The sequence below is a fragment of the Mixophyes fleayi genome, chromosome 2, assembly GCF_038048845.1.
Source record: "Mixophyes fleayi isolate aMixFle1 chromosome 2, aMixFle1.hap1, whole genome shotgun sequence".
In the NCBI taxonomy this organism is placed as follows: Eukaryota; Metazoa; Chordata; class Amphibia; order Anura; family Limnodynastidae; genus Mixophyes; species Mixophyes fleayi.
In genome coordinates, this window is record NC_134403.1 from 28,575,297 (window position 1) to 28,863,654 (window position 288,358).

At 41.0% G+C, this 288,358-nt stretch overlaps 1 protein-coding gene across 2 annotated transcripts; it reads right to left on the bottom strand.

The window, feature by feature from the left end:
* Positions 1–52,117: 52,117 nt before the first annotated feature.
* Positions 52,118–217,898, bottom strand: SLC36A4 (solute carrier family 36 member 4). Of its 2 annotated transcripts, XM_075198725.1 has the most exons (11): positions 217,770–217,898; positions 194,460–194,571; positions 180,084–180,174; positions 177,038–177,126; positions 175,712–175,807; positions 170,857–170,941; positions 168,784–168,993; positions 165,888–165,986; positions 153,015–153,184; positions 149,314–149,483; positions 52,118–55,854 (listed from the first exon to the last, which is right to left on the bottom strand). In XM_075198725.1, exons 1-11 carry the CDS (start codon positions 217,810–217,812, stop codon positions 55,553–55,555), a joined length of 1,467 nt encoding a protein of 488 aa, XP_075054826.1. In that variant the 5' UTR covers positions 217,813–217,898; the 3' UTR covers positions 52,118–55,552. The 2 variants fall into 2 exon arrangements, with proteins under 2 accessions (XP_075054826.1, XP_075054827.1); XM_075198726.1 differs by lacking the exons at positions 180,084–180,174; positions 217,770–217,898 and having other exon boundaries at positions 194,460–194,546.
* Between the last annotated feature and the right edge of the window lie 70,460 nt (positions 217,899–288,358).

The following is a 288,358-nucleotide window of genomic DNA, read 5'->3' on the forward strand; positions in this document are numbered from 1 at the left end:
GAGGCCACAATATAATTAAAAAATTGGGCATCAACTGTCACCGTTGTTTAATATCTGATACACCTAAATATGGACTGCACAGTGGAGTGGCCCCGGTAGTAAATTTGGTGCCGGGGCCACAATACCTCCTCCAACTTCCAAGTGTAGTGTTTATAAAGACAGACAGCGTCGAAGTGTTATTAGTTGACTTTCTTAACCCTAAAATTGTCCCTGTTGCAAATATTCGTGCAATGGACAGTTACTTTTTTATTGAAAGACTCAAGCTTTCAAGTGTAGTGTTTATAAAATATAAACAACAATACAGTAGTTTTAGAGCACGTCAATACCTCTTGTTTTAAATTATGACACAGCATTTTACTTTTGGTTTAATTTCTTGTATTTTTTTAAATTTGGTTTTACTTTTTGAACATGGCAAACGACTGTTGATTGGTCATATAATGCAAAAAAAAAGTTCCAAGATGGAATTGTCCTTGGGCCCTCACACCCACCCTTATGTTGTTGAAATAGGACATGCACACTTTAACAAACCAATCATTTCAGCGACAGGGCCTACCAAACAACTTTGGCTGAAATGATTGGTTTGTTTGGGCCCCCACACCAAAAAAGCTATTCATCTCTCCCTGTACAGACTAAACAGGCTCTACTGAGGCAAGATGTCGTCCTCATCCTCAACCTCTGATTCCTCTCCCCCTACAGTGTGTACTTCCTCCTCATCACACATTATCAATTCGTCCCCGCTGGACTCCACAACCACAGGTCCCTCTGTACTGTCTGGAGGGCAGTGCTGTACTTCATTGAGGAATTGATTATTCATTTTTATAAACATCATTTTTTCAACGTTCTGAGGAAGCAACCTCCTTCGCCGCTCACTGACCAGGTTCCCCGCTGCACTAAAAACTCTTTCCGAGTACACACTGGAGGGGGGACAACTCAGGTAAAATAGAGCCAGTTTGTACAGGGGCTTCCAAACTGCCTTTTTTTCCTGCCAGTAACAATATGGACTGTCTGACATGTCTACTTGGATGGTGTCAGCAAAGTAATCATCCACAATTTTTTCTATTGTGACAGCATCCAATGCAGCGAGAGTAGACATGTCTGCAATGGTTGGCAGGTCCTTCAGTCCGGACCAGATGTTATCAGCATCCCCGCCAGTGCCTCTTTTGGGAAAACTGAGCTTTTTCCTCGCAGCCATAGATGTGGAAGAAAATGAGGGTGGAGCTGTTGGGATGTCACGGTCCTCTTCAGAGGACAATCTCCTGACCAGCAGGTCTTTGCACCGCTGTAGACTTGTGTCCGCCGGAAACAGAGACACAACATACGCTTTAAACCGAGGATCGAGCACGGTGGCCAGAATGTATTCCTCTGACTTTAAAAGAGTGACCACCCTCGGATCCTGGCAAAGCGTACGAAGGGCTACATCCACAAGAGCTACATGCTTGGTGTAATCGCAATGGCTTACCAGCTCCTCCCTCACTTTCTCCAGCTGCTTCTGCAACAGCCTGATCAGGGGAATGACCTGACTCAAGCTGGCAGTGTCGGAACTGACTTCTCGTGTGGCAAGTTCAAATGGCTGCAGAACCTTGCACAACACGGAAATCAGTCTCCACTGCGCTTGACTGAGGCGCATCCCCACTCCTTTGCCTATGTCGTAGGTGGCTGTGTAGGCCTGAATGGCCTTTTGCTGCTCCTCCATCCTCTGCAGCATATAGAGGGTGGAGTTCCAGCGCATCACAACCTCTTGTTTGAGGTGATGGCAGGGCAGGTTCATGCTTTTTTGATGTGCCTCTAGTCTGCGGTAGGCACTGGCTGAATGCCGAAAGTGTCCAGCAATTTTGCGCGCCACCGCAAGCATCTCCTGCACACCCCTGTCACTCTTGAGGTAATGCTGCACCACCAAATTAATGGTGTGGGCAAAACATGGGATGTGCTGGAAATTGCCCATATTTAATGCCCGCACAATGTTACTGGCATTGTCTGACACCACAAATCCCCATGAGAGTCTAAGTGGGGTAAGCCACTGGGAGATAATTTCCCTCATTTTCTCTAATATGTTGTCAGCGTTGTGCCTCTTATTAAAGCCTGCAATACACAATGTTGCCTGCCTTTGCATGAGCAGCCATTTTGTAGATGCTGCTACTGATGCAGCTGTTGCTGTTGCTGCGGAAGGGGATGCATCTACCCAGTGGGCTGTCACAGTCATATAGTCCTTCGTTTGCCCAGAACCACTTGTCCACATGTCCGTGGTTAAGTGGACAGTGGGTACAACCGCATTTTTAAGAGCACTGAGGACACTTGATCGTACTTCTCTGTACATTTTTGGTATCGCCTGCCTAGTGAAGTGGAATCTCGACGGGATTTGGTACCGGGGACACAATACCTCCATCAACCCTCTAAATCCCACTCCACTGATGGCGGACACCGGGCGCACGTCTAACACCAACATTGCAGTTACAGCCGCAGTTAGGGTGACTACTATCGTATTTTGTGGTCATGGCAAACGACTGTTGGACGGTCAATTGTTTTGTGAAAGACTTAGCGGTCTTACGACTTCCCCTCTGGGAAGATGACCGACTAACAGCAGCAACAGCAGCAGTGGCAGTAGTAGGCGTACCGCTGCAGGATTCCTCGGATGAATCCCGTATTGAGGAGGACTCAGTCTGGCTGCTGACTTGGGCTGCAGGACTGAATCTGATGGAGATTGTGGAGGAAGTTGACGAGGAGGGTGTTGCTGGTGTGTATCCAACTGGACCACGGGATTTAGGTGTCCCTGTACCGATGAGGGTCCTAGCCCCAGTTCCTGAACTAACCACTGAACTATGAAGGTTATTCAGGTGACGTATAAGGGAGGATGTTCCTAGGTGGGCAAGATCCTTACCCCTGCTTATTTGAGCTTTACATAAGCTACATATGGCCATACATTGGTTGTCTGGATTTGGATAAAAATAACTCCAGACCGAAGAGGTGCATTTTTTGGTCTTCTGACCAGGCATGACGATGGGCTTTTTCATCCCATGGACATCAGCTGTTTCCCCCCCTGGTGCCTCATTTACAATAACCACATCACCATCCTCATCATCAAGTTCCTCCACAGCGCCAGCTACATCATCAATAGCCTCCTCCCGAGCCACCTCTTCCCGTACAGTGATGGGAAGGTCAGGCTTGACAACCACCAACATCCTTGGACTCGCCTTGTGGATTTGTGATAATTTCTCTTTAGAAGGCAGAGTTGTTTGCTGTTTTGTTGCTGACAGCATAACTCTCTTCAATTTTTTGTAGGGGGGGGGGAGGAGGAGGAGGGCTAAGATCCGTGGGTGAAGCTGAACCACTAGTCATGAACACGGGCCAGGGCCTAAGCCGTTCCTTGCCACTCCGTGTCGTAAATGGCATATTGGCAACTTTACGTTTCTCCTCAGATGATTTTAAGTTTCTCTTTTTGCTACTTTTTCTTAACTTGGGCTTTTTGGATTTTACATGCCCGGTACTACGAGATTGGGCATCGGGCTTGGAAGACGACGTTGATGGCATTTCATCGTCTATGTCATGACTAGTGGCAGCAGCTTCAAAATTAGGAGGAAGTGGGTCTTGATCTTTCCCTACTTTATCCTCCAAATTTTTGGTCTCCATTATATGTAGCACAAGATACTGCAGAATGTGTGAACTTGGTAATATTGCAGTACCAATGGACTTATACTGCTGGATTGGTTTTCGCAAATTTGGTTATAATTATTATATATTTTTTTTTTTTTTTAAATTTTTTATTTTTTTTTACTTTTTTTTTATTTTTTAAAAACTTGGGAATAATGGGGAAATAACTATGCCCTTAGAAGCACAGAGCACAGGACACAGCACCACTGGACTGAACAGGACACGGCACAGGACCCAGCAGCACTACGGAACTCAGCAGGACAGAGCACAGGACACAGCACCACTGGACTGATACTGCAGAATGTGTGAACTTTGTAATATTGCAGTACCAATGGACTTATACTGCTGGATTGGTTTTCGCAAATTTGGTTATAATTATTATATATTTTTTTTTTTTTTTAAATTTTTTATTTTTTTTTACTTTTTTTTTATTTTTTAAAAACTTGGGAATAATGGGGAAATAACTATGCCCTTAGAAGCACAGAGCACAGGACACAGCACCACTGGACTGAACAGGACACGGCACAGGACCCAGCAGCACTACGGACCTCAGCAGGACAGAGCACAGGACACAGCACCACTGGACTGATACTGCAGAATGTGTGAACTTTGTAATATTGCAGTACCAATGGACTTATACTGCTGGATTGGTTTTGCAAATTTGGTTATAATTATTAAATATTTATTTTTTTTTTTAAATTTTTTTTTTTTTTTTACTTTTTTTTTATTTTTTAAAAACTTGGGAATAATGGGGAAATAACTATGCCCTTAGAAGCACAGAGCACAGGACACAGCACCACTGGACTGAACAGGACACGGCACAGGACCCAGCAGCACTACGGAACTCAGCAGGACAGAGCACAGGACACAGCACCACTGGACTGATACTGCAGAATGTGTAAACTTTGTAATATTGCAGTACCACTGGACTTTTACTGCTGAATGTGTGAACTTGGTAATATTGCAGTACCAATGGGCTTATACTGCAGGATTGGTTGTGCAAATTTTGTGGTAATTAAAAAAAATTAAAGTAGTTTTTGGTATTTTTTAAAAAAACTTTTTTTTATTTTTTTAAACACAGGGGAATATTGCGGAAATAACTATGCCCTTAGAAGCACAGAGCACAGGACACAGCACCACTGGACTGAACAGGACACAGCACAGGACCCAGCAGCACCACTGACCTCAGAAGGACAGAGCACAGCACACAGCACCACTGGACTGATACTGCAGAACACAGCACAGCACAGCACAGCACAGCACAGCACAGCACAGAACTAAACAGCACAGAACTAAACAGCACAGAGGACCACCTAACACACCCTCCCTCTACCCTGATCAATGCCCGAGTGAAGATGGCGGCGACTAGCGGGGAATTTATAGGATCCGAGTATCGCGAGATCTGACAACGGGATTATGAGTCAGAGCCTCAGTTTCACATTTGAATTTGGCGCCAATACCCGGATCTGTCTCGGATCCGACTCGGATCCGCAACGTTCGGGTGGGCTCGGATTTCATAAATCCGAGTGCGCTCATCCCTAATATATATATATATATGTGTGTGTGTATGTGTATATATGTATACATATACACATACACTCACCAATATATGCACACACACACATCTATACATACATACAATATATACACATATATACATTATTAAAGTAATTCTATTGTTTTCAAATAAGCAGTGCATAGGTGATTGTATTGTGTTTCCAACGCACAAAGTAATTTATTTTAGCAGATGCAAAGTTTTAACAGTTCAATACATGATTATAATATAATACAGTACAGTACAGCCAATATCAAAAGATACATACATACCGCTGCACTTGCATGCGCTCCCACGGGTAACGGTGGACAGTAGTTCACCCTTGAATACTGTGGTCAGAGAAGACTGAAGCTAGTGGGAGCGCAGATATGATATATATACATTCAGTGTTACAGAGTGAACAATGCAGATGATGTGGCTTGCTTCTATAAGTCCAGACTTCAGGTGGGTCCAGGGTAAACAGGTCATAGGCTAGTTCAAACTAAAGAATCCAAAGGTGGGGGTCATCTCACCAGGGGATGTGCTCCTTTCTTCCCACCAAGACTCCAGTTACAACTAGACTATTAGCATTTTATAGTCAGCATCATATTAAAGGTTTATTCCCTAACATTAATAACTAGAGTATGCAATGTGCGATCTCTTCGCCGAATGCACCGGACAGCTGCTGATGAATAGGGGATTAGAATGATATCAGACATGACACATTTCCTATAACCTGAACCTTAAATAACACTGAGGTCTACATATGATCATAATATATAAACTAAAAATAAACTAAATCACTGTAGAATGGATTCAATATGAATATGAAATAACTAAATGTTGTAATGCGAGTGTGTACGTGCGTATTTTACCGTGCGATCGCAGTATGCGACGTGTAGCTGAGTGCAATCGACCAATAAAACAATATTAACCAATATACTTTCGTTCATCCAATTATACGACTTCGACAACATATACACATACATACATACATCCATATATAAATACACATATACCTTTTTTATTATTATTATTTATAATTTAATTTATATTTTTTTATAATTTAAATTTTGTATTTTGTATTTTATATATCTGGGTACAGGGGGTGGGGGGAAAGCCAGGGCCGATGTTATGGTGCCCCCCCTGGGTCGATAGCTGAGTTATGTTGGTGACCTACTGTATAGTGGACTGCTGACAGTCTGGGAAGATCTTCGATGACAGTGACTGAACGTGGAAGGGGGGGTGCTGTGTCTGATGAACAGACTGGGGAGGGGGGGCGTGCAAGGGAATCTGCCCCTGCCTGCTTACCTAAAACGTCTGGAAGGAGAGGGGGAAACAGGTTGGTGTCCATACGCTGCCATCTCTCTGTCTAACTGGCTTATTTGTTTTGATCACATCACTAACTGCCCTATCCCCTGTGGGAAATATGAGGGGGGTGGTGAGGGGAGTGCAGGACTTTACTTGCTGTTTGGAGGGGTGAATTCTTCTGGGAAGGGACACGATGAAGGGCAGGAGGAATAATGTGACATGAAAGAGCTAAAAACAGAGCCATAGATAGTGTGAGGTAAAAAGAGAGGAAAAACCAAGAGATGAGTAAAGGATATAAAAAAAGACAACAAACACTAAACGAATCGACAGAAAAAACAATTAATAAAACTGCTAATAAACACTATATAGACTCTATATAGACCCAGCATCTCAGTCACCACATGATTAGTGAGGTAAAGAGGGAAAACAGACAGTGGAGGAGGAATATATAGACTCATCTGAGCCCCTCCCCCTGCAGGGTGTCACCAAACGTAACCCTTTAAGGTAAGTGCCTGACTCGTGACACACAGATGTGTTTACATGTGTTCAGCTTAAGGCCCCACTAGTTATTATGCAGCTCACAGTATTTTGATTAGTGGCTAGTACTGGCCATTCATCAACCAGAGTGACATAGAGCCAGTCCTTGCCATCTGACTGGTGAATGGTTAGTGCTATCCACCAATCATTGTCCGGGGCCGTCTTGTGAGCATTGTCTTTTCACTGCGCCAATTCAGAGTATGAGACCCACAGCACGTACATGAAAACTCTATTGGAGTATGCATTGTAAGATTGTCTGCATTATCTTTATGTATAGTCAACTTTATAGAGAACTGTCATTGGGCTATGCAGTGTCTTCTCTTGCTGCAATTTGTGGATCAATGTGTGCACCATCTGAGCTATGCCTCCATGAAGCAGCAGTATAGAGGAAAGGGCATCATTCTATGAATAAATTCAGCATTGGAAAATAAAATTACAAGTCTTTAGACTACAAGCCTTGGACACCTCGGTTCTGCACAAGATCTGCGTCTCTCATCTGCACTCATCACATGCTCCCATTCCTTACAGGACTTTTTCCGGGATGCACCGTGGTGGAATTCCCTCCCTCGCACAATAAGATTTTCCTCTGGTCTTCAAACCTTCAAGCGCTCTCTGAAAACCCACCTCTTCAGGAAAGCTTATAATATTCCTCTACCACCCTCTTAACCTCACTAGGTTACACAGCCAACAAAAGACAACAACCCTCTGACCAACATTGCTATGTGACTGGATCATACAGCCCACTAAGTACTTTTTCACTTTTGCAATCTGGCTGGACCAATATGCAATATGCAGCACTTACCCTCATAAACCAAACTCCCATTGTCCCATAGATTGTAAGCTTACGGGCAAGGCCTTCTGACCTCTCTGTCTGTATGTATTACCCAATATTATTTTATTACTGTGCTTCTAATTGTAAAGCGCTACAGAATTTGTTAAATAAATGATGAAGATGATTATAATAACAAGTGGTAATATTATATTATACAGAAAGGCTTTATAATAAAATCATTTGGGACCGTTCAGCAGAACATTGTGTTTGTTTCCTCTATATCTTCCGGAGGATATTGTAACAGCGTGTTACAATCGACAGGTTGATCTTTGTGCCAGTCACTGTTGTGGTTTTAGCCTAATAACTCGTTGCCCACGGGGCCACTTAAATTTCTTGTTATTGTTATTTTCAGAAAAGCCTGGAATCTCTGTGGCACTCAGTACCCTGTTACATGTGTCTGCCAGCTTCCAGCACAACGCAGCATGTTTTGTGTATCTGGCACTGTATAATGATAGTTTCACAGCTAAGGCTACAACTCTTGTTTCACAAAACTTAATAAACATCATAAATAATGTAAGAGATGCTGGGTACTGAGAGACAAGGATACATCCTGATGGGCAATTCTGCCTTACTGCAAGTTTAGCATCTGAGAGTGATTCTGTTTAACTCTACATTCCTGCTCCAAAACATAGAGTGGATTTTAATTTAATGTCAACATTTTGATGTACAGTCTCCTGGACAAAACCATGTTACAATGCAAGGGGTGCAAATTAGTTTTCTGTTTTGCACATAAGTTAAATGCTGACTGTTTTTCATGTAGCACACAAATACTTGATAGCTTATTTGTACACTGACATTTAAAGTTGATGTTTGTGTGCTACATGAAAAAAACAGTCAGTATTTAACTTATGTGCAAAACAGAAAACTAATTTGCACCCCTTGCATTGTAACATGGTTTTGTCCAGGAGACTGAAATAAGAAGTTTCTCAAGTTAAGATCCTTAATGAATCAGGCCCCAGATTCTGCGCGAATTGAAGAGAACAGTTCTCTTTATAATTCTATGAGATTAGGAATTGAATCCCCTCAATTTATTGGGTAACGATTGTTGTAACTTAAACTATATATACAGTATATTGGGTTTTAACATGTTATTCATGAGATTATTTTTTTGGCTTTCAATAAAATCCATAATAGCAAGGATGAACTATTATTAGGAGTGTTTATAAATGAGCAGGAATCAGATGTTATAGTATTAACCAGTGCTCCCTGTAGTTTATAGGTATTACAGGAGAAAAGTTCTAAAGTGTCTTCAGCGTACAGCAATTGTAATCACTGTCTGAATCATTATTGTAGATGGTCTTAAATGCAACTGTTTCTATTATGCAGTTACTTATAATACATTTTTGTGAAATAAAGGGTACAAATATATGTCTGTAGTTTCTAACAATTTATGAGGTTTTTATTTTTTTCACAAACTGCATTTTTTTTAGAAAAATAAATAAATAAAGTAATCGGAGACAAAACAGAAAAGAAAACTTTTTTTTTGTTACCTGATGTTTACATCTCAATTCCAGACTGAAAAGGTTTACAGTCATGGCCAAAAGTTTTCAGAATGACACAAGTTTTGGTTTTCACAAATGTTTGTTGCTTTACTGTTTTTAGACCTTTTTGTCAGATCTTGCTATGGTATACTGAAAATACTGTAAAATTACAAGCATTTCATAAGTGTCAAAGGCTTGTATTGAGAATAACATTAAGTTTATGCAAAGAGTCAATATTTGCAGAAGACCTCTGCAATTCGCCCTGGCATGCTGTCAATCAACTTCTGGGCCACATACTGACTGATGGTCGCCCATTCTTGTCTAATCAATGCTTGGAGTTTGTCAGAATTTGTGGGTTTTTGTTTGTTCTCTTGCCTCTTGTGGATTGACCACAAGTTCTCAATGGGATTGAGGTCTGGGGAGCTTCCTGGCCGTGGACCCAAAATTTTGATGTTTTGATCCCCGAGCCACTTAGATATCACTTTTGCCTTATGGCAAGGGGCTCCATCATGCTGGAAAATGCGTTGTTCGTCACCAAACTGTTCTTGGATGGTTGGGAGAAGTTGCTCTTGGAGGATGTTTTGGTACCATTCTTTATTCATGGCTGTGTTCTTAGGAAAAAATTGTGAGTGAGTCCACTCACCTTGGCTGAGAAGCAACCCCACACATGAATGGTCTCAGGATGCTTTACTGTTGGCATGACATTAGACTGATGGAAGCGCTCACCATTCCTTCTACGGACAAGCGTTTTTCAAGATGCCCCAAACAATCTGAAAGGGGATTCATCAGATGACTGATGATTCAGTCATCTGATGACTTCACCCCAGACCTCAGCATTGTAATCCCTGTACATTTTGCAGAATATCAGTCTGTCTCTGATGTTTTTCCTGGTGGCGTCCTTGCTCGTCATCTTGACACCAGGCTATCCTCCAAATGTCTTCTCCTCACTGTGCGTGCAGATGCACTCACACCTGCCTGCTGCCATTCCTGAGCAATCTCTGCATGCTGGTGCCCCGATCCCACAGCTGAATCAACTTTAGGAGACGGTCCTGGCGTTTGCTGCACGCTCTTGGGCACCCTGAAGTCTTCTTCACAACTATTGAACCTCTCTCCTTGAAGTTCTTGATAATCCGATAAATGGTTCATTTAAGTGCAATTTTACTAGCAGCAATGTCCTTACCTGTGAAGCCCTTGTTTTGCAAAGCAATGATAACTGCATGTGTTTTCTTGCAAATAACCATGGTTAACAGAGGAAGAACAATGATTCCAAGCACCACCCTCCTTCTAAAGTTTCCAGTCTGCTATTCTAACTCAATCAGCATAACAGAGTGATTTCCAGCCTTGTCCTCGTCAACACTCTCAACTGTGTTAAGGACAGAATCACTGACCTGAAATCAGCTGGTCCTTTTGTGGCAGGGCTGAAATGCAGCAGAAAAGTTGCTTTTGGGATAAAGTTCATTGTCATAGCAAAGAGGGACTTTAAAATGAATTGCAATTCATCTGATCACTCTTCATGACATTCTGGAGTATATACAAATTGCCATCATCAAAACTGAGGCAGCAGATTTTGTGAAAAATAATATTTCTGTCATTTCTCAAAACTTTTGGCCATGACTGTGTACTGCAATATAATTATAGGAAAAGACCAACATGTAGCAGCCTAACATTGTAAGTATTATTTTAAAACTAGGAGGAAGATTTTCAGGTTGAAGACCCTCTGGAAATAAAGGACCTAAAAGCTTTTGCTTCACGCCCAGTTCTCCGCTACGAGACTCTAAAGTGTTGTATCACCAGGGACATGAGAGGGATAGGCAAAATCTACCCCACCTACAGCCTGCACCTAGAGAGAGGATGGGAATAGGGCAAGTAAAAAAATAATTGTGTTTTTCTTATAATTGCACTAACATCTAGCTTCTATTACTCCTTTATCAACCCAACTAAACCTAGTTAGATTAATTCCGTTTCCCAATTCCACTGGCTGAAAACTGATGTTTAAGGATAACTTAATGGACAGGGAATATTTTTCTATATTTAGAAGAGAACTATTCTCCCCTAAGGAAGCCTCATCTCCTATATTTATAACTAAACCACAATAAATAAATAAAAATATCCATTATCTATCGCCCTCTTTATAATGCCATTCTCCCGGTAATGCCAGTTTTGGCCTTGTTTTAAGATGTGGTAAAATGGTTGAGCACTGTACCTGTGTACTTAGTGATAGCTCATTTAAATCACTGCAATTGGCTTTAAACAGGTTCTCCTTCTGGCTGCCAGGAGGTCAAAAAAATTTTAACATCCAATTACCACATATTCGTTAATCCCAAAGATCTGTCACGAGGAGGAGAAAACGTCATTGGTAAAGTCAGATAACCGATTACATGTATCACTTTTCTGTGATTCGATGTTTTTAATACATTGCTCAGGATACATCTAGAAATGTGATTTTCCACGGAATTGTGAGTGATTATTTGAAAATGCATCCTATTATAAGTAGAGATGCTCAGGCTCAGTTCCTCAGGAACCGAACACACCCAAACTTAGGGGATCCAAGTACGGAGCCGAGTCGGCTCGGTACTGTCGCGTGCCCTCGGAATTGAAAACGAGGCAAATCATCATCGTGACGTCGTTGAATCTCGGATCTGGATTCCTTTTAAGGATCCAACATCACTGAGGGTGGGAAGGAGGGCGGCCCCCCTTTTATATTTTCTGCCACTGCTGTGTGCCAATGTGTCCTAGATGTGCTAGGAACTGCCGTGTGTTTGTGTCATTGCTCTGTCGCTTACCATCCAGCCAGGTCGCTGCAGTATTTGTCCGAAAGTGTATGAAAATAATATTGTGACCTGTGAGGTGGTCTGAATTGACTGCAAATGACTTGAAATTAGTGTTATTGAGGTTAATAATAAAGTAGGATCAAAAAAGAGCACAATTATGTAATTTTAGCATATTTTAGGATTTTTTCTAAAAAATCCAAAAACCGAAACCAAAACACACGAGGGCGGTTTTGAGAAAAACCAAAACCAAAACACGAAGCTAATCCAGATCCAAAACCAAAACCAGTTCATGGGGGTCAGTGAGCATCTCTAATTATAAGTATAGGGCGAGTTTTAGTTTCCGACACCTCTGACAGAGAGAGAGACAGAGAAATATGGTGTACTTTGTTTTGTTCCTCCTATCACTTCTCCAGCAATACACATATGATGTCTTCATTTATAAGGTATTTGACTTTCTAATGTGATTCCAGGTCAAATATAATGGGAACAAGTTCCACAGTGTTTGGAAATGGAGCGAGTCCAGGTTGAAATCATTGTGTGCAGGAGCTGAAATCACTCCTGCAAAGAGATAGTATCAGTATCTTATATAAGTTTTAAACCTCTGAAAAATTTTGGTAAACTTTGCTGCCAATATTAAAAGCGGAATTATATATAATATCTGTTATTACGTCCGTCAATAACACACAAAAGCATAATAAATAGTTTAAATGACATGCCACCTAACCTCTACTTTAATATCTAATGCCATATCTATATTAATTATTAAGGTAATTTTATCGTTTTCAAATAAGCATTGCCCAAGCGATTGTATTGTGTTTCCAAAGCACAAAGTAATTTATTTTAGCAGACGTAAAATTTAGCAATTCAATACATAATGATAATACAGCACAGCCAATACCAAAAAGATACATACATACCGTGCCCGCATGCGCTCGCTAAGCTACGCTCCCACTGGTACCAGCGGGCAGTACTTCACTCCAGAATACTGTGGTCAGAAAATACTGAGGCCTGTGCCAGTTAGAGCTGTATTATATACACTCAGTGTTACAGTGAAAACAATGCAGATGGTGTGGCTTGCTTCTATTGGTCCAGATATCAGGAAGGTCCAGAGTGCTGCAGGTCATAGGCCAGTTCAAACCAAAATATCCAAAGGTGGGGGTCATCTCTCCAGGGGTTGTGCTCTCACTTTCCCGCCAAGAATCCAGTTACAACTAGTCTATTAGCATTTTATAGTCATTATTTCTTTAAACATTTATTCCCTAACATCGCTAACTAGAGAATGCAATGTGCAATCTATTCGGCGAAGCAACCGGACAACTGCTGATGAATAGGGGATTAAAATGATACCAGACACGTTTCCTGTAACCTGAACCTTAAATAACACTAAAGTGTACATATAATCATAATATATAAACTAATTAATAAACTAAATACTATCTGCTTACAAATCACTGTTGATTGGAATCAATATAAATATGAAATATATAAATAACTAAATGTTTTAGTGCGAGTGTGTGCGCGCATATTTTACCGCGAGATCGCGCCATGCCACGTGTAGCGTGGCATACTGAGTGTAATCGCACAATAAAACAATATTAACCAATATACTTTCGTTCATCCAATTATATGACTTCGACATAATGTAAATAATATATAGCTTTATATTAATTTTTATATAAGTTCTGGGACATTTCTGCATTCCCCAGAAGGTGTCGCCATTTAGATATTTGCTGGGCAAGCCTTGCAATATTCACCTCTTCCTACCTGTTTAGTGTTGACATCATATCAAATGTAACTATATATTGTGATTCGATTGAGTATGTACAGTATTGCCAATTCGTATAAATATTGTAGAAGTACCTACTGTCAACTTTTGAGAATGACACAAATTTTGGTTTTCATAAAGTTTGTTGCTTCAGTGTTTTTAGACCTTTTTGTCAATTTTAGGGTTTTAGATTCAACTGGAAAAAATCTAGCAATGTCCCTGTACATGGTACCCTCATCTCACTCTTTGCAGTTGAAGCTACGCTTTAAATATCTGTGAATCTGGGTCTCTTCACTGCCATCAGAATTAATTTTGCTTAATATTGATCCCATTACAAAATATTTTACATTTAAATCTCAATCTTGGGGCAAGTTGTCTCTTACCATATCAGGAAAAATTAACCTATTTAAAATGATTATACATTTTAATTACCTCTATGCCATGCAACAGTCTATTGTACCCCTTCCCAATAAGTTATTTCGCGTCATTAATAAATATGTTTCCTCCTTTATATGAAGGCTAAAAGGTATAGACTTAACTTAATACCCTTTGTCACTCCAAGTCGTCCGGTGGTTTGGCCCTTCCTAACCTCAAGCTCTACTACCTAGCTGCACAGTTGTCCCATCTGATTGGATGAAAGTTCCAAGAGACACTGCCTTGGTGGGGTTCCTAGCTGAGTGACGGTACACTTAATTCTTTTGCCCAGTTAAGACAAGAATGTGACCTGTTCATCTCTGCTTTTTTTTCTTATTCACAATTGCGACACACTCTTAATTCCAATTTCCTGTTTCTCCCCCATTAATCTCAATCTCCTGTATTAAACGATTAACATCTACTGTAAGAAGAAGGAAAATAATTTCCACCCGAATTTTATTCTGAATTTCAAGCCCTAACTGCAGTGTCACTGCAAATTAATACAGGACATTATTTTAGCTGCCACCAGTTGAAGCATGAAGAAGGTTAATGATGAAAAATGGAAAAATGAATATTAAAAGTTAAAATAATGAAACAAGTAAACATGTGGGGTGACTAGATGGACTTTTAGTGGGAGAAAAGAGTGTAAACAAGGGGGGAAGTGGTGAAATATGACTAATGTTTAAGTCACAAGGTCCTGAAATTTTGGGTTAGGTCAATCTCAAGGTCAAGTTCAATCATCTGCAGTAACTGATGCTTAGTTATAGGAATAACAGTTCTGGTGCTCCTGGACAGCAACTGCTGAGGTGCTGCTGATGGTAGGTAGACCATCGCTTGGTGAATTCCTTACATTGAGTAGTGCTGCAGAGACGTCAGTGCCATCACATGAACATTTTATCAAGCAAGTATTTGGCTGAGCGCACTGTCCTTTCAGCCAGGCCGTTTGACTGTGGGTACAAACCTGATGGGCTTTGTCTTTAACAAAATTGCTATTTTAAAAAATGACTGCAAAGTGCCGCTTAGTTAATATACCCCCTGGTGTTGTATGTACAAGAGAGATTTGAGTCTTATAAGTAGTTTTGTGCAAGTAGCAGCATGAATGCATCAGTTATTATGGGAAGTGCACGGATTTGCCGGTCAAGATAAGGGGTGCAACATTGTGTAGCTTCTGCTATAAGGAGTAGAGTAAATTGTGGGGATTAATTGTTGGAGGTGAGCTAGGTGCTTGAATATAACTAGTTACGTACCCACACTGTGAGTTTCCTGTGAGTTTCCTACCCCCAGCCCCCCACCCCGTTCACCCGCTAAGTCACATTTATAGCAGTTTGGTTGTTACGTGCATCCTCCCGTGCATCTATGTGGATGCACTCCATTCACTTGTCTCTACACAATCAACAACATGACTCTTTTGTACTCTTTGATGGCTGCAAAACACCTATTTGATGGGTGTTCCATCTGTTATCCTTCCCTGTTACAGGTTAAAGTGTTGTTATCAATTTTAACCTGTAACATATCTCTCATATCTCTGATGTTTATCTGTCTAATGACCTCGTCTGAACCCTGGACTTTGATTGATCTCTGTTTGCCATGAACTTTGGCCTCTTCTGACATTTCCTCTGTTGATTATCTGATTCCAGACCCAGGATTGTTTGACCTGGTGTTGTATTTTGACCTTGTGCCTCCATTTGTCAATATCTTTATCCTTAGCTGTGAGGATGGGGGCTGCTATTGATGAAGGAAGAGTGTAGCCTGATAATTATTATTATATCTCCTTACGTGACACTCATACAAAAATGGGAATTCCTTCTGCAGGTCAAAATTGTGCTTACTACCTTCTGACATATTCAGTTGTGCCTGGAAAAATCTTTTTCTTATTTTTTACTCTACCCAAGCAGTTTTTTTTCAAAACAGATAAAGTCAAGTAAATATTTTCATTAATTTCTGAACATTAAATAACAAAGAAATGGAAGGAAAGTAAAAGAACAAAAAAAAAGAAAAACACTTTCATGATTTTCCATTAGCTGCTATTACAAAATTAATTCAACTCCCTAAATATAAACAAAATTAGCTTTTTCTGCAACTTTTAACAAATACAGCAATGGCAAATATGTGTCAGTTTTTGGAGGAGTGGGGGTTCATTTAAAGTTGGGCACAATTGCGCACTGAACGTGCACAGGAAAAGACAGACACAAAAAATGTGAACTTCCATGTATATGTTGGGCTGGATGCAACCAGACGTACATCAGGGGTACAGTGTGTATATTCATGCCCCACAGTAACGTAGAGATGTGGCTTATCACCGCTGGTAGGAAATGCACAAATTAAATTGTATATACTTGTAACATCCCCTTTGCTCTGTTATGGTGTGTGTATGAATCTTTGTGTGGGCAGCACGGTGGCTCAGTGGTTAGCACTTCTGCCTCACAGCACTGGAGTCATGAGTTCGATTCCTGACCATGGCCTTTATCTGTGTGGAGTTTGTATGTTCTCCCTGTGCTTGCATGGGTTTCCTCTGGGTGCTCCGGTTTCCTCCCACACTCCAAAAACATACTAGTAGGTTAATTGGCTGTTATCAAAATTGACCTTAGTCTCTGTCTGTATGTGTGTGTATGTTAGGGAATTTAGACTGTAAGCTCCAATGGGGCACAGACTGATACAAGTGAGTTCTCTGTACAGCGCTGCGGAATTAGTGGCACTATATAAATAACTGATGATGATGATGATGTGTCCTGTCTGCGAATGGACTCTTGTATTCAGTGTCGCGCAGTGCCTTCACCATAGTCTACGTATTGTAGGTTCTTTGTGGGGTAGCACCCTGAAGTTGGCAACACCAGAGAGAGACCAACGAATCCCCACTCCCCATACTCCGGACCACAGACAAACACAAAGGAAATATTACAACACCAGGCTGGTATTTACAAGCCACACTAGCACGTTTATTAATGAGACATGAGCTCATAAAGGGGTTTTGTAAATGTTATATCAAAAATAGATTTCTTCGGTTTGAACAAAACGGTCACATGTAACTTATGAACAATACAGACTGGTATTTAATCTACAATATACACAGGCCTCTGTAGTTTACTGTAGCTAAGAGGTACAGCTTTACCTTCTAACATGGCCTTACATTGTCTAACAGAGATAACTATCACAAGGAATACACACTCAGTTCTATCAGAGTTGCTTTATCTTTGCAAACACATAGCATAGGAATACATTTGGAAGTCAGGCAGGTATGTTGAGTTATGCAATTTCTGCCATGAGGTAGTGTAAACTAGAGATGCTCAGGCTCGGTTTTCTGAAAACCGAGCCCACCCGAACTTAGGGGATCAGAGTAGGCTCGCAAGCCGGCACGGTACTTTTGCGTGTCCTAAGATCTGAATCGAGGCAAAACATCATTGTTGTGTTGTCGGATTTCGCAGGTTTTGGATTCCATAAGTACCTCCCTCCCCAGGAGATCCAGCGACATTGCTCACACAGAAACAGGAGGGGTAGCAGTGTTCTTGTCACTCTCCAGTCTCCAGTGACATTGATCAGTGCCATTGCTCATACAGAAACAGGAGCGGTAGCAGTGTTCTTGTCACTCTCCAGTCTCCAGTGCCATTGCTCACACAGAAACAGGAGGGGTAGCAGTGTTCTTGTCACTTGACAAAGATTGACTGGAAATGATTGGAAATTAATGTTATTGAGGTTAATAATAACGTAGGGATAAAAAAGAGCCAAATTATGTGATTTTGCCCAAAAAAATTGAAATAGGGCTTTTAGAAAAAAAACCCAAAAAGGATCCAAAACCAAAAAAACAAAACCAAAACACAGAGTTAATCCAGATCCAAAACCAAAGCCAAAACACGGGGGTCAGTGAACATCTCTAGTTTAAACATGGCTTTCTCCTGCAGTTTTCCTCTCTCTGACAGACTGCAGTGGACTCTCCCGGGATGTGTGACCCTCTGAGTTCCCTTCAGAATTCCAACTGCCGTCTGTATCTGCTGCTTCACAAGTCCCTCCTTCCTATTGCATGCTGGGAGATGTAGTTCTCTTGTGCGGCCCGCTTGGGTCGCCGGCACCACATACACAATATACTAATGTAAGTGTCATATACACATGAGAAAATATTGTGTTAACAGTTATTAATAAATACAAATATAAATGTAATGAAACACAAACACTTACACATTTGTTGTTTTTCCCTTGACCTGCAGTAGGTCAAATGTCAATTAAATAATGCGAGTAGACAGGCGCGACTTCATATACTATAGTGTTCTCAGCTGTTGGGGTCAACTTGCAGTCAGCCAATCTGGAGTGACCAAATAGTGCCACTTATATTCTTCACCATCGTCATTGTGTATCATTGCACCAACCCTCCAGTACCTGCAAGATATACGGGTCCAAAAAAGCGTAACTGCCGATGCATCCAAATCTAATAGTGATGCACTTACGTAAACACGCCCTTACTGTACTCATCCTCCACTTATCAGTTTGGTTCTGCCTCTACGGGAGTAAAGGGGGACGCAAGTCAACAGTACTCAAAAGTCTGCAAATGGATGCATGAGAGCACATTTTTGGCAGTCATGCTCAGTACGTAATGAGCATCTTACACAAACAACACTAAATGTGCCCCTTGGGGAATATATTGGGTTATAAAAATGTATATGTGAAATGTGTTTTGTATGTCTGTGTTGTTTGTTTTTCTATTTTGTTCAAGTTTTTTAACATTATTAAATTACTTTTATGTTCTTCTGTAAGACTTTTTTTATTTTTTTGTATAACACGTGTTAACATGCAATACCATAACTGTATTACTATAGGCACATAAGCTGTACAGGCACTAGGATTAATGATCCTGCAAGATATTCAGATCAGCTTGCACCCAACGCGTTTCGTTCCGCGGCAGTAAAGTGTGACTCACCACTGACTAAGCACTCATCTAAATGAGACATTATAGATTCAAAATAGCTGTCCTTTAAAGGGGTTATTCAGTCACAAAACTTTAATTTACTGGTGCGTACATGCCCTTTTCAATTTTTACTAAATATTTTGCTATATCACTGTATCTCCTTTGCATTTCTGACAAGTGTTTATATAAACCAGCACGGTTGTCTACTTTAGTTGCAAAAATATATAAAACAAGTTAACCTGTGCATGATACTCATGCATTCTAGTCAAATCAAGATACTTAAGGTCTTAAAAAGGTTCTTGTCATGCATTTGGGCCTAGCCCAGGCCTCCTCAGGGGAAGATCGTTACTTCCCGACGCAACCGCCCTTTTTAATGTGTGTTCATGAGGTAAAATTACCTCACGAAAATGAGTTTGACCCCTCAACTCGTAAATGTAGCCTTTACTACCCCTCCCACGGGGGGAAGGGGGGATGATGGAAGTTAACTGACTTGACTATTCTAATTTTTTTGTCAAATAATGTCAGTATACCAAATTTCAGGTCAATTGGATGAGCCCTTTCTGAGAACATAGTTTTTTACACACACACACACACACACACACACTAACGCACGCCTCTACACATGTGTGTTCATGAGGTAAAATTACCTCACGAAAATGAGTTTGAGCCCTACCAAATTTCAGCCCTTTTTGAATTTTTTTTCCCACACACACTAAGAATTTAGTAGGTCAGTGTATAACTCTGCCCAGCAGGTGGCGCTGCAACTTGTTGTTTTTTTTTCACACACAGACGCCACTAAGCATTTATATATTAGATGGGCACTTTCCACCCAAGCTTAGCCCACGTGGACAACCACTGCAAATACTTTACCAAAGCTCTTGAAAATCATTGAAGGAATCAATACAGTCACTGATAGCAAATTTCTTTCCATGGGGCAGTGCTGTTTGGAAATATAAGATAAATAGATAGATAGATAGATAGATAGATAGATAGATAGATAGATAGATAGATATTAGAGCGCCATTAGCATATCCAGAAAAGATTTTCTCTCCCATGAAGGAAGAAAAGAAATTTTATTAAACAAACACCTTTTCCTTGTTCATAGAATTCAAAAACAGAGATGGCGCTGCCGATCAACAATCTTATACTCAAAAAGAATATACACACACACAAAGTGTAATAAATGTGGACTAAAATTAAACTCTGTGCAAGGTATTGAAAGTACAAAAACAGCAAAACTTCAAATCTACAATGTCCAAAATGTACAACTGTCCCAAAGTTCGTGTAGTGCAATTTCTAATTGATCAAGAAGTCCAACAAAATGTCTGACTTCAATTTTTCTTAAATCTTCCCACGTGATATAGAAATAAAAAATAAAATGAAAAAAAAAAACCAACAACATAGTGTAATACTGTAAATACTGTATATAATAATAATTCACATAGATATGCTCCCAAAATAATCTTCTTCTCTTAGGTGATTAATGATAGTAATCAATACCACCATTTGAGCAACTCAAAGCCCTTATTGTAATTGCACTCAGAGAATATTGATTGTAACATCGCGTTGTGTCTCCAAAATGTGCCAAATACGTGCTATATCCATTTAAGATCAGCTCACTCAATGTATAGGAAAAAAGAAAAGCCACTAATAGTGCATTATCGTTTGCACATTTATTAAAAAGATAAAAACAATTATAAAAATAGCAATGATCCCCAGATGGAGATTAATCCACACGTATAGAAGGTGGACTCTTACCCCAATCACATTAGATATATGCATATAGAAATGTACTCCCCACAAGTCCACATTTACACTTTTTGTGTGTATACCCTTTTTGAGTATAAGATTGTTGATTGGCAGCGCCATCTCTGTTTTTGAATTCTATGAACATTGTTTGAGTTTCGGCTTCACGAATCAGAAGCCAGAAAACAGAAGGCAGCTCCTGATTGTCAGAGCTAATATACTAATATTTTTACGTTTTTTAAATACTTTATCCTATTTTTTACTTATTTTTTCCTAGCGTTTACATCTCTATTCCAGATTGAAAAAGTTTAAGAAAATATTTTCTAGAGATATATCAGAGGCATCACTTCTGAAATATTCCCAATACCTGCCTTCAAAACTAGTATGAGGAATGAAGAATTTGATGGCGCTTGGGAAGGAAATTGTACAGTTTTCAGAGGTGACCTAGTCTGAACCCTGGACTTTGATGTCTGTCACCCAGACAGATGGCTCCTTCTGACCTTGCCTTTGCCTTCCAAATTGGCCTTGTTGACTGATCTGATTCCTGACCCAGGATTGTTTGACTTGGCCTTCCTCCTCCCTTTGTCAGTACCGTTAGGCTGGGTACACACTATAGAAAACTTTTCCCGATGTAATATTGTTAATGATTTTACCAACGACTGAAAGTCCCAATCAGCAGCCGATTCATGTGTACACACTATTGACGTGTTACAAGATTTACCGTCAGATCTGTGCTCTTCATCTGTCATAACCTTCGGCTGAAAAGATCGTGTCTCTCCACACTCCATTGAGATCTGTGGACACTGCCGGTCCTGAGTACACAAAATTGCAGTATTCGAATGACATTGTTCCATCGTTGAAAAAATTTTTTAATCCAGTTTAAATAGCAAATCAAACAATATTATGTGCTTTGGAACAATAATTGTTTATTGTTTGAGCAAACGGTCATTCATTGTGTGATTGGTTATTTTTTCCTAGCGTTTACATCTCTATTCCAGATTGAAAAAGTTTAAGAAAATATGTGAAAAACCTGTAGTGTATACCCAGCCTTACCTTGACTAGTAAGCCCCATCAATGCTGTTCAGAAGACAAATCAATTAAATATTTTCAATTAAATCATTTAAGGGCATTATACAGGGAGTAATGGGAGGGAGGAGGAATCTATAAAAATACGCTTTCATGATTCTTACATTAGCTGCTTTCCCAACATATTGTAGGAATGTATTGGGTTCTTTCATCCCCCCAATGGCAAAGTAGAAACATCAATGATCCATCATCATCATCATCATCATCATCATTTATTTATATAGCGCCACTAATTCCGCAGCGCTGTACAGAGAACTCACTCACATCAGTCCCTGCCACATTGGAGCTTACAGTCTAAATTCCCTAATATAAACACACTCACACAGACAGACAAAGAGGGAGATAGAAAGACTGACAGAGACTAGGGTAAATTTTTGATAGCAGCCAATTAACCTAGCAGTATGTTTTTGGAGTGTGGGAGGAAACCAGAGCACCCGGAGGAAACCCACGCAAACACAGGGAGAACATACAAACTCCACACAGATAAGGCCATGCATGGTCGGGAATCGAACTCAGGACCCCAGTGCTGTGAGGCAGAAGTGCTAACCACTAGGCCACTGTGCTGCTCAAAATTATAAGAATCGTGTAAGTCGAAAATACAGCTGAGATGCATTTTTCAATTTTTCACCAATGACACACCATAAATCAGCCTTTAGCAATTTTTATTAGCATTTTAAGTACATCTCAATTTTGTCATGTTTTATTTTAACAAAGATTTGCACTGAAAAAAGACAATGTGCAATACAATACAAAATGCACCTAACATATTTTATTAAATGTAAGTTAATACAGTTAATACAGTGTTAATACTGTGTTGTGTTTTGGAATAAAAGTTCGGCACAAAAAAAGAGCAGAGCTATGCTTAGTAGGAAGGGATGAAGGTCACAGGTGGGACCATGGTACAATAAGAACGAAAGTTAAAGTATTGCTCATGACAAATAATTTGAGCTTTTGAGACACTTGTCCTTCCGGGAGTCAGCCGTAGCGTAGAGCAAGCTGTAGATGCTTTTCAAGGAACATTTATAAAAACTGTCTGTGACATTTTTATAAATGTTGGCATTTTTGCTGATTCATTTTCTTTTCGATTGTTTATGGACAGTATCTCTGCGTACCCGTCTCTACAAATGTTTCCAATGTGAGATTTCATCCTGATAATCCATTCTGTTGCTTTGCACCACCATCCGGATCTCAGATGTTTTAAGGAATGTTACTGAGCTACCAACCCTTCTTTTATCCTTTACTGATTATGACCGCTGTCACCTGTTCTGCCTTGCTTTGATCACATTCTATAACTATATTATCTGCACTTTACACACTACATAAATTACTGTTTCTTATGATAAAATTATGGGGGTAAATTCACTAAACTGCCGGTTTGAAAAAGTGAAGATGTTGTCTATAGCAACCAATCAGATTCCAGCTGTCATTTATTTAGTACATTCTACAACATGACAGCTAGAATCTGGTTGCTATAGGCAACATCTCCAGTTTTTTAAACCCGCAGTTTAGTAAATATACCTCATGATATTCAAATAAAGTACATGATATTATTATTAATGTCTGTTCTGCTGCACATGTTTCAATTTATTGAATGGAAGCTTTAAAATAAACGTAAATCCAAAAATAATACCTATCTGTCAACTTAGGTCATCTCAGTAGTAAATCATTATTTGCATCTGACCAACAGTTAAGTGCCAACTCGGAATTATTTTCAAATGTTGGTAACTATTCTATATTTTCCCACCTTTTGCTAGGACTATTTGCATTTCAATTTTTTCTTCAAGGTTTATGTCAGGTAATTATTAAAAATGTAACAAACTTTGCTCCCATGAAATATAGCTCACTCATAGCTTCTGTAGCCTGTAAATTCTAGTTTACAATTTAAGTCTCTGGGGTTCCGTTAGCACATTTGTTTGCCAGTATTGCTGCATTAAGGATCTGTAATGCACTGATGTAACGCAGACAGAATAAAAGATGTTCAGTGCAGAGACACAAGTTTCAGCCTGTAGGTATTCACAAAGCAGTATTTGGTGTTAGAAGTGGGATTGTTCGCACAATATTACAGGACAGCATGGCCGCACATGGTAAATACATTACTTCACTGGACTTAGACACAGGAAACATTACTGAGAACAAGATAAGATGAAAGGTATTTGCAGGTCCTGATACAGACACATTCAATAAGAAAAAAAAAATCAGTATCCTTGCTTTTATGCATACGGTATAAAGGTCATGCTATATATAGGTCATGGTGTGCTCACAGATAGCCATCTACAGCAAAGCAGGCACATTAAAAGATAAACTTTAAACTCTCTGATACAGCGCAAATTGTTTTATACAAGATAGCAAATGTCAGAAGAGACAATAGATGAGTGGCTAAATCAGCTATAACTGATTGAGCAGAATGGCATTTTCTGCAGTTACATAGGCAAGATGATTAGCATAGAGAACTAAAGACAGGGGGTTATAGAGGGGGAAAAAAACTCCTAAAAAGAGAGATCTCAACCTACAGAAGGCATTAAAAATTATCACAACCCTCAGCACGGGGCTGGATTCCCTAGGGAGATGGGGTCCGCAAAGAAATATGCGGCTTATCCCCCAAGAGGTACACAGCTATGGGTGTGGGGTAATAAAACATATTTTAACGGGGTTGGTGCACTACAGATCCCAGCAAACTCAGGCTGCAATTAGTTTGGGCATGATGGTGCTTGTAGTACTACAAGCATTCGCATACCCATGGCTGCCATGGCATGCTGGTACTTGGGGAACCACAAGTACCAGCATACCCTGGCACCCAGGGCCCGCTGCTACCTGTTGTGCCTCAACAGAAAATTTAAATAAACCACACACCTCATTTTACCATAAATTTTATTTAAACAAAAATGACACCCCACCCCCCCAGTAATATTTACCACGTTCTTTCTTAATCTGTAATGGATCCAATCTTTAAAAAAAATACCTAATAAATGTAATCTCAATACTCCGTTGTTGTCCTTAAAAAAAGCACAGTAAAATTATTTAAGGCGTGGAAATTAAAAATCTTAATTTCTTCCAGCTTTTAAAACCCAAATAATCTTCCGGAACATGCTTGTTAAAATTAAAAACCCTGCACAGATGACGTATACCAGCTCCTTCAGTCAGGAGCTGCCGCAGCATAGCGAGAATATGACACTGAGGTCTATTTTTAACATAGAACTTTCCCACGACCCAGTTCTGACAGAGTGGGAGATTGCGGACCCATGTCCCTAGCGACTCCAGCCCCATGCTGATCAGCTTAGCGCTGGATGTCATTATGGCAGGCGGACCCCACGTGTGGGTTCCCCTGCTGTAGTGCCGCCAACCCCTGCTGGCAAAGCCTAGTACTGGTTCTAGTAAAATCAACCCCATGCTTTTTATCCCCTGCGATTTTGCTAATAACAGCACTAGGCTGGCAGCACTAGACCTAGGGGTAAATGTATGAATCTCCGGATTCTTCATCTCCGGCGTGTTCAGCCTCTTCAGCGCTTAAATTTAAAGCGGCGCTGCATTGTAAAGGGAAGTTTCCCTTTACAATGCAGCGCCGCTTTAAATTTAAGCGCTGAAGAGGCTGAACACGCCGGAGATGAAGAATCCGGAGATTCATACATTTACCCCCTAATCTGTTTTTTTTTTTGGGGGGGGTGGGGCATTTCTTACTCTTTTCTTTGTTTAACCCTTTGTGCGCCTGTATTTTTGCATGGCTGCCAGCACACATCTTCATGTGTTTAGGGAGGGGGAGATTTATGCATTAATAGTTTTTTTATTTGCTTTTTATAACTTTTGTCCCGGCGGGTCTGTTAGCATTGTTTGTATGTCGGCATTGTGAATGTTGACATTATTGGTGTTGACAATCGCAATGACTACATTTTAAATACGGTCAACATTTACCCTGTCACTGTCTTGGTGTCGACAGATTCAGAGTTGAAAAATCGTACCCAACCCATACTATAAACTAACAGAGCCATGGCTAGGGCAATTTGTTCAGCCACCGCCAAAAGTGTCTACTATCACCCCACGGAAATGGGGGGGGTGCCATTTATATGAATATTCTAAGGTTTTGATGGTTTTTCTCAGGTACATAAACTTAGCATTTGCCAGCTCCAGACAATGTACAGTTCTTATCCAGCAACTGGAATTACCTTTTTGTTTCGCTGTGATGAGAAATTAATGGCATGAAGGAACAGATCACTTAATTAGAACAGATCAAAACACCTTTTGAAGATTTGACAATCTGCAGCAAGAAAATAGAATGTACTAATTCTTAAAATAATTCTTTTTTATTCAAAGATACAAGAGATATATGATCAAATTACACAATGTACACATTATTGTTCATTTAAAAGGGGAATTAATTTTACTTTCCTCCAATGAAAATAATCTTTTTACAGGTGATTGGATTAGAGAGTAGAACATTAATCCTAAATTGTATATAAAAGTGCAACTAACATTCACAAAAATATATATATTTGCCCTTGCTGGCTCATAGGTATGGCATAATTGATCCGAAGGCCACCCACATGCACATGCAGGTATAATATGATGTGGTGTAACAGTTCTCACAAAATTGGGTGCCAGACCAATTTATTATCACATAATAAACTGTTTATTTGCACTTCTTCTGCACTCCAGCACATTCTTAATTGGTTGCAACAATAAATGAAATATATACAACTCCATTTCTCCTCCTAATCTTAACGGTTACAGTAAGAAATTCAGATGCATTGGTAACAGTTGTCACATAACATACAAGGTTCCACACTTATGTCCAACACACGCATGCAGTTCTGCAACCTTCTCTGTGTAGCTTTCTGCCACAACTCACGCCTCCTCTGCGGGGTATTATCTATCACTCACTTGGCTCTGGTGCACCCTCAGCCACAACGTACACCTCCGCTGTGAGGTATTATCACTCTCTTGCCTCTGGTGCACCCCCAACCATAACTCAAACCTCCTCTGTGGGGGTATTTTCTATCACTCACTTGGCTCTGGTGCACTCCCAGCCACAACTCACGCCTCCTCTGTGGGGTATTATCTATCACTCACTTGGCTCTGGTGCACCCTCAGCCACAACGTACACCTCCGCTGTGGGGTATTATCACTCTCTTGGCTCTGGTGCACCCCCTACCATAACTCAAACCTCCTCTGTGGGGGTATTATCTATCACTCACTTGGCTCTGGTGCACTCCCAGCCACAACTCACGCCTCCTCTGTGGGGTATTATCTATCACTCACTTGGCTCTGGTGCACCCTCAGCCACAACTCACGCCTCCTCTGCGGGGTATTATCTATCACTCACTTGGCTCTGGTGCACCCTCAGCCACAACTTACACCTCCGCTGTGGGGTATTATCACTCTCTTGGCTCTGGTGCACCCCCAACCATAACTGAAACCTCCTCTGTGGGGTATTATCTATCACTCACTTAGTTTTGGTGCACCCTCAGCCACAACTCACACCTCCTCTGTGGGGTATTATCTATCACTCACTTAGCTCTGGTGCACCCTCAGCCACAACTCACGCCTCCTCTGTGGGGTATTATCTATCACTCACTTAGCTCTGGTGCACCCTCAGCCACAACTCACACCTCCTCTGTGGGGTATAATCACTCACCTGGCTCTGGTGCACCCTCAGGTACAACTCATGCCTCCTCTGCAGGGTATTATCACTCTCTTGGCTCTGGTGCACCCTCAGTCACAACTCACACCTCCTCTGTGGGGGTATAATCACTCACTTGGCTCTGGTGCACCCTCAGCCACAACTCACGCCTCCTCTGCTGGAGTATTATTACTGACTTGGCTCTGGTGCACTCTCAGCCACTGGGCTCTGACACTTCCTCCAGTGAAGCTCTCAGCCCTGTCAATATACACAATGCTGCCTCTCAGCTCCCACCAGCACACTCCACTCCATAGGGTCTCTCTCTATTTTATATGCGTTTATTGATTTGAACTCTCCCCCTGGGTTACTTTATTATGGACTCTCCCCCAAAAGTGGTTCTGGAGCTCCACACTGTTAATACAAGAATGGAGTGTACAAACAATACTTAAATGCTCAAATATCTCTCAGGGCATCAGGGCTAATCTGACCCTGTAAAGCCCACTCTAACAGCTTGTAAATATTTGATAAAACACTGTTCAGTCACTGATCTCTGAGGTACCTTGTCACGGCCTCTCACATAGATTGATGTGGCTCCTCTATCCATCGGGTGTCTAATGATATAAATTTGGGATCACTGCTTCCATTGTTGTACTCCTTGGGGGGAATACAATTCAAATCGATGTGTGGCCGAACAGGAGCAAAATCAAACAAAGCTTAAGTCAGGGTCACTAGTAAAGGTGCAATACGATGAGACAAACAGTCGGATACCAGGAGACAAATCAGGACCAGATAACAGGAGTTCTGAGAGCGACCAGAAGCAACAAATTGAACTGGTGCCAGTCTGTTGGAAAAGGCAGTCTTTTAAAGACCAGACACAGGTGATCAGGATCCAGATCAAATGATGAGGGCTTAACTACTTGAAGACAGGATCTGAAACAGTCAAGGAATAATCCAAAGAGGTGATTTACTGCAGAAAGAGGCAGATTGTAGCACCGAATCATGGCTTCATCTGTTCAACTGTAGATCAACATTAGGCTCCTAGTGGCTCTGTTTGTTTAAGCCTGATATAGATATTCAGTCCATATATAAAGAAAAAGCATTTCCTGGCAACGTTACATTATAATAATTAGTTCCTGGTACAGAAAGCTATGTTGTTTACATGGGTAGGCTGGGCTGGGGGGCAGGGAGGCATCTGTCACCCGGGCCAGTCCCATAGTGGACTACCTTGGGCCAGGTCACTGGGTCACCTGCATTTTTTTTCATTGAAAATAGGCTGCTGAGTAGAGTCTTGCCCCCCGGGCTAAAATTTGCCAGCCCTCCGCTGGTTGTTTACATTTTGTTGTATAAAGTTGATTGTCCATTAGAATTTGTGTCAGTTGATACTCAAACAAAGTTTATACAGCACCCAGCAGGGTACATCATTTAAAACTAGCTTAGAAATCTCTACCAATGTAACTATTTACATTTTGACAAGCTCCCTCCAGCTCCTATTTACTTAAAAGACACAGCATGGACACCATTTGATAAAAAAAAGATTTGCTGAATATCCTGCAGGCAAGTTTTAAACTTTGAAGAAAACTATAGCAATCAGTAATCGACGGATAATTAGTCCTAGTGCAAAATGTGCTATTCATGCATTTTATTTGTATATAATGATAGCTATAACGTCTAAAAGAATTAATTGAGTTCAACAGTAATATAACTTGAGAGTAAGTTAAGAAAAGTCCAGTTTTTAATGTCAGGAGTAGTAGCTTTGTGGAATAAACAAGCTATTAATTTTGTTCTTTATATATTAACTCAGCACTTTTAAAGGAAATGAGTTGTTTGAATTAGTCCTGGCAAGAGCAAAACTTTTGTATGTGGTTAATTCACAGTTGCCTACCTTTCAGACCTCCCCACTGGGAAATGCAGAGAGTAGTTCCGTTAAATAAGGGGCAAGTTGGATGATAAGGTCCCATTCACCAAAAAGCAATGATGGTCATCAGGTCACTGTGCCATGGGGAGCAGAACACGATGACGCAAAACGCGTCACCAAGCTGGGTTCCACCAACCGCTTCTCTGCCTGGCCCAGCTTCAAGAAAATTGGTCGACTCTATTTTGTGAGTCTCCCGAACGTTCCAGGAGAGTCAACAAGTATAAGATAATTTAATTTTGTTCTGCAAATCCCATGGCTCCCGGCTGTCCAGAACGACTTGTAGATTTTTTGAATGAATGTTCCGTCCAAATCACAATGGCAGTGTGTCACTATAATACGCTATGCTGACTAACCCATATTATTCAAGACCGTGGAAAATTGTATGTTACATTAATGATTCCATTCACCATGAAGCACAAAGGAAACTACTGAACTAATTTCATTAAGTTATAAGGAATTTGATGGTTTTTGGTCTAAATCCTTACAAATGATTGAGGCATCCTGCACGAAGAACATTTTGTCAGCTTTATAGCTGTGTTAATGCAACTGGCAGTGAATTGATAAGCAGGTCAGAGTGTGGAAGGTCAAGATCTACAAAAACAAAATTGATGCCACTGTGAAAGGCACAACTTGCTTTCCAAATGATTAATGAGGAGAGAGAGGAATTATGTTACTTATGAAAATAAATCACATTAGAACTGTGATATTTAAATGTACAATATTTCACAACTGCTGTATATACTGCATTGAAAATAACTGTCCACTTACAGTAATGACTCCACATTATAGTTTCATTGAAAGTAATGGCTTGCATTAATATTACTATAACTTATTTATAGGGCTTCTGCAGCTCTGTTCACAGTAAGCAATACATACAGGACAGTATAGTTGTTAAGGTTCCCAGTATGAATACCACTAAGAGAATGTGTGAGATGATAACAGATTATTTATTACAAACACAGACCACACAGGTATAAACTCATTACAGATTATAGAGAAATGATTATATACAGCGCCTCATAGATTGCAGCAAGAGAGTATCTTTCAGAAAACCGTACAGAGGTTTTAAATAGATATAACAAAAAAATGGGGAGAAAGATACTTTCTGCGCTATCCGTTCTCACTCTTAACATAAAAAAGAAACCAGTTTCTCCTTGTTCAGGTAATGTTAATTGCCATATAGACCGTAGAAGCTTCACAACTTCAGGATATTCAATCCCCACAATCAAAAATAGACTTACAATTAGTATAAGCCTGTGTTCCCGTAGCAGGTACTTGTAACGAGGGAACCTGATCTTGTCCACCAGCTTTTCACATATGGTAACAATCAGAGTACTTCAGAAGTCTCCCACATGGCTCGGATACCACATTTAAAAGAAAGATAAAAACATCTAGTGTACTACGTTTAAACATTTAATACAAAACATCCAAATACAACAGGGGATATGGTTGCCCGTACCGAATAATTGAAAGAAAATCGCATGGATAGTTAATGATGTTCCGGAGCTCCTAACCACACCTTGAGAAAGACTGATTACAGTTGAAACGCGTTGGTGAAGTGGACAGCAGACGGATTGGGAACCCTTTCTCGTGATTTTACATCATTGTCAGAAAACGCTGTGGTTAGGAGCTCCGGAACATCATTAACTATCCATGCGATTTTCTTTCAATTATCCGGTACGGGCAACCATATCCCCTGTTGTATTTGGATGTTTTGTATTAAATGTTTAAACGTAGTACACTAGATGTCTTTATCTTTCTTTTAAATGTGGTATCCGAGCCATGTGGGAGACTTCTGAAGTACTCTGATTGTTACCATATGTGAAAAGCTGGCGGACAAGATCAGGTTCCCTCGTTACAAGTACCTGCTACGGGAACACGGGCTTATACTAATTGTAAGTCTATTTTTGATTGTGGGGATTGAATATCCTGAAGTTGTGAAGTTTCTTGGTTCTATATGGCAATTAACATTACCTGAACAAGGAGAAACTGGTTTCTTTTTTATGTTAGAGTGAGAACGGATAGCGCAGAAAGTATCTTTCTCCCCATTTTTTTGTTATAAACTCATTACAGTCAATGCAAAAAGTCCATAGGTACAATGGATGAACTGTAGGAACAGGACAGCAGGAATACCAGGTTTGCTTGAAAGTAGGAGAGGCTGAATACCAGTTACAGTGGATAAACCGCAGGCACAGGACAGCAGGATTACCAGGTTTGCTCGAAAGTAGGAGAGGTGGATATCAGGTAGAGTGGATGAACCAGGTTTAGTTCAGAATCTAGAAATGCAGGTTCCCAGGTGCAATGGGTGAAGTGAATACACAGGACAGCAGTATTACCAGGTTTAGTTAGGAAGCTGGAGATGCTGGATACCAGATACAAAGGATAAACTGCATATACTGATAACAGGATATACCAGGTTTAACTCAGAAGCTGGAGATGCAGGTTCCCAGATACAATGGGTGAAGTGCAGGCATAAGATACCAGAATTACCAGGTTTAGCCAGGAACACACGATAATCCACCAAAAAATCAGGCAGGAGGGTCAAGCAAGGCAGGGTCAGAAGGTGGAGGATCCACAACAATACTAGGGAGTAGAAAGGAGCAAAGGCAAACAAAGCTGGGGTCTGGGTCACAAGAAAAGGTGCAAAACAATGGATTGAATAAGTCAGATAACAGGAGCCAATCAGGACCAGACTACAGGAGTATCAGAGAGAGACCAGCAGCCAAGACCATTGAACTGGCACAGTTTGCTAAAACAGGCAGTCACAGGTACTTAAACAAAAGAGTGAGATTAACTCCTGCTGGTGAGTAGAAAATGTCTGAGTATAAGAGCTGCACCTATGGTAGCAAAGAGGTACTGGAGGCCTAATTCAAAATAAGTCCTAACAATATTAAATACACAACTTTAACATTTACACAAACATGTGAAGAAGAGCGTACAATCTAAAGGAAAAAGTGATAAAAATTAGATGAAAAGGCCACCCCAGGACAGGCGTGGATAAGAGAAGTGGGAAAGTAATTGGAAAGTCACTCACCAATACCATTGTGGTACTCCACCTGGGTCTTCTCAGGTAGCTTGCAGCAAGTAGCAGGTGATATATTCACTCCCCCAGGAGTCTACCCAAGGGAATACCTGACTTGCCAAAGAATACACATATGTAAATGGATAGAAAGTCAGTATGGTTTGTTTATTATATGGGAATAGGTTAAGATAAGGGGTGTCTGAAAATTGGGACAGGTTTATGAGTCGAGCTGCAGGATTCATAGTAAATTGGAATTTGGCATGTATTTTCAGTATTTTAGATGAAAAAATGGAACTGTTTACATAATTGGAAAGGTGATACTTAAGGGCTTGGAGGTTGGACAATGAAATGTGGTATTGACACTTTGAACAGTTCACCTTCTAAACATTCTACTGAGACTACCGAGCATGGAGAGGAGGCGTGTCCCTTGATGTGCACGGGTACAAAACCCAAATTGTTTAATGGGTGCGTATTACGTGTGCTCAGGAAATAACCTCCAATAATACACATGAGCATGTATTGTTCAAACCAATACATTGCAGTAATCTAGAGGTGGAAATTTATCTTAAAGGCCCATTGAGAGCTAAGACACAACTGTTGTTAAAAGTCCATTGAATTCTATAAATGCTCAGGACCAGCTATGAAGAGATAGCGTTTAAATTGCTAATACAACTACATCGTTGAACTTTGTTATTCATTGATAGAACCGTGGAAAAAATTTAGCCTAAATGGTATCTTTATTTTCGGCATTAATAATTTACTGTAAATGTAGTATTTATCTGTATGTGCATTGATCAATCTTTATATGACCATAGAAGTGTGTCCATTTCTTATTTTGGCTCTAAATTGAAGCATAATTGAAGAGACTACCAAAGCAGTGTTAAATAATTACCATCCAAACTCATTCCATAGAGGAGTCCATTAGGGACTAATGACTTCTCTCATGCATGAGTTCAATTGGTACCTGGTAAGTCAGTGGTGTCAATAATTTCTAGTGAAGTTATAGGCTGCGTATTGGCTCAGACCACAGAATCCACTGCAATCCAGGCCGAAGGTAACATCATAAGTCATGTGACTACTGGCAATTCACGCTACCGAGTGCAATATTCTGATCATGTAACATCAAAGTCATTCAACGCTACATGTATAGCCTGGCGCTCACAATCTTGGATGATGAAAATATGTTTTTTCTTACAAACTGTTTCCACTGACAAAGTAAAATTAATTCATTGTTAAAAGAAAATACAAAGTAACTACTTATTCTGTATCTTGTGTAAAGCACAACATTCTATATCCCAAAAGGCTACAAGCACTTGTTCACATCCATTGTTTCCCAAAACATACCAAGCAGTTATGTATAGTTTTATGTACAGCAAATCAAAGTTTCTTTACTATGTCAGCTAATATTAGTAGTCCTTCCATTCAATATGTAAATCCTATTTAAAATACAACATATTAAAATCGTGAACATATAATTGTCACAGAAAAAAAGCCACAGATGTCTTCAGAGCTATATGTATACTTCACAATGGTCCCATTTTTTGCCAGCTCTGATTGGACTCCAAAAGGGGTGTGGCCTAACAAGATGTGCTCAGTTGGGAGTAGAGGGGGTGTGGTTTGAGGTGGGTGGGGCTTATTTGTCCCGATCTTGGCTCTTAGAAGGTTGGGAGATTTGTCTGTGTGAAACCCATTGTCTGTTTCTATTTTAGGATACAAATATGTCACTTATCCGTGTTTGCTTCAACAGTTTTATTATACCATGTAGAATACATGTTCTCCAGAATATATATTACAGTTAATTGGTTTAATTGTTTTTTTTTACTCTAGTATAAAATAGAAATGTACAGTTATTTAGGGCCATTTCTCCCAGGAGGCCAGACGAGAACATTATCCCAGGCAACATAATCCAATGGACATCAAAGAGGAGGAGGTACTCACCTGGCCTCCTGGCCCTCAGCCTGACTCTCCCCATCTCTACCAACACTCCGGTCGCTGGTGTTTCTGGCTGCAGAAGGAGAGCATGGTGATACGACTCTCCTTAAATTCAGCGAAAGACACTTTTGGCGAAGATCAAGTGCAGCTCTGTATTAGGAGGGTTTGGCAGGTCCTTTGATAATAAATAGGCTAACTTGGTCCTCTGGCAGCTTAGAAAGCCTAGTATCTATGAGTCCCTGTTGTTGGTGTGAGCCAGGGGTGTCCCATAATCATTGGGGGATGGGAAACCCCACTGAGAGAGTAGGAATCAGAGCACATTTTTTCCAACTTTTCTTTTTCTGTACTTCTTCTCCTTTGGCCTTTTGGCCGGGCAGGAGAAATCTTTACAATATCCCGGCCATTAGGCTGAGCCAGACTCACCGGGTACTTATTCATTTACTCACTTTGTTGTTTGTCACCTGCACTTATTTTTTTTGTCTTTTTTCCCACGGATTGTCAGAGTGCGGACCCCTCATGGGCTCCTCCACCGCGATCTAGGGAAGTGTGGCCCTGAGGTTTCCACCACCCCTGAACTCTCGCTGATGTCTCCTCTTCCGGAAGGGGCAGAAGATTCGATGCTCTGGGGAAAGCTTTGACAGACCCCAGAGTGAAAGGGACCATCTTTACACTTGCGGTGAAGGGGGGGTGGGTTCAAAGAGCCTTGCCCCCTTCAGGACCTTTAAGTCTTGGGAGTCGGGGCTAAAGGGGTCCTTGCTCTTTTGAGGAGGGTCTGAAGCTCCGCACCTTTTTGTGTTTCGTTGCACTTTCTTTGGCGCACTTTGGTGACCGATCCCAGGATTTCAAACAAAGAAGGACAGAGAGATTGGGATGGGGTCAGGAAGCATTCTCCTCGTCCAGCTTCTACTCCACTCCACTCACCATTGTCAATCACCGTGTGAGTTGCCGCAAGCAGAGTAACGTTGGTTGGGTGCTGTACAAATGCTGATCCCGCTCTAACCCATAATAAACAACGATCAGTCTAGTGCAAGTCAGAGAGTAAAAGCAATGTCTGGTTGCTATCGGTTACAGCACATATTCATGTTGTTAGTAAATATCCCTTAGTGACTCTTGACACTTATTTTTCCATTGTTCAATCATCATAACTAAGAAAAGGAATTTAAGTAAAATATTTTGCCATGAGCCAGTAGCTTTTTGTTATTGTTAGTATGCCTATGAATATTTTATAACTACTATTTGCAATTAGCAATACAGAAGTTATAAGACTTATTTACATGGTGTAAGAACATACCCAATGTAATTTACAATATCCGTTCTAGGACCCCGGGAGACTAAAAATGGATTCTACCATAGCAACCAATTGTTTATCTGTCTGGTGGAAATTAGACTAATAAAAGATAATATCTATTAAACTAATTAAGTAATGATTAAAACGGCTAAGGCAAGTATCTCAGTGGGAATAGTGGATATAAAAACTGACTGCAGTATTAGAACAATAATATTTATTGCCGTCATAAGAATACACACAATTATAATAAAATATTTTTTGTAAAAACAGATGAAGGATTGAAGGTTACTTACCAGAAGTGTATTTCCTCATCACACATTTATTTATATATTGATTTACAGATCCTGTAAGAAATTATCTGGTGGGACAGGGTTACTGTAACAGAGTTTGACCAACATCTGCAGAAAAGAAACTAATGACTGTATTTTATGAGATGTGTTTCAGGAAACAACAGGTGAATTTCATATAAGTTGCATAATATAGCACGGTGGCTTAGTGGTTAGCACTTCTGCCTCACAGCACTGGGGTCATGAGTTCAATTCCCGACCATGGCATTTTCTGTGTGGAGTTTGTATGTTCTCCCTGTGTTTGCGTGGGTTTCCTCCAGGTGCTCCGGTTTCCTCCCACACTCCAAAAACATACTGCTAGGTTAATTGGCTGCTATCAAAATCAACCCTAGTATCTCTCTGTCTGTGTGTATGTATGTTAGGAAATTTAGACTGTAAGCTCCAATGGGGCAGGGACTGATGTGAATGAGTTCTCTGTACAGCGCTGCGGAATCATTGGCGCTATATAAATAAATGATGATGATGATGATAATGATGATGGAGGGTGATTCAAGTTTATAGGCCATTTTGTTCTGTTACTATAACACAAAAAAATGTTTGCATAACAGTTTGTGAATACAAAGTTTATGTTCAAAGCTGGGAGTTTTAAAACTGTTATCTCACACAGAGTTTGCACAGCAAAGGGTGCGTCTCTGTGAGAGAGGATGAAATCATACGCTGCAGAATTGGGCTGAAAACCAGCGTGATGAAAATAACTTCAAAGCGCATTGAAGGGAACTGATACTTGTATGCCGGTGATTATCCAGCAGACGCGTGTCTGCAGTGTGTTGCAATGTAATGGAGCGACTTGTATTCATGCATTTGCAAATAGAGGTGTACTGTGGAAGATCTGGAATATAGTGTAGAAAATAAAACCAATATGTGGGCTATTGTCAGAGAAAAACAAGCATTATACAGACGAGCTGTGTATACAACGCAGCGTGAAGGGAAAGTCGTATCACATTTTCTGCTCTCTAATGCATTAAAATGGAGGAAATTGCTGTACCAGCTTATGGGACACACTTTCTGTCTCTGAATATAAAGACTTTGCATTAAACAACACAGAGAAGTATTGGTGGAATGAAACAGACACACAGCTAAGCAAATATAATTTGAATTCGAAGTATGTAGATATTCCACCTACAAGCAATGAGAATCATTGATATCAATAAGATTTGAGTAATACATAAAGGTCAGCAGAATCATCATCACCATTTATTTATATAGCGCCACCAATTACGTAGCACTGTACAGAGAACTCATTCACATCAGTCCCTGCCCCATTGGAGCTTACAGTCTAAATTCTCTAACACAGGAGAATATTGTCAGAAGCGGATTAACTTAACAGTATGTTTTTGGAGTGTGGGAGAAAAACGGAGGAACCCCACGCAAACACGGGAAGAAGATACAAACTCCACACAGATAAGGCCATGGTCGGGAATTGAACTCATGACCCCAGCACTGTGAGGCAGAGGTGATAACCACTGAGCCACCGTGCAGCCCATGAATACTAATGTGCACTGAAACATTTTACTGCAGTGTTAAAGAGGACATTCTGTCTACAATAATGGAGTGACCTTGAACCCAGTGGTGGAACTACCATTGGTGCAGCAGCTGCAGTGCACCAGGGTCCATGAAGATAATGGGACCCTCTACATGGCAGTTGCAGAAGGTCGTAGGCCCCAGTTGCCTCCTTCCTGCACGGGGACCACATCTCACTAGTTTCGCGTCTGCTTGAACCATCTGTTGTGCGAGACCTCACAGGGTCACCCTACACCCCCTTTCACTATCCACCTCCTTCGCAATACTGGCTTATCGTAGAGAGCCAGGAGCCACAAGACAGCTTTCCACATAATAGGGAATACAAACTTATGATGACATGGCACAATACACCGTCATTATACCCTTTCAGAAACCGGGCGTAGCCCTTGTCCTGGAATGGATGTGGGGGGGGGGGGGGCAGGGGGGTTGTATGGAGAACCATTTTTGGTTCTGCCCCTTTCAAAGGTTTTTGGAAAGTGTTGAGTTAATTACTATCTAGAATAACACTGACTTGGATCATCTAGGATCAATTTGTCTTTATATTAGGGAAAACTATTCCCAAACTGCCCAATCCATTACAGAAATTAGTCAACTACATCCTTACGACAGCACGGTTGATGATTGTGCTGCCATAAGACATAACATCAAACAACTGGAGGAATACTAGACTAAGCTCTGAGCTCCTGAATGCTGTGCCCAAATGTTTTCAAATCTGTACACCCTGGGATGTGGTCTTCCTAAATTGGGTGAACGTTTCAGTGTTGAGAATTATATATGCTCGAGGCAATCCTCTCATTCCTGATGATGTGGACCAACTTCAACAAGTCACATTTTATTTGTATACCATCGCCCCATTGTTGCTTCATAATCACCTTGTGGGTAACTTGTAAACCTTTGTCTTTTTTTTCATCCTCACTTTTTCTGTTTTACTTGTATAAGTATAAATAAGTGATAGTCATCTCTGGTACAAAATGCTGTAGATGGGAAATGTTTATATTATGTAAAACATTGAAAAAAAAATGTCACAAAGAAAACAGAAGAGATACAGATGTAATTACCTGTTTAAAGTGCCTATTTGATGTTACTAGTTTCTAGTGAATTGATAAGCTGCATTTTCCTGTATGTTGGTTCAGACAATTAAAAGGCCTTCAGCACTGTATGTAGTAGTCCTTTGCACTCTCAGCAAGGAATAAGGCATGTCAAGTCAGAAATTCAGTGGACTTTAGCTGGTAATGTATCTACGTAGTGATGTATATTCCTCCTATCATCACCAGCAGTAGCTATTTATATAGCGCAACTAATTCCGCATCGCTGTACAGAGAACTCATTCACATCAGTTCCTGCCCCATTGGGGCTTACAGTCTAAATTCCCTAACATACACACACAGACAGACAGAGAGAGACTAAGGTCAATTTGACAGCAGCCAATTAACCTACTGGTATGTTTTTGGAGTGTGGGAGGAAACTGGAGCTCCCGTGGAAACCCACGCAAACAGATGGAGGACAAACAAACACCACACCGATAAGGCCATGGTGTGAGGCAGAAGTGACTTATTCTGTGGCTTGTCCACTATTCTAGGACAAGACTTAACGATGAAGCTGACTTTAACCTAATGGCACCATTGAGCACCAATAATATTTTCCACAGTGGTAGAGTTAGTGCAGCACAATCCGGTGTATCTCCCCCACACATCGGTATGTGGTGGATCATGCTGCTGGACTATAAGAAATTGCTATGTGTGTTTGATCATTTGACATGTCTATGCATACTGGTATGTATCTATAAATAACATGATATGCTCTGATTTGTGAAAAGAAATCTTTAAATATTTAATGCTTAGACCCAATGATACTACAAGAGTTATGTTATCATTTTGAAAAGTTTCATCGAGCATTAAACTTTCATTTGACTCTACAAGATGAAGTGTTTTCCTCTTCCTCATTAACGAACAATAGTTACGTGTTGCCTGAAGATATTCCTTGTTTAGTTTTGATGGGTATGTAGCAAGCTAACTAAATAGGTTCCTATCTATGCATCTATACATTACCCAAGGCTGTCTTTTAACATGGATACACTTATGTGAAATGTTGAAGACAGTATAAAGCGCCAGTAATTCAGTCAGAATAAGAAATGCATGTATAGGTTGTGCAAAAGACAACTGAAGGACAAGCATATAATGTATAGATGTTACATAGAATATTTCAGTAACCAAACGATGGCTCCATCAAGTGATCTATTTAGGACATAAGTAGCTCTTGTTCATATATAATCATTTTAGAGGAAAATTATAGATAAGTAAGGTATTTTGCTTTGATGGGCAGAAAGTTGTCTTTGAACATTCGTATACTTGTAATGGCAAAGACAATGGCATCGTGGTCAGGCAATGCTCTGAATTCAAGGTTATATGTAAAATATCTTACATGCCTGGAGGTCCAGTTAGTAATACTGATAGCATCAAACAAATCACATTTTATTTCTTAACTACTGTTTATTAATAACTAAAGCACAAATATAAATATATGCTTACTGCTTTTTATGTGCATCTTTATCACCTATTGCATTCATTCTTCAGAACTGGGAACAAGCTGATAAGCTAAAGTGGGTGAATTTAGACAAATCTGTAGCCTGGGCTGCTTTTCAGTTGGGCATCAAACCTCTGTTCTCGATCCGAGATCAGCGAAATTGTGTTGTAAATTTGCACAACTGGAGTGTTGTGGCAAAAGTTTTGCAAAGTTGTAAAAGTTCCTGTGAAGCAATCTTCGATTCCGCTATAGCTTTGTCATCTAGTGGCATACTGTTAGGAGCCGCGGCGGCCACGGGCACCGCCGCGACTCATCTCTAGCCCGCCTGGCGTCCCGGCCGTCTCCTTGATGACCGGGTCGTCAGTTCCTGCAGCTGGTCCGACCGTTGGCAAAGCAACGGCTGGACACTGTGTATTTTTAACAGCGCGCCCCGGCAAATAGTACTGCCGGGCGCATGCGCTGATCCTTTCCCATCCTGTGGGCTGATTAATGAGCAACTGTTTTAATTAAAACTGGCCTGTGTGTATTTCAGGGCTGAGCCTGATTGGTTGGTCGGAGTATTTAAGGCAGGGAGGGCTTAGCCTCCGTGCTGACCATAGCACTTCTGACCCAGTTGGCGACCTGCTCCTGTCTGTCTGTTGGACCCTGTCTTGTGGATACTCTGCCTGTTGGATTTCCTGTTGTGACCTTCTGCCTGTACTTTGGACTCTGCCTGTTTGTTCGTGGCCCTGACCCTTTGGCCTGTACCTTGGACTCCGCTACCTTGCCTGTGACCCTGACCCTTGGCGTGTTTACGGACTACTCTGCTTGCTTGTGATCCTTGACCTCGGCTACCGTCTGACCATCCGCTGCCCCCTATTCAGCCTCCTGGCCTGCCGCTACGCGCTTGCATTACCAAGTCACACTACGCCTGGAGTTAAGTCCTATAATATAAAGCTCTAAGGGAAAGACGGCTGCTATAGGTGAAGACCTCCGCCATCTTATTCTGTGAGTTTGTGATCAGAACGTCAGCATAACACATACCATCAGATACTGCATTTGTCATTTCACATTTTGCTGAAATCATCCACTTAAATGTTCCAAGTGGTGGAACAAATTAATAAATTAAAGTAATTAATACTAAGAAATTAAAGTTGGTTAATAATTAGCCAGCGATGGGCCTATGTCTTGTATACATACTGATCAGGAAAGCACAGTAGGTTATTTCTAGAGATGCTCAGGCTCGGTTCCTCGAGAACCGAACACACCCGAACTTAGGGGATCCGAGTATGGAGCTGAGCCGGCTCGGTACTATCGCGCGCCCTCGGAATCGAAAACGAGGCAAAACGTCATTTTTACGTAGTCGGATCTCAGATCTCGCGAGTTTTGAATTCCTTTTTAAGATCCAACATAGCGAGCGGTGCGAGGGAGGGCAGACCCCCATTTATCTTTTCTGCCACTGCTGTGTGCCAATGTGTCCTAGATGTGCTAGGAACTGCCGTGTGTTTGAGTCATTGCTCTGGCGCTTACCATCCAGCCAGGTCACTGCAGTCTTTGTCCGAAAGTGTCTGTAAATAATATTGTGATCTGTGAGGTGGTCAAAATTGACTGCAAATGACTTGAAATTAGTGTTATTGAGGTTAATAATAATGTAGGGACAAAAAAGAGCAAAATTATGTGATTTTAGCATATTTTAGGATTTTTTCCTAAAAAATCCAAAACCAAAACACGAAGCTAATCCAGATCCAAAACCAAAACCAGTTTACGGGGGTCAGTGAGCATCTCTAGTTATTTCCATTTACAGTATAGGGGTAATTGGTATCCAGTCTACAGCAATGTTCTTTCCTGAAAGCAGATTTTAGCTCATGAGAAAAGTAGCAGCATTTGAGAAAAAAATAAAATAAAATAATAATCACCATCGTAGCCCAAAGTTCTCGAAAAGATTAGGTGATTTAGCAGAAAGTACCTTGTTCTCTAGACATTTGGGAGTTATAGGAAACATCAATGCAGCCGGAGAGTCTACAGACAATCCGAGAAGAACTATAGCCTCTAAATGTGCATAAGAAATTAATTATAAGCAGGTTTCCAGTGATAAACCTCCCTGTACTCCCATTAGATATTAACCATACGGACATCTATATGAAAGCAATGTAAATCACAGAGTGAAATGTTCTCTTATCTGTCCATACGTTAATGTGAGCGCACTGTGCATTAGCAGGACACTGGCTTAGTGTAGTCAGATAAAAGTATTGGTAATTTGCATGATTATGGGGATCTGCGCGGAGAGTGTCTGTCATCAAATTCTACCTAAATACATGAACCTGTTAATTACACTTTCTATATTACAGCATTAATGTTTCCTTAGAAGCAATCTCTTTGTATCAATGTTTTACTAAGCAGAATAGGCAGCTGAACGCAACATTATGTCCCTCAATTTCAGTATCCTGTTATCTTGCTTTTATATAATTGTTAAGTGATATAATTATTTATGTCAGTAATGAGTAGAATACAGAGATCATCCATTAAAACAGGACATGTTATGCTGGGCACGCGTCGGCCGGACCACCGGACCGGAGTCCAGTCTGGCTTCACTCACAGACAGGCGCGGGCTGGCACAGTTCAGCCCGTGGGGCGCACAGGCGGCCGCATCACATGACACGTGATGCGGCCGCGTCATTGATGACGTGGCAGCGCCTGTGCGCTGACGCCGCCGCATCGCTTGTTTTGTGATGCGGCCGCAGGTAATATTAAAGAAAAACATGCGTCCACGGGGGGGTGGAGTGGCGGCCCGAACAGGGGTCAGACTGAGCGGCCCGGGGGGCCGATGCCCCCCTGCCCCCAGCCCAGCACGCCCCTGCTCACAGATGGCCGAAATGTTGATGAGGCAGTAGCTTGGTGCATGGGAGGGGGAGACGGATCTCTTCCGGCTTCATTGGGGCTGTTAGTGTATTGGGAAGATGCAGAAACAGCCAGACTGATAATGCTCATCTACCAACTGCATTTACCAATATGTCTGATAATGAAATCAATTTTGATTGGACTATTTTCAGGCATCACTCGTTTTAAGTCTACACATGCTGCCAAATTGAACTACACACACTGAGATATTAGGTCATGCATGCTGCAATATTGGGCTACGCTATCAGGCCACATTGGGCTACGCATACTGCTCTAACACCCGCTTACTAGGTATTATTGAGCGGTTAGTGCCTCCAACTGAATCTATATCACTTACGCTGGGTACACACTACAAAAAAATTTTCTTGAAGTGATATATTTAACAATTTTACCAACAACTGAAAGTCCCGATCAGCAGCCGATTCCTGTGTACACACTATACATGTGTTACATGATTTACAGTCAGATCTGTGCTCTTCATCTGTCATAACCATCGGCTGAAAAGATGGTGACTCTGTACACTGCTTAGAGATCTATGGACACTGCCGGTCCTGAGTGTATACACACTGCAGAATTGGAACAACATTGTTCCATTGTTGAACAAGATTTTTAGTCCGTTTATAAAATCAAATGAAACAATACGATGAGCTTTGATACGATAAAGCATGACCGTGGGAGCGTACACACTAATGTAATATTGGACCTAATAGCTGTTTATCGTGTTACTGACTGTCACACTGTCATATACTGAGCCCACAAGCGGGTCCCGGCACACTTATCTGCTTCACGCAGGCAGCTCCCCCGGCATCGAATGCTGCGATCCAGTGATGGCGCCCGCCATCTTGCTTACAATAAGTAAGTCTCTGGACACTCTGTGGGTAAACACTTCTCTGGACCAGGACACAGTATGATAGATTTAAAAGTCTTAATACTAAAAGGTCTTTTTAAAAATGACAGGGAGACAAAAATATGGGATTTCAAACTGATAAGAACATTCCAGTCATTAACTCAAGGACTCAATATAACACCTGGATTTATGACCCACTACATGGACAAACATCACGCCCCACAGCAGAGTAACTCCAGATCTCTGAACTCCTAGGACTTTTAATCTTTCATCCGTAACGTACACCTTCGTCTTATTACTTTAGCTTATCTTAATGATATATCCCCCTCCCTGTACAAATTTCCTGATGTAACAGCTTTTAAATGTTGTTCCTTTTCCTCAGTCATTCATTTGTAAACTTGCCTAAACAGTCTCTGTGCTCTGAAAGCTAGCAAATGTAATAATTTTTTTGGGTTAGCCAATAAAGGTATCACTCCTATAACACGTTCGTCTTTTTTGACCTAAAAGTAGTGGTGACATATTTTGCGAAGAGATTCACAGTAGAACAGGCTGTTTTGCAGAAGTGCAGAATTCCAGCTATAGAATCTCTGAGTTCCAAATAACGCCAAGCCTACTCTTTATTTATTCATTTGTAGTTTAGATCTGGGATGGAAGTTTCAATTCATTCTGCTGTGTGGTGGAGGCTGCCTTTGTTGTGGACTGAATCATTATCCATGAGAACCTATCCTCAGATACCACGAAGGCGGTGACATCAACGAATTCTAGTGATGTGTTCTCAAGAATATTGGTTCAGCCCATAGAACAGCCACCACCACTGTTTACAGTGGGCAGATGCACTCGACAGATATCTTACTAATGTATCTATTGACTTAATCTGTCTTATTCATAGAGTCAATTTTTACTTTTCTTCTAGATTTTTTAGTATTTCTTTGCAGTGTATTTCATGTGTATTTCCTAATATGAACAAAGTAGTTGGCTCAGAATTTCAAACATAACTAAAGTCATAACAATTTGTTGCATGGTAATAATGCTGCAGGAAAGCCCTGGCTTAATCCTAAACCTACTAAAGCTCTAGTTACTGACACAAAGAAAGGCACAAAGTGACCACAGTAAAAGACCAAATTACCATGGAGCTCCAAATAAAGACAAATACAGGTCAAAGCAAATTTCTGGGACTTTTTAAACAAGTAAATTTGACAATGGGAAAATGATTAACAAAAAACTATATTTCTTTGCAAATTTAATCTGTTTTCACCAATTAATGGATGTAAAATAATACGTTACCAAAATAAACCACTAAAAAAGCAAAACAAAAACAATATAACAAAATGGGCAAAATGAGGAATTAAAAAACAATTCATATCAAAACCTAAACAGTGTAAAACTATGGGTCTGGTTAGCGAGTTTGACATCAGGCTCTGAGCTCAAGTCATGAAACATAAAATATTAGAGATCCCCTGAGAGCACTCACAATAGTTGCATTCTTTTATTTTTAAACCCCCCTCTGTGCTTCCCTAGGACATAATGGAGAAAACCTAGTGTTAGAACGTGAGCTTACCAGGAGAGGGTTAATGGTTCAGATATTTTTTTTGCCTGTAGGCTTGAGATATAAATTTAAGAATAACAATAAACAAAACTAAGAAACAGACTTGTAAGAGGGGGAAATTCAGAACAATAGAACATAACATTCTGAATAACTGGGATACAATGTAGCTAAACAATCTGGTTTTTTTTTTTTTTCCTTTTCTTATACAAAACAATTACCGTAGCTCCGAGAGATAAGAAATTCAGAAGCAGCAGCCGGAGAATGATGTTTTAGACGTTCCTACAATAATGAGTTGTGTTTACAGCTTATTAGCAGACTACAAACAGGTCATTGTCAGACTTTCTGAAAATACAAGGACAAATCGGTCATTACAACAGGTTTAAAGACATAATATTTCATACCTCATCCTGTGGAAGATTTGTGAGCAGCATTAATCTCATTGCTATTACTTGTTATTGCTACATACATTTAGGACTATTTTGGTGTGATTTTAGGAAGGGGATTATGCTGTTACGAAAGTTTTAATTTGTGATTTGTGCCGGTGTTTTAGTGTTATGTCCTATAATAATACCACGTTTGTTCCCTTCAAAATTGTATTGATTGCTGGTACAGATTAACATCGCTACTCCAGGGCAACCTTGCTAAAAAGACACACTAGGCAGAGCCGGATTTACACCTCATGGGGACCCTAGGCAAGATATCGGTTTGGGTTCCCCCCCTTCACACACACAGTGGCCCCTCACACACACACACACATAATACACGCACGCAGTGGCCCCTCACACACACATAATACACGCACGCAGTGGCCCCTCACACACACACACATAATACATGCACGCAGTGGCCCCTCACACACACACACACACACATAATACATGCACGCAGTGGCCCCTCACACACACACATAATACACGCACGCAGTGGCCCCTCACACACACACACATAATACACGCACGCAGTAGCCCCTCACACACACACACACACACATAATACACGCACGCAGTGGCCCCTCACACACACACATAATACACGCATGCAGTGGCTCCTCACACACACACACACAATACACGCACGCAGTGGCCCCTCACACACACACATACATAATACACGCATGCAGTGGCTCATCACACACACACACATAATACACGCACGCAGTGGCCCCTCACACACACACAATACACGCATGCAGTGGCCCCTCACACACACACACAATACACGCATGCAGTGGCCCCTCACACACACACAATACACGCACGCAGTGGCTCCTCACACGCACACAATACACGCACGCAGTGGCCCCTCACACACACACAATACACGGAAGCAGTGGCCCCTCACACACACACAATACACGCATGCAGTGGCCCCTCACGCACGCAGTGGCTCCTCACACACACACAATACACGGACGCAGTGGCCCCTCACACACACACAATACACGGAAGCAGTGGCCACACACGCACACACACACACACACACTATACTACCCCACCCCTTCCCCAACTTACCTTTTTCCATCTAGGAGCTGTGGAGTCTTCATCCCCTTCACACATGGGACGGCACCTGTCATGTGGTGCACGTCCCATGTGACACACAGCAGGCCACACACAGGAGGGAGGGAGACCAGCCACCACACTAGCCCCGTGTGGCCCCTCCCCGGATTTGCGGCACCTGACCCCCCCCTCCCCTGACTCGCGGCACCCAATCCCCCCCCTGACTCACGGCACTCCCCGTGAGTCGGGGGAGGGGCCGAATTATTTATTTATTTTTTCAAATTGCTCCTGTCCACCCCAGCTGTGCCCCCCGAGAGCCGCTAGTCCCCGATTCCATGGTTTCATTTTTTTATATCCCTTACGTTTATTTGATTTGGGATATTTATTTTTTGTATATTTCATGTATTGTCGAGATTAATTATAAATTTACTCATTTTATACCTATGATTTCTGCCATATGAAAGTTCACCTTAATATCTTATATACCAATTGGCATATTAATATCCAGCGCTGTCAGTTCTCTTTTCTTTTATTGGTTTTTAGTTGTTAATTTATGTAATATATTATTTTTTTTGTCATGCGTTCTGATGGAACTTTATCTTGCACATATACATGTATGTATCCTGTGCTCTGTCTGTCTGCATACGCCAAGTAATATATAGTCAGAGCGTACTTATACCCAGATTCAAATGGAAACCTTTCTTGAGATCCGGTGTGACTTGAAAAGTGAATCAGGACCATTGCTTTTAAACAGATTTTTTATTTTCTGAGCAATAAACAAGGAAAAAAACAGAAACCACAAACAGAAATTAAAAAATAAAAAGTATGGCCTTTTTATCAACACTTCTATGGTTGACCCTTATTTTTTTTTAGCAATTATAGAACAATACTGAAGTGAATCTAACAGTAACTAATTATTACTATTTGATCAGCATGGACCTTAGGCTTGCCTCCCACATGGCAATGTTAACCGAGTCCCCTTTAAAAATTTGTTAATGCATTAAGTATTCGGATTTGGACGTGGCTTCAATGATCTTGGTCCAACAACCAAATAAATACTGTTTCTGGCACCATAAATAACCTGGGTAGCTGTTAATGAGGGCCGGGAAAAAGCGAGGGTAGGACGCAGTCCCCGTTTTTACTCGGATGTTAATAAATTGCCATAACACGGCACTGTTTATAAAGATCAATTAGCGGGAAGGAATTAAGAGACATATATCTTCCCAATACTAGCGAGGGCACCAGATTCGGCTCCACTATACAGAGGTCGACAGGTTTCTCTGTTCTGATAGGGCAGCAAGGTGGCTTAGTGGTTAGCACTTCTGCCTCACAGCACTGGGGTCATGAGTTCAATTCCCGACCATGGCCTTATCTGTGTGGAGTTTGTATGTTCTCCCCGTGTTTGCGTGGGTTTCCTCCGGGGGCTACGGTTTCCTCCCACACTCCCAAAACATACTGGTGGGTTAATTGACTGCTAACAAATTAACCCTAGTTTCTCTCTCTGTCTGTCTGAGTGTGTGTGTTCGGAAATTTAGACTGTTAGCTCCTATGGGGCAGGGACTGATGTGAGAGAGTTCTCTGTTCAGCGCTGCGGAATTAGTGGCGCTATATAAATAAATGGTGGTGGTGATGGTGTTGCTGCGTGACACCACTGGGGCCCTGGGTTCTACTCTGACCAGGATGCTGGTGGTGTCTGCATAGGATCCATATGGCTGATCCAATTTCCTACCAAAGACATACTGGTTGATTAATTGGCTTCCTATTAATTTGGCTCTGGTGTGTGCTTGTGTATCTGGGGTGGTAAGATCAGTAAGCTCACTGTATTTTCAAGCATCTAGAATGAAATTTAGTTATAACTAGAATAACTATTCAAAGCTGTTCTTGGCAGTTCACCGGTAAAAACTTTATAGATCAAATCAGGATTCTGATGTGTCAGAAAAGACAGCTCTCTGCCAGATATAAAGCAACGTTGCTGACATTAGTTACTATAATGACTTGGAAGAGTTTCTTTCTTCCACTACCTTTTTTAAGCGCATTTTAATACCTAACAAGAGACATAGAATTAGAAGTAAAACAGAAAAAGGAGCAAATTTGCACCTTGGTAGAACCATGTTACACTGCAGGGGGGAAGGGGGGATTACACTGTACAGATGAGTTAGGAAGGGGTGTGTCCTAGCGAAACTTTAAATTGCAGTGTAAAAATAAAGCCTGCAGGTTATTTGTGCGCTATATGCAAAAGTAGCCAGGATGTTCACCGCATGCACAAAAAAATTAATGCAATTGCCCCCCTTGCAACGAAACATGGTTTGTCCAGGAGCAAATTTGCACTCCCCACCCTCCTCCCTTTGCTCCTAATTTTATTGAGGCCTTATTGCACTTTCCTAGCCTGCTTGTATGTCAACGTTTACTATAAAAACAGATGCCGCCAACTTGCAGCCTGACATCATTCATTTGGGATAACATTCTACAGTGCAATGGACAATATTTTAGAACATACTTGCCAACTTTTCCTCGTTGGCTTCAGGGAGATCACAGGGGAGGTGGGCATGCGGGGGTGGGGATTGACGAATCGCATCATTTTGGCCCCGCCCCCTAAACGATTGTCACAATTTTGCCCATTTACAGCAGAGGGTGGGACTAAGATGACGCAATATTTGCCCATTAAGACCCCCCCCCAACTTATCTATTGCGGGGGCGAGAACCGGGAGGTTGCCCTGCTCTCCCGGGAGTCCGGGAGGTCTCCCAGACATTCCGGGAGAGTAGGCAACTATGCGTTAAAGAAAAGCAGCTAATGAATCTCTACAGATTGAAGTGTCTTTTACATTTCTGTCTCCATTACTGAAGTCATGTTGTCTTACCTGTCAGTCTTTGATTAAATCTTGGTCTCCATGAAAATGGCCACTTTCATAGGCATCAATACATGGACATAGGACACAATATCTGAACTGTGTCATCATGCCACAGATGGCGAAGCCAACCACGTCTTGTACTGGCTCAGCATCAGGGAGAATGCCAGACTCTTCAGGGAGTGAGGAAGATCCCCCCTAGTTCAGGGAGTCTCCCTGACATTCAGGGAGAGTTGGCAAGTATGATTTAGAATAAGCTGGTGCAAAACACAATGAGGAATGAGCCAAACGACACCTCTTATATTCTTGACGGATATTTTTGGCAGATAGCAACAAAAATATAGAATATGTTAATGCTTTCTGACTTTGATGATAGTATACTTTTTGCTTTTTAAATACCCTTTTTTAATATATAACTTAAAAAATAGGGACACAGATGTCCAGGATCAAAACTGGAAAAGTTAAACTGCCCCTGAAACTTAAGGACAGCATGCCCCTATGGGCAAACAAGATGTGCACTAAATCTTTGTCCTCACTGATACAAGCGTTGTATGCTTCATCTGTATGCGAGTCCCTTTATCTGTTTGTGAATTTCTGATCATGGAAGTAGGTCAATCTGACTATAAAAGCATAGAATCTAGCCTATATTCTGCAGGAACCCATTTATTATTTGTAAATTCTCTGTAACTTTATTAAATGGGATTTAACATATGCAGGTACAGCAACGACCTTGTAAGATTCCATTATAACGTTCTTACAGATTTGCAATGCTCAGGTTTAGATTCTCTGGAGGTGTCACAAAACAGAATGACTGGTTTATTTCAAAAGGTCTTTTGTATGTAGATACATTTCGGGAGCCCTTGAAGCAAGACCACTGTAAAAATGTATAACTAATATCAAATAATTTACTGTACCAATGTCAGATACTTCGTTTCACTGACTCATTTGAAATACTTTAAGACTTATTTGGAACAAAGTTTAAAAAAAAAACCCCAGTAGGCTGTAACCTATAGCAACCAGATTCTAGGTTTGATGCTAGATAGATTAAAAGCTTTCTGATTGGCTGGTATGGATTAGGCTATATTTGTTATTTACACCATGCATTTTTATTTGTTAAAGAAATATTATGTAAGCCATAGAGAACACTGTTATAATATAGGGACAGAACGATATTCTACTGTATTTGGAAACCTGACATTTTTTTGAGCTAGGGAGGAAATATCCTGTGCTGAAATGTAAAGTCAGACCCAACAGAAATATTTGTTGAAAGGAATGAGACAGGATTATGGATTATGGTTCAAAAGGACAGTATTTCCAAGAGACTGACATTTATGAGGTACTATACTGAATGCTCAGAAGCAATGGTGGCCCCTGTATTATACCCCCCAGCTGTCCTAATCCTTGCGGACTATCCGGCTTCTGAGGGACTGTGCCGCTGTTTGACATTTGTCCCAACGGCTGGGAATGTTGGGAGTTAAGTCCCGCCCAGCGCTGTTCTACTGTCAAGTCAGCGGGTGTAGTTTTGTGTTCAGCTTGTACTGCGTCGTGAAACAGGGATTTTTTTTATTTTGTAATACAACAGGGACAAAATGCTTTAATACATAACAAAATTATTATTATTATCCATTGTTGAGGGGTGTGTGTGAATCCTAGTGTTATCAGCACGGGGATTGGGTCCACATTTTTTTGGGCGAACCCAATCTCCTTAGGCAATCCAGCCCCATGATGACTAGCCTGAGGCTGGTTTGGAATTATGGCAGGGGACCCCATCCTGTGGGTTTATAGTACCATCAAGCACAGGCGACCAAAGTTTAGTGGTGGTTGTAGTAAAATCAGAGGGATCCCACGTTTTTTGTCCCTTCGATTTTGTAGCACCCTAGGCTGGCAGCACTAGGACTGGTTATGCTGTTTGAGGGGGAATTGGGGGAGCACACTGTTTTGGTATTTTATAGTGATTTATGACAATATTTTGACTTTCTACATTACACCCTTGTGTACATTTTACATGTTGACATTTTAGCTGTGTAGACATTATGACTGTAGACATCTTGGTGTAGACATATTGACAGTAGACATTTTAACTGTCGACTTTTCATACCCAACCCAGATGTATTACCTCAAAATAATAACAATTTTATTATGTTAATTATTTACTATTAACTTCAGAATTCTAAAGCCAAGTGCGCTCTGAAAATTGAATAGGCAGTTGCTGGTGTCAGATTTTAGAAAGCTTATCAAAGAGGAGGAAAGGCTTATGGATAGTACATAAAATGTATACATTTGGGAAAAAGAGTGAGAGTGAAGCAATTCAGTATACAAGTGATCTGAAATTTAATTTATAACCCAAGAAAATCGAACAAACATTCATAATACAACGCAAGAAATGTAGAAAATAACTTACAATAAACAGTGTAAAATGTTTCAACATGCTCAAATTGGACATTTATTTTACCTCTATGATTTGTTTATTGCTGGGGTAATTTACTAATGTACAGCCCTGAGATTAATAGCTAAGAGTAGCGATCAATGGAAAGTTTGTAATGTCCATTTAACAGAACACAGTATTGTAAAATAAAGTAGCAAAATAACACCTGGATAAAGATCAAATGGGTGTCTTTGGGCAATCTCTCTCTAGCAACAGTTTGGTAAAAATGCATATTGTGTTAAAAAAAAAAAATACGCACTATCACTTATGACCTCCAAACGGTAAACTCAGGATGCAGAACACACATACAACCATATATTTATTGTAAAATATAGTAGGTTGACTACACTGACAGGAGTCACATACTGTATTTGTGTGTAACAAATCTAATTTTTTGCATAATAAACATGTAAAGTGGTATTTGGCAAAAGGTGAATGTGCAACGGCACTCATCAAAGTCCTACAATGCAAAGAGAGGTAAATCTGGGACGTGTAGGGAGGTCTCTTGCATATTTGTGTGTCTTGGTGCAAATTTGGTCCAGTAGCAGCATAAGTATTAGCTTGTTACAGCCTTTATGGTCGCCACGTTGCAAACAATCAAACATATGCAAGCAGAGAACAGGTGCTTGGGGAATGTCTCCTATTGGCCTACTTACACCACCACAATGAACATCTTCAATGTGGAATAAAGCTGGCTTCATGTTTTTCATTTTTAAATGAACAATTGCATCTTTGGACAATCGCATTAACATATGATACAGCCTACATGTCAGTGTCCTATTTTCGGCAATGTGATCACTTTTAAATGAGATATTTGTATGTGAAGCAATTACTTTTTTTTTCTTCCACATAACAGTTTTGATCTGGCGGAACAGGAAGATATTTTCAGTGCATATAGGAGCTTTAGAGTTAATCTGCCGTCAAATCATCTGGGGTTCCATGTAACTCTACTCTAAACACTCGTCAGTCTGGATGGGTGTTCAACGCCCCTCCCCCCCTGTCAACTCCCCATTCACATCTATTACAATGGTCAAAGTAACCAATGAGGCAGCAACACCCACTTACTTTGCTGTGGTTAACGTACACAGAAGTGTGGTATTGTTGCAGAATTATGAAACCAGCAAAATCAGGTAAATAGGACATTTTTATTTAACTCATTGATTTATTCTTTAAGCGGTTTATCGGAATATTAAATTATTATTTTAAATTTATAAGTCCTGTATGGCTGCCTGCTGAAAATAGTAGTCACTGATCATCTATAAAAATACAACAACGTTACCAAATCTTGCTGTATTTGGGGTGGAATTGCCAGATGCATGTCAAATGCAGGGCCACAAAGAGGAATTTTGGGACCCGGTTCAGCAAATTCTTGTGGCCCCCTTTCATAGCCGCAGAAGGGGGCGTGGTCACACCAGGTTGGGGGCTCCTCCCACTACACAGGGAGGTTAAGCCTAGGACTTTCTATCTGCTCACTCCCTCTGTCTGTACCCCTGGTCACATGAGCTATTCCAGTCACAGGGAACCCAAGGAGAAATAACACATTGTAAACAGCGCTTCCTGCTAGGAAAACATGTCAAGAACATACTTGCTGATGGCTATGATTTGTGCTGGCAGGAAGGGGCCTGCCGACAAAGGAGTCGAAATAGGGAAGGGGGGGGGGGGTTCCAATTGGGAATTTTTCAATTAACTTTTTCAGTGCAGATGGGCAAACCTGGACACACAGATGTGCAGAAGATTAAGTGGGCGGGGTTAGAGCAACCCGTAGCCAATCAGAGCATAAAAATATTAACAGCAGCACAAAGTATTCCAGCTCTCAAGTATAAGCGACTCCGAGGGGATCGGATAGCAAAAATATAGCTAGATGGAAACACTTTTTACAGTATAGTACTTTAATAAAATAATATGTACACTTTTATAAACTAGAAGTTAAATTATAACTTCAGTCACTAATTCTTTAAAGATTGTCTTCGCTGCGATTATGTTTGACAAGCCAATTAGTTCAATAATAGGAACACTTTTTTTCTTTTTATTAAATATATCTCAACTTTGCAATTTACTTCAGTAGAAAAAGTTAAATAAAAAAGTTCTTCAAGAGAAATACAGAGACAACATTAGAGTAAATGAAAGAACATCTTGAAAGATGAAATAATGTTGGTTTTCTACAATATTGAGTTATTGACCTATGCATGTTCCCACGGTAGAATCAATGGAGCAAGCTTGACGCTGTACATGGTGTATAATTTGCATTGTTTCAGAAACACAGAATGTACCTTGAAACATTGAAAAGGCAGAAAGATTCCATTCAAAGTACAGTGTTCTAATAATTACCTGCCATTTTTCAGCATCCTTCTGAAAGCACACGCTATATTTCTCCAACTAGATTATTGTACAGTGTGTTGAGCTATATCAAGCTTGGGTAACCCTTATCTCTCCAGAGAACGCTCGATGAGACTTAGTTCAATGACAGATAGGGGCACCAGAGGGTGCTCACTCCATTCCTATATAATCTATAGAACAGTCTAGTGGGGCTCTTTTTAGATTAGAGGAGGCCTTGAGGAGTGATGTGAAGGCCTGGAGAGGAAGGTACAAGCATTTCTGGGACCCCCTCACCTCAAGGCTGCTTAGCGGCAACACTCCCTGCTCCTAAAGTAATTCCGCCACTGGATCCAACTCTGATTTCAACTCTAAACCTGAGGCTTGGAGGGTATCCTGGGACATGCAGTTCCACAACAGCTAGAGAGCCAATGTTTGCCTAATTCTGGACTATAAAAGAGAGGCTGAGCAGGGATGCCGGGAATAGAGACACACTTGTAGCCTACCTCTGATGCACACTATAAAATAGAGGCTGGGTGGGCATGCTGGGAACTGTAGTTCCATTAACCTACACCTCTGATTTAGTCTAGGCTGGGAAGGAATTATGGGACTTAAAGTTGCATGCTAGGCTGGGGCTGACCAGGCCCTCTGGGATTTGTAATTCCACAAGAACTGGAGAGTCACATGTTGCATATCTCTGATCTATAGAATCTATAAAACAATAATCTAAAAAAAAAAAAGGAAAAAAATAAGTATTTTAATAAGTAGCCTGCACCTCCTGAACTAGAATGACCTAGATTTTGTAGTTCCCCAACAGCTGGGGAGTCGAAGTTTATATAAGCCTGCTATTAGGTATGTCTTTAATATAATATAGCATAAATAATAACAATAATTATAATAATGTAAAAAAATACATGATCTATAATATTGCTATTAATAAATATAGGTCCGTTGAATCATTGTCATAGCTTGCCTTCGTTCCTGTTTAAAGGCACAGGAAAATGAATGTTCCGTTACGTAGTAATCCTCAGTGGACTCCCGGGTAAGTTCTGTTAAGGTCTATAACAGGATTCTCTGTGACATTGGTCAGCAGCAAATGAGTTGGATAAATTATTTCTTCGACTGTTACGTATGTTCCCATCACAAATCCCACAAACCCAATCACTGCTATGGAAATATCCTTCACAATGGTGAATGGGCTGATGTTTTCTTTGTAGAAGGTGATAATTTCTACTAATGGGGGGATAATTAGTGCTAACGAACTGCTGCAAACTGCACCCACAAATGAGATCACCAGGTCCAGACGAGGAATAGACACAGCCATGGCACCTGGAAAGACACAAAGGAGCAGTGTTAATTGCATGTAGACAAAACATAAGTCTTGCTTATTAACAGTGAGCAAAGAGCCATAATGATTAAAGACAGAAATTTTGGAGACAAATGCAAAACGTGTGATCAGTCGTTGCGGATGCATTATGTATTTTCTTGATATTAGCGCAACCACCGAAATTTAGGGTATAAGTGAAATTAAGTTACGGGGCTGTAATGATGTAGATGTTCACAACAACAATTCGTTATCACAATGCATTTATACGCATTTTACAATTACCGCTTAATCAAGTGGCACAGAAATAATCTGAATTTTAAGATCTTTATCCAAAACACTGTTCAACGATACCATGGTTCATGTTTGATCATTGGATATGAAAACAGATGTATCGCTATTTTGTGGGCAGACTGAACGATTGTAAGTGATCTCACATGCTCACTATATGAAGTCTAGCAGGTTTAGATTGTTCTGTGTGGGTACAAATAGTTTAATAAAAAGACTTGTGAAAAGATCTTTTCATTATAAATCATACAACTATTGTACACGTTTAACCTTGAGGGCTCCTGCAGACCCTACTGCAGATAATGCGCTTCTTATACTCTACTGCATGAAAAGTGCGTTATGAATAGGATGAATGTGGTTAGGGGCTTGTTCCCACTATCGTGATGCCCCCTCCCCCCCCCCCCCCCCACTCTCCTTATTGGTACTTCCCTTCTCACCCTCTGTACTTTTTGACAGTGAGCATCTTATGCCAGGGGCATTCAGTGGGGCTTCAGTTGCCCAACATAAGGCACCTGGCAGACATTATGGCTCAGCAATAAACACATTGCTACTCTTTCCTCCTAGGTTCTCAGATACCGGTTACCCTAAATGTTTTATGGCTAATGGGCCCAGCATAATCTCTTTCCTTCTTCTCAAAAGAGAATATTCCAGACAAAGCTGTAAGGATCCTCATCCTTTTAGGAACCCTGGAGGACCCCCTAGTGATCATGGTGTCCCTTTATGCTCCTAACAGCAATTACATCCCTCTCATAACAAAGTACTTAATGAGGTTAATAAATGCTCAGTCAGCATTTTCTAGTAGTCCTGGAAGATATCAACTTTACAGCGAATCACAAGGACAGATCCGCCAACCACCCTAAGCGACAGCTGCCAGCCACTTCTAAGATAGCAAACTCCTTTAAATAGTTCCTCACTGAGTAGGACCTGTCAATCAAGAACTCACTACTCATACAAATTAACATGTTGAACTCATGGCCAGTTATGAGATCTCCTGGCTAGGCAAGATAGTTACAGTCAAAAAGACGGTACCCCCAAAAATTATATATTTCGGACTATCCCACTTCCACCAAATTCATTTGGAAGGAGAAGCCATGTAGAAAAGCTAGATCCAAGCTATATCTACCCCAATGCCTACTTGGATGCCTACCATACAGCAGCAATTCTAGAGCAAATTAGACACTGGTTTTCAACGAAGGAAAACATGGCTTGCAAAGCTTCCTTTCCACACGTGGTGTTGGTATATTTGGGTTCCTCCTGAACACCAACTGCAATTACTGAACATGTACCCCTCACCCAGTTACGTTTTGAAACTACGGGATTCTACAGATAAATTATAATCCCTGGAACACTCCTTCCAAGAATCTTTCTTTTAATTTTTTTTCACATATATTCCTACATTTTACCAGTTCCCAAAGTTGAAAGTTGATATTTTATAACATTCGAGACCACTTTCAAGGGTCTGAACTTATCAGCTTCCAATCTCTTCAATTTAAATTCTCTCTACCACAGCAGGTCTTCTATAAGTATCTTCAGATTCAAAACCTCATTATCTCATTCCAGGACAAGCTGGAGAAAGACCCACCTCCCTCTCGGAAAGACAACATATCTAGGTGGTACAACTATTTGCTGTCCATTAGGCAGCTCTCCAAATTGAAGTCAGCGCTTCAGTTGGAGGTGGACCTTGGGATCTATAAGGAAAGGAAGAATGTTCAGGCCTCTTTAGTTCAATATTTAGGGTCTGTACATGTTTAACACATGTAGCAATGTGGTTAAAACCAGTTCATAGATTATGCCTGGTTCCGGCTGCACTGCACAGAAGGACCCCCTCCACCGCACCGATGTGTTGGAGGCTGTGTAACCAGGCAGGCACCCTCAAATAATGGACATGCCCTAAACTGGATGCCCTTTGGAAAGAGTTCCAGATTGTAACTCAGGTTCCTAAACCTATTATTCCTGGGAAGGTCTTCCTCAACCTGTTCTCTTATTGTCCACAGTCACGATCATTACTTCCTAGGACATTTTCTGGGAGCAACCAAAGCGCAAGAATGAAGAATCCAAAATGTTGCCCCGCTGGCTAGATTATTATCTAAAATGAATAAAAACTTTGAAATGGAGCTAACTTTTTCCAGAAGTGGAAAACCTCCCCTGGTGTCCCCAAAGAGAACACAAATAATAGATAGTCTTCCAGGGGCCTCGGTAGCAACTATGCAAATTAAATAAATTTAGCATGGTCCACTTGCAAAGGAGTATTAATGCTGTGGACCCCTTGGAAGAGTACCTGCATAGCAGGTAGACAAAAATGACAAACGCACCAGACAGGTGCCCCAGCATTGTATTTGCAGTGACTTCAGACCCTCCACACAGGACATCCCTAATTTCCAACTCTAATTTTTGTTGGGTCACCATGCAAGACAACTGCAGCATTAGAGGGTGTTAGCAAACGATAAGCCGCACATAACTACAGTAATCGTCTCATACGACTCATACGACTTTAAAATATTAGTTTTGGGTAGAAATACCCTTTAATAATACCAATTATCTACAGCTTCAACATCTTTTAATGGTTACCTTTTCAGAACACCATACACTAGGCTTAGAAAAAGCAGATACATCATTCTGAGATACATCATTCTGAGATACATCATTCTGTGCCACCTCTTTACAACATAAGTATTCATAACATTATCTCTCTCCTCTAACAGCCGTAGTAGAAGCAAACAGCTGTACGTTATACTGTATAGGCTAAGAGCAGAGATAACAAGTGCCAGTCTGCGTGCATTTCAGTAGCATGGAGGAACACGTGCAGAGGGTGCGAAGACAGATAACCATGGAAACATTCATTTATATGGAAAATATACACAGCAGAAACCACTTACATTTCTAGCAAAGCTCCTCTCAGATCATTTTAATTACGAGTGTTACTTCTGCTTTAACCCTCAAAAATGCTATTCACATAGCAGAAACGTTCTTGTATAAAGGTGCCAAGAGCGTAATAGTTATACTATTGACATTGAAGAACTGAAGATCCACCTGCAGCAGTTTGCAAGTGGCTCTAATAGCTTTATAGTAATCTTCCAACCCCACTGTGTAAAATAAATACGGCAGCATGGAGAAGTATTCAATTCCCTAAAAAGTCAACAAATTTGTCTATTACAAGTGACACTTGACAGATTGTTCCAGGCAGTAATTTTTATTGCAAATCAGCAAGCTCTTAAAATACATGTTCAAACTCATAATTCATAAGTATTCAACCCCTGTGCTGTGGAAGCACCAAGCTTACACAGATGAAAGATGCCCCAACAAGCGCCTTTCAATTAGTCTTGTTGTTTAGAGATGCGTTGTTTACCGCTTAATAAATTCAATGGACACTAGGGAACCCCAGAGGCTTACTTTAAATTGAAACAGAATTCAATAACTTTTTTTACACACTACATTACATGTAGAAATGTTAACAAAGTATAATGAATAAATAACTATATTATAAATCACTATACTAAAGGAACTATACTGTCAAATCCTGTGCCCCTCATCACTACACACTGGCACAGCTTTTGTACTCCACACTACCCTATGCTGTAACAGTCCGTGTCCCTGCCTTTATCACACTGTCACAGCCTGTTACCCTCTAACACAGCGATCCATGATTGAGGTATATATATGCACACACACATACCTATACATACACACGGATCAGCCACAACATTAAAACCACTGACAACTGAACTGAATAACATTAATTATCTTGTTACAATGGCACCTGTCAAGGGATGGGATAGATAGATTGGTCAGAAAAGTGAACAGTCAGTTCATGAAGATGTGCTGAAAGCAGGAAAAATGGGCAAGAGTAAGGATCTGAGAGACTTTGATAAGGGTCAAATTGTGATGGCTAAGCGACTGGGTCAGAACATGGCAGGTCTTGTGTGTATTCAGTAATTAGTACCTAGCAAAAATGGTCGAAGTAACGACAACCGAGGAACCGGTGACAGGGTCATGGGTGCTCAAGGCTCATTGATGCGTGTGGGGGGCGCAGGCTTGTCTGTCTGGTTCAATCTCACAGAAGAAATACTGTAGCAAATTTGCTGAAAAAGTTAATGCTGGCTATGATAGAAAGGTGTCAGAACACATAGTGCATCGTAGTTTGCTGTGTCTGCGACTGTGTAGCCACAGACTGGTTAGAGTGCCCATATTGACCACTGTCCACCGCCTACAATGAGCACATTAGCACCACAACTGGACCATTGAGCAATGGAAGGAGGTGACCTGGTCTGATAAATCACATTTGCTTTTACATCATGTGGACGGCTGGGTGTATATGTGTTGATGCCATCTCTTCCCCAGGTAAACAAGATGCACTGTGAGAAGAAAGCAAGACAGCGGAGGCAGTGTGATGCTCTGGTCAGTGTTCTGCTGGGAAACCTTGGGTCCTGGCATTCATGTGGATGTTACTTTGACATGTACCACCTACCAAAGCATTGTTGCAGACCAAGTACACTCCTTCATGGCAACTGTATTCCCTGAGGACAGTGGCCTCTTTCAGCAGGATAATGTGCCCTGCCACACTGCAAAAAATGTTCAGAAATGGTTTGCGGAACATTATAAAAAAAGAGGCGTTGACTTGGCCTCCAAAATTTCCCAGATCTCAATCCGATCGAGCATCTGTGGGATGTGCTGGAAAGTCAGAGCTATGGAGACCCCATCTCGCAACGCACGTGTTTTAAAGGATCTGCTATTAATGTCTTAGTGCCAGATTCCACAGGACACCTTCAGAGGTCTTGTGGAGTCCATGCCTCGATGGGGCAGCTGTTTTGGCAGCACAAGGGTGACCTACACAATATTAGGCAGGTGGTTTTAATGTTGTGGCTGATCGGTGTACATTATAATAAAATCCATCTGCAACCCGATCAATTGTTGTCATTATTATTTGTTTGTTGTTGCTAGCTGGGAATCAAAAAGACGATTGTTATGTGTGCTATGCCCACATAGATATGCCTAGATGAACAAACTGTACTGTAGGTCATTTTTAATACAAACAAGACACTGAACTATTACGTACAGCTGGGATGGCACATCAGCCTTCACCAGCCTTCACTGTTTGTAGAGAATGCCATTGAGTAGCTCAATGTAAATCCATTTATCACTCGGCTGGGATAATACTATAACAGACTGCAGACATATGGGCTCTGCACAGTATATAAAATGTTTTGATAGTGTACAGTCTACTGCCAAGATTTCACATGGAAAGGAAACCTGATTTATTGCAGCAATCGTGTAGCGATTATTCTCAATGTGACTGCTCAGTTTAATAGACTGCTCTCTGTCATTAATGATCTCACTACATCAAAACACCTACATTAATTGTATACAGCAATGCAAAACATCTTATTATCAATTCAGAACCTACATTTTAAAAGAATGCTATTGTTTCCCATTAAGACTGATAAACATTCAAGACCATGACAATATAAGAAAAATGCCCCTCCTCAAACTTTTTGCGTGAGCAATATTCTATCTTATACAGTTGATCAGCTACAGTGTAAGTCTCCAGCAGCTGCTGACCCACACCCTCCATCTGCTGCCCTGCCACGCACCACCCAGCTGCTGCACTGCCACATGCCACCCAGCTGCTGCACTGCCACCCAGCTGCTGCCTTGCCACGCACCGTCCAGCTGCTGCCCTGCCACATACCACCCAGCTGTTGTTCTACCATGCACCCTCCATCTGCTGCCCTGCCACATAGCATCCAGCTGCTGCTCTACCACATACCACCCAGCTGCTGCCCTAACACATACCCTCCAGCTGCTGCCCTAACACATACCCTCCATCTGCTGCCCTAACACATACCCTCCATCTGCTGCCCTGCCACGCACCCTCCAGCTGCTGCCCTGCCATGCACCCTCCAGCTGCTGCCCTGCCACGCATCCTTCAGCTGCTGCCCTGCCACCCAGCTGCTGCCCTGCCACATGCTACCCATCTGCTGCCCTGCCACATGCTACCAAGCTGCTGCCCTGCCACATGCTACCCAGCTGCTGCCCTGCCACATGCTACCCAGCTGCTGCCCTGCCACCCAGCTGCAGCCCTGCCACACACCCTCCAGCTGCTGCCCTGTCACATACCACCCAGCTGCTGCCCTGCCACATACCTCCCAGCTGTTGTTCTACCATGCACCCTCCATCTGCTGCCCTGCCACATAGCATCCAGCTGCTGCCCTGCGACATAGCATCCAGCTGCTGTCCTAGAAGAAACCATCCAGCTGCTGTCCTACAAGAAACCATCCAGCTGCTGCCCTAAAACATACCATCCAGTTGCTGCCCTAACACATACCATCCAGCTGCTGTCCTAACATATACCATCCAGCTGCTGTCCTACAAGAAACCATCCAGATGCTGTCCTACAAGAAACCATCCAGCTGTTGCCCTACCACATACCATCCAGCTGCTGCTCTACCACATACCATCCAGCTCCTGCTCTACCGCATACTCTCCAGCTACCGTCCTTCCACAGTAATAACATATACAGGTTTTCTCAGGGCCTCTAGAAAACAATTTTAAAGGCTCCAAGGACATCTTGTTTTGATTTCAGAATGTTGCAGTAACTGTAGCTAAAGTATTCCGTCATAAATGCAGCATAAAGATGACTAAGTTTTACTGGCATTGTAATGAAGTTGAATGTTATCGGCTCCAACGTGTTTTGCGCACTGGGCTTTCTCAAGCAAACATTTAACTTGAACTTCTCTTAAAATAGTTGCAGGAATATTTCCCATAATGAATAGATATTTCTAGGCCATTTCAGGTTACTGGTCTCTGGTGGAACGGTAGATTTTAAGGGTTACATTGGAAATGAAGAAGTCAATATTTTCAAACATATTCTATTATGATAATTATGTATTTCTTTTATGTCTACATATAAACATTACCATTCTTCAGTACCAACCTTAAGCGCTAATTGCAAAATGGAAATGCCAAAGCTATTGCCATTTTCTTTTTTCTTTTACATGTACAACTTGTGGAATAAGAGACGTGGTAATTATGTTAGAAAAATAACCTATTTTCTGAATTGTCCATATACTATCCCATCAGTATGCGCATTAGGCTGTAATGCAGACAGCAGAGAAAGGTAATTTCAGGACACAGATTCGGTACAATGGACATAGCTTTAAAACCTTCGATAGAGTGGTGTAAAATCAGGTAAAACATAAAAACACGCTAACATAGCACATAACTAAATTGGCTTATATGAGGTATTTCTCATTTCCACGTGTTATTCATCATCCATTATATGATATTGAAACAAAACCAGAGAAAAAACAAGCCAGATTGTTTTTGATGTTCGATTACTGTTGTACCGCATACATAATTTACACAGGAAATCATGCTAGATTAAAAACCATACCCAAAAAGTGAACAAAACTGAGGCAATGAGATAGAACTCCTATACAGAAACTGAAACTTAACAGAAATCGATGGGAAGGGCTAGCTGTTACTCCCAAGTGCACATTTGGTGGTCATTTAAATACTGACTGCCATATTACTATCTACTTAAAAACCACTGGATTACATAGGACTGAGAACACTTTACAGATGAAAAAAAAGAACTTTTGATTGTGAGAACTGAAGTATCAAATGAAACCAGTGATTCTGGAATCTCAGTCTGTTACCATCATAAAAAGGTACTGCTGTTACATTCTATAATCCTTTCTTGTCTCACAAAAAAGGAGTCAGGAAAGGCTTAAGATTTGCGTCACTGAAGTGGGCCAAAGAACATGGCGAGTGTCAACTTCATGCTATTATTAAGACAGGAAAGAAACTTTGCCCAGAATGCAGAATTAAACTGTCACACTGTAAAGAACAAGCAGACATAGAAAGGCCAACAGAAGAAGTTGAATCAGTTTAACTGAACCCGCAGAAACAGATGAGGTGAATGAAAGTATTAAAGAGCTTGGTTGTACACCAGTTAAATTGCATTGGGTAAAGAGAGGACCACGGGAGGCATATGTTAAAAGAGAGAAAGAGCAAGTAAATACAGCCATTCAAGACAAGCTTACTCAAATATTGTCTCTTCCTAGCACATCACTAGAATCACCCCAGAAAGTAGACAAATGTTCAGGTTGTGATGATTTACAGAGCCTGATGTATGAACCAAAGCATAGTTGCCTACTCTCCCGGAATGTCCAGGAGACTCCCGAATTTACAAAGATAATGAACATTCTCAGATGCGCCCTGGAAAGAAAGAGTTTGTTTCTGTAAAAGTTCCTGGAGGAAAAAGAATTCACCAACAGAAAAGGCTACTCCTAGTAAACGTGAAAGAGCTTTATCTTGCCTTCAAAGACTGTTTTCCAGACATTCGAGTTAGATTGTCTAAGTTTTTTTTCCTTACAACCTCGGTGGTGTGTTAGTGTTGCTGCCATAGGTATGTGTTGTGTGTGTTTGTGAAACTCATGAAAACTTAAAATTATTGGTTGCTACTCTACCACTAAAGATGGACTACAAAGACCTAACTGAAATCCTTGTTTCTTCTTCAGTCCCAAAACCTTGTATGCTTCATCGATGTGACAATGCCCAGGTGTGGAAGCAGAAAATAGTTGAAAAACTTTTTCATGATAGTTTAATGGATGAGGACGGCACAATTGTCTATAAGCATTGAGTCTACATTGATCAAAGTCATTTTGTTACAATCACTAGTACCGTGGAACAGTTCTGTAAAGTTATTTGAAGTGCTGTTGATGATGCAACAACCTATCTGTACACAGATGGGTCCCAGGCTGACACTCCCAGGTTGAATACCTGCGCCAGTTGAAGGAAACCATTCGACTAGAAATAGAATCTATTGTGTTACTAGATTTTGCAAAAAATTATTCAATTGTGTGTCAGGATGCAATTCAAGGATTCCACTGGGACACTTCACAAGCAACACTCCACCCATTTGTTGTATATTTTAGGCAAGATTATTGTGATACTTTAAACCGTTAGTCTGTGCGTTATAAGTGATACCTGCGACCATGTAGCCATAACTGTGCATGCCTTCAGTTTTGGTAAGAGTTTCATTAAGTGTTTCATAACTACTGTAATGGAGTATTTTTACTACTTCAGCGATGGTGTTAGTGCACAAATCAAGAACTGCAAAAACGTATGCTTCGTTAAGGATGACTTCAACATTCTTGCAGACTGGAATTTGTTTGCCACATCTCATGGTAAAAGTCCGTGTGACGGTATTGGAAGGACAGTTAAAACGTCTAGCCATCCGCACCAGTTTGCAAGCAGTGGAAACCCATCACATCCTGACACATTAGGACCTGTATAACTGGTCAAATGAAAATGTACATAGCATAGGTCAAATGAAAATGTACATAGCATAAAAAGGTTTTCTACATGTCTCAAAATGAAATACAAGACTCCAAAACCAAGCTGCATAGCAGTCTAGAAACAGCAAAGACTGTGGCAGGAATAGATTTCGGCATTGTAGTTATGATGAGCTACACAAATTCCACTTGTCATCAGACGACGTGAAGACAGTAGGAAGCCAAAGTTCGTGTCACTATGACCACAGTCACTAAAAATGTAGATAAAAGTGATCTGCAACATACATAGCAGCAGTGTTAATAACATTGGGTATATTATTCAGTCTAATGAGGAGGAACAAAATGTGCTGGTACACTTCAAGAAACAAAACCAATCAGCAAAATGTATTGTCCTGGCCTTAAGGCGATAGATAAGTGTTTTGTTCCATTTATTCAGGTCCTCTGTGTAAACGGAAGTGCCTACTGCCCATGGAAGTACTGGAAGGCAGTATACACTGTCTGCTGACACTTTAAATAAAATTACAGACCGCTACACAGGTTACAAACAAGGGGAAAATAATGTGATTGTTGACAACTTCAGTTATGTTTAGGTTTTTAAATTTCATAGCTTCTTGTGTAAATTATGTATTCAGTACAACAGTAATCGAAGTCAACTTCATTATTTTTTTTCTCCACTATAAAACAGAATACCATGCTGATTGTTTTTTTTATAGTAATGTATACCTTTTTTTTAAGCCCCTAAAAAAATGGGATATCTAATGTTCATTTAACCTAGGTTTTTTTAATTCTGTTCCAAAAGCTTGCATTTTTGCTGTAACTCGAAACGTCAGATAAAGTCATTTTGTTTGGATTTTTGGATTCGGGACAAAAGTTACCTTAGGGGGTCTAAGTTTAGTGGCGATTCCTTAACAAACACCCGTGATACTTCAAATAAACTGGAATAATTAAGCCACGATTAGTAGTTTAATACATTGAAAAATCATTATTTCGGAAACTAATGGTCAGACAGTCGAGATATTTGGCAGAAAAAGTTTTTGGGACATCCTCACCTAACTAAAAGAAAAGAAAATTGTTAAAATCTGAGATGGGTGGTGGAAACACCTGGTTGAACGGACATGGAATGACCCCCCAATAACTCTGCACTCGCCTCACCCCACAATCTGCAACCTAAACACTATTCCCTCCCAACTACCCCAATTTCTCTCTACTACTAAATTCCAACCTATAGCTCAGCTTTTTAACTTGTATGTGCCCACTGGTACATTCACATCACCAAACCCAAAGAAAACATCTCTTGATCCAACCTCTCTCTCCTACTACTACCCTAATTATCTCGTCCCATGTGCCTCCTATGTGACCGGCTTCTATACAACCTCATATATCGCATTCTCTCCTCTCACTGCCTTTTTGACTCAATGCAATGCAGCTTCTGCCTCCAAAATTCCACTGACACTGTCCTGACAAAAGTAATAAACCAGCTACTTACAGAAAAGTCTAAGGGTCATCTAACCATACTCATCCTCCTTGACCTTCCTGCCACTTTAGACCCTGTTAATCTCCCCCTTCTTCTGCACACACTTCACTCCATTGGCCTTCACATATCCTCCAATCCACTCCCAGTATATGTTGGGGTTCTACAAGGAACGGTTGTTGGCCTCTTCTGTTATCTGAACTAATTTGGCCTTAAGTATCACCACATTGCTGATGACACCCAAATCTATTTCTCTACTATCTTGTGTGACCAACTGTCTTTCTGCTATTTCTACATGGATGTCTCAATGTCACCAAAAGCTTCACAAAACAGAGCCGATCATCTTCCATCCTGCCACAGCCACCACCTTCCCTAAAATCTTCCTGATCATCAATAACACCACAAATCCTTAGTCTCTCAAGCCTTGCTGTCTTGACTGAGCTCAGACTTCTTTAATACGGAAATCCAATTTCTCACAATCATTTTGCCTTCATCTTTAAAAGTATTGTTGTAATATACCTTTTTCTTACCCAAGATACAACCAAAACTCATCCATTCTAATAACTCGACAACTACAACCTTCTCCAATCTGGTATTCTCTCACCCAACTATAGATTCAACTTCAATCTATACTAAACACTGTGGCAAGACTGATCGTCCTTTCTTGCCACTCCACATTATTAAAGTAATTCTATCGTTTTCAAATAAGCATTGCATAGGCGATTGTATTGTGTTTCCAAAGCACAAAGTGATTTATTTTAGCAGATGTAAAAAGTTAACAGTTCAATACAATATTATAATATAATACATTACAGTACAGCCAATACCAAAAAATACATACATACCGCTGCGCTACCACGGGCACCAGTGAACAGTAGTTCACCCTTGAACACTGTGGTCAGAGTAGACTGAAGACTGGGAGCGCAGCTATGATCATATATACATTCAGTGTTACAGAGAGAACAATGCAGATGACGTGGTTTGCTTCTATAGGTCCAGACTTCGGGTGGGTCCAGGGTAAACAGACCATAGGCTAGTTCAAATAACCCCCTCAAAGGCTGAGGTCAACATTCCAGATGAATCTCCCGCCCAGAAACCAGTTACAACTAGTCACAGTTACAATTAGCATTTTACACTCTGATATCAATCTGACAAGATATTGCCTAAAATCAATAACTAGAGTATGCAATATGCGATCTCTTCGGCGATGGAACCGAACAGCTGCTGATGAATAGGGGATTAGAATGATATCAGACATGACAGATTTCCTATAACCTGAACCTTAAATAACACTGAAGTGTACATATAATCATAATATATAAACTAATAATAAACTAAATACTACCTGCTCATAAATTACTGTGTAACGGAACCAACATGAATATGAATTATATAAATAACTAAATGTTGTAATGCGAGTGTGTACGTGCGTATTTTACCTTGCGATCGCCGAATGCCACGTGTAGTGTGGCATACTGAGTGCAATCGACCAATAAAACAATATTAACCAATATACTTTCATTCATCCAATTATACGACTTCGACAACATCAACTGAGCCAATCTGCAAGTGCCTACAAAGCTTCACTATGTCCTCCAGAAACCAATAAAAACAGCTCACGCTCACCAACAAAGCTTTCAACCCCATCCTTTCATCTCAAACTTAATCTCAAAACACTCTCCCTTACACACTCTTCGATCTGCCTCTGGCATAAGCTTTGTCTCCTCCCTGATAACCACCTACTCACTCCCACCCAAATAACTTCTCCCATGCCTCTACCACCCTATGAAATTTTCTACCATGCCTGATTAGACTCTCCACGCAGCTTTCAAATCTTTAAACAATCTCTGAAAAATCCCACTGGTACAACCAGGCTGCTGTCACAATCTCTCTCTCTCTGAGCTGCACTTGTTTCTTTTGACTCAGCACTGCTCCATTATTTTCTAGATTATAAGGTCTCTCATGAGCAGGACCTCCCCCGCTTTTTGTTTTCATGTCTATTTATTTTGTCTACCTGGTATTCCCCTGATTTATGTATGTCCTGTTTATCCCACTAGCCCACGCTGCAGAGTACTGTGGCACATAACAAATTAACAGAAACAATAGTAATCCTGTTTAAAACAGAATGTTGTATTACGACCAGAGCTTTAATATAGTTAGGTTGCATTATATTATCTTTAGTATTAGAATTGCAAGACAGCTTAGACCTTTGGCATTTAACTTTAATTTGATCTTAATATGATAAGCAGAATCCCCTATGACTAAACATCCATCTTCTCTTAGAAGGCAATGGTGCTCCTATTAATTTGCTATCATACTCCCATAGCTAACTCCAAGTTCAAGGGGCTGAGAACTGTCCTGAAAGTGACAACCATACACTGCATAAACAGTGTGCTGAATAAAGGCTAATCAGCCCGTGGATGAGAAATGCACGGCTGATTTTCATGTGTGATTTTGGCTTCTGAGTTACAGAATCACCAATTACTGAATTCTACTAAACACCTGTAGATTGTTCTGTCCATTGTATACTGCAATTACTTTTGCCATAGTTTTCTTAACATGACTTTACTAGAGGCTGTTGTGAGAGATTCTTGCAATAGTGTTGAATTGGGCTGCAAAGACCTTACTGACAGAACTTAACACATCTTTAATGTATTAATGTCATTGGAACAATATAAGAACTAAAGGCAAGATTTCCCTGTGTAGTGAAATGAATGTGGAATATTTACAAATGGTAAAGACAAAATGAGACCGATTCATTAAGGAAAGTAAAGCAAAAAAAAAATGAGTAACTTTGCGCTTTGGCAAAACCAAGTTGCATTGGAGGGGGAGGTAAATTTAAAATGTGATGGCAGATTTATAGTTGGGTAGGGCATGTCCTAGATCAACTTTAAATTTCAGTGTACAAATAAGCGATCAAGTATATATATATATATATATATATATATATATATATATATATATATATATATATATATATATGTATTATAATATTTAGGAGATACAACATGTAACATTGCTAAGTTTTATTTTAATTATAATGTCCCTTCACCATTACACTTCATCCGCCATGATCATACTGCCCTTCATGCTCATATATATATATATTTTTTAGAAGGACAAATTCTTCTGCTATCATGTTGGGTATGTTTATAGACCTTGTTGTTTAACCAAAGACTTGCTACTTAAATGGATCCTACTGAACAGTCAAATACATCTGTTGTGTCTGCATTGCACTTCTGGATACACTATTCCTCTGATGAAACGCATCAGGGCCTTGTTAAGTTATCTTTTACATAGCCACTGTCATCGATAACCATCTTTTCAACTGAGTGAGTGTGATTTGACATTTTAGACTATATTTCAAGCAGATGCTGCAGATTCCATCATACAATCTACAGCGTTAGTGATGTGACTTATGTATGCTGATTTCACCATTTCAGCTCTCTCTATTATATAAGTTGCTCTGCCAGAGACACCACTTTAGTGGAACTAACATCAATTGGAGTCCCTGCTAACATACATATATATATATATATATATATATACACACACACACACACACACACATTTTGTCTAGTCTATTGTATTGTATTGTATTGTATCATGTATTAGGATGGTGCTAGCAGAGGTACATGTAAGTTTGTTATTTGTTAATTAGTAGACAGCCCTGATTATATAAATGTATCATCTGTGTTGATAGAGCCAGTGACCTCTCAGTGCTGTACTTTTTCCTCTCTTCTACAATTATAAACCTGCATGAAAAGAGTCCCACTTACAGCACATGTGCCAATCAACCTTCCTCCTCATTTACTCTGTTGCTCCCACTCGGCAGAGAGCAGAGTGGAGGACTTGGAGAAATGCCACGTGCCAATCCACTCACACTGGGAAAAATACTTTTCCGGCACAGGCGGGCTGACGGGCCGCCACCAATGCTGCACTTAATGGGCTTACAGTTTCCTGCTGGCTCTGCCTACAGTTCATGTTTTAAATCACAGTGGTCCTTATGGCATGTTGCGGTTGGCATGACGTCCAGTAACACTATATACGGTTTTTCTCAAGGTCTCTATTAGTGCAACGCAAAGAAACCTTTCCTTGTGTCCCCCATTTTCTCAAAGGCTCTAAGCACCTCTGGTTTTGATTTCAGAAAGTCTCACAGTGCTCTAACAGTTCATATGATCATTCAAAATATTTGTAGGTTGTTTTTTTTTGTTGCCAAAGTTAAGATAGATGAGTCATTTTCAAAAACATTCCATAGTGTATGTCCCTTCACCATTACACTGTGCCCCCCTTCACGCTGACACTGTCCCTTCACCATTACACTGTGCCCCCTTCACGCTGACACTGTCCCTTCACCATTACACTTCATCCACCATGATCATACTGCCCTTCATGCTCACACTACCCCTTTATGCTCACATTGCGCCCACCTTCTTTTTTTTGCCCCTTCAAATCTGTTTCCTATAACTATTTCCCTCCGTTCCTTTACATACCATACTTGGCCTTCTTTCTTCTCTCTTCTGGCTCCTCTCTACGCAACTCCTCACTGAATATGTCGGGCATGATGACATCACTTTTAGTGAAAAGGAAACAGGGAGGAAGCAGGAGGAAGCGTCGCCTGATTGGTATTTTTTAAAAAAAAAATTGCCATGGCGCTCGTGACAACACGGCGGCACACTTTGGGATCCGCTTGTGTATGGTAATCAAAAAATTATTCTGTCATTTACATAGTTTATAGATGACAAAGTAGACAGTTTTACTGTCATTATGATTAATTTAAATATTGTAGCTCCCAACGTACAATACTGTGCAAACGTTTTAGGCAGGTGTGGAAAAAATGCTGGAAAGTAAGAATGCTTTCAAAAATAGAAATGTTAATAGTTCATTTTTATCAATTAACAAAATGCAACATGAAGGAACAGAAAAGAAATCTAGATTAAATAAATATTTGGTGTGACCACCCTTTGTCTTTAAAACAGTATAAATTCTTCTACCGCTCTCCAACCCTTCAGTTCAGAACTGGAAAAAAACTGTGGGACCCAGGTATACCCATTTACTGTTCGGAGAAGCCTGGTTAGAAGGGGTATCATGGAAGAAAAGCCAACTATCAACGTGGAAACAAGGCCAAGCGACTCAACTATGCACAAAAACATTGGAACCGGGGTGCAGAAAAATGGGAGCAGGTGCTCTGGACTGAAAAGTCAAAATTTAAAATATTTGGCTGTAAAAGAAGGCAGTTTGTTTGCCGAAGGGCTGCAGAGCGGTACAATAATGAGTGTCTGCAGGCAACAGTGAAGCATTGTGATGGTTCCTTGCAAGTTTGGGGACGCATTTCAGCAAATTGAATTGGGGATTTGGCCAGGACTAATGGTGTCCTCAATGCAGAGAAATACAGGCAGGTACTTATCCATCATGCAATACCATCAGGGAGACGTCCGATTGGCTCCAAATTATTATTGGCTCCAAATTATTCTGCAGCAGGTCAAAGAGCCCGAACATACAGCCATTGTCCTTAAGAACTATCTTTATCGTAAAGAACAACAAGGAGTCCTGGAAGTAATGATATGGCCCCCACAGAACCCTGAGCTCAACACCATCGAGTCTGTCTGGGATTACATGAAGAGACAGAAGGACTTGAGCAAGCCTATATCCACCAAAGATCTGTGGTTAGTTCTCCAAGACGTTTGGAACAACCTCCCTGCCGACTTCCTTCAAAAACTGTGTGCAAGTGTACCTAGAAAAATTGATGCTGTTTGCCGTTTGGAATGCAAAGGATGGTCACACCAAACATTGATTTGATGTAGAGTTCGCTCTGTTCATTCACTGCATTTTGTTAATTGATAATAGTAAACTATTAACACTTCTATTTCTGAAAGCATTCTTACTTTGCAGCATTTTTTCCACACCTGCCTAAAACCTTTGCACGGTATTGTATTGTCCACCCTCGTTTGTAGACTCAGCAATGGTTGCAACTCAGGCAAACATTAGAATTGATCTTCTCTTAAATTAGTAACAGCAATATTTACCATAATGAATAGATATTTCTCTAGGCCATTTCAGGGTACTGGTCCCTGATGGAACAGACATTCACTAGCAGAGTTCAATAATAACATACTCTGTAAATAAAGAAATAATTTCCAATAAAAACTCCTTTCATCTCTACACATAAACCTTCGTAATCTTCAGTACCAGCCGTAAGTGCTAATCGCAAATGCCAAAGCTATTGCCCTTTTGTTTACATGTACAACTAGTGGAACAAGAAGCAGTGGTAATTACTTTAGGAAAATAACCTATTATTTTTCCGATTTGTCCATATACTATCCCATTAGATGCTGTAATTCAGTCAGAAGATAAAGGTGATTTAAGGACACAGTACAATGGGTACAATGGACAAAGCATGAAAGCCTAGACTGGCACTGGTGTTAAATTCTAATGAAGTTAAATGTGTTAGATGGGCATTTCTGATTACACAGTGGATATCACTCGAATACATAGCATATAAATTAAGTTGTTTGTGTGAGATGCGTCTCATTTCTACGTGTTGTACATTCCACTATACTACAATTTCAAACATTATGAGGTTATTTTATAAATGGGCAAAGCCTGTCTCTAGAATACATAATCAGATAATAGAACTTTGGAAAATCATACTAGAAGAGTTTCTTACTACAGTTGCAACTTGGTGCAGGTCATTCCTATACAGTATAGGTCAATAACGAACTGCAAGTGTGCAAATCTACAGCCGAAAGTTCTTTCGTGAATTCACGCACCTACTTTTGTTCTAGTTTCACATGGAACGATATGGACTAGCGAAGATAGCAGCACCATCAAATAGGAAAACTTTGGCAAACTCTACTGAGTACCATTTAAATATAAGAGTGCAAATGGAAGATACCGCATCTAACGAGGTTATTCAGAAATTCGACAAAAATACCTCGTTCCTACGCTATTTTATGTTTGTTCATTGAAGATGTGTGAGGTTCGCTCAGTAAGAAATAATAGAATAACGTAATAGCTGCACAAATGTCTTTGCTGCCCAACACACAATGCCATTCTGACAATATCTAACAATAGCGTCTAATAAAGCATATTAAGAAAACTAGGAAAAGTAGGGCAGAAGCAATTACGGTATACAATGTACAGAAGAATCTACTAGGATGCAGCAATTGGTCAACCCCAAATAATTCCGTAACACAAAAGCTACTGTCACATAAAATAGGCCACGCGTTTAGCCTTTATACAGCAAAATGTTTATGCAATGTATGTCTGTGGCTTTCAGGGTCATTCTAAACCCGTAGAATGGGCATACGATAGAAGACAAAGAGGCTGGGAAATTGAGGTAGAGTACAGTACTGAAGTTACTTTATCTCTAAGAGTCCCTTATTAATATGCTAAGAGGAAAAGATGTTTAGTTGCGGGACAATTCTGCTTCAGTCAATTCAAGGTATAAGTTAAATGCTGTATATATAAGCGCTCTCTTACAATTCTAATATTACAGGTGACACAATGAAACACAATTCAACTACAATACAGCTGTGGCATTTAATCAATGTCTTGTTTTAAACAGGATGTAACTTCATCAATGTGTGATAGCAACAAAATAATGCAGAATGAGAGTCAAATGGAGTTTACAAATGATGTTATATTAACTTCATATTCTGTATAAAAAGTAACATCCCTTATCACCAGCTTAGCTATTTAAACTCAATGTTACATGTAATTTAACAATTTGAGCATGGTTACAAATAACTCCAAAATCTCAACCTAATTTCGGACGTTTATCTATGCAGCTAACATTATAGAAAACAGCCACTAATCTTAAGTACACAAGGTACACAACATAAGTATTATAAAATTAAGTTAACAATAATAAATGGTAAAATGAACCAAAGGTACAGCTATTACATAAAACAGATGGTATATTAAACAAAACAATTGATAAAATGCAATAACCATAAATATATTCCAGTAAGTATAAAAATAACAAAGACATATGAGGCCCATAAAAGATTGATACCAAGTAAGCAGCACTAGTAACGTCCATGCAGTTGGACTACGAACTATTACTTGGTTCCTGGCAACCTGGATGGTAAACAGAGTGGTTAAAGGTGAATGCAGATGGGTGTGATGAAGAGTACATAAATAATCTATTATTTATGTTTCATTGTATAATATATGAACAGATTCAGCCACGATGGAATTAGATAAGTGACTGTACACATAAAAATCCTTCCCCCACTGGGAAACATGATACTTGATAAACAGGTTTTTTGGAGTATTTGGTTAGTAATTAGCATGAATGCTGTGAGTGGTTCCTGTGAAAGGTAGTCTCCGCCCACAAGAGGGGGTTTTTACTTTACACAGAGGAAGAATGGTCTCTTCATGCTTGGTGCCCAGACTGAGGGGACATGCAGCCATTGTTCCTAGGTGAACATGCATGGAAGTGAGTGACCGCATGGCATACAAAGGCCCTGACTAGTGTGAATGATGGAGTTTGAATGGAATGGGTGAGGGCTGAGTGTGAGACTGGAATTGTGGTGTGTTGTTGAATGGAGGATCTATACTTTGTGTAAAATATTGTTACGCTGTTTATTGTTCTGTAATATAATACAACACACTTTAAATGAAGTTATATCTTGCTGTGGTTTTTCTTGAAGCCTGTGGATTTAAGGGAATATAAGAATGATGTTTCTCAGGTTAATTTAGAAATACCTTTGTGAGGAGTTGGTTGACGGTAATAGTATATATATATATATATATATATATCTATAATATAAATGTCTAGTGGTGTGTGTTAGTCTGTCTGTGTGTGTGTGTGTGTGTGGAAAAAATAAAACCAAGCTGCAGCGCCACCTGCTGGGCGGAGTTATACACTGACCTACTAAATTCTTAGTGTGTGTGGAAAAAAAAATTCAGAAAGGGCTGAAATTTGGTATACTAAGATGTTTTTAATTTGTTAATTTAATTTGTTAATTGTTAAAAGTGTTTATAAAGATTTTAAAAAAATATATATATATTTCTTGAAGGATAAGTGACAGGTGGGAGTGGTTGGTAGTTGCCGGGGGTGACAGTGGGGAGTGGTTGGTGGTTGCCGGGGGTGACAGAGTGAGAGGAGTGTGATACTCAGGACCGCTGAGAGAGATCCCTGTGTCTGGATAGACATCTGGATAGATGTGGCGATGAAAATGAAGGATGAGGTGATGGAGAAGAATGATGAGGTGGTGACATGTGGACAAAACCACGTTAAAAAAGGGCGCTTACGTCGGGAAGTAACGCTCTTCCCCTGAGGAGGCCTGGGCTATGGCCCAAATGCATGACAAGACCCTTTTTAACACCTTAAGTAGCTTGATTTGACTAGAATGCATGAGTATTATGCACGGGTTGACTTGTGTATATATATATATATATATATATATATATATATATATATATATATATATATATGTATTAAATGGTCACACATACATTTGCTAGAATGTTAAGGAGATTAAAACCCATAAAAGGAGGAAATCCTTTAATAGGGTGTCATCAAATTAAAAACATAATAAAAATAAAGTTTTCTTTTTCTATGTTACAATAAGTAAGGACAGGGGAAGGCAGCAAAGGAAGACGTTATAATAATCAAAAGAATAAGCTAAATAAGTATAATAAAAGTACAATATAAGTAGAGCACCACAAGAGATCAAGAAAAGGGTTGAAAATGGAAACATTTATTTTGGTTGGGCTTCTGAAACTTAGTAACAATTTCACTTTTTATTTATATTTTGTGACTTCTTTCCACACAACCACGTGCTGTAAATACATATTGTTATGTACAATCAGTCTCACCACCATATGCTAGAAAGTCTGTTAGTATTTTGTGCTCCAACCTAGAATCTAAATATCACTAACCTGGTCTGCTCCAGCCTGTCTAGGCTTATATATCTTATGTATCTTTTTTCTTGGAAATGAGACATGAAAGTTATCCAGGCTACAGCAAATCATGGGAGTTTAATATATAAACTCTGATACAAGACCGGATTAGTGTCAGGATAAAGCAATAGTCATTAAATTCAAATTAACTCAAGCTTCATATGGTGGCAGAAACAGCATCATTAGAAGAAATGTTTTAGCTGGAGATACCAGGATAAAAAGCCTCTTTAATGACATAAGCTTGGTGTAGGCCAGATTTAAATATAGATGGGTCCACAAGATATTGCTACATGTTATTTCACAAGGTTGCAGCAGAAACAATGTAATTCAAGATATCCTGATTAAATTACTTATGTTACAGAGTGATATTATTTGGAATAACGATAGAGTTGCCTAACTAGATTCTACATATGACAAAATGGGCTTTTTGGGGTCTCGCATTGTTAGCAACTAGTCGCCAAAGACTTATTCAACTGGCGTAGTCTGGGCACAATCCACTCACCGACTGTGAGGGTCAGCAACGCACCAATGTGGCATCACCAGTTGTAGGAGGGTAATCAGTACCAGCACCAGGCTCCATCACTGGCACCTGGAACCGCTTGCGATTATTTGGCAATGTTTACATGTTGCGGCACCGCTTTACTGGTTTATCTGGCTGAATCCTTCCTGACCGCTTAGTCTACTGTGAATCAGGACTGCTGGGTAGCTTAAAGGGAACCAAAGCAGAACAGCCGGTTGATATATTAAAATGTGCACTTTCATCTGTTGGTCACAGAACACAGGAGGGACCAGGTCTCACAGGAACAATGCAGAATCTTAGTAGTATTGAACTGTATTGCTTATATCTAGAACTTACAAGAGCTGTTCCTTTACACACTCCAGTGGAAGCTAGTGATCTTACACATTTACATGGGCTACTCCCTTTCTTTTATACAATTTGTTGTACACATAGGGTTGGAAAATGGGGCAGCCCAAGTAACCAATCCATATTTTATTGGCCGGAGATGTTTTAATTTGCAGCCAAAGTCAAGGTGACTCAACCCCCCTCTCGGCTCTGGCACCACCAAGTCTGGGCTGAGGAATCTTATCTCTAGATCTCTCACTCAGACTGACTTCCATCGCTTTATCCCCAGAGTCTAGCACCCCCCGTCTGAACTGAATACTGCTCAGGGAGGTTAAGCCAGAAGTAGGGGAAGCAGTGAGGGGGTTTTCCTGCTCATTTGAACGACTGAGTAACTGTATTGCAAACAGTATTTACAGTGTTTCTCCAAGTGGCTGCCAACCTGCACCCAGCCAGTAACACACCATCCTTTTAGGGAAACTTGTGTAGCTCAGTCCTAAAGGTGTAACTACTTCAGCATAACAGCAACTCCCTTCTCTTTATTTCCAATTAGATCAACTGAGCTGCTTTTTACAGCGTTCTGAATTATCCTCGAGTCTTTCCCTTTGTGAACACCCGGACTGCAAAAAATATGTTTCCTTCCGCTTTATTCAAAGCCAACCCATGGAATCTGTGGCTAACAATCCTGCCCTGAATAAACCTGTATCAGCCGATGAATGAGATTTTTTGCTTTTGTCAACACATTAACACACATGTGACACATAAGGTTTTAATCTGCCGAGGTTTGAAATATCAAAATAATTCCCACATACCATCAAGAAATCACAAAAAACACGACTCATAACTGTGTCACACTCAATTAAACTCTTTATATATTATTCTTATGTATACAACAAATCAGAACCAATTCTACAATTCTTTGTGTTACTTATTCTCTTAATATCATTAAAATGATCTATCCCTATGCCTTTCTATTACTAAAATGAAGCTTAATACGCTCTTAGCCAACAATTAACTGTGGGCCTTGGGCCAAGAGGTATTGGATAAATGTCTGTTTAATAAAGGGGCAATAACTACAGCACAGTCCGTACCTAGAACCCAGCTGTCATTTATAACCTTGAGTTCCATTGAAGTGGTGATGAAACACTTCTTATGTGAACTAGATGGTTAAATTTTGGGGTAACTTTCTTTTTTTAGCTGTAAACCTGGAAGTGTTTTTGCCAATTTTGCTTGTTTCCCTGTAAAATGCACTTTAAAAAAATAAGTTATTTATTCCACTATGCAACCAGAAAAGTCCTATACCCTCCCTCCTTAAAATATTCCCAAGTAAAGAAGTTAAAAATGTGTTTGAGCTTTCTGTCCCCCACAATTTTGCCAGTAACAGGCCGACAGTACTATGGTTGGCTTGACTTTCATTTTGTTTTTTTATTTTCTCTTGTTTATTTGTAACACAAAGCGAGTTTTGTGTTGATGATCATTCTCAGCATGAATCTTGCACCAGAGGGAAAGCAGACGCAGAAGATATGGCATGTATGTGCCTAGGCCTCCTACTCCACAAAAGTAGTAAGAGTGTGACACCCCCTTAATGTACACAGGCTACTCAAGCCCACCCTTTCTCTTGGACTTTTAGCTTCAGGAAAGTTAACGTCCTCTGTGGATAGTGTTAACCTGTTATATGCCTGCATTTGAAGCTTGCCAAAGAGGAGATCACTGACAATCTGTTGCATGCTGGAGGAGGGAGACAGCGCCAGAGCCTGACTTGGATGCCCAATGTTCACTGACCTTTGACCTGGGATTGGTGAGAGATGCGGTTACTAGCTGAAGGGACTATAGCTACAACTGGATCAGAATGGAAAGTGTGCAGGGTAAAATGTCAGAGACTGAGGGCCAAAGCATCTATAGCAGGTGGTATGCATGAAAGCCTCTCAGGACTTCGATAAGGAAAATGACTGAGTCTATTACTGTATCTCCCTCTGCTACATCTAACTACACAATAGATCCCTCATTAACCACAGGAGAAGTGTGTGCATCTTTCATGTAAGCAGCACACTGTCCATGGTGCTGAAAGGCTGGAAAGGAAGACGACATTGTGAGAGTTATCTCCGGGCAGAAACGTCCCACCCAGATAACCTTCATAAATTGCAGCAAAACGTAATTTTTGGATTACTGTGATGTGTTGATAAAAAAAATAAATGATGGTTTTCACCGAAATCCGGTGGCCCTCCGTAAACAGACGCCTATGAAAGATAATGCAAGCCAAACTGTTGCTTTATGTAGGCAACTCTATTACATTGTCAGACGTGCCGACTGTGACAGAGTACTAAGGTGTGTTTTCTTCTTGTGTATGTTAAGTGTATAAAAGGAAGGCTATGCAGCGGAAGATAAAAGTAAATACAATGTGACCCATCCCTCCTTCCAAAAACACAGAAATGTTGTTGACTTTGCCTTTCCTATATACAGTTCCTCGTTAGATAAACTTTAGTTTTCTATATGGTTTAAGCAGTTCCCAACAACACCTGTAGGTTTACCTTGGCAGGGGTTAATGTGAGCCCACTACAGCGGCTGAGCGCCAATGGCCCACCTATCAATTGCAGCCTCGGGTTCGATTAATGTTATCAGAACTGTTACTTTTGCTTCCTAGCCATGAGATTGCTGTACACAATTTTGCTGTAACTTTGGGATATCACTAATCAGTTACAGAAACTCTGGAGTAGACTATTTTTACATATTTTCTCCATCATATAGTTTAATGCTTTTAAAAAATAAGATAAAAAGATAGTTTTAGTTCGTGCAAAGGGGACATTTTGGGCAAGAGAAAGCTTTACATAACCATCTTAAGTTCCATCATGGTAGAATAATCTTTACACATGTATCTGTGAATATCACAAGACACATTTGAATACGGGATTACCATGTATTATAGGGATAACAGTCCTTTGTGGGTTACCTTGAAAATGTAAACTAATTATGCCTACAGGATTTGGAATATAAAGACGCAGCAGCTGTATTATACTCACATCCTTGTGCATTATATCTCTGCAGCAATCTGCTACAGGATTTATATATACGTTTAGTTAAAAACATTTAAGAGAGTCGCATCACATCACTGAACTAAAAAGCATCTTGCAGTTCTAAAGCGCTGCTGTTTACCGATAGATTAACATATGTTACTCTGAAGTAGAAGGAAAGTGCTTGCGACAGCAAAAACATCAAGTTGTCAGCTGTTAAATAAAGGACTTTCAGATACTGTTCAGGTATGTCAGCAATGCTATGAAGGAACAGCTTACTCCTTACACCCATGACATCAGGAAAATTTTTACAAGTTAGAGTGGGAGTACAATATTAATTGGTGAATTGTTTTTCCGCAACGGTGAAAACTGCATGATTGACACATAAATCCAACGTTTATCTGCTTTACCTCAGCAGTAAGCAAAATGATTGTGTGTGTTGGTAAGCAAAATGGACAATTTATATTGATTTTTATGTTTACAGAACTTATGTAGTTTAACATGCTTTGCACAGAAATTGTGCCGTCTGTTCTATCCATCATTTTGAACCATTTCAGCAGATGCGAGATGCAGAAATTATAATATTTGTTAAGTGATGTAGTTGTGGAATGGATCATAGATTTCACATAAATTTCCATCCTACTGCTGTTGTGTGGGGTCCCCTGGAATTTACTCTTACCAGGGATTCTTATCTAGGATCCCTGTATTTATTACGGATGAAGAGCCTGGATCTAGGTGAACAATAAAGAGGGTAATTAAGGGTAGTGTTGGGGTGTTTTTATTTCAAATAAAATATTTTTTACACTTATGTCTGTTTTAGTTACATTTTCCCATGGAATACTACAGGTCCCAGCAGGCTGTGGGGGCCAGGGCATGCTGGAACTTGTGATTCCCCAAGTGCCGGCATGTCCTGACAGCCATGGGTATGCTGTGCTTGTAGTACTAAAAGCGCCAGTATGCCCAAACACTTACTGGCAACCTGGACTTGTAGTGTACCAGGGACATAATGGATTTACACATTTAATAAATGAATATTACCACCCACCCATTGGGAAGAGCCCTAGTTTTATCAGCATTGAGCTGGTAAAAACTAGGGGCGGCTTTTTTTTTTTTTTAGCGGCCCCAATCTCTCTAGGGAATCCAGTCCGACCAAGGGAAAATTTGGCAATATGGCAGCAGGGCCCACGCTGCGGGTACCAACATAGGCTGGCAGCACTAGGGATGACACCTTTTTTTTTACATTTATTTATTGGGACCTTACGTACGTTGACATCTTAAACGTGTAGACATTATGAACATGTAGACATTTTGTTGGTCAACATTATAAAAGTGTAGATGTTCTCTCTATCGACATTAAGAATGTTGACATTTCATACCCAACCCACTGTTAGTACTACTGTTCTTGTTTTGTGTGGCTCTTGACCTTACTTCTCATTAGGAGTACCCATCCTACATCTGAGTACTACTGTTCTTGTGACCTTACCTCCACTATGAGTACCCATCCTACATCTGAGTACTACTGTTCTTGTGACCTTACCTACACTATGAGTATCCATCCTACATCTGAGTACTACTGTTCTTGTGACATTACCTCCACTATGAGTACCGATTCTACATCTGAGTACTACTGTTCTTGTGACCTTACCTACACTATTAGTACCCATCCTACATCTGAGTACTACTGTTCTTGTGACATTACCTCCACTATGAGTACATATCGTACATCTGAGCACTACTGATCTTGCGACCTTACCTCCACTATGAGTATCCATCCTACATCTGAGTACTACTGTTCTTGTGACATTACCTCCACTATGAGTACCGATTCTACATCTGAGTACTACTGTTCTTGTGACCTTACCTACACTATTAGTACCCATCCTACATCTGAGTACTACTGTTCTTGTGACATTACCTCCACTATGAGTACATATCGTACATCTGAGCACTACTGATCTTGCGACCTTACCTCCACTATGAGTACCCATCCTACATCTGAGTACTACTGATCTTGTGACATTACCTCCATTAGGAATACCCATCCTACAACTGAGTACCACTGTTCATGTGACCTTACCTCCCATTAGGAGTACCCATCCTATACTACTGTTTATGAGAACCAATTCCAGCTATATATACATACATACATACATACGGACATTTTGTCTTTTTTAACAGACCAGGAATAGCCCAAACATCAGACTCCATTTAATCATATACTTACTGAACAGCAGCTCTCAATCTGTAACGCCCGAGTCAATCATTAAATGATTATGCATTAATAACAAATTATACAAACTTAAAAAATAGAAAATAGCTCATTTTTAAAAGATTTAGCAACCAATAAAACGCCAGTAAGCCTTAGTTTTCTTCCTAAATGTTGAAATGGCAGGGAAGGTATAGACTTTGCATAATCCATTAACTGTTAAGCCATAGGGATCAAAGTGGGCATGGACAGGTGAATGATGCTGCAAATTATATCTTCATTTAGCTTCTGCATGAAGTGGGCGGGGCTTGACAAACTGCACCACTATATTATGTCCCCGCCTACTCTGCAGGCCAGTGAGCAGCCTTCAGCGAGAACTGCCTGCTCCCCTACGTGGTCTCCCAATAACCAGACCTCTCCCGGGCATTGCGGGAGAGTAGGCAACTAAGGGTTTCAGGATATATATGTAACTGCTGCATATTTTTCCATCTTCTTGGAAGATACAGTTTAAAACACAAAATGCCATTTCAGCTCCCAGTTTCACCTTTTACCTAGATGCCTCCATATATTCTTTAAGACAGGACGCAAACTTAAAGAAAACTTCAACAAATAAAAACGACTGGGGTAAATGTACTAAATAGTCTAAAAAAGGCAAAGTGGAGGTGTTGCCCATATCAACCAATCAGAATCTAGCTATCATTTCTCTAGTACATTCTAAAGAAATGGTAGCTAATATCTGATTGGTTGCCAACATCTCCACTTTTACTTTTTAGAAGTTTTGATACATTTACCCCTCTGTTCTGCTGAGCAGAACAAAGAACCATTTGGAAAGAGGTGGGGAGGGGGGAAGGGGGGGGGGGGGGTACTCATCTCAAATGACCAAAATGATTAATTATACAGAAAGAATATCTTCCGTTCCGTCAAGATAAAGTGACATATTTCTTCCTATACAGTGACTTGTATAACTATTAAAATTTTCTATAAAACTATTTGCAAAGCCAACAGCAAACACGATTTTCAATAGGAAAAATAATGTGATCCCGTTTGCCTGGAACGATGCTGCTTATAATGACAAATTTATCAGTCAGAACTTCCAATTCCATGTGTTCGGTTTCAATTAATATCACAGTTTAGCGAGAACGCTTCCTCGTTCCTTTAAGGCACAACAAATTTTAATAGGAACTGCTATTATTAAGCCACAGAGGAATATCCAACTTGGGCACTTCTACAAAACAGCTATAAAAAGAGGATACACAGACCCAGCAGGGACTATAATGCCCGATAATATATTAAGTTGGTATAAAGAAACGTAGGCAGATAATGTGATTTATTGGCGTACATGACAAAGCCATCTGCAGAGATACAGCGAAAGAACAGAGCTTTCTGACCCCAGGCATTTACCAGCCAATTGAATCTGGTTACCTGAGGCATAATCACTTTTTGAAGATCTATGAATGCTAGCTGCAATAACAGTGCAATTGAAGTCAATAGGCACAGGACTGATCAAAGCCTGATCGCACACGGAACAGAGGCATCATTAATTCAAGAGGATTATTTATGCCACAATGCAGTCCGAGAATTGCCTGTGGTTTGAAATAAAAGATTCCTAATTCCACTAAAGACGGGAAACAAAGGCAGAAAGACGTTTACAATGCAGAACACTTTTTAGCTGATGGCCAGGAAGATTTTGTGATGGACAAATTAAATTCATAACAAAGAAACCTAACTAATCTCACAACTACTGGAGACATATTAATAAAGAGACACATAAAAGCGTAGAGTGGCAGAAAAACTGCACTACTAAGAGTCAGGCTGTATATTACATAGAATCAATGTTTCTATAACAGGAGTGGGACAATTCTCTTACTTGGAGTTTAAGGTGTACATTAGTACATAAAATGCAACCAAACAAACTGTATTCTTGTGAAGATTACAAAACTAGTAAGGGTCAAAACAAACAAACAAACAAAAAACACAGGTCATTTAAGCATACTTGCAAACAACTCTCGAAATTCGGGTCAGTCTCACGGACTCCCAGGAGAGCTGGCAAGTACCCTGCATCCTGCTGCCGTCACAAAATGACGTGATTTGCGGTGAATCGTGTCATTTCCGTCGCGGGGGGCGGGGCACGGCCAAACACATCATTATGGCCCACTCTCCCACCACGCCTCCTCCCGGAAAGAACTTGCCCAAAGTAGGCAAATATGCATTTAAGTGCAACCTGTACCAATTCTTATTGCATTAATCCAGAGTAAGAGAAAACAAAACCCCTGAGCTGATCTTGCTCTTCTAAAAATTCATAGTTTTTTTGGCTCCTTTAAAAAAGAGTTTTATTGAAACACTGCCACGTCTTACCAGGATGTGATCACTATACCCCATACATTAGATATAATATCAGTGCTTCCTCACTAGTTGGTTCTGCTACTTGAGAGAGGTATTGTCTTTTTAAGATGGATAAAAAGTGTCTTCCTTCACCAGAACCACAAGTTTTATTACACCAAAAACAAATGTAGGTGACCGGTATAATATAAAATAAAGGATGACCGTTATTTTGTTGTTACTCTTGAATTATCACAGCAATGATGGCATAATATGACTATATACAAGGTCAGGTTTTAGTGAGTCAAATTGAATTATACAACCAACTTTGCAAAATGTGAGTCGTAGTACATAACTTTACATGCAACAAATATGATACCACAAACGTTGTCTATTAGTCATTTTAGGAGCCTTCATACAGTATTTACTCGAACATGGTATTTCTCAACATCGATATTTAAGTTTACTGGCCCCAGTGCTGGAGCAGCGCAGAGGTGACACCCCAGTGCTAAGCACCAGAGCAGTGTGGAAGTGACACCCCAGTGCTACGCACCAGAGTAGGGTGGAAGTGACACCCCAGTGCTACGCACCAGAGCAGGGTGGAAGAGACACCCCAGTGCTAGGCACCAGAGCAGGGCGGAAGTGACTCCCCAGTGCTAGGCACCAGAGCAGGGCGGAAGTGACACCCCAGTGCTAGGCACCAGAGCAGGGCGGAAGTGACACCCCAGTGCTAGGCACCAGAGCAGGGCGGAAGAGACACCCCAGTGCTAGGCACCAGAGCAGGGCGGAAGAGACACCCCAGTGCTAGGCACCAGAGCAGGGCGGAAGAGACACCCCAGTGCTAGGCACCAGAGCAGGGCGGAAGAGACACCCCAGTGCTAGGCACCAGAGCAGGGCGGAAGAGACACCCCAGTGCTAGGCACCAGAGCAGGGTGGAAGAGACACCCCAGTGCTAGGCACCAGAGCAGGGTGGAAGAGACACCCCAGTGCTAGGCACCAGAGCAGGGCGGAAGAGACACCCCAGTGCTAGGCACCAGAGCAGGGCGGAAGTGACTCCCCAGTGCTAGGCACCAGAGCAGGGCGGAAGTGACACCCCAGTGCTAGGCACCAGAGCAGGGCGGAGGTGACACCCCAGTGCTAGGCACCAGAGCAGGGCGGAAGTGACACCCCAGTGCTAGGCACCAGAGCAGGGCGGAAGTGACACCCCAGTGCTAGGCACCAGAGCAGGGCGGAAGTGACACCCCAGTGCTAGGCACCAGAGCAGGGCGGAAGTGACACCCCAGTGCTAGGCACCAGAGCAGGGCGGAAGAGACACCCCAGTGCTAGGCACCAGAGCAGGGCGGAAGAGACACCCCAGTGCTAGGCACCAGAGCAGGGTGGAAGAGACACCCCAGTGCTAGGCACCAGAGCAGGGTGGAAGAGACACCCCAGTGCTAGGCACCAGAGCAGGGTGGAAGAGACACCCCAGTGCTAGGCACCAGAGCAGGGCGGAAGTGACACCCCAGTGCTAGGCACCAGAGCAGGGCGGAAGTGACACCCCAGTGCTAAGCACCAGAGCAGGGCAGAAGAGACACCCCAGTGCTAGGCACCAGAGCAGGGCGGAAGTGACACCCCAGTGCTAGGCACCAGAGCAGGGCGGAAGTGACTCCCCAGTGCTAGGCACCAGAGCAGGGCGGAAGTGACACCCCAGTGCTAGGCACCAGAGCAGGGCGGAAGTGACACCCCAGTGCTAGGCACCAGAGCATTGTGGAGCTAGATCTGAAAACCTCAGTGTTTTCCACCAGAGGAGTGAAGCGAGTATGCTGTGCTATAAAATACAACATTACAGTATCAGAGTAGATGTGGGATTTGAACCTTTGCACCATGCTCTGATTGTCCCCTAAACTATAATTTGAAAAGTATGCCAGCATATAGACGCTTCTGTTAAAAGCTCAGGCTGAAAGATTCTATTTCCATGTCCAGAGCGGTAAACGTTGCTCAGAATGCATTCAATTTATCTAGTATTGGATAATATAATACTGTAAGATAAAGCATTTGTATAACAAAATTGCAGTTTTGCAATTACTTTCCAAAACCATTCACCATCAAAGCTTATTGTTATCAATGTAGCTACCTAAAGATGAAGCTGTCTAATGCACTGAGAGCAACTGTAATTTTAGTATAAAGATAAATGTTTACACATATACAGTATATTGATCACACTCTTACAAGAAAGACGTATTTGCCACTGACCAAACCTGATGCTCATAGTTCAATATAAACACCTTGTCTGCTGGGTGCTACATTTCACTGTCTGTAATAGGATACCGTCAGTCAGTGAGGGACAAGCCAGCGACCCATCCTGGTGGTGATGGACGGTTGTATATAGAGAGTAGTGACAGGGGCTGAGGGCACCAAGTGTCAGTGTGAGCTACACATGGTAATCTGATTATATCATTATAACCCTTTATTTCTAAAGCTCCAACACAGCGCTATACACGGAGATGATCATGACACAACTGCATAACAGTGACAGGAAACAAAGTAAGGATGGCCTTGTGCAAATGAGCTTACAATCTAGGAGGTGTGGAGAACAACTGACACATAAGGTAGTTTATTAACAATTGTAGCTGGTGGTGGGGAACGTGTATGTGGCTATCGTAAGGCAGAAGCATTCTCAGTCACCAATATTAAAGCCACCATCGGCCACTGGCATTTTCAACTACTGTGGTGTGGTACAGTTGGAATTAGGAGAGACCGTTGTGCAAACGTCAAGACCGTAAATGCTGGCTGCCATAACTGTCCATTAAGTGAGGGCAGAGCACCTGGCTATATTTCAGAAGATGGGAGGGAAGGGCAATTCTATGGGAAATTGGGGTGTGGCAACTAGACAGGCAAAAGAAAAGACAAAAGTGCAACAACAAACGTGAGGGAAAGCAGGTAAGCAATGAAGCAAAGTCAGGCAAAAAAAAGATATAGGACAGGATAGGAGACGTGGAGGGCACAGGCAATAAAGCAAATGGTGGTTACACAGTAAATATGAGGCAAGGGGAGACAGACATGAAGTACAGGGACAGGAAAGAGACAGAGAAAGAGGACAGTCAGCAGCAACAATAGACATGGGAGGCACCCAACAGTAAGCAATGAGGCAAGGTGTCACACACCGCTCACCCACGGCTGCCACCCGGTAACCTAAGCATCATTCATTCCTCATTCTCTGCTTCTTCCCCGGCTGTCAGTACGGCAATCGACTCTGCACATGCGCAGGTGATCATCTCACCTGTCCTGCTCATACATTGGTTACCTCTCATTTATAAGGCTCCTCCCAGCTCCTCTCAGCGCTGGTTCTTCTCGTCAGACTCCTGGCCTGGAAGCAGCTCATGCACTCTGCTGCATTCACCTATTACCTGCTCCACTCATTAGTAGTAACTCCTGCAGATCATCACTGTCATCTCCACAAGTGTGCTGCTGCAATCACCTATAACCTGCTCCACTCGTTAGTGGCATCTACTGCAGATCATCACTACCATCTCTCCAAGTGTACTACTGCAATCACCTATTACCTGCTCCACTCATTAGTAGTAACTCCTGCAGATCATCACCACTGTCATCTCCACAAGTGTGCTGCTGCAATCACCTATTACCTGCTCCACTCGTTAGTGGCAACTACTGCAGATCATCACTACCATCTCTCCAAGTGTGCTGCTGCAAATCATCTATTATCTCTCTGTGGACTATCGCTGAGCATCAGTCAGTGCTCCTACTCATCTGTGGCTATCTAGTGCCTACATTCTTCTCCGTACTCGACCACTGCTCACTGGGAACTCCCCTAGAGGGCCGTGACCTGCAGGGTGGAAGCTGCAAATCCCAAATTCCCTTACGGGAACCTCTGGTGAAAACCTTCCACTTTGTAAGATTTCGCGCCTCCAGGTGAAGTACCAACAATCCCAGGCAGAACAGAACGACCCCACTCATCCTAGTGAATCCTGACACAAGGGGAGTAGACAAAGCATATGGGCCAGAAAAAGTAAGGAGCAGAAGATATGGAGACAGACAATGGGCATAGGAACAGGCCAGAGATACCAGACAGAGACCGATCACCGGACAGTACCCATACACGGGATAATTTTCTATTAAGGTCAGAATAGATACAGGAGAGACAAGGGGCAAACATGGGACAGGCAGTATTAGAAACCAGGGGATAAATGTATCAAGCTGAGAGTTTTCCGGCGGGTTTGAAAAACCAATCAGATTCTAGCTATCATTTATGTAACACATTCTGCAAAATGATAGCTAGAATCTGATTGGTTGCTATAGGCAACATCTCCACTTTTCAAACCCACTGGAATACTCTCAGCGTGATACATTTACCCCCCAGGGCTCAATTTGAAACCACATTCTTACCCATGATTTATACTGCAGGGCAGAGACGTGCAGGAATTAGTATCAATGACCCTGGTACCTAAACAGTTTGCTCAGACTGCATTCCATATGAAATACTGTGCGAGCAAATTCCGACAAAACGCTTCTCTGAACAAACCCTTATACGAGTTGTGGGTTTTGGAAAAACTGTGCTAACTGAACAGCCATGGCCGTGTTGTGATCGAGCCAAGGCAACCCTTGTGTTGCTGCTGATTTTCTTATCCTTGGCTACTGAAATGCAACTGTAACCTAGTCTGTCATAGGCTACTGGTGTTTTGAGTATCTGGCATTTTGTGAACACTGAAAATGAAGGTTAATAGCAGTTCTAGCTTACAGCCAGTAGGTCTCCTACCTATCGGTGAAATATAGAATTTTCGGTAGGGGAGTGACCACCACCATTGCGCCAGTCAGCAGAAGTAGGCAGATGTGCAGAAAGTAAAATAGAAACAGTAACGACTGATATCATGCCATTAATACATCTGAGAATGTTTATCAAACACGCCCTAATGTCTGAAAAGGTTTAATACATCCCCTCCCTGATTATTGCATGTGGTTTAATTTAGTTACTTTTACAGTAAATTATGTTATTTTCATACGGTCCCTTACTGTTCTATTATTCATCTCTATACAGTGTGTAACATTGACAGTGCTGGAGGAAGTGTGCACATCAAACATCCAGAGTGTCTGTATGTGACACCAATTGTTAATGTCAATGGCGCCCTACGTTGGAAACAATTAAAACAAACACTGATGAAGATAAAAAAACAAGAACTCCAAATTAAAACAGAATGTAAGCTCTTCTAGTGAATCTAATCAAAGCTTCAAAACACTTACAGAAGGATTCCTTATTCTGGAGTGCTTTCATTTAGAATGTCACGGTTCATTCACGGATTCCTCCTCAAAGTTATCACAAAATGCAGGAACCTATTACAGTTATTCATTGTTGCTGCCATAGAAGACCTTCAATTTCTTTCCCGGGACAGATTTTAGGAAATGTAGCTGATGTTGGATGGTGCTCCAGCCATCTGCTTGTAGAAGATTATCAATGAACAAGCAGGAGGCAGGCTGGATTATAACTGCGGAGATTTAAATGTTTTTCCTAGTTATTTTCATACGGCTGGGTGGCATATTTCCTCTCTGTACTATCTGGCAGGGGCTGGATGGTGCCTGCCAGTCGTTTGTGTACACAGCAGTTAAGTATGCGTCTGCAATGTGCTTCGTGTCACTCAAAGGATGGATGTGAAAGGTTTCAAGATTATCAGTGGAAGCACAGTCATAAATGCCAAATTCAATTATTCATGATACCATGTAACACGTAAAGACATGAACATGATGATATTTAATATTGTTTGGTTTGCACTGCACTAAGTGTTCAATAAAGTGAAATCTAAATTGTATTTTAATAGTTCCAAATCTGCTTGCATTGCCATGCAAACTTTTCTTTTTACATACAATGAAACAGTCATGCCATACATGAATTCATACAAAAACATACTAAATTCCATTTTTAATTCTAGATTCTGTCCCAATCCTGTCGACTCCAATTTAAAAAACATTGCCAGAATACGCCCTTTTCTTACTTAACATGCTAAACTCTTATCCATTCTCCATCCATCTCCCAGTCTCCACTATTGCAACCTCCTGCTATTCCTGACACCCATATAGCCAAACTTCAATCCATCCTAAGTGCTGCTGCAAGACTGATCTTCCTCTCTCACGGCTCCATATCTGCTGCACCAATTTGCAAATCCCTACACTGGCTCCCTGTGTCCTCCAGCATCAAATTTAAATTACTCACCCCTACCTACAAAGCCCTCAACACCACCCCTGCATACATCTCAAATCTCATATCAAAATACTCTCCCTCCCGCCCTCTTCGATCTACCTCTGACCTGCGCCTTGTCTCGTCTCTGGTAACCACCTCTCACTCCTGCCTACAAGACTTCTCCTGTGCTGCTCCCCATTTATTGAATTCCCTACCACGCTCAATCAGACTTTCCCACAGTTATCAAATCTTTAGACGCTCTTTGAAAATACATCTCTTTTTTTTTTTTTTTTTTTTTAGAGGTGACCTTATCTCCGATAACACTATTCACACTAATGCACCCTCACATCTGTCCCAATTTCCACTCTGAACCCCATTTGCTCCTCTTGTTTCGGTTGTGCCCTCATCCACTTAGAATGTAAGCTCTCTAATGAGCAGGGTCCTTCATACCCTTGTTTTTGAGTCTGCATTTGTTTTGTCTACTTTGTATGTTCCTGTTTTATGTATGTACTGTTTTCCCAGCTGTACGGCGCTGCGGAGCACTGTGGCAGCTTACAAATCTACGATAGTAATAATTCTTAAACAAGTACCCAAGTCTCACAAAACAGGACCCGCCTGAGCCTGCATGACATGTGTGAGACAAGGGGTTAATCACTACATAACCACTTGGTCTATCCAATAATAATTGAATCCCTTTTTATTGCATGTTTACTATTAATCCTAAAACTGCCACCAACAGGTTGTTGTTTCACAGACCACACTGTGAGGAAGTCCTAGGTTACTCTCTACAGAATACTATTACAATGTACATCCCAGTACAATGAAACTTTTAAATCGGCCAGAGTTAGCATTAACCCAAGTAATTCCCTGTTTACAGTTATGTAGCAATGACAATAGTCAAGCTGTCTGGCCATGAGTCCAGTAAGAACACAAAGACAGAACTTATTAAATGAAGTTGGATATGAGAAAATACAATGTTTAATGTACAAAATAGGATAACAAGATGGCATATAGTAATTTTATGCAAAAAGCTACAAAATAAAAAGGAGAAAGTACAGAAATCAAAACTTTCAATTTCTTCTCTTGTTTTATGAGGACGAGGAAGTATTTAAAAATTATTAAATCATAGACGGTAACATTTTAAGCATGTTGATTTAGGCCCAGCCCTCTTATCCTGGGAGGTAACTGGAAGTGGGCTGTGTGCATGCTCATGGGGTTTTATCTTTTAGGACAGGTTTACTAGGGAATTCGTAAAACTGGAATCTCTTTTTACCAGATCATAGAAACATGATAATGTATTAAATCAAACGAGCATAAACATTACACATTAATTATTTGGGACAGCCTTCGTTTCTCCGCTCTATAAGCTAGCAGATACGTTTGATGTATATGTGATATGTATAAACATGTCTAGTGACCCTCTCATGTACAAATTTATACAGTTTATTTTGAGGCGTATCAGATATGCAGGCTAAATATTTCCAACCAGGAAGTATCCTCTGCACATTCTAGTGTGCGGATCACGAACTGTACCCAACCATCACATCTGAGCGGGGAATTAAAGTCTGCTGTGCTCCATACCCAGCCTGTTGACACATCCTTGCTCAGTGACAAGACTGACACCTTCACAACCAGATGAAGTAGGGCATATGAAGTCGAAAAGCATTAAATTAACCACTTTGGCACTTGCCTGCAGTCATTTATAGTAATCCTTTTTTCATATTTTAATCCTGTATGGAGTCATAAATGCTAAACAAAGCTCATCCCCACTAGGCCCAACTGTGCTTCTATGACCAACAATTTGTCGCTCACTTGACATGCTAAATAGAGGGGCAAAGCTCCCAGTAATGCAATGCAAACCACTTGCAACTTGTATACTATATGTGACTGCTTGGGAGGAGGATATGGTCTACATAATGGATGTCAGAGTGGATATTTTAGATTTATCGGGTAAGCTAAGGGTGTGATAAATTGGTAGAATACTTCCCTACATAAGAAAATAAATGCTCCAGATTCCATCATGACCTTTCTAAGAAAGAAATGAGAAGTTTCTAGTTCTCCAGTAAATTAAAGGTGTTTTCCAGTTAAAATAATTATTGCTTATCTTATTTATGAGCCCACCAAATTAATAAGTGATTTTACCTAAACACCTGAGTGGTGTGCAAACATTAAGCGCAAGGCAAGCATCGCACAGAGGAAGGGGACGCAAGGAAAGCATCGCACAGAGGAAGGAGACGCAAGGAAAGCATCGCACAGAGGAAGGGGGCCGCAAGGAAAGCATCGCACAGAGGAAGGGGGCCGCAAGGAAAGCATCGCACAGAGGAAGGGGCCGCAAGGAAAGCATCGCACAGAGGAAGGGGGCCGCAAGGAAAGCATCGCACAGAGGAAGGAGGCGCAAGGAAAGCATCGCACAGAGGAAGGAGACGCAAGGAAAGCATCGCACAGAGGAAGGAGACGCAAGAAAAGCATCGCACAGAGGAAGGAGACGCAAGGAAAGCATCGCACAGAGGAAGGAGACGCAAGGAAAGCATCGCACAGAGGAAGGGGACGCAAGGAAAGCATCGCACAGAGGAAGGAGACGCAAGGAAAGCATCGCACAGAGGAAGGAGACGCAAGGAAAGCATCGCACAGAGGAAGGAGACGCAAGGAAAGCATCGCACAGAGGAAGGGGACGCAAGGAAAGCATCGCACAGAGGAAGGGGACACAAGGAAAGCATCGCACAGAGGAAGGAGACGCAAGGAAAGCATCGCACAGAGGAAGGAGACGCAAGGAAAGCATCGCACAGAGGAAGGGGATGCAAGGAAAGCATCGCACAGAGGAAGGAGACGCAAGGAAAGCATCGCACAGAGGAAGGAGACGCAAGGAAAGCATCGCACAGAGGAAGGAGACGCAAGGAAAGCATCGCACAGAGGAAGGGGACGCAAGGAAAGCATCGCACAGAGGAAGGGGACGCAAGGAAAGCATCGCACAGAAGAAGGGGACGCAAGGAAAGCATTGCACAGAGGAAGGGGACGCAAGGAAAGCATCGCACAGTGGAAGGGGATATGCCAACTGGAATATTATTCCTAATACCTCTCTACTACGTAAACTGCTCTCGGACTTGGCAGTCTTCTTTCCTAGGGATTGCCAGGTCCCTGTAATTACATCTAGAATCTTTAACTGAAGATTACTTTATAAAGGAGAATGTCAGTGATCTGGCACACATTGATACAGACACCATATTATCACAGTGTACATCTTGTGTCTGTCGTCTTTAGATAGATTTATGCCTCTGATGCTGGAGTTCGAACCATTATATGGATGACACAATAAATGTGCACAGTTTACCAATATCCTCGTATCACTGCACTTACACCTTGTAAGAGTTTCCATTGTTACGTATTACGGAGTAGAATATTTGTTTTTTAAGGAGGAAATTTCATTTGACTTTCAGAGTAGTAACCCTGAGAAAATTAATTAGGATTTTATTAATCACTCATTTAAGACTTTGGCAGCACAGATGTACCCATCGGAGTTGCTAGAACAAGATATTAATGGAGAATTAGACCTTACAAGCAGACTGAAAATATTTTGCCTTCTGTGTAGTACAACATTGTTATGCCCCGGGGATTCTCTCACTCAGATTCTACTTGCATATACTGCTTTTATACAGCTAAAATAGAACTGCCATACCTACTTCTGTCTGTAAATAGGATGTCTTCTAGAAAGCTACTTATAATTGACACAAAGCAAGTATTGGTTTCTAAAACACTGTAGACCATGAATGTTCCATATTAAATTCCCAGTACTGTGGAATGAATAAAGTGATTCCGTTGCACTTACTCAGACTCCCTGTCAGATTGCTGCTCTCTATGGGCACCTGTACATGTTCAATGCCTGGATTTTACATGGTAGCTGGTTTGGACATGCAAATTTTTACTTTTCGGGAAGTGCTAAAAATCCATTTTAAAGCTGTCTATTCTACCAGTGAAGAGTTGAGTTATCTGTTGTTCCAGCATCTGGAACACTCCAACAACCATGGCACTTGCCGAACGCCAGGGCCAATGGATCACTGGACACCTATATAGTGCCATCAACACCTCTTCTGGTTTCCTACATCCAACCAGATATCTCCGCTGACCACCTGTAATGTCCCAATAGCGGATGGTACCTGTGGGGTAAATGAGCAAAGATGCTTCACCTCCCACGTACACGGGTCATCTGGATGCTCAAGGGACATCCTGGGCTGTGTGACTTTCTATTGGATTTATAATTCTAGGCACTTAGGGTGCTCTAAATTTCATATCCAGAAAATCCTGATCAAGTCCCAAACAGTCTCATAAAAGATCAGCCCGAAGACTGAACCGTGGCAAGAAGGAAGGCAGGCCACAATAGGATTATATAACAATGAATGGTCAATAGTAGCCGGGTTCCGTAAACAATCAGGCAATAAGGCAAAGGGTTCAGGCAGAGGTGTAGTTGAGGACAATCCAAGGTTGGGACACGAGTAGTAGATAATTGGATCCAGAATGTGGCAACAGGAACAGGAACTAGATAACGAACGAGCTCAATCTGTCAAGGAGGCAGGAACAGGTCAGGCCAGGCTTTTTAACAGGAGGAGCTAGAACATCAGGAGATCAGTGAAACAGAGCTAGAACACAGAGTAAAGGAAAGGAGCTGCCCACCAGCCAAGATAGCTCAGCCAGCAGAGCAGCAGAAGCAGAAGTCCTGGGTTCAAACCCTGACAATCCCATAGCTGTAGAACTTATGAATTTGAATAAAATAATGATCAATATAAAAAAAAAAAAGAATTATACAAAAGTACAATAAATATTTAATTTACAAAGACTGAATTCTCCAAGGACCTGGCACTGGCTTCCATCTTATCCGGCAAATCAAACTATTAAGATGGTCTCCACAAATCAGTTTTCCAGCAACTGAGGCTTCAAATGTTCAGTCTGAAGTTAAAGGTGATGCTTTTGTCATTTTAATTTACCAGGATTGTCAATAGCAAATAGAGGTCTGCAGACAGTGATGGATTATAATGGAGGTTTTTAGGATGGTAGCGCAGGGCCTAGGCCTATAAGGGCCCCAAGACGCTCATCAATGAAACAATGATGGGTATCAAGGGGTAATGTAAGCTTTGGTTGAGCAGATGCCGCAGATTCCAAAGAACTGGGTTGAGATAGAACAAACGTGTCTCGGTTTCAGCTAAACCATAAGGAACGTAGAATGAGTAAACCAAAAGCTGCATTTTAAACTGGAAAATGTTCATTTAGGCTTCAGTGTATTGCATTTACTACACTTCAATCACATGTGCAAGAAGGATTATCTGCACAAGAGGGGTTAAATCACACTACCTGAACAGTAGCTCTTGTTACTTATCACCCAGGCTCCCAAGCTGTAAATTTCTACCCCAAGCCAGAAATCCTAATTAGAGTCTGCAGTTCAATAAGAACAGGTATTAAATTGCTTCCAAAAAATGAAAAACACATCTTCATGTTACGGTTAAGTTTGTGTAGATTAAAAAGGACCTGTCACACTTTGCTACAAAGTGCCTTATAAAATAGGTATCTCAGCTATCTGCTCGTTTGCCAGGACAGAGAGTAAATTAGTCCTGCATGCTCTCTATGCGCTATGCTCTATCCTGGGACGATTCCCTCGGAGGGATGCGTGATAGAGAGGAAGCTGGTCTGGGAGCGGGGTCTCTATACAGGCGGCCTGACTCATCTTATCTGTAAAGAGAAGCACTATGCTCACTTCAGGGCCAGCTATCTCTATAATGAACCTGGTTAATTAAGTGCCATCTCCTCCTGGGTGAAAAGTGTCACAGAATAACCCCCAAAGCCCATACTCTGCAATGGAGAGTAGGAATGTATTGTGGGATATTAGTTACTTTATGTTTTATATATGACCCATAAAATACGTATGTATACATCCTGTATAAAGCAGATTATTACTATTTACCCAATAGTTGACCTACTGATAAAACATATATGGATTATTGAGGGAACACGTTTGGCTACATACTCACTTAGATAGTAAGAAACTTTTCAACAAAGCATCTTTGAGACATATAAATAATTTTGTTTTAATCAGCAAGAAACAGACTATAACACATTGTTTTATAGTTATGATGTAAAACACCCTTTAAAATGTTCAACACTTATTTTTAGCAATGCTTTTCATTTTTGCTATATTGCATCTTTGGACACTTTGTCCTATTATTACTGCCGGCTGTTTCTTCATTTATTTTTATTGTTTACCACCCAAAGATATTTCTTACTCACTCCAAGTGTGCAGACTAATTTATTTTATGCCATCTGCACACTATGTATTGATTGTGGTTGCTGGCAAGTTCCATCTTTACTAGGAAGAGTCACCTGTTTCTTAATATCTTTTTTTCCTTCATTCGTTTCTCATTTGTACTTTTCACATTTTGTGTTTCTTTTCCCGATCACTGGGTCTCTTTTTCATCTACATATAGCTACATTGTTTGTGGCATATTTGAATTAAGTTATTGCTGCCACTGTTCTACATTACCATATTCTTACTTACAACTAGATGGATCATCGTCATCAGCTATAACGACACTAACTCGCTCATATCAGTCCCTGCCACATTAGAGCTTACAGTCTAAAATTCCCTAACATACATATACACACACACACACACACACACACACACACGTTGTATTTAGGCCAAGAGGGGCGCAAGCAGCAAAAAATTATCTGTTTATTGCTTCTGATAAGTGGTCTGTGTACCAGACATCCTTTTAATCAGTTCTAGAACAATTTATCCCAAACAGACTAAACACAACCTTGTAACCAAAATGCATTTTCTACAGCTAGAGGCTAAACATGACATACAGGGTCAACCCCCTGCCTGACACATTTGTCAGCTAATGTCACAAAGTGGGAGGAGCCAAACTACATCATCAAGTCATGTGCTGGACCCTGTCACAGTGTTCTATCCAGAGCCAGATTAAGACCACATGGTGTCCTAGGCAAGGTTCTGGTTTGAGCCCCCTTCAACACCCCATTCCCTCTGTTTATCAAAAAAAAAATCCCAAAAATCCTAAAAAACATGACATTAAATTGAGTTAGGGTAATCTGGGCCCCGCAAGGCCTATTGGGCCATAAACAGCAGCCTAGGTTTGGTTCTATCGGCCTCACATCCAGCAGAGTTATCCAGCCGGCTGGCATGTCTGTGTGACAATGTTAGACATACTAGTAGGTTAATTGGCTGCTATCAAAATTGACCCTAGTCTCACTCTCTCTGTCTGTCTGTGTGTGTATATTAGGGAATTTAGACTATAAGCTCCAATGGGGCAGGGACTGATGTGAATGAGTTCTCTGTACAGCGCTGCGGAATTAGTGGCGCTATATAAATAAATGGTGATGATGGAAAGTTAAGACTTCCAACATTTAAAAAAGCTGAATTGGGACAAAATAAACCCATCCCAGATCCCCACCCGTATCTGATAAACCCTGCCTACACTACAAGGTCACTCCCACTTTCTGTTAGACCCAATCCCTTCAGGGGTCGGACAATCAAGACAGTGCCTCCAAAAATCTAGACCATCGGAAGGTCTGCAAATATATGTTCTCTTGCTGCAATCTTCATAATGATAATTCAATGACTGCACTTCTGATATTCTGCACGTCAAAAAACATTAACATCTACTCTGACTTCCAAATGCTTAAAAGACAACCTTTAATGATGTTCACCTTGCAACTAGGTCGGCGCTAATAGGACTACTTAGCTCGCGATGCATATTCAATTCATCTGTCAGCTGTCAGACGGGGGAAAAGCATGATGAGTTCTCATGGCACATTCGTCTGATGGGAATTGGACAAAAAAAAAAATACAGGCAACATTGCTTTTAGCTCCATGACACTATAAACTTTTGGAAATTATTATACTAAAACACAATTCCACAGACTTATGTGTATCTATTTGGGGTGAAACAGGGATTTATTTTCGTACCATACAGGAATAAAATTATTTTATCAAGTTGTTACACAGGGAAATATTGGCAAAAATATAAATTAAAATGTGTCAAGATTCAGCTTAGATTGAATAGTTCAAGAAGGCAGGAGAAACGTGACCCAGTTCTCTCTTGCACGAACCACAGACTGCACTTAGCTGCGTGGTACATGTGATGTCACTGAACTAGGCAAATTACCGCATTAAACCGCAGTCCACCAAAATACTCAACGGGGTACGCGGTCTGGGCAATTTTATGAAGCTCCGAGAAGCTCAGCTATCTCTGAAAGTTTCCTCCAAGCAGTTCGGCTACAGACCACAATCTTCATATAGACCACTTCTTCTCTTCAACGGAACACTCCTATATTCCCTTAGCACGCGTATACACAAACATTAGCTCTGCCCGCTCTATTTTGTATGTAAATGCAGTGCTCCTGAATGGGCTTGGTGAGCCGTGTGTGCCAAGTGCCACTCGTTTCAATGAAATGTGCCAACATCTGTATATTTGTTTTCCATTCTTACGTGAGAACACACGGCTTACTGCGTGAAGATGGTGGCATCCTGCCAGCAAAAAAAATGTAGCTCCCTTTTAAGGGAAGAGCTGGATGGCTGGGGAGCTCCTTGCAGGATGATTAGTGGCTCTAATACATCTCCTACTGACAAGACAATATGTATAAATGAGCTTCAAGGTATGGAGAATGTGCATGTAGAACTTTGTACCTCATAACAAGATGTACCCCTAACCTCTATGTCAGAGCTCCCTGAAAACACACATCTTCGATAACTTCTAATTTAATGCCAAAAATGCAAAATCATGTACTTGGGTCTCAAAAACCCAAAGGGTAAATATAGTATTAATGGCACTATAATGGTACTACTGAGGAGGAAAGGGATCTAGGAGTCACTATTTCAGGTGACCTAAAGGCAGGTAAGCAATGTAATAAAGCAATGAGGAAGGCAAGTCAGATGGTTGGTTGTATAGGGAGAGGAATCCGTAGCAGAAAGAAGTAATAATACCACTGTATAGGTCATTGGTACGGCCTCATCTAGAATACTGTGTTCAGTTCTGGAGACCATATCTCCAGAAGGATATAAATACATTACAGACTGTACAAAGAAGGGCAACTAAAATGGTGCATGGCCTACAGCACAAGACTTACCCGGAAAAACTCAAAGATCTTAATATGTATAGTTTGGAGCAGAGAAGGGAAAGGGGGGACATGTTAGAAACTTTCAAATATATCAAGGGTTATAACAAGGTACAGGAGGGAAGAGAAGTATTAGTACACGAGGACATGCACTGACACTGGAGGGAAGTAGGTTCAGAGGAAATGTTAGGAAAACTACTTCACAGGAAAGGTAGTGGATAAGTGGAATAAACATGCATGAGATAGACATGAGGCTATCCTTTCAAAGAACTAAGGATCAAATAGGTTTTGAGGTTACCATAGAGTGTAAGCTTGCGAGCTGGGCCTTTTCACCTCTCTGCCTGTATTTATTACCCAGTATCGTTTAATTACTATATTTGTTCCCAATTGTAAAGCGCTACAGAATTTTCTGGCGTTATATAAATAAATGTTAATGATGAAAATATGGGCAGACTAGATGGCTCAAGAGGTTTTTATCTGCCATCAAATTCTAGGTTTCTATCATGAACCACCTTTTCAACATCTGAGGATCCACTGCAATACCAGCTACAGATAACAGGTGGCAGAGCACCATAATCACTACAAACTGCACATTCTTTTTCACTTACTGCAATCATCAATTTGTTAAAGGGCAAGTCAATTAAGACTGAGACCTCGCCTGCAGCGTTTATAAAGCCCTCACAAGTACCAGTCTTTGCATAAGGAGAGTTGTAATTCCATTTATCTGCTAGTGCATAAAGAGTCATGTTGTGTTTGCTGATTTACCAACTTTGGCTTTGTCCCTCACAACCCGTCCTCTCAAGACTAAGCGGCTGGGGCAATCATACTGTCTATGATAGGTATTCCAGCCAAGTGTTTTCTCCAACCTGCTGCCCTCCAAATTAACATTTTTGAGCAACTGGATCATATAGCCCCACTAGGCACTTGTTCCCATTGCAATCAGACATGACCAATATGCAATCTGTGGCATATAAGCTCATGTATCAAACTCCAATTTTCCTACAGGACGTTTTTATATCCTGCGAGCAGGACATTTTTATATTTTTTGTCTATTAAAACCCACTCAATTTATTACTATGTTTGTTACCAACAAACCTAATATGGGAAAGATAAAATACCAATGTAGTTAAAGCATTAAAGTGCACAAACGTGAATTAAAAACTATCCCGATGTCGGCTTTTAATTAAGACGTAGGCTGCAATGAGCAGTATTTATGGCAAAAACAGAAAAATGTAATTCTTTCAAAATTAAATAGTTGGATCCAGCATCTCATTTTTAAAAAGCAAAGGTAAATATATCAATACATATCTATGATTTAGGCAAATAAAGGCTAATACTTGGCCCCTGTGATACACCCATTAGTATACAATATAAAAAGTTTTTAGGCTTTAATGCTAAAACGTACACCTTTATAAACACCGCACTAAATAAAAACTTCATACTACTATAAATAAGTCAATTGAGACTACCATCATTTCTTAAACTGGACACGTGGTCTACACGCAGTGGTGGCAGCCGCTTTGTGGGATTTACCAATAATGCTAAGAGGCGATCAGTCCACATGTAAACAGTGACAAGTCTCTAGTTCCTAATGACTCCATAGGCTGAGTATTGATTTAGCGCAACAAAGCTACGGACACACATACATGTTACCCGTACTGTTCCTAAGTCAATACTCCTGAATGAACAAAATCGCCAGACCCCCCCCCCCCCCAAAAAAAAATAATCCCTAAGTTAAAGAAAATAAATGTGTGTGAGGTCGACTGACCTGGCAACAGCATTGTGAAATGGGCATTGGGCCCCACAACCCTCTTAACACTGGACAGCCCCAATTTGGCTCTTCATATGTCTGGCTGCATTGGCTACAAACCCATTAATTCTGTGATAGAGCCGCACGACCAAACTACATCGTCTGTGACCCACACAACTCTAACATACTTACAGGACACTTGGGATCTAAATCCTAATGTACTTTATTACCATGAAAAAACAGCTTTTTAAGCTTTAAAACAGACCCCTAAATATATAAAAGTGTCCTCACTTGTTCCTGACACAGTTTTTCCCTTTAACACGCACCTCTTTATGTGATAAAAGTATTGATTGACCCAAAAGTATTACAACTTTACTTTCTGTCCTCCCAATGTAGGTTACACTGAGTACAATATTCCATTATTCTAAACGGATAACACCTGAATATAGGTCGCTCTAATAATTAGTAGCACATTTAAGATTAGCACATATAATCTTCAATACTAGATAGAAGTAAATTAAACTCCAAGCATAATCAGCCACCGCATCTCACCACTTTAATTATTTCCGGCTCTAAAAATCCTAATTCAATTTTATTTTTTGTCTTTCACGGCCACGTGTGCGCACTTCCAAATCTACGCGTTACTTTGCAACTTTATTCTCATTAAAATTCCATTTTCCATTGTGTTCAGACAAAACTGAAAAAGGAGAAATATTTCAAACACCATTTTCTTATTCTTCTTCGTATGATCAAAAACACAGAATACGGCGCTTCCTGAAACCGTAACCAAGGATTAGCTCCCTCTTACACTTACTTAATCGTTAACTCTTTCACTGTCCTTTGGTATGGTTTGTAACACACCGACTACAGAGCAGATCTGTCTGTCCTTATGTACTCAAAATTATTATCTCATCTGAATACTCACTGTCCACATATCACTTCTTATACTCATTAAGTCCCTTATTTAACTTAGATTAAAGATCCAAGATGATTTTAACTGGTTGATTAAGAAATGTCCCAAGAGGGATGCCGTACAGTATATCTAAAGAAGGTGTAATCAGAGAAAACATGTTGGCACAATCAGGGGCAGGTTGGGCTGGGGGGCATGCGCCCCCCAGGCCGGTCCCATAGTGCACTACCTTAGGCTGGGCCACCTGCATTTTTTTCCCATTAAAATAGGCTGCTAAATCGAGTCTTGCCCCCCAGGCTAAAATTTGCCAGCCCTCCCCTGAGCACAATTAGTGGCAAAAGGTTCCTATAAATGTTTTTACTGCAGTTGGTGCTCACAAGTAAAGGGCGCAGCATTTACTGAACACGGAACTTTCAGCTTACAAAGAGATCCTGGTTTTCTGTTCGTGGAAAAGAATCCCTAAATATACATATATATCAATGTATTATAAAAGGTGTACATACACTGTATCTCTTTCTATGTAAGAATTCACACTGACCAGCAAACATAAAGCATTTGTCATGGATAAAAGTGAATACTTATAACAACTATAGAAACGTAGTATTGAATATACATATACACTTACCTCTCCACCACCCCTACCTAGCCCTGCAGTGGGTCATACCCAGATCTTATCATTACATGCCCACAGCACCCGGTCTGAAAGAAGGCAGAGGAGAGAGCTGTCTAAGTATAGTCACTGAATGACAGGGGTTGGCTGCTAAAACAATCAGACAAGTTACAGCTGCTGAATTATTCATACGATTTAAACTGAAGAGAAAAGTTCAGCTTGAACTAAAAATACTCTGCGTGGCTAGGAACAGACCGTGCACAATAAAAGTTTGGAATAAGTTTATTATAACAGACTAAAAAACTAATTTTTTCTTTAGAACCATGTAAGAATATAAAAAAAAAATCTTCCATGATAAAGGCCTCAGTTTTCTAATAAATTATGGATTGGTGTTACCATTATGCATTAATAGTAAAATATTGTTTCAACAACATAAAATAACGAGGACGCCAAATACCACAAAAAAATACACATACATGTTCAGATCTAACCATTGGATGGCCAAATATGTGGCTATGTTGGCAACACACAAGGCATCAAATGTGCTGCACATCTGGTGGTTAGCTGGTCTGAATTATTGTAAAGGACATACATGTTCTTTCCAATAATTGATTTATAGTGCCATACATGTGTTGATGCGTCGTTGGGTTTTTCAACTCGTTTCTTTGTTACCAATCCATTTGCATTGGATTTTGATTGGATATGATAGATCATCTTCTGGTTGCCCAAAGACTGTGCTGTTCGTCTAATTAGCCGATATCATATTTTCTTGAATGGCTTGTTAATGTAGATCGTCAAACATCATCCTCAGGGATGTCACGCCTCACCCTTACATTCCTGATGCATTACTTCAAAAGCTTTAATGGGGTTCCCAACTTCATATTTTGAACTAATGGAATTCTCTTGATCATTGCAGAATATATAAATAATGGATATGGATAATACTTATGTAATAACTGTGATCCAGAGAGGATCCCTCTATTCGGCTCCCAAGTCCAGCCGTTGATAGAGTTCCCATGGTTACAGCTTCCACAAGGTCTCCTGCCACCTATGAATGATTATAATGTGCTATATAATATATCACAATATAACAGAGCATTTTACAATGTGCTATCATAACTCAAACACATCATTAATAGGTGGCAGGAGACGTCTGGAACCCTGGAACCACTGGAACGCCATGAAATTATGTAAGTATAATATCTTACAGCCAAAACTTAAACAGTGGTTATAAAGTAGTGTCAATACCCTTTATTAATATATTCTACAAGGAACATGAGTGAATTAAAAAAAAGAATGGAAAATATTAAGTTGTGGAACTCCTTTAAAGTTTAACTGTACATTCTATTATTGCACATAGTCCATGTTCATATATTTAATTACGAATTAAAAATAATAGTACTCTTGATTTCAGGACTGCTTCATTCTTAATCATTGTGGCCAAGCTCCCCCCAACAGGTCCTATTTCAAGACTAGGCTACAAGAACACCCAACAGACCATGTTAACGTTCACGTTACAAGACCACCCAGCAGATGTTGTCACAGAAAACCATGAACAAGATTGGGTGGCACTGAAGAGGTATATAGATCTATGCTGAGGTTCATTGTATATATCACCTTAATAACAACAGACGTATCACACACGAAGTAGGTATCTTGCTGGAAAGTCTCTACAATGGATGTGATTGGCAATTACGCGTAATAGTTCCAGACTCCGTTACAATAATCTGTAGAGCACAATTCAAAACCAATAAAAAAGACAGCAGTTCCCAGGTAATAGGAAGGTAGTCAGAGATACAGAAATTCCCATGTACCAGCTTCTTCAGCCTGTCTCCATTACATTTAGGAGATATGATAAAACCAGATAATCCCTGCTGGCTCTGTCCCCATCCCATTCACTTAACTCACTTGAACATTGTAGGTCACATTGCATTAATAATCATTCCCTGCGTCTTCCCCCACTCCCACTTCCCCAGAAGCCAGCACTCATTCTTACTATGGTCTGGTCCATAACTTTCCAGTTTAAATTCCATTTTGTGTTATCTTTTCTGCAGCTATTAGCTTTATTAAAAAATGAGTCAAACACTAGCAGCTCCATCTATGCTGTAGGCAGGTGGTAATGATGTCGTCACGGGGACTGACAGATACTGCAATCAATGATTGCCTGTAATTCTGTACCACAATCATTGTACATGGCCTATGGTATCACTGCACAATACCCTTCCTCCACTATGCCTGTAACCCAATTTTAAAATATACAAATGTCAAAATACTAAAATCAAACAATTGGGATTCACAGGTGCTCTTGCACAAATATAGTTTCTAATAAAACAAAGATACAAATTTGTTGAGAAATAGTAGCTATATTATAGATGTTATTTAAAGATGGAATTGTCCTTTAAGGGTCTAAATTTATCCTGGACCAATCGTCAACAGGTTACCTCATCCAATAAAGTCTTACTGGTCAAAGAGGTGTAATAATAATAAGACCAAGACTAGGTACACACTGAAGAATTTTCTGACCGACGTGTTATCTCATATGATTGTACCTACGACTGAAGGTCCAATCAGAATGGCGATTCATTCGTACACACTGACACGATTTACCTTCAGGTCTGTGCTCTTTATCTGGTCCTCTAGACTTCAGAGAATGACAGCACAATATTCGTTCATTCATTATTGTCACATTGTCACCCAGATTAAAACCGCCTTGTTATAGCTTCCATGTGTCCTAACGAATTTCATTAGCTTCTATGACTCTGAAACGAAACATTCTATCTCAGAACGAACAAATTAATTATTCTTTCTACAGCACTCGCTACATTTATTCCCCAGGACATTCACTGCCGGCATCGGCTGAAAAGAGCCTGACTCTGTAAACTCTATGGAGATTGTGAGCATGAGTGAATACACACTACATGATCGGTCGGATAATATTACACAGTACGACCAACCAAATGAGCCGGCAATCGACACTTTGGGACGACTTTCGACCATCGTGTCATTATACACACTACCCCGACTTCCGACCAGTCGTATGTCGGCTGATTTGCTCGATGATTGGCCAAAAAAGCTCCAGTGTGTACCTAGACTGAGACTGTTATACATTTGAATGTTTCTTTGTTTCTCATTACTCCGCACAATGTTAGGTAGAAATTACCAATATAACATGGGTCAAGAGGGTCAAAAGTATGAAATAAAAAATTGACATTAACATACAATAGAAATTAAGTTTTATGTGAATAGTGAGTAAATAGCTCGAGGATCTCCCATATTCATTATAGTTTGCAGTGGAATCCTAATAAAATCTGAGGTCACATTCTGCTACATTGAACATATCTGAATTCTATACAGAGCACGTATAACCGCAAAACAAAAAAAGACACAATTTAATCCTAAAATCCAAAAGCTAATTAACTTTAAACTGTCAGTGCTAAAAGGTTGCATTCCCTTGTCAACAGATTTTGAATTAAAAACAAGATGGGTTTAGCTTGTTGAAGGTTAAATTGAGCAAAATGGACTTATTCTGTAGGTTAAGAAATGCAATTATTTGTATTATTTCTTTGAAACTATATTAGGTACTTTGATGTATGCACTTTTTTTTTCCTTTTTTCCATCAATAATTTTTTATTGAAGTCTTTCAAAAGGCATATAAGGGAGTACAGAAAGCAAAAATGGAGTCAAAACAAGGGGGTACGCAGGGAATCCTCATGCATGTGGGAGCGGTAGTTACTCCCTACTTGCCAACTTTCCCGGAATGTCCGGCAGACTCACAAAATTCGGGTACGTCTCTCGGAGTCCTGGGAGAGCAGGCAAGTATCCCGCAACTCACTCATCAAAATGACACAGTTTTCGGTGAATCGTGTAATTTTGGCCCCGCCAAAATTGGTGGGGCCAAAATGACGCAATTCACCGTGCCCCGCCCCCTCCCACCCTCCAACCACACTCCCTGCCCGGGATCTCCCGGAATTCACTTTCCAAAGGTTGACAAGTGTGAGTTGCTCACATGAAACACAGATGTATTAAATGGGAACAGAAACATACAATGAAACACAACAAGGTTAACCAGTACAACAGGGGAAATAAGTTCTAAATACCAATAGGGGGGTCTGGCATGTAGCGCGTCAATCAGGTTGCGGCAATTCAGTATGTACTTGTAAAAAAAATGTACTCATAGCATTGTTTTAATGGCGTTGTGAAGACATATGTAATAACATTCCTACTGCAGATATACCCAAACCTGTTGTAACAGTGGATGCTGCAAGACAATAGCTTCTGAAACACTGACATTGTCCTCTCATTTATTTTTTCAACTGACTTTTTTTCCCTGTGTTTATCTCAAACTCTTCTCTCTTCATGACGCTGGTCAGTGACATCACTGACCGCCGAAGTATCAATTAGGAGCCCTCTATATAAAAGGGAGGCTCTAGCACAATTAGGGTGTCAGAGTATTAGGTCCCACCTAGCTCCAGTATAATAAAAGATTACCGTACAAAGTTATCACAAATTTGAAACTTTTAATTATTACAATTTACAATATTCGAGGAATCAAAGAAAACTCGGACGTGCACCAGCACATTGAAAGCATGAGACATCGCTAAATACAAAAGAAATAATTTATGTTTCTTCTGGGGCACTCTGATATCATATATAATAAAATTTCAAATCTTTATTAATATATTCATTAAAACTTTATACACTCTTAGTCACCAAGATAGCTAAATATTTAAAAACCAATTTATGTGAATAAAGTGCAATTAAAGTGAATTAAAAAAGCAGTATCAACCTGCTAAGCCTCGCTGTTGTGATTCATTTTTGTATTAATAAAGTCATACAAATCAAAAGTCTTGGTCTCCTATCTTTATTGTATATTCAGGCTATTATTCCTTCAAACTATTCACAGTCACTCCTATTATTTCTATTCAATCTCATTTATAATTGTTGTTCTTATTCATTCACTTGCCTTCAAAAAGCGAATTAGCAAAACGCGTGTCAGCTTTGCTAAAGTGATTACTCCTAACTAATTGATATATAACCAATTCACCTTTCAACCTTCTCTTTTACCATAATATAGATAAGTGTTCTCCCCAGAAAATGTTGCCAGCCCGTTTATACTTGACACCCAACAGTCAGGTGGAGCACCCGGGAAATAGGTGCTGGGGAGAACACTGGATAAGCTAATGGATAAGTTATATAATATGATATAATGTATGTATGTGACCAGTGCATGAATGAGAGGGAGTAGGAGGTTATTTAAATATAAAACTATTTTAATGAAAACTAAGGTCCCATACAACTTTCATGTTGGTTCTGTTTTGAAGCTACAACAATTAGAAGCAAAGTTATAATTCATGTTAGTTGACCTTGCAAGCATAAATTTTACATTTTTTGTCATGTTTGCAACCCTGTTGCATGAACATTGTGTATCACTGAGGGCTAAAATTTTACATATGAAAGTTACTTTGTCGTCTACCATAATACCAAATTTAACGAAAATCTGAGATCGTCGGGTTGGAAGCTGTGATGATTTGGCATGGAATGACCCCTGTAGTAAATGCGGCGGTGTTGACCACTAGACCGCAACCAAATCTTAGTAAATCTAGACTTAAGATTTTGATTTTGTATGAATTTATTAATAATACAAAAATGAATCACAACAGTGAGGCTTAGCAGGTTAACACTGCTATTTTAATTCAATTTAATTGCACTTTATTCACATAAATTGTTTTTAAATATTTCGCTATATTGGTGACTCAGGAAGAGAATATAAAGTTTTAATGAATATACAAATAAATATTTGAAATTGTTTTATATATGATATCACAGAGTGCCCCGGAAAAAACACGTTTACTTTCTTTTGTATTTAGTGATGTCCCACCGAGCTCCAGCAAGTGTTCCTCTGTTCTGTTCCCAGACTTGGATTGGTTCTTCAGTTGGTACTTCAGCTGGGCATATGACTTCTTGCCTGGATCCCGATTCTGACATCACAGTTGTTTGGCTCTTCACCCTTGGCTTCCTGACTTTTCTTCTGACATCCTTTGGTACCACATTCTGGCCTGGCTCTTGACATTGGACCGTCTGGATACTCTATCTTCACTTTGCAAAATGCAACCTGCACATCCTACGCAGCCAAGTCCATACCTTCTTGCGGAGGTCCCTGGTGAATACCGGGGGTGAGTCAGACTCCACACCTATTAGTTGAGTTGCACTGTTATGTTCTTGCCCTTAGATTTGCCCTCATTCAAGATGGCCGTGATTGCCTCATGAAGTTTCCATCTTGGATCTCTGATTTGAACTTGCCCTTACAATAGCCCTTATCCAAGATGGCCAGAACTGTCTCACAAAGATTCCCTCTTGCATCTCATTTCCTGTTTAGCCCTAGAAAAGGCACTTCCTGTTATGAAGCCTTTGCTCGAGTATTGTGTTTGTGTCTGAACCAGATGCTTCCACAGAACCTTGCTCCCTTGTGATTTGGAATACAATTACTTGATACCTCTACAAGATATTTATCTTGTTGATACTTTGGACTTGCTTGCTGGACATTTAAGATTTATTTCTGTATCAAAATAAATCCTGTTTACTACATAACTACCTGGCTATTGGGTTCCGTTTGTAATACCAGAAGTGTGACATGCACCAATTACTGTCAAGCAACTACCACCCATCATCTCTTATTCGACAGCATGACACAAACGTTCAGTTCTCCAGGCATCACATATTACGGGAAACACTTCAGAAAATCACATTTATAAAGTTCTAGGATTGGTTATTTTCAACAGAAAAATATGCTTGGCTAGAAATTCATGATCAAATGTGTTTAACACAGCACTATGCCTTCCTGTTACAGTGTTCTTCAATATTACAATATTCAAAGCAGAAATTGTTTTTCAGAGCTTAGTAGGAAATAAAAACAACACACAGGTTCCCAAACCTTCACAGTCATGTCATTTTTAAGGGAAAACAAAAAGCAACAGCATTTATTCATGTGGGAGAAAAAACAAGACTGAAATTAGCTTTCTGTCAAACCTAGGCCGTCGGAGATCACACGGTGACATTGCACAATACGCAGCGCACTTTCCAGTGCACAAAATGAATCAATGCAATTTTGATTTTCCCAATGTACATTTCTTAGATACCATAGGTTGAATATTCCAACCTGACGCATTTCAGTTTTCAGTAGGTTAGCAAAAAAAAAAAAAAAAATAGCAAATGTAGCATATATACATACTCACACACACATAAATAGATATAGATATATATATATATATATATATATATATATATATATATATATATATATATATATATGTATACACACACACACACACACACACACACACACACAAACGCATACATGCATACGCAGTATACATATCCAAATTTGATAGTACAGGGCCATCGGCTGCAAGTTCTGGGCATATAGTGGAAATGTGTAATGTTGACTGACCCAAGGTGTCCATATATAAAGAATTTGCACATTGGTTGTGGTAAGATTTACAGATAGGGCAGAGTCTACACTCCATGGCACAGAATGCTTTTTGCATTAACTAAAGTTATATTCAGATCTGTCACAAGGAAGCTCTGTCACAAGGTAGCACAGATTCTACACTTCATCCTTAGCCAGGGTGCATTGTTCTCTGATGCACCTACCTCATAATTCATTTATGAAATGCCATCATTCTTCAGGATAACACTGGAGGTACATTGAAAGCTTTTATTGCAGACTATTTCTATGTTTACATGGAGATATGGTCTTATTGTGACTAATAAGCCAACAATAGATTAAACTGTCAGAAAGGAGACTTCACTAATATCTGCATTCATGTTGTAACTCTGATTATGTGTTGCGGGCACATAATGTCAGGAGGGGACGAACACTCTACTGTTAAAAGTAACAGTTGTTCTTGTAATCATATTCGTAAAACATTGGCCTGCACTGAGTGGTAAATCAGCCAGGGAACCCACCTTCTCCAGGGGAGGTGACTTACACCGAGGGGCTGTCCAAAAAAGAACTTCCCCTTTATAATTAGAATATTGATCACTGCAAACATAGTGAAAAACAAATAACAATTAGTTGCAGTCTAAGACACAGGATTCTCCTCTAGTCTACAAGCTTTCAAGCGTTCTCTGAAAACCCACCTCTTCAGACAAGCTTATAATATTCCTCAACCACCCTCTTAACCTCACTACATTACCCTATTACCACCCATTATACAACTACCCCTTGACCAACATTTTTGTGTGACAGGATCATTTAACTTATGAGTCACTTTTACCTTTGCAGTCTGGCTGGGCCGACTGCAAATGTAGACTTGACCTCATGTATCAAACTCCCATTGTCCCACAGATTGTAAGCTTGCGAGCAGGGCCTTCTCACCTCTTTGTCTGTTTTACCCAGTTTGTTTATTAGTTTACTATGTTTGTCCCCAATTGTAAAGCACTACGGAATATGTTGGCGCTATATAAATAAATGATGATTTCTAGCTGGCTTTGAAATTAAATGGTATCATATGCATGAGAGTGGCTTTAATTGGCACCTCTTGCTTTCCATAGTTCTCCCAGGCACTGACGTGCTAGGGGTCATTGATTCGTATTAGAGCAGTGCCACCTGCGTGTGGACACAAAAGTAAAATACATGTCCTTTCCTTTTTGTGTCCCCATCAGTCCTGTGAAAACACCCTATGTAGGGGCAGCAATTTTCTCATAAGAATTAATGATCTCCTGTGCTGGTGTCATCCTATCATCTCTACTCCATCCAACGTGTGAAGGATGGACTCTAGCACAGGCAGAGCAAGACATACTACAGGCGAGGGAAGCCTGTGCTGATGCTGTGGAAAGCAGATACATGTAGAGAGATAAGGTGGTAACAGATGCAAGAAAGCAGAAGGTAATTGTTACAGAGCAGATAAAGAGTGCCCCAAAAAAATTGTGGGCGTGGTTTATGCAAATTCAGACAAGATTTCAGACTACATTATGACTAGATAGATGTAGGTTTATTGGAATTACATTAATTCATTGGTGTTCACTAGCCTACAATATAAATATTAAAGGGCCCCTTCATACCTAGTCAGTATAGAGTCCTGAACACAGGACAGTTCTGACAGCAACCAGCACTATAACAGGAGATCTGCCAGCTCCATCCATCTCAAACCATTGCACTTCTTGGTCTCCAGCACCCCTGGGTACATCGTAACTCACCTTCCTGCCACCCAGCAGTACCTAACCTGAGCAGCGTTCATTGGTCACCACATAGAAGATACACGGTAATCTCACCCCAGCATTTCCCTTCCTAGCAACCTCAAGAGTGATGGTTAGACTAAGCTGGGGCATAGGGATGACATAAAAGCTGAATGGGCAGCTAAAAAGCCCTTGGCAGGCTCACATTGGGCACTGCTGCAATAGATTATCAAGGATGAACATGTGCAGTAGAAAGGCCAGATAGCAGGAAGTCCAGTGGGACTAAAGCTATGTCATACATGAGAAATCTAGTGCAGTATTAGAGAACAATAAAATTGGATTTTGAAATTGTTTAACTGAAGCAACAATACTCTGTAAGAAAGCCAAGTGTCAAGAAGAAATACTTAGTGATTTCGATTTTTCTATATTCAAGCTAAAATGTAGGAACTATTATTGTACTACAAAGTATTGAGCAACATTCTAAAGAATAAAATGATCCTCTATTTAGGACATGTGAAGCAGATTATGGCATTTAACAGTTCAAAACAAACAACGGTGTATTACACATATAAAGAATGCTGTGTTAACTGTAACTCTGGTTATCACAAGAGCAGTTATCTTTAGCGACAGAATGAATAGAATTGGTGACTACAACGGGATAACTAAAACAGAACATAAATAGAAAAGGAAGTCATGTGGTGCAGGAGCCGTCCAATGAGAGAGACAAAATGTTTGGTAGGTGCGCGACTAATGTTTGAATTTAGAGACAGATGGAAAAATAGCGCACGGGTTAGAGTGCCATGGTTTAATAAATCATAAATAATGCCCAGCACGGTATGCAAGGAAATATGGGCAGCAAAATTATATATACGCAGTAATACTGTCAAAAGGCATGCAATTTACCCCCAGCAAGATGCGATTTGTAATAATGCTCACTATGATGAAGGGCCTGCTTCAACGTAAATAAATAAAATAAGCACAGAAATTGGTGTGTTTTAACAAGTGGATCTGAAGATTTGTCTCTTGTTGAATATGGGCATAGGTCTGCACTGCTCTGACAGACAATACACTGCAGGATAGGTCCAACATGCAAAAAAAACAAAAAAGTTACTCATTTATATTGCTTAACTTTCCTCAATGAATCAGGCCCACTGTCTCTGTTACCTTGATTAAACAATGGAATGGTTTCACTGAATTACCCATTTGGCTGGATACGCTTAACAAAGGGTTACGATATTAAATAAGGTAATGACACTTCACACTTGCATGAAACATTAAGACATTTGACACATTGTATCTGCAGCGTTACATGATCTGAACCTGCGATACATTTTGATACAAGAACATTTATATATTGATACATATAAATACATTTTCCAATGCTATTTCAGCCAGTATAGTACTGTGGAGCTACATTGCACATAATCTAGAAGTTCTAACCTAATTACCTCCTAGATTACCTGTTTGACCTAGATAACTAACTTGGGCTGCCAGCAATGCTCTGGTGTACATACTTAGGCTGGGTACACACTGGAGCATTTTCATCCAATAAATCGGGCAAATCAGCCGACATACGACCGTTCGGTCGGAAGTCGGGTTAGTGTGTATAGTGACACGATGGTCGTACATCATTCCAAAGTGTCGATTGTCGGCTCATTTGGTTGGTCGTACTGTTTAATTTTGTCTGACCTGTCTATCACCTAACGAACATGTGGTGTGTAAACTCTATGGAGATCGTGAGCATGAGTGCATAAAGAGTCGTGTTCTTCTCAGCCAATGCTAGTGATGAATGTATCAGTGAATAAATGTAGAGAGTGCTGTAGAAGGAACAATTAAGTTGTTCATTCTGAGATAGAGCATTTTGATTCAGAGTCACAGAAGCTAACAAAATTCGTTAGGACATGTGGATAGCTATAGCAAGTTGGTTTTAATCAGTGTGACAATGGGACAGGAATGAATGAATGAATACTCTGAAATACTCTGTACAATTGCTATGTATATGGCATTTGTTTAGGTGCATATTTTTATTATATGTGTCTCTAAGGGTTTATCAAGCACTCTTAAAAAGAAAAGTGGAGGTGTTGCTCATAGCAACCAATCAGATTCTCTACAACAATGATGGGCAACCTTGTGCTCTTCGAGACCTTATTTACAGCCTGACCTCCCTGTGTTGTTGCTGGAAGTTGGCGGACCCTGGTCTGCCTTATTTTCTGCTTTTAAGATCGGTAGCAGCCAGCTGGGCAGCCCCAGGTGAAGTCTCTATTGTACACCTGTTTCCCACCATTGTTTTAGAATGTATTTGATAAATGATCAGATTCTAAGTATCATTGGTTGTTAGCGGCAACACCTCCACTTTTCCTTTTTAGAAGATATGATAAATCCCCCCCCCCACGTCTTTATGAAGATTGACAGTTATTTAAATAGAGTAGATGGTTGAAAGTACATTGCCATCCATCTCTTACTTAATGCTGTACGGTGATATTAGATATACTCCACATATTTGAGCTTTTTCCGTTCCAATTCCCTTTTGGACCCAAAAGTATCAGCTTTGTGACCCATGGTTCAGTTTGAATAAGTGAAGTGTTTCCTTTTAATTGCTCTACAATTTGCAAAACTATGAATAATTGATTAACAATTAAGACTTTATGGACAAAAATGTTATCAGAGTGTGATGACTGGGGTAGTAACCCCTTGCTTTCACGAAGAAATCCTTGCTGTTGACCTATAGAACTTTGAAAAATGGGAGAGGGCGTTCAGTACAGTAGAGGACAACCGATTGCGAGATGTGCCATATAGCCCCTCTCCTTTGCAAAGTTCTGCCGCTGTTCCATGTCAAAAGCAGGGACTGGCATTTACAGAAGGGAGTGTGCACAGCCCCATTAATGTCTAATTTATGAACCATCCTGGAATACAGAATGGAATTAATTTATAGCACATGATTTAATAAAAGAGTCCCATGCTATAGTTGTTTTTAATAAAACAGCCCCCTCCCTGCAACTAGCAGACATGGACCCCTGCCAACCCAATCAGCGTTCTGAATAGAACGGCTTTGTGTACTGTATTCAAAGTTCTCCAGTGTGTTAATCTCTGAAGAACCAACAATTAGCCAAGGGTAGCAGGGGTGAGTATTTTTATAAAATACAACTATACCACAGAAGTTCTCTGTAATGGTCACAGAGCAGTTAGAACTGTTGAAATGCAGGAAATCTGGGCAATTACCAGGAAAAACATCAAAGAAAACTCAATATTCACCGAGAGAAAAGGAGTCTAGATATTGGAGTGTAAATGAATATATGCAAATCCATTCCTTTGTGGATCAACAATCTAGTTTCCAGCTGGATATTATAGTCATGCACTGACTGTTACAATGCCCAATTTAATTTCTCTTCAAGAGAGATATTGATGTAGCATAATGGTATTGGTTTTGAAATATAATGCCTTTATATGTGCAAATTGTCAAATTGTTGGCAAAATCGTGTAGTTAGGCATGAGCGTACATGAAGACCATAGAAAGTTGCTAAATTGCATATTGTATTCATTTTAATAATCTGCTTTGCAACACTTGTTTCGGAGGCACGGAAAGCATACACAGAGTGATAAAGCATTCTATTCAATTCAAACGAGCGGATAGAAAAATATCGATCATGTGTTAAGATTATGTAGTAAAGTACAAATGAAATGTTAATAAAATACCTTGTATAGAATTAATATACACTAGTAGCATCAAAACTTGGTGGAAAGAGGATTTTTGGAGCTATAGTCTATTGTTTTTTCTTGGGCTGATACGGCTATCTTCAATTACAGCAGTCTTAGCAGCATATGGCTTTCTGCTGTTGTAGAACTGTAAATCCCAGCATGTTACAGCAGCCGGAGAACCAAAGATTGTCTGAACTGTCATTACAGTGTAATAAGCAATTTTCACCAACGAGCAGCTTTAAAAGAGGATTTTCATCATCTCCATATGACTTTTGTTTACTGGTTTGTACATATCCTAATGCAACTTTCACTAAATGTATGACTATTTTTCTGCCCATCTTCTGTGAATATCAGCCATGCGTTTAGCTAACGTACTATATTATTTTCTATTTTCCTTCCCTGACATACGGGAAATACACTGCAGTGTACTCGTAGACAGAATGGTATACAGAGCAGCTTGGTGTTATAACAATGTGGTCTGCTCATATAAAGATACAAAGAAACGACATATTTGGGTAAAAAAAAAAAAGTACAGGAGGGCATGTACCAGCAAATAAATAAATTAAATGTGAAATAAATTCAATAAACAATATATAAAATAATAAATCTGAAGGTGGAAATCCCCTTTAAGATAAACTTTAGCAAAAAACAAAAACAATGTTTCAGTGATAACAACATCCACCCCTGTACCAGATGTAATTCTTCACCACTCACAGATTCCTGTTAGTCTAATTCCTGTTCTACAATAGAGGCAACACCGTTACCTCCAAGGGTGTATGTATTGAAAATGTTCTCCTTCGAACTGGCTACAGACTTGAAAACAGGATCTTCATGTTAATAGTCATATATGCATCACTGGGTTGAGAAGACGAGCATTGCCAGAAAGATGGACTTGGAAGCTATGGAAGCTATAATAGGATTGGGCACCTATTCATACAGGTTAAGATAAGGTGCCAGAAAGTTAATTTAATTATTCAAAGGGGAAATCCATTCAGAAGGAAAAATACAGAGCTCAATGAACATAAATTGTTATCTTTTGCATAGTACAGATATCTTTATTACAGACATGGATGAAGCCTTCAAAGAAATCTTGGCTATTGTATCACGTTTAAATATCCTCCAGTAGCCAGACCTTCATGCCACCTATATCATCAATATACTGTATATTAATGTCAGGTCTCTCTCTAATCCCCACAAACCATCTCTGTGCACATATCAGAGTCTGGTTGTTACTCTTTAAACCCGCTGTCCGGCCACGCTCGCTCTATTCTCTCCTCTGCTACAAGCGCAGAACCCTGTGCCACAATCCTATTCTGTGCAGCAGAAGGCGTTTGGCCCTTTAAGACTTGATCTGAACCTGTGGTCATGTGTACTGACCTGTGACCCAGCCTACTCATCAGCTCTGTGCACAGGCCTGTGCCAGAGTATCAGGCTCCATACCTGTACTCCAGCGTTCCTGTACTTCTTGTGGCTAAACCCTGAGAATTCTGACCCGGACTGTTCCTGACCACTCTTCTGCCTGTCGTTTGGTACTGCTTATTCCTGCTGACCCAGCTTGTTCTGACAGTTCTTCGTCTGATTCGGCACCCTGCAGCCCGTTTGAGTACCGGCTACGTTGACCAGACCTTTCTTGCTGTTGATACCAGCTTGTCACACCTGAGGGCCGCCACCTGTGAACCCACCAGCAGCGAAGGCCAAACCTCCTTGCAGGGGTTCCTGGTATTAGACTCTATGGGGGGTATTCAATTGTTAGCGTTAACGGGAAAAGCGTTAATACGGTAGTTTACTCGCTGAATTTCAGCTCGTCGCTCAGGGGGCTGCGGGCTGAAATTTCGCAAGTAATTACCGTATTAACGCTAAGATTTTTTGAGCGCTCGTTTTTGCCCGTTAATGCTAACAATCGAATACCCCCCTATGGGTCTATTACTGCCAGCGCAAATTCAGGTTGGCGAAAATGAATCCACTATATCCGCTAGAATCGGGACACTGTTCTCAAGGAGTTCTGCCCGATGTATCAAACTGAGTGAGCAGTGCCCAATTCTATATTCAAAGGAGGATTCAAAAAAAAATCCTTATGGGTTTTTGGTAAAACTCTTTGAAAGGTTTCATAAACTGTGTACAGATCTTTTAACAAGATGAATTTAAATATAGACACTGTCTTTAAGAATCTAATGGTTGCAACAGAAACTGCCATACAGAATAAAACACTTTTTTTCCCTTTGACTACCAAGTTAAGTATCATTTAAGAATGCAGGTGATATCACTTTCCTTAGCTATCCTCCTACAAATCATTCTTCTTCTTTTCAAATCCTCTCTGGAGGGAAGACAAGACTGTCAGACAAACACAGGCTCACAGACTCTCAGCACGTCATGTTATGGCAGAGGGATTGGAAGGAAGATGTCACAGCGGACTTGGAACCCTCACAATCCTGCTACGTTTTGCAGAAAAATGTTTAATAAAATGTGTTTTTGGGTGGAATCAAACCTTAATATAGACTGCAAACATAGTAAATACTTTAGGTTTAAGTAAAAAAAAAATCATGATATTCATTGTGAGATAGTAATATATGACTATTTGCTTTAAAAAATTGTTACGGAAAAGATATCCTTATTTCTCCCATGTAAAGCCAGTCCTTGTCCCCAAAACCATAACACTGGATTTGGTCAACATAATTTACACTAGACATCCCATATTATCACGCTAAAAAAACAACAAATAATTCAAGCAATTTAATTTGCAACTGCAGCTTTGTATTTTCCAATATAAAGAATATTTCCAATATTTACAGAAAGTAAACTTGTATTATGCAATTATTAAAAATAGAGTTCCCAATCCCCATGTTTTATGTATATATAGTGTGTGCTTTTCATAAATTTCTGAACAGAACTAACCCAATCCCTTCCAACAAAACTAATAGCAAGCTTTAAATTACCTTTTGATGCAAGTTTTAATTAAAATTCAAATAAAATTAATGTATAGACGGTGTTAAAATTCAGACCTTTATTTTCTAGGCATAAAAAGAACTAAACTCATGAAAGCAATCAAAGTATTTCAAAGGCGAAGGAAGAGAGAGCCAATATCAAGCCCATGAATATTCATAGCACAAACACTACACTTTTTTTTTTTTTTTTTCAAATGAGGCCTTTTAATTTATTTTGGAAAACACACATTTATCCACAGCTCCCAATATCAATAGTGAAATGGAGAAATGTTCAAACAGCCTAATTAAGTCACAGTCACACCCTGCAATTTATCCTGTTTTCTTTCAGAGTTCAACTTTTATATAAATAAAAAAAAAAAAAAAAAGTACTTTTTTCCAAATTGTAAAAACCTATGGAATTTGCTGGCGCTATATAAATAAATGTTGATGATGAGGAGGATTTAAAGCATACCTGTCATGAAAGCCTGAACAAGTCAGTAGTTCAGCCCAAATAAACTCTAAATGTAATATAATCCAAAAGCAATCACTCTAAAATGGTACCATGTACATCATACATTTACAGGTTACTCTCCTCCTCACACTCTGGCCCGTGCCTCAATACACTCCTCACACTCTAGCCCGTGCCACAATACTCTCCTCCTCACACTCTAGCCCGTGCCACAAAACTCTCCTCCTCACACTCTGGCTTATGCCACAATACTCTCCTCCTCACACTCTGGCTTATGCCACAATACTCTCCTCCTCACACTCTGGCTTATGCCACAATACTCTCCTCCTCACACTCTGGCTTATGCCACAATACTCTCCTCCTCACACTCTGACCCGTGCCTCAATACTCTCCTCCTCATACTCTGGCCTGTGCCACAATACTCTCCTCACACTCTAGCCCGTGCCACAATACTCTCCTCCTCACCCTCTAGCCCGTGCCACAATACTCTCCTCCTCACACTCTAGCCCGTGCCACAATACTCTCCTCCTCACCCTCTAGCTCGTGCCACAATACTCTCCTCCTCACACTCTGGCTTATGCCACAATACTCTCCTCTTCACACTCTGGCCCATGCCACAATACTCTCCCCCTCACACTCTGGCCCGTGCCTCAAAACTCTCCTCCTCACACTCTGACCCGTGCCTCAATACTCTCCTCCTCACACTCTGGCCCGTGCCACAATACTCTCCTCCTCACACTCTGGCCCGTGCCACAATACTCTCCCCCTCACACTCTGGCCCGTGCCACAATACTCTCCTCCTCACACTCTGGCCCGTGCCTCAATACTCTCCTCCTCACACTCTGGCCCGTGCCACAATACTCTCCTCCTCACACTCTGACCCGTGCCACAATACTCTCCTCCTCACACTCTGGCCCGTGCCACAATACTCTTCTCCTCCCACTCTGGCCTGTGCCACAATACTCTCCTCCTCACACTCTGGCTGGTGACTCTAATGGAGGTATGAATTTAAGTTGCTGGTGAGACATCAGCACATCTTTTTCTCATTGCACAGAAGATGTTAGCTAATGACATGTGGAAGCATGCATTGTAAAACCTCGCTTTATGCTACCTCATACTTCATGCCCAAAAAGGACAGCAAAGACAGAAAAACAGATTTATAGAACAGAATTCTCAATAACAACAGGTATAGAAAGCTGGAAGGAAGGATCGCTTAATCTCCTTGATTACATTACACACATGAAGCCGGCTGGCAATTCTGCAGCCGAGTGATAATAAATTGGAGTGATCAATCCCGTACAAACCAACTAATTTTTCACGACACTGAGCAAACAGACTAGTAGTGGGACTCATAGAATTACATTAACAATGAGCTAGAATGGTGGTTACTAACATTTCTGCTGTAGACACAGATGACACAAGCTTTTTTTCCTGACATATGAATGTTAAATATTGTTGCAAATAAAGCCATGAAAAATATGACCTAAAACCACAACAAATTACAGCCATATGCTCACCTACATTAACAATAGAAACCAAGGTATCTTGGGTCTGCCAGGAAGACCTAGAATTGCCCATACGGATTCTTTGACAACACACATATCAGAGTATGTGGATATATTTCTTTTAAAAAAAAAATACATAATAGAGCTCCCATCATATTTGAAGGATATTACAGCCATCCTAAAAGGAATATAAAGGGTTAGCTGGCAAGAGGATTATAAATGGGTCACAATCTTTATACACTTCAAATTTTTAAATTCAGAGGCCACACTTAGTGAGCAAAATAAGGATTTTATTTGTGAACTTGTATAATCTAAGAGATAATTATTTCACACGTTTAGATACTTTTGTCTCCAACTGTGAGGGACGGCTATAGGGGCAAAGTTTGCACCTAGCTTTCCCTGCATGGGTAGCTGGGATCTATAACAGCCACTCCTTTTTTTAAACATAATACTTCACAAGTGACACATAGAAAATTATAGTATAGCCTGGAAAGGTAGTGTGGAGGAGTTTACTGGTTTTATTGGAAATAATGATTTTAACAAAAATTTACAGATAATGTTGACAATAATAAAATAGATGTTTTTTTTATCTAGGGCTGTAAAAGTAAACTGATAAACTGATTACTAAACCTGTAGATACCGACAGATATGTACATTTCAGAAGTGTCCATCTATTAAAGTGGAAGGATAATATTCCCTTTTCTGATTATGTCATATAAAGAGGAACAGTAGTGTTTTATATGAACAAAAGTTGCCTATTAATGCTCAAAGTACCTTGACAGATAGAATTTACTGGAGTACATAATAAAATAAATTAAGTGTTTCTGCCATGAAGGCTGAATTCTCTGCCTCCCGTCAAACAATACATACTTTGAAGCTTAGCATACACCAAGATAATGACAGGGACCTTGTGATCAAGATATGAAAAATACAAAATCTGCAATTCATTTCTTACAAATAAGCACTAAACTGTAACTTTGAGTATTCAATGCAATGCAGGAAAGACATTTCCCGGGAAGTTAACTAAAGATTTGAGAAGAACCATTAAGTAATAAGTGTTAGGCACTAAAAAGCTCAACCAGTTCCCATATATGGGGGAAAATAAATTTTGCATCCCCCCTGGATGTCTTGCACAAACAAGGAATACAAATGAGAAGGTAGACAGTTATTTCAGCTTTCAGTATCACATAAAGAATCCAGAGTTTTCTAATGTGTTATCTTTTTGCTGTTCCCGCTAGCCTACCCTAGCTAGAATTGCTGTCAATCATTGGTGGATGTGAAATAGAAAAAGTTCAGCTTTTTCAGAGACTAATTATTTTTCATAGGTAAATATGTTTCCCTGTTTTCAAGTGGATTTTTGCATTGTTTCAAGATGCATTTGGAAAAGGCAACTGGTATAATTAAACAAAGTTTTCTGAAAAACACTGGAATATTATTATCCTCTTAAATCATGGAATAGTATATAAAGATCAAAACAGATATTCTATGCAATAATACATAAGTACTATTAACATAAGCATAATAAATAAAAAGACCTAATCAAGGGGTGCATGAACACAGGAAATTTGTACATCTTGGGTCTGATTCATTAAGGCACGTCAATGCCGATAAGCCTTGTATTTTACGTAAAATCACTCTAGGCATGCCCCGAAATAGACAATTCACCAAAAAACGCAGCAACGTCCAATTCATCTTCAAGCGCAAAGGACTATTAATACTGCCTACGTTTTCATTGGCGGAATGGCGATGGGACTGGGCTTATGCACTAAATTAATGTACAGTAAGGACGCGCCAAGCTCCAGCACACGCAGCAGCATCTGATTCATGCTTTGGTCAATGCTGCTGCCCGCCTCATTTTTCTCTCCCGCTGCTCTATCTCTGCGGTCTCCCTCCAACAGTCACTACATTGGCTCCCCATACCCTACAGAATTAAATTTAAACTCCTCACCATCACCTATAAAGCTCTTAGTCAATCTTCCCCTCCCTACATCTCCAATCTCATCTCTACCTACACTCCTACCCGCCCCCTCCGCTCTGCCTCTGACCGCCGCCTCACTACTTCACTGATCACCTCCTCTCACCCTCATCTTCAGGACTTTGCCTGGGCTGCTCCCCAGCTGTGGAACGATCTTCCACGTTCCATCAGGTTAGCATCTACTCTCAAAGGCTTCAAGCGTGCCCTTAAGACTCATTGCTTTATTCAAGTCTATCAGTCCTCCTAACTCTCTTGTCCTGGCTCTCTCCCCTAGTTAGTACCACCCTTTTTTGTGTCTCCCCCTTCCCTTTAGGTTGTTAGCTCTCATGAGCAGGGCCCTCTTTCCTTGTGTGCTCCTTCTACTGTTCCTTCACCCTCTGTACCTCTTGGCCTGCTGCGCTAGCCCTGTTTTACCTGTTTTATTAAGCTTCGGCCTTCTTCCTGCTGATTTCTACCATCCCTTTCACTATCTGTCAGATATAATCTGATTTGCTTTACCCATGCACCTGTGTTTGTATATATTTGTACGGCGCTGCAGACCCTTTGTGGCGCCTTATAAGTCAAAGATAATAATAATAATCTCTAAGGTATGAGTTTTTCTGTCGTATCACTTGCACCAGCTACAGGTCAGGTGCCAGTGCCAATTACTAGTGCTGACTGCTGCGTATGCATTCTAGAACATGTATTTGCATTCAGAAGCAACTGTAAAAATGCATTTTATGTACTGTGGACATTAATAACATCCAAATAAATGTATTTTATGGAAGAAGAGAAAACCTTTATATTTTTTAACGTTTTGCCATTAATGAGGCTTAAACAGGCAACATTAACTGAACAGTGTTTCTTTCTCTGCGTTCTTTTGGGACTTTATATTCCACACATGTGGTGGACGTATCCTGCAGCGTATTGTCTGTTGGAGCAGAGCGGACCTTATCCCATATTCATCAATAGATGTATCTTTACATACGCTCCTTGTTGAATATGGACGTGCGTATGCCCAATTTATGTGCGTTTTTGAAAAAAGTGCACAATATGTTCGTTTTGCAAGTCTTCATGAAGCACAGGACCCCTGTGTGCCATTTTCTGTCCCAAAAGACAGAAGAGGTTGCCATGGTGACCTCAGGTGTAGAAAACGATCATATGAAGAAATTGATAGCTCTGTCTGTCTCAGAGAACGCACAGCTGGAAAAAATGGGACGTGCCTCTATGTGTGACCTGCTTGATTCCACATAGTGGTCAGTGATGCCTATTCTTTGGGAAGCAGAAAAAAAAACCAGAAGAAACGTCTGGGAGACCAAATCCGCTCTCATATGTTCAGAAAAACTCAGCTGTGGGCTAGAATATCTACTAATATAAGTTGGGTAGTTATTTTTTAATATCTGAGATAGATCTTTAACAAAGCTATTTCAAACACTAAACAACTGTTGGCCATGCACACTGTAATACTGCGCTGGTATCAGCAAACAGCCCCAACAGGCAGACTCAAGACAAGCACAATAGACAAGAATGGTCAGATCACTACCAGGCATGCCGGAAAATTTAGTTGGCTGCACCAACATGGTTGGCCTGTGCTTGGTGATCACCGACAACAATATCAGACCCCATATGAACACATCGAACATAGTGAGAGAGGATCGGGGAGCTGATGCCCAGAGTTAGTAGGAGAATGTGATTAACACCCAGAAATGATCAAGTTCTGCCTCACAGCACTGGGGTCATGATTTCAATTCCCGACCATGGCCTTATGTGTGAGGAGTTTGTATGTTCTCCCCGTGTTTGCGTGGGTTTCCTCCTGGTGCTCCGGTTTCCTCCCACACACCAAAAACATACTAGTAGGTTAATTGGCTGCTATCAAAATTGACCCTAGTCTCTCCCTCTCGGTCTATGTCTCTGTCTGTCTGTCTGTCTGTCTGTCTGTCTGTATGTTAGGGAATTTAGACTGTAAGCTCCAATGGGGCAGGGACTGATACGAGCGAGTTCTCTGTACAGCGCTGCGGAATTAGTGGCGCTATATAAATAAATGATGATGATGATGATGTTACCTCTAAAGTACCATACAAAGTCAACAATAAGTCACAGGATTCGTGATACAATTGTTGTCCACTCAGCTTTCACAGTATCAGTCCTTCCATAATTGTCAGGGCATTATATTAGTAAAAGGTTATATTTGCATATTGAACCATTTGAAATGATTGTTAGTTAATGTGTATTTCTTAACACATTTTTAATGTACATACAGTGTAAATAAAACAGATCTACTCCAAACAGCGGTAATGTTGTTTAAATAAAGGTTACCATATTATCTACAGACATCTAAAATCTACGTGACAGGTCAATGTCTTCTTGTTGTACTTAGTGAGCCAAATTTGTTTCCAGGAATATCTTAGTGTGACTGTAAACTCAATATCATTCTTGGTCTTATTGTTCGTAGCACAGGGGCCTGTCTTTGATGCTAGACATACATAGTTTTGTGCCATCTCTTGGTTTATGCTGTGTCCACTATTTGTTATATTTTCCGTCCTGTCCGGACCTGGTCACGCCTCCAACGATACCATATGTAACCCTCGACACTACACCACCAAGCTATTGTAATGTGAGATGATCATCACACTTACATTTTTTGGAGAGGAAAGTGCTGGTAAAAAAACAATAGGGAGATCAGTGCTTTCCCCTAGAATCTCTTTGCAAACATCCAATCTCAACAAGAGGCCTCATATCCACATCCTTCCATCTAAAGAACCACATGAAATTGCGTGGGAGAAGGATACAGGAGAAACTATAGATCCTAAAGAATGGACCAAAATTAGAACCAACCTGGCTAAAACCTCCATTTCCGTTCGAATCAAAGAAAACTCATTTAAAATATATAGCAGATGGTACTTGGTTCCATCGCGTCTTTATACTATGTTTCCAGCTTTCCCGGACAGATGTTGGAGGGAGTGTGGTTGTAGAGGCTCCCTGCTGCACGTTTGGTGGTCCTGTCCCAAGATAATTTCATACTGGCAACAAGTCCATAAGTTGATATTCTCCATTACACATATTCAAATTCCTGATACGCCTCTCTTCTCACTACTCCCTAGACCTCTTCCTAATATATCTCGCCCAACCCAAAAACTAATTAGACATATACTGAATGCAGCTAACTGCCTGATTGCTTCGCACTGGAAGAGTTCGACCACACCCTCACTCACTGCAACTGTAAATTCTATCTGGTCAACATACCGCTTGGAAAGCATAACTGCCACCCTTAATGATACTCCAATTCAATTCAAAGCTGTGTGGAACCCTTGGACATCCTTTTATGAAGCAGAACCGCCCCTTTCTATCGTTTGACATTCTATTATTTTCTATTATTTTACCTTATTATCTACATACTTCTTTTTGATTGGAGATGATTGACTAAACATAACAACCTCTTGTTCCAGTGACCATAGACAAATTCATTTATCTATTTATTTTCCTCTTCAGCTTCCTCCCCTCTCTTCCCCTTCTATCCCTTGTACGTCTACCCTCACCGACAAGTTTTTTCTCTTAGAACGGTATGCACCAAAACTACATTTGGATATATCGCTTCATTCTTTCTATTTTGCGTTTGCAAATGTTGTTAGCATTATTTCCTCATGTACTTACGTTTTACGACGCATACACTTTCACTTGCTGATTTTGCATACTTGTAAATTTGTTCAAATAAACAATAAAAAAAACAAAACAAAAAAACAATAGGGAAATGAAGACTAACAATGGTACCTCTACTGAATGGTGCAAACTCCATGAGCAGATTTAGTAGCACCAGTATAGAAACTAAATAACGTCCCCCAACAAGAATATGTCTGTATATTCACCTCTTAGTAGTTTACTTTAGGCAAAAACAAAAGAGAAAATGAGCAATATAGGGGTAAAAACCCTTTAAGTCTCAGCTAAGCTGTTCGGAAGACCTGAAAACGAGTCACACACAGTGTGGAATAAGCTCAAAGATACAATATTATTGGACATGATCAAAGGAAAATTATACTCTACTCAGGGTCAGCAAGGTTTCCTTGCCTAGAAAACCACTGATTTATCATTGACACAGTCCACAATTGTATACTGATGATTATAAACTAAATTATTATTAATTTACATAATGCCAGCAGATTCTGCAGCATTTTATAATTAGCATTATTTGCCAAACGATACCAAAGCATCAAAGAAATAAAACAATGAGGTTTCAGAAGACATTCTTTCAATGTATTGTTGTTTGAGAGGCATGCTCTGCTATCATCAGCTGATGGGGATTACTGGTCCTCTATTGCCATTTTGAGGCTTTTGGGGTACCACTCGGTAAGCTAGCTCTGAATTTCAAAAAAATATATGTATGACCCTAAAAAAGGGACTCTCATTGTTTAGAGTTAGGACCACCCTATTAGCAGAAGCGCCGTGACAAACCGGGTGGCTTATCATACATTTGCAAATGTGTGTAACTGAGAATTCTATATTTTTGTGTACAAGTAGAAATAGCAGCTCTTTTACTGGTTATAGCGGTGTGCTGGGAGATTTTTCTCTCTATCTGCTCCTTTCAGGATAACCTCCCCCATTCCAGCACCTGCTGTGAACCTATAAATTGATTGAGCAATTTTCCTTTCTGTATTGTTCTTTCAATGCATGTCACATTTAAAATTCCCTCTGAAGTCTACCACGTACAAAGCATGCAGTGCTGTGCTAAACCGCTCATGCCATTATAAAATGACCTGATTAATATATGGAAAGGAATGTCAGAACTGCGATTTCCACAAAATTATGCGTTAAATGAGGCTTGTAACAATGAAAACCCACAAAAAAGAAAAAAAAAAAAAAAACTCACAAAGAAAAGAAGGTTGAGATTTGGGAGGATAAGGCAATGTACAAATAAGCTTGTTACTTGATCTTGTAGAACTGCCCGTGTGCCAATTCACTTGTCAGAGGAAGGAAGGTGAGCAATACCTCATAGTCAGATCAAGTGAATCGCTGAGGACACTTTTAAATGGATTGGCACGGTGCCTGTGTATCCCTTATCAATGTTGCATTTGTTGTTTTACTCTTTCAAGCTCTGTGTAACAACGTAACTTGTTAAGATAGCGACATCTCTTTCAGCAAATCTATTACCGGAGAGAGAGAAGGGGAGGGGAGCTTTACATTTTACTGATTAAAATGCACTTGGATACAATGCGCTTTCATTCAAAACAGAAATTACACTACAACATTGTTTTATGTTCAAATTGCGAAGGTTTAATGGGGGAAGAGGACCATTTTTTTTTCTCCCATTTCAAATCGATTCACAGACTCAAAGACTGGAAAGGGGGCAAGATGAGGATTTCAAAAAAGGGGAATTCTATATGTGAAAGAAAAATGATTGCGTATTAATGTATGCATACAATATAAATCTGGTATGTATGAACCCAGAAGTAGTATAATCTACAAAAGACACAATGACTATGAAATAACATGCTCTACACATGTTGGACATAGTGGTACAGTTTTGTTGTTTATCTCTTAGCCATCCACTTTATTTTGATACGAGGGTATTTAGGGTACCCACAATTCTGCCTAAATATGGCAATGGAGAGCTTCAGTAGGAGGGCAGATGCCCCTCATTGGCCACTCCTGTAAGCCATGCCTATCGGGGCTGTCTTCTGAAGAAAGCAGCCAATCATCTTTCGATGTAGATGACAATGTATCAGGGATTTGTCTTTCCTCTAGATGCTGGTCCTTGGATTCCCCAGGTAGCCATCATCTGATGTCTCCATTTATTCTCTATACCCTGCTATCCACCCCATTAATACAATTACCCACTACTGTGGGGCTATATCCTGCCCTCTCACATGACCATTGCAAACATTACAACAGACGACCCTGCCCAGGGGCTGCAAGCTTAAAGCTTTATATATATAGATATAAAAGGGGAGCGCTCTCATGTGGATATTACAGCACCTCTAGAAAAACAATCTGAATAAGCAAAAATGAGGGCGCAAAATAAATACACAACTGGTATATAGGATATTGGAAATAATGTTTATAGCTCTTTGATGATGATGATGATATGAATGGTGCCAGAATAGGAGTTTCAAAAACTGTCAGCATAAAAAGAAAAATTGATCTTGCCCTATATGACCCTGTTCGCTGCTCCCGGGACTCAATCTGATTAGTTTTCTTTTGTAGCTCTGACAGTCAGCGGTGGCTGATCCTGTTATGAAGCTGATTGTTCACTTCAGAAATTTTCCGAACAAGTTGTTTGAAGAAATCCTATTTCTTAGCGTGCTGATTACCAACCGTCCCGCCGCACATAGCAAACAGGATGAGGTAATGAAAACTACGGTGGCTGTGTGGAAACAATATTCAACCAACGCGTTTCATCCGATATACTGGACTTTTTCAAAGATGTTGTAAGATGGATGAGAGAGGTTTTATATAGAGCCTGCTGAGTCCCTATAGGTTAAGCACCATTGAGAACGATATATTTGTTTATGCAATAGATTTATTACAAATAAAAACATTTTGATTCAAATGCAAAAGTATTAAAAAGTTAAAAGACTAAAATTAAATCTTTAAAAATGATCCCAAATCAAAGTCACTATTTAAACCATATGATAGGAGGGTTTTGACCATATATATCCACTTTGCTTCTTGTCGTGATATGTTTGATGTATAATTTCCACCTTCCAAATATGGTTAAACCTTCTGTATTCCTAAGAATTTAAGCTTATTAGGGTTACATTTAGAATTATTTGAAAAATGATTAGGAACACTATGGGTATTTTTTTAATATTGTACAGATGCACCGCAATCCTTATTTTTAAAGTGCGCTGAGTCCTTCCTATATACTCAACACCGCATTTGCATTCCAGCATATAAACAACACCTTCTGTGTTGCAACTGATATGCTGTTTAATGTTGAATGATTTCCCATTTGAAGTTGATTTGAAAGCAGTAATGGCTTTGGTTTGGGAAATATTCAAATCCCTGCACGCCTTACAGTTTAAACAATGATAAAAACCCTAAGAGTCAGTAGTTGATAATCTGGCCTTTTGTAGTGGAATATAGCTGTTGGTAAGAATCTTTTTCAAATTATCAGCCTTCCTATAAACAATATTTGGTTTACTGGGTATTAAGTCTTTTATTTCTTGATCCAGTTTCAAAATAGACCAATGTTTCTGGATGATCTTCTCAATATCTTTAGAATTGCTATTATATTGGGTAATGAATGGAATTTCTGGGGCTTTTTGCACCTTCTGATATTGATATGATAACATATCAGTTTTCTCCATTTTTTTTCACATTTTCCAAAGCTAAATTCACTGATTGAGCGTCATACCTTCTTTCCAAAAAGTTCTGTCTCAGATCTTCACTTTGTTTCTCGAATATATTTTGGTCAGTACAATTTCTTTTTAATCGTCTAAACTGACCTGAAGGTATATTTCGAACCCACTGTCGATGGTGGTTATTTGTAGCTAATAGAAGGTTATTCGTGCTGACTTCTTTAATGTAATTTTTGGATTTGACTTCATTATTTTCTATGTATATGGTAAGGTATAGAAAATTTACTGAGTGGGGACTGATTTCAGCTGTAAATTCCATATTAACAGTATTCCTATTAATATATGAGATAAATTGCAAAAGACATTCATTGGTCCCTTCCCAAACAAAAAATACGTCATCTATATATCGATACCAATGGATGACATTGTTCTTAAAGGGATTATTGGTCCATATGCAATCATTTTCCCATTTCGCCACGAATAAGTTGGCGTAGCTTGGTGCGAAACGCGTCCCCATCGCTGTTCCTGATATCTGTTTATAAAATTTGCCATTGTACCAGAAATAATTGTGCTGCAGAATGAATTCCATACTACTCTTAATGAAGTTGATCTGCTCAATTTCTAGGTCAGTCTCTTTACACAAAAAATGTTAAGAGTGTGCACATCCATCTGCATGTTTAATGCACGTGTATAGAGATTTAACATCGCAGGTACCTAGGATATATGTATCTTTCCATTCTATTTGGTTCAAAATCTGAAGGATAGAGGTAGTATCTTTTAAGTGACTCCTTTGTTTTGTCACTAATTCTTGCAGGAAGAAATCAACATAACCTGAGAGGTTTGCTGTGATCGAATTAATAACCGATACAATAGGGCGACCCGGAGGATTTATGATGCTCTTATGTACCTTCGGTAGATGGTAAAATATTGGGATGTTAGGATTCTGGTTATATAAATACTCAAATTCTTTTTTGGATAGAATTCCAATACTTAAACCTTCTTCCAGCAGATCTACTAGTTCTTTTTGATATTGTTCCGTGGGATCTCGTATTAATTCCTGATATGTATCTTTATCTGCCAGTATTCTTTCTAATTCTTCTATATATTTTGTTCTTTCTAAAATGACAATACCACCGCCTTTATCGGTGGGTTTGGTGATTATATCTTGATCTTGTTTTAGTTCTTTCAGAGCTAGACGTTCTTTCATAGATAGATTTTGTTTAATCTTTAATTTCTCTGGAAGGTTTTCTAGATCTTTTTCTACAAGCCTCTGGAATGTTTCAACAGACGATCCCTTTACAAAGCTTGGATAGAAATTGCTGGGTTTTTTGAAATTTGTGTGAACAAAGTGATCTGAACTTGTGATTGTTCTTTCTATAGGATTTTTTTGGAAAAATTTCTTTAGACATATTTTGCGAACAAATCGATCAAGATCAATATAGACATCGAATTCGTTCGGGTAGGATTGGGGTGCAAATTTCAACCCCTTTTTAAGAACATTATTCTGATCTACTGTCAAAATTTTCGTACTTAAATTAAAAATTCCTCCCATTTCAGTATTATTTTGTGGAGGTTTCTTTTTATTAGTACCTCCTCTTTTCATATATTTGTTCTGGCTAAACTTTTGATTCTTTTGATACGTGGTGATGTGTTTCTGGTAGACGTGGTTGGTGACTCTTCTGTCCCAAAAAGGAGTTGTAAAAAATCCTCAGAGTCTTCAGATAGTGCTCTTTTTTTATTTATCATTGGTGCTTTGTTTGTGATATTTTGCATCAGCGATCGAGATGTATCATTCATCTCTTTTCTGGCATGTAATTCGCCTTGTCTGAATGATTCTATTTCAACTTGATTATTTTCCTTCCTTTTATTACCATAATTGGTATTACTTTTGTTATAGCTAAAATTCTTTTTATTATAGGGTTGATATATCCTTTTTGTAGTTGATTGTTCGGAAACATTTTTAATTAATGGTTTTTTCTTATTTTGTTTATTCTGGTGTTTGGTTTTCTCTCCATAATGTGATGGAGCATTTTTCAAAATTTTAGGTCTAATGATGTCAATATTAATTACTTTATTTTCTTCCACATCTCCGAGAAATTTTCTTCATTTTCTATCACGAATCTCATCATTTAATTAGTTTATCCTGTGTGATGCTTGAAAGTTTATTGAAATCTTCCATGCTTTTAAGAGGTTCAAAGGTTGTATTGAGAGTATCAATTTGGGACTCTAGTGACTTTAATGAATATGATCTATCTTCTATAATCAATTCCATTAGTTTGTTGGAACATGAATCTAAAATAGTGTTTCATTTGGTGAAAAATTCTTTGTGAAATGGAATAAAGGTGGGATTTTTGCTAATCCGAAGCCCCCTAGGTATAATCTTTTTATCCAAATATTTGGTTAGTGTTACGGTCTCCCACCATTGTCTTGTTTCTGCTTGACATAGTTTTTCAAATTGCAAGTATTGCGAACAAAAATCATTATGAGCAGAAGTACTTCTAGGAGCACTAGAAATGCTATTTTCAGCAAATAGATCATTTAAATTGATATTACTATTTTTGTGTGTAATGTAAAGATGAGTGCTGCTCTCCATATTAAAATGGAATATATATAGATAAAAAAGGGAGCGCTCTCGTGTGTATATTACAGCACCTCTAGAAAAACAATCTGAATAAACAAAAAGGAGGGCGCAAAATAAATACACAACTGGTATATAGGATATTGGAAATAATGTTTATAGCTCTTTGATGATGATGATATGAATGGTGCTAGAATAGGAGTTTCAAAAACTGTCAGCATAAAAAGAAAAATTGATCTTACCCTATTTGACCCTGTTCGCTGCTCCCAGGACTCAATCTGATTAGTTTTCTTTTGTAGCTCTGACAGTCAGCGGTGGCTGATCCTGTTATGAAGCCAATTGTTCACTTCAGAAATTTTCCGGACAAGTTGTTTGAAGAAATCCTATTTCTTAGCGTGCTGATTACCAACCGTCCCGCCGCACATAGCAAACAGGATGAGGTAATGAAAACTACGGTGGCTGTGTGGAAACAATATTCAACCAACGCGTTTCATCCGATATACTGGAGTTTTTCAAGGATGTTGTAAGATGGATGAGAGAGGTGTAAATAATACACATTTATTAAGCTTCCAATCCACATTTATTTATTACTAAAATGTATTCGATTGTTTATCTATGCATAGATAATACTATAGTAAAAGTATTTATGGTTCAGTTGTTTTAAAAGGTAAAGAGTTTGGTCTCATATTAAAGCTTATTTCACCAGCATTAACCCGGTGTAGACAGAGTAGCGATCACATCTAGCGATCGCAAGATACAAGCAATATGAGATTAATACTCAAAAGTAGTTTTTGTGTGGATCAGTTTGAACTAGTTATTCAGACTGAAAACGCGTGGACAATAGTTGGGGGAAAATTGCCCCTCACCCTTTGAAAGGATCAAATGAACTGACCTATAACCAGCAGGGAACTGGAATATCATTAACCCTGGACCAATGAAGTCCTCACTAAGTGTTATCTGTATACTACATATAAGCATGCTGGCCATTGTTCTCGCTCGCTCTGATCTGACTGCATGCAACCATGACTGGGTGAAGCACTTTAAGGAAAATGTAATGTATTCTGTGTTTTTATGCTTTCCCGCTTTATTGTAACATCTTTATTGTGTAAAAATGGCTTGCTGTAAATCCTGCTATATTTTGCAATTAAATATCTTTGTGCTATGGAACCACAACAATCGCATTGGACAATGGTTATTTGTAAGCGATAAAATAACTTTAATAGAGTCCACTCATTGGGTCCCTATCAGATTTGTTATATGTCATTTTCAATTACACTAGGAACCAAATACCATCACAGCGTGCCTTCAAAATAACTAGCTATGTATTTTTAAAGCACTGAGATTTTATTACATTTTATCAAATTCATATCTCAGTAATATCACTAGTTCCCAGTGAATAGACTCCTGAACATTTGTTTAGCCAATTCCCCCCCATCATGTTTGTTCCGTGCGGAATTCCCCCCTATCACGATTGCTCCGTAAAGAATCCCCCCTCTTTACACTCCAACCACACAATAAAGCAGGATGATCTCACACTATCATTCTCAGCTCCTTAAATTTCATCACAACTTTTCCCGTCTCTAAACAGAAGTTACAGCGGTAGACAGGTGGATTCCACCGACTTTATTACATCTGGCAAAAAACAGACAACATACAGACTCTGCCTTGTCTATTGCAAAAATAACCAATTATTTCTGCAAAATGCAAATGAGGTGAGAAAGACCATTTAAAATTATATATAACTTTTTCTTTTTGTCTCTCAAAACATGGCAGATTTCTGAAGTGAAAAATCGTTATGGCTCAAATTAATGTTTATGTAAATAGACCATTCTGCAAGTAATCTTATAAAGCCCAGCTCAATTTTGTTTATACAAGTTCAATTTCTGCAGAATGTGCATCTCAAATCATTATTGCTCTCATTTGGCCATTAGCACTCAGAGGTTGTTCATCTGACTGGAAGCCACAAAATCATCTATAATTGCAGTGTTTTCTGCAGCACAGGGCTCCTAAATTGCTAGGTCTCCGAGACACACATCATTTTCCATTCAGCCGACACATTTAGAATTTGCCAATAAATTATAAAAATGAAAGTTGTAGTGAAGTAACTAACAAGCTCTATTGCATAAATATAAAAGTGCCAATTCTACATGTGTTACTCGGCACAAGATGGTTAGTAAAAGTCTAAAAGTGACAAATGTACTGTTACGCCTTACACAGAAAAAAAAACAAGTTTACAAGTCATATTCCTCTTTATGCCGTCACAAAATGCAAAACACAACTTCCCGCTGCTCTTAGAAACTAGCAAAGATAAGTCACTACCACTATCAAAGTATAATAACAACACAACTTATCAAATGGTCAGCACAGTGGCTAAGTGGTTAGCATTTCTGCCTTACAGCACTGGGGTCATGAGTTCAATTCCCGACCATAACATTATATGTGTGTAGTTTGTATGTTCTCCCCGTGTTTGTGTGGGTTTCCTCTGGGTGCTCTGGTTTCCTCCCACACTCCAAAAACATACTAGTAGGTTAATTGGCTGCTATCAAATTGACCCTAGTTTCTCTCTGTCTGTGTGTTAGGGAATTTAGACTGTAAGCCCCAATGGGGCAGGGACTGATGTGAGTGAGTTCTCTGTACAGCGCTGCGGAATTAGTGGCGCTATATAAATAAATGGTGATGATGAACAAATGGTGAAATGTCACACCGCTGGCTATGAAAACGTATATCAATCCCCAACCAGTACAGGGCAATCCTGTTATCTAGGAGACAGCAAGCCAATTACACAGGCTTCTTCCATTACCCAATCCAGAGGGGTTGATGATGATTGTGTACAAGGAGGCTCTGCAGAGCCCACTACCACGGCATAACACGGTTTCAGTTCACCAACATAATGGCGTTCGAGAGCCCCAACACAATAACTACTGCCATTGGGACTTTCATTACGCCAGAAGTGGTGGAGGTTGGATTTGACATTACACTCCACTGTCGTACGCTCCCCTCACCTGACGTCCTCCCTTGTACTGACCCAACTTCATAAGTGAAACTCAAAACACAGAAAAGGGCTCACATGGGAGGGACTGACCCCAACCACAGTCAACACAGAGTTGTTTTTGTTTATTTTGTTAATGTGTTTTAAAAGTACAACTTTTTTTTAACGTAAGAAAACAATAGTGCAAGACTTTAAAATAACTAAATTCAATGTATTGTAGGACAAAAGTGAAGGTCCTTTTCATGCAAATCTGACAAAAACTATTGTATATGAAGTCTTTTCATCAAACCTTCCAAATGCTTCGATAATTACATACAGCTTATAAAGCATACAGAAAGTTTACTTGACAGTGCATTTCTATGATATTTAAACAATATAAAGCACTAAACAAAACAAATTACATCCGTACATTTCAAGGCAAGGCAAGGCACCGCGTACGGGCAGGCAAGGCAATACCAGAAATACCATCATCTTCTATTTAAATTCAATTCATGAATTGAGGTTTGTCAAAGGGATGACATTTACACCATTCTCAAGAAGACAGACAGAGGTAAAAGAAAAGAAAAATTATATTTTGCCTTTAACAGGTTACGGAACAGACAACTTTGCTATATCTAGTCAAAAAGACCAGGGGGTATATTTACTAAACTGTGGTGGGGGTTTGAAAAGGTGGAGATGTTGCCTATAGCAACCAATCAGATTATAGCTGTCATTTTATACAATGCATTAAATAAATGACAGCTAGAGTCTGATTGGTTGCTATAGGCAACATCTCCACATTTTCAAACCTGCAGTTAACTATAACCCAAGGACCCCAGTGTTGAATGAGCCAAACTATATGACCAACAGGAAGTATCATACTCCTTAAATTCCAGAATGAAAAAGCGGGACCATGTCCCTGATCGGCACAGACTACGCCACGATTCATCCATACAACACTATTTCCACTAAGTCACATTCATTTTGTTTTTGACAAATCAGAACTGTTGGTATGTATGTATTTTCATATTGTAAAGTTCAATTATAGATACCCTCCAAATTTTACAGTTGGGGAATTGAGACAAAATTGTGTACACACTGTCAAAGATATTTTATTTTGGATGAAGACAATTTATTAATATGAAAATATTTATATTGTTCTGTCTTATTTTGGTATATCATTGATAATTGATGTGGTGTTGTTGTCGGTTGGAGCCTTACGTGTGAGCTGGAGAGAAGGAACAGGAGTGAAGGAGTTACTCAAGGGACAGATGTTTCTAATCACAGATGTTGGAACAAAGAGTTGCAAGAATTTCTTCAGACTTTCCAGGGAAGCCTGGATCAGGATACGCCTATATACTTTCTCAGCCAATTGTAATATGATATTTGTAAATTGTAGTACAACCTATTCTTTAGTTTGAACAAACCTACGTGTCTGGTCTGTGGGAGATCAGAGAGTTTTCAATTCTGAAAATGAGAGTGATAATGTTATCACAGCGCTTGCTTATTCATTTGTAAATAAACAATGATATAATTTTATTCTTAAAGTTTCTTTGGCTGTAGGAATTATTTTATTACTTTATTAATTGGACGCACTGCTGAGATTTTTTTTCAATATGATTCGATTTGGACAAGGGACATTTGGATTTCTAATTTTGAAATGCATGGTCGACGATTTTCTCTTTTATAAGGGAAGGTAAGTTATTGCCGATCCTTTTGAAATAGAGAGAGATGTATACCATGGATTGCAAACTGGTTATCTTGTGTTTTTTTCCAATGAGATTTGTGTTGCAAAATAAGAACTTTTATTATTTTTATGTTTATCGTAGCTGTAATAGAATTTAAAAGTAGGAGTTTAAAGTGTTACATTTTTCTGTCTGCTACTTTGCTAAACAGTACATCATATGTATTTCTGTTATTGGAATGTAGGCAATATAAAACTTTGCCTGAAGTACAGGGGAGGCTGCTTTGTGAACTGCTTATCTGAGTATGAGTGTGTTGAGTGTTGAGAAGTTAAGAGATAAAATAAAGAGTTAATAAATCTACGTAGTCACTGAATACAGTGCTGAGATTGAGGGGAATCTGGCTCTCAGACGTGAGGCCTAATGGACTTTCTGGATAGTGGGACTGCGGGACCACTATCGATTGAATGCGCACTGCGGGACGCATTTTAACTTGAGAAATTTGGACTTATGTACTGCAGAGTCCAGTTCTTAAAATAAAATAAAAATAAAATAAAGATGAATATAAAATATAATGAGCGATTTATGTACTGCGGGGGATAAATCCTCAGTTAAATAGGAGAAAGATTGTCCAAAGGTTTAGATAGAAAAATAAGTTTAATTTTGTAAAACTGCGGGGTTACAAACGTGTGTTTTTTTTGAGTGATTTGTGTAAGGCTGTATGAAAATGACTAATTATTGTGATAAGCAGTTTACAAATGCAGGGTCCTTTGATAAAAAAAAACATTTTGGATAATGTGCAAACAGAAATTGAGAAATCAGAAAACGAAATTATTAATGAATTACTGTTTGGTTTTGTGGAAAGCGGAAGCGGAACGTTGAAAGCCATTAGAAACTTTAAGCAGTGTTTTACAGTCACCTGAATCTGATCTAGGTGACTCTGAAACAGTTATGTCTGAAAAGATAGAGGATAATAATAATAATTATTCCAATAAAAGTAATTTAATAGGGAGTGGCTGCACTACCAGAAGTAACCAATAGATGGCGCAGGGGCTGCATCAGAAATAGTTAACTGTAACTTTAAAAAATAATTTAAAGAAAAAAAAATACAAAGCCATATTTGTTAGATCGTCAGAAATTTATTATGGCTTTTCGAAATTTCATTGCCTGTGAGAGACATTGTTCAATTTTGTGATAATTCTAAATGCTGTGCATGAATGAAATTATTTTTTTTTTATCTTACTAAAATTACTAATATTTAATATCATTGTGTTGCTAATTATGTATTTTCTCCTGTGAGTTGATTAATATAAACTTTTCATGATTAAGCTAAAGAATAGTAAATCTTTTAAGGATTATTATGCATAAGATGTGGCTAAAATGTCACATTAGATGGGTATATGTGTTTATATATATTTATATGTGGACATAGCAGAGCATAGATAAATGGCTGTTAAAATTTGGAGCTGAAGTTTTAGCAGAAACTTTGAGAAGCATTCTTCAAATTGCAACCCTAGAGTATAGGAGTAAGAGTTGATCATTAATTGTGATATATTATTAGTAAGAAACAGGAAGATTTGAAATATAGATTATTGACTGTTCAATTAAAATATTTTAGACACAGAATTAATAGCCCAAATAATTTAAAAATATTCAATGTGATTGTGAACCACACCTAAAAATGTCTGGTAACGATTTTATGTGCTGACAAGAATTATTTCTATCAATGTTTTTTTTTGTTCGGATGGAGAACCAGACCCACCCCCCCCCACACCTTTTACTGCTAGTGGAAGAATGTCTTTGTGCTCAGCAGAAGAGAGGGGGGGCCATGGGTTTTGAAGAAAAAAATACATGTGTAGATTTCTGGAAAAAAAAAAAAAAAGGGCAGAGATTTTTTTTTTTTTTTTGTTGTTGATCATCATTTATTTATATAGCACCAACATATTCCGTAGCGCTTTACAATTGGGGACAAACATAGTGAACTAATAAACAAACTGGGTAAAACAGACAAAGAGGTGAGAAGGCCCTGCTCGCAAGCTTACAATTTTATTGTTTGATTTTCCTGAGACTTTTATATCACACTGTGATTTTGTATTTATCTTATGTGTTAATAACTTACTTTTGTTTTGTTTTTACAGTCTTTGTAGACACTATTCTTAGCTGTTAATATTCCTATATCAACATGGCTACATGGTTTCCAGAAATAAACTGCAATTTTGCCAGTTCAGGTTAAGTATTTGGGTTATTGCTTGACCCAAGGACTGATACATCTTTCCTCAGAAAGACTGCGAGTTATTCTGCATATGCACTAGTCGCTAAATAAAATCATTAGTGCACATCTTTCTAGGGATGTGTAGTTGGAATTTAAATGGGAACTATCAAAGACCTATTGTTTATTATAGTGACGAATTTAAATATAGATGCTCATAAATTGTCAATCTGTTTAAAAATAGTTGCAACTTTAGCATTATTCAGAGAAAATATCTAGTAGTCAGAATTTTTTTTATTTTTTTTTCCATTCCATATCCTGTTTTTGTTTTTGATGAATTTTGCACAAACATGACAAGTCTTCGCTGCCAGATTTGTAAATTGTAAATGAGATCTTTTGGCTTTTCTTTATCTAATTATTTGTTGGTGTAATATATTTAATACTGTTATGTTCTTAATTAGTGTGCATAGGAATGCACAGAGTGTGGATGAAAGTACTGATAAGTATATGAGATTTTTGATAAATAATGCTTATTTATGACTGTATGGAACTTTTGGACTAGAACCTTTACTGCTAGATCTGACATTGAGGATACACACTTACTGGGAGAAGGTATAATTTTTTTATATATACAGATCGTAGTTATCATAGATAAAATGAGATTGAAAAGTTATGTATAAGATATAATATAAGTAGCACTCACAACAGTGTGTGAGTTAGTGCAAGGCAAAAGTATTAAACATCTACACAGATAGTAGATATGTATTCAGTGCATTGTGGTGGTTTAGAGATTGTCTAACTGTTGTAGATACTTCAATAGCATATTTTCAACATGTGAAGAAGATGCTAGATGCTATTCAGATGTCATTGCAGGTAGTGATTAAGTGTTAAGATCACACAGGTAATACTGATCAATTGCATTAGGTAATAAATAGGACAGATGAAGTTACAATAGGTGAAGTAAGAAGTCCATTACTAATTAACATTTCTTCACAGGACTTGAATTTGTTGTTGTTTCAGTTCATTACTGATCAGAAATTAATCAGAATATAAAAGTTTTGTTATTCACAGGAATTGGCACTCTGGAAGTTGAAGGGATGTGTACAAGATACTAATGGTACATGGAAAGATGGTAAAGATAGATCAGTGGCCCCAAAGGCTTACCTACCAGCACTGGCAGAAGCAGCCTATGGTCTGACTCATTTAGATAAGTATGGTATGTGTGGACTTGAGGCCTACTGGTGTCCCCCTGGCTTCTCTTCTCATGCAGGTAAAAAGGCTGGTTCATGCTTTATTTGCCTGAGGGAAGAATCCAGGTAAAGCCATATCTGTAGAACCATCACATATCCCTCCTACAGAGATTTATTACAGGTAATATAAATTGGCTTCATCCAAATAAAAAATGTTGTAATCTACTGTATGTACTAATGTTTGTAGATATGTTTTCTAAGTGGGATAGAAGTGCAATTTCACTGCAAGTTGCACTGCAGTATTTACAGCAAAGAAATTGGTATATGAATTTGTGTATAGATATGGTATATCACCAATGATTGAGAATGACAGAGGTACACATTTCAATGTTTAAGTTTGTTTTTTTAATGTATTTTACTAAAGAATAAAAAATAAGTTACTGAAACGATTTAATGGTATATAAAATACACTGAGTAAAGGGATGAAGAATACAGGGATGATTTGATTAGAGGTTTTATCTCTAATATTTTATAGTATCAGAACCACTCCCAGACTTCCATTCAATTTTTTTCACCATATGAGTTTGTTCAGAAGACAACCCAATATTATTATCAGCCCGCAAGAGACTTTTCAAATGCATTCAAGTTGTAACTGTTAAGTACCTGAATGAGATGAGTAAGCAGTTACAAAAGCAACAAGAGACTTTGAAACTGATTGTACTACAGATGCCTATTGAGAACTGTCAGTATATAACTAGGAAAATGTTATGGTCAGAAATTTTTAATGTTCTAGTTATTTGACAGATTGATGGGAATAACCACAGCATTGAAAGTTGCTGAAACAAGATACTTGGATTCACATTACCCACTGCAAGAAGGTAGTCGATCCGACAGTGACCTGAAGAGACGCAGAGACTAATAAAGTTTTGGAACCATATATAACAATTTTGTTTCAGGACTTGGACAAAGATGTGATTCAGGAAGAAGAATCTGACCCAGAAGTCAAAGGATAATATCCTTATTACTATTGCCATCGCTATAGGCATGATCTGTTTTCTGATTCTTATACCTTATATTATTTTATTTTATGGACATTTGGTTATGAGGACCTGATGGTAAGAACCGGTAGTGGTTTTGAGGAAATGGGGGCATATAGTCGTAAAAATAAAGAATCAGAACTGTCTTCATCATTCATTCTACTCATAACTAATAACACATACAATAATGACACATATAAGATAGAATTAAAAGATAAGTAATTGGAGATGAACCTAAAGATTGTAATGAGAGACTGTCAACTGAAATATGTATATGTCAATATTGTAATAAGCTCCTGAAAATGTGTACAATGGTATGATAGGATGAGCAATTAAACTAATTGTTGAATATGTACACATATACTACATGGACACCAATATGTTGAATTGTTGCCAATACCTTTAAATCTTACAGAGTTGCTTAATTTGCCAGAGGAAGGACCAGTTGTTGGGAAATATAATGAAACATGACCTCTTTATTTAAAATTGTTGCCACATGTATTGACTGAAAGTGTTATATGTATAAATTTTACTAATAGACCTATAGATGAGAAAAAGGAACATCTAGGTAAAAATTGGGAAAAGTCCTGCATTTAAAAATAAATCTAAAATTTAGATATGTTGAATCAAAGAGATCTTTGGGAACAGTAGCATGAAAATAAAATATTATAATGTTGCAAGATGGTGTTTGTAAAGAGCTGTTAAAGGAAAACAAACACGGAAAGTTTATAGATATTGTATACATAGATATATTGCATGTAGCAATACCATGTATTTTATTAGATGATATATTACAAATGTGGAAGTAAGGCATATAAGTGTAAACCATTGAATTAAGGTAGAATATGTTATCTAGGTTAGGTAATTCCAGTTGTTAATGTATTTACACAAAATGATTTAAAGGATATTGTATTTAAAAAGTATTTAATAGATGTTTGACTATAAAAAGAAAGGAAAGTAGTGATGAAAAGAGTGAACAACAACCAGTATCACAATTTATTAGTGAATCTACTGGTGTACAAGTATGGATTATATTAAAAGTTATAGGAACTGCACATAGAAGTATGAATTGGTTTTGTATCTAAGGTTTAGCTACATTGATAAAATATCAAATGAATATGATGAAACCTTTTGTTATGTTGCAAAAGAACTTCAAGTTTTTAAAAATATAGTTAATAGAACATAGATTGATCTTAAATTATTTTAATGCACAAACAAGAAGTTATTGTGTAACATTACAGATGAAGTAATAAAAGTAAAGAGAGATTTTGCAAAGATATATATAACATGACATTATCTGCAGTGGATACAAGGTTTTCGTTATTAGATTAAAAACAATATATATTATAATAATTTCTCAGGTTTTTGTACATGGTTTCAATTGTTGATGCATTGATTAAGAAGATTTTTTTTATGTTAGGAATATTCTTAGTTATCTATTTTGTATTAAAATGTATTCCAGTACTGTTGAAATTTTGTAAGAAAACATTGAGTAAGGAAATTTAGAGAGTGAATAATATAGGGGAAGAAATTATAGAACTGTATGAACCAATTAAACCTTGTAATCATAATATTGTGTGATAGTTTAGAGAACTATCAAATGTGGGACTGTCAAAGATATTTTATTTTGGATGAAGACAATTTATTAATATGAAAATATTTATATTGTTCTGTCTTATTTTGGTATATCATTGATAATTGATGTGGTGTTGTTGTCGGTTGGAGCCTTACGTGTGAGCTGGAGAGAAGGAACAGGAGTGAAGGAGTTACTCAAGGGACAGATGTTTCTAATCACAGATGTTGGAACAAAGAGTTGCAAGAATTTCTTCAGACTTTCCAGGGAAGCCTGGATCAGGATACGCCTATATACTTTCTCAGCCAATTGTAATATGATATTTGTAAATTGTAGTACAACCTATTCTTTAGTTTGAACAAACCTACGTGTCTGGTCTGTGGGAGATCAGAGAGTTTTCAATTCTGAAAATGAGAGTGATAATGTTATCACAGCGCTTGCTTATTCATTTGTAAATAAACAATGATATAATTTTATTCTTAAAGTTTCTTTGGCTGTAGGAATTATTTTATTACTTTATTAACACGGATAGTGGATGTGTTTACGTATCATAGGGGCGTGTCCAGCAAATCTAACACACTGGTCTGCCGCTAGCTCCCTCCCCTAAAATCATCCATTCCTTGCCACGGGTGAGCTGCACGCGACTCCCATGCACCGCTGTTCCAGGATGCAGAAGTGGGGAACAGAACATACCTCCAAACCCATCCGGGCAGATCGGGACAAAGCTGTCCGGATCCAGATGGAGGGACAGAGCCCTAAAATCGGGACAGTTGGGGGCTACGAATATAAAGTTTCACTTTCTAGCTTGCAAAAATAGACCTTGTAATAATTATAAAGAAATGGCAGTCCTGTCATCAGCTGCAAATAAACAACAAATTTGATCTAAAATACATAGAAAATTAAAATAGAACTATTAGGATCCTCCTTGTTCATCCTTAACATACAAATGACACACAGGGGGAGATTTCTCAAACATTCTAAAAAGGAATAGTAGAGGTGTTGCCCATAACCAATCAGATTCTAGCTATCATTTATCTGGTACATTCTAGAGAAGCGATAGCTAAAATCTGACTTTGTAGAAGGTTTGAGAAATCTACCTTAATGTATCACCCTTAGTTCTCTTATAGCCAAAATGTAGTTGTGCACTAATTTACTTATGTTAAACAATATAATAACAAAAAAAAGTAAAAAGTTAACTACTCTGCAACTATTTTAGAATTGGTTTAGTATGCAGACTTTTGCAACTAGCTATTTGTGTATTGTTTTTTCATTTACTAAAATTATAGGAGTATAGAGGCCAGCCACATATTTATTTAAATTAGTATTGCAAAAAACTGGAAATCACACAGTCCTGTGCCCGTGGCTTCATTTTCTGCATATGAGAAAGGATTTCCATGTTTTGAAATTGGTTCACACAATAGATTTTGTTAAGCTGCCTATCAGATGAATGAGACAGAATGAGGTCATTTCACAAAACTGATATTAGTATAGTAGTATAAAGTAGATCTATCTTTCATGTCCCTCTGCTACAAATAATTGAATTCATATTTCGCACAGTTTAAAAGCTTTGTAGAAAAAAACCAAAAGAGCCATGACTTTGAATCATATAATAAAGGCTGATTCATTCTAGAACACAATAGGATGAAAATTGTCAAAAGCGAGAACATTATACGGTACCGGATTTATTTAGAAAAGTTCACAAAAATAAAAAAAGGGAACAATATAGATTAGGAAAAAAGTCTCTGTGGTAAATTAATACAAAGTCTTGATTAATTAAATTATAGTCAGTGCTGGAGAAATCCTGGTCCCCGGTATGGCTAAGGAACGTGCCCAGGAACATGTTCCCCCTTGGATGCTCTGCCTCACTCTAGAGAGCTGCACAGCATCAGCCGCGAGCCATAGGAGCGGGTTTATAATGTTTACACCTCCTATGTGCATGAAGTGCTAATTTAGCCATCAGCTCCCTTTTACATCAGCCAGAAACACCAGTATGGTCTTAGATCAGAGTTTCAGTGCAGACGTGCAGTTCAAGCAGTTATAAAAGCAGAGTCCTAGGAAGCTGTGCATAGGAGATGTAAACGCTGGGGGACAATTCCTAGTGGTCCCTTTCACTATCACAATAACCTCTTCCTAGTCCCGCCTCCTGAAGAGCCCAGGCTGCTCCCCAGCTGTGGAACTATGGCCTATCAGTTTAGCCTCTACTATCCATGGCTACAGGCGTTCCATTAAAACTAATGTCATTATTTAAGCCTATCAGCCTTCCTTCTAACTCCTTTTCTTCCACCTCCCCACTCAGTACCACCCTATTGGTGTCTTCCCCTTCCCTTTAGGATGTAAGCTGTCACTAGTGGGGCCCTCTCTAGATGTGTCCTCCTTCTATTAATCCATCACCCTTGTCATGTGCAAGCTAATTTTTAGGCATATAAATCTGCAAATATGTGGTTGTGAATTAATTCCTAGAAATAGTGTGACATGGCTCAGAGAAGTTGTTTAAATCAATGTGTTAGTGTTAAACTATCCAGAGGGGGCTGGTAGATAAGAGCCTGGATCCATTGTAGCACCTTGTATCATTTATGGCAGGTCGCAAACGTGAAAGCCTTTGAAAATATCTCTTTCAAGACAATGAAATCTAATACATGTCTGGGAAGCCTCAGACAAGCCGACTGCAGAGACAGGGTTATATGTTAATGACAAATACAAGCTGAATAGGATCACAGGAAAATATCATATCATTTTCTTCAATATCATACTTACAAGAGGCATGTGTGGTATGCAGATGAAGGGGAACTTATGACCTGTTGTGTGGAGGTAAAATCATGTTTGTAAGCCATACTGGTGAAAAGTTAGGACAGGGTAACAAAAACCTGACTTAAAAGGTGTTTTTCCAGCATAAAGTCATAAAACCCTAATTTGCATTCTCACAGACCTTTTTGTTCTGACATCACAGGAAGGGGGGCTGTGGACCCTGCAGTTTGGTTTTAAAACTGCACTGTGACTCTAAGAAATCGTTCACTTTTGGGAGTCAATCTGATATTGAAGATTGACCCATTTTTCCTGCTTCTCCCAGCACCAGAAACTTGATTATATGCGAGTTATCGATTCTGTGATTTATACATTTTATAAGAAACAATTGCATTATATTTGTATGCTTTTTTTTTTTTAACTGTTTTATCATAAGCATTGTGGATGTATTTTCCATATACCCTTAATAAGTTCAAGTCTCTGTGTTCTTACGAATTCATGCTACAGTTTGGTCAAGTCGCTACATAATTGAAACAAGGAGAACATTTGTGGTTTATGTCAACTCTGATTTAAGTAAATTGTGCTAGATTAATTCTAGGAAGAATCGAAGGCTTCCTAAATAAGAGTGTCAGCTCTTCATAACAAAAACCTTGGCGGTGGCATAGTTGGTACGGCACAGCTAGTGTGTGGCATAGATAGGGAAGGATTTAATCATTTTAGACAGACCAGGCGGTTGTTATTTTAGTCAACCCTGTGTCACACACACACACACACACACACACACACGTCCCGCAGGCTCAGGTGAGTGTTGTTAGTGACAACCCTTTGTACCTCTGGGGGTAAATGTATGAAGCTGAGAGTTTGAAAAGTGGAGATGTTGCCTATAGCAACCAATCAGATTCTAGCTGTCATATTGTAGAATGTACTAAATAAATGATAGCTAGAATCTGATTGGTTTTTCAAACCCGCCGGAAAACTCTCAGTTTGATACATTTACCCCCTAGGCTGCTTCCCTATCAGACCTACTTGGTCTGCATTACCAAGTTACCTGTGTGCAACATGTTTAATCAGTATGTTTGGTCTTTGCATTCTTTTGTTTTCCATGTATTATGTAATGTGTTACGATTGTTACTGTCTATATATAAACACTACTGTAAAATGTCTTGTATGGCGCTGTGGACCTTTTGAGGCACTTTATAAATCATCATCATCATTTATTTATATAGCGCCACTAATTCCGCAGCGCTGTACAGAGAACTCATTCACACCAGTCCCTGCCCCATTGTAGCTTACAGTCTAAATTCCCTAATATAGACACACACTCACACACAGACAGACAGAGAGGGAGACAGACAGAGACTAGGGTCAATTTTTTTTAATAGCAGCCAATTAACCTATCAGTATATTTTTGGAGTGTGGGAGGAAACCGGAGCACCCGGAGGAAACCCAGGCAAACACAGGGAGAACATGCAAACTCCACACAGATAAGGCCATGGTCGGGAATCGAACTCATGACCCCAGTACTGTGAGGCAGAAGTGCTAACCACTTAGCCACTGTGCAGCAAATACAAGGCTGAAACTATAAAAGAAGCCTGACAAACATACCATTTAGAAAGAGTTGCAGTGGAAAGTTCACCTGACAATAGGTTAAAGTGGTCTGAAGGTGGATAAATAAATAAAATAATAATAATTATAACAACAACAACATTATTATTGTCAGCTGTGCCCTCTTACACTTAGAATGTAAGCTCTCTAATGAGCAGAGCCCTCCATACCCTTTGTTTTCATGTCTGCGTTTATTTTGTCTGTATGTCCCGGTTTTATATATGTCCTGTGTTCCCTACAGTACGGCGCTGCGGAGCACTGTGGTGACTTACAAATCTATAACAAGAACAACAACAACATGTGCGTAAATTGCAACATCACTGAGTCAGTTTATGGCCGCAGCCATTCAGCTCAAATTATTTGGCGATTCGAAACCAAGAAAAATTAAAAGATTGCAACACAGCAAAATCATAAAGGAAGCAAAATAATAATCATAATTAAAAAAAAATAAGAGGTCACGTTTCCCAGTTTGGAGAAATCTAGCATATGTTCACACAGTAAACCAACAGGATGCTTCAGTAAAGCTTCCCTGGGTACACTTAAATGAATGGAAGCAGAACCGTACACTGAACACAGTGTATGTCTAGGTTACGATTACAAAATGTAAACATTATCAAAGCAAGACTTCTGCTTTTCTCTGCAACTCATTCAGGATAATCAAAGAGGTTTTCTACAGTTAGGCGAACACCTGTAACCAATGCAGAGAGCGCGGCAAGGTTGGGTTATATCCCAAACTCTACACAATAACACAAATACAAGGCAGAAACTAAAAAAGAAGCCTGACAAACATACCATTTAGAAAGAGTTGCAGTGGAAAGTTCACCTGACAATAGGTTAAAGTGGTCTGAAGGTGGATAACCCTAGACTCACACACTAGACAGTTCACAATAAAGAGTTTACTACAGTTTGTCACGGTTACACCTACAAGTTCTCAGACAATGATATGATGGAAACCACAGAAGAATTTACTTACAGGTTACGCAGACCAGTAACGACCTCACAGCAAGTTCACAAGGGAGCTTCCATTTTTTGGGCACTCTTGAGGTCACCAGCGGCATGATAATTTCAGCGGGGACATAGTACTGAATGGCATATGTCACAAAAATCCCAAAGGAATAGAGAACTTTTACCAGCTGGTATAACCTATCAAAGTACAGAGAGGAAAAGGAGGTCAATATTGAATCTATAATGGGTATATACTCCATGGGTTGAGTGGCTTCACACTTAGAGGACTATTTTATTGGTTGCCATGCAGTGTACCAGCTACTTTTACTACCTACACTGGATTATCAGTCTGTTCTCTGCGCTGGATACAATCGTACCAAGACAGTGGGTTTGTTTGCTGTGGAACAGGACTCAAACATCTCTGTCTGCTCATATAAAGACATTATCATTAACCCCAATCCTCTATCATTAACCTCTGCATCAATTATTAACCTCTCTCATTAACCTGACGCCTTATCATTAACGCTCTCCCCATCTGTGATCAGTTACTCTCTGAGCCAGCTAGGTAGTACGCACATCATTCCATGGGGGTCAATTACAAGTCGTGTTCACGGTCAGAGCAGAGAGATTAATACAGAGTTCTTGGTTGCTGCGTACATGGACCTTCATCTCCAAACGTACCGTCACTCCGCAACGTTCTTAGGAGTAGTACAAGTATCCTAATTCACCCTCCCCAGAAGATAGGCACCATGGCCCAATTTGTAGGCGTTATGGCCACCTGGCTTCTGCGGTTTGTAGTGATGATATATAGGCATTAACAAATATTCCAGCACCAACTTCACAATTAGTCTTGGCTCAAGGAAAGGTCAGACAGGTCAAAAATTATATCTATATGTAATACCGGTTATGGGTACAACCTGGACCTCAACCTTAATCCCTAACTTGTGCAAGAGCTCTGAAAATGTCTCCTTCATCTTTGGCCGATTTCCAAATAACTCAAAATTGTAAGCAGAGTTCCTTGCACAAAATGCCCATGTGCCACTAGCCTAAAAGATCTGTATACCTGACTCAAAAGCTTACCTTTGTTCTCCACACAAATGCAATGTTACTGTTGACGTAATCAACCAGGAGCAGTCAGTATAAGGACCAATGATCCATGGGACAGCCACAATTTTATTGTGTTGGATTTAAAGTGCTTTGTCTGCAGTGAATGCACTTAGGCCACTCACATGTAAAACAGACCTTACGCTATAACTGTGCAGGTGAAGTGACACATTCCTTTTAATTGCAATTATACAAACTTTTAAAGATAACTATAAACTGCCACTATAGAAAGGGACAATATTATCCTGATGGATTAAAGCAAATGTAAATTATTAAAATTCAGAATGTATTCAGTTCTCAATGTGTCTTGCCATTAGATGTTTGTGCAAAGACCTCATTGTAATATAGCAGTGTCAGCATTAAGTGTACATTATTAAAAAAACAAAGTTGCAGGAAGCTTCTTTCATAATACCAAGAGCTTGCAATCTGCCAGCCCGAGGAGATTTCATACTCCTTCTGACAGCATATTAATTATTGAAATGTAAAATTCTATGTACTGGAAACAATGAGACTTTAAAACCTACATAACAGAAATATACTTTGTATACGAGATCTTTGAAGTGTTGGATTTGAAAGGTCATTTTCAGGAATGTTATAGCTGAAGCATGTTGTATTCAGTAGCAAAGTTGGTGAACACTTATAGTTAAAAATTCTGCCTATTTTATAGTTTTTGTTAAATAACAAATGTAATGCAAGGATATTTACTGAACTGTATGCATCTTCCGGGAGCGGAAACACTTTTTAAATACGTCTAGTTTCATAAATGTATATATCTTTTTTTTAGGGCATTAAAAATCAGGTATAACTCAAAATGTGTTGCTTGGGGATGTTCAAATTCTACTTCATTCTAGCACGAAAAAAACTTAAAGTTATAACCATGAAAACAGATGCTATATTTAATTTAAAAACAACAAAACAAAAACACACAATTTCATTTGCAAACAATCTGGACAGATGTAGTAAAAGCTGCATTATACAGAACATTTACTTACAGGGAAGAAAGTATGGTTATATAGTACCTCTTTTAGTACATAAAGTTATGTACTCATATTAAGTATAGCCGTACACACAATAGATTCATTACGAACTATTGAGATCAATAAGACACTGCGGTGCAGTACAAAACAATAATTTACAAGGCTGTTATTTATGATGTAAAGGAAGAAAACTTCTAGCCAGTGATATAAGACATTCCTCCAGGACAGGACCTCTAAGGTAGCATGTGACACTATTCACCTGCGCTTCCTCCAGCAGTCATTTCTATGAAGCATAGTAACTGGCTGCTTGAATAAATAGCATTAGAGGAAGCACAGGTGATTGAATGCAGGAGGAAGCTCAGAGTGACATCGGTGTGTGTAGTGAATGAATGGGAGGTGGAGCTAGAGCAGACTGGAACAGAAGTTCTATTGAGTGCAACTGCTGGCAGGACCTGAATGGTTTTCCCCGAACACATGTTCCACCCTACTTGGCAGCCTCATATCATCATGTCACAATGATGTCAGTCCCGGGGGTAAATGTAACAAGCTGCGAGTTTCCGTCGGGTTTGAAAAGTGGAGATGCTCTCTATAGCAACCAATCAGATTCTAGCTGCCATTTATTTAGCACATTCTACAAGATGACAGCTAGAATCTGATTGGTTGCTATAGGCAACATCTCCACTTTTCAAACCCGCCAGAAACTTGGTGTGCAGATAAGCGCAATTATATGTGCACATAAACAAATGTAACTAACTCATTATAAATTATTAATTATTATTATTAATATTTATTTATAAGGCGCTACAAGGCATCCGCAGCGCCGTACAGAGACAAACAAAATCACAATACAATGGGAGACAGCACAGTACAGTAAACACAGCAACTCAGTACGCTCAATGCACAGCTAGAGAGGGCGGGGAAGGGGGAAGGAGGATCCGAAAACGATGGGGCCCAAGAAGGGGGGCGCGGAAGACAGGGAGACCCCCAGGGGTGAGGAGGGAGCGAAAGTGGACGTGGGGTGGAGGACCTTTGAGTAGGAGGGCTAAGTAGCTGGAGAGCAGAGTTAGAAGTGGTGGAAACAGGAGGAGAGATGGCCCTGCTCAGAGGAGCGTACAATCTAATTTTTATCTACATATAAATGTACAAATAGACACAAAGACGATCCTCTTTGTAGCTTACGCTCATGACATAACACTTAAAGTAGCACCACTACCTAGTAAACGCCAATAGGGAAATAAAAAATTAGATCTGTTCCCAACTTGGCGGTGGAGCAGGCTTCTGAGTGGCGTGGCCAATCACAAGCCGCAATATCATTATCGGTTTTCAGGCGAGGCTGTAAGAGGAACTGAGGAGTACTGGGAAAAATGAGCAATCTGGGCTCCAGTGACGCGGAATATTCTAGGAATAAAAAGGCACTGGAAGTCAATTGTTAAATCTCCCCCCCCCCCCCCCCCTCTGTTTTATTAGCCCTGTCATTTTTTCTTCTCTTAAATAAGAACACTAATCTTTATACACCATACAAAATCTGAAGACCTGTGTATTATGCGAGAAGCTAACAGCTCATGTTGTGTTGGTTACTGAACGTTCTGTGCTAAGAAAAGTCATAAACAGGATTTATCAAAGAGCAGAGACATAAAAAGAAACTCACCAGGAATCTTGAGGAAAGTTTAGAGTTATACTGCCTTTGATTTTGTCTCCGAAGCACAGATACCCCACTGTGGCCAGAGCGATATATAAAACTGTCACTACTCCCATACCAATGTTCAAAGCTTTGCTAAATTCCTTCTTCTCTCTCATTCTGTTTTCTAGTGGGAGAACCTGTAATATAATGCATCAAGAAAGAAACATAAACAATCATGTTTCAGTGTTTGACATTACTATAGAAGTATTTATTGTGGCTAACAAAGCAAAGTCACACTGTATGTCAGACATTGTTTTCATTCCGGTGTCTGTCTGTGTTTATTATACAGTGCTGTAAAAAATAGAGATTTTTCAGTAAGTACAAAAATCCTTTCTCTGAACAAGAGTTGGGGGACACTGCTCACCTTGGGGTATAGAGGGCGCTGTGGTTGTAATGGCACTAAAAAAAAAAAACCTTGTCTAGCCTGCTCCCCACACTCTATGCCCCCTCCACAGGAAGAGCTCAGTTTATTTACTAACCAAGCCACAAGAGAGGGCGATAAAACACAACCAATAGAACACACAACAGAACTGGCAGAACAAAGGGTGGGAGTGCAGTGTCCCCCAACTCGTGCTCAGAGAAAGACTTTACGGTAAGTACAAAAATCCTATTTTCTCTTTCACACTAGATGAGGGACACTGCTCACCTTGGGGATGCTCCAAAACTGCTCCTACGGGTGAGAATTCTCAGAATGAGCAGCACGTAAAGCTTTACGGTCAAAACTTACGTTTTTTGAAGCAAAGCGTGAAAACGATAAAACCTGGTGAATGTATGAACAGAAGGCCAAGTAGCTGCCCTACACAACTGCTCAGACGAGGTGTCATGTCCCTTTCAGGAACCGGAGAGCCCTCCGAAATGTATGCCTACTGGATAGTAGCGGTGATCCAACTAGCCACCATCTGCTTTGAAGCCGGCCAGTCACACTTGCGATCATACAGGACTAGAAGAATATCAGTCTTCCGAACCGAAACTGTACGGTCCACATAAATCCTCAAAACTCTGACCACATCTATAGAGACTGCGTCCTGACCAGGCTCCATCGAATCCTGAGGAAGAACCGGCAGAACAATATCCTGATTTATGTGAAACCTCAAGACCACCTTTGGTTGAAACGAAGGCTTAGCTCTAAGCTCCGCACGATCGTCATGGAAAATCAGAAGAGGAGCCCAACATGACAGGGCTGCCAACTCCGAAACCATTCTGGCTGAAGCAATGGTCAGCAAAAAGGTCACTTTCCACTAGAGAAGTTTAAAAGAAACAGACTAAAAAGGTTCAAAGAGCGACTTTTGAAGCGCCGAAGTGTCCAAAGTTTAGGTCCCACGGAGCCACTGGCGGAACAAAATGTAGTTGTACATGAAGTACACCCTGGTTAAATGTCTGCACCTCCGGTGACAGAGCGATACGTTTCTGAAAATACACAGACAATGCCGCTACCTGAACCTTAAGGGACAACAACCTCAATCCCTTGTCCAGACCATCTTGCAGAAAATCCAACACCCTGGCTAAACAAAAAGAATTAGTAGACACTTTGATCTTCTCACACCAACATATATATTATACTTTCCAAATTAAGTGTTAATGGTGGATGATGACGACCCCACCAGAGGACTATATGAGAAAACATCTCCTGAACATTCGCCTGGGTGAGGGCATGCCGACTTAAGTAGTCGGCCTCCCAGTTGTCCACCCCCGGAATGACCACCACTGAAATTGCAGGAACCTGTTGTTCCGCCCATTTCATGATCTTTCACACTGCCTTCATGGCAAGAGGACTCCTTGTTCCTTCTTGATAATTTATGCAAGCTACTGCCGTAACATTGTCCTACTGTATTTGGATCGGCCGACGTGCCAGGAAGGATTATTACTGAACTTGAGCATTGAATACTGCCCGTAGTTCCAGAACATTTATGGGCAACCGTGTTTCCTCCGGCGTCCAAGTCCCTTGCAATCTAAGGTGTACCCCAAAAAGTCCCACACCGAGAAAGGACGCCCCTCTCCAAGACTAGACTAAAAAGTGCCCTACTCCATAGGCACCAAGAAAAAAACAGAACTCTTCCTGTGGATAGGGGCATAGAGGGCAGGGGAGCAGGCTAGACAAGTTTTTTAGTGCCATTACTCCCACACAGCGCCTTCTATATCCCAAGGTGAGCAGTGTCCCCCAACTGGTGTGAAGGAGAAATACAAATTTATATACACACACACACACACACACACATACACACATACATATATATATAGTGTGTGTGTACACACACACACACCCATATACATACACACACATCTAAGTATATAATTTCAACCAAGAAAATGCTTGCTTTGCTCTAGGTATTCTTAGAATTGTTAGATCCGTACCCTACAGGTGTATCTTTTTGTCACCTATTTAAACATGCAAGAAGTTTCTGCCTTGTCTTCCAGTCATTGAGAATAGGAGAAGTCTAAAAGACTCCTGGGGGTATACGGTCATGGCCAAAAGTTTTGATAGCGACACAAGTATTGCTTTTCACACAGTTTTCTGCTTCAGTGTTTTTAGACCTTTTTGTCAGATGTTGCTATGGTATACGGAAGTAAAATTGCAAGCATTTCATAAGTGTCAAAGGCTTTTATTGACAATTACATTGAGTTTATGCAAAGAGTCAATATTTGCAGTGTTGACCCTTCTTTTTGAAAACCTCTGCAATTCGCCCTGGCATGCCGTCAATCAACTTCTGAGCCACATACTGACTGATGGCCCTCTATTCTTGCCTAATTAATGCTTGGAGTGTGTTTAAATTTGCGAGTTTTTCTTTATCCACCTACCTCTTGAGGATTGACCACAAGCTCTCAATGGGATTAAGGTCTGGGGAGCTTCCTGGCCATGGTTCCAAAATTTCGATGTTGTGATCCCTGAGCCACTTAGTTATCACTTTTGCCTTTGCCTATTGGCAAACACCATTCTTGATAAAATTAGCTATAAGACGGATACCTATAAAACTCCACAATACTACCTACAATCCAGAAATTTGGTATTATTTAAATTAGCCTTCTTTATGGCCAGAAGACACTAATCGCAAGTGATCATCCAGAACCAGGAGATCGCAATACCATCTAATGAGGTCACACAGCACAGTGAGCATTCTGCTGCCAGTATATGGAAAGTTTTCACTTATTGACATAACTCGATTTAGAAGGTCCATCCCAAGATGTGCGTGGCACTGAAAGGGTGTTTTTAGAGGCAGTAGGTTGGGAGTGGCCCAACTCTTCCTGAGTGCGGGGCACGCCCCAACATCACGTGGAGCACCCTTATTTAGTGACATTAGCAGCAGCGGGATTAATTGCATTATTACGCAGGAATATCTATACATCCTGCAGGGATGTGATATAGAGGAAACTACTGAGCTAGAACACACAGAATATTGTTTTTCAGGGCAGATAGGGTGTTCTTCTGGTACCATATTGGAAGTACAATCATTTTATTTTAAGGGCTTTTTATGGACAGAAATATTTAACAGATTATACTTTTGCAAGAATCTCCCCAAAGTTATTTTAGTCCATTAACACAGCCCCAAAATGTAAAAAGTTATAGCACAAATACTTAGGGTGGGGGTGTGGGTATGGGACCAGGGGCGGATGTACAGATATTGGAGTAATACTGTTTTGGTTTTTATTTCTGTTCATGAGACCACATGCAATCTGCGTCACACTCAAACAAGAGGCATCATTGTCATAGAGAGGCGACATCACTTTCGTGGGAGAAATGGGAACCATTTTAAAATAGATTTTTGTTTTATATACTTTTTTCAATTGATTTTTCTTTTTTTTACTGTTAGATTTTGGGGGACAGATCTGTACAAAGTCCAATTACACAATAGGTGTTTGCTTGGATGAGACACTAACAATTTAAAAGGCCAAAAGTGTCATTTAACACATATAAAACCACTCTCAATTAATATCCTTCCACTTTACTTGGTGTAGCAGCAAAATGTGTATTATTTCCATGGGCCTCATAGAGACTCCGTGAATGACCATCTATCAAGTCACACCGCCCTCTAACATAGCCGAGGTTTACAGTGTTGTGCTATGATGAACACACGCTTTCCAAGTATGTAGGAAGTGGACCGTTTTAGAGATGATAAATTGATTGTGAGAACAAACAACGCTGCAACATTTAGTGTAAGAAAAAAAAAAGTTGACTGCTGCAAAGTAAAAGTATTTCTCACTTAACAAAATAGAACTTTGAGGGACATTTCTTAAAACTGGTGCAATGGAAAAGAGGTGGTGTTAATGGTATCAACCATGATGTTAAAACCACTAATATTTCTTCAATATTTGATTGCAACCTGGCTACATGTTCCTCCCACAATCCATGGGCAGTCAGATGATCACAGTGTGCAACCCTATCCGGTCTTGTTGGCATTTGTAGTTATGATAATCCATTTGTGATCCGCAAGTGACCTTCCTACAGTCAGTGTATCTTCCTCTGTCCACCACTGCAGTTCTTGTCTTGCCTGATAATGGAAATATTTTAGGTGGATCATTTTCCAAACAGTGAGGAAGCAGTTTTGCACATGCCTCATACGAAGTCTTATCCAAGAGATGACCTCTATGGCTGCAGCCATGAGCCCTAGAATTCTTAAGCAGGACGCCAACATTAGCTTCTTTGCAAACTTAGAACCTCTCAAATTAATTTATCTCTTTCTGCTAGAACCAAAATACGCTCTCCCCTTAACTTTTCAGAGCTTGTCCCCGATGGCATCTGATGACGATAGCAGTTCTATCCTATCGGGAACGGTTGAGTATGAAATAGAGCATTCAAGTAATCAACAGTCAAAATGTGTACATCAAAAGGTCAACAGACATAATGTCGACATGTAAAATGTGGACAGGGTTGTAAAGTCGGCAGTCATAATCTCTTGCCATTTTTTTTCTCCATATATTGCCATTTTTTTGACTGTCGACTTTACGACTCTATCCACATTTTACACGTTGACCTTATAGCTATATCGAAATTATGAACATGTAGGCATTATGACTGTCAACCTTATAATTGTGTCAACATTATAATTGAAGACATTTTCACTGTTGATATTTTCACTTTCAACTACATTTAGAGGAGTGCAGGAGAGGGAAAAATCCAAAACTTGGCAGTAAAGTGAAAAAGATTGCAATCCCTTTCTATAGATTATTCGCTAGGACAGGACCCTATAGGAGCAGCTGCCCTGGCTAATCAATGTTAATTAATAACCATGTTAATTATTTGTTATCGCAATGATAAGGGTGGTATGATGGCTAAGTGGTTAGCACTTCTGCCCTACACCACTGGGGTCATGAGTTCAATTCCCGACCATGGCCTTATCCATGTGGAGTTTGTATGTTTTCCCTATGTTTGCGTGGGCCTCCGGATGCTCCAGTTTCCTCCCACACTCCAAAAACATACTGGTAGGTCAATTGGCTGCTATCAAATTGACCCTAGTCTGTCTACCTCTGTGTCTGTGTGTGTGTCTGTGTGTGTGTCTGTGTGTGTGTCTGTGTGTGTGTCTGTGTGTGTGTCTGTGTGTGTGTGTCTGTGTGTGTGTGTCTGTGTGTGTGTGTCTGTGTGTGTGTGTCTGTGTGTGTGTGTGTGTCTGTGTGTGTGTGTGTGTCTGTGTGTGTGTGTGTGTCTGTGTGTGTGTCTGTGTGTGTGTCTGTGTGTGTGTCTGTGTGTGTGTCTGTGTGTGTGTCTGTGTGTGTGTCTGTGTGTGTGTCTGTGTGTGTGTCTGTGTGTGTGTCTGTGTGTGTGTCTGTGTGTGTCTGTGTGTGTCTGTGTGTGTCTGTGTGTGTCTGTGTGTGTCTGTGTGTGTCTGTGTTAGGGAATTTAGACTGTAAGCTCCAATGGGGCAGGGACTGATGTGAATGAGTTCTCTGTACAGCGCTGCGGAATCAGTGGCGTTATATAAATAAATGATGATGAACGACAGGTGATGGCCCCTAGGATAAATGTTTTGCAGAACTCAAAGGTTGCCAAAACAACAACAAAACTAGCAGCAGTTATGGTTGCCTGCCAAGTCCTATTATGGTAAACAAGAAAAGGAGGAGAACCGAAGGAGGGAGACGTGTGGCTCAGAATTGTATATTTTCAAATGTAATTTATATACGTCACCAGAGATTCTTGGTTACTTGTTGCATTTCAGTGACCTTCTCTATCACTATGATGGGGGCTCCTCGGACTGTAGTACAGCACCTGGATGTTTGTGTACAGCCTACGGGGGTGTGACCCATGTAGACCAATAAGAAGTCTCAGGCCATGAGTTTGCAGATTCTTACATCTCCTCCCACTCACACACATCTCAGTTTAGAATGGTGAACAATACATTTTCTATGGTGCTGTATTAGGAGGAGCCCGGGGGAAAAACTGTTTCAGTGTAGAGTTCCTGGGGTTCCATTAAGTGGTAGGATCAGTGAACATTTACAAAGTAACCAGGATTCTTTAAGTAAATGAGTTTCAAACATCTTCAATACATAGTTATATTCCAGCATAACGCAGCAGAAACGTTACAATTGTATTACATTTGGTCTTATAATCAACTGAGGAATTTCCCTATTTCATACTTAAATAGTCCGTAAAAAAACAGTTGTTCCAAACTTGATCTACTGACTACAACCAGGCACCACCTGAACATTACAAATAGCGCAGAATTAATAACAGCAACATGCTGAATAAGATAAAACGGAGAAATGATCGATTAGATAAGATGCTGTCAGCATTGAGCAAGTAAGAATGTTTTCTCCCAAATGGAACTGTAATTGGTTCACCATTTATACTCTTTTCTTCTTCCTTGGATCAATAAAACACTAACTATAAGATAAAAATATTGCCCAATTAAGAGTTTACTCTAGGAAGAACCAATGGACACTTATGAGCATGTTGCTACAATATAAGAAGCAGGTTTGTTACAATGTGTTAATTGATATTGTGTTTGTTTGTTTCTATATAATAAAGAACAGGGAGTATAATTCCAGAAGGCCATTATCTGATTGATACCTTTAGCCCCTCTTCACTATAACTTGGTTTCTGCAAATACAATGTCAAAACTGTCCCTTTCCAATTTTAACTTTACCTGTAAAATTGGCGACTAGCTGCAATAAATCGACAGTAAAATGAGCATCATACCAACAATCTAAATGTTCTGAATTCCTATCAGACATGTTGGATTGACACATTCAGAAAACAAATGCTGTGAGCCTGTCTGCATTAATGTTCCCTCAAAGTAATCCCGCTTCTCTGCTCCCTTTTGTCTCTTGTATTTGGCCAAATGTTATTATTCATCATCGTCATCATTTAATTATATAGCGCCACTGACTCTGCAGCGCTGTACAGAGAACTCACTCACATCAGTCCCTGCCCCAATAGAGCTTACAGTTTAAATTCCCTGACACACACACACACACACAGACAGACAGAGAGAGAGAGACTAGGGTCAATTTTGATAGCAGTCAATTAACCTACTAGTATGTTTTTGGAGTGTGGGAGGAAACCGGAGCACCCGGAAGAAACCCACGCAAACACAGGGAGAACATACAAACTCCCACTTGCATTGTTTATTTATATGGCGTCAATCAAATTACTCAGAGCTGCACAGAGATTCAGTAATCATACACATCAGCCGTTGCACCATAGAAGCTTACAGTCTATAATTCCCTCACACACACACACACACACACACACACACTGGGGTCCAATACTCTCACAAGCCAATTAAGATACCATAATGTCTTTCTATGTGGGAGGAAACCCACGCAAACACGGGGAGAACATACAAATGCCACATTTTAAATGTGTATACGATGATCATTAAAAAACAAATAAAAGGAATATTGAGATAAAAAGAAATAGAAGCAAATAGCTAATGAGAGAAAAATAATAATACAAAAAAAAACCAAAAAAAAACAACAAATAAGATGAGAATGTGAAATAAATATCTAAATAAACATTACTACAATATATAAGGAAAGATAAGACAGTACAGATAATATGTTATTGGTAACTGTAAACTAATATATTGTACATTCTATATGTACAATGTGCAGTTAAAATTACAAAATGAACAGGCTGGAAAAAACAGCTGATGCAACTTGTGTTAAAATAAAAGAAATATATTTCATTAGATAAATTATTCAGAAGAAATAAAAGCTGTGCAGTTTTCAAAAACATAATAACAGATTTAATTTGACAGGTCAGACAAAACATTATGCTCTTTTACCATTAAATTCTATCATTCAGATTTATTGCCCGACTGATAAATATTTACAGAGTATTTTAAAGCTCAATCACACATAACTAGGAGATGATTACCTTTAACCCTATCAGTGGAGTTGGGAAATTATTTACTCATTAGTGAAATCAAGATTTCTACACACATTCCTGTAAACCCATCTACTGATGAGAGGGGAAGACACAAGGGAGAGAAGGGAAAGGGAGAAAAGAAGTGAAATAGGACCTGACGGCTGGGGCAAGAAGGGGTGGGGAAAGGAGGAAAAGTGGGGGCAGGAGGGCGTGGGGAAAGAAGGAGAAGTGGGGGCAAGACGAGGTGGGGAAAGGAGGAGAAGTGGGGGCAAGACGGGGTGGGGAAAGGAGGAAAAGTGGGGGCAAGAGGGCGTGGGGAAAGGAGGAGAAGTTGGGTCAAGAGGGCGTGGGGAAAGGAAGAGAAGTGGGGTCAAGAGGGCGTGGGGAAAGGAAGAGAAGTGGGGTCAAGAGGGCGTGGGGAAAGGAGGAGAAGTGGGGTCAAGAGGGCGTGGGGAAAGGAGGAGAAGTGGGGTCAAGAGGGCGTGGGGAAAGGAGGAGAAGTGGGGGCAGGAGGGCGTGGGGAAAGGAGGAGAAGTGGGGGCAGGAGGGCGTGGGGAAAGGAGGAGAAGTGGGGGCAGGAGGGTGTGGGGAAAGGAGAAGTGGGGGCAGGAGGGTGTGGGGAAAGGAGGAGATTTGGGGGCAAGACGGGATGGGGAAAGGAGAAGGGGGGCAAGACGGGATGGGGAAAGGAGGAGAAGGGGGGCAAGACGGGATGGGGAAAGGAGGAGAAGGGGGGCAAGACGGCGTGGGGAAAGGAGGAGAAGGGGGGCAAGAGGGCGTGGGGAAAGGAGGAAAAGTTGGGGCAAGAGGGCGTGGGGAAAGGAGGAGAAGTTGGGTCAAGAGGGCGTGGGGAAAGGAAGAGAAGTGGGGTCAAGAGGGCGTGGGGAAAGGAGAAGAAGTGGGGTCAAGAGGGCGTGGGGAAAGGAGAAGAAGTGGGGTCAAGAGGGCGTGGGGAAAGGAGGAGAAGTGGGGTCAAGAGGGCGTGGGGAAAGGAGGAGAAGTGGGGTCAAGAGGGCGTGGGGAAAGGAGGAGAAGTGGGGGCAGGAGGGCGTGGGGAAAGGAGGAGAAGTGGGGGCAGGAGGGTGTGGGGAAAGGAGGAGAAGTGGGGGCAGGAGGGTGTGGGGAAAGGAGGAGATTTGGGGGCAAGACGGGATGGGGAAAGGAGAAGGGGGGCAAGACGGGATGGGGAAAGGAGGAGAAGGGGGGCAAGACGGGATGGGGAAAGGAGGAGAAGGGGGGCAAGACGGGATGGGGAAAGGAGGAGAAGGGGGGCAAGACGGCGTGGGGAAAGGAGGAGAAGGGGGGCAAGACGGCGTGGGGAAAGGAGGAGAAGGGGGGCAAAACGGCGTGGGGAAAGGAGGAGAAGGGGGGCAAGACAGGGTTGGGAAAGGAGAAGGGAGGCAAGGAGCCATATTTAGCTGTACTGTATACTTTGGGTACATGAAGCTGTACTGTAATGTGGAGGCATGGGAGCTATACAGAATATCATGAGCATATGGAGGTGTACTGTAAAGTGAGGGCAAGGGCCTCTACAATAAATTGTCTATTATGCTGTATTATACTGTTTACTATGCATGGACATTATTTGCTGTGTATGGGCCTGTTTTACATACAGGTAATATGGGACAAAATATACACTGGTGGGTATCATTATGGATGGCAGTACTGGCTGTCATTTGTAGAAACAACAGTGCAACGGGTACCATATTTTGGGTGCCTCATCCTCCCTAGTAAAGGGAAGAACACAAAACCAACACAGCTCTGATAATCGCTGCTGTCATGGTGCAAACAGCACAGACAATGGACGGATCCTCATTCACCACGTTCAGACGAGATTTAGACGCCTACATAAAAGACGCTACAGTCTTGCTGCTTCCTACAGTCAAGGTTTCTGGTGGTTCGGTAATGATGCGAAAGACATTTACCTGGCATGGATTGACGCTGTCATTCCCTTAAAAGGCAGAGTCTATGGTGCAGCTGGTTCTTTCCTGACCGTAGAGGTGTCTTCCAGGATGACAATGCTCCCATTCACAGAGCAAGGGAGGTTGCCTAATAGTTTGAGGAGCACTGATTTTATCCGTATGTTGTCCCAGTCACTAGATCTGAACCCATTCCAGCATGTACGGGATAATCTGGATCACCGTCTGTGCGTTTTACATCACCATTAACCAGGCGTTAGTTAAGTGACTTTCTTGTGGATAAATTTAGCTGCATATCCCCTGCACAATTGCAGACTGCATACCTTGACAAATACAGGCGGTAATGCCAGGAAAAATGGGCCACAAATCCCTACCAAGCACTATGAAAAGCTGTTCTATACTAACCCCAAAGACTTAGAGCTGTCATTGCTGCAAAGGGTGGCTCTACAACAAATTTAAGGCTGGAGATGCAGGATTTATGCAACTGCATATTTAATTTTTTTTTTTTTTTTCTTAAGATGCTTTGTAACATAAAACAAAGTCACAATAAAAATGTAATTTAGGATTTCAGGGCCTTGAAAAAAAAATATCACAGATCAAAAATTACAGTGTAAGATTTGTTATTCAGTAAATGTTAGAGGAGATTGAACCATGGACAAAAATCCAAGTAAGTAGATAAAAATAGCTATTTCACGCTGTCTCCCAGTCCAAGCCCAACACCGTCCAAGGCAGCAGGCACAGGTGTAGGAGCTAAAAGTATTTATTTTTTGCGATACATGGGGAAGGGTTGGAAGACGACAGAATGGCTGGCTCCACTGGGTGAAACCATCTGCCTGATACACACACTCCATCTATATTCTTGTAGGCTACACAGCATTGTAGTAAAATATTAATTGTACAAATTCCACTTTTATTTGCTTCAGATTCTAGCATTCACTCTCCACAGTGGATGTTCTCTGTCAAATCCTTTGATGTATTTCAAAGTCTCTGACTCCTATATGTTGTAAATATTAAGCGGGTTCGGTTACTCCCAAGTCTGTGTGATGTGTGTTAGACCACCCACCTTTATTTCTGTACATACATTCTGTATTACAGAGCTATATGCTCCCAGGACTGCAGGCGAAGTCGTAATGAAGGTTTAGAAAGTCAAACTAAAGGGTAAAGTTCATTAAAATAAAACTTTCCTTCTCCCAAACGCTTTACAGATCGCTGTAGAATAGAGTCCTCATATCTATAGTGTCCTCATAGTTATACATCCTCCTTACCTATCCCCACTATCCAGTACTGGGCCAAGGTATACTAGTAACGATTAGTTGCAAATACACATGGTGACATTCATCATCATCAGTTATTTAGATAGCGTCACTAATTCCGCAGCGCTGTACAGAGAACTCATTCAAATCGAGAGAGAGAGAGAGAGAGAGAGAGAGAGAGAGAGAGAGAGAGAGAGAGAGAGAGAGAGAGAGAGAGAGAGAGAGAGAGAGAGAGAGAGAGAGAGAGAGAGAGAGAGAGAGAGAGAGAGAGAGAGAGAGAGAGAGAGAGAGAGAGAGAGAGAGAGAGAGAGAGAGAGAGAGAGAGAGAGAGAGAGAGTAAGGTAAATTTTGATAGCAGCCAATTAACCTAGCAGTATGTTTTGGGAGCGTGGGAGGAAACCGGAGCACCTGGAGGAAACCCACACAAACACAGGGAGAACATACAAACTCCTCACAGATAAGGCCATGGTCAGGAATTGAACTCATGACCCCAGCGCAGTGAGGCAGAATTGTAAACCACTAGGCTTGTTTTAAATATTCCAAAATTAGGAACACAGGGCTCCCAGAAATACATCTTTTACCGACTGAAAATAAAATAAAATGTACCACGGTACAACAGATCAGAGACTTGTGGCTGTTACTGAATCCAATTTTTCTATGGCATTTAATTTTTTTTTACAAATTCTATTATTTCTTTACCATTTCCCTAACAAATATCATCCTGGAAAAAACTATTTTAAATTAAATCTGGGCTACATTTACTATAACTGAGAGATATTAACTGTATTTGTGATTCCTGCTGACTTTACAATCACTTGTATATACAACATTTACATTGACAAATTAAAGACAGTTCACATGAAATACACAATTGGTTGTCTCATGATCCATTCCCCTTTTCAATATCTTCTTTATCGAAAAAATATTATTTAAAAACTAGTCCTGGCTTTAGTTTTACACTAGCTAAATAGTAAGAGATGAGTCAACATTAGCGAATCAGACCTAAGGAAATATCACTTTTATCCTCTATTACGTCACATACTCAGCATTATCAGGCCTGAACGGAGTTCTGCAAACAATGTTTTGTGCTCCTGCCCAGGAACTCATTATGAATATTAAGATTCAATGGCATTGGGGCTGGTGACGCAGCCTGGTGGGGGATGTGGGGAGGCATGGAACCGTGTGTGCAGATGGTAAATATCATCCATAAGCTTATTAGATGCACAAGACCAGAGAATGAATTCACTTAAGACATGGAAGGGGGATTATATTTGCAAATAGACCACTTTACTATATTTCAAAAACGTATGTATGATAAACTTCAACAGCATCAGAGGACAAATTACACCAGCCTTAAACATAAGCTTACCACGCCGATCCCTTCAAAAGCAAATATGGCCGTTCCAAAAAAGAGTGGGTATTTCTTCCAATTTGATGTCAGAGGTAATGTACGAGGATCCGAGAGATTCTGGGGGGATATAAAGTCGGTTAATGAAACAGATGAAACTGATGAAAGACCGGCAGACAAAGTTTACGTAAAGAAGTTCTAATTGATCCCACTCCTTCCCCTCAGCTGTAGGAAATATTGTATTTATGGATTGTACCCCAAGCAGCAGGCACCTACCCCTTTCCTCTCCTTCCCTTTTCCCCCCAATATCATGATAGTAATTATGGTTTCATTATTCTACAGTTAAGTTGGGTACACACTAATGTAACCTTACTTCAAATGCGATTTCTGAATCTAGTTTACGACTGAAATTCGCGATGATCATGTGTACACACTATACATGTTTTACCGTCAGATCTGGGATCTTCAGCTGTCATAACCATACGCTGAAAAGATCATGACTCTGCACACTCGACAGATATCTGCCTACACTGCAGGTCGGGAGCGTGTACACACTTCCACATTTGCTCGACACCGTGATTTTTAGGACGTTTATAAAACCAAATCAAAGATACGATGCTTTGATACGTTACACCATGATCGTGGGAGCGTACACGTGGCATTAGTGTATACCAAGCTTTATGTTACAGTGTTGTGCTATACTGCCAACAGCTTCAAAGAAGAATAACAAGCATCTGAAGGAAAAGCCTTTGGTATAAAGGCAGATAATTACAAAATGACTTTATGAGGATTATACTGAAAACATTAATACTCTTCAGTATGAGACTGAAAAATTAGAATATAGAAGTCATCTAATAATGTGCATTATACTTTTAAGAATGCTTCACATTTTAATTATAATTTAAATCAAAGAAATACTGTAGGTGTTGAAAAATAATATGCTTTAGTTTTATTAATAAGATTCAAGGACATGCAACTATGATTTGTATCAGTGATGTCCAGTTCCACAGGACATTTATATCTTTCTTTGTAATATTTGCCCATGTTGGATTTTGTGATTCACTCTTGCGCCCTGCTAAAAGGTCTACGTGACAGCAACATTATATGTAGATGATGATTTGTTTTGATAAACTCAAAGCATATACTACATCCTACCTGTGCGTGTGTTTGTGTTCTCCTGGCCGTGAATGAAGCAAAGAAAGTTTCCTTTGTGTTCCACTGGTAATATAGTTTGGATTTGACAAGATATATGTTGTTTAAAAGTATTCCTAGCAAATGGTTTAACAATTCCTTCACATTATATTTAAAGATAAATGATAGAAGAATAAACTGGAACAAAACCCGTCATAATGGATTCATTTCAATATCACAGTTGAAATCCAACCAATACTGTGCTATATTATCCAGCCAGGAAAACGTTAAAACTCTGCAATCTCTACATTGAGAAACCACATGATCTTCAATTTTGGCTACAAAAAGACAACTTTGTAGGTATCACATGTGGACATGATATATACACCATTCATAGCATGAAGACAGGTGTGAAGATCATTGTCACAAAAAAATGCCAGAGTGTCTGTATGTTGCACTCACAGAGAATGGGAAGGGTTATTGTGCTCATTCATCCCAAGCAGAGCAAGTTATTAATTAATAGACCATTCATTTAATAATAATATTAGTCTTGATACCAGGTGACCAGTCTGTACTTCCAATGTATTTAAATATGAATTGCTACCAATACAAATACTATAAATACAACACATTATATATAAAAAACGCATACATACATACATACATACAGATGTAGCACATGTCATCTAACACTGGGTGATTTAGTTTAGGTTTCATGTGCTGTCGATCAATGAAGCAAGTGACATTGTGCAAAGTGTAATGACAAAAGTGTAACGTATAAGTTGCCTTCAATACATTTTTCAGGGGGCCGTACTGTGCATGTCAGGACAATGAACAGTAAGTAACATGCATGCGCTGTGCGAATCAAATTACTACATTTGGGTCTCAGATTTAAACAAATGCATCAGAAGCATCTGTGGCATAAGCAGACCACAGATGCTGCACTAATAAAAACATATGTAAAAAATGTTCAGCAGCTTGCCTTCCCCCACTAATCCTCAACAGTCTGCATGCACTATACTGACAACCAGACACAGGGACTGGCACCCAAAGCTGCTACTCCAAGGGCCACAATCTTGGTAAGTAACATGGCCAAATTAACCAATATGGAAAGGGTAGTGGCAACTGTCAATCACCTGCAGTTCTCCACAAGTGATTGACAGTTACCTCCCCTTAGAGCACAAATGCTGCAGTTTCATTTGATGACATTGTTTTATTGATTATCTCCAGTATCTGTCACTCAATGCTTTCTCACCTCTTATTTACAATGATTAAACAGCAAACCATGCACTTAACCATGGCATTACAAGTACAACGAATGTAATATACAGCCTTTGGCGTATAATAATATCAAAGAGTGGTAATAAGTTTTCTTCAGTTATTTTAGGTGCAGTAAATTATTTAGTTCAGTAACACACCGCTTTAAATTTTAGCTGTCAACTCGCTGATTTCCGGCGAGTTGAAAAAACCAGGGTATGATACATTTACCCCCTGAACTCATATGTTTTTGTCCTATAATAGGCCAAATTAACACTCTACCAAATATAAAGAATGAAATGCAAAGTCTTTAAATATGTTTGCCCTGCTGTGAAAATGAGTGGCCTTATAGAGATTATAAAGAAAATGTGCATTACTCATCTTCTGGTTAAAGTTAGAGGCTGTATCTGTTGAAGACAGACATTAAACCCGTTGTTTGTTTTTTTTTACTTTGCGTAATGATCCGACATCCATGGATACAAAGAGGACAAAACAGTCAGTGACGCAACAGAAGAGAAGGTGCACTTACTCGGAAAACGTATTGGAAAATGATGACGAGACTGACGGCCATGGAGAGATTCGCTAAGAAAGAACAGACAGACAAGTTCTTCAAGTCTCTGATAAATACCAGAGGGATGATCAGTGGGAGAAAGGACACCATGTATAGTCGTAGGTCAAGATTCCATCTGGTCCCTATTTCTGAATACTGTGGATGGCCATCGACATAAGCTTCAAATACCTGCAAGTACAGTCGTACTTTATTACACTGCTACAATAACAGTAAGAATACACATTGCTATCTGAGGTTTGCTCAACGAATTTGACTTTCTAGTCTGAATTCCACTAAGCGAAAATGTAAAATAAGCTGTATCCTCTTGGAAATGGTTGTATCTAACGAAAACCAACACCAACATTAGGGATTTCAAACTTAAACCTCAAACTTAGTTCAATTTCTGTGGACATCCTTTATTTACTTATATAAGTTGGCATAATGTAAAGAGGTTCTCTTGCCTTGCATTTAACGGTCTGTGTCACACAAGCAGTTTTCCTGTTCTAACAGTTATTAAAAACTTCCATGCAGTATACAGAGCAGGAAAACAGCTGGAGTATTTCTTAGAAGTCAATGTTATGGTGTCATTAGAAACTGCTCAGCTATTATGTAGATAACTTTTTTTCAACCAGCAAAAACACACTATTATATATTTAATGGGTAAATCCACCCAAAACAAAGAAAAAATAGTTTAGAGTGTTATTAGGTAAGGCAAATAAGATAGAAAGATATTTTAAGAAAAGCCCACATCAAGAAGGAGAGAGGATCTCCTGCTCTGACCATTAGAGCCATTACGGGATTGGAGGATCGCCAGTAAGTGTGCTTTTGCTATTTGGCTCACTTAACTCAACTGAAAACTGATTAGTTTGGTTGGAGTTACCCTTTAAGAAAGGTTCCATGGTTATTTTCCTGTGTGAAAACAGCTTGTGTGACACCAACCTAAAACAAATGGTTGCTTGCTGGTCATAACACAATAGACAAAAGTCTAGAAATCTTGACATCGTAAATGATGATCAATCAAACATGGGCAGCCCACATCTGGTGGAAGAGAAGCTTCATACAAATAAAAAACATTATTATTATTATAAGCAGTGGTCAAAGTGGAAATTTATAAGTGGCGAAATGGAAATTATAAGTGAATGGAATGCAATAGTTATATAAATCAAAGCAATAGAAGAAGTGACGGTATGGCATACCACTGTATACCAGCCCACTTCCACTACTGATTACAAGTGTTAATTTATAGAGCGCCACAAACTTACGCAACACTGTACATGCTATATAAAGGCAAGACCAGCGGGCTTTATAAAAGTCCCAGATTGAACCAAACTTTCCAAGCAATTGAAAAAATTATTTGGAAAATTCAGCAACACAAACATATTTAGGAGAGTAAAGTGAAAATAATTTGGAACTCAGATCTGTAATATTCCTTTATCCAGACATGTAACCATTATTAAATGCAACAAGTTAAAACAACAGAAAATAAATATAAGCAGTATAAAAAATTAGGAAGGACGTCATGTTACATAAATTACCTCACCCAATTAAATAAAAGGAGGAGCCAGACTTATAGTTTGAGTTTGAACAACAAACATTAATAAGCTAAAAAGATTAATATGCGCAAATATAATCAGGGTTAGATGTTAGGATTGTGACCCTATGTAAATTGGGCCACACTCCTAAAGCCCAATCGCCAGCTCCAACTCTGGCTCCTCCAATTCTGTCTGTCAGCTTCTGTGTGCTTTCTGTAAGTTTAACTGCAGGCCCAAATATAGATCAGAGGTATAACTTGACAAGTGTTATGGTTCACTAGAATGCTAGACTCCTACTCCTAATTTGGACACTGGTATAAGCATAGGGAATAGAGAGGTGAGTATATGACCGTGCTTTTATTCTAGACATTATCTGGTACCATATAGGGGGCTGAAACGTCTTAATCTCTATACCCAGACTACTTGGAAGATAAAGTCTTTGATCGAGGAATATTTTTAAACCTAGTAATTAAATGGACAATACTGAAAAAATGAGAAGATCGTCAGGTTTGTTACTCACTTGCTTCATATTTTCTGCTAGGAAAACAAAATAAACACTGCAAAACCCCAGCTGTGTGGCCACCAATGACAAATCTACAATATTCCTGCGGGGACACAAAGATGGGATTAAGAGAGAATTATAATTATTACAATTAATAGAAACTAGACTTTTAGGAACAGTGGCCTGATGGTTCTCTAACACCACAGCTATAGGGGTTTACTATCCAGATAGATGTGATTGTGATATCACAGGCCAGTTAGTCTAATCGTTTTTGTGAATAATCAGTTTCTTAATGAAGAGTAATGTTAGTTAATCATAATAAACAAACACCAATGTATGCTTCTTTTTCTGACCCTGATATCGTAGCATTTAACTTGTCATTACTACACAGAACGATAAAGAAGGAAAAAAAAGCACCAACAAACTGTAACCCAAGTATTTAGATCATCGAAGTGCAGGGTTTTATTTCCTTGCACTTAAAAAATGTCCTGCTCACACAATGGTATAACTTGTACTAAATATAAACATTGTTCTCCCCAGAAAATTTTGCCAGCTTCATGGCATTAAGAAGCAGCCGGGTGGGGGCAGTGTAATACTTTGCAATAATAATGAAAAATGTTGGAGGTTGATGCCCCCACCTGCCAGGACTGGTCAGACTGGTGGTCAGTGGTCTAACACACTGCTGGCTGTAGTGCTCACATAGTGCCTATTATAATGGGAGAAGCAATTGTGTATTCTATTATAATAGTGTTGGGCTCCAAGAGCCGGGTGGCAAGTAAAAACAGCCGGGTGGAGCACCCAGGAAATAGGTGCTGGAGAGAAGATTGATAGTTTCTGCTTCACCACTATACAAAATGAGAATCATGTAATCAGTAAATATTGTACAAAGGAACGTACATTCCCCATTGTATATTAATACTTCAGCTTGGTGGAAAACCAGAAGTGGGGGAAAAATAGTGTAAACATGATGAAAAAGCTGCATTTTAAACCGTATCAAAAACCGTACACAAGAAACAACCACAATATTAAAAACACCAGAATATTAAAAACACCAGAATATTAAAAACATCCTATAGTACAAATTTTAATAGGTATAATTGCATTAATTAATTCTGAATATTAGATGTGCTCTTAGGCAGTCTAGAAAGTAATTTTGCTGCAACACTGCTCCATAATGTTGGATAAACAATACACATATACAATACAGCACTATTAAACTTCTGCAGATACACGTAGCAGCTGATATTCCAGCAATCCAGCACAACCAATAATTGGAAACTGACAGATTTATTTTTTATTCTCCCTTCCATTATAAATTTACATCTGTGCCCTCTCAGACTTAAAATGGGTTTATTTATTAATTGATGGGGTTAATTATCATATATGTCATCACAACGGTGACAAATGATTTTTTGGATGAATATATTAAAAGCACATCCAACAGAAGACTGTCCCAATGATGACTATTTACCTTAGAACTGCAGTAGTCTGTCTCTCCTCTCCGGCTACTATCGCAAACTGGCTTTGTGTTTGTGCGACCTATGGTCATGTTTGTGCAAAGATTGTAAAAGTAACCCCAGGGGAGAGCAGGAAGGCTGAGGTGAGGGATCCAAAGATCCCTTTACTGCAATGTTCTCCCCATAGAGAGGAATTGTTAACATCTTAAGCCCATGGGCATAAACTTCGAAAAGCTAGGCTTTAGCCCCAGACCGCAATTCCCATTGAAAATTATGGGGACTGCAGTGTTATGCGAAACTGAGCCTAATGCAGGAGATGTCTATGATATTTCTTGAGTTAGGCTTTCGTTACATAGCTATGTAACTTACAGATGCCTAAACCATGCGGAAAAAGCAGTTCCTGCATAGTTTATGGAATATTAAATAGGCTCTCACATGCAGTTGCAATTAAACACTGCTGGACTCCATTGAAGAAGTCATTTAGTGCAGTGATCACAATTTCCAACATGATAAGACAAGCGTGCACTCACCCTCAGTTGTCCAACCAAAGATGAACCCTCCATTGCCAGGAGGTAACAGTACGGCCCCAGCAAAGCATCTCGCTGTATGGTTGTAGCCTTGTACAATGAGAATGAGGAAAGAGGTGGCAGCGGTGTATGAAGATGTAGCCAACGTTAAACTAACATTTAACCAGCTACAACTTCATTCATGCAACACGTATCAACTCTTTAAGAAAACACACCGCTTCGTGTCAAGTAGGTTTCCCAAAGCGTAATATAGAAATTCCCTGCAATACATTTGTCTGCCACCAGATGGTAGTCAGAATCGTACTAGTCATGTCAGATGAATGAGAGGTATGCAGCACCTGCGAGCTGTCTGTGTGGAGGTAACTGTCAGTCACTTGCAGGAAAAAAAAAAAAAAAGTAGGATTTTTTTTTTTAAATTTCATAAGTTAATAAAGTAGTGAAAAGGTATTTTGTGGAGTCTTTTATTTAATTAAAGTGTATTGTAAAATAGTGTGCGCGTTATTTATTTTCTATTTTGGCACAGACGCTCGTAGTCTCTCTGTTATCGCGGAAACCAGCTCAGGCTGCCAAAGCGCTGGGGCTGGTGAGGATTTGGTGAAGACGGCTTTCTGTATGGTTTCCAATTACTATTTTTTTTTTCACATTACACAGTGCAGCATCTGTGGTCTAGCAGGGTTATTATTATTATTGGAGCTTATTGATGGCGTTCCATGAAGTTACGCAGCAACAGTACAAATAGGGTAGACACAGGTTATATCAGCAAACAAAAGATCACAAAAATTGCACAGGCACAATAGCACAAGCAGAACTAAAAAGTGCAGATAACTAATACAAGAAGGGAAACATAAAATCAATTACCAAAGGCAATTTCTAGGCATTGACAAAAATGACAAGGCTAGCCCAAGGGAGGACTAGGAAGCAAGTGGAGAAGAGGGGATAGGGAGGCAACAAGAGAAAGGACGGCCCTGAGAGCTTACAATCTAAAAAGCAGGGGTTGGAACGATCAATCACTTTCAGTTCTCCGCTATTCCAAGGTTCAAGTGTTTTTAATAGATTCCAAAGAAGAGTAAATAATTCTGAACCATTTTTGCACTTATCGTTGTAAGAAAGAACAGCTCAAAACGGATCCTTTATGATGACTGCAAAACCAGTAATTTATTACAGCTATAAGTTCCACTAACTCCTGGTCGTTTTACATAGCAATAGGACAGGACGACGTAATCAGGAAACTTCGACAAAAGCTCCATCTGGAATTTGCCAGCGGGAATTAGACAAACTATGGTCTGTAATGTCACCTGATTCTTATCAAGAGAAAACTCATCATCACTACAAGCTCCGCTGTGCTGGAGAGACGAGATACAGTATCTGCTCCAGTAATTCCACTCTTATGAGGGATGCTGTGATGTACAGCAGTGAGAGGAAGAACTGAAAATATGCAGTTTAGGAACAATATGTCCAACTAAATAAAGTGGCTATAAAGACAGAAACAGCCTCATAGAGAGAAACACAAGATTTGAAAGGATGATATAACGAAATAAACATAACAGAAAGAAAGAAAAAGTCATTTAAATGCAAAAACAAAAATCAAGAGCATAAGAACCTACACAACGGCACACAATTTCTTTTGTGACCTTGAACTTTTCCATAGAACAGATGGAGCAGAATTTATTGCAGTTAAGGAGCATTGTGGCTAAGGATTAAGTGGAGAATCTGTGCTACCTTGTGGAATAGAACTGATTAGATTATTTGTGAATATGTGTTGGAGCATATTTGTGAATATGCTCCAACTGTCTCCATTCCCCTCCTCACATCATGTTACTGCCCCTGTCACATGCAGCCCTGTCCTCACTAACACATCACTCATCTCCTGATATACTCTGTGCTGCTGGGGACCCTGCTCCTTCTACTATATAACTCTCAGTCTGTAACTTCCTGCTGCCTCCATTCCCCTCCTCACATCATGTCACTGCTCCTGTCACATGCAGCCCTGTCCTCACTAACACATCACTCATCTCCTGATATACTCTGTGCTGCTCGGGGACCCTGCTCCTTCCACTATATAACTCTCAGTCTGTAACTTCCTGCTGCCTCCATTCCCCTCCTCACATCATGTCACTGCTCCTGTCACATGCAGCCCTGTCCTCACTAACACATCACTCATCTCCTGATATACTCTGTGCTGCTCGGGGACCCTGCTCCTTCCACTATATAACTCTCAGTCTGTAACTTCCCGCTGCCTCCATTCCCCTCCTTACATCATGTCACTGCCCCTGTCACATGCAGCCATGTCCTCACTAACACAATCACACAAATGAACAGATCACTGGCTCCCACATGATCACTACACTCATCTGCTGCGGAGAACCTTCCAATGATCTGATTTTATATAGTCCTTACAGCACACACATGCACAGATAACCTATTGTTACACTCATATGAGCTTCCAATCTAATGTCAATGTCCTGGACTCAAGAAGATAAAGGGACCTGTCCAAGGCCACGAGCGGATGAAGCTGGTAACTAAACCAACTTCTTCAACAATTTTCTCAATATTATTTAGTCCATTTAATCACTAATCATCCCATTTAAATAAATATAAATCACATCATTTACAGTTATATTCAAATTTAATATATAGGCAAACGATGCTTCTATATTCAAGCTGGCCAACCACCATACATTGTGGGAATATTCACAAAGACACAGCTGAGCATATATTATATATAAGTTATATAGAGCATATATGCTCTATATAACTTGTAGGCAGCCGTTTCCAGTGTATTAACTCACACCTTTACATTTGTGGTTTCCATAAGATGCTCTGGGACCTACTGCTAATACCCAATGGAACATTAACACCAAACTCTGTACGTCATGAAACAGAACTTACTTCCCTGTTGAGGCGAACTGCTGGAGGAACTTTAGAGGTCCCACTTCCAAGGCAAGCCCGACTGTTTCACTGTAGCCTAAATGTGCCTTTTTGTACCTAAAATGACATCACCATATAGATAAGCAATAGTGTCATGATACTAAACCAAAGTAATGTTATTACCGGGAGCAATGCTAGCAGCAGCAGGAACCAGGCTGTTCACGGGGGTGATTAGCAAGAAATAATGAAGTTTGAAAAGATTTTCTCTTCTGACTATATTAATTTAGTCACTTCCCAAATCAAGGATTTGAAACCTAATGCCAGATACTTTTTTCGTTTTTATTACAGCAACCAGTCAAGACCAATAAGGAATCAAAAAGGAATTAAAAAGTGATACCTCCTTCTGTCCTTAAAGAGAGTTCACTTGTATATACCAACATAATTATTTTACATCATAAAATAGAACAGGACACTCTGATTAAGGTAAAAGGGAGAAAACTTTACAGTAAATCACATAACAGTTACCCACTGCATATCATACAGAAAGGGGTCCTCAAACTGGGGCCCCAATGTTATCGCAAGTTAGAGAGTTGCGGAACCATTGGCATTAGATGTGTCATCGATCTGGGAGACCTGTATTTGGGAATGTTCCCTATAGCAGCATGGTAAGATGCCACGGCTTCATCCCAAAACACCTATACAGTGGAAAACCCCTTTGGAGTGTACCTATATCAGTAATGGCTAACCTGTGAACCTCCAGGTGTTGTGAAACTACAAGTCCCAGCATGCTCTGCCAGCTATCAGCTAGTTATCTACTGGCAAAGCATGTTGGGGCTTGTAGATCCACAGCACCTGGAGTGTCATAGGTTAGACATCACAGACCTATATCCATTATTTACATGTTCTAATCTTCATTTTTCTATAATATAGTCCCCTCCCATCAACAAGCAAATGTAATCTCAGGGCCCCCACAGTTTATAAGAAGCCCCCCCAATAGTAATTATAGTCCCATGATACTTCAGATGTGAAAATCTGGACTTTAATGTAAACTCCAGCGGATGCTAATTGTTAACTTTCAAATTGAAAGATGTGAGCTCTGCAGGGGTCGAGACGAGTTTCATCCAAACCTCAGGTGCCTGGGGCTCCGTCGCATGGGATCACCATAGGTTGGCTAGTTCTTTACCAGTGCTCATCAAAGAACGGCATTAATGATTGTAGGGATTAAAGAAACATTCATACATTTTAAATGTGTTTAACGCTAAATGCATCTGTTTTCCAAATATAAAGAAACAGAAGATTTTGTGCTCTGGCGTCTGACACAAGGTGCTCAGTAACGGACACTCGTACCTTTGGCATAAAAAGTGGCTGCAGCGAACCAACATGTTCATACAATGAATGGAGATGATGCCAAAAAATAAAAGGCTGACTGGCCCCAACTGTGAATAGAAATATAAAACATAATTATTAGTTAAGAGTCATTACAGTCATGTTTAAAACACAAAGCAAGCTGTACTAATGTATCGATTTGATTCATGTTTACATTAACATTTTCCCTTTAAGTGCTTTGGAAGAGATGGAAGATAAGTGCCTTAAAAAAAAACAAAAAACATAAAAACAAAAATCCTAATGTTAAAACAGAGAAGCACCGCCCAGTGCTGGATTAAGTTGCCCCCCTACCCTAAGAGCTCCTCTCTCAGGTGGGCCTCCGCACCAGGCATTATATACTTCTTGGCCACCTGCATGCGGCTGTATGATCCGTTCCTCCCACCCTCATTTTCCCTCTGTGTGTCCGCCACCTTACTCCCTCCCCTCTGTGTGTCCGCCACCTTACTGCCTGCCCTCTGTGAATCCGCCACCTTACTCCCTGCCCTCTGTGAATCCGCCACCTTACTCCCTGCCCTCTGTGAATCCGCCACCTTACTCCCTGCCCTCTGTGAATCCGCCACCTTACTCCCTGCCCTCTGTGAGTCCGCCACCTTACTCCCTCCCCTCTGTGTGTCCGCCACCTTACTCCCTCCCCTGTGTGTCCGCCACCTTGCTCCCTCCCCTCTGTGTGTCCGCTACCTTGCTCCCTGCCCTCTGTGAGTCCGCCACCTTGCTCCCTCCCCTCTGTGACTCCGCCACCTTGCTCCCTCCCCTCTGTGACTCCGCCACCTTGCTCCCTCCCCTCTGTGTGTCCGCCACCTTGCTCCCTCCCCTGTGTGTCCGCCACCTTGCTCCCTCCCCTCTGTGTGTCCGCTACCTTGCTCCCTGCCCTCTGTGAGTCCGCCACCTTGCTCCCTCCCCTCTGTGACTCCGCCACCTTGCTCCCTCCCCTCTGTGTGTCCGCCACCTTGCTCCCTCCCCTCTGTGTGTCCGCCACCTTACTCCCTCCCCTCTGTGTGTCCGCCACCTTGCTCCCTGCCCTCTGTGAGTCCGCCACCTTGCTCCCTCCCCTCTGTGTGTCCGCCACCTTGCTCCCTCCCCTCTGTGTGTCCGCCACCTTGCTCCCTCCCCTCTGTGTGTCCGCCACCTTGCTCCCTGCCCTCTGTGAATCCGCCACCTTACTCCCTGCCCTCTGTGAATCCGCCACCTTACTCCCTCCCCTCTGTGAATCCGCCACCTTACTCCCTGCTCTCTGTGAATCCGCCACCTTACTCCCTGCTCTCTGTGAATCCGCCACCTTACTCCCTCCCCTCTGTGAATCCGCCACCTTACTCCCTGCCCTCTGTGAATCCGCCACCTTACTCCCTGCCCTCTGTGAATCCGCCACCTTACTTCCTCCCCTCTGTGTGTCCGCCACCTTACTCCCTACCCTCGTGTCCGCCACCTTACTCCCTACCCTCGTGTCCGCCACCTTACTCCCTACCCTCGTGTCCGCCACCTTACTCCCTACCCTCGTGTCCGACACCTTATTCCCTACCCTCGTGTCCGCCACCTTACTCCCTACCCTCGTGTCCGCCACCTTACTCCCTACCCTCGTGTCCGCCACCTTACTCCCTACCCTCGTGTCCGCCACCTTACTCCCTACCCTCGTGTCCGCCACCTTACTCCCTCCCCTCTGTGAATCCGACCACCTTACTCCCTCCCCTCTGTGAATCCGAACATCTTACTCCCTCACACGTGACAAGTGTGCAGGCTGTAAGAGCAGCAGACATAAGAGTCTGCCTCTCCAACACAACATAGTTGGAAGAAGTTGTGAGTGTAGGGGACGGGTCTCAATGTAATGAGGTAGGAGGTGGGCTAATAATTTAATGGTGGAGTGTGGGTGGGGGCTAAATATTATACTTGATTTTTCTAAATAATGGCAAGTGTGTTACTAACGGTACTCACGATTTTGCTACAGTTGGTCTATTAATTTTACATTTCTCAAAATTGTATGACAGGGGTATTTTAATTTAGCAAACAGTGAGGTTTTCCGCATGTCCTGTGTGGTGATTACTCACTTTAATTTAGTCGATTCATAAACAATCTTACTATTGAACACGTTTTACACGGATTAAATGGTAAAAATATTTCTGTAAAATCATATTTCTAATCTGGATAAACATTGGAGGTTTCGAGTATAGGCAAAAACTATTAAAGGTGCAATCAAATGGGAAAAAAAAATTAGGTGTGTGTTTTTGTTTTGCTTTTTAACTTATATCTCTTTTGACTGCTATTAATAATTTAGGATTCTGGACTACCATGGCAACCACAGTCACATGGCACATGATGCAGTGAGCAGAGAGGCTTTGGAAACACCCCTCTGAGCTCTGTGATATCCTGCTTCTCCGCCCTGTCAATGCTGAGACCTCATTGTCGGCCACTTTTGTTTGGCAAACAGAGAGCTTTTGGAAAGGAGATAGATAAGAACTGCATGCTTATTAAAAGTTATTTAACTTGCTATTTATAGAGGAATAAATCTACGTGGGACTTGCTGCTTCAATTATCATTTAATTATGATAATACAAACTGCCCCCCAACGCACACACACACACTTGTTTTCAACTGGCAATCATAATCAAACTTGGCCAATTATATATTTGAAAAAAAAAATATTTTTATTTTGTGTGATATGTGAAGTTAATTGTATAATATCTTTATATAGGACCAGATCCCAACTTAAAATTTACTGCATGTGCTCAACTCCAACCTTGCACAGGATAGTCTCACTTTTTATATTCCAAAAGGGAAAGCACTTATATATCATCAAGTATGGCATTCGCATATTGGGATGTGGTTTTAACGAGTAGGATACAGAGAATATCGACCTTGTGTTTTGTCATAGAATGTTGGTGGTAAGTTATTGTGTCTACTTAGTGTTGTCGCAACCCAGCTCTACACACAGGAGAGAGAAATCAGGAATCTGCTAATTATGGGTTTCTATTTATATTCTGTACAAATTCATCATTTTGTCTGAGTTAGGACTTACCAAAATACCCGCATTTTTTATGGCAAGAGGGAGACCGAGAAGCCCTGTACCTATGTTCCCTTTTAACACGTGTATCAATGTCTGTACAAATCTGGAGAGGGGGGAAAAAAAAAAAAAAAATGAAAGAAAAAAACAAAACAAATAAAATAAATTGGCAACAAAAAAATAGTCTGAATGAAATTTTCTAATTTACGGTATATGTATATGGAACTTAAATTTCATAAACAAATATTCCCCCTAAATTACAGCAGTATTTAAGCACAGTGATGTTATAAAAATATGCTATATTACCTAGATTTTATACGGGAAGTTATAATACACCTTTTTTCCAAAAATTTGGGGTCTAAAGACTGGGTGCGTCTTACACAGTGGAAGCGAGGGGGATCCAGGGGAGGGCAGCGGAACACTGGCAGCGGTAGCAACGTTTTGACAGGATCCAGGGGGGGCGATTGCAGGGGCTTGCTTCCGGCAGCTGCACACTATGTGCTGGTCCGTTCGGCAGAGACAGGCAGGGAGAGTGTGCTGGCCAGCTGCTCTGATTGTGTTTAAAGCCGAACGGACCTGCACATAGTGTGCAGCCGGCGGCAGCAAGCCCTTGCAATCACAGCCACAATCTCAGCACACTCAGTAGTTTTATGATGAATAAAAACAAATTTTGAGCCCCAAAATGAAGGTGCGTCTTACTCGTATACATTGGAGCGTCTTATACATGGGGAAATACGGTATACATTTATCACATGAAACACTGTTTATTGTGTTATTTGACTTGCTTGTCACTGGACTTCTTCTTATTTACAGTGCCTGTTTTAATGATCCTAATTTCATTGATGTACTTTACTGAAGTCTTCGCAGTGGTGGGGATCCAGGGGGACACTTGCAGACACTTGCTGCCGACGGCTGCACAGTATGTGCAGGTCCGTCCAGCCGTGACAGGCAGGGACAGTGTGTTTAAAACACAATCAGAGCAGCCGGGCAGCACACTGTCCCTGCCTGTCACGGCTGGACGGACCTGCACATAGTGTGCAGCCGTCGGCAGCCTAAGATGTTAGAAAGGGGGTGGGGCCTAAATCACCCCGGGTACAACAGTTTTCTAGATCCGCCCGAGTCTTCACCATCTCATTTAGGAAGGTCTGCTCTATCCCTAATGCTGGATACACACGCTGCAATGCTGTGGCTGATATTAGCATTAACATTTTTAGTCTGGGGTACGGATATCCTTTAAAGCATATATAACATTACTTTTAGAATTATCTTTCTCATTCATCTGTACAGACAGGAGACACATTCAATAGAATTTCTGGCACTTGGAACAGGCGTTGCCTCCTCCCTTTGCAGAACACGCCACTGATGTTAGGAAAATTAAATGTACCCTAATTGTTATTCATTAGGACATGTACTGCAGCACAAGTGATTTTGCAAATGAGAGCTCCATATTAACATTTATTATCTTCAGTAAGCTTTAAACTCCTTTTATTTAATTTTTTACATAAGAACAGTTTAGTTGTATAGACTATAACTACGGTGCTCATGTAAAAATATTTTGTGGCCAAAACAGACACAGAAGAAATCAGGAGGCAGCATTGGAAATGTAAAGAGACAACATTAATCATAATTGGGTTGGGGGAGGGGTGGAGGGGGGGGGGGGGGCACAGCATGTCAAGATCTTTGTAGCCCATATTTCACCATAACAAAATTTATATTATACAGTCCATGGTGATCTGGTTATGCAGGTTATAATAACCACTGGTATACAAGGTATACCATATGACTGGTAGTCATGGGTACATAGTCCGGAATCCATCTGACCTGTATGCTATGCTGCACCCATTTAACCAGGTACTGATTGCAGTATATAGAGCATTGAACACCAATAGGGGGAGATTCAATTGTCAGCGATGTGGTGCACGGACATCGCAGCAATTACGGTACAAATCTCCACTCATTCGCCTCGCACCTCTATGGGGTGCAAGGAAAATTAAGTGTAGATTTCTGACAAATCTCTGCTGCGGTGTCTCATGGACGTTCTGGAGACACCTCGCGGCTAATTGAAGACCCCCCCCCCCCCCCTTAGCGTTCAATCAAGAGAGCCAGATTCGCTACAAGTGGTAGTGCTGAATGAGTCTGAGCTACCGTAGAGGTTATTAAGTTTGGCATCAATACAATCATGCCACATACTACAATAAACAAGCCACATACAATTGTAGTCTACAGGTCATTTGCTATGTGCACAAATTAAACTTCTCTTCTAAAGTAAAGGAATGGAGGGGGGGTGGGGGCCATGATTGATAATAATCCATAAACCAGCATGCTCAAACTAGGTAGATTCCACCTCAGTCTTCATACTGGGGAAGTTTGTAAGTAACATTTCTGCCCACAAACATAGGAGCTGATGCAGAGGGGGATGTATGCCAGCATGTGTTGTGTATTTCGCATGAAATCACTCTGTGCATGCCCAGAAAGTAGGTCCATACAGACTCTTCCGGCACTTACGCCCACCTGCTCCTGAGAGGGAGGGAAGTTGCCGTGTACAGTACCCGTGTGTTTACACAAATGGGGCTCATGCAGACTTGCAGAAACACACAGATACTTCCGTTAGGAGGCGTATCCTTTATACCCGCTATAAGGCAGGTGCAAATACTCGCCAACGTAAAACAGGCACATACGCTACTGATGTGTACACATCTCCACATGTGTACAGCTTTGCATATGATGTAAATCATTTTTGAACATGTCTGTGTTGAACACAAGCCTAACATAACATCCAATGTGCTCAGACTTCTGTGGTTTAGATTGGCGCTGGCTTTGGAAGAATTAATGTTGTAGATTTGTGCTATTAGGCAGGATGGAAAAATCAGATAGGAAATTGACACCCATGAAAAAAGGACCATTGTCTACGCGTGGTTGGCCCACCCATGGACTACAAGTGCCAGCATGCCCTGCAAGCATGGGATTGCCACAGGTTGCACATGTCTAAACCTATACTATATAAATTTTTTTGCATTTTAATTAATTCCAGGCACATCTATGGCGTCTCAGCACTCAAAGATTTTGTCTTTCAAGGATGAATATAGAATGAGGACCCTTTGCAGAAAATGACCCTCATTTACATTAGATGGATGGCTTACTTAGGTTATCAAATCGCCTCCACATTAATTCCTCCTGTAAAACATAGCACAGTATAGTTAAACCAGTAATGCATAATTAACTTGAGTAATGAAGAGGCTTTGAATCTCTTGCACATTATCTCCATTAATGTGGCCTAGCGTGGTGCCATTGTAATCTATAACATACAGTAATACAACATTTACAACACTACTGGCCCTCTAGGTGACACAAGAGTTAACACATTAACCACTTGGTAGAGAGGACTTACAACCGTTACCTACATGTGTGGTTAGTTAGGTAATAGGTCATGAGCCGCAGAACATTTCTTCACCTTAATAGGACAAACAAGTCACTTGTGCAATTTATTTTCATATCATAACCCAAGTAAATAGACAATTATTCTCCAGTCAAAGTAACTGATAAGCTGTTTCTGATACCAAGTTAAAGTTTATGACCGTTAAAAGCTCCTGTAACCCTATCCAGGGTCACAGGCCATTCACACCCCTCTGAAATGCTCTATACTCTCAAAAACACACCCAAACATACTATATCTAGTATTTACAAAATACTCATTGAAGATAAATTTACCCACAAACCCCGTTTCATGGGGGCATGGGAGAGAGACCTTTTCGATCTCACTGGGACAATCCAGTGGCTGAAAGTTTTCATGGCTACTCACAAGTTACAGCTATTGTTGAAACCCAATGCAAAATTTTAACAGGATGGGACAGATGCCCCAAATTGTTAAATAAATTTTCGACAAGAATATCTCCTCTTGGTTGGAGATGTATTTCTTATGCTGGCTCCCAGTTCCACATATGGTGGTCATGTCCTAAGATCCCCCCTTACTTAAACAAAGTTATTTACCTTTCTGAAAAGATCACGAGGACGGAGGTGCCAACTGGCCCTGGTTTATGGCTCTTCTCCTATATAATATTCCCATCTCCTCATATAAAAAGTCGCTCCTTAAACACCTGAATAACGCAGTACAGTCTTTGATTCCTGTCCGTTGGAAGTCTCCCTCTTCTCCCACTGCATCTAAATGGATTACCCGCATCAACTTTTATTTGTCTTTAGAAGAGTTATTCCTCTCTGCCTCTGACCGGACCACGGAGTTTATTGTTACTTGGTTCAGCTGGCTGGAATTTAATGAAACAGACGAATTTCGTATAAGATTGCTTCCCCCACGCTAATAGCGTGGCTTCTGAGAGGACATTGTAGTGCTCCCTCTCCATTGCCCTTCTTAAATGGTACCGTTCTCCTATGGTCCTATTAACCACTTCCTAGAGCTCTACCCAAGACGATGTGAGACGTTACCCTTCAATTTTTATTTTATTTTTTGAGCACCTATCTACCCCCTCCCTTGTCTGTCTGTCTTTTCCCCAATGACTGTTTATGCTCTTATACACTCTGAAAACTATATTGCTGCCCCATCATGCATGTCCTATGCATACTATTATTGTTAATTGCTGTTGATTACTTTTTGCAAAGTATAAATAAAGAATACGTTTAAAAAAAAAAAAAAAAGCTTCTATAAGTGGAGACTGTGCATAGAAGTGTATAGTGTATCTGACTGATGCAGGAGAGTGATAACGGGGTTAGAAGAGGACCCATCAATCTGTCTGGTTTACTTATCTAGGACGTATCTATAGGATAGTCCTTTTCCCCCCTTTGAATTTGTGTTTCGTCTTCTTGCTCCAAGCACATATTGCTCATTCAGTATAACGTTACTCTTCATTCTAAGCTGGGTACACACTACAGAAAATTTATCCCGGAGCGATATCGTTAACGAATTTACCAACGACTGAAAGTCCCGATCAGCATGCCGAATCCTGTGTACACACTACACACGCTTTATAGGATTTACCGTCAGATCTGTGCTCTTCATCTGTCATAACCATCGGCTGAAAAGATGGTGACTCCGTACACTGCATAGAGATCTATGGACACTGCCGATCCTGAGTGCACACACACTCCATAGAGATCTATGGACACTGCCGGTCCTGAGTGCATACACACTGCATAGAGATCTATGGACACTGCTGGTCCCGAGTGCATACACACTCCATAGAGATCTATGGACACTGCCGGTCCCGAGTGCACACACACTGCAGATTTGGAATGACATTGTTCCATCGTTGAACGAGATTTTTAGTCCAGTTTAAAAATAAGTGTTCTGGAACGAATCATTCATCATTGCAGCGCGCACACGCACACACGCACACACACACACACACACACACACACTAATGCAATATTGGACCAAATGGTCGTTTATTGTGTGATTGGCCCAATACTGGGCTGAAAAACCTGTAGTGTATACCCAGCCTTACACCTCATTTTCTACAGGGTCTTCTTGTTCTGGCATTTATGATGTTGCAGAATATACTCCCATCTTAATGAAACTCATAATGTATTTAAGGAGCAATTATACCTAAAACTAAAAACCAAACTCCAAATCAAACTGATTCAACATTTGTGTCTCTGCCCAGAACCAATCTCAGAGATGTTAACGAGTCCTCTTCTGTTAATAAGTCACTTATTAGGTTACGTCCATCGTCATTGTGTTTAGAATCCCATTCATGTGAAGGGAGCGGTGTTTTACACTTCATCATTCAAGTTAATTATGCCTGATAAATTCAGTTTACCATATTAAATATGCTGTGCCATGTTTTACAGGATGAATTAATGTGGGAGCGATTTGATAACCTAGTAAGCCATCCATCTAATGTAAACGAGAGTCATTCTGTGCAGAGGGTCCTCATGTTATATTCATTCTTGGAAGACAATCTTAGAGTGCCGAGATACTATAGATGTGCCTGGAATTAATCTAATTACAACAAATGTATAATATAGGTTTAGACCAGCGATGGGCAACCTGTGGAAATGCAGATGTTCAGAAACAATAAAACAACAGGATACAGGGCATACTGGGACTTGTAGTTCTATAACAGCAGGAAAGTGACAGGTAGCCCAATGGTGCGTTATTACATACAATAAGCTAGGTTTGATGGGAAAATATGATTGTTGTTTCTGTTTATTTCTTTTTTTTAAATGTTCGGTAACCCAGATGCAACAAAAGCTACAAAGTCTGGATGAAGCTATAAGGAGGAAGCCCCAGATTAAAAAAAAATGTGCATTATCAAAATATGGTTGATCTTTGCAAATGAATAAAAAAAATAAAAAAATACCTCTACTTTATGAAGCTAATCCCATTTGCCATCATCATCATTTATTTATATAGCGCCACTAACGCCGCAGCGCTGCACAGAGAACCCACTCACATCAGTCCCTGCCCCACTGGAGCTTACAGTCTAAATTCCCTAATATAGACACACACTCACACACAGACAGCGAGGGAGACAGACAGAGAGAGAGGGAGAGACTAGGGTCAATTTTGATAGCAGCCAATTAACCTACCAGTATGTTTTTGGAGTGTGGGAGGAAACCGGAGCCCCCGAAGGAAACCCGCGCAAACACGGGGAGAACATACAAACTCCACACAGATATGGCCATGTTCGGGAATCGAACTCATGATCCCAGTGCTGTGAGGCAGAAGTGCTAATGACTAGGCCACTGTGCTGCCCTATGGTTGCTATGGTTTGCAAACAGGGCGGAAGTACAGCTGACTACACACAGGTTGAGCGACAGGACAATCGTTCAGTTTGGCGACACACTTGGGTGGCCACGTCACCCCCCCCTTCCTACTGTGGATCATTCCCCCCTCCAGCTCAGCCTGCAAGTGGCGTCGGAATATGACCATACACGGAGGCCAACAGTGGTAATCCTCCAACCATGGTCATCCTATCAATTATTATTAGGAATCACCGTAAATATTAGACCACACATGCTACAATACCAGGCTTGTTGGCATAGTTCAGCTACGACGTCACAACGCGTGGGAAATTTACTCTCAAACACCGTTGGATAGGAGTAAACATGTAGCGAATTACAAAATGTGTGTTACGAAATAGTCCCAACCAGCTATCACTCCGTTACCCTTCCAACCACTTTGCCCCGATCCCCTTCCACTCACTACAAACCCCACTACTTTTAAGTAATTGTTTAGTAATATGTTTATTTCAAAACAAGAGGGGGGAAAAAAAAGGAAAAACTTGGCCACACAAACTGTGCCAATATGTGTGTTTAATAGAAGGTATTGACTTCCTGAAATGCAACAGTTTTCTATCTATTTTCAGACATTTAATTATCACCAGTTTATTAGTGAGAAAAAAAAATAGAAACTAAAACAAACCTGCACATTAGGTTACACACACCGTTAATTACAGGAAATGCAAGTTGAATATAAAAATTATATATACACACATACACATATATATATATACATACACACACACACACACACACACACATATATATATATACACGCACTCACAAAGAACACACAATACAAAAAAATGCAAATTAATTTACAAAAGTCAGCAGATAATTAATTTGAACACATATGCAGGGAAATGGCTAGGGAAAAAAATGTGAGGGGGAGATATAGGGGCCCGGCAGGAAAAATGGGTAAACAATATGAGGCGGGGCTGTAATATTACAAGCGGTGGATGCACTACATGTTCTTTGTGGCATTGAAATACTCCACTTAACGTTTTTTAAAGTTTATTTCTATCCAAAGAGGAGTATGGTGTTATATTTATCATTGAAAATCATGGTAAGTTGGCTTATGATGTTCATAGCTCCTTGCCCCTTGTTCTGTAACACACTGCCATTATTGCTGTGGCAGAGCGTTCCCACATTTCAGCCTCACCGCAGGTAGCAATTACTTACCTGGCTCTTCTCTGGCTCCGTCACTCTGAATCTGTGGGTAAATTCAGTTGCAGGAGACAGCTTCTACCCTCTCTAGCTCAAAGGGACAGGCCCGTTGGATAATGTAATGTGAGCTGCTCTTCTAGAGGCCAGGGACGCTGCCTGCCTCATTAGCAACGCTGCGCTTCTTGCCCTTCGCAACAGACGCTCAGCAGGCTCCTATACCTCCTGAGCGCCTTGTTAATATAGGTCTTGTTCCTAAAGCCCAGTAAGTCTCAGGCGTACCAATACGTAGGAGACTGACCTGGAGTAGTGCCAGAGTTTGGCAAATCATCAGGGTTGCCAGTATCGGCGTTAATGCAATTCTCTATTACAAGCTTTATACAAAACATCTTTCTGCAATAGATAGTGAGGATTAAGGCATTAAACACCCTTTAGGCCTTTGTTCAGGCATGGCATAACATATACACGTAAAACAAAAAGTACATTATCTTCAATAAATCAAGTGCACACCCTGTGGAATAATATACAAGCAGACTAGAAAAACAATACTAATTACAAATACTTACAGCTTAAGTTTTGAAATGCATAAAAAAAAACCAAAAAAAAACCTCTGACATTATTATATAACAAAATTAACAAAAGCTGCAAACTACACACAGCATAAATTGCTGGGCTGTTCTTGGCTTATTATGTGGGTGTAGTAATAACAAACTATAGCTGAAGCAGGAAACCATCTACTATTCATGCTATGTGTGATCTTTTGTTCTGTATCAAACTAAACTTATCAACATTTATAAATGGAAATAAAAAGCTCCAGTAAATGCAGTCTGCAGGCATTTACTATGTAAAGTAATATATACCCTCTCCACAGACATTTGTCCTTTGATCTGCTATGTGTATAAATTGAACAGATATAGGTTATGTCAATCAGGAAGGAGACAAAGTTTTAGTATAATTGGCAAAATCTTAAATTTCTTAAATTTAATTTCCAGGGATTATTTTGCTGTTAAAAGCTGTATCTATTATACATTGTGTGTGGAACACTCTATCCAGATTGGGAACTACACCTACCCTACATGAGCTGATCAGGGGCATAATCAGAATACTGTTCTCCAGTGCTCCCTCCTAAGGCCGACAGACAACATAGGTGAATACTGGCATTATATAGAGGGTGTCGTTATAAAGGAGGTGGCGGCATATAATGGAATATCACAGGCTATACAGACATGGGACACTATATGATCATAATACAATTGTATTACATTCTATACAGACGTAGGACACTACACCTCCAACACGACCTGACCACTGGACATGATCATAATACAATTCTATTACACTCTATACAGACATAGGACACTACACCTCCAACATGACCTGACCACTGGACATGATCATAATACATTTCTATTACACTGTATACAGACATAGGACACTACACCCCCAACATGACCTGACCACTGGACATGATCATAATACAATTCTATTACACGCTATACAGACATAGGACATTACACCTCCAACATGACCTGACCACTGGACATGATCATAATACAATTCTATTACACTGTATACAGACATAGGACACTACACCCCCAACATGACCTGACCACTGGACATGATCATAATACAATTCTATTACACTCTATACAGACATAGGACACTACACCCCCAACATGACCTGACCGCTGGACATGATCATAATACAATTCTATTACACTCTATACAGACATAGGACACTACACCCCCAACATGACCTGACCGCTGGACATGATCATAATACAATTCTATTACACTCTATACAGACATAGGACACTACACTTTCTAACATGATCGTAATACAATTTTGTCTTTTTACCCTGTTTTAGTAAGTTCTGACTTATGAATCATGCAGGATAAAAGCAGGTATTGAGTACATCACACTACGTTGGTCTTTATTTATTACCATCAACATAGTGACTGGACAATATACAGGTGTCCCTTTTTGCAAACTTTATTTCCCCACAAAAAAGTTGCCGGAGGGCATATGGAGGATACAGGCTTATGGTCTGTTCCTCACAACTTTCTCTCTCTCTCTATAGTACATTTTCAATATTAGAACCTGACACAGAATGCCAACTCAGCTACCTTAAGGGTGTAACATACACTTTCTATGACACAGCTTCTTAATAAAAAGGGCACATTCAGCATGTACAGAATCAGCATATTTCTTAATATTCATTTCATTTTCTTCTTCACAGATTTCAACAGATAATACATGACGGATGTCTACAAATCTGATAAGTAAAACTTGTAGTTAGTTGCACATCGAAATAGATCTGTCCACTTATTAATGTGTGGTCAGCTATTCACTGGAATTTCTGTCCATTCAGCCAAGTATGACAGGTCAAACATACTTTGCAGAAAAGTCAGAAAAAGTAGTTACACCCAATATCTCCGAGAACTTACACCGAGAATACATTTCATATAAAGATATTGAAATATCTCTTAATATACTGCCATATTAATCATTAGCCATCAACTAAATAACTATTTCCGTTACCCAAAACCAGGAAAGCAGACCTAGATAACCAGTAAAAAAATATAAAATTAAATTTTAAAAATACAAAAAAACAAAACAAAACAAAAAAAAAGGTAATTGTCAAGGACCTTCAAGGTCAAATCTTATATCTCTGTGGCTGTCCATGAAAGCAAGTAACAAATGTCAGAAAATGCTTTCGCAAAGTGACTCCCTAAATGTCAACTTTCCCGCAATGTCTGGGAGACTCCCGAATTCCGGGTAGGTCTCCTGGAATCCTGGGAGAGCTGGCGATTCTCCCGCATCTGCCCACTTCACTAAATTAGAGCTGGCATGTACAGGCGGAGGGGGCGGGGATTCATGAATCGCATAATTTTAGCCGCCGCCCCCAGTGATGTAATGCTTGTTTGGGGTCTTTTTACCACTGTAAAAAGACCCAAAACAGATATTACGTCAATGGGGGAGAGGCCAAAATGACGCAATTCGCGAAGCCCCGCTCTCTCCGGCTGTACACCCCTCGTGCCCTCCTGGAACTACCGGACCAGGCCAACATAAGGTTGCCAAGAATGGTTCATTATATTCACCTATCACCAAAGGTTTTCCAAAACATAGTTTATTCCCCACATCAACTCTATATCCAAATCATGTTACATACACCTAAAGAATATTTCCAGAATACGCACATATCTGACACAAGACACCGCAAAAACATTAATTCATGCACTCATCATCTCCCGCATCGACAATTGCAATTCCCTCCTTATTAGTCTTCCCAAAGTCAGACTTGAACCCCTACAATCTATTTTGCACGCAGCGGCTAGACTGATTTTCCTTACAAACCGTTATTCCTCTGCTGAGTCACTCTGTCAGTCTCTACATTGGCTGCCTGTATTTCAACAAATCCAATATAAAATTCTTCTACTAACATATAAGGCCATCAACAAAATTGCACCGACATACATTTCCTCACTTGTTTCAAACTATCTCCCAACTGGACACCTCCTTTCTGCACAAGATCTACGTCTCTCTTCCGCTCTTATCACATCCTCCCATTCCCGGTTACAGGATTTTTTCCGGGCTGCACCCACTTTGTGGAATTCCCTCCCTCGCACAGTAAGACTTTCCTCTAGTCTTCAAACCTTCAAGCGTTCTCTGAAAACCCACCTCTTCAGACAAGCTCATGATATTCCTCAACCACCATCTTAATCTCCCTAGGTTATCCTATTACCACCCTCTACACAGCTAACACAAGAAAACAACCCTCTGACCAACATTGCAACACACACTGTCCACTCAATACTTTTACCTTTGCATTCTAGCTGGTCCATTGTGCAATATGATGTAGCACATGCCCTTGTGTTTCTACCTCCCATTGTCCTATAGATTGTAAGCTTGTGAGCAGGGCCCTCTTACCTCTCTGTCTGTATGTATGTATTACCCAGTATTGTCTTATTAATGTTTGTTCCCAATTGTAAAGCGCTACGGAATTTGCTGGCGCTATATAAATAAATGTTGATGATTGATAGTAGAGCATAACCTTTTAAGCTTGTTGCACCGTTTACGTGCATTTTCCATTATTATAGTGTTTTTGTCCATTGTGAAAGGTAGTTTAGAGTGGGTGGAGACAGCAATAGAAACCTCCAATAGCAGTCCACTGCTAGGTCAGCTGATCTCAGTGGGAGGACATAAAGGCCACATTTACAATCATGAACAGCAATAGAATCAATACCAACATAAGCTGTGAGGTCTTTATATGTAAAAGAAGATTATACAACCAACTTATTATTTTTGTGTATCGCTGATCAAACAACATCCTTTTTTCTAGGTTTTGCCGTATAACCTACGTCAAAGATTAATATGCAAATCAGTCATCTGACCATCCAGAAGCAATCAGAAGCACGTGGAATAATAAGCCACTGCCCTAACATTCTCTCAGTCTGAGGTAAACATCTAAAGCTTCCCAGAAGCCCACTGAGCATGTCTGCCAGGACCTGGGAGGGGCTCACTTTGTTATCAACCAGAAGATGGAGCCATCAATGAATTCTTGTGTGAAGAAACAAACAAGAATGACCTATATGGTTTTGTGACAGTAAATATAAGTGACATCTATGTATGCATTGGGCCTGATTCAATAAGACATGCTAAACGAACGTATTGTGCATTTTTCTTTTTTAAACGTACATAATTTGGGTATACACATATCCATATTCAACTAAGAGGATCTGAAAATACATCAGTTGTTGAATACGGGTCTATATACGCTCTGCTCTGACAGACAACGTACTGCAGGATACGTCCAACACGTATGTGGAATATAAAGTTCCAGCAAAACGCACAGGAAAAAAAAAAAGTATTCAATTATTCTCACCTGTTAAAAATATAGTCATAAATCATCAAACATTAACAAAACGAAAAAAATGAAAAACATTTATCATGATGTTACTGCACATAAAATGCATTTCTACAGTTGCTCCTGATCATAAACACATGTTCTATCCATCATCACTATCACTCGGCCCTTGCACCAGACCTGTAGCTGGTGCAAGTGATACGACAGAAAAACACGTACCTTAGAGATGCCCACAGCATGAATGGGGCGCATTAGTGAGCTCGAGTTTGGCACGCCCTTACTGTACATTGACTACATGCATACCCCCCTTCCTCTCCCTGTTCTGTCTATGAATCGTAGACTGTTGTGTTATTTGCGCTCAAAGATGAAGTGGATGTTCTTGTGTTCGCTGTTGTATAGCTTTTTTCTGGGCACGCGCAGAGTAATTTAACGCAAAATACTTCACATATCGGCCTTTAGATTCCTTAATGAATCTGGCCCATTGTGTCTATAGGTATCTAAAAACTGTAATATGATAAATACGCATTTATTTCATTCAGCCACCCAAATAAGGCAACATTTTGGGGTCAAGTCATTCTGTCTTGGTTTGAGGACAGTCTAAAACAGTGTTGGCTAACCTATGACACTCCAGGTGTTGTGAAACAACATGTCCCAGCATATCCGTCCAGCAATAATCTGCTATATATTTGCAAAGCATGCTGGGACTTGTAGTTTCACAACACCTGCAGTGTCACAGGTTAGCCAACACTACTCTAAAATTTGCCAAAGCCATCTATGTTGAAAGATATTGGAAGGATTATATATGTACAACTGGAATGAAAGTGGCTAAATTATGGAATTCAAACAAAATGAATTTCATTCCAATCATGACGCTTGGCCGTATCATGGCTTGGGGATACCTGAAGATTCAGGAACTGGACGGCTCACAATTATTTTGCAAACAAATTCTACAAGAAGTCCTGGTGGTAAGTGGATTATGCTGCGGTTTTTTCAACTTGCCGATATTCGGAGACTTTGCAGGGCAAATTTAAAACGGCAATGTCTTTAAAGGCAAAAGCTGCCTTTAAAGACATTGCCGTTTTAAATTTTGCCCTGCAAAGTTGCGGAAAATCGGTGAACTTGGAAAAACCGCAGCATAATAAATTTACCCCCTGATGTTAAAGGAGGTTTCCACCGTCGTACCACTTTAATATATTGTCTTGTGTTCCCCCCCTCCTATAACTAAATACCTTAATTTTTTTTCTCCTTAGCTCTATTCTGTCTTTTCCAGCCATGTCATTATATCATCAGGCAGAGTGTGTTGTATCCCAGGACATAATTACTTTCTAGCAACTCCCAAATGGATGTACAATGTAAAGATGGGAGTATAGCATTACTCCTTAATATGCAACAAAGCAAATATTTTAGTTTCACGCTCCGCAATTTCCAGGGAGTGCAAAAAAAAAAATGCAGTTATTTTGCTACAATTAATTTACAGGTAGGTGTGTTTAGCTACAAAGCCTATTAAACTTGGCATTAAAGACGCTACAGCTTTAATCTGAGTGTCGTAGGAGCGATTATTATCATTCATGAAACCAATTACATGGAGGAATAAGCAGATGGATTGTCTGAAAATCTTAATACGTACGTCAGACCGCCCTCATTGTCGTGGTGGTAATGTCGCTGAACAGACTGATCCTCATCTGAGAAGCCATCAGAGTTCCCTTCATCTCCAATTAGAGGTTTCATCACTTCCATGTCTGCAGAATAAACCACAGGGAGAAGCATTGTGACTGGGACAGTGGTAGAAGCAGGGATGTATTTCCATATAGAATAGCCACATCCTACCCAGAAATTAATGTTGCAGCAAAGAAGAGGGAAAGAAAAATTAAATATGTAGGAGAACCTAAATGTTTACTCTTCAGCTGGAAAATTAGTTACAAAAATAAGTTTCTTTTCCGTTTTTCTAATTGTGTAAGACTATGGAAACTGGTTACAATGATATATTTAAGTAAAAATACATATTTCAAAAATAATCAATGTTTTCTGCAGAGAACAGGATGCCAATGGGTAGAATTATTGTCACCAGATCTCCCCGGTGAGCCGATCACAGGAGAACGCCATATAACTTATTTCATATGCCTACAATTGAGGAGACAACATGAAAATTACCGCTGATGTTTCTGCTGCTCAGTGATGGAAAAATAACCATATAGTAAAAGTTGTTTCTTAATCGATTCAGCCGATACACAACACTTCTTAATTCTAGGGGTGGGAATTAAATTGCCCGCGTTGGTCGTGATAACAAAGTGGTCGGCACACTAATAACGTTAGTAGGGCAATTTCGATGCTGATTTTTTGCTCACAGCTCTCTGAGTTGCGAGCAAAAATCTGCATTAAAATTACCTGCTAACGGTAATAGTGAGCAGGCCGCGTTGTTCTCAACTGAATTCCCCCCTAGCACTGTAAGCTCTTACCTCCCGGTCTCGTTCCCTACGCAAAACGGTTGCTCAAACGCTTGTTTCATTTGTCATATTATATACTATATATATCTATCTATATCTATCTATCTATATTTATATATATTTTTTATGTATTTTCTCAAGCTCTTTCAGGAGCAGTGCAAGAGTCAAAGGGGGATATTCAATTGTCCGCAAGTTTTTTCTTTCACCGCAGCGTTTAAAAAAAAACAAAAACCTACCGCCGGTTAGGGTTTTGACGGCAATACCGACCGTTTTTAGTTAGCGCAGTGCGAAAACTTGTGCAAGTCAATTGAAAAAGAAGGAACGCTGCCCCCGCGAGTTAAACATTGTGTTTGCGAGTTTTTAGGGGAGTTTTAACGCGGTCATGTATAAAAACACAAAAAAAAAAAGGTTTTGCATACATTTTCATACATTAGATTGCATTACACATTGATAATATCTACATTACAGTACTTTCTTTAGCATATTTTTTAAGTGAACTATTTTTTACAATAGAATCATCTATACCATGTGAAAACACATTACTACATTCATATTTGTACCAAAAACATATATAAATATAATGTGTGATTTAATTATTTTTTTATGTTTAATTTTATTTCATTATTTTTTCACAAGAAAATCAACATTTACATGCTAGGCATTAGTGATAAACATAAGTTTACATTTTTTTCACATTATTACATGATTTCAAATACTTTTCAGAGGTTTTTTTATTTTTCAACACACCCCAAAGAGGTGCGAGATAAAACAGCATATTTTCCTGTTTAACGCGCCGCATTAAAAAACAATTGAATAGCTTTTAACGCGGCTGCCTCTCGCACACCCTATACTTTCAATAGACCGTCTACATGAGCGCGAGAGGACCGTTTCATGAAAAAAAAATGAGTGTTAAAAATGGAATTGAATCGCGGGTAAAGTTAACCCGCTCGAAAATTATAAAAAACAGCGTTAAAATGACTTAACACAGTCAAAAAAAAGAAACCCGCTGACAATTGAATACCCCCCAAAAGATTGGAGAGTCCTCTTGTGAGCATGCACAGTCATGGCGCACTACACATGCCCAAAACCCACACACGTTCAGAAGCGGCCTCTAAGTAGGATGGGGCCTCTTCTAACCATGTGCAGTAACAGCACACTACACATGCCCCAAACCCAGAAGACTCTGAGCAGAGTGGGGGCCTTGGATGAAAAAACAAACAAAAAAACAACACAACAAAACAAGAACAGCATGTACAAAATATATAAATGTGAAATAAAAGATACAGCTAGTTACACCACTAACAAACAGGTTAACAGCTTCAAACGTTTTATTGCAGAGAGACTTGTATAATAAAGTACTCCCTGCTCTCTCCGGGTCGAGTAGTAGCTGAAGGCTTCTGTTAAACTGATAAATATTTTTCTGTTTAATGTATTCCCTTGAAAATTAGTCCATAGATCTTACGTTGGCCTTTGATACAGCAAACCAAAGAACAGCTACAATCGCCAGCTTCAGTCAGCCCAGAAGAGCCTAATTTCAGACGATGCTATAAATTACATGCACCGAAGCTCCGAGTGCTGCAGCCAGATTTACTGAGGGTCTGCTCTTGACGCACTGCTCTCTATTTGTATGTTAAAAGGTCTTAATCACCGTGATCCACTTGACAGAAAGGAAGTGTTTGCACAAAGCGCGATTCAGAATTCTTCTAGCACAACACTGACAAATGTGCTTAAAGACATGAACAGGTCTCAATTATTTTTTATATAATGTTACTTAAGTACTTAATTGTTATGCAAGCCATCCAATTAAGAAATACTTTTTTTGTTATTTAAACATGGAGCAGAGTCTGCCACTTGCAAGGGCTCATGGATTCTTATGGTGAATCCATAGTATTATTTCCTGGTTACATGCACTACAATGTGGACAGGTGATGGGAGAAGGAGCTGAAGATAAATACTCCCCTAGATCAATGTGCCCTTTACAGGTGGCAGGTGTCCTGAATGCAAAGCCTAGTGGAAAAGAGTCTCAAATACATAGAACAGAAAATTTGATCATTCAGAAGAGTCTGTATACATGGGTGGTTTTAAAAGTCTTTTTTTTTTTTGCCTTAGGATTCATTTGTTCATTTTGTGTTACTTCATAGGGATTAATGATCAATTTCTGTGTCTACGGCCAGCCTCCGACTACTGCTGCAAACCTAGATTGCTCTTTAAACGCAATTAAACGTCCGAGACACCTTGCACCGGAGATTTTACAGGAATCTCCGCTCATTTTTTTTTATTATTTCTTTTTGCACCCCACAGAAGTGCGCAGATAAAAAAAATAATGAGGAGAGATTCCTACCGTAAAAGCCGGAAATGCACGCAGTGGACGACGCGGTGGTAATACCTGCACCACATCGCCGGCAATTGAATCAGCTATTCCTACAGGTGAAATTAACGCTTGTGTCCTATATACAGATGGAGCAGGATTCTTTGGGGTTATATTATAAATAAAATAAGCAGATGAGGTTCTCTTTTGTTTGGTGTTTAAACAGACAGCTCTTCTGAGTACACCTGTCTATGCTGGCGACTTGAGACATGGACATGCATCCAGTAATTGTCTTCATTCAGTTGTGACATTTAATGAAGGGTAAGACAGGAGAATGTAACCTCCTCTAGAACGGGTGTTTCTTGCCCTGTAGTATGTGTACCCTTATATTTTTTTAAAAGAAAAAAAGATTTACACAGACATAACAGTGCAGCTGGTGATTATTTACAGCCCCAGGGCACAATACACAATCCAAGGTGCAGGTGCACTCATTAAGCACTGAGACCACAGTAATTAGAGATGCTCAGGTTAGGTTTTCTGAAAACCGAACCCACCCAAACTTAGGGGATCCGAGTAGGCTCGTGAGCCGTCTCGGTACTTTTGAGCATCCTCGGATCTGAATCGAGGTAAAACGTCATTGTAGTGTTGTCGGATCTCGCGGGATTTGGATTCCATGAGTACCTCCCTCCCCAGGAGATCCAGCGCCATTGCTCACACAGAAACAGGGGTAGCAGTGCTCTTGTCACTCTCCAGTCTCCAGTGACATTGCTCAGTGCCATTGCTCACACAGAAACAGGAGGAGTAGCAGTGTTCTTGTCACTCTCCAGTCTTCAATGCCATTGCTCAGTGCAATTGCTCATACAGAAACAGGAGGAGTAGCAGTGTTCGTCACTCTCCAGTCTCCAATGCCATTGCTCAGTGCAATTGCTCATACAGAAACAGGAGGAGTAGCAGTGTTCTTGTCACTCTCCAATGCCATTGCTCAGTGCAATTGCTCATACAGAAACAGGAGGAGTAGCAGTGTTCTTGTCACTCTCCAGTCTCCAATGCCATTGCTCAGTGCAATTGCTCATACAGAAACAGGAGGGGTGTTACAAACCACGGCGGTGCCCAGCCGCCGCGACTCACTCACCCGCGTCCCGGCCGTCGCCATGACGACCGGGACGTCATTTCCGGCCATAACCCGGCCGTTGCCGGGGCAACCAGTAGACACTTCAGAGCTGCGTCCCGGCAATAGGAGGAGGCCGGGCGCAGCGTTCTACAGCCTGTGGGCTAATTAATATGGGCAGATTATAGGAGGCAATTACAGGCATTAGCCTGCAACTGTGCAGACCAGGGGCAAGCCCTGATTGGCTGTTAGTGACTGCTTTATTAACCTGCAGGAGTGTGTTCAACCTGTGATTGGTTCAGCTGGGTATTTAAGGCAATGAGGTCTGCTGCCTCATTGCCGGTTATAGCTCCTGTGTTCCAGTCTGCTAACCTGCTAGTTCCTGTCCTGTATTCCGATATCTCTATTTGACTCCCCGTGTATGACCCTTGGCTTTGATTTGGACCTTGCTCGTGTTTCCTGTGACCCTGATCTCTGGCCTGTTTACCCGTTCTGCTATTTGCCTGTGACCCCTGACCTCAGCTTGTTCATCGATACTCTTGTCTGCTGCCGGCCCTTGACCTCTGCGTGGACCTGACTCCTCTTGCCTGGGTTCTCCCCAGCTGGTACGCACTTCACGACCCTCTGTCAGTCTGCGGCCCAGTCTGTCCCCACCATCAGGGGCTCCAGTGAACACCTGACTGGCAGAGTAGATTCCGGGTTGTGTTGTGCCGGCTGGAGGGGTTCCTAACAAGGGGTAGCAGTGTTCTTGTCACTTGACAAAAATTTACTGGAAATGACTGGAAATTAATGTTATTGAGGTTATGAATAATGTAGGAACAAAAAAAGAGCCAAATTATGTGATTTTAGCACAAAAAAAATAGGGATTTTAGAAAAAAAATAGGGATCCAAAACCAAAACACGCCGGGGCGGTTTTGCCAAAACCAGAACACAAAGTTAATCCAGAACCAAAACCAAAACACGGGGGTCAGTGAACATCTCTAATAGTAATATAGTAATATAACCTCTATAATAGCACTAGAATAAACACAAGGTTGTTAGAGCACATGTTGAGCAATCTGTGGCTGCCCATCTACCACGCCATGGTGACCTCACTCAGATGAGCTACACTGTTAATTTATAATTTCATAATATGGGACTTACCTCATTTAGTGCCTCTAAGTTACAAGGAGTATTGGTAGGAACCAGACCACTCTGATTTACAACACCTCAATATATTCTAGCTCTATAATAGAGTTTTTATTACTGCAGAGTTTAACATATATGTCTTTAAATATGTCCAAGTATGGTCCTAGTGCTTATAGACAGGGCCGATGCTAGGGTCCACGGCGCCCTAGGCATTTTTAAAAAAGCCTGACACTAGTAAGTGGAGGGGCGGAGACGGAGCAGAGAGGCGGCGGTGGTGACAAAATAGCCTCTTCCCCCCCTTCCCCGTGCATCTGAATGCTGTGCGGTGGCCGTGACAGGTATGGTCAGCGGTCGCCGCACAGTTTTAAAGTCTTTTAGTATTCTGTGGCGCCCTCCAGAGCCCGGCGCCCTAGGCAAGTGCCTAACATTGCCTAATGGGAGCACCGGGCCTGCTTATAGAGAGCACCTGCGCCTTGGATAGTGTATTGTACTTTCAGTCACAGCAGTGTAGCACCTTTATTATATTGGGAAACTAGGGTGTGCAGACCATCTACCCCCTCCATGGAAGACCCAGGGCTCATTCAATTTTTTTTTTACATTTTTCTTTTGCAGAAGATCATCTCCTGTACCAAGTGAGACACGATGGGAACACAACGCTCCGATAATTCAGCCGACATCCAGCCCTTTGATCATGGTGCGTGCACACCTGGTAATGAGCGGCAGAGTAAGATGTGTAAGAACAAAATGCCGGGGAAAATTGATATAACTGTTTATAGTGTGATCAGCGAAGGCAAGCAAGGCCCGAGATCCATTTACGGATTTGCTATACTCCTGTTGCACTTTGTTTGAACACAGCGTGCACGATTCATCAAGACACGCATACTGATCACAACCTGCGTTTGGTATTAAACGCACATATTTTGGCTTTGCGGACTCCCGTATTCATCAAGGCACGGATCTCAAGAAACGTGCACATTTATTAGGATGTTCTTAATGTCTACTGAGCATACATTTATTGAGTTGCTCCTGACTGCAGACACGTTATATCATGCATACGAGACGGTCATCGCTACTGGTCAGGACTTAGACTAGCCCTGTAGCTGGAGCAGGAGATAGTGTAGAAAAACTAGTAACTGAGATGCTCAGTGCTGGACTCGGACATGGCTGCGTGCTCTTAAGTTTGGCACGCTCTTACTGTATACTGACTATGGCTAAACGCCCTTCCCTGCCCTGTTCTATCCCCGAAATTGTAGGCTGAGTAAGTGTCCTTTATGTTCGAAGACGGAGTGCCCAAATTTAAGTTCTCCTTTGGGTCCAGTTCAAGCATTAAAATCATTCCCGCTGTAGGTGACACTTTAAACATGTTTTATATAAAAAAGTATTTCTATTTAAACCTCCTATGCTAAATAATTTCCTTCTGCCCCTATTGAAACCTCTTTTCAGTCGGAGCATTCATAGTAAGGGGTATTTTCTTTGAATTATTTATTTTTTTATAACTGCGCTGTGTTTCTAGTAAAAAAGAAGTATAGTGAAATAAGTGTAATTTTAAGTGAATAATTACGGAAAAAACATACAAAAAAAGTGCACAAAAAAAAAACCCAAAACATGATTGTGAATCTTCTCCGTTAATGCTAAGCCCTCGAACGCTGCCCCAACAATTAACTAGTTAGACGTCTCTAGTATTGACACACCAAACGTGTACTTTGTGCCAGTATGGTGCAGTAGTGTGGTCTATTAACAACTGATCTGTGAGCAACTGACACGTTAGATCTAGGTAACAATGGATCTATCATTGTGGTCAGGCTGGAGAGATAGCTGACAGATCTCACATGCAGTTTTCTGTGCGTCCCTAGACTCAAGGAAATCCCTGATCATGTCACTGTTGTGAAAGGACAAGAATTACATTTCACAATGCAGAAGCACAATCCTGTATTAAGCCATACACAACTGTCATTCTGTAGGTTGTGTACAACCTCGGGTGGCCAAGAATCAAAACAAACACACACTGAGCTCACCCATTGTCAATATTTGTTTACAAAGGGCAGGAAAATTTGTGGAAAATTAGAAAGATAGAAATATTTAGCCCTTCTATTACTATCTCTCCTTCCAAAATGTATTGCAGGGATTCAAACATTGACAGTGATCAAATACAATAGAGGAATGCTACTTAAAATTGCTCACAGTGGGCCTGATGCTTCAAGGCACGTACCTGCCCATTTTGAGTGTATCGTACACAAAATTACTCTGCACATGCTCCGATCCGGGACATAAGGCCGTTAACGCAGCCCTGTCCGCTGCATCTTCGGACGCAAAGGGCACTTACTACAACCTACGTTTTCGGGGAAAGAACTGAGCGGGAAAGGGGCATTTTACCGTAACTAAGGTACAGTAAGGGCGTGCCAAACTCAAACACACGTAGCCACATCCGAATCCAGCTCCGAGCTTCTCAAAGTTACTTTTTTTCTGCCGTATCTCTTGCTCCAGCTCCAGGGCTAGTCTAAGTCCTGATCAGTAGGGATGACAGTCTTGTATACATGCTATAACATGTGTTTACAATCACGAGCAACTGTAAAAATGTATTTTATGCTCAGCAGACACTGAGAATATCCTAATAAATGTACCTCATGAAGATAAAAAAAACTTTTTTATAACGGTTTTATCATTAATGCATATATTAACAAATTATATTAATTCAATTTTTTTTCTGTGCGTTCTCGTGTGAATTTATAATCCACATAGGTATTGGACATATCTGGCAGCATCTATTATAGTAGAGTACAGCAGACCTACACCTGATTTCAACAGCACACGTATCTTGAGATCCGCGTCTTGCTGGAATTGGGAGTGCGCGTAGCCTAAAGAAGTGGGTATAATGCTGCACGCAGGTTGCACTCAGTAAGCGCCATAATAAACCAGGCCCAGTGTGTGTTGGTCATTAAACCATGCAAAGATCATGTTTTCAGCAAGGTGTACAGTTTGCCTAAAGTCTTCCTACCACAAAGCTTCCATAGGTCACTGCTTTAAGAATGTACAGCTGTCCCCTGCGTGGGGAACCCCTATGTGTCCCTTCGTATGTATTTTCTTCTCCCCCCTTTTTTTTTTTCTGTACCCCATATACTTTTGCAAAATATCTGAATAAAAATATTGATGCAAAAAAAAAAAAAAAAAAATGGCCAGCTGCCACCCCTTGTAGACATTAGGGGGTAAATGTATCAATATGCGGGTTCTTCAACACCCGCGTGTTCAGCCTCTTCCGCGATTAAATTTCAAGCGGCGCTGCATTGTTAAGGGTTAACTTCCCTTTACAATGCAGCGCCGCTTGAAATTTAATCGCGGAAGAGGCTGAACACGCGGGTGTTGAAGAACCCGCATATTGATACATTTACCCCTAGATCAGGTTGTCTTGGTCTTTGAAATTGGGTGATTTTCTACCTTTGTTCCCAAATCATACTTTGTGATGTTATACCACAAGTAGCTCCAGCTTAGTTAAAGGGACATTCTCCTAATTTTCAGAAACAGTGATTAGGATGATGGTGAGAAAGATCTATCCAGCTGGAGACCATGGCTCCTACATTAAGAACATCTCTCCTCTTTACTAGAACATCCAAGGACCAGACACTAGTAAAATAAAGCCATTCCCAGTACTCACTTATACAAGGCACCTTTGCTGGTGAGCTGAAACTACATTTTCTTTTGAGATATCATAATTGTTCCAACATTTTAATAATATCTTTATTACTTTCTCAAACAATAGCATTACCCTGATCTCATCATGTATCCAGCATCTGTCACTTATTGTACCATTGTTCTTTAATTTGAGAATATACCACCACCTTTAGCTTTATTTCCAGTATCCTGTATAGTATAACAATGAAAAGAAAGTTGACGGGTATGGGGTTAATTTAGTTATATATGAGAGGGGAGGGCTGCCTTGTTCCGGACCAACAGGCTGTTGGAGGATAATTTCAACTCCGATGGACATGTGTCTTTTTTTCAACCTAAACAACTATATAAAGTTAGGACAAAGGGAACCAGTCACTTTCTAATCATCAAAGTTGTCATCTGACCCATAACAATCCTGTGGCTGCATTAAGAGACTCGGGTAGGTTGTCCCACAAATGAGGATCTCTGCAGATGGCAGAGTGTCCAGACTCCTTGTTGAAATTGGGAAACTTTAGTTTCCCAAGATGAATGTGGGGGCCGTACCATAAATGACATCTATAGTCTATGATAGGAATTTGCGTCAGTTGTGTAACACGCTAACCACGGCAGATAGACAGGATTTATGTTACACAGAGCAAGCCCAGTTTGGAACACATTTTGCATGTCAGAGTGTCTAAATGTAAACCAAATTAAAATCTATCTACGGACTTCCACCCTGCAGCCATGAGACGAGAGTCCTGCGTTGCAGTCATTCTCAGATGGGCTGCTTTACTGCAGAGCCTGTATGCATTCAACCCTTTGACACGAAATTGCAATGAGGACCCCGGAATAAAGACAACACAGAGGGTGAAGAGAAATGGTCACACCCATTATTAAAATACAATAAGGACGAATCATGCCCGACAAAGCCTAGAATATGAGATGCCACGAGGAAGAACCCCTCAGCTCTGTTGTAAAGTTGGATACTGGATATCTCTCCCAATACTTACTTGTCACCAAACCCTCCAAAAAGAGGTAACTTTACAGCTAATCGTGCCTCTTTCCCCCAAGACAAAAGCACTCAACTGGAGGAAGGCTGAGGCAGTATGTACACCCACTGTAAGATTAACCACACTCTAAGATCATCTCTCGGGTCTCATGATGCAACAGAAAGTAATGAGGAAATCAGTACTTCGGACTAGTAACTTTTGGTCAGGTAGGTGAAACATCACAAGGGTGATAGCAATCTAGACACCAAGAACAGTCAAAACAGCCTTGAGCCCTAGCAGCTTGTGTGCTGTTAAAGGACCACCAAACTTGGTTTCCAAAGCCTAGAAACAGGGGAGAGTGTCCTTACAGCCTGGAGACCCTGAATGGTCCAAAAAAAAGAGAGTTGACAATATAATAAAGTCCCCTGTTGCTGGATTTCTTACAATGCATTTGAGCCTCAAACAGGTAGTACAAGTGTATAGGGAGTTATTGGTCAACATAATATGAACACTCAAATTAACACCCAAGCAGACGAAAAGACAATGGTTGTATACAGAGCAACGTCAAGGCAGACTATATCCACCTTGACAATAACGACTTTCTTGCAAACTGCCTCACTATGGACATAGCATCACCGTGAATATTCACTACATAGGTTAGAGTCTAGAATATCTATGGACGATTGTCCTTACGTGTGGGAGAGGTGACAATGCATTCTAATAGCCCCAGGATCTTTGATCTTTTTGAGGTGAAATTCTGAACTTCGGAATAGGAGGAATAGAGAAGGGGCCAGAGGACACCTTCCTGGGCTGAAGAGATGACTAAAGGTTCTTCTCTCTCGCTATAAGGACCAAAGCCCCCGTCTCGTCCCCTCACAAAAATTATAGTGGTAAGAAAGATCCTCAGACAGCAAACGTGCCATGTCTTTTCAGACTGCTGGGTATGCCATGTTTCCTCTCAAAGTGACTCTCCTGCCTATTCTTTTAAGACAAGGGGACCCATTTGCATTGCTTATCATTTAAGGTCCCATAACAAGGCACAATTGCCAGGCTCCTTCAGAGCTGCTGTATGGGACATGAAAAGGTGTCAATCCAATTACATAACATAAATAGCCATAAATCTATGGTCTTAAAATCCCATAGCATGTACGAATGTGCTCAAGTCTTGCTGTCAATACCTATATTGTAGGTCTCCAACCGCTTGCAGGCGGGAGATGCCTCGCAGCTCTCCAACCGCTTGCAGGCGGGAGATGCCTCGCAGCTCTCCAACCGCTTGCAGGCGGGAGATGCCTCGCAGCTCTCCAACCGCTTGCAGGCGGGAGATGCCTCGCAGCTCTCCAACCGCTTGCAGGCGGGAGATGCCTCGCAGCTCTCCACCTGCTTGCAACTTGATCCTATCAGATCTAAGACATGCAGAGAAGATCTGCTTCTGCTCCCATTGTCTCCACATGCAGCCTGTGAAATACAAATAGCAGCTCATCCCAGCATCCCAAAACCTGCATCACAGCAGAAAGATACTTGCAGGGTCCCAAACCCACTCATGGCTCTCCCCCTCCTCCTATAGCTGTGAGAGGAACGGTGGGGCCCAGGGCTTGACATTGCCATTGCAGACATAACCTGCTTAGCTTCACAAGCTGCTTATTGTGAGCTAAACCAATATTCTAATGAGGTCTAACATAATTAGGTACTGGTTTCCTAGTTCCACACTCATGAATATTGGTTCAGTCACACAATAGCTGCCTCCATAGTGTGTAGGTGACAGGTTCACTTTCAGATACATTTATCTCACTACAGGTATTCTCCAGACATTATCACATAGACCATACAATGCTGGCAGGTCAGCCATACCAAGCTTATCTTGTTATGACAACCCCGGCCTGCTCTCACAGTATTCATACATTTTAAATAAAACACAGAGAATGTTGTAGCTAATTTGAATTCATGGAAATCATGATTAAAAGAACATCAGAGCCATAATTCTATGATTGATGAACAAAATATATAAAAGTTATTAAAATATAACATTAATAGAGAAACATAGCACAGTCAAGAAAACCACATGGGGTTATTCAAAAGGATTACCCATAGAAGAAAATCACAAAATATGTATATATAATTAGAGATAAGTTTTCCAATCAAATGTAACAGTATTATTGGATATTAGTTTCTCTATGAAACACTATGGGGGGGTTCAATTGGCCATGTTACCTTCAACAGTAACGCGGCCTGCACACTATTACGGTTCATACGGTAATATTACCCCCGATTTCTGCGTTAACAATTAACATACTAACGGTAGTAATGTAACAGTAATAGTGCACAGGCCACGTTATTCTCCCGAATAACACGGCCAATTGAATCAGGCCCTATCGGTAAGATTCCCAAATTATATATTATATAAAATCACACACACACACACACGCTTAAAAAACATGATAGCTGAATAAAATGACTATTAAATATGTTAAGAATGACAGTAAGGGAAATTCAATTGGCCAATAAAGAGCACTGGCGTGTTTTGGGGTTGGTTTTTTTTGGAAGAGGGGAGACAGGGAAGGGGCCTGACATACCCATCAAGAACTATTGATGTGGTACCACTTATGACCACTGGGTGTCGCAGCAGAGCTCTTCCATTCTGTGTATACTCTGTATCTGTATGTTAGTGCTGAATTATACTAATTCTACCTGGCACCCTGTTTTGCGGGGTGTGTGTGTGTGGGGGGGGGGGGGGGGGGGCATTTTCATGTAAGGAGTTTAGATACAATAGATGAATAACAATGAACCAATTATGACATGAATAAGTAGAGGTTACAGAGAAAAACAGACTTTGATAAAATTAGTGCTACAAAGTTGGTACTATGTCAGGTTTGTATTAACAAGAGTGATGACTTGATATTCAGTAATCATTTGGAGGTAAGACGGCATTGCCAGATCACTCTCTGACCATAACTCCTAGATATATATCAGCGTTAAAGTAATGATATATTACTGTAGTTATCTTAAAAAAAAATGCCCATGTTTTTAAATTGAACATTGTGCTCATAATATAAACACAAGATCATTTAAATTACATTCAGCATCCACTAAATAATGTCATGGCAACTAAGATAGTGTCTCACGGAGGATTCGCCATCCAGTTAAGCTACAGAAAGAAATAATTTATCCCAGAACACTTATTCTCTAACTGGACGCTAGCGCTCTCCAAACCTTGAGTTGGATATGGATTCAGATTTCATATATACACACTTACTATGGGGTAGGATTTATCACACCTACTAAAAAGGAAAAGTGGAAGTGATCCTCAGAGCAACCAATCATTTATCCAGTACAATCTACAAAATAATAGCTAGAATCTGATTGGCTGCTATGGGCAACACCTCCACTTTTATTTTATTTTTTTGGAAAGTTTGAGAAATCTACCCATATATGCTATAAAATGCACAAGAAAATAATTACATTGACTGTTTTACTTTTAATAACTCCTGGGATCTGCAGACATGCAAAGTGGGTGCTTAATTAAATAATACAACTCAACACTTATTAAAAAGAAAGTTTATAATTGCATGTTATTTTTAAATAGAAACATGCACATATTTGAGTAGATTTTAGCAGGAATGGGTGACGTAGACCTACCAGCAGCTAGTATGAAAAAGGCTATACACTTTTACAGCATACAGTCATAGGACAGCGAACAGCATAAGTTGTACATTCATTCTATTACTCCCAGCTGACCTAGGAACAGCTAGGTCTCATGCAGGAGAACCAGGGACAGTCATTAACACCTCCAATGAAATCACTGATCATATCTATACAGATCTTTCATTCACTCTAATAACGTTGGGTTGCAGAGAACACGAGAAATACAATTCAAAACTGTTCAAGCTTTGTGGGGCAGCACAGTGGCCTAGTGGTTAGCACTTCTGCCTCACAGCGCTGGGGTCATGAGTTCAATTCCCGACCATGGCCTTATCTGTGTGGAGTTTGTATGTTCTCCCTGTGTTTGCGTGGGTTTCCTCCGGGTGCTCCGGTTTCCTCCCACACTCCAAAAAAAACATACTGGTAGGTTAATTGGCTGCTATCAAAAATTGACCCTAGTGTCTGTATGTGTGTCTGTGTGTGTTAGGGAATTTAGACTGTAAGCTCCAATGGGGCAGGGACTGATGTGAGTGAGTTCTCTGTACAGCGCTGCAGAATTAGTGGCGCTATATAAATAAATGATGATGATTTAAAAATACTAATTTTAAATGATTCAAAAGTTACCACGTACTTTTCAGCTTCAAATATTTGCAGTAAAGTCATTCATTTAAAACTTCTCATAATATAAATGTGAGCATATCTGAGCTGCACAGTATCTGTCCTATGAAACACACTGGTTCTATACTTCTGATATGAAGTTGTAAGCAACACATTCAGCAAGTATAACCTGTTTCTGCAAATCATCCAAACTTCAAAAGTTTCTTGTTGTTGCTGGTTTTACACCTTCAAGCTGTAGTAACTGGTTGTGCAGGCGTTTCTGTAACTTTTACTAAATGTGTTTATTTTGTTTATCTTGTATCTGAGCCTTACATCAGCTAAGTTTTTTTGCAAATAGAAACACACACACACATATATATATATATATTTATTTATTTATTTTTGTACACCTGGCAAACAGAGCTGTGGATTGCTTTCAACGTTATGTAATGCTGCAGTTACAGGGAAGCTGTTTTGCATCTCAGCCTGAGGACATTACTGAAATACACAGAAGCCAGGATGATAGAACAAGCTGAAGGAGTCTATGTAAAAGCCAGCACGTTAATTATCTGGAAGTGGAAACACCCTTCGTATAAGAGAAATTATAAGAATGACCAGTGTGTATGAGCTACAGTTAAAGTTGCCCAGTTTAAAAAAAAAAAATTAATTTTCAGTATGAAGTTAAGTAACTGCAATGAAAACTTATTCTGAACCACTATATTAATTATAAAAGGAGGGGAAAAAAAAAAAATATACAGCAGCAGTTCAGTTGTTAGTAAACTACATATCCCATGATGCTCAGCTTCAATGAGCTTTGGGTAGGTAGCTTGGAAACTATAAAACCCTGATCTAGTACAAGCTAGACAATGAAAGGTAACGCCTATTAATCGACATGGGGCTTTGCACATTTTCCCACTAACAATGCCATCGGAGTGGTCACTTTAATAAGTACAGCTACTTAAAAGTGAGCAACGGCCATTTTGTTTGTGGAACATGAAATCAACAAGGTATGGAAAGTATTCCAACATAAGCTTCCCATCACAAGCTGGGTCCATGTTGTTCTATAATAGAACTCCACTCCATCACATACCAATTACACCCAATGGATTGAGAGACTGGGGTGGGCACCGCATTAAACTTTACACATTTTCTTGAGCCAGTGGCATGGAGCATTAGGTTATATTTTGGCCTTTCAAAAAGTTGCTCTTTCTTATAAAGGGAACCAATGTGGGCCACAAACACACACTTTACGCTACAAGGATGGATCCATTGGCAGAAGTAGCTTTCTCCCAGGCTTTCCCAACAGTATGAAACAGCATTTACGAGAACATTCTTTTAACACTTAACAGTGTGCAGCGATTGGGCACATTACTGTGTTTCACTAGGAGTGGAACTATTGGGTTTAATTCCATTTTTTTTAAATGCTCTCTGAAAACCCTTCTGTTAATTAGAGCTTACCCTACTTCTATCTATACTACCCACAATACAGCACCCTCACACCTAGCCTACGCCCACCTATACTACCCACATAGGCTAGGTGTGAGGGTGCATTATTGTGGGTAGTATAGGTGAGAGTAGGCTAGGTGTGAGGGTGAATTATTGTGGGTAGTATAGGTGAGAGTAGGCTAGGTGTGAGGGTGCATTAGTGTGGGTAGTATAGGTGAGAGTAGGCTAGGTGTGAGGGTGCATTAGTGTGGGTAGTATAGGTGGGAGTAGGCTAGGTGTGAGGGTGCATTAGTGTCGGTAGTATAGGTGGGAGTAGGCTAGGTGTGAGGGTGCATTAGTGTCGGTAGTATAGGTGGGAGTAGGCTAGGTGTGAGGGTGCATTAGTGTCGGTAGTATAGGTGGGAGTAGGCTAGGTGTGAGGGTGCATTAGTGTCGGTAGTATAGGTGGGAGTAGGCTAGGTTTGAGGGTGCATTATTGTGGGTACTATAGGTGAGAGTAGGCTAGGTGTGAGGGTGAATTATTGTGGGTAGTATAGGTGAGAGTAGGCTAGGTGTGAGGGTGCATTAGTGTGGGTAGTATAGGTGAGAGTAGGCTAGGTGTGAGGGTGCATTAGTGTGGGTAGTATAGGTGGGAGTAGGCTAGGTGTGAGGGTGCATTAGTGTCGGTAGTATAGGTGGGAGTAGGCTAGGTGTGAGGGTGCATTAGTGTCGGTAGTATAGGTGGGAGTAGGCTAGGTGTGAGGGTGCATTAGTGTCGGTAGTATAGGTGGGAGTAGGCTAGGTTTGAGGGTGCATTATTGTGGGTACTATAGGTGGGAGTAGGCTAGGTGTGAGGGTGCATTAGTGTCGGTAGTATAGGTGGGAGTAGGCTAGGTGTGAGGGTGCATTAGTGTCGGTAGTATAGGTGGGAGTAGGCTAGGTTTGAGGGTGCATTATTGTGGGTACTATAGGTGAGAGTAGGCTAGGTGTGAGGGTGCATTAGTGTCGGTAGTATAGGTGAGAGTAGGCTAGGTGTGAGGGTGCATTAGTGTGGGTAGTATAGGTGAGAGTAGGCTTGGTGTGAGGGTGCATTAGTGTGGGTAGTATAGGTGGGAGTAGGCTAGGTGTGAGGGTGCATTAGTGTCGGTAGTATAGGTGGGAGTAGGCTAGGTGTGAGGGTGCATTAGTGTCGGTAGTATAGGTGGGAGTAGGCTAGGTGTGAGGGTGCATTAGTGTCGGTAGTATAGGTGGGAGTAGGCTAGGTTTGAGGGTGCATTATTGTGGGTACTATAGGTGAGAGTAGGCTAGGTGTGAGGGTGCATTAGTGTCGGTAGTATAGGTGGGAGTAGGCTAGGTGTGAGGGTGCATTAGTGTCGGTAGTATAGGTGGGAGTAGGCTAGGTGTGAGGGTGCATTAGTGTGGGTAGTATAGGTTGGAGTAGGCTAGGTGTGAGCGTGCATTAATGTGGGTATTATAGGTGGGAGTAGGAAAGGTTTGAGGGCACCTTAGTGTGGGTATCCTCACACCTAGCCTACACCCACCTATAATACCCACACTAATATATCCTCACACCTAGACTACCCGTACTAAGGATCCCTCACACCTAGCTTTTTCTGTCTGAATCTTGTACACACACAGGTATCGTCCTGTTCTAAATAGCAATGTCTGCATATACAGTATGATGCTGTTACTACTGACTGACCAATCAACCTCATGGTAAAGGCAGGTATACAAAAACACTCACCACTCACAACATCTTGGCTCAATTTTAACTGAACAAACCTGGCAACTAACCGCTGATGCTGTGCTCACACGAGGAGTGCCGTAACAGAGCATGGATACTTAATGCACCCGTGTCAAACATAGTAGATAATCATCCATATTCAAAAGGTCTGTAGACGACCTATTCCCCGGTCAGGAGAGGATAAAATACCTTTTAGCTCGTTGTTGGTTTATTTTGTGCTTCTTTGCTTAATATTTTTTGTTATAAATATAATAGGTTGTTTGTTTACCTCTCTCTTTATGTAAACATTTTTATTTTACTTTACGTATTTTCCAACTGAGATCCATACAATAGTTGTTTTTTATATAAACTGTTTTTATTGCATACAATAGTTTTTAAGTAAGATGCAACATTTTTAGATTCTCATTTAAATGTGAAAATGCTAAAGTACAATCTATAATATAAATGTCTAGTGGCGTGTGTTAGTCTGTCTGTCTGTGTGTGTGTGTGTGTGTGTGTGTGTGTGTGTGTGTGTGTGTGTGTGTGTGTGTGTGTGTGTGTGTAAAAAATAAAACCAAGCTGCAGCGCCACCTGCTGGGCGGAGTTATACACTGACCTACTAAATTCTTAGGGGGGTATTCAATTGTTGCTTTTAACGCGCTAAAACAAAAAAAACGAGCGCTCGAAAAATATTACAGTTTATACGGTAATATGCGCGTAAATACCGTTAATACGGTAGTTTACTCGCTGAATTTCATCTCGCAGCTCCCTGAGCTCAGGGAGCTGCGAGATGAAATTTAGCGAGTAATTACCGTATTAATGCTAATATTTTTAGAGCGCTCGTTTGAGAGCGTTAACGGCAACAATTGAATACCCCCTTAGTGTGTGTGTGGAAAAAAAAATTCAGAAAGGGCTGAAATTTGGTATACTAAGATGTTTTTAATTAGTTAATTTAATTTGTTAATTGTTAAAAGTGTTTATAAAGATTTTAAAAAAATATATATATATTTCTTGAAGGAGAAGTGACAGTTGGGAGTGGTTGGTGGTTGCCAGGGGTGACAATTGGGAGTGGTTGGTGGTTGCCGGGGGTGACAGTTGGGAGTGGTTGGTGGTTGCCGGGGGTGACAGTGGGGAGTGGTTGGTGGTTGCCGGGGGTGACAGAGTGAGAGGAGTGTGATACTCAGGACCGCTGAGAGAGATCCCTGTGTCTGGATAGACATCTGGATAGATGTGGCGATAAAGATGAAGGATGAGGTGATGGAGAAGAATGATGAGGTGGTGACATGTGGACAAAACCACGTTAAAAAAGGGCGCTTACGTCGGGAAGTAACGCTCTTCCCCTGAGGAGGCCTGGGCTAGGCCCAAATGCATGACAAGAACCTTTTTAACACCTTAAGTAGCTTGATTTGACTAGAATGCATGAGTATCATGCACGGGTTTACTTGTCTGGAAATAATTTTATTAAGGAGACTTCATGCAAACTTAAATTTCTTCCCTTGGAGATAAGATTGTGCTGCTCTCCTCAGGTACAGAAAGTATCGAAAATCAAAGTTCAAAAGACAAATCTTTGCCGTCTTGACAATGTAAACGGCAGTAATTACAAATTATATTGGATCATGTAAATGTACTGTTAGAACAAAAGCTTGCCAAATAAAAATGTTTAATTGGTTTACATAAATAAAATATGTAAAATCAACAAACCAAGAACAAATTTACTTAGAAAATGTACTTTAATTCAACATCCAATTCACAAACCAGCCGATCAAGGACATCAGCCTTAGACAGCACAGATTAGAAGCCTTAGTGAATAATAAAATAACCAGCATATAAACAAGAATACCAAACAAAAAGGATGTTGAAGTTATAAAAGGAAGTCTGCCCTACTGAAAAATGAATAGATCCGAATAATGTTTTAATTACAAGTCAGTATGGAACAAGGGTCAGTATGGAAAAAGGTGCAGCTATTGAATGGGTCATGAATATAGTGATATCTAGTTCTAACAGAAAAACAGAATAACTTATGGAATTTGGGCATGGGTGATACAAAGAGAATTTATACAAGCGGCACAAAAAGGAAATATGTAACAAATATTACAAAACTATACCACAAAGAGATAGTGAGAAAACAATATGAAGACAATGTTACAATGGGTACAGGGGGGTACCGAGACGAGTGGGGCCATAGTAACGGAGTGAAATCAAACGTGTCTTGAAACCACTAACTTTTTTCACCAATGTAACCCTGTCCTACCTCCCAGGGGAGCTAAGAATTTGGGCTGTGATAGAAAGGACCAATAAGAAACCTCAATCGTAGATTTTGCGTTTTTTCACTGACCGCCCTGCTCACCCCCCCTAGCTGCATCCACCAAAAATCGTTTCTCCTACGTAATGTTCTGAAAATAAAAAGATAGTTCTGGTTCGCTATTAAAAGAGGGTCCAAGTTGTCACAAAATTTGCTTGAGTAAGGAAGAAAACAAAAATGTATTCCCGACATGAAAGATGAAAAGCAAAATATCTGGCCTAGTCATTAAGGCCAAAAAAATTGTATTTTAAAACAAGCTGTGGAGTTTGTATGTTCTCCCTGTGTTTGCGTGGGTTTCCTCTGAGTGCTCCGGTTTCCTCCCACACTCCAAAAACATACTAGTGGGTTCATTGGCCGATATCAAAATTGACCCTAGTCTCTCTCTCTCTGTCTCTCAGTCTGTGTATGTTAGGGAATTTAGACTGTAAGCTCCAATGGGGCAGGGACTGATGTGAATGAGTTCTCTGTACAGCGCTGCAGAATCAGTGGCGCTATATAAATAAATGGTAATGATGATAACGATGAAGTGGTTAAGCACTCGGTTTTTGCTTTGGAAAAAGTGAAAACAGAAAAAAAACAATCAGCTTCGATCAATATACTGTTTAAATAACATTTAATAATAGATTATTAGCTGCTGATGGAAAGTCTATTGCTAGCACCTTATGATATTTTAGCTATTACAGGTAACAGCGTAAAAATAAAAAAACAATCCTTGAAAAAGGAATTATCTTAGCACAGACTTAAGCTGAGTACACACTACAGCAGTGTTTCCCAAACCCAGCCCTCACAGCCCCCTAACAGTGCATGTTTTCCATATATCTCTGCTGGAGCACAGGTGTATTCATTATTGACTGACACATTGTAACAGATCCACAGATGACATAATTATGTCATTTGTGACCTTGAAAACCTGCACTGTTAGGGGTCCCTGAGGACTGGGTTTGAGAACCACTGCACTACAGGTTTTTCACCCAACTATCACACAATAAATGACCATCAGGTCCGATATCACATTAGTGTGTACCATACTTGCCAACTTTTCCTCATTGGCTTCAGGGAGATCCCGGGGAGGGGGCGTGCAGGGCGGGGCTTGATGAATCACATCATTTTTGGACCGCCCCTTAAACGATTGTTACAATTTTGACCAATTACAGCAGGGGTTGAGGCTAAGATGACAATATTTACGTCATTAAGCCCCGCCCCGCGTCACTTATCTATTGCGGGGGCGAGAACCGGGGGGCTGCCCTGCTCTCGCGGGAGTTTCCCAGACAGAGAGTAGGCAACTATGCGTTAAAGAAAAGCAGCTAATGAATCTCCAGAGACTGAAGTTTCTTTTACATTTCTGTCTCCATTACTGAAGTCATGTTGTCTTACCTGTCAGTCTTTGATTAAATCTTGGTCTCCATGAAAATGGCCACCTCCATAGGCATCAATACATGGACATAGGACACAATTTGTGAACTGTGTCATCATGCCACAGATGGAGAAGCCAACCACGTCTTGTACTGGCTCAGCATCAGGGAGAATGCCAGACTCTTCAGGGAGTGAGGGAGATCACCCCTATTTCAGGGAGTCTCCCTGACATTCCGGGAGAGTTGGGAAGTATGGTGTATACGCTCCCACTATCATGTTTTATCGTACCAAAGCACATTGTATCATTTAATTTGATTTTATAAACGGACTAAAGACGATGGAACGATGTTGGGCATATTCTGTAGTGTGTAGACACTCACAACCAGCAGTGTAGGCAGATCTGCATAGAGTTTACAGAGTCACGATCTTCTCAGCCGATGGTTATGACAGATGAAGATCACAGATCTGACGGTAAATCAGATAATATTATGTAAGTAGATACGGAAGAATCAGCCTGCTGACCGGGACTTTCAGTCGTTGGTAAAATAGTTAATGATACCGCATTGGGATAATTTTTCTGTAGTGTGTACCCAGCTTTATCCTGTAATTGTGATACTTCATCTACCTGCATTCTCCTTCACTGATACATTAGACAACGTTACACGTCTGATTTTCTGAATCTACAGCCAACATTCCAGTGATGTGTTCAATTAATCTAACTTACTTTACACTTTACATACGGTATAGCTACTAAACAAGCTGTTCCTGAGGTTTAATTATTTTTATATCACCCACAAATATGTTGTATGATATTGTATCCTCTATATGTCAATATATATTAGGAGTGACTGTATAGACGTTACACATTATTTACACAGTGCACAGGGGGGGGGGGGGGGGATATATGACTAGGATTGTGTAGTGGTTTCAGTCTGTGTACATATCAGGTCTGTAACACAGGTGAAGTACGGCTGAACATGAGCCCCAAAACACGGCCTTATTATGTCCAGTAAACACAATCCGGCAGAAGACAGAAATAATAGAGGCAGATGACAGGGATAATAGTGCACAGGGACAGAAGACAGGGATAATAGAGGCAGAGGACAGGATATCAGTGCACAGTGACAGAAGACAGGGATAATAGAGGCAGATGACAGGGATAATAGTGCACAGGGACAGAAGACAGGGATAATAGAGGCAGAGGACAGGATATCAGTGCACAGGGACAGAAGACAGGGATAATAGAGGCAGAGGACAGGATAGCAGTGCACAGGGACAGAAGACAGGGATAATAGAGGCAGAGGACAGGATAGCAGTGCACAGTGACAGAAGACAGGGATAATAGAGGCAGATGACAGAGATAGCAGTGCACAGGGACAGAAGACAGGGATAATAGAGGCAGAGGACAGGATATCAGTGCACAGTGACAGAAGACAGGGATAATAGAGGCAGAGGACAGGATAGCAGTGCACAGTGACAGAAGACAGGGATAAAAGAGGCAGAGGACAGGATAGCAGTACACAGTGACAGAAGACAGGGATAATAGAGGCAGATGACAGGATAGCAGTGCACAGGGACAGAAGACAGGGATAATAGAGGCAGAGGACAGGATAGCAGTGCACAGTGACAGAAGACAGGGATAATAGAGGCAGAGGACAGGATAGCAGTGCACAGTGACAGAAGACAGGGATAATAGTGCACAGGGACAGAAGACAGGGATAATAGCGGCAGAGGACAGGATAGCAGTGCACAGTGACAGAAGACAGGGATAATAGAGGCAGAGGACAGGATAGCAGTGCACAGGGACAGAAAACAGGGATAATAGAGGCAGAGGACAGGATAGCAGTGCACAGTGACAAAAGACAGGGATAATAGAGGCAGAGGACAGGATAGCAGTGCACAGTGACAGAAGACAGGGATAATAGAGGCAGAGGACAGGATAGCAGTGCACAGGGACAGAAGACAGGGATAATAGAGGCAGAGGACAGGATAGCAGTGCACAGTGACAGAAGACAGGGATAATAGAGGCAGAGGACAGGATAGCAGTGCACAGTGACAGAAGACAGGGATAATAGTGCACAGTGACAGAAGACAGGGATAATAGAGGCAGAGGACAGTATAGCAGTGCACAGTGACAGAAGACAGGGATAATAGAGGCAGAGGACAGGATAGCAGTGCAAAGTGACAGAAGACAGGGATAATAGCGCACAGAGGCAGGAGGTCCGGGTATGATAGACCTGACTCGGCAGATGAGGAGCCATCACCCTCGGGGGTGACCCTACCTATGTCTTCTCCCTGACGGGAGGCGCTGGGTTCTGTCCTCATTTCTACACAGCCGGAAACTCCGATACATCCTCGGCCTCCGGCATCCAGCAGCCTGGACCTCAGTGCGCAGGCGCCGAATAAGGGACACACCCACCTCCACGTGTATAGTCACAACAACCCCGCCCACTCCTTCACTGATCCCTGGTCTGGGGCTCTCAGGTGGGAGCTTGGTAACACGTCACTCAGTGTTACCTAGTGTGAGATCACGTGGTTGTATAGTGGCCTCTGCAGACCCCGCCCCGCCATACATACCCCGCCCCTCCATACATTCCCCAGTATGTGGGAGAGACTCTCCAGACCACCCTCCATACATACCCCTGGCCCTGTATATGGGAGTGACTCTCTCCAGACCACCCTCCATACATACCCCTGGAGCAGTATATGGGAGTGACTCTCTCAAGACCACCCTCCATACATACCCCTGGACCAGTATGTGGGAGTGACTCTCCCTATTCCACCCTCCATACATACCCCTGGACCAGCATATGGGAGTGACTCTCTCAAGACCACCCTCCATACATACCCCTGGACCAGTATGTGGGAGTGACTCTCCCTATTCCACCCTCCATACATATCCCTGGACCAGTATATGGGAGTGACTTTCTCAAGACCACCCTCCATACATACCCCTGGACCAGTATATGGGAGTGACTCTCTCAAGACCACCCTCCATACATACCCCTGGACCAGTATGTGGGAATGACTCTCTCAAGACCACCCTCCATACATACCCCTGGACCAGTATATGTGAGTGACTCTCTCAAGACCACCCTCCATACATACCCCTGGACCAGTATGTGGGAGTGACTCTCCCTATTCCACCCTCCATACATACCCCTGGACCAGCATATGGGAGTGACTCTCTCAAGACCACCCTCCATACATACCCCTGGACCAGTATGTGGGAGTGACTCTCCCTATTCCACCCTCCATACATATCCCTGGACCAGTATATGGGAGTGACTTTCTCAAGACCACCCTCCATACATACCCCTGGACCAGTATATGGGAGTGACTCTCTCAAGACCACCCTCCATACATACCCCTGGAGCAGTATGTGGGAATGACTCTCTCAAGACCACCCTCCATACATACCCCTGGACCAGTATATGTGAGTGACTCTCTCAAGACCACCCTCCATACATACCCCTGGAGCAGTATGTGGGAGTGACTCTCCCTATTCCACCCTCCATACATATCCCTGGATCAGTATGTGGGAGAGACTCTCCAGACCACCCTCCATACATACCCCTGGACCAGTATGTGGGAGAGACTCTCCAGACCACCCTCCATACATACCCCTAGACCAGTATGTGGGAGAGACTCTCTCCAGACCACCCTCCATACATACACCTGGACCAGTATATGGGAGTGACTCTCTCAAGACCACCCTCCATACATACCCCTGGACCAGTATATGGGAGTGACTCTCTCAAGACCACCCTCCATACATACCCCTGGACCAGTATGTGGGAGAGACTCTCCAGACCACCCTCCATACATACCCCTAGACCAGTATGTGGGAGAGACTCTCTCCAGACCACCCTCCATACATACACCTGGACCAGTATATGGGAGTGACTCTCTCAAGACCACCCTCCATACATACCCCTGGAGCAGTATGTGGGAATGAGTCTCTCAAGACCACCCTCCATACATACCCCTGGACCAGTATGTGGGAGTGACTCTCCCTATTCCACCCTCCATACATATACCTGGATCAGTATGTGGGAAGGACTCTCCAGACCACCCTCCATACATACCCCTGGACCAATATGTGGGAGAGACTCTCCAGACCACCCTCCATACATACCCCTAGACCAGTATGTGGGAGAGACTCTCTCCAGACCACCCTCCATACATACCCCTGGACTACTATGTGGGGGGTGACTCCCTCTGTTCCACCCTCCATACATAACCCTGAACTTATAGGTGGGAGTGACTCTCTCCAGACCACCCTCCATACATACCCCTGGACCAGTATATGGGAGTGACTCTCTCCAGACCACCCTCCATACATACCCCTGGACCAGTATGTGGGAGTGACTCTCCCTATTCCACCCTCCATACATAGCCCTGGACCAGTAAGTGGGAGAGTCTCTACAGACCACCCTCCATACATACCCCTGGACTTGTAGGTGGGAGTGACTCCAGACCACCCTCCATACATACCCCTGGACCAGTAAGTGGGAGTGACTCTCCAGACCACCCTCCATACATATCCCCGGACCAATATGTGGGAATGAGTCTCTCCAGACCACTCTATACATACCCCTGGACCAGTAAGTGGAATTGACTATCTCCAGACCACCCTACGTATATACCCCTGGACCAGTATGTGGAAGTGACTCTCCAGACTACCCTCCATACATACCCCTGGACCAGTAAGTGGGAGTGACTCTCCAGACCACCCTCCATACATACCACTGGACCAGTAAGTGGGAGTGACTCTCCATTCATATCCCAGGACCAGTAAGTGGGAGTGACTCTCCAGACCACCCTCCATACATACCACTGGACCAGTAAGTGGGAGTGACTCTCCAGACCACCTGTCACGGGCACTAGGAGTCTTTACCCAGGGATCACCAGGTGATAGGCTTACCAGAGCAGTATAGGTGGTAATATGGTACTCTGGTAGCAGGGTGATCACGGAACAGGAAATAGCAGATGATGAGATGCTCAGGAAAGTCTATGACTAGCAGCACTGGCAATATGGAGGTAGTAATACACGAGGAACTGTATGGACAAAGGACACGTGAAGGTAGTCAGTGGTCTGCGGTAGCAAGTTGTACCACTGCTATAGTGAGGAGGAATGTCCAACAGAAACGAGGAGGTGATGAGAGTCAGCGGTCTGCGGATAGCAAGTTGTACCGCTGTCTGAGTGAAGGAATGGAATCCAAGTGGAGGTATCCGGGGAGTCAGTGGTCTGCGTTAGCAAGTTGTACCACTGCTATGTGAGAGGATACTGGAACAGGTGAAACTGTAAACAGGAGTCAGTGGTCTGCCACTAGCAAGTCGTACCACTGAATATATATGTGAGGAGGTGCACGGGGAGAGACTGCAACACAATATATACACGGGCACCTTGACTTTGATCCACAGTAATATGCACAATATAAATGTATAAATGACTGAACAACACTGCCAATATAGAAAGTCTCTTGAAGTAATCCAGCATGAGATAACACAGTCAATGATGGCAGTAGAGTCAGCAGATAGTACACTCCAGAGGAGAACCAACACAGTCAATGATGGCAATAGACTCAGCGGATAGTACACTCCAGAGGAGAACCAACACAGTCCAGCAAGGTATGCAATACACAGCACAGTCAATGGGAAGTATGCATACCGTGGTTCAGGAGAAGGCAGTCAGACAGGAGTGCAGAGATACCTGAAGGGCAGGAGGCCAGCAGGATACAAGTCCCTGGATGGGTGAAGCGGGGGTCTAGCAGGTGCAGCGCACAGGTAGGTAGACCAGCAGGGAACACAGGAAGGCGTGGAGAGCGGATCAGCAGTAGATGGATGAGTAGCGCTGAGAAGTCACAGCAGCGGGTCTCTGCGGGAACACGGAGGTAACCAATAGCAACCAGCAGGTGCAGTAACGATGGGACCCCGGAGCAGAGTTGAACTGGAACAGATGATCACGGAGAGTAGCGGGTAGCAATAGTGGCAGCAGACTCAAGGAAACACGGTAGAGTTGACGAGGACTGAAGACTGAAGCGCACAGAGGCAGCGGATAGGAATCAGCTAGCAGTCACGATGATGAAACACAGACGAGTTGCAGGTTGAAGACTGTAGTGCACGGAGGCAGCGGATAGGAATCAGCCAAACAGTCACGATGATGAAACACAGACGAGTTGCAGGTTGAAGCCTGTAGTGCACGGAGGCAGCGGATAGGAATCAGCTGGCAGTCACAATCATGAACAGGTGAGTGGATGTGGTTGAAGCCTGTAGTGCACGGAGGCAGCGGATAGGCATCAGCTAACAGTCCCAATGATAAATGGTAGAGTTGAAGTGATTAGAAGACTGTAGTGCACGGAGGCAGCGGATAGGAATCAGCTCACAGTCACGATGATACAGTAGATGGTAGAAGTGGTATGGGAACCACAGTAGTAGAAGTGGTTTGGAAACCACAGAGGTAGAAGTGGTTTGGAAACCACAGGAATCAGCAGGGCTGAATAAACAAGGAAACACAGGAACACCTTCAGAGGCTCATGGGGAATGAGACTCCAAGATCAGGCAACGTGGTGTTGACCACAGGTGCTTAATATAGGGAGGTTGCCTGATCTGCCAATTAAGTTAAAGGAACATACACTGAAGGTTTGGAAAGGGCTGCGCATGCGCAGTCCCTCAGGATAGAGGACGTCCACGGTTCCTAATAGTCCGGGAAGAAGCACTCACAGTCCGGTGAGTGACAGTACCCCCCCTTTTAAAGGTGGGCACAGAACGCCTGGAACCGGGCTTGTCCGGATTTTTGGAATAAAACTTCTTCAGAAGGGCAGGAGCATTAAGATCTTCAGCTTTGATCCATGAACGCTCTTCAGGACCAAAGCCCTTCCAATGAACGAGGAAACGGAGGACTCCTCGCGAAATTTTTGCATCCAATACCTCAGTAATCTCGAAATCCTCCTCCTGATGAACTTGAACTGGCTGCGGTGCTGAGGGAGGAGTCGAGAAACGATTGATAATAAGAGGTTTGAGTAAGGACACATGGAAGGCATTGGAAATCCGAAGATTCTTAGGAAGAAGAAGTTTAACACATACTGGATTGATAACTTGAATGATCCTATATGGACCAATAAAACGAGGGGCGAATTTCATAGATGGAACCTTCAAACGAATATTTTTGGTAGATAACCAGACACGATCTCCAATTTTTAGTGGTGGAATAGCCCGCCTCTTCTTATCTGCGAAAGACTTATATTTGTTAGATGTCTTCTTTAAACAGGTTTTGACCTGAGACCAGATATTTTTAAAGGTCTGACAAGCAGTCTCCACAGCAGGAACTTGGGTGGGCGGGAGGGCAGGAAATTCCGGAAAAGACGGATGGTGACCGTAGACCACAAAGAATGGAGTTTTGGATGATGACTCATGGTACATGTTGTTATGGGCGAATTCAGCCCAAGGGAGCAATTCTACCCAGTTGTCTTGGTTGGCTGAAGAGAACATCCTAATAAAAGTCTCAAGATCTTGATTGACTCGTTCCGTTTGTCCGTTAGATTGCGGATGGTAAGACGATGAGAGTGCTAATCGTATGCCCAAGGTTTTACAAAGGGCCCGCCAGAATCTGGAAACGAATTGTACTCCTCTATCTGACACAATCTCAGACGGACATCCATGGATGCGGAAGATTTCTTTAATGAAATGTTCAGCCAGAGTAGACGAGGAAGGTAAACCGGACAGAGGGACGAAATGAGCCATCTTCGAAAATCTGTCTACCACTACCCAAATAGTATTGTGATTCTTACTTGGTGGCAAATCAGTAACGAAATCCATACTAATATGGGTCCAAGGCTTGGACGGAATGGGTAGTGGTCGCAGCAACCCTGCTGGAGTTCTGCGGGAGGATTTGAACTGAGAACATAAATCACAGGAAGCAATAAACTCTTTGACGTCTCTCCTCATTGAAGGCCACCAGTAACTACGAGAGAGAATCTCAAAGGTCTTATGTTCACCGGCGTGTCCAGAAAAACGAGAGGCATGGAACCACGAAAGGATTTTCCTCCTCAGAGTAGGAGGCACGAGGGTCTTCCCAAATGGTAGCATTTTGGTGGATGACGCAGCCAGAGAAATACATTTGGGGTCTAGAATAGCATGGTTGGGAACCTCTTCTACATCAGAGGACGTCACAAAAGCTCGAGATAGAGCGTCAGCTTTCTTGTTCTTAGCAGCTGGTTTGAAGGTTATAATTAATTCAAAACGGGAAAAGAAAAGAGACCATCTTGCTTGACGAGGGTTCAAGCATTGAGCAGATTGCAAATATGACAAGTTCTTATGATCCGTGAAGATCGTCACAGGATGGCGAGCTCCTTCCAACAAGTATCTCCATTCCTCTAATGCAGCTTTGATGGCCAGCAACTCCTTGTCCCCGATAGTATAGTTTTTCTCTGCGGGCAGAAGACCCCGAGAGTAGAAGGCACAAGGATGTAATTTTTGTTGCTCCGAGCGTTGGGAGAGAATAGCTCCTAAGCCCACATTAGAGGCATCTACTTCTAGGAAGAAGGGGAGTGTCACATCAGGTTGTCGCAGAATGGGAGCAGACGAGAAGGACTCTTTGAGGATTTGAAAGGCTTGGAGAGCCTCAGATGACCATTGCTTAGTATTAGCCCCTTTCCGAGTTAAGGCCACAATGGGAGATGCAATGGATGAGAAGTCTTGAATGAAGCGTCTATAGTAATTGGCAAAACCTAAAAAACGCTGGATGGCACGAAGAGTAGTTGGCTGAGGCCAATGTAGTACAGCATTTACTTTGTCTGGATCCATCTTCAGGCCAACTCCGGAAACTATATACCCCAAGAATGGAATCTGGGGTAACTCGAATGAACATTTTTCCAATTTACAGAACAATGAGTTTTTCCGTAGTCTGGAGAGGACCTCTGCCACATGTTGGTGATGAGAAGGCAGGTCCTGTGAGAAGATCAATATGTCGTCCAGGTAGACAACGACACATACATATAATAAGTCCCGAAAGATCTCATTGATGAAACCCTGGAAAACCGCGGGGGCATTACACAGCCCGAAGGGCATTACTAAATATTCGTAATGCCCATCTCTGGTGTTAAACGCGGTCTTCCATTCGTCACCGGAACGGATTCTAATTAAATTGTAGGCACCACGAAGATCCAACTTAGTAAATATCCGAGCTCCCTTGATGCGATCAAATAGCTCAGTGATCAGCGGAATGGGATACCGATTCTTGATAGTAATGGCGTTGAGTCCACGAAAATCTATACAAGGGCGTAATGATCCATCCTTCTTTTTGACAAAGAAGAACCCAGCTCCAGCGGGAGAGGTGGAAGGTCGAATGAACCCACGCTGGAGATTCTCCTGTATGTACTCAGATGTGGCTTGAGTTTCAGGTAACGAGAGAGGATAGACCCGACCCCTGGGAGGAGTCTTGCCAGGTAGAAGGTCGATCGGACAATCCCAAGAACGATGAGGAGGAAGACGTTCAGACTGAGCTTTATCAAACACATCGGCAAATGAAGCATACTGAGGAGGGAGTCCCGGGGAGGACGATGAGATGGAAGATTGCTGTACTTTAAGAGGAATAACTTGAGAGAGACAACGATGGTGACATTCAGGCCCCCAAGACGTAACTTGAGGGGTGCGCCAGTCAATCTGGGGAGAGTGACATTGAAGCCATGGAAGGCCTAAGACAATCGGACTTGTCGTAACAGGAAGAATTAAAAACGAAATTTCTTCATGGTGTAGTACACCAATCTGAAGGGTTACTGGAGACGTACTCTGGGTGATGAGACCATTGATGAGACGTGATCCATCTATAGCCGTCACAGTAATGGGTGTTTTTAAAGTGATCACTGGTAGGGACCATTGATTCACTAGTGATTTAGAAATGAAATTTCCTGCTGCTCCGGAATCAATCAATGCCTGTGACTCAAAGGATTTGGTAGCAAAGGAAATCGTAACATCGAAAGCGCAGACTTTAGATTTCATAGACAATGGAGAGGACTCCAGGGACCCTAACTTCACCTCTCCAGAACTAGTTAGGGCCTGGCATTTCCCGATTTCTTAGGGCAAGAACTGAGCATATGTGTGGAATCAGCACAATAGATACAGAGTCTATTCTTTACTCTTCGTTTCCTCTCTTCTAAAGATAATTTGGAACGTCCTATCTCCATGGGAATCACAGAAGGTGAAACTGGACGAAATTGAGGGTTTAAACGAAGAGGTGCTTTAGCAGAAGTTGTTTTCTCAGATTCTCTTTCACGAAATCTCATGTCTACACGATGGCAAAGAGAGATCAAATCTTCTAGTGACGAAGGAAGCTCTTGGGTAGTCAGTGCATCTTTAATTTTATCGGAGAGCCCCTGCCAGAAGGCGGCAACTAATGCTTCAGTGTTCCACTGAAGTTCAGAGGCTAAGATCCTAAATTGAATGACATACTGTCCTACTGTATGGGAGCCTTGTCGCAAACGAAGAATGCTGGAAGCAGCGGAGGTCACACGACCTGGTTCATCGAACACACTTCGGAACGTGGAAATGAATTTGGCACTATCTTGTAGAATTGGATCGTTTCTTTCCCACAGAGGGGAGGCCCAAGCCAGGGCTTGTCCAGAAAACAATGAGATAAGATAGGCCACTCTGGAACGATGGGTAGAAAAATTTTGAGGTTGGAGTTCAAAATGGACTGAACATTGGTTAAGGAAACCTCTACAAGTTTTGGGGTCCCCGTCATATTTTGACGGAGTAGGCAGGTGAAGCGTAGGAGCTGTAGACACCTGGGATGGCACTGGGGAAACGGAGGAAAGCACAGGAGCTTCAATACTAGCTGTAACAGTCTGTCCAGATGTTCCTTGGGAGGTTAACGATTGGTAACATTGAAGTAACAGCTGTTGGCGAGCATCCTGTTGCTCCACACGGCTGACCAGATGCTGCAGCATCTCTTTAGCAGTAGGTTCCGTATCTGGGTCTGTCATGGCCTGATCTTACTGTCACGGGCACTAGGAGTCTTTACCCAGGGATCACCAGGTGATAGGCTTACCAGAGCAGTATAGGTGGTAATATGGTACTCTGGTAGCAGGGTGATCACGGAACAGGAAATAGCAGATGATGAGATGCTCAGGAAAGTCTATGACTAGCAGCACTGGCAATATGGAGGTAGTAATACACGAGGAACTGTATGGACAAAGGACACGTGAAGGTAGTCAGTGGTCTGCGGTAGCAAGTTGTACCACTGCTATAGTGAGGAGGAATGTCCAACAGAAACGAGGAGGTGATGAGAGTCAGCGGTCTGCGGATAGCAAGTTGTACCGCTGTCTGAGTGAAGGAATGGAATCCAAGTGGAGGTATCCGGGGAGTCAGTGGTCTGCGTTAGCAAGTTGTACCACTGCTATGTGAGAGGATACTGGAACAGGTGAAACTGTAAACAGGAGTCAGTGGTCTGCCACTAGCAAGTCGTACCACTGAATATATATGTGAGGAGGTGCACGGGGAGAGACTGCAACACAATATATACACGGGCACCTTGACTTTGATCCACAGTAATATGCACAATATAAATGTATAAATGACTGAACAACACTGCCAATATAGAAAGTCTCTTGAAGTAATCCAGCATGAGATAACACAGTCAATGATGGCAGTAGAGTCAGCAGATAGTACACTCCAGAGGAGAACCAACACAGTCAATGATGGCAATAGACTCAGCGGATAGTACACTCCAGAGGAGAACCAACACAGTCCAGCAAGGTATGCAATACACAGCACAGTCAATGGGAAGTATGCATACCGTGGTTCAGGAGAAGGCAGTCAGACAGGAGTGCAGAGATACCTGAAGGGCAGGAGGCCAGCAGGATACAAGTCCCTGGATGGGTGAAGCGGGGGTCTAGCAGGTGCAGCGCACAGGTAGGTAGACCAGCAGGGAACACAGGAAGGCGTGGAGAGCGGATCAGCAGTAGATGGATGAGTAGCGCTGAGAAGTCACAGCAGCGGGTCTCTGCGGGAACACGGAGGTAACCAATAGCAACCAGCAGGTGCAGTAACGATGGGACCCCGGAGCAGAGTTGAACTGGAACAGATGATCACGGAGAGTAGCGGGTAGCAATAGTGGCAGCAGACTCAAGGAAACACGGTAGAGTTGACGAGGACTGAAGACTGAAGCGCACAGAGGCAGCGGATAGGAATCAGCTAGCAGTCACGATGATGAAACACAGACGAGTTGCAGGTTGAAGACTGTAGTGCACGGAGGCAGCGGATAGGAATCAGCCAAACAGTCACGATGATGAAACACAGACGAGTTGCAGGTTGAAGCCTGTAGTGCACGGAGGCAGCGGATAGGAATCAGCTGGCAGTCACAATCATGAACAGGTGAGTGGATGTGGTTGAAGCCTGTAGTGCACGGAGGCAGCGGATAGGCATCAGCTAACAGTCCCAATGATAAATGGTAGAGTTGAAGTGATTAGAAGACTGTAGTGCACGGAGGCAGCGGATAGGAATCAGCTCACAGTCACGATGATACAGTAGATGGTAGAAGTGGTATGGGAACCACAGTAGTAGAAGTGGTTTGGAAACCACAGAGGTAGAAGTGGTTTGGAAACCACAGGAATCAGCAGGGCTGAATAAACAAGGAAACACAGGAACACCTTCAGAGGCTCATGGGGAATGAGACTCCAAGATCAGGCAACGTGGTGTTGACCACAGGTGCTTAATATAGGGAGGTTGCCTGATCTGCCAATTAAGTTAAAGGAACATACACTGAAGGTTTGGAAAGGGCTGCGCATGCGCAGTCCCTCAGGATAGAGGACGTCCACGGTTCCTAATAGTCCGGGAAGAAGCACTCACAGTCCGGTGAGTGACACCACCCTCCATTCATATCCCAGGACCAGTATGTGGGATTGAGTCTCTCCAGACCACCCTCTTTACATATCCCCGGACCAGTATATGGGAGTGGCTCTCTCCAGACCACCCTCCATACATACCCCTGGACCAGTATGTGGGAGTGACTCTCCCTATTCCACCCTCCATACATACCCCTGGACCAGTATGTGGGAGTGACTCTCTCCAGACCACCCTCCATACATACCCCTGGACCAGTATGTGGGAGTGACTCTCTCCAGACTCCCCCCATTCCACCCTCCATACATACCCCAGGACTTCTAGGTGGGAGTGACTCTCTCCAACTAATTCAGTTTAAAGTCAACTGTTCATTGACAGTGTCTGACCCCCTGGATATGTGGAATTGTAGATCTGGTTGAAGCAGGCTCCTCACTTTGTCTTATGTGTGTATTTTTAATACATGCAACTGGAAATAGATACAGCTGGAGAAAAAATATGGCAGTCATCCTCGTCATGCCACTTAAAAGAGAATAAATAAATATAAAAGCATGAACCCCTTCCCCCCCACACACACAAAACATTTAACCTGTACCTATTCTATATCCTGAGCTAATTCCTGCTAATGCAGGGGGACAGAGAGCGTAGGATCCCACTGCCACAGTGACAACCACCACCAGATACATGCTGTATTTTGCGTTAAATTGCGCTGTGCATGGCCAGAAACAAACTATACACCAGAGAATGCAATTCATCTTTGAGCGCAAAGTACACTTACAACAACCTACGATTTCATGGGTGGAACGGGGAGGGGACTGGCATACGCACATAGTCAATGTACAGTAACGGCGTGCCAAGGACGAGCACAGGCACCAGCGTCCGAGTCAAGCTTTGGGAATCTCTAAGGTACATTTTTTTCTGTTGTGTCACTTGCACCAGGTACAGGTCAGGTGTAAGTGCCGAGTGATAGTGAGGGTGGCTGTGTATGTATGCTAGCACATGTGTTTGCAATAAAGAGCAGCCGCAAAAATGCATCTTATCTGCAGTGGACATTGATAGCATCCTGATAAATGTATTTCATAGGGGGAAAAAGCAACTTTGTTTTACAAAAATGGTTTTTCAATAATGACTATTAAATTACAGGTGACAATAATACTTTTTTTTATGTGCTGGGACTTTATATTCCACATATGTATTGTACGTGTCCAGCAGGGTATTGTGTCAGTCTCAATACAAGTGCCGTGTATGCAAAGTGTACTTAGACCCGTTTTCAATGAGAGACGTTTCTCCAGAACTGCCTGTAGTTGAGTAGAGACGTGTGTATGCCCGAATTACATGCGTTTTAACAAAAAATGCATCATACGTTCCTTTTGCGTGCCTTAATGAATCAGGATCTATATCCAGCAGGTGAGATTTTAGGTGAATCACGTAAACTTAGGATATGACTCAAGAAGTGTAGCATAATGATACCTATTTATGGACAAGTCAAAGGGCTAGATTTATCAATCCTTCTAAAACAGGAAAAGTGGAGGTGTTGCCTATAGCAACCAATCAGGTTCTAACTATCATTTTCTAGCCTGTATTAGATAAATGATAGCTAGAACCTGATTGGTTGCTACGGGCAACACCTCCACTTTTCCTTTTTAGAATGTTTTAAAATCTACCCCAAAGAGTTGGAAAATTTGAGTAAGTTGTATGTAAATAGTAATAAAAAAAACTTTTATACAGGGTACTACATAATGAATTGAGAGTATCCAAGTAACTTTAAAAACCAGCAATATAGACATTTTTAAAATATGAGTAATTTATAGATCTCCAGGGCAAGATGATGAGTTAGATAGACTGGAAATGACTGAAATGGCAATCAAATATGAATTGATCATTATGGTTCATTTGAATATACCTGATGTGACCTGGAATGTTCTAATTGCTAAATCAGAGAGGGCTAGTGAAATTCTGGATGTCTGAACTCATGCTTGTGGCATCTATTGATCAATTAGTGAGAATCTGCAAATATAGTGATTAGCATTTCTGCAAAATAGTAGCAACAATTAAAACAACACAACGTTGTAATTAACATTACAGGCAATTCAAATATAAGCACTGAAATCAGAAAAGCAAGGTTAAGGTAGATGTTATGCAGGTCTAGCATGTAAATGAAGTTGTTCAATGGTGTTCACCTGAATAAATAAAATTGATTTATTGACTGATTGGTTATTTGCAATCAAAGTATAAGTACAGAGGATATTTAGCTAATTTATTTTGCTTTCAAACCTTTTGTTAGTGAATTGCGCGAGTTGTTAAGATTAAAGACGTTAGAAAACTCTTTATTGATTTGCCTATTGTGACAATTGCCGTACTGTGTTTTAAGTTATTAGTCAAGCTTAAATGAAAAGAAAACAGAATCTGACTGTCTCTTGCTCATCTTGGAACTTATGTAGAGTCGGATGCAAAGTCCGTTTTAGGCGCATCTAACCAAAAAACACTACCACGCATGTGCAGAAAGCTCCAAATCCGCCTGCATCTTGGACGCAATTAACACTTGCGACAGCTTGCGACTCACTACCAGAGAATGGGAGGAACACGGAATTGTAAAGGCGTGGCTATGTAAATGCATTCTAGTCGCAGTGAGGCGCAGACGCAACACGTCAAAACAGGGCTAAAGCTGTGCGGAAGGAATTAGGTGGCGCAAGCGTCAGCTAGCTGCAGGAACTGCTCGCAGCTCGATAGGGTATTACGAGTGGGATGTAACTGGGGTTTGCTTGCAACTCGTAATACCCTACCAAGCTGCGGCACACTCCCACTTCTACACTCCTTACACAGACTTTGCGTCTGACTCTAAATGAGGTCCCTTATCTTCAATGTAGGATTTAGCAATTTGTTGTGAATTCCAGTTCAGAAGACTATATTCATCATCTTAATAGTTTATTGATACGGTGCCACAGATTCTGTAGTGTCTAACATAGTCATACAGATAAGACATACATGGGAGCACTAGGCATAATTACGGCTACAAATAGACAGAATTATAAATGCATGGATGCAATTAGCAGAACAAATCACATTGCATACAAAGGCAGTTCAGCATAGGACATGACGGGGACAAGCGAGAAAGACAGAGAGCGGACAGACATGAGACATAGGGTAGAGGACCCTGCCCATGAGAGCTTACATTCTAAAGAGAGCGATAAATGACAGGAAATGGGACAATAGGCACAGTGTGATATTACTTTGGAGGGAAGGCCAAAATGGAACATAGACCTTTAAGGTTATATGGTGCAGAGGCATAGATGGTGCAAAGGTCTAGATATTGGAAAGGCCAAGATGGTGCAGAGTTCTGTAAAATCATCTGGTGTGGAGGCCAACATGGGACAGGGGCCTAGATGGTGCAAAGGTCTAGATATGGCAAAGGCCAAGATGGTGCAGAGTCCTGTTAAATCATCTGGTGCAGAGGCCTAGATGGTGCAGAGGCCTAGATGGTGCAGAGGCCTAGATGGTGCAGAGGCCTAGAGATTCTTCTGGGTGGAAGTAAAAATGGGTGTGTGCGACTCATATTTTCTAGATGGATTAGTTGCAGACTGAAACACAGACACCAGCAGGGCAGATAGCAGGAATGTAGATGTTAGTGGAGTTCAGTAGTGGTTGGTAGGAGAGTTGAATACGAGAGTAGTAAGCTGCAGGAGATGCAATGCTTGAGACCTTGCAGACCTTAGAGACTGGGCCAAGGGCCAGTCCAAATCCAGTTCAAAATCCCCCAGCAGTCCAGCCACTTCCACTGTCACCTCCTCTATAAGGGCTCATACCCATTGTCATTTTTTTAAATGCATATTATCCGTTTTTTTAATTCATGTAATCGGGTCTGACGCTAAAAAACATTGTTTCTCTTGTTACCATACCAATTGGTGTTTTACTTGGACAGCGCTGTGGCACTGTTATGGCAGAATTTTTATATTTTCCAATTATAAATGCCAGGGAGAACATATATCAAACACATTTGCGTCTGATATGTGCTTTTACTAGCGTCATTACAAGATATCATTAACTATCATTTATGAGCTATTTTACACATTTTTGTTATCCATTATTAAAAAATGCTTGTGGCCACTGTACAGATTCACTCAGATGCCTTCATACATAATTTATTTAGTTCAAAGAAAGATTCACCACATGCCACTCAAACCAAAACACCCCACAGAGTGCTCACAATGCCCCCTCACCCAAACCACCACCATACGGCCTTTAGAATCCTATTTCCCCAAAACGCCTCTCAGACCTCCCACTTTCCCTAAAACACCTCTCAGCCTCCTCACTCACTTATATAATAAGTAGTTGGCCATGGCTGAAACTTGATGGGGTATAACGCAGATAATAAAAGCTGGGGCCAATTGGACAATAAAGCAGGCAATGGAGCCATCAAGCCTTGAAGCAAGTAGGACCTGGGGCAATTTGTTTTGAACGTGTCTTTTAGTCACACCGGTAGCCGGTCACACTGTATGTAGATCACGTCTCATTTAAGTATTCAACAGTCAGAGGACGTGTGATAGGCTGGAACTATCTAATTTATCTCTGTACTAAATAGAATACCTCAGAAAGACTTTCCGTGAATGGCACCCAAGTTTAATCATTCATTGTGGAATTACAGCTGAACAGAGGAACTCAAAACGCAAATGTAAAGAATATTACACAAGCGATGTTAATATTTGTATAAACACCTTTAAATACTGTCTGTATATAAACAGTGAGCTCTGATGTCATCACTTTAGGAAAATGTATATATTGTAAGAAACTAATAAACCCCCTACCATAAATCACCTCCGATGTCTGAGAACTGTGTAACAGCACTCGTCCTGTGGTCACAGAACTGTTCAGTAACTTTTAATATCCTTTGAATTTACAATAGGATGTGCATGATCCCATAGTGAATCAAATCAAGCACAAATGTCACAATGTTAGGGGACTGTCCCACTAGTGAGGACTTTTCTCCCAACTGCCTGGACTATTGGGAATGCTGCCCAGCTCACCATCGTGAGCAGATGCTGCATGCACCTACCACTGGTGCTGCGGAAATGCAAAAGTGGACGGAGGTAGGGGGTGGTCTAGTGTTTCAGAAGTACCAGGCACAAACCCGGAGGACGTGACACCTTATGTTTTGATTTAGGTTAGGCTTATTGGCCATAAATAGAAGACTGTATGGGCCTACAAAGGCTGCCGATTAGCATCAACTTCTGATCGGGATTGTTCACATGTAGAACTAGGACGGCCGGTAAATCTGGCTGGTTGAGCTCCACATCGGACACACATGTATGTACGTGTAGTCTGACATCTCATGGATATCCAGTGCTGGGTGGTCGGACAGATCAGCCTGATCTCTCTGTGAATGACCCCATTTACTTTCTTAATAAAAAACGCAAAACAAACAATATAAAAGGTTAAAAATTATAAGGGATTTCAAAATTTCATATTTGCTTGAATAAACCCCAAATATTGCAGATCTCTTCACATATAATTTCCAACATTTTATTTTAAACATATTAGCTTCCACCATAAAATGTGACTTGTTGCAAAATACTTTAGACTCTTTGGGGTATATTTACTAAACTGCGGGTTTAAAAAAGTGGAGATGTTGCCTATAGCAACCAATCAGACTCTAGCTGTCATTTATTTTGTACACTCAACAAAATAACAGCTAGAATGTGATTGGTTGCTATAGGCAACATCTCCACTTTTTCAAACCCGCAGTTTAGTAAATATAACCCCTTGTCTTTAAAAAAAAATGTTATAAAATATTTTTTTTATAATATTGTTACGTATGAGAAAACAGTATGTACTTAAGAGGAGGGAAACGTTACCAGTGGAGCACCCTAGGAACTAGCACCTAGTACCGGTGCTGTGAAATATCTTTATTGGTGAGGTTACTAATGCCTTTTTACAGATGACACAAAGATATGTCACCCAGTGTGGTAAATAAAATGTTTGATGATCTAGGCAAATTAGGAATGGAAGAGAGTGGCAATTACAAATTAATGCGGGAAAAATGCAAAATCATGTTCCTGGGATTCAAAAACCCAAAGGCTGAATATATTATTAATGGCACTAAAATATGAACTACTAAGGAGGGTCCAGGAGACACTGGTTCAGGACACTTGTATGTAGGCAGACATTGTAGCAACCAATGGGGAAGACCAGACAGATGATAGGCTGCATAGGGAGAGGAATTAGTAGCGTAAAGAGAGGTGGTGATGCCGTTATATAGACCACATCTAGAATACGGGGTTCAGTTCCAGAGGTCATATGTCCTGAAGTACAGAAATAAAATACAGATTGTGCAAAGAAGGGCAACTAAAATAGTGCATTGTCTATGTCACAAAACCTAGCAGGAAAGACTGAAGGACCTCAATATATAGAGAAGAGAGAGGGGCGATATCATCATCATCATCAGTTATTTATATAGCGCCACTAATTCCGCAGCGCTGTACAGAGAACTCACTCACATCAGTCCCTGTCACATTGGAGCTTAAAGTCTAAATTCCCTAACATACACACACACATACACAGAGAGAGAGACTGGGGGCAATTTTTGATAGCAGCCAATTAAGCTACTAGTATGTTTTTGGAGTATGGGAGGAAACCGGAGCACCTGGAGGAAACCCACGCAAACACAGGGAGAACATACATACTCCACACAGATAAGGCCATGGTCAGGAATTGAACTCATGACCCCAGTGCTGTGAGGCAGAAGTGCTAACCACTGAGCTACTAAGCTACCCAATGACTGAAGCTTTCAATTATAACAGGGATGCAGAGGGAAAGTATTCTACAGAGGAGAAGTATTAGATCAAGCGGACGTGCAAGGAGACTGGAGAGTGGCAGGTTTAGGGGAAATAGGGAATATTACTACACAGACAGGGTAGTAACTAGGTGGAGTAGCTTCCCAACAGTACAGTAGAAACTAATTTGGCAGGAGTGTTTGGACAGAAATAAGCCTATCCTCATTCTGAAAAAGCTGCAGATCAAATAAGGGTCACGAGGGATAAAAAAAAATAGGAACATTTGATTGGGCGGCTATGTTTCTCTCTTATATTTATTCATGAGAAGACGCTGCAGCCAGCAACAATAGGGCTCATTTTTGTGTCCAGCACCCAATCAGACACTCCCTTTTATTGTCTAACTTGCTCTAGGCAGATGGAAGCTAATTGCTGATTTGTTGCCGTGGTTCAGTGCAATTTTTTCACTTACATGTATTATTAATAAACAAGCCCCAGCGTACAAAATGCTCTATTGTTATTATCTAAATACATTGTGTTAGCAATGAAAATCTTCACCATCACTGAATCATTTAAAGCAAATTAATTAATATATACTAGATAGATAGATATAAATGTTTGTGTGATAATGCAGACACTACAATATACAGTATGTGACTGGACACAACGCTGAAGACTAAATGACATAGTGTACGATCTTCCCATCAAGTTAATTCCTTCAGACATTCTGAAGAGACAGAACCTGTCTGCTCTCTGTATGCAAACAATTATTCTTATGTGTGTGATGTATCCACTTCATGTTTTCCCAGGGTCAGGTAAATGTCTCTGCTATATTCCACCTTGATAAATGTTGTGACCTCCCTATGACCGCGCACACTTGTCTCTTCAGCTGTTCCTACAAGACAATCATTGATTATATTAATGAAATAACTGTTCACCTCACCATTCGTATCCATCTTAAGTGAATTAAACTTCATGTGAACCACCACAAGAGGAGAAAAATATCTAACATTACATAACAGACCTCAAGTCCCATGTTACATATGTATTGTTCTCCCCCATCTTCACCCCTGTATGAACGGAGGTTTTTCAACCCTTCATGATCAGTTCATCATTTTTGTGATACATCGATTTCGCCCGGAATCTTTTATCTTTCATTTCTTAGACTAACTACCCAACCGAATTTTCCTCCACTTTTTATTGGGGGGGGGGGGATAGAGCAAACAAAAAGATAGATCGAGCTGACCAAAAGACAAACATTTCCATAATCACGTTTATGGTTTTTGCTACAATTAGTGCAACCCTTGAATCCCACCCTAAATTAATTAATACTGGCCTTCTGTTCACACCTATGAATAGAAGAGGTGGGGGTGATATGATGAAGACAATTGGGTGTGACAATGTGTAGAATGACGGTAATAGTGCCATCATGCTCCGCCTACTGAGCTTTTTGCACATATTCATCTTATTTTAGGACTTATTCACTTATTCATTGATCGCAAAAGATTTTTATCCCCGCATTGTTAAAAAAAATAAAATCTCCCGCGGGTTTTTAACTGCTACAGTGACCGGTTTTAGTTAGCGCAGCGGGTAAACTCGTGCAATTCAATTGAAAAAGAGGGAACGCTGCTCCCCCCCCGCACATTAAACATTTTGTTTGCGAGTTTTTAGGGGAGTGAAGGGGAGTTTTAACGTGGACATGTATAACATAAAAAAAAGGTTTAGCATACATTTTCATACATTAGATTGCATTACACATTGATAATATCTACATTACAGTACTTTCTTTAGCATATTTTTTTATTGAACTATTTTTTACCATAGAATCATCTATACCATGTCACAACACATTAGTACATACATATTTGTACCAAAAACATACATAAATATAATTAATTAGTGATATTATTTTATTTATTTTTTTATGGGTTTTTTTTTTCATTATTTTTTCATAAGAAAATCAACTTTTACATGTTAGGCATTACTGATGAACATAGTTTATCTTTTTTTTCCCATTATTACATGAATTCAAATACTTTTCTTAGTTTTTTTTATTTTTATCACACCCCAAAGAGGTGCGAGATAAAACAGCATATTGGCCTGTTTAATGTTAAAAACAATTGAATAGCTTTTAATGCGGCGGGATTTCGCACACCCTATACTTTCAATAGACCTTCTACTGGAGCGTGTTAAAATGACTTAACGCGGTCTTTAAAAAACTTGCAGTCAAATGAATACCCTCCTCAGTATTTAACTTATGTGCAAAATAATAAACTAATTTGCACCCCTTGCATTGTAACAGGGTTTGTCCTGGAGAAAATGTACTCCTTTTTTGCCTTACTTTCCTTAATGACTCAGGCCTTGTTTCTGGAGTATGCCAGGTGTCTGTTTAGGGGGGGGGGTGATGCTGTTGCCCAGAAATCCCCCTCTATGCTTAGATCACTCGACCAGCTGTGAGAATGCTGCTTTCAGTCGGTGGTAATCCTATTCCCGATTAATTAAACCCCGACACTACTAACAACGGCACTGGATTAGTGAAACTGACATTCCCGACTTACTCTTATTCCCGAAGATGTTATTTCCCGATAAACTCTTTATTGCGTCTGTTTACAAAACTGACATGGAAGTATTGCGGCGGTTTAACAACCTGGCAGCCGCATGGACGTTACTTTTAACAGCCGCACTACTAATTATGCTGTTAAAGGGGCAATGCCAGCAGCTGCTGGCTGTACAATGTGGAAGGCTTAGTAAAAAGACTTGTACAGCCTGCGCTTGCTTGCATTACCCCTTTAACAGCATAATTATGCAGGCTTAAGTACAGAATGACATAATGGACAGGACAGACATAAACTAGTGACTGTTCACAAAGATGTATATGTATACTGTATATTATCCTTATTAATGGCAGAATCAGCCCTTACACTAAAATTACACTTGTATTATAAGCTCTTTTACATACTGACCTTTTAATATTTTTTTACATTTATTAATTTAATTATATGTGTGGTATTCATCTAAGGCGCATAAATTGTCCTTTAGGTATTAGTTATTCATATACATTATTTAACAGTTTAGGGCGAAAACTATCCGTCATAAGGAACACATTTTTTTGTCAGTGGATTTGGAATATAAATCATTAGTTAATATCTAAATATTTCCTTAACAAGTACATCCAAAAATCTGATACTGTCATTACTTAAAGAGAACGTATATTAATATCACCCATCATTATGTTAAAGTCCTTTATACATCTAGTCCATATGGTGAAGATGTCATCCAGATATGTAAGATAGGTATGTATGGAATAATTATGTATGGGATGCCTTAAGAAAAATAAATGATCAATTTGTAAATAAGGAGACCCCATACTCATCCCCTGTTGTTGTAAATAAAAATTATTTATAAAAAATAATTGATTGTAAGTGCTTTAATCAATAATTCAACGCTAAATTGTCTTAAATCATCTCCTACATTGGGTGTCATTTGATATTTTCATACAATGAAGATTAGGACCCTGGGCATACACTGTAATAAGGGAACAATAGGCAATTATATCAGATCTACTGGCAACTTTTAAGTAAAATTTAGGACAAATATTTATAGTTGTGTCAGCAATTATTATAAATAAAATGAGACCAATTCAGGCTGACTGGCTACATACAGTGGTCATCATCATCATTATTACAGCCCCATTATTACATCATCATAACACTCCGGATTGTTGTTATATATGTAAACTACTGACCTGTGACTTCAGTCTCAGGTCGGGAGAAGTTAGAGACTAACCGCTATGCAGATAGCAAGAATGCAAATGATCATTTTTAACGTGTTATTTTTCATGACACTGATTGGGAAAACAGAAAAATGTAAGGAACAATTAACCTGTAAGAATTTTTTTTATAGTAAATAGCGCTAAACCAATTTATTTAGGATTAGGGGTCTAATTATCAATGGTAGAGAGCCCTATTACCGGAGAAAACAGCCCTATGTATCAAAGGGATTTCCAACCGACATTAATTGTTGCCGCCAAAGACTCCCCTGTGCTTACGTATGGGGCAGCTTAGTTATCGCGGTGGTAGCTATACCACAATGATGCCTATTCCAGTAATATCATTTCAGAATGGCATTACCAGAATAAACACATTAAAAACACGAATTACTATTTCAATTATGTTTATTTAATTGTTAAAATAGAAAAAACTCATTTTTTCAAATACATAATTTAAATTGAAAAAACATTATGTATAAAACGTATTTTATGTATGATTTGCTATAATGGTTTGTGGTTAACAGTGTTTAAATTCAATATATTGTTATTTTCAGGTTCCATTGTACTTCCAAGGCACGGTAAGTCTATATTTGTCAAAGTTGTTTTCTCACTGCGTCTTTTTATATTATATATATATATATATATATATATATATATATATATATTAGTATGTAAAACCAAAACAGTTTCTGACAATGTCATACCACTTTTTTCCAGCACAATTGCAGTTTAGTTGATTACATTTATCCCACGTGTCTGATTGTATTTATAATGTAGTGTAATTAGTGGCTCTTTAAAGACGTGCACAGCTTACATTGTGTATCCAGTACTATCACATGCCTGTAGCACACAATATATTACCTGGGACATAGTACAATCGGCAACTTGATTCTAGTAATGTCATTTCGGGATAGAATTACCAGAACAAAAACAAAAAATGATGTACTATTTACATTAAATTTATGCTTTGTTTAATTATTTAAATAGAGAAATCAAATGTTATTCGTGTAAGCTAGAAATACATTATATAAAAGATTATAAAGGATGTTGATTCTGTCTGTGTATGTTTTAGGGATGTGCACCGGCGACTTTTGAGGTCTCGTGTTTTGTGTTTTGGATCCGGATTTTCTCGATGTTTTGGGTTCGGATTTGTTTTGCAAAACACCTGCCGAAAAGTTTTGGTTCGGATTTAAGGTTTTGGATTCGGATTTTTTTTGAAAAAAAACTAAAAAGTGTAAAAATCAAGTTTTTGGGCTTATTTTCACTCCTACGCTATTATTAACCTAATAACATTCAATAACAATAATTTCCACTAATTTAAAGGCTATTCTGAACACCTAACACCTCACAATATATTTTTTTTTTAGTACAAAACGTTGCAACGAGGTATCTTTCTGGACTGCGTAGAGAAGTGTTCCCCACAATACAATTAAAAACCCATCAACTGGTCTGAATTACACCCAAAAATAGTATCTGGACTGCGTAGAGGACTGGCCACTGGCCACCACAATATAATATATAGAAAACCTTCAACAGGTCTGAATTACACCCAAAAATAGTATCTGGACTGCGTAGAGGACTGGCCACTGGCCACCACAATATAATATATAGAAAACCTTCAACAGGTCAGAATTACACCCAAAAATAGTATCTGGACTGCGTAGAGTAGTGGGCACTGGGCACCACAATAAAAAATATATAGAAAACCTTCAACAGGTCTGAATTACACCCAAAAATAGTATCTGGACTGCGTAGAGGACTGGCCACTGGCCACCACAATATAATATATAGAAAACCTTCAACAGGTCAGAATTACACCCAAAAATAGTATCTGGACTGCGTAGAGTAGTGGGCACTGGGCACCACAATAAAAAATATATAGAAAACCTTCAACAGGTCTGAATTACACCCAAAAATAGTATCTGGACTGCGTAGAGGACTGGCCACTGGCCACCACAATATAATATATAGAAAACCTTCAACAGGTCAGAATTACACCCAAAAATAGTATCTGGACTGCGTAGAGTAGTGGGCACTGGGCACCACAATAAAAAATATATAGAAAACCTTCAACAGGTCTGAATTACACCCAAAAATAGTATCTGGACTGCGTAGAGGACTGGCCACAGGCCACCACAATATAATATATAGAAAACCTTCAACAGGTCTGAATTACACCCAAAAATAGTATCTGGACTGCGTAGAGGACTGGCCACTGGCCACCACAATATAATATATAGAAAACCTTCAACAGGTCAGAATTACACCCAAAAATAGTATCTGGACTGCGTAGAGGACTGGCCACTGGCCACCACAATATAATATATAGAAAACCTTCAACAGGTCAGAATTACACCCAAAAATAGTATCTGGACTGCGTAGAGGACTGGCCACTGGCCACCACAATAAAATATATAAAAAAAACCTTCAACAGGTCTGCATTACACTGCACATACGGCTGCTCCTCCATCCTCTCCATCATATACATGTTGGAGTTTCAGCGTGTGAAATCCTCTTGTTTTTGATAATGTCAGTGCATGTTGAATATTTTTCAATTTGCCCCACACCACTGAATGTACTTTATCTATGATACGCATCTATCTATCTTGACTGCGTAGTGTGGTGGCCCCGGTACACAATTTGGTACCGAGGCCACAATATAATTAAAAAACCCTCCACGGGTCAGAATTCCACCAAAAAAGGGTATGAAATGCGTAGTGTGGTGTGCCCGGAACACAATTTTTTACAGCGCCAACAATATAATTAAAAAATTGGGCATCAACTGTCACCGTTGTTTAATATCTGATACACCTAAATATGGACTGCACAGTGGAGTTGCCCCGGTAGTAAATTCGGTGCCGGGGCCACAATACCTTCTCCATCTTCCAAGTGTAGTGTTTATAAAGACAGACGAAGTGTTATTAGTTGACTTTCTTAACCCTAAAATTGTCCCTGTTGCAAATATTCGTGTAATGGACAGTTACTTTTTCATTGAAAGACTCAAGCTTTCAAGTGTAGTGTTTATAAAATATAAACAACAATACAGTAGTTTTAGAGCACGTCAATACCTCTTGCTTTAAATTATGACAGGGCATTTTACTTTTGGTTTAATTTCTTGAATTTGTTTAAATTTGGTTTTACTTTTTGAACATGGCAAACGACTGTTGGTTGGTCATATAATGCAAAACAAAAAGTTCCAAGATGGAATTGTCCTTGGGCCCTCACACCCACCCTTATGTTGTTGAAATAGGACATGCACACTTTAACAAACCAATCATTTCAGCGACAGGGCCTACCAAACAACTTTGGCTGAAATGATTGGTTTGTTTGGGCCCCCACACCAAAAAAGCTATTCATCTCTCCCTGTACAGACTAAACAGGCTCTACTGAGGCAAGATGTCGTCCTCATCCTCAACCTCTGATTCCTCTCCCCCTACAGTGTGTACTTCCTCCTCATCACACATTATCAATTCGTCCCCGCTGGACTCCACAACCACAGGTCCCTCTGTACTATCTGGAGGGCAGTGCTGCACTTCATTGAGGAATTGATTATTCATTTTTATAAACATCATTTTTTCAACGTTATGAGGAAGCAACCTCCTTCGCCGCTCACTGACCAGGTTCCCCGCTGCACTAAAAACTCTTTCCGAGTACACACTGGAGGGGGGACAACTCAGGTAAAATAGAGCCAGTTTGTACAGGGGCTTCCAAACTGCCTTTTTTTTGCTGCCAGTAACAATATGGACTGTCTGACATGTCTACTTGGATGGTGTCAGCAAAGTAATCATCCACAATTTTTTCTATTGTGACAGCATCCAATGCAGCGAGAGTAGACATGTCTGCAATGGTTGGCAGGTCCTTCAGTCCGGACCAGATGTTATCAGCATCACCGTCAGCGCCTCTTTTGGGAAAACTGAGCTTTTTCCTCGCAGCCATAGATGTGGAAGAAAATGAGGGTGGAGCTGTTGGCATGTCACGGTCCTCTTCAGAGGACAATCTCCTGACCAGCAGGTCTTTGCACCGCTGTAGACTTGTGTCCGCCGGAAACAGAGACACAACATACGATTTAAACCGAGGATCGAGCACGGTGGCCAGAATGTATTCCTCTGACTTTAAAAGAGTGACCACCCTCTGATCCTGGCAAAGCGTACGAAGGGCTACATCCACAAGAGCTACATGCTTGGTGTAATCGCAATGGCTTACCAGCTCCTCCCTCACTTTCTCCAGCTGCTTCTGCAACAGCCTGATCAGGGGAATGACCTGACTCAAGCTGGCAGTGTCGGAACTGACTTCTCGTGTGGCAAGTTCAAATGGCTGCAGAACCTTGCACAACACGGAAATCAGTCTCCACTGCGCTTGACTGAGGCGCATCCCCACTCCTTTGCCTATGTCGTAGGTGGCTGTGTAGGCCTGAATGCCCTTTTGCTGCTCCTCCATCCTCTGCAGCATATAGAGGGTGGAGTTCCAGCGCGTCACAACCTCTTGTTTGAGGTGATGGCAGGGCAGGTTCATGCTTTTTTGATGTGCCTCTAGTCTGCGGTAGGCACTGGCTGAATGCCGAAAGTGTCCAGCAATTTTGCGCGCCACCGCAAGCATCTCCTGCACACCCCTGTCACTCTTGAGGTAATGCTGCACCACCAAATTAATGGTGTGGGCAAAACATGGGACGTGCTGGAAATTGCCCATATTTAATGCCCGCACAATATTACTGGCATTGTCTGACACCACAAATCCCCATGAGAGTCTAAGTGGGGTAAGCCACTGGGAGATAATTTCCCTCAGTTTCTCTAATATGTTGTCAGCGTTGTGCCTCTTATTAAAGCCTGTAATACACAATGTTGCCTGCCTTTGCACGAGCAGCCATTTTGTAGATGCTGCTACTGATGCAGCTGTTGCTGTTGCTGCGGAAGGGGATGCATCTACCCAGTGGGCTGTCACAGTCATATAGTCCTTCGTTTGCCCAGAACCACTTGTCCACATGTCCGTGGTTAAGTGGACAGTGGGTACAACCGCATTTTTTAGAGCACTGAGGACACTTGATCGTACTTCTCTGAACATTTTTGGTATCGCCTGCCTAGTGAAGTGGAATCTCGACGGGATTTGGTACCGGGGACACAATACCTCCATCAACCCTCTAAATCCCACTCCACTGATGGCGGACACCGGGCGCACGTCTAACACCAACATTGCAGTTACAGCCGCAGTTATACGCTTTGCAATAGGGTGACTACTATCGTATTTTGTGGTCATGGCAAACGACTGTTGGACGGTCAATTGTTTTGTGAAAGACTTAGCGGTCTTACGACTTCCCCTCTGGGAAGATGACCGACTAACAGCAGCAACAGCAGCAGTGGCAGTAGTAGGCGTACCGCTGCAGGATTCCTCGGATGAATCCCGTATTGAGGAGGACTCAGTCTGGCTGCTGACTTGGGCTGCAGGACTGAATCTGATGGAGATTGTGGAGGAAGTTGACGAGGAGGGTGTTGCTGGTGTGTATCCAACTGGACCACGGGATTTAGGTGTCCCTGTACCGATGAGGGTCTTAGCCCCAGTTCCTGAACTAACCACTGTGAAGGTTATTCAGGTGACGTATAAGGGAGGATGTTCCTAGGTGGGCAAGATCCTTACCCCTGCTTATTTGAGCTTTACATAAGCTACATATGGCCATACATTGGTTGTCTGGATTTGGATAAAAATAACTCCAGACCGAAGAGGTGCATTTTTCTGACCAGGCATGACGATGGGCTTTTTCATCCCATGGACATCAGCTGTTTCCCCCTCTGGTGCCTCATTTACAATAACCACATCACCATCCTCATCATCAAGTTCCTCCACAGCACCAGCTACATCATCAATAGGCTCCTCCCGAGCCACCTCTTCCCGTACAGTGATGGGAAGGTCAGGCTTGACAACCACCAACACCCTTGGACTCGCCTTGAGGATTTGTGATAATTTCTCTTTAGAAGGCAGAGTTGTTTGCTGTTTTGTTGCTGACAGCATAACTCTCTTCAATTTTTTGTAGGGGGGGGGAGAAGGAGGAGGGATAAGATCCGTGGGTGAAGCTGAACCACTAGTCATGAACACGGGCCAGGGCCTAAGCCGTTCCTTGCCACTCCGTGTCGTAAATGGCATATTGGCAACTTTACGTTTCTCCTCAGATGATTTTAAGTTTCTCTTTTTGCTACTTTTTCTTAACTTAGGCTTTTTGGATTTTACATGCCCGGTACTACGAGATTGGGCATCGGGCTTGGAAGACGACGTTGATGGCATTTCATAGTCTATGTTATGACTAGTGGCAGCAGTTTCAGCTTTAGGAGGAAGTGGGTCTTGATCTTTCCCTACTTTATCCTCCAAATTTTTGGTCTCCATTATATGTAGCACAAGATACTGCAGAATGTGTGAACTTGGTAATATTGCAGTACCAATGGACTTATACTGCTGGATTGGTTTTGCAAATTTGGTTATAATTACTTTTTTTTTATTTTTTTTTATTTTAATATTTTTTATAACTTTTTTTTTATTTTTTAAAAACTTGGGAATAATGGGGAAATAACTATGCCCTTAGAAGCACAGAGCACAGGACACAGCACCACTGGACTGAACAGGACACAGCACAGGACCCAGCAGCACTACGAAACTCAGCAGGACAGAGCACAGGACACAGCACCACTGGACTGATACTGCAGAATGTGTGAACTTTGTAATATTGCAGTACCACTGGACTTTTACTGCTGAATGTGTGAACTTGGTAATATTGCAGTACCAATAGGCTTATACTGCTGGATTGGTTTTGTAAATTTGGTTATAATTATATTTTTTTTTTTACATTTTTTATTTTTATTTTTTTTTTAACTTTTTTTTTATTTATTAAAAACTTGGGAATAATGGGGGAATAACTATGCCCTTAGAAGCACAGAGCACAGGACACAGCACCACTGGACTGAACAGGACACAGCACAGGACCCAGCAGCACTACTGAACTCAGCAGGACAGAGCACAGGACACAGCACCACTGGACTGATACTGCAGAATGTGTGAACTTTGTAATATTGCAGTACCACTCGACTTTTACTGCTGAATGTGTGAACTTGGTAATATTGCAGTACCAATGGGCTTATACTGCAGGATTGGTTGTGCAAATTTTGTGGTAATTAAAAAAAAAATTAATTAGTTTTTGGTATTTTTTTAAATAACTTTTTTTTATTTTTTTAAACACAGGGGAATATTGGGGAAATAACTATGCCCTTAGAAGCACAGAGCACAGGACACAGCACCACTGGACTGAACAGGACACAGCACAGGACCCAGCAGCACCACTGACCTCAGAAGGACAGAGCACAGGACACAGCACCACTAGACTGAGCACAGCACAGCACAGCACTGAACTGAACAGCACGAGATCTACCAGGACAGAGGACCACCTAACACACCCTCCCTCTACCCTGATCAATGCCCGAGTGAAGATGGCGGCGACTAGCGGGGAAATTATAGGGTCCGAGTATCGCGAGATCCGACAACGGGATTATGAGTCAGAGCCTCAGTTTCAGATTTGAATTTGGCGCCAATACCCGGATCTGTCTCGGATCCGACTCGGATCGGCAACGTTCGGGTGGGCTCGGATTTCATAAATTCGAGTGCGCTCATCTCTAGTATGTTTAATACTTTATTTTAACAATTTTCTTTTTTGAATAATGTAACTGAGAGGCCAAATCTGGGTTTCAGTTCCATTGTACTTGGGCTTGTTTTCTGTGAGTGTTTTATGTGGTGGTTTTTTGAATGATGAGGATTTGGGGGAGATGAGTCAGAGCTCTAGTTCACTAGCTCAATGCTGGACAATACATGTGCTTAATAATGTTTAAAATCAGTGTATTTTTATTTGCAGATTATATAACACCAGAAATCTACTATCGAATGATGGAGGAAATTGGTAAGTCTATATTTGTCAGAGCAAAGATTCCCAATCTGTTTGACTCTCTCTCTTTCAGGCCCAGCTTCATCTTCCGTTAGGCAAACTAAAGTAGTCACCAATGGCTCACCCATGGTTTATAGGACGTCATAAACACTGACTGAGCAACATAATGTCACCAATTCAGTATCTTTATTTTCCTTGTGGCTTCTTCACACTAAAAAGCGGCTGCTGACATGACGAGAACCAGCCGGCAGCTTCTTACCTGTGATATTCCTCCATGTCAGTGATTGGCTGGGAGTGTGGCGCTGAGCTGTGATGTCACACTCTACCTCCCGCCTGCAAAGTTAAGAACCGGTAGGGGCGAGGGGTTAGGGGCGCAGCATCCGTAAACATTCCTCAAGTCCTGGCTAGACTCCTGACCTGGACAGGATCTTCGAATACATCTCAGTTTTCAGGCAGTGGTAGAACTTCATGGAGTGTAGTAGCTATGTGGCCAAGAGGTGAGGGGGGCCCAGCATTGCCAGTCCATCTACTCCCAGGACCCCCGCTCTGCTCTTCTCTGCATGTGTGGGGGTCGGTATAGTGAAGCCTCGTTTGGCTATCAATTCCGCCAACCCCTGAGCATGCTCAGAATAACAGAGGGGCCTTGGGAGGATGGACCTGTATTATGGGAACCCTAAAAAATGTTAATATGATGCCGGTGATGGAGTGTTATGTCCGGGCTCTTATGATGCCCACACACAGATCCGGCTGAGCGACAGGATTTGGGTTAAGTTTCGGAATTGGACAACAGTCTTTCATCGGTCACTTCCAGTGTCTAAGATTACCACACACAACAGGCCGACAGCCGTCATCCTCACACTTTCCACCATGCCTGATAATTATCCTGTTCGTTATAATAGGATGACTATCAGGATACTCAGCTGTTTTGAGGCCACCAATGCTGCAATATCCGGCAATCTCCCTATATCACAACGTGTGTAATCACCTTTATCCTTACACACATCTCAATATTACACAAATGAATTGTCTCCTGAAATGTTACATTCTCTCAGATACATTTTCGCCATACATATCTAACAGCTTTTTACCTGCTTCTCTCATCCGGAATTCTCTTCCTTCCCTGAACAGATAAAATAGAAATCAGGGTGAAAGTAATACTAATCTACACTGTGCTGGCATTCAGACTGGAAGTGGCCGTCCTTATCTTTCTCATGTGGTAAGTTACTAACCTTATGTTACATTTTAAGAGCACTTTAAATTCAAATATTTTCTTTGCATTAAGCACACTTGCCTACTCTTCCTGAATACCCGGGAGACTCACATATTGCAGGGACTTCTCCCGGACTCCCAGGAGAGGAGACAACTCTCACAGAGCGCACCATCATTGCCCAGCCTCCCTCGGTGTGATTACTGTAATTGCAGTATTGCACAGCGGGGAAGGACGTGGCTGTGATGATGTTGTCACCCCCCTTAGAGAGCCAAAAATTAGGGAAGTATGACCTAATTGACTCCAGACCGTTACAGCCCAGGTGCAGGGCATTAGCGGCTTCCTTTACTTTGTGACATCTTGCGCCTTGTTTTGCCCGGATGTGTCTGGTGGTACGGACAGATGCGTGGTTTAGTGCGACAAGGTGGAGTCATTTGTGAGGAGTGGAAATGTTTGTTCATCATGATGAGAGGAGCTGGATGGTTATATATGGATCAGGATGGTCCATGGGTAACGTCGGCTATTGTCAGTCCTGCTCTTACCCCTAAACCACAAATACAATACAAAGGTTTCATTCAACAGGGCAAAATATTGTAATAAACTTCGAGGGGTGGAGAGTGAGCAATCTTGGGGGCTTTCACTTTTACAGGGTGTTAATGGTGCTTTTTTTAGTTGAACAAAACAGGTAGATGATGATTAAACTATCGGAGCTTCCGGTAATCAGACCTTGGTCACTACATTCAACAGAACGCCTGTTGTGCCACATAGGTGCATTACATAGCAGAGGAACATTAATATGCACATACTAATCCATGTCATTATTAAGGGCTTGGTATAATGTGATAGTAGGCGGTATTGTGTAGTCATGTGTTTAGCTTTGGTGACACCTCTGTGACAGACCGCAGTCACGCAATAAGCGTCTAATCAGCATGGGCGAAACAGATAGACGCATTATACATAAAGTATGCGCTCTGTGCCTCCCAGTAGCTCTAATCTGATTAATAGCTTACAGGACACGCAATACAACAACAATTTAACAATAACAATAATATAATAGGGATGTGCACCGGCGACTTTTGAGGTCTCATATTTTGTGTTTTGGATCCGGATTTTCTCGATGTTTTGGGTTCGGATTTGTTTCGCAAAACACCTGCCGAAAGGTTTTGGTTCGGATTTAAGGTTTTGGATTCGGATTTTTTTTTTAAAAAAAACTAAAAAGGGTAAAAATCAAGTTTTTGGGCTTATTTTCACTCCTACGCTATTATTAACCTCAATAACATTCAATAACAATAATTTCCACTAATTTAAAGGCTATTCTGAACACCTAACACCTCACAATATTTATTTTTTTTAGTACAAAATGTTGCAACGAGGTATCTTTCTGGACTGCGTAGAGGAGTGTTCCCCACAATATAATTAAAAACCCATCAACTGGTCTGAATTACACCCAAAAATAGTATCTGGACTGCGTAGAGGACTGGCCACCACAATATAATATATAGAAAACCTTCAACAGGTCTGAATTACACCCAAAAATAGTATCTGGACTGCGTAGAGGACTGGCCACTGGCCACCACAATAAAATATATAAAAAACCTTCAACAGGTCTGCATTACACTGCACATACGGCTGCTCCTCCATCCTCTCCATCATATACATGTTGGAGTTTCAGCGTGTGAAAACCTCTTGTTTTTGATAATGTCAGTGCATTTTGAATATTTTTCAATTTGCCCCACAACACTGAATGTACTTTATCTATGATACGCATCTATCTTTCTTGACTGCGTAGTGTGGTGGCCCTGGTACACAATTTGGTACCGAGGCCACAATATAATTAAAAAACCCTCCACGGGTCAGAATTCCACCAAAAAAGGGTATGGACTGCGTAGTGTGGTGTGCCCGGAACACAATTTTTTACAGCGCCAACAATATAATTAAAAAATTGGGCATCAACTGTCACCGTTGTTTAATATCTGATACACCTAAATATGGACTGCACAGTGGAGTGGCCCCGGTAGTAAATTTGGTGCTGGGGACACAATACCTCCTCCAACTTCCAAGTGTAGTGTTTCTAAAGACAGACAGCGTCGAAGTGTTATTAGTTGACTTTCTTAACCCTAAAATTGTCCCTGTTGCAAATATTCGTGCAATGGACAGTTACTTTTTCATTGAAAGACTCAAGCTTTCAAGTGTAGTGTTTATAAAATATAAACAACAATACAGTAGTTTTAGAGCACGTCAATACCTCTTGTTTTAAATTATGACAGGGCATTTTACTTTTGGTTTAATTTCTTCAATTTGTTTAAATTTGGTTTTACTTTTTGAACATGGCAAACGACTGTTGATTGGTCATATAATGCGCAAAAAAAAGTTCCAAGATGGAATTGTCCTTGGGCCCTCACACCCACCCTTATGTTGTTGAAATAGGACATGCACACTTTAACAAACCAATCATTTCAGCGACAGGGCCTACCAAACAACTTTGGCTGAAATGATTGGTTTGTTTGGGGCCCCGCACCAATAAAACAATTCATCTCTCCCTGTACAAACTAAACAGGCTCTACTGAGGAAAGATGTCGTCCTCATCCTCAACCTCTGATTCCTCTCCCCCTACAGTGTGTACTTCCTCCTCCTCACACATTATCAATTCGTCCCCGCTGGACTCCACAACCACAGGTCCCTCTGTAGTATCTGGAGGGCAGTGCTGTACTTCATTGAGGAATTGATTATTCATTTTTATAAACATCATTTTTTCAACGTTGTGAGGAAGCAACCTCCTTCGCCGCTCACTGACCAGGTTCCCAGCTGCACTAAAAACTCTTTCCGTGTACACACTGGAGGGGGGACAACTCAGTTAAAAAATAGAGCCAGTTTGTACAGGGGCTTCCAAACTGCCTTTTGGAGTTCTACCACGTCACTACCTCTAGTTAATTTAGATTGCAAGGCTTGTAAATATAAATACTTTGAAGATAAAAAAAAGCAGGCTGCACAGACTGTGGAGCTAGAAAGTGTAATTAAATGGACCACATTTCATTGGTGGCTATCTATGCCCCCCCCCCTCCGCCCTACACTTGTAGTTGAATATAAATAAAGCAGCCTGCATAGACTGTAGAACTAGAAATTCAAATATACAAAGAAATGGACAAAGGCAGTTTGGTATCTGTCTGCATCAGATCCCCTCTCCACTAGGAGTAAAACAGTAAACTATTCAGCCGTTATATAATCTAGAATATAAATAGAAATTGAGAAAGGCAATTTGGTATCTGTCTGCATCATAATCATCAACATCCTCCTCAGCGCCAGCTACATCAATATCCTCCTCCCGGTGTACAACATTCACACCTTCATTAGCCAAATCTGTAACTGGACTGTGGGTGATCCTTCCAGCATATGCAGAGGGCGTGCTGCAAATGCTGGATGGAGTCACCTCTTCCCGTACAGTGATGGGAAGGTCAGGGTTCACAACCAACAACACCCTTGGACTCGCCTTGGGAATTTGTGATGTCATCTGTTTAGAAGGCAGAGTTCTTTGCTGTTTTGTTGTTGTTGCTGACAGCATAACTCTCTTAAATTTTTTGTAGGGGGGGGGAGGAGGAGGGCTTAGATCCTTGGGTGAAGCTGGACCACTAGTCATGAACAAGGCCCAGGGCCTAAGCCGTTCCTTGCCACTACGTGTCGTAAATGGCATATTGCCAACTTTACGTTTCTCCTCAGCTGATTTTAAGTTTCTCTTTTTGCTATTTTTTGAGAACTTGGGCTTTTTGGATTTTACATGCCCTGTACTAGGAGATTGGGCATCGGGCTTGCCAGACGACGTTGATGGCATTTCATCGTCTATGTCATGACTAGTGGCAGCAGCTTCAGCATTAGGAGGAAGTGGGTCTTGATCTTTCCCTACTTTATCCTCCAAATTTTGGTTTTCCATTATATGTAGCACAAGAGAGCGTACCCCTAAGCCACACACACTCGGCACAGGAGAGTAGCACTGGACTTATACTGCTGAATCAGTGAACTTTGTAATAGCAGTACCACTGGACTTATACACTGCTGAATCAGTGAACTTTGTAATAGCAGTACCACTGGACTTATACTGCTGAATCAGTGAACTTTGTAATAGCAGTACCACTGGACTTATACTGCTGAATCAGTGAACTTTGTAATATTGCAGTACCACTGGACTTTTACTGCTGAATGTGTGAACTTGGTAATATTGCAGTACCAATGGACTTATACTGCTGGATTGTTTTTGCAAATTTGGTTATAAATATTATTTTTTTTAATTTTTAATTTTTATTTTTTTTATAACTTTTTTTTATTTTTTAAAAACTTGGGAATAATGGGGAAATAACTATGCCCTTAGAAGCACAGAGCACAGGACACAGCACCACTGGACTGAACAGGACACAGCACAGGACCCAGCAGCACCACTGAACTCAAAATTGACAGAGCACAGCACACAACACCACTGGATTGATACTGCAGAATGTGTGAACTTTGTAATATTGCAGTACCACTGGACTTTTACTGCTGAATGTGTGAACTTGGTAATATTGCAGTACCAATGGGCTTATACTGCAGGATTGGTTGTGCAAATTTTGTTGTAATTAAAAAAAAATTTAATTAGTTTTTTGTATTTTTTTAAATAACTTTTTTTTTTTTTTTTTTTAAACACTTGGGAATATTGGGGAAATAACTATGCCCTTAGAAGCACAGAGCACAGGACACAGCACCACTGGACTGAACAGGACACAGCACAGGACCCAGCAGCACCACTGACCTCAGAAGGATAGAGCACAGGACACAGCACCACTGGACTGAGCACAGCACAGCACAGTACAGCACAGCACAGAACTGAACTGAACAGAACTGAACAGCACGAGATATAGCAGGACAGAGGACCACCTAACACACCCTCCCTCTACCCTGATCAATGCCCGAGTGAAGATGGCGGCGACTAGCGGGGAATTTATAGGATCCGAGTATCGCGAGATCCGACAACGGGATTATGAGTCAGAGCCTCAGTTTCAGATTTGAATTTGGCGCCAATACCCGGATCTGTCTCGGATCCGACTCGGATCGGCAACGTTCGGGTGGGCTCGGATTTCATAAATCCGAGTGCGCTCATCTCTATAATATAACAATAAAATAATCCCTCATTTATCTCCAAAGTTGTTTATTGTTGCTGCTGACCTGGTGGTTACTAAACTTTACAATCTACAATAGTTGCTAGTTGTGTTGTGTTATCTATTGACAACTTTTCATTTATTTTGCAATTTAGCAGGAAGCCACAACGTGCAGTCTCTGAAAAACAGCCAGAGCCCAAACCAACCAAAAATAACAACTGTCAGACTGAGCGGCACCCCTGCCCCCCGGACCAGCCCACCCCTGCCTCTACTGCCATCAGCTTGCGGGAGGATGTTGAAACCAGCAGGTCTGTGAAACATTTTATATATGGACCTTGTAATTTGTCATGCCTGGTATTATAGTTTATAAATTTACATTACATCCTCTGTGTGTATTGTACAAAAACAATATTAAATTATGTGTAGTTATATTTTCAAAACAGAGATTTCTCCGTCCTTCCCCTATTTACCTGTTTGCTAGTGCCTCTGTGGGGACAGCGGTATTAGGTAATTTATCAAGCATCAAAAATATATTTTGTCTATATAGGAAAGTTGTTACATGTTAGAATAAATTAGACCATCATAGCAAACACATGCTTCATTAAGTAAATATTATTCAACTGTCAATTAGTGCATGAAATGGTGAAATTCTTATAAGACACTTAATTAACATGTTCAGATCCAGGTTATGTAATACCACGTTGTATTTGTTTGTTGGTCTTTGGAATGTAACTTACTAGTTTTTAATACATTGTATCCAATTTCTCCTCACAGGAAATTGAATGACATTTGCTAAAAACGGCATCAACAAATTATTGACACTGAAACACGTATGTCAATAAAACATGTAAATAAAATGTAAATAAATATTACTGCAGAATTGTCCTTTGCTGTGTTCTTGGTGCAATTCATCTATACCCCGCTGCAATGAGCTTGGATGAATATGGTTATATGGATTCCCCCCAGGTATTATAATTATTGTGTTTGACATTCAGGGCTAGATTTACTAAACTGCGGGTTTGGAAAAGTGGAGATGTTGCCTATAGCAACCAATCACATTCTAGCTTTCATTTATTTAGTGCATTCTACAAAATGACAGCTAGAATCTGATTGGTTGCTACAGGCAACATCTCCACTTTTTCAAACCTGCAGTTTAGTAAATATACCCCCCACCTTTTATAAGACTGTAATCATAAATTAATACTATTTGTTTATAAATTGGTGTCACGATGAAGAAAAGAAGCAAAAAAGTCGCTATTTCATAGAACTTTAATGGATATTGTGAGGAACCTCATTAAAATGGAATTATTACCATTACTATCTGATTTCTGCATCGGCAGTCAGTAATATTTGTTAGGGGCAATATTAATGTATTATTATATTATTTATCAATATATCATTATATTAAGGGGCAATACAATTGATTGCTAATGGGGCCAATTGTTTTATTTTTGATGGGGCAACACTTATTATTTCACGATGTGAGCGCCATTTATAATGCACGCATGTGGCACAACAAGTGCCAGCATGCACTTGTGGCCATGTGCATATTACATTATATAAATTAAAATTTCATGGTATAAAAAAAAGTAAATCAGGGTCACCGTAGTGGTGACAAGTTATCACGCCTGCCAAATTGTAGAACTTTTTGCATTTTTACTCTGAATACCTTCACACCGCATGGTCTTAAAGATTATTTTCATTTTACTGTGTTTTTGGAGGAATGAGCTCTCAGAGGGGAGTATTCAATTCAGATCGATCTGCCAGCTGGCATCAACTCTATGTCCAGCTGCGCAAATAGCCTCTTATTATGGTACGGAATCTCTGTTCATTTTCCTGTGTCACTCTATGGGGTGCGGGGCAAAATGAGCGGAGATACATCAGTGCAGACTGCCTTCACGGACGGCTCCGGTGGTACTCCACGAAACATCGCTTCGCATTGAATTCCCCCCTTAATGTAAATATTGTTACTTTTAGTATTCCAACTGCTTTAAATTGGAGATGAGTGGTTTGAATTAGTGGAAATACGACAGATCCGAGTTTTGGGGTTCTGAGTGAAACAGAGTCATGATTCGGTTTCGTGCGCCTATTTTGGATCTGTAAATGAGGCAAAACGTAATTTCTGGAAGAATTTCCATGGAAAATTTTTGCTGAAAATAGGACTTTTATTGTGCCTCCACAATAAACAGCACTTTCGTCAGAATGACACCAGTAAACAATATCAAGTTGTATACAACTCCTTGTGACCTCAATGTTAGCTAACACAGTGCAGCTCTCTAGCCACTGGCCGACTTGTTCAGCATCAGTCACACCTTACAACTGAATAGGCAGGTTTAAATACACATAGCCTTTGGTCTAATTACCCCATTAGACCCTATTGTCCACATTTGTTTATTAAACCTAGTGTTCTTGGTCTGTAAGCGCTTAACCCTTTCTACAGCCTATACCTGCAGACTTCCCGGGACCCCACCTGTCCCTAAGCAGGAGAGGTGTGGCAAATAGGCCCCTTTGCTACAACAGTTATATGGCGTGGGTTGTTTTTTTTAGAAAAACTTAATACATGAACTATAAAAAGCTAGTAGTTTTCTAGAGCTGGAGAGCCATAGTTCTAGAGCTGGAGAGCCATAGTTCTAGAGCTGGAGAGCCATAGTTCTAGAGCTGGAGAGCCATAGTTCTAGAGCTGGAGAGCCATGGGTTGCCTGCTTCTGGTTTTATGTTTAATATGATAATAATGCTTACAGATAATTGAGGCAATGTAAGCATCAGGCAGGACAATCATTTCTATTGGAGCACAAAAACAAGGAGGTTTCTTAATGTGGAGAATTAAAGGTCACAAAGTGATATTTATTGTATTCAAATTCTCATTCTCTATTTCTGTTTTATTAAAATATGCTCTATTATAGAGCATCTATAGGTATTATAAGGAGAAAGGATTATTCTTTATTATGCTTTGTGCACAATTGTTTCAGTAGGGTCAGCATAGTAAAATCTTTTATTTACTTACTTAGATATTACAGTTGTTGGCTAAGGTAACGGCACACAGAACATATCCTTATCAGAACTACAATCTTGCGCCAAATATTAGCATGGTTTGAACAGGTCCCTGATTCTCAGAATAAAGCATGATTTAGTGTATAAAAGTGTTACAATACATTTTTTTTTTTAAAACTCTTTATTTAAAGAGGAAACAACAGGAAAGACACAATCAACACGTTTGACATTAAAATATTAATATTCAAGATGTCTTCTCTATGTTTTATACTTTTATATCATGGGGAGGGGGAAAGAGGAAGGAGGGATGGGAGGTAGAAAGGCACAAGTACTGTTAACAATATTGTTGATAAGTAAATAAGCGAACTTGGAACATTGCTAGGAAAAGCTAAGCCACACGGCTACATTGGCTACCAAAAAGAAAACTAGCATACAAACATTACTCACCGACAGCGCGCCATATCCAGCCCGGGGGATCCGGAGGCGGCCCAAAAGCTATATTCCATCTGCAGGAGGGGGAGCCGTACTGGAAAGGTAGCTACGGCTTTCTAGTAAAAACCACGGGGCCCACACCTTATCCAAATTATATGATTTATCATGAAGGTAACACGTTATACTCACCATGCTTGCGACATTTCCTGTGTAGGACTTTAATTCCTGCAAAGAGGGAGCCCTAGGGTCTTTCCAATGTTTCGCTATTAGGGATTTAGCTACTGCCAAGAAGTGGGAGATAAGCTTGTTAGAAGGCGCGCTCTCATCAGGTATAGGGCGAGAGAGAAGGAATGACCAGGGGTCCTTATTTATCTGTTGTTCTGACACAGAGTTTATAAGTGTAAGAACCATGTTCCAGAAAGGAACTATGCGAGGGCAGGTCCACCATATGTGTAGCATCGTACCTCTCTGGCCACATTCCCGCCAGCAGCTCGGAGTGGCCGTAGGAAACATTAGAGACAACTTATCAGGAGTATAGTACCACCTATAGTACACTTTATAGGCAGTTTCCTTAATTAATGTAGAGATCGAGCTCTTGGCAATCCCCTCCCTGATCTCCTCCCAGCATGACTCATCTGGAGGAGGTCCCAGGTCATTTTTCCATTCCCTCTCATGTCGACCTGGAGTATCGAAAGTATAATCTATGAGCCAATTATAGATCTGGGAGATCATCCCTTTAGTGAGAGGGGAATGTAAACACATATACTCAAAGGATGTCGGGGCCGAAAGAACTTACTGGGGGGGGCATAGACATGGCAAAGTGTCGGACCTGGAAGTATTTAAAAAAAAAAGCGGACGAAACGGTTCAAAACTATGATGAAGTTCCGACATAGAAGCCCAAGTTTGATTGACTGCCAGGCCCGAAACCACCCTACAATACATTTTTATAGATTTTAATGATTACATTTTTTTCTAATCAAAATATTTTCCAGGGTCATTTTAAATTCCCAATCCGGTATTCCAGGGGCATCTGTCAGAGATATCTCCCAAGTGTTCTGGAATCGGGAGAAAAGTCCTAATTTGCGGGACAGTCCCCTCATGTCGGGACTGTTCTGCCTAAATTGGGACACTTGGGAGGTATGTTTCAATGTGGCTCAGCGGATAGGGCCTGTGCCCACTATACTCTGCAACTGCCATGCCCCCAAAGAAGACCAGGACGTAGGGTACTCTATGCCAGCCTCACCCGCCTCTCGGTTCCCCGTTACTACACATGGAAACCACTACACAGATAATGTACCCCCTTATCTGGATGTGGAGTAGAAGCAGCTTAAGAACAGAATGACATGAGGGACAGGACAGACATGGAGAAGTTACTATTCCTAAAGATGTAAACGTAGACTGTTAATACTAGAGATGCTCACTGACCCCCATGTTTTGGTTTTGGTTTTGGTTTTGGATCTGGATTACCTTCGGGTTTTGGTTTTGGTTTTGCCAAAACTGCCCTCACGTGTTTTGGTTTCGTTTTGCTTTTTTGGACAAAATGCCACTTTTTGGGCTAAAATCACATATTTTAGCTATCATTTTGTTTCCACATTATTATTAACATCAATAACACTCATTTCCAGTCATTTCCAGTCAATTTTTAGCCCCTCACAGGTCACAATATGATTGTCATATACTTTCGCCAAAAGACTGTGCCATAGCTCACCCCCAAATAGTTGCCAGTGTTCAGTGCTTCAACAGAAGTAATCGGCCTTGAATTTATTTTTTAAAGTCTCCACTCACATTGTTTTGTGCCATAGCATTATTAATAGGCCTGGAAGTGTACTTTAAAGTGTAGTGACATTGTACTGTGCCATCGATATGGATTCACATCAGTTGAGAGCAGACCAGGAGCACCAAGCAGCTGCTGACACCAGCCATGATGATAGGAATGCCTGTACGTCATCTGCTAAAGCCTATGTTAAAGACTGAGGTGCATAGTGTTTTTAAAGTGAGGGAAACCAAAATGTAAAAACACACAATTTTCCTTGTTAAATTAAAAAACACCTGTAATCAAGGCAAAGTTAACTGCAGAAAAAAATAAAATTGCCAACATGCCATTACGCACACAGTGGCAAGGAAAGAGTCAGGCCTTTCTGTATGAGTGCTAGTTCTACAACTTTCCTTGAGCCATCTTCTTGTAAGTTCAGTCATGACGATGCAAGACCTTGCAGCACGGTGCCTTTGCGGTGTTCTTCAACAGTCCTAAAACATATTATGCGGTTAACTGGCTGCATTTGTGTGTTTGTCTATCTTAGGATTTTAGGGCCTGATTCATTAAGGATCTTAAATGAAGAGGATCCTTATTTCAGTCTCCTGGACAAAACCATGTTACATTACAAGGGGTGCAAATAAGTGTTCTGTTTTGCACATAAGTTAAATACTGACTGTTTTTTCATGTAGCACACAAATACTTGATAGCTTATTTGTACACTGAAATTTAAAGTTGGTATTTGTGTGTTACATGAAAAAACAGTCAGTATTTAACTTATGTGCAAAACAGAACACTCATTTGCACCCCTTGCATTTAACATGGTTTTGTCCAGGAGACTGAAATAAGGATCCTCTTCATTTAAGATCCTTAATGAATCAGGCCCTTAGACTGCAAGCTCTGAATGGGGTAGGGACTGATGTGAGCTAAACATAACTTATAACTATATCTTATAACTATCTACATAACTAACATAACTTATAACTATATCTTATAACTATCTACATAACTAACATAACTTATAACTATATCTTATAACTATCTACATAACTAACATAACTTATAATGGTTTCTGCTTAGTTCTCATCTGCTCTGTACAGCGCAGCACAATTACTGGCGCTATATAATTAGCTTCTGCTGATGAGGATGATGACAGGGCCGTGCAGGAGATGCTGTCTATGGCTGGGAAAGTTTCTGGACTTTACCGCCATTGTCTAACAGCATGTAGGAGATTGCAGCTGCTACCACAATAACGCAGTTTTCCTTGTCACCAACTTTAGCAAGAGGTGGTAACAACGTGGAATTCCACCCTTTGTATGCTTAAGTGGATGGAGGAACAGCGAAAGGCCATCCACGCTTACTCTGCACCCCATGGGAAAAAAGGGGGAATGTATTGTTTTTTTTTAACTGAAGTAAATTTTATTGAATTTTATAAGATAATTGCAAAGGATACAAAAAAAAAGAAATAGGGAAAGGGTAGGACATAAAAGGGGAAAGGGGTACATAGTGGGGACGAAACACAACAATATGTCATAAAACACCAGCAATCTAGACATTTATCACTTTCTAGTATTTAAATATAATTATAGTCAGTTGACTAGTAAAACTAAAGATTGGCACTCTAAACATAAGTCACTTTAACTTTACAATACGGAGACTAGTTCATTCCATCCTTGTACCTAGGCCCAAAAGCAAATATTTCTTAGATCAAGGCACGAGACACTGAGTCGGAGATATCCAGCCTATGGGGGGACTGGGATGGGGCCCCACCTCCGTCTGTGACGTAATTATGCCAGCTACGCCATTTCCCTAATGGGGAAGTAGCTGCCGTGGAATACGGAACTCCTAGGGTCTCCATCTCAAAGCTGAAGTTCACTTTAGATATCACCTTAGCCAAAGACGGGGGAGACGGTTGTTTCCAGGCCTGAGCTATAGCAGCTCTGGTTGCAATGAGCACTTGGCCCATCACGTACCTGTCCCAGGAGGGAACAGAGGGGGGATAATGATGCAACAAAGCAAGCTCTGGGGAAGGAGATGTAGGATATCTAAAAACCCTTACCAACAACTGGAAAACCTCTAACCACAGGGGTTGTAGGACTGGGCATGCCCAAAAAATATGGAATATATCCCCTCTCTCAGTGCAATTACGCCAACATGTCGGGGGTACTGAGGGCCAAATTTTGTGCAGTTTCTCAGGGGTCACGTACAATCTATTCAGAAGCTTCACCAACATTTCAGTATGATTAAGGCATTTAGACATTGTGAAAGAGTTTCGAAAAATACGTTCCCATTCCTCCTCCGTGAATACTACCTGGAGATCTACCTCCCATTGGAGTTGAATTTTTGATTTGGTGATAACGAGTTGCGAAGTTAAAATATTATACCAGGTAGTTATGCTAGCTTTGTTGTTACTCTTTGTCAGGTTTACCTGATATATAGCCGGGGGGGAACCCATGACTATACCTCTGAATGAGGGCTCTGACAGCCAGTGTCTAAGCTGAAGAAATTTATAAAAGTCGCTCTTCGGCAAATGATATTGTTCACTCAACCGAGAAAAGGAGGAAAGTGTACCTGAATTAAACAATTGGCCTAAAGTCAGAATCCCCCTAGATACCCATCCCGACAGGTTTAAGTCAGGAATCTGTTTTGATGCTGCTTGTATTGAGACATTTTCCCTGGGTCGAGCAAAACCCTCAGGGCCTTCACACAATCGGTCCCAGACTATCAAGGCGTCCCTGGTGAGAGCGGACAGGTTATGGGCTTGCGGTCTCCATTCCTGAGGAGCCCAAACTAGATCAACTAAAGGGAAATCAGGATTATGAGCCTTTTCCAGGCCCACCCATGGCTAGGGGGAATGTATTTTAATCCACGCAGTGGAGAATAATTTCAGTGTTGTTTTTGGTCCTGAAAGTAATATAAAAAGTCTACTGTAAAGTGAGTTCAGCACAGCTACCTTGATTCCCTCAATTAGGACTTTTGGGGAAAAAAATATGAATATCAGACTGGTAGATCAAGTACTTTATTCGCTTTACCAGGATCTAAGAGTTCTCAACATTTTTAAATCTGATCACTACATTTTGGCGACTGCTTGACCCTAGATTTAAGAGTTATGTGTTATATTTATTTCCAAATGACACATATCTCAAGAGATGCAATAAGTTGCTGGTCAGCCAGTTGACAGCTCAAGTGGTACGTGACAGCACAAGGTTTACTACTTCAGTTTCTATTGTGACTGCAGCTAGGAAAAAATTAGCTTTACCAAGAGACAACATTTCAACATCTGCTCAGGTCTAAAATAATTGCCCCAAAACCGTGACAGCTTTGGCTTAATATGTACTACAAATTCCATGAGAAAGTCCTTTGCTGGCAATTATATCAAAGTACAGAGACTTCTGTAATATAGTCTTACAGCATGGAATAATTAATATTGTGTGAGCAACAATGATGTACAAACTGATGAGGATGAGAATGGTGACTGTAGATTGCAGGTGCTGGGATGTAGCTGAGAGAAGGAAACTAGCTGGTTTTTTCTCCAATTTCCTCTGAAACTACTTCCCTCAGTTTATATCATCGTGTTCTAGTGCTTTTCTTCCTTTGAAGAATGTTACCCTCCTGTACCCTTCATAATTATATATTTCAAAGTTTCTATTATGTCCCTCCTTTCCCTTTTGTTTCTGTGTAGGCAATGACACTGAGACTTAAGAGTGACAAGAACACTGTTGTTAACCCTTTTGTTTCTCTTTGAGCTCTGTGAACAACAATGCCAGCCTATTACATTCTCATTCTCCTATTTCTGGGTGAGCTCTGGCGCAGTACAATGTGGCTGAAGACTTGGAAGAACACTGCCAACACTTCTCTTTCACTTGCATTAATAACGCTGCCTAACTGCACTGGAGAATGCTAAGAACCCTGCTACCCCTTCAGTGTCTCTCTGTGAAATGGCGCCGGATCTCATTTTCGGGCGTTATTTATAGAATGAAAATCCCGCGAGATCCGACGATGCAATGATGAAGTTTTGCCTCGTTTTCATGCCCGAACATGCGCGACACTACCGAGTCAGCTCCCGAGGCTCGGATACCCTAAGTTCGGGTGGCCTTGGTTTTAGGGAAACCGAGCCCATCCACTAACACTAAACCCTTACACTAAAATTACACTTGTATTATTATCTCTTTTATATACTGACCTTTTAATATTTTTTTATGGTTATTGATGAAAGGATATGTGTGGTATTCATCTAAGGCGCGTAAATTGTTCTTTAGGTATTAGTTAATAATATAAATTATTCATAAACAATTTAGGGCGAAAACTATCCGCCATAAGGAAAACATTTTTTTGTCAGTGGATTTGGAATATAAATCATTAGTTAATATCAAAATATTTCCCTAACAAGCACATTCAAAGACCTGATACTGTCATTACTTAAAGAGAACGCTCACGTTGATGTATTAATATCGCCCATCATTATGTTGAAGTCCTTTATACATCTAGTCCATATGGTGAAGGTATCATCTAGATATGTAAAATAGATATGTATGGAATTATTATGTATGGGATGCCTTAAGAAAAATAAATGATCAATTTGTAAATAAGGAGACCCCATACTCATCCCCTGTTGTTGTAAATAAAAATTATTTATAAATGTAAAATAATTGATTGTAAGTGCTTTAATCAATAATTCAACGCTAAATTGTCTTAAATCATCTCCTACATTGGGTGTCATTTGATATTTTACTACAATGAAAATTAGTATCCTGGGCATACACTGTAATAGGTGAACAATAAGCAATTATATCAGATCTACTGGCAACTTTTAAGTAAAATTTAGGACAAATAATAATAATGAGACCAATTCAGGCTGACTGGCTACATACAGTAGTCATCATCATCATTATTACAGCCCCATTATGACATCATCATAACACTCCGGATTGTTGTTATATATGTAAACTTCTGACCTGTGACTTCAGTCTCAGGTCTGGAGAAGTTGGAAACTAACCGCTTTGCAGATAGCAAGAATGAAAATGATCATTTTTAGCGTGTTATTTTTCATGACACTGATTGGGAAAACAGAAAAATGTAAGGAACAATTAATCTGTAAGAATTTTTTTTATAGTAAATAGCGCTAAACCAATTTATTTAGGATTAAGGGTCTATTTATCAATGGCAGAGAGCCCTATTACCGGAGAAAACAGCCCTATGTATCAAAGGGATTTCCCACCGGCGTTAATTGTTGCCGCCAAAGACTCCCCTGTGCTTACGTATGGGGCAGCCTAGTTATCGTGGTGGTAGCTATACCACAATGATGCCTATTCCAGTAATATCACTTCAGAATGGCATTACCAGAATAGAAACATTACAAACACAAATTACTATTTCAATTATGTTTATTTAATTGTTAAAATAGAGAAAACTTTTTTTCATTTTTTCAAATATATAATTTAAATTGAAAAAACATTATGTATAAGACGTATTATATGTATGATTTGCTATCATGGTTTGTGTTTAACGTTGTTTAACTTCAATATATTGTTATTTTCAGGTTCCAAGAGTCTTTTCCTATAGTCACTATGCGAAAATTTCACAGGTGCGTACTTAAGGGGAATTGATGCTGTTGCCAAGAAACCCCCTTTATATGCTTAAATCACTTGATCAGCTGTGAGAACGTAGCGGCTTTCAGTACAATACTCAAATATTAAAAATGTTACTGAAGCAAAAATGTCAAAGTTTCACTTAACCCATCCCTGAGGTCCATGTGACTACTGACAGTCACTTGTTGCATCCTCACGTGTCTGTAGCCAATCACATTTCCCTGCGAGCCTGTTAGTAACACATGTCGGAACATTTCAGATCTTGGGGAAAAAAAACCTGTAACTTGTATTAAATAAACTCTTTGGTGATTTGTAGGAGCCCCTCCTCTTATACCCCATCCATCTCCATATCCGTTGATCCAGCACCTGTGTATGAGAAGAAGCAATGTATTTATTGTTATAATATATATGTCATGTAATATGTCATGTTCTTTTCTTAGTATAACATAGTATTAACACAAAGTTCTCCCAGATCATTTCAAAAGTGTCCTTATATTAGAATATGTCACAATATTTTTGTTCTTTGAATCATATGCATCTATGTTCAGCCTTTCAGCATTGCTAATTAATATGTTTGTTCATAAAGGCACAAATTGCTCATATTCTATTGCAAAGCACTACAAGTCTGTCCCTGAGTGCATATAGTACTATACGCCCTAATGATAAGATTACATTCTAGTGAAGTGTATTTGTAATAATCATGTATTTTGCAGAACGTCTCATTGTATCACGGTTAAGAAACCTTCCGGATCTGGTTCCTCTATTGGCATCAGCTCGCCGGAGGATGTGGAAATCAGCAGGTCTGTGAGACATTTTATATATGAACCTTGTAATTTGTCATGTCTGGTATTATAGTTTATAATTTACATTACATCCTCTGTGTGTATTGTACAAAAACTATATTAAATTATCTGTAGTTATATTTTCAAAACAGAGATTTCTCCGTCCTTCCCCTATTTACCTGTTTGCTAGTGCCTCTGTGGGGACAGCGGTATTAGGTAATTTATCAAGCATCAAAAATATATTTTGTCTATATAGGAAAGTTGTTACATGTTGGAAAGAATTAGACCGTCATAGCAAATATATGCTTCATTAAGTAAATATTATTCAACTGTCAATTAGTGCATGAAATGGTGAAATTCTTATGACACTTAATTAACATGTTCAGATCCAGGTTATGTAATACCACTTGTATTTGTTTGCTGCTCTTTGGAATGTAACTTGCTAGTTTTTCAATACATTGTATCCAATTTCTCCTCACAGGGATTTGTAATGACATTTGCTAAATACTGCATCAGAACAAATACCCTTATTGGCACTGAAACACGTATGTCAATAAAACATGTAAATAAAATGTAAATAAATATTACTGCAGAATTGTCCTTTGCTGTGTTCTTGGTGCGATTCATCTATACCCCGTTGTAATGAACTTGGATGAATATGGTTATATGGATTCCCCCCAGGTATTATAATTTATGTGTTTGACATTCAGGGCTAGATTTACTAAACTGCGGGTTTGAAAAAGTGGAGATGTTGCCTATAGCAACCAATCAGATTCTAGCTGTCATTTATTTAGTACATTCTATTCTATTTTTTAAAAAAGAGTGTTTGCGTGTAAGGGTTTCACGAGCCGCGGCGGTACTCACCGCCGCCGCGGCTAGCTTCCTGCCTGCTCCAGTGTCCCGGCCGTCACCATGACGACCGGGACGTCACTTCCCCTTCCTACCCGGCCGTTGCCAAGGCAACGGCCAGACGCCTGTCACATAGCGCTGCGTCCCGGCGCTGTTGGAAGCCGGGCGCATGCGCAAAGGTTGACACAGCCTGTGGGCTAATTAGGGGACTAGTTACAGGCATTAGCCTGCATCTGGGTGCACCTATCAGGGACTAGCCCTGATTGGTCTGGTGCTATGTTCTCATTAGTCTGCAGGGGTGCATGTAAGTTTTGATTGGGCCAACTATGTATTTAAGGCAATGAGGCCTGCTGCCTCATTGCCGGTTATAGCGTTCTGTCCTCAGTCCTGCTGCCTGCTTGTACTATCCATTTAGGTTCCTGTTACCTTAGATTTGACCACCCGTGTTTGACCCCTGCTTGTTATTGGACCTTTGACCCTTCTCTTCTGACCTTGACCTTTGCCTGGAATTCGGATTTCGCTTCTCTGCCTGTGAGTTTGACCCTTTGCTTGCCCTTGGATATTGCTTCTGTGCCTGTGACCTTTGGACCTTGGATTTCTCTTATACTACAGTCCACCAATCACTCCACTTCTGGGAAACTCCTTTAAGTCAGTATACGCTACTCGACCCTCAGTCGGCCCGCAGCCCAGTCTGTCCCCACCACTAGGGGCTCCAGCGAACACCTGGCCTTCTGAGTAGTTCCCGAGTTTCACTGTACTGACTTGGGAGTTCCTAACATTATAACCGGCCAGGAAGATTGGTATCTTACGGCCATGGACGGAGAGGAGTCGAATCTGTCCCCAGCCCAGATTCTGGCTAACCAGATACAGGCGGTTTCCCAAGTGGTGCAGGCTTTATCCCAGCGCCTGGCAGTCCAAGAAGAGGCTTCCAGAGGCCGGCAGCCCCAGCAAGTTCCCGCTGGTGACACACCGGAGCCTAAGATGAATTTGCCTGACCGATTCTCTGGTAGCAGGCCAGCCTTCCGTAATTTCAAAGAGAGCTGCAAGTTGTACTTTCGTCTGAAGCCACGTTCCTTTGGTTCCGAACAACAGAGGGTAGGGATCATCATCTCATTACTCCAGGGCGACCCTCAGTCTTGGGCCTTCTCCTTGCCTTCCACAAGTCCAGCCTTACAGTCTGTGGATGCCTTTTTTCAAGCGCTGGGGTTATTATGTGATGACCCGGACAGGGTAGCCTCAGCTGAGGCTCATCTCCCTACGCTAAGGCAGGGACGTCGCTCAGCGGAAGAGTATTGTGCGGAGTTTCGGCGAAGGTCCACTGATAGCGCTTGGAACGACCCAGCATTGCGAAGTCAATTCCGCTTAGGACTTACCGAGCAAATTAAGGACTCCTTAGTCCAGTATCCGATATCCGACACGCTGGAGAACTTGATGCAACTTGTCATAAAAATTGATCGTCGGATCAGAGAGAGGAAGGCTGAACGGGAGTCCTCTGTTCCGATGGACGTTTTCACTAGCTCCAATAACACTCTGCCCGATTCCTCTGAACCCATGCAATTGGGCGCTTACCGCTTGCCTCCGGAGGAGCGCTCCAGAAGACGCTTACTAGGCCTGTGTATGTATTGTGGTCAGACAGGCCACTTAGTTCGCTCATGTCCCAATAAACCGGGAAACTCCAAAGCCTAAGTGCAGGTGAAGAGGTGCGCTTGGGTCTTCAAATTACCTCTTCAGAAAACTCTTTATTAGTCCCAGGACGTTTAACTTTCCGTGGGAGATCCATGGACCTGAAAGCTTTTCTTGACAGTGGTGCGGCTGGTAATTTCCTGGATATACATTTGGCTCAGACGCTTGATATTCCGCATATCAGGGTAGGATCAAGCATCACCACGTGTGGTTTGGATGGTAACCCCTTGCCTGGGGGAAGGATTCTCGCTAGGACTCCAATGGTTCGGTTGACTGTAGAAGTTCTCCATACAGAGGAGCTCTCCTTCTATCTTATTAGTTGTCCCTCTGCTCCTTTGATATTGGGGTATCCCTGGCTTCGCAGTCACAATCCCCTTATCAACTGGAAAAGTGGAGAGATTACTCGTTGGAGTCCCGAGTGTTCCACGTCTTGCTTGACCCTGCCGCTTAGAATCTTACAGCCTAGTCCAGACTTGTTGCCGGTACCCTACCAGGACTTCTCTGATGTGTTCTGCAAAAGAAAAGCTGATTCCATTCCACCACATCGAGAGTATGACTGCGCCATTGATTTAGTCCCGGGTTCCAAGTTGCCCAAAGGGCGGTTATACTCCTTGTCCATTCCAGAGACTCAGGCCATGGAGCTATACGTGGAGGAAAACCTGAAAAAAGGATTCATACGTCCTTCTAAATCTCCCGTAGGCGCAGGTTGTTTCTTCGTGTCAAAAAAAGATGGCAGTCTTAGACCATGCATCGATTTCCGTGGACTGAATAACATCACTATTAAGAATATGTACCCGTTACCATTGATTTCGGTGTTGTTTGATCAATTAAAATCTGCCACTATATTCTCGAAGATTGACCTCAGAGGGGCGTACAATCTTATTCGAATCAAGAAAGGGGATAAATGGAAGACTGCCTTCAATACCCAGTCGGGACATTATGAATATCTCGTGATGCCATTCGGGTTATGCAACGCTCCGGCGGTTTTCCAGGACCTGATCAACGACGTTTTACGAGAGTTCCTGGGTAAAACAGTAGTTGTGTATCTGGATGATATTTTAATCTACTCGGAATCTTTACTTCAGCACGTCAGCATGTTCGACAAGTTCTGCTGAAATTGCGGGAACATCACCTTTATGCAAAAAGGGAGAAATGTGAATTTGAGGTGGGCACCGTGTCATTCCTGGGATATATCATCTCCTCAACAGGATTCACCATGGACCCTGCCAAAGTTCGAGCAATCCAGGATTGGGTCCTCCCGACTAATCTGAAGGCGATCCAGAGGTTCCTCGGATTCGCGAATTATTACCGTAGGTTTATTGACTCTTTTTCCTCATTAGTGGCTCCTATCACTGCTCTCACTCGAAAGGGAGCTAACCCAGCGAAGTGGCCTTCGGAGGCATTGGCGAGTTTCTCGGCACTCAAAGCCGCGTTAATTTCTGCTCCAGTGCTGAGACATCCTGATCCGGAACTTCCGTTCATTGTAGAGGTGGACGCTTCTGATATCGGTGCTGGCGCTATCCTTTCTCAAAAAGACCCAAGGAGCAAAAAATTACATCCTTGTGCATTCTTTTCTAAAAAATTTCTAGCGGCCGAATGTAATTATGATGTCGGCAATCGTGAATTGTTGGCCATTAAGTTGGCACTGGAGGAATGGCGGCATTAGTTAGAGGGAGCTACCCATACCATCACCATCTTCACGGACCATAAAAACCTCCAATACATTCAGACCGCTAAAACTCTGAATCCTAGGCAGGCCCGCTGGGCCTTATTTTTCACCAGATTTAACTTCATTATTACATACCGTCCAGGTTCTAAAAATACTAAGGCCGATTCCTTGTCCCGAAGTTTTTTGGCCCATCATCCTCAGTCTCCGGACCCGTTGTCTATTGTTCCTACAACTGCTGTTCATCTTGGTCTCACCCAGGACCTAGGAGCAACCATCCGGCGCTTCCAGAGAATCGCTCCAGTTCAGACACCGGTCAACAAATTATTTGTCCCCGTCCATTTAAGGAAATCTGTTCTCATTGAAGGCCACAACAACTGCTCTGCTGGCCATCCGGGAATCCGTAGGACTATTGAGGTTCTTTCTCGTGGGTTGTGGTGGCCCACCTTGTCAAACGATGTGGAGAATTATGTTCGGGCTTGTCCTGAGTGTGCTACAAACAAGACCGATAGAACCCGTCCTTCTGGGCTATTGTTACCTTTGCCGGCACCGAGCAGACCTTGGACCCATCTGTCGATGGATTTCATTGTTGACCTACCAGTATCCGCAGGACATAACACCATCCTGGTAGTTGTCGATCGGTTCAGTAAGATGGCACATTTTATATCTTTGCCCAAGCTACCGGATGCCAGGACCCTGGCCACCTTGTTTTTGACGCATATTTTTCGTCTTCATGGGACTCCTGAAGATATAGTATCAGATCGAGGATCCCAGTTTATTGCCCGGTTTTGGAAAGCCTTTTGTAAGTCCATCGGGATCTCTATCAGTCTGTCTTCAGCATATCATCCTCAGTCGAATGGACAGACAGAGAGGATGAACCAAGCTCTGGAACAGTTTTTGCGCATTTATGTGTCTAAATTTCACGACAATTGGTCCTCTCTCCTGCCCTGGGCAGAATTTGCGTACAATAATTCTTGCCATTCTACTATTCACACATCCCCGTTTTTCTGCAACTTCGGGTTTCACCCAAAATTCAATTCATTTTCTACTACTGTTCCCTGTGGAGATTCCGGAACGCCTGCTTTTACGGCCAGGCTAAGGTCCATTTGGAAAAAGGTGCACGCTGCACTAGGTCAAGCTTCCCGAAAATCCAAGATCTTCGCTGACCGTCACCGTTCATTGAAAGTGGGGGATCATGTTTGGTTATCCACACGGAACATCAAGTTGCGGCAACCTTGTAGGAAGCTGGGGCCCTGATACATCGGACCGTTTCCAATTGAGAGGAAAATTAATCCAGTGGCATTTAGATTGAAACTACCCACTTCCTTAAAAATACCTGCAACCTTTCATTGTTTACTTCTGAAGAAAGTCGCTGCTCCCAGCAAGTTTAATCGGTCTCTCTCTAACAGGCCCAGGCCTCTGATGGTGAACGGGGACCATGAATATGTTATTGAAAAAATCCTTGATTCTAGGAGGGTTCAGGGTCAAGTCCAATTCCTCGTTCATTGGAAGGGTTATGGCCCTGAGGAGCGTTCTTGGATACCGCAGAGACGTCTGCACGCTGGAAGACTCATTAAAGAATTTTTTAGGAAGTTTCCCACTAAGCCTGGATGTCGGGGTTCCTTAACCCCTCCTCAAGGGGGGGGTACTGTCACGAGCCGCGGCGGTACTCACAGCCGCCGCGGCTCGCTTCCTGCCTGCTCCAGTGTCCCGGCTGTCACCATGACGACCGGGACGTCACTTCCCCTTCCTACCCGGCCGTTGCCAAGGCAACGGCCAGACGCCTGTCACATAGCGCTGCGTCCCGGCGCTGTTGGAAGCCGGGCGCATGCGCAAAAGTTGACACAGCCTGTGGGCTAATTAGGGGACTAGTTACAGGCATTAGCCTGCATCTGGGTGCACCTATCAGGGACTAGCCCTGATTGGTCTGGTGCTATGTTCTCATTAGTCTGCAGGGGTGCATGTAAGTTTTGATTGGGCCAACTATGTATTTAAGGCAATGAGGCCTGCTGCCTCATTGCCGGTTATAGCGTTCTGTCATCAGTCCTGCTACCTGCTTGTACTATCCATTTAGGTTCCTGTTACCTTAGATTTGACCACCCGTGTTTGACCCCTGCTTGTTATTGGACCTTTGACCCTTCTCTTCTGACCTTGACCTTTGCCTGGAATTCGGATTTCGCTTCTCTGCCTGTGAGTTTGACCCTTTGCTTGCCCTTGGATATTGCTTCTGTGCCTGTGACCTTTGGACCTTGGATTTCTCTTATACTACAGTCCACCAATCACTCCACTTCTGGGAAACTCCTTTAAGTCAGTATACGCTACTCGACCCTCAGTCGGCCCGCAGCCCAGTCTGTCCCCACCACTAGGGGCTCCAGCGAACACCTGGCCTTCTGAGTAGTTCCTGAGTTTCACTGTACTGACTTGGGAGTTCCTAACAGTAAGGTGCAAGAGATAAAAAGGTTGAAACACTATGCACTCACTAAATTTGGAACGTTTGACAGCATGCATCATGGCGAGTGAGGAGGCAGTAACAATCAGATGTCATTAGATGAACAGAGGCATCAGTAGATATTTAGACAAGTAGATACCTAATTGTAAAGTGCTATGTGATTTGTTGTCGTTATATAAATAAATGATGATGCTGATAGATGACAATACATTTTGAATGTAACAGGGCATCCATCATAGACAGTGAAGCTAGAGTAACAGGCACAGGTCATTGGATGGACATTGATATGAATAAATAGAGTTAGACATTTATAAAAGTAAACAGACAAAGGTGGCCTGCACCCATACCAAAAACTTCATTGTTTAGTACTATTCACTTCTCGATGGGCAGAGAGTGCAATTTTCGGTATCGAAGAGCAAGGCTTTCCTAACCTTACCTCTAAATAAATAAATTATGATGATAGTCAAAGGTGGTCTTGCACCCATATTATAAAACTTCAATGACTACGCAGACAATATATTTTGAATGTTACACGGCATTCATTGGCTTAGGCTGCCTAATAATAGGCCCTGGCCTGTACAGAAACAAACATGGCTTCCCAATTCTTACTCAATCTACATATTGACCTGTGGGCAGGCGTGATGCTAACTTGTCTGTAGAAGAAGAAAATAAAGGATGAGAAATTTATATATAGAAACATAGAGTGTGACAGCAGATGTCCCATCTAGTCTGCTCATATTTTAACCTATTGTAACCTCAATTCCTATTTGACCCTTAGTTCTTTGTAAGGATATCCTTATGTCTATCCCAAGCATGTCTAAATTGCTCTACTGTATTAGTCTCTACCACCTCTGATGGGAGGCTATTCCACTTATCCCCTACCCTTTCTGTGAAGTAGTTTTCCTCACATTTCCTCTGAACCTACTTCCCTCCAGTGTCAGTACATGTCCTCGTGTTCTAATACTTCTCTTCCTTTGTAGAATGTTTCCCTCTTGTACCTTGTTAAAACCCTTGATATATTTGAAAGTTTCTGTCATATCCCCCTTTCCCTTCTCTGCTCCAAATTATACATATTAAGTTCTTTTATTCTTTCCGGGTAAGTTTTGCGCTGTAGACCATGCACCATTTTAGTTGCCCCTCTTTGCATAGTCTCCAGTGTGGATCCTATACAAAGAGTAAATGTACATGGTACAGCACATCGATATATGTGCAATTGCACATTATTTTAACAAGATAGAACATGTATATATGCGATGTGTGGGATAACTGAGGTTTGAACACCAAAGCCTGTGTCTTACAAAACTGAAAATTTCTCTTTTAAGCTTAGCCAAATATCACATTCTGCGCCTCAATCATTCAGTTAAACATTTCTATTGTTCTCATTATATACTGCTTGTATGATTCTCATTCATTTCACATAACTCCTGATAGTAAGGGGACGTTTGGTTGCCTTTATTTGAGGCATTGTATATTTGAATGTACTGTTAAAATGTTTTTACTTACACATATAGGGTCCGATTCATGTGATGTAAAGTATGTTGTGTGAAACACCTCTGCGCAAAGCCCAGAAACGGACATTATAACATTGAACGCAATTACATGCACAATAAGGGCGTTCTGATTGTTATGTGCGTATCGTCGCTAACCAATAACGATTGTCGAACCTCGATTTGTGTTTCCAACGCACAAAGATTTATTCGCAATAAGTGGAAAAAATATGCTCAAGCGAAGTAATAGTAAATACAGCCGTTACTTATCGCAGGCGCTCTGGATCCAGTGCAGTCATTCAATCCTGAAGTCTGGGGACAAGAAGTCTGCCCTCTGGATCACAAGCTGCTGCTTATATACACAATTAAATACAATAATACAATGAAGATGGTATGGCTTGCATCTATTGGTCCGGGTCTCAGGAATGTCCAAGGGGTCGTCAATCATTGGCTGGTTCATCCTAAGGAATCCAAAGGAGGGGGTCATCTCTGCAGGGGGTATGCTCTGCTCTTCCCGCCAGAATTCCTTAGTCTTAAGTAGTTCATAATTCCCTATCATTCATAACTTGCGTATGCACTCTGCGATTCCCTCGCAGAGCGCACCAAACAGTAGGATATGTAACAAGGTTCATTATGATACCACTCATGATGTTATTCCTTTAATCCGTTCTGTGTATTTCACTAATGTGCATGTAACTCTGATATAACATATAAATACTACTATATTTCGACATAACTGACTATGTGTTGCAACTACCAATAATGTGTACTATTTTATAAGTATGCGTGTTTGTGCGAATGTATGGTAAAAGACCAATTACTGTTGCTGCCACGTGTAGTGGATGCGTACGCCCTTTCACGCCGTAGCGTGCCCTTGTACGTCGATGCGTACCGTACGCATCTTTTCAGACAAAGACAACCAAGTTTGCTAGACTTTAATTGAAATGACTTTATCCAATTTGCTGACTTCGACAGTTCCACCCTTTGATAGTGTAATAAACTATCACCCAATCACCGTTTCAAGTTCAGGATTATACAATACTTCTTCACAGACCATGATCTCGGTATCTGGTACCACCCTTTCAGTCTCTTTCTCAGTGTTACTCCCATAAAACCGTTTTCCACACTTCAACACAGTAGGAACACATTTGACAACTAAACCAATTGCTAAGATGACACCCAGTATAAGGAGAAGGAGCTTACCTACACTAGCAACCATTTCCTGTACCCACTCCCCCAGACCGGAGAACCATTTTGCTGGGTTCAGCCATGAGAACCAACCTGCCACCTTTTCCCCGACCTCATATAACGAAGAATTATGGCTCTTTCGAAATTCCCATTTCAGCTGCAAAATTTCATCCATCTTCCGGTCTATAACCTCTTTAGGGTCTTCCGTATTATTAGTAATGTACGTGCAACATTTGACACCGAACTGGGTGGCCAGTGTCACACAGTACCCACCAGTAATAGAGGTGAGATAATTTAGTACCAGTCTATGTTGCACCAACTCCTTCTTGTACGCTTGTAGCTCCCTTCCAGTATACCTGAAAGTGTCATCATACATCTCGGTGATATTATCTATTAATTTAGCTAGGTCTTGGATATATTTAAAGTTTAACGTTCCCCGAGCGGTCCTGGTGAGATCTAGAGCAACCATAACTTGGAAACCAGCAGTTTCACTAATCAATTTTGTAGCAATGGGTTCCTCACCAGGAATCATATTTCTCTTGCCACGGTGTTCATACTGTGTGTGTATGTATGGTGGTGATGTAGTCTTGTGAATATCTACCATTTCTTCATGAGTAATAGTCATGATTTCAGGAACCAGTTTAGCTAAGAAACACAAGCCCTTGGAACTCGGAGTCACCCAGGAATAAGCTTTCCTCCCACAAACAAAATACACATCATCAGGGAGAACATAAGGAACAGTATGCCCATGAATTATATCACACAGAGTTTTGATAAAACTACCCATGCCTAGTGTCTCCATCTGCTCTAGACACGTGTCGGCATTAATGATATTTTCACATTTATCTGTAGAGACTTTTCCAATAGATACCTTCTTATGTTTGGTTATACGCCCTAACTTGTGACTTCCATCAGCATTCCTGCCTAGTAGTGACCTTGTGAGTCTCTCTCTAAAATGAGTGTGGCGAGCCATTGTCTGATCTGATAGGTCAGCCTCCCAATTCTCCAGGCGCTTTGCATGAGATATGTTTAAGCACAGCAACGATCTGCCTATGGAGTATTGTCGAAGCGTCAGACTAGGGGACCTAGTGTTATTGTACCTCCCTTCTATGGGCCTCCCACCCCTTAATTCGAGTACTTCGGATATGTTTAGCGGGAATGGCACTAGTCCTATGTTATGCTGCCCTTGAGGCACGTGAGAGCACACCCAACACTCAGTTTGGTTTAGCACCTTACCCACCAGGGAGTGATAATCCTCCAAAGGATGCCCGCCTATATTCAGAGTACTGGGGGACTGGCATCGTTGGATGCATCTCTCGTCAACTAGGGAGTTGCAGAACTTGCAGATACAATACTCATCAGACAATAGCCCCTCACACTGCCTCCGAGTTCCTGAACTAGCAGACCTTTTCATAACCCCTGGACCAAGTTTGATAATGGGCTGCTCAGGATATCCTATTAACTTTTCTTCAGCCTCTATTTCATCCGTATCACTCCCAGAACTCTCCTCCGTCCTCCATCCTCCTTCACAAAAATAGAATGTCCTAGAAAAAGTAAAAACAAGGAAAATCCTGGAACAAAAGAAAAACAAAAACCGCCACTCCATCGCTGGAAAGATAGTTCTGAGGCAACGTCTCTGGTTCAGGTGTCTCAACTGCAGGCTTTAGGTCTCCCGGAACAGGCTCACAAGTGACAGCTCTATGTCGTCGGTCTGAGTCTTGTCTTGCACTCTCTCCGGATTATGGACTCTCCTGCAGTGGGTGGAATGGACCCAAGTGTCTCTCTCTGCAACCTTCAGTGATGTAGTACTGGTCAGCAGCACTTGGTACGGGCCTTCCCAACGGTCTGTTAAACAACCTGAACGTAAGAAATTGCGGATCATAACATAGTCTCCAGGTTCAACATCATGACAGTTCGTCTCTGGCATACCAGGTGACAGCATTTTTAGTTTTTGTTGTTGTTGTTTCAGCTGTCTACTCATTCTTATAAGATATTGTACAGTCACTTCATTATTACACTTTAAGTCGTCTTGTGGACTCACGATCAAATGAGGTTGTCGTCCGAACAGTATCTCAAAGGGGGACAGATTAAGAGGAGGTCTAGGAGTGGTTCGAATGCTGTGGAGGACCAACGGCAAAGCCTCAGGCCATGCCAACCCAGTTTCAGCCATTATCTTACCTAGTTTGTTCTTGATAGTACCGTTTACTCTCTCCACCTTACCACTGGCTTGTGGTCGGTAAGGGGTGTGAAGTCTGCTACTGATTCCCATGAGTTTACACATATTTTGGAAGACATCACCAGTAAAATGGGTACCCCTATCACTTTCAATGATTCTAGGGATACCGAACCTACACACAAAGTCTTGTACAATTTTCTTTGCAGTGAACACAGCAGTATTAGTGGCTGCCGGATATGCTTCTACCCAACCGGAAAACACATCAATACACACTAACACATACTTTAGATTCCTGCACGGTGGTAGTTGGATATAGTCAATTTGTATTACCTGAAAAGGTCCGTCTGTAGGAGGGATGTGGGATGGCTCAGTTGGAATAGTTTTCCCAACATTTTTCCTCAAACAAGTAAGACATGACATTGCTTTCTTACCAGCTTGAGAGGAAAATCCGGGAGCACACCAGTATGCTCTCACCAGTTTGCACATACCTTCTTTACCCAGGTGAGTCAGGCCGTGTGCTGCTTCAGCCAGGCTTGGATAGTATGTTCGGGGAGCTACAGGCTTACCCTGTCCATCCCTCCAGAGTCCTGAGGACTCTTGACCACATCCCTTCGCCTTCCAGACCGCCTTCTCCTGCAGGGAACACAAATCTTGCATTTCAATTAATTTCTGCGTGTCTAATGTCTGAAAAACCATCATAGTCTCGGTCGATACAGTCATAGGTTGCCCTGCTGCCCATTTAGCAGCTTCGTCTGCCCTGTTGTTGCCCAATGACACTGGGTCTTCTTCAAAGGTATGGGCTTTGCACTTTATGACGGCTACTGTTCTGGGTAACTGTATCGCTGTCAGAAGTTCTTTTATGTGTTGTGAGTGTGCCACTGGTGTACCTGCTGCTGTCGTAAAGTTTCTAAGACGCCAAAGGGCCCCAAAATCATGCACTACCCCGAAGGCGTACCTAGAGTCAGTATATATGTTGGCTGATTTACCCTCTGCCAATTCACACGCTCTCTTTAGTGCTACTAGTTCCGCCACCTGGGCTGAGTGAGGTGGACCAAGGGGTTCAGCTTCTACCACATCCTGATCGTCTACAACAGCGTAACCAGTACATAGCTCTCCTGTCTCTGTCTGTCTATGGCAACTTCCGTCTGTATAAAACGTAAAATCTACATTTTCTAAGGGGGTGTCACGTATGTCGGGCCTTGCAGTAAAGGTCTGATTCAGGTGTTCCATACAGTCATGCGTGTCAGTATTCTTGCCTAACTCATCATCAACCAGGGTCTCCTCACCTCCCACCCTTTGTGTCTCTTGAGACACATACGGAAGGTATGTAGCTGGATTTAGGGTGCTACATCGTTTGATGGTGATGTTTGAGGGTGCCATCAGGGCTAGTTCCCACTTTGTGAATCTAGCTGAGGAAACATGTCTGGTTTGGGCTGAATTTAACAGAGCTGATACAGCATGGGGTGTATAGATGGTTGAATTATGTCCTAATACTACATCCTCGCTCTTACTTACTAGAAGGGCCGTTGCTGCTACACTTCTGAGACATGTTGGGAGTGACCTTGCCACATTGTCTAATTGTGCACTGTAGTATGCTACCGGTCTGCTAGCGTCACCATGTTTCTGTGTGAGGACACCTGCTGCACAGCCATCAGCTTCTGTACAAAATAGCTCAAAAGGCTTTTCATAATCAGGTATTCCCAATGCAGGTGCTCTTGTCAGACTATCTTTAAGATTAAAGAACGCTTGCTCCGACTCTTCTGTGTGTACGACACGTTCTGGTTTTGAGGAAGAGACTAGCTCCTGCAATGGTAATGCCAGAATAGAAAAACCTGGGATCCAGGACCTACAGTATCCACACATCCCCAAGAAAGTACGAATCTGCTTCTTGCTCTGCGGCAGGGTCATGTGTTGTATGGCCTCAATTCTGTCGGTTGTCAGGTGTCTTAGCCCCTTAGTGAGGCAGTGTCCTAAGTATTTGACCTTAGTCTGACATGGCTGTAATTTATCCTTTGCCACCTTGTGCCCTGTTTGTGAAAGATGAAGCAACAACAATTTAGTATCATGTAAACATGACATAAAAGAATCAGAGCACAACAACAAATCGTCCACATATTGAATTAGAACAGACCCATTGTGGGGTTGAAAGGATTGCAAACAGTCATGTAAGGCTTGGGAGAAAATACTGGGGCTGTCAATGAACCCCTGGGGTAGTCTGGTCCATGTGTATTGCACTCCCCTGTAGGAGAATGCAAAAAGGTATTGGCAGTCAGGGTGAAGAGGGACTGAAAAGAAAGCAGAACATAGATCAATGACAGTAAAATGACTGGCAGACGGTGGAATCTGCATGAGGATGACAGCTGGATTCGGCACTACGGGGAATTGGCTCTCAACAACTTTGTTAATTCCCCTTAAGTCCTGGACTAATCTATAGCCCCTCCCCCCACTCTTCTTCACAGGGAAAATGGGACTATTTGCTGTACTGGCTGTACGAATTAAAATCCCTTGTTGTAACAGCCTCTCAATAACAGGATATACCCCTAGTTCCACCTCCGGTTTTAATGGATACTGTGGGATTTTTGGAGCTATCCTACCACTTTTTAGATTGACCATGACAGGGGCTACGTTTGCCATCAGTCCAGTGTCCTGTCCATCTCTGGTCCATAGGGAACCTGGTATTTCCAGCAACATCCCCTTTACTTGAGATGGACTTTGTTCTATAACAGGAGAGTGTAACATTAACCTTGGAGGGGTGTCCAATATGTCCTGTACCTCATGTGCAACCCTCTCGGGTATATCTAGGAACACACCATCTGAAGTACAGTATATGACACATCCCATTTTACATAACAAGTCTCTCCCTAGCAAGTTAGTAGGAGCCGCTGCAGCCAAGAGAAACGAATGCTTAGTATGCAGAGGCCCGATAGTAACTTCGGCGGGTTTAGTTAGAGGATAATGTAACACTTTTCCCGTCACCCCCATAGCTGGAATAGTTTTGCTGGTCACCTGTAGATTGAAAGGAGAGGTTATCACAGATCGGGCCGCCCCTGTATCTACAAGAAAAGTTTGTTTCCTGCCAGCCATGTCAACTATCATTGTTGGTTCTTCACTCTGACTCTCAGTTAACCTCACTGGCTGTAGACTACAGGTATGACCTGACCCCTAGCGCTGACTAGTGATTTCCCGCGCAGCATTTGCTGCCGTAATATGCGCGGGTAGATGTGAGTCTTCTAGTCTATGTGAATCCTTTCTTGGAGGATATCTATGTGACCCACCCCTATGTGTATTGAGTCTTTCTTTATTACAATCTCTAGCGTAATGTCCTTCCTCGTTACAGTTGAAACACCTGATCACTTTAGGTTTCCTGTTATATGGGTTGTATGCTGGTGGTCGTGTATGCACCCCTTCTAGAGCCTGTATACTTACCGTCATTAACCTATCACTTTTCTCTTCCCTTTTTCTAAAAAGGTTCTTGTCATGCTCCACAGCAGACTCCCTAAGGAAGTCTACCGTGACGCCTCTCCAATTAGGTAATGTGGTTTGTACTCTCGTCTTTAAATTTTCCCTAAGGCCATCCATCAGTACCCCTACAGCTACCTCTCTGTGATGTGGGTCCTCACTTATGTTGGATATCCCAGTAAATCGTGCAATTGCTGTTATAGCTCTAGCAAAGTAATCTGAGGCAGTTTCACCATCCTTTTGTTTAATGGTGAAAATCTTACTCCAATTTACTACTACTGGAAAACAGATGGCTAAGTGTTTGACAATTTGTTCTATATTCCGTTGGTTAATCTCATCAGTCAGGGTGTCATCTTCCTCCAACAAACAATCTCCAATAAATTTTTGTATGTTAGTATTGGGAGGAAGATACGCCCTCAACACTACCCGCCAATCCTTACTGGTTGGTTCATGAGCATTCCCTAAGTCTTTAACAAATTTTTGACATTTAGCTAACTCTTTTCTAGGATCTGGGAATTCAGTCATAATGGAACGTAATTCTGATCTAGTCCAGGGACAATGCATTGTAACATTTCTTAAAGGAACTACACCATCCTTATCCGGTTTCCCATTGGGAACTGATATTGTGCGGACCGGGAACACACCCTCTGGTACACTAACTTCAGGGGACGCTACAGGATTTACAGGCCCTAGATTTAGAACACTTTCACTCCTAGTGATCACGCTACTCTCACCTATCTCAGCCATTTTCTCATACTTGCGCTGAGCCTCTAGTACATTAACAGCATGGGCAATGGCCGAAATCACAGTGGGTTCATCTTCGTTTTCAGATACACTTGATTGAAACTGATTTAAAACAGGGTACAACTTAGTAATTTTTCTATTTTCAGTTTTAACAACGGCTGTACTTACCCCTCCCGCCACATAAGGTGGCGGGGGCGCGCTTGCGCTGAGTTCGCCACGCTTCTCAATGGTTACATCCGCCTTGCGCGCGCTTTTCGCCACGCCTATTTCCGGTTTGCATTCGCTGCTCTGCCACGTGTTACCTTCCATTTGCCACAATTTTAAACAATCATTATGTCTATTTCTCTTTTTCGTTGACTTGATCAACCATATTTTATCTTTTACAGTATTCAGTACCTCTGCATTAAAACTCCCTATTGTTGGGAAAGGCCTATCACAAGCTTTGGTCATCCCGACCCACGTGTCACAATACACAGTTGCATATGCACCATATTTCTTACACATGAGAAACCTCGCTGAACCAATAGGGCCTTCCTTAGGCAGTACACTGACCATCTCTAGCGTATGCTTAGCACCCATGTTGAACAATATACCTTCTACCCGGAACACAGACACACCGCAATGCTCTGTTCCTTCCGGCCAAATGTGAAACACAGACACACCGCAATGCTCTGTTCTTTCCACCTAATAATTTCAACTCTGTTGCTATACTCACCGCTAGAGATCTATAATCCTCGGTGAACGTATTTCCTTTAGCCGCGTTCACTCGCTTTTCTCGCCCCTGGCGAGGATCCCTAATACAGAAATATCACTGTGGGCCCCAAGGGCTATCAGCTCCTCGATACCCTGGCTAAACCACAAAATCTGCTGAGTTTATTATCGCTGGGAGCGCAAAGTCGATACAATCAACCTGCCTTTCCAGTATAATTCCTCCTAGCTGCTTCACCAATTCGCACTAACGGTGCGACCGGATCGCACTGCCTACCAATACTAATTATTAGCAAACCTTGCGATCTATTGGTAGCGCTTTGCGAAAACCCAGTTTTCGCATTCGGTATACCTGCCCTGTATACCGTCCTTCAGTTGGGCAATCCGCCTCGTCAGACAGCAACTGAGCACCTCAACAATAAAACAGTGTATCTACGTTACAACATCACACACTATACACCTTTTCTGCGCAGAAAATCAAAAGTTCCCAACAATAGTAATAATGTCTCAGAGGCTTTCACAAGTAATTATACTATGCATGTATAATAACTATCAAAACGATTGTTTAACCACGTGGCAAGTTTACCGGAAGTTCGCGTACGCACAGCAGGAAGTACACATACGCTAAACAATGCAATACAGTTAAAACGCACAATGACAGAAAAAAGAAACAGTTTTCTCTTTTGTCCCTAGGTTCTAGTTAGCGTGCCCTAGATAATGCAAAACGGACATTCGGTTTCGCAACACAGAGTAAAATTCAGGTTTTGAACACCATGCGTTCTTACCCGTTTATGACGCGTCTCCACCCTTTGTTGAGGAACCGAAATCCGTTGGTCTTGCGTATCATCGGCAACGAAACCTCCAAAGCTCACGAGCCCCCAATTGTTATGTGCGTATCGTCGCTAACCAATAACGATTGTCGAACCTCGATTTGTGTTTCCAACGCACAAAGATTTATTCGCAATAAGTGGAAAAAATATGCTCAAGCGAAGTAATAGTAAATACAGCCGTTACTTATCGCAGGCGCTCTGGATCCAGTGCAGTCATTCAATCCTGAAGTCTGGGGAAAAGAAGTCTGCCCTCTGGATCACAAGCTGCTGCTTATATACACAATTAAATACAGTAATACAATGAAGATGGTATGGCTTGCATCTATTGGTCCGGGTCTCAGGAATGTCCAAGGGGTCGTCAATCATTGGCTGGTTCATCCTAAGGAATCCAAAGGAGGGGGTCATCTCTGCAGGGGGTATGCTCTGCTCTTCCCGCCAGAATTCCTTAGTCTTAAGTAGTTCATAATTCCCTATCATTCATAACTTGCGTATGCACTCTGCGATTCCCTCGCAGAGCGCACCAAACAGTAGGATATGTAACAAGGTTCATTATGATACCACTCATGATGTTATTCCTTTAATCCGTTCTGTGTATTTCACTAATGTGCATGTAACTCTGATATAACATATAAATACTACTATATTTCGACATAACTGACTATGTGTTGCAACTACCAATAATGTGTACTATTTTATAAGTATGCGTGTTTGTGCGAATGTATGGTAAAAGACCAATTACTGTTGCTGCCACGTGTAGTGGATGCGTACGCCCTTTCACACCGTAGCGTGCCCTTGTACGTCGATGCGTACCGTACGCATCTTTTCAGACAAAGACAACCAAGTTTGCTAGACTTTAATTGAAATGACTTTATCCAATTTGCTGACTTCGACATGATGCAGATGCGGCCAATTCAAGTCCTGGTTTGCTGTAAGTGGGTTGTTTTCAGCCAAATCTTTTGTACCCGCTACAGGGGCAAACGCAGGATTTTTAAGGGGGGGTTTCCTACCCCCCAAAAAAAAATTATATATAGAGAGGCGATGCTGTACTGTACAGCAGCCGCAGCGCTGTCAAAGAAGCGTCCGCGGGAGTGCTGTATTGTAGTACAATACAGCACCGCCACGGATGGTTCTGTGACAGCGCCGCGGCTGCTGTACAGTGCTGCTGTGTAGGGGCAATGTTTAGTGCCCGTTCGTTTGCGGAGAGGGGGGGCTTCTGGAGAACCAGAAACCCCCCCGCGTGCGCCCCTACGCTACAGGGTAGAAGTAAATGCCGACTGATAGTGATGACTGACACTGCATAGTCTTTGATTTAAAAGTCACACGTATGCGTGCCAACAGTTATCACTGAACAACTGTATGCAACTAAGATCAGTGTCGAAGAGCAGGGCTTTCCTAACCTTACCGCTACATAAATAAATGATGATGATAGTCAAAGGTGGCTTCCACCCATATTATTAAACTTCAATGACTATGCACACAATATATTTTGAATGTTACATGGCATCTATTGGCTTAGGCTGCCTAATAGGCCCTGTCCTGTACACAAACAAACATGGCGCGCCAACAGCTCTCACTGAACAACTGTATGCAACTAAGATAGACTATAACTCATTGTGAGGCTGATTCATCAAGGAACGAAAAACAAACGTATTGGGCCTGATTCATTAAGGAAAATAAGGCAAAAAATGAGTTTGTTTTCTTCTGGACAAAACCATGCTACATTGCAAGGGGTACAAATTAGTTTTTAATTTTGCACATAAGTTAAATACTGACTGTTTTTTCATGCAGTACACAAATACTTGATAGCTTATTTATACACTGAAATTTAAAGTTGATCTAGGACATGCTCTACCCCAAATATAAATCTGCCATCACATTTTAAATTGACCTCCCCCTCCAATATAACATGGTTTTGCCAAGGTGCAAAGTTACTCATTTTTTTTTTTTGCTTTACTTTCCTTAATGAATCAGGCCCATTGTGTGTTTTCTTACAAACGCACATAAATGGGGCATAAACACGTCCGTATTCAACTAGGAGTGAATATAAAGATACGTCTGTTGATGAATACGGGTCTAGGTCCGCTCTGCTCTAATAGACAGTACACTATAGGATACGTCCAATACATATGTGGAATATAAAGTACCAAAAAGACGCACAGAAAAAAAGAACTATACAATTAATGTCACCTGTTAATAATATAGTCACTAATGACAAAACTTTAAAAAGTGAAAGAACTTTTTTTTTCCCATTAAATAAATTTATGAGGATGTTATTAATGACTACTGTATATAAAATACATTTGTACAGTTGATCCTGATTGCAAACACATGTTCTAGCATTACTGATAAATGTTATTTACACCCGAACTGCAGCTGGTGCAACAGATACAACAGGAAATCACGTACCTTTGAGATGGCCAAAGCTGCGTGCGCTCGAGCTTGGCGCGCACTTTCTCTACATTGCCTACGTGCACACACCCATTCCCCTCCCCAGTCTGCCCCTGAAATCGTAGGCTGTGGAAAGGGTCTTTTGCTCTCAAAGTTGAACTGGACGTTGCTACGTTCTCTGACACATGGTTCATTTCTGGTGGACATGTGCAGTGCGATTTCATGCAAAATATGAGCAGCAATGATTCCCAGGGCGCACAAATGGGGTATCAGGATGGATAGAACCTCGTGTAGATATAAAGGTATGTAAATGATAAAACAACGTGCAAACACCAAAACAAATATCCACAGCAAGGTATATATGCAATAAAACAAAGAAAACACATTACAGAACAAATGCAAAAACCCAAACAGCTGTTTGCAAATAGATAGTCCAAGAAGATAAAAGAATTGACCTGGTAATTCTTGTGGTTAAAGGCAAATTTCCCGAATACTTCCAAATATTGAGTCAGGCCCCTCCAGTATGCCAAAGTTCCTATGACGGTAGCTAGAGTTTTAATGGTGATAAAAGTGTCCTAAAGCAATGTGTAAAGCTTATGATAACATTAGATCTCTGATACTTGCATTTCATATCAATCGGCTGTGAAGATGTTGTGGTCTTAAACAGTCATTAGGTAGATAACTTCAGGGATACAAACTCCCTATTGGCGTTGGCGGTAGCAGCACGGGGAGTTAAAACTTACCCCTTGAGGTGTCTTTTCCCTTGGTCCCTCTGTCTCTGGTAGTGTATGTGTGAGTACCCCATTCATACTGCACCAAAAACCCGGGTTTTTGCAGAGGCACGCTGAAAAACCCGGGTCTTGGTGCAGTATGAATAGTCCAACCACAAAATCCCGGGTCTAAAATCCCGGGACTTAGACCCGGGATTTTGCGAGGGGTAATTTCCGGGTTGGACCCCGTTCGCCTGCAGTATGAATGGTGCAACCCGTGTAATTCCCGGGTCTCACCATTCATACTGTAAAAAAAAAAATTGCAAAGTAAAAAAAAATGATTTTAATTAATAAAAAATACATAACAAATGTTTACTTAACTTATTTTCAGCCAGCGGTGTCTCCGGTGCGTTGCCGGCTGTCAGGGGGACCTCTGGGTACTAAAATGACGTCATTTCTAATGCACTAGAAATGACGTCATTTTAGTACCCAGAGGTCCCCCTGACAGCCAGCAACGCACCAGAGACACCGCTGGCTGAAAATAAGTTAAGTAAACATTTGTTATGTATTTTTTTTTAATTAAAACATTTTTTTACACTTTTTTTTTTCTAAAACCCGGGTCGGGCAGGTGCAGTATGAACCCGCCCGACCCGGGAATCTTCTTATCTATACTGCCCTGTGCCCCGGCAATATTCCGGGTTAAGAACCCGGGATATTGCCGGGGCGGCAGTATGAAAGTGGTATTAGTTCCTGCATATGATTTTTGGAGACTAGTGAAGATATTTTCTCTCGCTTGTGGCCCAGGAAACACCGCCATTGGTGCAAAATACGCCACTTATCTGCATTTACGTGCCTTAATTAATCAGGCCCTGTATGGACAGAATGCTTTGAAAGCATCTTAATTTATATAATTTATGTAAAAACATTTTTTATTATATTTGAAAATTAATATTTATATAAATAGCTATACTGATAACAGTTGTTATTTTATTTTATGATTAAATAAAAATTTTATGTGTTGTGATGTGACCTTTTTTGTACATACACTTGTGCGTATACAGCAGACGGTTCTTTGTTAGTATGGTTAGTATCCCCCAGAGGGTTGCCTAGCGCTGTAAAGAACTAGGCTGTCCCTTAGACATCTCCCTTCCCCTCTAAACATTGCAGCACACACCGGTAGCATGTACGCTGCACCTGTTCACCGCTGCTCTGCTAAGCGGAAGATATCTCCCAACATTCACACCTGTGAGACAAACATGTCCCTGGGCAGTACAGCAGTCCTATTGTTATATTGGGTGAAAAAGAGTTTCTATTGCTGCAATGAAACAGATTGGCCCAGGGAAGAAGCCTTCAATAGTTTGGTCTAAGAGATTGGGTACTGAAACAGCTTGGCCCAGTAAGATAGAGAGAGAGATGGACCAATAACAGAGACAATGGGCTAGATTTACTAAGCTGCGGGTTTGAAAAAGTGGGGATGTTGCCTATAGCAACCAATCAGATTCTAGCTTTCATTAATTTAGTACCTTCTACAAAAAGACAGCTAGAATCTGATTGGTTGCTATAGGCAACATCCCCACTTTTTTAAACCCGCAGCTTAGTAAATCTAGCCCAATGTCCTGCTCAGACAGCTTGTCCCGGGGAAGGGAGATTTTCAAACAACTTGGCCGAGGGGAATTTTAAGCAGCTTGGCCCTTTGTTATCGAAAGCCGGTCAGCGGATCATGGAAATAATGGAGTTAATTACTAAAAAGCATCTTCTGGTTGGTACGGATCTATTTCGAATCTCTAATTTTCTTTTTTGATTAAAGAAAACATTACTTGGCGGGTGCTTTTGCTTTAGTTCCTCTTGCATCAATTAAAAAATTTCCCTTCCCTAACCCACAATATTAATATGCATTCCGCTTGATGATAGGCAAAGGTTCTGCAAACCTGTAAAATAGAAACGGAGCCCTGTTCCATTATTCCTAGGTGAAATAGTCAGATGATTTTTCAGACAGCTCGCCCGGGGAAAGCATGTTTTAAAGAGCCTGGCCTGGACAAGGGACTTTCAAACAGCAGAGTAAACATTTTTCAAACAGCCCGGCCAAGAATTGATTTTTTTCAAGCATATAAGCTCAGATAAAGGTCCACCCAGCTGACTTGGGTGTCTCCCTGGACAGCCCATACCAGGGAAGCTTCAACAAGCAGCAATCAGTCTGACCCTGGGAAGGGAGGAAGGTTGTACAAACAGTTTTGTCCTTCAAACCAGGGGAGAGAAGGTCTTCTCTCAGTGGCAGAGAATTTCCTAAATAACACCAAAATGAGCTGTTTTGTGTTTTGTTTTGAAGACTTGTCGTTCACGTCCATGAGTCACTCAATGCAGTCCTGACGTTAATTAGATCAACTCTATTATTTACATATCTGTTGCTCTATTCAACTGGTTGTGAAGTGTACACATAACATTAAGCAGAACTGTATTCTTCCCTCTTACCAGTTATTCCCTACACATGGATAGAATTACAATAATATAAAGGTTTGTAGGAATAAAAATATTTGGGTGTATATTTACTAAACTGCGGGTTTGAAAAAGTGGAGATGTTGCCAATAGCAACCAGTCAGATTCTAGCTGTCATTTTGTAGCATGTACTAAATAAATGATAACTAGAATCTGATTGGTTGCTATAGGCAACATCTCCACTTTTGCAAACCCGCAGCTTGATAAATTTACCCTCACAGATACACTTCTATATCATCAGCTGGTGACATTATCTGCAGAGCCGGACCAGGTGGTACATTTCTGTCACATCTCACCTGGGCTAATTTTTACCATAAGTGCTTGGTGCTTTGCAGCGGCCACATTCACAAGGGCACTCAAAACTCCATGTTAATGTTTATGGTTTAATATAACTTTAAACTAGGTATATTGCAGTATAAATGTACTGCAGACTGTCAGTTGAATATATAACTCCTGTCTTACAGACCTGTGGCAAACCACCCCTCTGTCACACAACATAATAACAATAATAAGTCCAAAAGTCAGGAGCTGCCAGGCAAAGCAGCCAAAGGGCTTGCAGGCAGATCCTGATAAATAGACTAGGGGCTAGATTTACTAAACTGCAGATTTGAAAAAGTGGAGATGTTGCCTATGGCAACCAATCAGATTCTAGCTGTCATTTATTTAGTGCATTCTACAAAATGACAGCTAGAATCTGATTGGTTGCTATAGGCAGCATCTCCACTTTTTCAAACCCGCAGTTTAGTAAATATACCCCTTGGTGTTTTGCAGCGTTGGTAGGTTTAGTAGAACATTGTTATAAAGTTCTTATGCTTCTACAGAATGACGTGCTATGTACAATATAAGTGCTTAAAGGAAAAAAAAAAAGCAACCAAAACAA

Bases quoted from the DNA above. Each gene is read 5' to 3' on its own strand.
- SLC36A4 (XM_075198725.1), bottom strand. From the start codon at position 217,812: ATGAGGACAGAACCCAGCGCCTCCCGTCAGGGAGAAGACATAG. The intron at 165,987-168,783 runs GTAAGTGCACCT...ATATCCCCCCAG, and splicing joins TTTTCCAATACGTTTTCCGA to AATCTCTCGGATCCTCGTAC. The intron at 153,185-165,887 runs GTAAGCTTATGT...ATTATATTACAG, and splicing joins CTTTTGAAGGGATCGGCGTG to GTTCTCCCACTAGAAAACAG.